Source organism: Mesoplodon bidens, assembly GCF_964165515.1.
Source record: "Mesoplodon bidens genome assembly, chromosome: 11".
NCBI lineage: Eukaryota > Metazoa > Chordata > Mammalia > Artiodactyla > Ziphiidae > Mesoplodon > Mesoplodon bidens.
The window spans coordinates 45,933,120-46,221,477 of NC_138167.1; the positions used below are offsets into that span (position 1 = coordinate 45,933,120).

General features: G+C 39.7%; 4 protein-coding genes across 15 annotated transcripts in view; all 4 read right to left on the reverse strand.

Annotated features, from left to right (window-relative positions):
• Nucleotides 1–2,199: 2,199 nt before the first annotated feature.
• HIGD1C (HIG1 hypoxia inducible domain family member 1C) lies at nt 2,200–18,175 on the reverse strand. Its single transcript, XM_081249853.1, is given in 6 exon segments — nt 2,200–2,297; nt 12,690–12,705; nt 12,707–12,760; nt 12,764–12,825; nt 17,976–18,051; nt 18,055–18,175. Coding segments are annotated over 6 exon segments (288 nt in total). The 5' UTR covers nt 18,070–18,175; the 3' UTR covers nt 2,200–2,232.
• Nucleotides 18,176–26,679: 8,504 nt separating this feature from the next.
• On the reverse strand, nt 26,680–46,003 carry TMT1A (thiol methyltransferase 1A). 3 transcript variants are annotated; one of them, XM_081249851.1, is made up of 3 exons: nt 45,132–45,631; nt 32,125–32,394; nt 26,680–26,861 (listed from the first exon to the last, which is right to left on the reverse strand). In XM_081249851.1, the coding sequence occupies exons 1-2, from the start codon at nt 45,627–45,629 to the stop codon at nt 32,158–32,160; spliced, it is 735 nt and encodes a 244-aa protein (XP_081105977.1). In that variant the 5' UTR covers nt 45,630–45,631; the 3' UTR covers nt 26,680–26,861; nt 32,125–32,157. The 3 variants fall into 3 exon arrangements, with proteins under 3 accessions (XP_081105977.1, XP_081105976.1, XP_081105978.1); XM_081249850.1 differs by lacking the exon at nt 26,680–26,861 and adding an exon at nt 28,289–28,841; XM_081249852.1 differs by lacking the exon at nt 26,680–26,861 and adding an exon at nt 45,976–46,003 and having other exon boundaries at nt 30,400–32,394.
• Nucleotides 46,004–55,531: 9,528 nt separating this feature from the next.
• Nucleotides 55,532–164,426, reverse strand: LOC308624702 (cyclic AMP-dependent transcription factor ATF-1). 6 transcript variants are annotated; one of them, XM_081248249.1, is made up of 11 exons: nt 164,213–164,426; nt 156,639–156,737; nt 131,205–131,324; nt 128,830–128,930; nt 118,701–118,831; nt 115,457–115,639; nt 115,212–115,371; nt 76,601–76,869; nt 64,844–64,986; nt 60,859–61,020; nt 55,532–56,017 (listed from the first exon to the last, which is right to left on the reverse strand). In XM_081248249.1, exons 2-11 carry the CDS (start codon nt 156,729–156,731, stop codon nt 55,952–55,954), a joined length of 1,428 nt encoding a protein of 475 aa, XP_081104375.1. In that variant the 5' UTR covers nt 156,732–156,737; nt 164,213–164,426; the 3' UTR covers nt 55,532–55,951. The 6 variants fall into 6 exon arrangements, with proteins under 6 accessions (XP_081104375.1, XP_081104374.1, XP_081104377.1 ...); XM_081248248.1 differs by lacking the exon at nt 164,213–164,426 and adding an exon at nt 163,784–164,039; XM_081248251.1 differs by lacking the exons at nt 131,205–131,324; nt 164,213–164,426 and adding an exon at nt 163,784–164,039.
• Nucleotides 164,427–179,014: 14,588 nt separating this feature from the next.
• The window catches only part of DIP2B (disco interacting protein 2 homolog B), a 239,528-nt gene continuing 130,184 nt past the window's right edge, over nt 179,015–288,358 (reverse strand). For 2 of the 5 annotated variants that reach the window (XM_081249860.1, XM_081249858.1), the window contains 36 exons: nt 272,841–272,966; nt 256,188–256,313; nt 245,623–245,835; nt 242,714–242,869; nt 242,109–242,231; nt 238,063–238,260; nt 236,524–236,615; nt 234,717–234,827; nt 232,926–233,049; nt 232,204–232,313; nt 230,636–230,738; nt 229,128–229,192; nt 226,972–227,065; nt 226,381–226,500; nt 224,806–224,920; nt 223,863–224,002; nt 223,076–223,212; nt 219,776–219,856; nt 217,094–217,221; nt 215,256–215,370; nt 210,977–211,178; nt 204,800–204,909; nt 204,582–204,662; nt 200,827–200,950; nt 199,138–199,259; nt 197,797–197,908; nt 194,866–194,975; nt 194,253–194,383; nt 192,465–192,633; nt 191,483–191,653; nt 190,392–190,453; nt 189,450–189,507; nt 188,837–188,911; nt 186,891–187,068; nt 184,886–185,009; nt 179,015–182,789 (listed from right to left, as the gene is read on the reverse strand). In XM_081249860.1, the coding sequence (XP_081105986.1) occupies nt 182,537–182,789; nt 184,886–185,009; nt 186,891–187,068; nt 188,837–188,911; nt 189,450–189,507; nt 190,392–190,453; nt 191,483–191,653; nt 192,465–192,633; nt 194,253–194,383; nt 194,866–194,975; nt 197,797–197,908; nt 199,138–199,259; nt 200,827–200,950; nt 204,582–204,662; nt 204,800–204,909; nt 210,977–211,178; nt 215,256–215,370; nt 217,094–217,221; nt 219,776–219,856; nt 223,076–223,212; nt 223,863–224,002; nt 224,806–224,920; nt 226,381–226,500; nt 226,972–227,065; nt 229,128–229,192; nt 230,636–230,738; nt 232,204–232,313; nt 232,926–233,049; nt 234,717–234,827; nt 236,524–236,615; nt 238,063–238,260; nt 242,109–242,231; nt 242,714–242,869; nt 245,623–245,835; nt 256,188–256,313; nt 272,841–272,966 (4,559 nt within the window). In that variant the 3' untranslated portion in view covers nt 179,015–182,536. The remainder of the gene's footprint in view (nt 182,790–184,885; nt 185,010–186,890; nt 187,069–188,836; nt 188,912–189,449; nt 189,508–190,391; nt 190,454–191,482; nt 191,654–192,464; nt 192,634–194,252; nt 194,384–194,865; nt 194,976–197,796; nt 197,909–199,137; nt 199,260–200,826; nt 200,951–204,581; nt 204,663–204,799; nt 204,910–210,976; nt 211,179–215,255; nt 215,371–217,093; nt 217,222–219,775; nt 219,857–223,075; nt 223,213–223,862; nt 224,003–224,805; nt 224,921–226,380; nt 226,501–226,971; nt 227,066–229,127; nt 229,193–230,635; nt 230,739–232,203; nt 232,314–232,925; nt 233,050–234,716; nt 234,828–236,523; nt 236,616–238,062; nt 238,261–242,108; nt 242,232–242,713; nt 242,870–245,622; nt 245,836–256,187; nt 256,314–272,840; nt 272,967–288,358) is intronic. The other 3 variants (XM_081249856.1, XM_081249857.1, XM_081249859.1) reach the window with 3 other exon arrangements.

Sequence of the window (288,358 nt, forward strand, 5' to 3'; positions counted from 1 at the left end):
ATAATTGTTACTGAGCAGCTGCTGCTACCTACCTGTGTGTTGGCTTAATATAAAAGGCAGTCAGAGCATATCCAGGCACATGAAATAGTTTAATTAATCAGTGAGGCAGAGGTTACAGCAGACGATGAAAATAGCCTTCTCAGTTTTAAACATTATGATATTAAGCCGCCAAATCTTTGCCCCAGAAGTATTGTGCAAATTCAGGTACTGTATTTTATCTATTTATAAGGTCCTCCTGCAACGGCCTCCCATCTTTACCCAGGCTAATGTGGGTAAATGGGCATCTTGCATACTTAACTTTTCTCCATACAAGATTTTACATTTTAATTTAAACATAATTTGTGAGCTCTCATGCATAATACTCTTAATAAATATTTTTCATTGCTTTTTTCAAGCAATAAATATATTACTTTAGTACTTTCAGAGTAAGATTATGACAAAATTCTGGAATCTCTTGGGTTTTGTGAGAAAAGCCCATTTCTGATTAAACACTTCAGTTAATCTATTTTTACTGCTGAGCATATATTGAGAGAGTGGGATCTTTCTGGTAGCCTGATTAGAAGTATCTTTTCATTGTGTAATCAACATGAAGGTTGACATTTCTATTCCAGCCATCTTAAATTTTTCTGACTTTCATGGAACATATTAGAGCCAACTGCTGGAATATTTACTCTAGTAGAATAAAGTAGTTGGATTCTTTCCTTGCCTTTTTAAAAATTAATTTATTTATTTTTGGCTGCACTGGGTCTTTGTTGCTGCACGTGGACTTTCTCTGGCTGCGAGTGGGGGCTACTCTTCATCGCAGTGCGCGGGCTTCACATTGCGGTGTTTTCTCTTGTTGCGGAGCACAGGCTCTAGGCGTGTGGGCTTCAGTAGTTGTGGCTCACAGGCTCAGTAGTTGTGGCTTGCAGGCTCTAGAGCAGAGGTTCAGTAGTTGTGGCACACGGGCTTAGTTGCTCCGCAGCATGTGGGATCTTCCCGGACCAGGGCTCGAACCCGTGTTCCCTGCAATGGCAGGCGGATTCTTAACCACTGCGCCACCAGGGAAGTCCCTCCTTGCCTATTTTCTAAGGAGGACAGTGTTGACTGAAACGTGTACTTGTTGCTGGCACTAGAAGAGCCTCATGATAGGTACAGATGGCAACTTTTAAAATAATTACCCTGTGCCAGTAGAGAAAAGTGTATATAATACACAGAACAGTGGGTAATGTCTAGAATGCGGATATGTTTTCAGATCTTCCTGTGTCTTTCCCTTCCCAAACACTAGACTTCACCTTCCTGTCAGAGTATTCCTCCACTACAGGCAACATCAAGGAAGGGGAAATCAGCACCACAGATCATATTACAGTGTATTCTTGATTTTATCTCAGTGGGTATTTTTTTGTTTTGTTTTGTTTTCTTTCCCAGGCCTAGAATCAGGGAATAAATCTGAGCCATGGCAGTTATGACTTCAACAAGGTCCAGCTTAGTATTTAGAACCCTAGGGCAATTTAGAGGAGTTTGATGCCACAGGTATACTTCACATTTAATATCTTCTTTGTTTCTTGTGTTTTCTACAGTGTCATACCAGATTAGCAGTAGCACTTCTGGATTAAATCCTTTTTTCCCTCAATACTGCCATCTGAGGGAAAAGGGATTTTTTTAAGCAATTTACCTTTGTACTCCTAGAAATACTTTCAAGAAGTATAAAAATGAATACACAAATATTTAAATGTTAAGACCTTTACGTTTGTGGTAAAATCGTCAAGTTTTTGTATAAGAGTGAGGTGCACAGTGGTGAACCAGATTTAAATAACAACATGGCCATTCTCCTCTGATGTAATTTTTGCCCATTCTAAAAAGGAGTTTATGAAAGCCTTAATTACCTTGCCCTGTTTGTGGAGAATTAAGCTATGAATAGAGCATCACATTTAATATGGATAGAGAAAATTTTTCTGTAGCCACTATATAACTCCTAATTTTCAGATTGATTTGGCGTAATATAGATTATTTTCTGCCACTAACTAGAAAATAAAAATTTTAAAAGTCAGAAAATCATGGCCTAGTCTTTGAAAGACATCAAGAAAGATATTTTTGAGCTGACTATGATTGTTGATTTGGAAATCAACTTCTTAAACAGCTGAAGTCTATGAGAATTCCGGCTGAAACTTCTGCAGTATAATTTGCTACATATTAAAACTTCTTCATAATAAATAGTTTTCAGAAGGCTTCTTGTTTTTCTTATCTGAAGCTTCATTTTTTGGACACATTGAAGGATCGAGGTCTAATATAATCCTTATACATAGAATAGAGAACACCTAGAAACAAAAAGATGTGTATCAGTAGAGTATCCATGGGAAACAAACACTGAATTTCTTCACTTGTATTTTTTTCTAAAACCAACCTACAATTAAAAAACAAACAAACGCCCTCTATCTTATTAATTTTTGGCTTGGATCATATGAGTGACTCCAGGAAAAAAATACAAAAAACAAAAAACAAATCTAAGAGCCCTTTAGGATCAGTATAAATCTGAATTTATGACATTACAATGCCACCCTAAAGTTTGAATTTTAAAATATTGGTGAGAAAGGAAAGTGGGAAGATTTGGCTAGATCTTGAGATAAAAACAATAGGCACTTCAACTTAGAAAACATCTATTCAGTGTCTACCAGTACTCAGTATTCTGAAGAAAAGCAAAGTGAATGGATCTAATCCCTGCTTGTAGGGATTTACAGTCCAGTGGATGAATTAGCTATGTTTAGGCAGATGAGATAAATGTACATCTTCCCCAAGGATGAGGTCCTAGGGCCATGCAGAAAGGGGGGAGTGGCCAGGGAAAATATCCTGAGGAAGAGAGGAGCTGCTTCAGTGAATTCAAGGGATGTCAGCAAATGTTCACATCCAAAGCAAGTTAGAGGGCTTCCCTGGTGGCACAGTGGTCAAGAATCCGCCTGCCAATGCAGGGGACACGGGTTCGAGCCCTGGTCTGGGGAGATCCCACATCGCGGAGCAACTAAGCCCATGTGCCACAACTATTGAGCCTGCGCTCTAGAGCCCACGAGCCGCAACTACTGAGCCCGTTCACCTAGAGCCAGTGCTCTGCAACAAGAGAAGCCACCACAATGAGAAGCCCGCGCTCCACAACGAAGAGTAGCCCCCACTCGCCGCAACTAGAGAAAGCCTGCGCACAGCGACAAAGACCCAATGTAGCCAAATAAATAAATAAATAAATAATAAAGAAAAGAATCTGCCTGCCAATGCAGGGGACACAGGTTCGAGCCCTGCTCCAGGAAGATCCCACGTGCCATGGAGCAACTAAACCCATACGCCACAACTACTGAGCCTGCGCTCTAGAGCCTGCGCGACACAACTACTGAAGCCCTCGTGCCACAACTACTGAAACCCGCGCACCTAGAGCCCGTGCTTCACAATGAGAAGCCACTGCAATGAGAAGCCCACGCGCCACAACAAAGAGCAGCCCCCGCTTGCAGCAACTAGAGAAAGCCCGCACGCAGCAACGAAGACCCACGGCAGCCAAAAATAAATATATAAAAACCAAACAAATAAAGCAAGTTAGGGAGTCACAGATTTAAACTACAAGTCACCACTCTCACCATCCATATCAATTGTCAAGGCATCAGCTATCTAGTAGATTGTCTGAACTAAACCTTTACTTCATTTTCCTTCAGCTTTATTTCTGATACCTCCTGTTAATACCTACAAAAAGTGCACAGAGCCTAAAGGGTAAGTTAGTTCTCACCTCAGTTAGATAGCAAATTAGATATCTGCAGAAATAACTATTAACCTCTTGCCTACCTCTTAAATGTTGGTGTTCCCTGGAGTTCTGATCCCAACCCTTTTCTCACCTCATTCACACCTGTTGCTTCACTGGTAAGCAAGTTAGATCTCTCTTCTGAATGTGAGACCCATGTATAGATTATATAATATGTGACATTTCCATATCCCATAGTTAGGTGGCCTCCAAAACTTTAAAATTGTATATAAGTAAATATGTTGAGCATGCCCCTCAAAATGCACATTTATTTATAAACCGTATAAATGTACTACGATCAGTCTGTATACTGGTAAAGCTTTTTTGTTTTTGTTTTTTATTGGCTACACAGTGTGGCATGCATGCGGGATCTTAGTTCCTTGACCAGGGATCGAACCCATGCCCCCTGCATTGGGAGTATGGAGTCTTAACCACTGGACTGCCAGGGAAGTCCCGCTTTTTTGTTTTTAAGGTAAAAATATTTTCTTCCCACGTCCCCATGGACCTCCTTATACATCAACTAGGGTATGAGTACTGTAATTTAGAGACATCTTCCATAGGCATCTTAGTCAGTATAATATAAAATTAAGAGTTCAGGCTCTGGAATAGATTGCCCATGTTACTGTGAACAGGAAACCTTTCCTCTCTAAGCCTCAGTTTCCTTACCTGTAAAACAGGATAATAACAGTACCTACCTCATTGAGTATTGTTGTTTAATAAAGACTGGTCATGAGCCCCTTGCATCATACCTGAATTTATGCTAATTAGGTGACTCATGGTGGGCTCCTAGGTAGCTTCAGGATGTGGCTAGTCATGCCAGAAGACCAGCCATGTGATTAGACTTGCAGGGAGGGGAGTAGGACTGGAGATTGAGTTCAGTCATGTGGCCAATGATTCAGTCAATCATGCCTACATAATGAAGCCCCAGTAAAAACTCTGGACACTGAAGCTCAGTGGAGTTTCTTGGTTGGTAAACACACAGGGAGGGTGACATGCACCAATTCCACAGGGCGAAATTTTGAGTTTGGGACCCTCCCAGACCTTACCCTATGTGTCTATTTGGTCCTGATTTGTATACTTTATAAAGAAATTGTAATTGTGAGTATGGTGCTTCCCTAAGTACTATAAGTTCTTCTAGTGAACTATCAAACCTGAGGGAGTCTTGGGAAACCCTGAATTTGTAGCCAGTTGGTCAGAAGTGCAGGTGCTCTGGGAAACCTCAGTGGCAGTGTCTGAAAGAAGGGTGGTGTTTTGGGGAACCATGTCCTTAAACCTGGGGCATCTGATGTGAGCTCCACGTGGTTGACATCAGTATTGAGTTGTCCTGCAATACACCAGGTGGTGTCCCAGTAGGTATTAAGATTAAATGAGATAATGATATATAAAGCAGAGTGACATACATCATAAGCACTCATTATATGTTATTATTGTTTTTTCCAATATGTACTCATCCTCTCACCAAACCTGTGCTTTCTTCTTCATTCTTTTTTTTTTTTTCTTTGCGGTACACGGGCCTCTCACTGTTGTGGCCTCTCCTGTTGCAGAGCACAGGCTCCGGACGTGCAGGCTCAGCAGCCATGGCTCACAGGCCCAGCCGCTCAGCAGCATGTGGGATCTTCCCGGACCGGGGCACGAACCCGTGTCCCCTGCATCGGCAGGCGGACTCTCAACCACTGCGCCACCAGGGAAGCCCCTTCTTCATTCTTTTTATGTGTGAAAGGCACACCTTTCATCTCGTTGCCCAGACCATAAACCTAGGAGTTATCCTTGATTCTTCCTTCCTTCCTTTTCCCAATCACTTAGTTGCTGAGTCCTCAGTATTTCTAGAATCCATCTCCTCTCTGTTGCCATTGCCACTGCCTTAATTCATATCCAATTCATCATCCAATTGGCTTCTGCCTTTTTTCTCCCCTCCTTTGCAAATCATCTCTAATCATTTTCTTTTTCCTCTTAACACTTTCTTCATGGTGATATAAATATGCATGGAAAATAGTTCATAAAACTTAAATGACCAGATTAACAGATATTTGTAGAATGAACACCTGTAATTATGGGTCAAGAAGTAGAATATTACAGGCATCCTGGAAGCCTCCAGGTTTCCCTTTCTGATCATATTCCCCTCCCTTTTTCATAGGTAACCACTGTTCTGAATTTTATGATAATAGTTTTCCTTGCCTTTATAGTGTGACAGTCTGTTTAGTATCCCTAAACAAACAGTTTCATATTGCCTGTTTCTGATCTTTCTGTACAGCAGGCATCTTTCTTTTGTTTTTTGGCCGAGTGGCATGTGGGACCTTAGTTCCCCAACCAGGGATCGAACCCACACCCCCTGGATTGGAGGTGCGGAGTCTTAACCACTGGACCACGGAGTCTTAACCACTGGACCGCCAGGGAAGTCTCCTAGCAGGCCTCTTTTAGATGCTGTTCTGACTGTTACTCCCCTATTTAAACCCTTCACTGGCTCACTTCACCTTTTTACTCCTCAACTAGCAACCATATAAATCTATTGGGGGATTTGTTTTATATCAATTTAACTAAGCTGTTACTATGTTTTCCAGAATTCCCTTGCCTGCATCGTTCCAGGTTAGCTTGGCCATAGAGACATTTTACTTGAGATTTGAAGGTGAAAGTTGAAGCAGGAGCTGCCAAATTCTTTTTGCACTTGGAAGGCTTGGTGCAGAACACCAGGTGCTATTACAGCTTGTGTATGTTGTTGTTTATCTGCTGGCTCACCTCGCCGTTGATGGGCAGCATTCAGGCCCACAAATCCTTCAGCTCCTTCTGGATCTCCTCCATTAGCTTTTCTGGCTCCTGGGCCAGGTGTGGATTAGCTCCATGATAGAGGGTGTCAGCTTTTCCTGAAGGTCATGCCATGATCAAGGTTGGAGTCAGCAAGACTCTGACTCAAGTTTCCATTTGTCTTTGTGGGTTCCAGCTCACCCTTGCAGATTCTAGTTTATTTTTCTTTCCCAATCGCTGCCTTGTTAACTTCAGGTGCCAGCATTAGAAATATAACCAGCAACCTAACATGGACTGTTCAGCCAGTTCCCAAAATTGCTTGAGGTCATATCTCTATAATAAATCCCTTTTTATATATTACTACTAGTAGTTTTCCTTCTCTGATTGAACCTGACGGATCCAGAATTTGGTATTGGAAGCTTCCAGAGGAACATAACTCTGAACATTGGTTCTCTGAATTGGTTCTGGGTTATCGGGAGTTGGTTCTCTGATCTGATTAGATTTAAAGGTATTAATGGGCTTTTTTTTTTTTTTTTTCCCTCCAGTGGCAAAGAGTATGCTAGCCGTCCATGGCATGTGGTAGCAAAACATTAAAAAAATGATCACCTTGCAGACACCCTTATTCAGGTGCCTATAGAAAGCAAGGCTTTGGGTGATCAAGTATTTATTGTCATAGAACATTTAGTGGAAATAAGGAGTATAATAAGGTTAGTAACTTTTAAGTGTGCTGGAGAACTTGGGAAAACTATATGATGGGCTCATGGCTTTAAATTCCTAGCTCAAGGTCTTGTGAGGGACCTGAAAGCTTTATGACTTTCTAAAAAGAAACTCTTAACTCCTGTAGCCTTGAGACTGGTATTTTTGAAAAATGTACACAGGGGCTAATCCTGTGAGTGACTAATCACAACACAAATTAAATTCCCAAACTCATAACACCTCTTATGTTAAAGTTTAGGGCATTGGGGACTTCCCTGGTGGTCCAGTGGTTAAGACTCCACACTCCTAAAGCAAGGGGCAGGGGTTCGATCCCTTGTCAGGGAACTAGAGCCTGCATGCTGCAACTAAAAAACACCCTGCATGCTGCAACTAAAAAAGACCCTGTATGTCGCAACGAAGATCCCTTGTGCTACAACTAAGACCTGGTACAACCAAATAAATAAATAAATAAATACTAAAAAAGAAAAAAAGTTTAGAGCACTGCTTTGGAAGGCATGGGACTCTGAAAATTGGGATGGGGACATATAAGCAGATTCCAGTGAAACTGGGTCCTTGAGCCCCTATATCTTACTGAGACTCCTTTGCCAGTAGAAACAGTCCTTCTCTCTGTCTGAGAATGACTGAAACTTGGACCAAAAAGTAGTCTCCACTAAATGAAGTTGAAATACCAGAACTTCCTTAGTATACTTCCACGGTACAGCAGTGATTCTTCTTTACTGGGGCAATTTTGTTCCCCAGGGAAGTCTGGCAATGTCTGGAGACGTGTTTGGCTGTCACAGCACAGGTGGGTACCATTGGCATCTAGTGGGTAGAAGCCAGGGGTGCTGCTGAACATTCTGTAATGCACAGGACAGTCCTCCGCAACAAAGAATAGTCCAGTCCAAAATGTCAATAGTGCTGAGATTGAGAAACTTTGCCATAAAGGAAGGTATCCAAAGGCTTAGGGAGATTGGAATGTTAGACTGGATTTATCCTGCTCACTCACCCCCTAAATAGATCTCCTTCCTTCTGCAGAGCTGTGAGAAGTACATTTGTTAAGGCAGCCCTGGCCACCTTGAAGAGGTCTATGGTAGTGATTTCCTATAAGCCAAAAATGACAGTAGGAATTTCTGGGCTCCCTGAATTCAGTAGGGATGATGGGATTGTGGGGTGGCAGGGGTCAAGTGGCAGCTTTTAATTGACAAAGACAAGGAAAGCATGATTACCATAATGGGCAGCAAAGCCTAAGCAGTAATCAAAATAGTCTAAGCCACAAAGATCTTTGGCATTGGCTAATTGATTATGTTGTACCTAGAGTTGAAAGTGGTGAGCAGCATGTAAGCAGAAAAGCTCTAGGTCTGGCGAACAAAAGTTTGACTTGAATCATCACAATAGAGAGCCATGGCCCCTCAACCAATTCCCAAATTTGAGTCAATTCATAGACCCAAAGTCCCTGGAATAAACGAGAGGTCAGATCTCCTTAAGGAAAGACCCTGTTTCACAGCCAAAAATGCAAATACTATAAATCCTCCTTCTAGTCTTCCCCAAAGGCACCTATGACTATTCAGCAGGGTGCCTGTGCAAGAGGAAGGGGAAATAATCACATGTGTGGGACATTGTTAAATATTGATTTTGAATTGATACTAATGCCTGGAGAATTAGTGTGTTCTACCAGTCGAACTAGGAGTTTATGGTCAGGTCAGTGGAGTTTTGCTGTGGGTCTATTTTACAGTTGGTCTGGTGGGTCCCTGAACCTACCTTATGTTATTTCCCCAGTTATGGAATGTGTAATTGGAATAGACATACTCAGCAACTATCAGAATCCTCACATTGGTTCCCTGACCTGTGGAGTAAGGGCTATCTATTATGGTAGGGAAAGCCAAGTGTAAGCCACTGTTGGTTTTTTAAAAAATTAATTAATTAACTTATTTTTGGCTGCGTTGGGTTTTCATTGCTGTGTGCGGGCTTTTCTCTAGTTGCAGCGAGTGGGCTTCTCAGTGCGGTGGCTTCTCTTGTTGCTGAACCCAGGCTCTAGGCGTGTGGGCTTCAGTAGTTGTGGCACGTGGGCTCAGTAGTTGTGGGACATGGGCTCAGTTGCTCTGCAGCATGTGAGATCTTCCCGGACCAGGGCTCAAACCCGTGTCCCCTGCATTGGCAGGCGATTCTTAACACTGTGCCATCAGGGAAGTGCAGTGTAAGCCATTCTAAATGCTTCTATTACCAAAGCAATACTGCATTCCCAGAGGGATTGTAGAGACTAGTGTCATCATCAAGGACGTTAAAGATGCCAGGGTGGTGATTCCTACCATATCTCCATTCATTTTGCCTCTTTGGCCAGAAGACAGATGGATCTTGGAGAATGATAATGGATTTCTATAAACTTAATCAGGTGATCAGTCTAATTGAAGCTTCTGTACAGGTGTGGTTTCATTGCTATAGCAATCAACACCATTTTTGCTATTTGTTTTGCAGCTATTAATCTGATTGATTGCTTTTTTCTGTATACCTTTTAGTAAAGATCATCAGAAGCAGTTTGCTTTCATCTGGCAGGGCCAGCAGTATATGTTCATTGTTCAGTCTCACGGCTGTGTGAACTCTCCAGCCCTATGCCACAATCTAGTCTACAGGACCTTGATCATCTCTCTATTCCACAGGACATCACATTAATCCATTACATTGATCTGATCTATCAAGGGTAAACTGCTACTATATTGGTAGGGTAAGGAGGAGTGTGTCTGGAATGTATACCTTCTGGGGCCTTTCTTAGTAGTCCCATGTCATGTGATTAAAGAAGGTGGAAAATTATACCCAGTACAGGAAGGATCATTAATGACCCAGATCATTTAAGAATGTTTGGGTCTGGGGAGGGTGGGAGGGAGGGAGACACAGGAGGGAAGGGATGTGGGAACAGATGTATATGTATGACTGATTCACTTTGTTATAAAGCAGAAACTAACAAAAAATAAATAAATAAAAAATAAAAAATAATAGGTGTTGGAAAAAAAAAATGTTTGGGTCAACACCCCAGTCAAATAACCATGAATAGCCAAGGTGCTTTCGGAAGGCAAAGGGTGGATGAAATGGCCAGTGGAAAAACATAGTTATAATATGAGCCATGATCATCCGACCAGTTGCAGAAACAAAGACTGTGATAGTTATGAATATTTCTTCCTTATTTTGATATGAATACACTTGTGTATACAGTCACCAATTTTTTTTCTATTTGCCATTTCCATTTACCTACCATCTAATATACGAAGTATTAATAGTAGTTAACTTTATATCTCAGGATTTAAGTCATAGGATATCAAAAGGGAATATGACTCAGCTCAAAGATGAATCAACATCACCCAAAGATGGACAAAGGGATTTTGTATCCTCTTTTGGGAGAGAGTTAGCATGTTTTTGGTTATACAAGGGATGGTTGATTCTGCCATTGTCTTTATTTGAAGGTAAGTGTATTAAAAGAGCTGTATATGGATGACAGGTTGACAAGGGATAGACAGTGACGGATTTGTAATGTATCAATTTAGCTAAACTATAACTAGATTTTCCAGAATTCCTTTCCTTTCATTCCCTGAAAAATTGCACAGGAGACATTTTGCATGAGATTTAGAAGGTAGAAGTAAAGCAGCAGCCAAGTTCTTTTTACCTGGGAAGGCACTGTTGCAGCATATTTTTGCTTATCTGCGGGCCCACCTGGTTGGCATGGGGCAGCAGTCAGGAGTGCAGCTACCATGGCTCCTGCTGAATTTCCTCTTTCACCTTCTCTGACTCCTTGGCCAGGTCCATGTTTAGCTCCAGGATGAGGGGCATCAGCTTTTTCTATGTCACTCCATCATCAAATTTGGAGGTTTAGAGATGGTGAGAAATCCATAAGGATTCCAGACCATCCTGTGTGTTTCAGCTCATCCTAGCAGGTTTCAGATTTTTCTTGCTTCTCTCACTTTTCATCTACCTTTTCTAACTGCTTGTGCTGCCCACTTCAGGGCCCAGATCCTGATACATAAGCAAGAGCCTCACAATTACATAAGTCCAAATACCTAAAATAAATCTCTTACTATATGTTACTACTCCTAGTTCTGCAGTCTCATCAAACACTGATTGATTCACCTACCATACCAAACTGTGTCGAGTTCCACTAACATGCCATGCTTCTGTGCCTTTGTTTTTTTCCTCTGCCTAGAATCCTGACCTCCTTCTCTGCTTAGTTAATTCCTCTACATTCTTGGCTCATCACATGGTTTGCGTCCTTAGAGAAGCCTCCCTGGACTCTCAGCCCTAGTTAAATGCCTCTCCTTTGTGCTTGTGCTTCCATAGCAACCTGTGTTAATCTTACTGTAGTACCTCTGACTTTATATTGTCTTCTCCTGCTCTTGATCTCTCTCCCTAAGGAGATTAAACTAGTTGAGGGTAGAGAGTTAGTCTCACTGCTGTATCTCTAGACCAGCACAGTGCCTTGCACATAGCTCATGCTCATAAGTGTTTTCTGAATGATGAAAATGAGGCCTGTTACTTTGTAGTAAAGTTTCTTGTTGTATTTTGTTCAAGACTCACATATCACAGCTCATAGTAAAAAGATAATTACCATATAACTCCCTATAGGCAAGCCCCACACCCATCATCCCATAATCCTAGACCTACTCAGGCTGATTCTACTTTGCACAGCATGAAGGGGAGCTAAGAACATTGTGACTTGTTCTCATTAATGTAGACAAAAATTTTAGGTAATTTAGGTCCCAAAGTAGACTCCTTGTTAGAACTAAATGATTTAGCTGTTGATATAACCTGAATCAACCAGATAATTTTACACCCATTCTTTGGATTTGACTGTGTAAATATTGCTTAATTTATAGACTAATAAAAAATTACCTATTGCTCAAGCTTGGAATAGCTGAGTTATACAGGGTATAAACTATTCACTGCTCCTTTCACTATAAAGGATAACAGAAACTATAACCTAGTTCTCCACTGGGTTTTTCTTCTTTTAGATTGAAGTATAATTCACATACAATTTGAATTTATGTTGTACAACATAATGATTTTATATATGTATGTATTGTGAAATGATCACGATAAGCCTAGTTAACATCTATTACCATATATAGTTACAGAATTTTTTTCTTGTGATGAGAACTTTTAAGACCTACCCTCGTAGCAACTTTCAAATATGCAATACAGTATTATCGACTATAGTCACCATGCTGTACATTACATCCCCATGACTCGTTTCTTTTATAACTAGAAGTCTGTACCTTTTGCTTACTGAGTTTTTTTTTTCAGTGCTTAAAATACCAAGAGATTAAGCCTATAACTGGGCAGCAACCTCAACCAAGTGAAGATCACCGTCTTTCTTACCCTTCCTCCTCCATTACATCATCTTGACCCAATATTCATGAATGAATATGAATGAATAAATAAAAATACTAATATGAATGGATGAATAAATCAAAATACTCTCAAAGACAGCTGAACACAAGATACAAATTAAGCAGGTTACCTAGAGTCACAGCTCTTAACAACAAATCCTTGGCCAGCAACTCTTATGTGAATAAGATGAATGGACATTTTCTAATCTCTTCTGTATTTTAACTTGTAAAGACCATAGGACCCCACAGTTGTAAAGCCTGCTATCCCTGTAAATTTAAAAAGTAGGGATTATATAAATAGCTGGCTAAAATTCCCAAGAGCTTAGAGAATTGAATAAAAGACTGTGCAAGGGATCAGTACCTGGAAGATAAGCCGGCAAGATACCAAAGGATACTTCACTCATGGATTCAATATTTGCAGTTTTGACTCTTCCCAGAAAAACCTGAATTGTATACTATAGTAACTTGTCTAGTAATTTCTAATTTTCCTGAGGCATGGCTTCAAATTTATAGGCTGCAAGCCTTTTATTTGGGGCAAGTCACTTAACCAACCAAAATCTCAGCATTCATAGCTTTTGGGTGTTTGGCTTTATTCCGCTCTACTTGTTATTAAATAAGAAGTAAATCTAGTAAAGGGAAAGAAACTTTACTCTTCTGTGAAAATGAGATATTAAATTTTAATGAGAGGTAAAAAGGTCTGAATATTTGCATGAGAAGTATGTGACTCTGGGAAGAACTGTGATTCTAGAAAATTCCAAAAGCCCATACAAATATTTCTGTATTCACTACATATGTCAAGGGGTGAATATACTGCTGGGACAACCCAGATTCTGTGTAATTCACTCTAAAACAGAAAACTGAATAGGAATCAACTGAATAGGAAAAATTCTAGAAAGCGATTTGAAACACTGTGAGAACTTAACCCATGACAAATCAAGATAACCAAATAACAGATAAGGGAAAAACTATTTGAACTAACTTGGATTTGTATCTCACACCAGACCCTACAAAAAAAAGTCTGGATGGGTTAGAATTAAATATGAAAATAAAAATATCAACAAAATCTAGAAGAAAATAGAACAGCATATTTATAACATCTAAAAGGGGGTAAAGTAGACTTAAAAAAAGTGACAAGGACAAAAATGCTATATTTTGACATAAGAGTAAAGGAAACTTTTGCATAATAAAAGTGTGGCTCTATTTTGGGGGATCTCTCTTCTATTCTATTGATTTATGCATCTATCCCTTCATCAATACCACACTGTCTTGATTACTCTATCTATATATTAAGCCTTAGTATCTCGTAGGAGTGATTCCTTCCACTTAATACTTTTTTTTTGTTAAAGGTATCCATCCTTGAGATCAACTGCCTCCTTTTTTTAAAAAAAATTATTAAATATATTTATTTTTGGCTGCGTTGGGTCTTCGTTGCTGTGTGCGGACTTTCTCTAGTTGTGGCGAGTGGGGGCTACTCTTTGTTGTGGTGTGTAGGCTTCTCATTGCGGTGGCTTCTCTTGTTGTGGAGCATGGGCTCTAGGCGCCTGGGCTTCAGTAGTCGTGGCACGCCATCTCAGTAGTTGTGGCTCGCGGGCTCCAGAGCGCAGGCTCAGTAGTTGTGGCGCACGGACTTAGTTGCTCCACGGCATGTGGGATCTTCCCGGACCAGACTAGGGCTCGAACCTGTGTCCCCTGCATTGGCAGGTGGATTCTTAACCACTGCACTACCAGGGAAGCCCTACTTAGTACTTTTTCTTAAAAGAGGTAGTTTTAGCCATTCTAGAACTTTTGCCTTTATATAAATTTTAGAATAAGCTTGTTTCTGTCTACAAAAAAAAAATTGCTGGGATTTTGATAGGAATTACAGTAAACCCGTAGATGAGTTTGGGGAGAATTGACATCTTTATTGAGTCTTACAATCCACGAACACAATAGTCTCTACATTTATTTAGGTCTTCTTTGATTTCTTTCATTAGCATTTTGTATTTTTTCAGCATACAGATTCTGTACATGTTTTGTTAAGCTTATACCTAATCATTTCATTTCTTCAGAGTGATTGTAAATGGTCTTATGTCTTTAATTTCAGTTTCCATATGTTTGTTGTTAGTATATAGAAATGCAATTGATGTTTATGGACGATAGCAAGTTTTGATTAACTACTGGCACATGTTTGTCTCTGTGGGTGGGTGAGGATATATTTATTCTCTCAGAGTATATTTAATAAGTGGAAATAAGAATCAGAGTAAATAATCACATTTATATGTATATTTTGTAGGCTGATTAGTAATAAGTGAAATTGAAATAAAAATGACAAACATAAAAACAGCAAAAAACAAATAACAGTTAAAAGGACAATGGCAGGTACATTGAGAAACAGGTACAATGCTGAAAGCTCTGTAAGTTTAGCCAAATCTTTCTGGAAAGAACTCTAGAAACATATAATAAGTGACATTAAACTGAACATGCTTCCCGCCCTGGAAATTCTACTTTGGGGACATACTCCAAGGAAGTAAGCAAAAGAAAAGTCAAGAAGTTGACACAAAGATGTTTATGGCTACACTGTGTATGAGGAAAAACTAAACCCAAATGGCCCAAACAGAGGAAAAACTACCATAGCTATAAAAAAATTACAAGTATAGGAAGTACTAATATACAGAAATGTACTATGAAATGTTATGTGAAAGAAGCAAAAACAAATAATCTATCAACACAGAGTGTAAATACATATAATGTACACACAGACCTTAGCAGTATTCATAAGATTTTAAACAATATGAATAAATTATAATGACAGAAGTTAAGACAACAAATTAAAATGTTCTGTAAATTATTGACAGGATACTCTGTCCTGCAGCAGAAAATACTTAGTAGATATTCTTAATAAAACAATAGCTAATAGGGCTTCCCTGGTGGCACAGTGGTTGAGAGTCCGCCTGCCGATGCATACCGCAAAAAAAAAAAAAAAAAAAATTTGTATATATATTATTGAATAGTTTGTTAGCTATTGTTTTGTTTTTTTTTTTTTTGCGGTACGCGGGCCTCTCACTGTTGTGGCCTCTCCCGTTGTGGAGCACAGGCTCCGGACGCGCAGGCCCAGCGGCCATGGCTCACGGGCCCAGCCGCTCCGCGGCATGTGGGATCCTCCCGGACCGGGGCACGAACCCGTGTCCCCTGCATCGGCAGGCGGACTCTCAACCACTGTGCCACCAGGGAAGCCCTATACAAATGTTATCAGATATTTTTCTAGCAAAAACTTGGCTCTCTTCCCTTATCAAATCAATACTCTGTTCTTACCGAAATTTGTTTTGCTTCTTTTAGAGATTAAAGTCAGCACCTCTACTGTTTTCTATACGCTGTCTCTGTAGTTTGAATATAACTGAATTTAGTTGGAAACACTTTTATCTTTCTACTTTAATCATGCTAAATGTCTCTGGAAAAACAATTTAATTTACAACAGGCACAGTGATTAATCTCTGTTCATTACAGTGATCTGTTCAAGTGGCACTGAGTTCTTGAATTATTTTGTTAGTTAAAAATGCTAAAGAAGAGGAATAAATCACTACAAAATTATTTGCCTCCATTTCTTGTGCTACTACAAGCCTTAATCAAATTAAGTGGAACTTTCAAACACAGGATATTACTATAAAGTAAAATTTTGATTCTTTCTGATATGTGAATAATGACACTTATAAAGTTGCTAGATTTGTAGTGGCATTTAATGGAAACATATGACTTATACCTATTTAGAGGCTTTTGTGGAATTAATCACAAAGTTATGTACATCTGATTTATATATATATATTTAAAAAAATTTTATTGAAGTATATTTGTTTTACAATGTTGTGTTAATTTCTGCTGTACAGCGAAGTGATTCAGTTATAATATATATATATTCTTTTTCATACTCTTTTCCATTATGGTTTACAACAGGATATTGAGTATAGTTCCCTGTATGTACATCTGATTCAAATAAGTTATTTTAATAGTTTCCAGACAAAGAAAGCACAAGGAAAGAGGCATGGCTGAAGTATTAAATAATAATGCCTAGGGCAGCTAAAGCATCCAAAAGAGAAAGAAGAGAAAGCTTAGATTTTAAAACATAATATTGGTGCTTAGATTTTGTGGGGTTTTTTTTAAAGTCCACATACATATAGTATTTGTTTAAAATGTAAACATATCAAATATGTGCTGGGGAAGGATAAAGAGGCTAAGACTCCAGGTATAATTAGAATAATACTTCTTTAACCTGGAGTTTACTTAACCATCAACCTCAGCATCTGGAACACATCAGGAAGCCAGCAACAAGCCACAGAGCATGAACACCACAAAGTTCATGCTCTCAAGTGTACAGGTAGACCCAGGCTTTCATTCAGAGCTTCTTTACTCTGAATTGACTCATGGTTCTTTTAAGCGTGGGTATCTAGCTTCTGACACCACAGAACATTATTAGAAGCAGAAGTTTCTGATGGTACTCAACAGTAATGGAAGAAACAGAAAAGTCTATAAACATCGACACAAGAACTTAAAGTTTGGAGTTGACTAGAGAACAAAGAGACATGTAAATCTTCCTCAACTCATGACAGGGTTACACCTTGAAAAACCCATCGTAAGTTGAAAATACTGTAAGTCAAAAATTCATTTAATACACCTCACCTGTTGAACATCATATCTTAGCCTAGCCTACTTTAAACATGCTTGGAATACTTACATTAGTCTGTAGTTAGGCAAAATCATCTAACACAAAGCCTATTTTATAATACAGTGTTGAATATCTCATGTAATTTATTGAATATTGTACTGAAAGTGAAAAACAGGATGGTTGGGTACACAGTGGTTGTAAGTGTATTGGTTGTTTACCTTCATGGTGGCGAGGCTGACTGGGAGCTGCCACTGCCCAGCATCATAGAGAGTATCATACTACATATTGCTAGGCCAGGAAAAGATCAAAATTCAAAGTATGGTTTCTATTGAATGCGAATTGCTTTCTCATCATCTTAAAGTCAAAAAGTCATAAGTTGAGGACTGTCTATATACATCTCAAGAGTCTCTAATAGGCTCTGTATAATAATAAACTGATGCTGCTGCTGCTGATTGAGTCATTACAGAAAAGTTACAGTCCATTCAATCAATCCTATTTAGATTGTCTGGGAACTACTAATTTTCAATAGACTGCTAATGAAAATGGATTAAACAGAATAAAAAATTGATGCTTCATAATAATGAGTTAATATTTACTGAGGATTTGCCATACACTAGAAACTGTGTTGAAAGTGTAACTCATTCATGCATAGAAGGGGTTAGCTCCAATTATCTGAAAACATTCAATTATATAAACTATTTCAATACTCAAGGATACTGGGTAAGTCATTATTGTTTTATTAGAAACAGCTTTACAGTATCCAGTCAAGGCTTGTACTTACCTACAGGGACAAAGGGGGAATTTCTAGATTTCCTGATCAGTTGGGATAACTGGCCTTCGTCCTCATCTGCTGACCACTAGTTATCTGAAGACATTTTTCTCTCTAGTAACAGTAGGGGATAATCAAAAAGAATCTGTTTCTGTCTCCCAATATACTCTTGATTATGTGTTCTTCTGTCTTCATTTGCTTGACATGCTTGTCTGCTCAACTGAAATAAACAGTTATCTTTCCTTCACCCTTTGCATTGTGGAGTCCTTTCATTTTGTTTAGGGGTGGAGGAAAGAAAAATATACAAAGAGAGATAAATGATAATCAGATTCCATGAATACAGAGTAAAAACACAGATCATAAGTGTGTTATTTAGTCCCCTTTCACTGCTTGGCATTTGAAATCATTGGGAACCTCGGAACTTCTGCAAACAGTAAGAACACAGAGTTTCTTTCACAAAATATAGTTTTAAAGAATGATGGCAGTGCCAACATAGGCAAAACTACCTCCAGATTTACAGGTGATGGGAGAACGATCACTCCAGTTCTGCAGAATGTGTAAGGCATTATAAAGCACCTACCATGTACCAGATGCCATGCTAGACAATGGAAATAATCTTCCTTGTCTGCACAGGATGAATGAGGAAACCAGCAAGAGCAACTATAATCACAATCAACATGGTCTGGCAGTACCTCAGTTTGTTATCCGTGCAACCCTCTATTTCCAACCCTCAAAATTCAAATATGGAGGCTTCATTCTACCAATCAGCTTTCATCAGAAAATGTAACCCGGTAAGTGGAAGAAGCACAATACCTTTGGCGTACTCCACCACCTGCAGCCTGTCTCCTGGTGCTCGTTGAGTTGGAAGCCGTAGATCAGAACAGGCTTTATTAGGCCAGGACACGTTTACGTGCAATTTCCAGCTAATTGATAATGGGAAAGCCCAGAACCCTCCCCTCACCAAGGGGGAGTGGCCGGCTGGTATTGGCCATAGCTCCAGCTGGAAACTCACTGGTAGCAACACCTGGACCACAAACATGAGGCTTTCCAAGATAACATTCAAGGAAACATTAGGCTTTTGAAGAAGATGCCTTTCCTTCTGCCTTCACAAGGACGCTCCCAACTTCCCTCTGTGGCTTTGAATCCCGCTACCCAACTCCTGGGCCCGAAATTGAAGGGAAAGTTGGTGCAGGGTTACAACACTGGGTTTGTAGGTGGGAGTGGGGGTTAGCCTTATGAGGCCAAGATTGTTGTGGTTTTTTAGTGCGCTTGCCAGAGGGGCGCCCACTGTGGCCGGGATCCGGGACTGAGACGCCGTGAGCCTGCGCCAGCTCACCTGACCGCCAAACCCTCGCACCTGGCGGCTCCAGTGGAGCCTAGAGCTGCACGAGCGCCCTGCCGGGAAGGACGTGATGTCACTGCGTCCCCGGCCAATCCGAGGGCAGGGCGGGCCGGCACGGGAAGAAGCCGAGTGAGCTGCTGCCCTGCGCCTGCGCGCGAAGGTTGAGGCTAATCTGGCTTTCCGGGCGGGTGGTGGTGGGTGACCCCTTCGCTGCTGTTGTGAGGGTGCGGCCTTGGGCCCCTTGAGGCCTCAGAGAAGTTCTGACTCACCGCCTCCGTCCGACTGCAGCTACAGAGACCTCAGGATGAGGGCAGAGGACCAGGTAGCGTTCGTGCTTTTTCCTTGTAACTTTTAATTTTTAAATAATTTTAGATTTACAGAAAAGTTCCCAGAATAGTACCCCAAAAATGTGTATCTGACACTTAGATACCCCTTTGTTAACATTGCGCCACATTTGCTTTATCATTTCTCTCTAGATGTGATTTTTTCCTTCCTTCCTTCATATGAACCACCTGAGAGAAAGCTGCACCCTGATAGGCCTATACTCCTATATACGTTGTATGCATTTGGGGAATTCTCTTACATAACCATAGTACAATGAGCAAAATCAGGAAATTAACATTGGTATAATACTATAATCTAAAGATTTTATTCATAGTTCACCAGTGGTCCCAATAATCCTTAATAGCAAAAACAATTTTTTTTTTCTGGCCTAGGATCCAATCAAAATTACATATTGCATTTGGTTGTCAAGTCTCTTTAGTGTCCTTTAATCTGGAACATTTCCTTAGTCGGTGTATTACTCAAGGTTCTCCAGAGAAACAGAACTGATAGGATATATATATATATATATATATATATATACCTACATACATATATGTATATATGTATACCTGATCGAAGATATGCATATATACATATATATGAGGAGATTTATTGCAGGAGTTGGTTCACGTGGTAGTGGGGACAGAGAAGTCCCAGGATCTGCCACCTGCAAGCTGGCAGTGGTCTAAGTCCCTGTCCAAGTCCAAAGGCACGAGAGCTAGGAGCACTGATGTCTGAGGGATGGAGAAGGTAAATGTACCGGCAGCTCAGGCAGAGAGCAAATTCACCCTTACTCTGCCTTTTTGTTTTACTCAGGCCCTCCATGGGTTGGATGGTGCCAACCCGCGTCAGTGAGGGTGATCTTTATTCAGCCTATCAATTCAAATGCTGATCTTCTGAAAATACCCTCACAAACCCAAACAGAAAAAATGTTTTACCAGCTTTTTCGGCATCCCTTAGCCCAGCTAAGTTGACGCATAAAATTAACCCTTACAGTTGTCTTTTGTCTTTCATGATCTGATATTTTGCCAATGCAGGCCAGTTATTTTGTAGGATGTCTCTAAATTTAAGTTTTTTCTGATGCTTTCTCATCATTAGATTGAGGCTACGCAATTTTGGCAGAATATCACAGAAGTGATGTTGTGTCTTCTTGGCTTGTAATATCAGGAGGCACATAAAGTCAGCTTGTGTGGTGGTAGTAACTTTTATTCGATATTCTGCTGATATTCTATGTCTAACAACTGGATCTCCAGGGAAGAAAACCCCTTGTTTGTAATATTTGCCGATTTCCATGGTATAAATACTCCCAGCATGGTCTATTTCAAGCTATTGTCGTATAGTCACTGCACACAAAATTGGGAAGAGATGTGACTCTTCTGAGTTGGTGTGAAGTTGGCTCTAGCACACCACTGCTTTGATCACTTGGTTTAAGGTGGTGTCTGCCTGTTTCCCCACTGTAAAGTTACTATGTTTTCCCTTTATAATTAATAAGTATTTTGTGAGGAGATACTGGTTTTTTTTTTTTTTTTTTTTTTTTTTTTTTTGCCGTACGCGGGCCTCTCACTGCTGTGGCCTCTCCCGCCGTGGAGCACAGGCTCCGGACGCGCAGGCTCAGCGGCCATGGCTCACGGGCCCAGCCGCTCCGCAGCATGTGGGATCTTCCCGGACCGGAGCACGAACCTGCATCCCCTGCATCGGCAGGCGGACTCCCAACCACTGCGCCACCAGGGAAGCCCGAGATACTGTAATATTATATAAATATGCTGTTATTTATCAGATTTTTACCCATTAATTTCAGCACACAGTGATGATCCTTGCCTGGATCAAATAATATTATGTTTGCCAAATGGTAATTTCCGAAATCCATCATTCCTTTTATATTTTTCAGTTGGTATTCTACTATAAGAAATCGCTTTCCCTCCTTCCCTGTTTAATCATTTATTTATATCAGTTTGGACTCATGAATTTCCATTTTATTCAGTAGCTTATAATTCACACCATAATTAATTTATTTTGATGGCCAAATTGTCCTAGATTTGGCTAGTGGGAGCCCCTTCAAGCTGGCTCTCCTATGTCCTATTGACATGACACTCTTATTCTTCAAACACTTCTTTAAATCCTGGTGTAGCAAGTTGTTCCAGGCTGAATGTGTAATTTTTCTCCCCTAGCCCTGAAATCAGCCATTTCTTCAAGGAGTCCTGATTCATTTTAGTGGAGAATGATACTTAGAAACCAAGTTTTGGGAACTAGAGGTTCTCTTTGTTACTGGAGTGTCATTACTTCTAGGTCCTCTTAGCAGAGTTAGGATTTATATCTCTCTATGTTTTTATTCCTATAAAGCTTTATCAAAACCATGAATTCGTAGTAATATCTTCAGTTTCAGTCCAATTCCACAGTGTTCATTCCAGTCTTCCCCTTTTCATATTTGTGATTTCTTTTTCTGACTGTGAGAGACCTGACTCCCACTATCCTCAGTATATTCATCTGCTGTATTCTAGACAAAAAAAGTAGTTTCAGAATTTCTAACCCATACCTCTGTGAAAAACAACCCTATGAAATATTTTTTATAGTTCTTTTTGTCAAAGGAATACAGTCAAAATACTGTCTTCAAAAATCACTTGGATTGAAAATATATGTCTACACAAAAACTTGTTCACAAATGTTCATAGCATCTTTATTCACAATAGCCAACAAGTGGAAACAACCCAAACATCCATCATTTGATGAATGGAGAAATAAAATGTGATATATGTATCAATGGAATATTATTTGACTATAAAAAGAAATGAAGTACTGATACATGCTACATCATAGATAAACCTCAAAAATATGCTAAATGAAATAAGCCTGTCACAAAAGACCACATATTGTGTGATTCCATTTATGTGAAATGTCCACAATAGGCAAATCCTTCGCGACAGAAGGTGGTTGCCTAGGGCTGTGAGACAGTGGGGGTGGGGAAATAGGGAGTGACTATTAATGGGTACAAAGTCTTTTTAGGGGGTGATGAAAAGTGCTTTAAAAATAGATTGTGATGGTGGTCACACAACTCCGAATATACTGAAAACCACTGAATTGTATACTGTAGGTAATTGTTGTATACTGTAGGTATTGTGGAATTTGGCAATATCTAACAAAACTATACCTGCATTTACCATTTGACAGAGCTGGGGGAATCAGACTCCCTGACTTCAGACTACACTACAGAGTCTTGCATTTTAAGCTAAGGATTTTGAACTTTAATCTGAAAGCCATGAGAAGCCATCAAAGGATTTCAGGCAGGAAGTGATTTTTTTATTTAGCTTCTAGAGGCATCATGGAGGACAGATTGAAGGGGGTAGGGCTGAGGTCACTTCACTGAAGTAAGGAGTGATGTGTACAGAAGCAATGGAGGGAGAAAGGAAGGGTTGGTGTCTACTGGTTGTGAGAGGTAAGAGAGAGAGAGAGCTAGGATGATGTCTTGGTTCCCAGCTTGAGTGATAGTTACAAAAAGTGATTTTGCTATTCACTGAGATAAAAAAAAAATACAGAATAAGGAGCAGATTAGCGTAAAGGAGAGCCATGGTCAGATATTGGCAGATTTTTATGGCAATAGGACCTGGAGGCATGAATGGAGAGTGGTGATGAATTGGTTTACAATGCAGTCCAGCCTGGTTAGAGAAGGAACTCAATGTTGGTTGGTAGCCCAAGATAGATGAGACTCATTTGAGGTCTCCAAGTTGAAGAACAGGTGTAGTGGGAGAGGTGAAGGGCTGGAATGCTGCGTTTCAAGAAAGAGACTTAAGAGCTTAAAATTTTCTATGTGGTGCTTTGGAGGTGATGACAGTATGTTTAGACAGCTGTTTGGCATGTATGTTTCCCTCTAGAAATGGTGTGTTTATTTGTAAGAGCATTTTTTCCCAGGAGTGGATCTGTATCTTTCATCAGCCTCTCAAGGAATCTCTTAGGACCCCATAAAAATTAAGAATTGGGGGCTTCCCTGGTGGCGCAGTGGTTGAGAGTCCACCTGCCGATGCAGGGGACACGGGTTCGTGCCCCGGTCTGGGAGGATCCCACATGCCGCGCAGTGGCTGGGCCCGTGAGCCATGGCCGCTGGGCCTGCGCGTCTGGAGCCTGTGTTCCGCAATGGGAGAGGCCACAACAGTGAGAGGCCCGCGTACCACACACACAAAAAAAAATTAAGAATTGGGATTAGTTAGCACCATCTTAACCTAATTGTCACATTTCAGACATACCTGTCATGCAGGTGCTGTGTTAGCAGGAGACAAATATTTCTTTATAAAATTTTACTCAGAAGGGCCCTACAGAACATGAAGGGAAGAAAATAAAAGCACAATGGCAAAAATGTAGGCTGACAGGTTAACAATGTATTAATATTGTCCATTTTCTCCAGTGTTTCCTCCCACTTTTATTAATAATATTTGGGCAGGGCTTCCCTGGTGGCGCAGTGGTTGAGAGTCCGCCTGCCGATGCAGGGGAAATGGGTTCGTGCCCCGGTCTGGGAAGATCCCACATGCCGCGGAGCGGCTGGGCCCGTGAGCCATGGCCGCTGGGCCTGTGCGTCCGGAGCCTGTGCTCCTCAATGGGAGAGGCCACAACAGTGAGAGGCCCACATACCGCAAAAAAAAAAAAAAAATAATAATAATAATAATAATATTTGGGCAGATGAGGTTGTATGCATTGGCAAGCAGTTTGGTATATGGCATCATTTATATTTATAAATAAATGTGTATTTATCTTACTGTTTCAGCCTTTGCTTTTTTTTTTTTTTTTTTTTGGCCTTGCTGCATGGCCTGTGCGTGGAATCTTAGTTCCCCGACCAGGGATCAAACCCATGCCCCCTGTAGTGGAAGCGTGCAGTCTTAACTACTGGACTGCCAGGGAAGTCCAGCCTTTGATTTTTTAAAAAAAAAAAGTTTTTAGATTTCTTTTTTCCTAAGCTTTGGTGGACAATAAAATGGAAAAAAAACTCTTTCTCTGGGATCAGAGTTAATAATCTGTTCCTATAACCTAAGAGGTGACATAGAATTTGAACGGAGTGCTACTTCTTTTATAGTCTTAATACTACCTGCTTAGCTTGACAGGTAAAATGGGAGCCAAGATTAGAGGCACTTAGAAAATCACGTCTGTATCCATAACATTCCCTGTAGAAGTTATTTGCAGTAGCTAAAGCAAGTGCATCTCATCTCATTGCAGGTGCCAATTTTTTATTGTCAGGTACAAAAATGAGAGCTTTGCCGAGTTATTTTTTTATGGAAGGTTTCTTTTTAAAAACGCTGAATCTTCAGAAAACATTATAATGTATAATAATCCGGTCGATTGGAATTCCAGGATGACATTTATAGAAGTAAAATATCTTTTCTGATAGGAAAATATACTTTATTCCTCTTGCAAATGCTTAAGGAGGCAGGGCCTTGGCCAGAGTGAGGGGCCTTGTGGAGCAGTTTCAGTGCTTTTTACTAACCATGTTACATCTCATTTCATCCTCACAAAAATCCTAGGAGATGTGGGTACTGTTGTCCTCTTATATTAGGTGAATAAAATATTAGTAAGATGCAATGATGAGGTTTGGATTCACATATTCTGACTTGAAGCCCCATGCTTTTTCCACTGGACCACAAAGCTGGGAAAAGCGTTGAGGTGCCAGTTGACAGATGGCCCTAAATGCAAAGTTGAGCAGCTTGAATTCGGTCTTATGCTGAGTGGGAATGGTCAAATTAAACTATTCTGGAAATTATGAGCTCATGCTCAGGAAGGGGTGATGAAGGCGTGGAGGCATGGAGACCAGTTTGAAGCACTTTCTGGTATGAGAGATTATGACTTGGGTGAGATATTGGTGCATGCCTAGGAAGCCACTTCTTTGTACCCCAGGAAAGTTGTTTGCTGAGCTTCTATTTATCCATGGGGTGTATCAGGTGGAGGGCAAAGAAGGTTAAGATGGTTATAAAAGGAGTGTTTTTCTACTACTGTATCCAGATGTAGTATCTCCTCCTCACCTTAGAGCTACTTCCCTGTCATACCCTTGAATCAGGTGGCACCTGGCAAGTTCCGACATAAATGGTTTATCACTTCAGCCATCCCCACTCAATTTATACATATGGTCATTCAGGCATTAGTTCTCATGCTAAGATGGTGGCTGTGGAAATGCAGTAGAAGGGACCAGTTGAGAGGTAGGTAGAAGAGGCAGGACCTGACAGTGAATCCATTGGCAAACACTTTCTGAGCACCTGCTGTGTAGTACACACTCTATTTGGCACGTAGAAGAAAGGAAGAAGAGATTGGTGGATATTAGTGAGTGCTAACTGATTTCTCAAAGAAGAAGCTTCTTGAAACAGCCAGAGAATGCTTTCTAGAAGCATCACTTCACCTGGTCCTTGGGAAATAATCATAGATATTGAGGAAGTTGGAAAGTGTTGCTTACTTAGGGAAGCAGAGGGTGAATTCTTTTTTGATGTGTTAAATCCGAAGTATCAAAGGCATGGAAAGTGTGAGGTTTAGAAATCTTCTTTACGTAGGTGGTGGTTCACAGCCTAAGAGTATAAGAAACTCTTAAGGGACTGTACACAGACTGAATGAGTCTTAGGGGATCATTCAAGAGAAATGGTGGAGGAAGAAGGAAACAGTTACAGAGAGAAGGATTCAGAAGACCTTGAGAAGCAGGGCAGCGCTGTGAGGAGCTCCGGGCTTTGGAGTCAGGTGAGCTACGTGGGGAAACCAGGGTGGCCGCTCACTATGTGGCCTTGGGCAAGTGACGGAACATCCACTGGTCTGGTCTGCTTTCTCCTTTGTCAGGTGCAGATAATTATACCTGCCTGGTAAAGTTATGAGTACTATGTAAAATAATTGTGTAAACTTCCTAGTATAAAGATGGCATGTAATAAATGGAAATTTTTATTATTAGCTGTTAGACTCATGGAAAGAAAGGATCATTCCAAGGAGAAAGTTGACATCAGGGTCAGATACATTTTAAAGATTGAGAAGGATGCAGCCTGGGTTGCACTATTGGATGTGAGAGATTTTTACCTTTAAGAATGGTGAATTCTGGGTCTTCCCTGGTGGCGCAGTGGTTGAGAGTCCGCCTGCCGATGCAGGGGACACGGGTTCGTGCCCCGGTCCGGGAGGATCCCACATGCCGCAGAGCGACTGGGCCCATGAGCCATGGCCACTGAGCCTGCGTGTACAGAGCCTGTGCTCTGCAACGGGAGAGGCCACAACAGTGAGAGGCCCGCGTACTGCAAAAAAAAAAAAAAAAAAAAAAAAAAAAAAAAAGAATGGTGAATTCTGAATGGTGATTTTCCTTGTTCCCACGTAATTCTCTGCAGGTTTCCAAATAGTTTCCATTAGAAACAAATAATGCCTTACTTGATCTGCGTATTACTATTTTTTCTTAACTGAACTAGAAATTGGGAACATCGGCCACTCTATGTTCATTTCCTGTGTCCTTAGTTAACATAATTTCTGCCCCCAATTCTCTGGTGATTCCATGGTTCAGGGAATTCTGATTATTCTTTAATATAACCTGAATGCTTTTGGTTTTAAATTTTGAGGTATTTAAAGTGAAGCTTATTGAATTGTTTTATTTTTTGCTTTTGTTGACATTAGTCTGCTATGATTCATTACACCCTCAGTTGCCTCAACAGATAAATAAGAGTTGAATTTCAGTTATGTTAAGCTCTGTGTTTTCTAAAGCAATACCAAAGAGAAAGGCTTATGTTAGGGTCAAGAGTACAAAAGGAACTATTATGTAATCTTTGCCTCACTTTCTATTCAAGTGTGAAATAGGTAGGAATTCAGGAGAAGCAATTGGAACATCAGAACAGTTAGGAACAGAATATAATAAATATATATTATATAAATATAATAAATTTTAACTTTTTCTTGTTGTTGTCATTGTTAGCCATTAAAATAAGTGTTGAGCTCATGGACCCAGGGCCTTAACAAAATTAGGAACAAGCTGATGGAATAGTAGCCATCCCAAAATCTGCCCTTCAGGCTCTGGTGCCCAGCCCTGCCTACTTCCTTTCAGTTCCTTGAACATACTGTGTTTTTTCTTTTTATTTGTCTGTGGCACAAGCTGTTCCATTAGGCTGAAATACTCCTTATTCATCCTCTGGAATTCAGTTTACACGTCACTTCCTCAAGGAAGCCTCTGATCCTCCCCCCAGGAGGGTCAGATTCCATTCTCCTGTACCCTGCACTTCTCCCTCTTAGAGAGCACTGATCACAACTGTATGCTCCACCAGGGCAGGGAACAAGTCTAGCTTATTCAGGGCTCTAAACCAATCACTAAGAGCAGAGTACACAATAGGCACTCAGTAAATATTTGTCAAATGAAGTTCAGCATTTATTAAGCACCAAGTACCTCACTTCGTTAACTCATCACAGTAACCCTTTTAGGTATTCTTATCCCCATTAACAGATGAGGAAAGTGACACTAGAAAAGTAACATGCCCCAGGTCACATAGTCAACGAATGGTACAGCCAGAACTTGACCCACATCACTTTGATGCCAAAGCCAGTGTCCTTTTTTCTTTTATTTCTCTCATTGCATGCTATTATCCCACCGAAAAGCCAGTGTTCTAAGCATGGCACTACGTGATGTACCACAGAAAAGCCGGCAGAGGGTCTGATCAGAATGTAGCTTTGTACTTGTAATGCACATTCGTAGTGTGCCTTCGTACTTCCCCCGGTCACAGGCTCTCCTTTCATTTGGAGGATACACAACTCTCCTTGTCTCGGTCCACATGGTCTGGGTGAGCTCAGCCCTAGGGATGAAGCACTGTGCCAATCAGCATGACCCATCCCATTGAAATATGATGATTGATTCAGGGGTGGGCTTGTGACCTAATACTGTCAATAAGAGCCAATTGAGGGGGCTTCCCTGGTGGTGCAGTGGTTGAGAGTCCGCCTGCCAATGCAGGGGACACGGGTTCGTGCCCCGGTCTGGGAAGATCCCACATGCCACGTCGCGGCTGGGCCTGTGAGCCATGGCCGCTGAGCTTGTGTGTCCGGAGCCTGTGCCCTGCAACGGGAGAGGCCACAACAGTGAGAGGCCCGCGTACCGCAAAAAAAAAAAAGAAAAAAAAAAAGAGAGCCAATTGACACTCAATCTAGAACTTTGGTTGGAGTCTTTGCAAAAGTGGACTTGATCTTTCCAACTGGCCATGGGCCCTGGAAGCATGAAGATCGGCATTACTTCAGAGACTCACCACCTGAAACAGAGAGGAGGGCAGATGTGACCCTAGACACTGCCTGGCTCCTGATAACATTATCTGAGCCTTGCTCAAGCTGTGCCTGAGGTTTTCTGCCCATATACTTTTCACTAATTTGAGTCAGTGGAGTCCTTTTTCTGCATAAGCCTGTTTGGATTAGGAGTTCTGTCACCTGCAATAAAGGGAATCTAACCAACACAGGACCTAAAAGACACTGGACATGTTTTGACTCTTTTCTGTTTCCATTTTGCACAGGCTTAGGTCACTTCCTTAAGCTCTTTTTTTTTTTTTTTTTTTTTTGCGTTACACGGGCCTCTCACTGTTGTAGCCTCTCCCGTTGCAGAGCACAGGCTCCGGACGCACAGCCTCAGCGGCCATGGCTCACGGGCCCAGCCCCTCTGCGGCATGTGGGATCCTCCCGGACCGGGGCATGAACCCGTATCCCCTGCATCGGCAGGCGGACTCTCAACCACTGCGCCATCAGGGAAGCCCCCTTAGGCTCTTTGAATGATCATAAATGTGTGTTTTCTGGACCTGGGGAAGAAAGCAGTGAGAAGGTAGTACGGCAGCGATGCTTGTCCAAACAGGTGTTGTGGTTTTAGGAATCGTGGCTCTAGGACTTGCTCAGTAACTTGCGGAATGTAAGAAATTTCACTTACTTAATTTTCTGCACCTATAAAGAGTGAGGATAATATTTGCTACACTGGGGCTTCCCTGGTGGTCCAGTGGCTAAGACTCCACGCTCCCAATGCGGGGGGCCCAGCCTCGATCCCTGGTCAGGGAACTAGATCCTGCATGCCGCAACTAAGATCCCACGTGCCGAAACTAAGACCCGGGGCAGCCAAATAAATAAATATTAAAAAGATTTTTTTGCTACCCTATTTAAACAAAAGGGAGTTGATAAGAATGTGCCTAGTACTTTGTACTTTGGTATGACTCATCTTCCAATGTGGCAGTAACACTTCATCATGTCAACCTGTGGCTTTTCATATTTCTCAATCCCTAGACTGACCTACCCAGTAGTGAGGTGGGTAAATAAGGAGGCTCCTACTTTTGGGAGACCATAGAGGGAGGATATTCATGTTCCATAGCTCAGGAGGCCATAGCTGCATGTCCTAACCTCACTGTAGCATTAACTGTTTTCATGCTCAAGAGAGAATAGTAAGCTTTCTTTCTGCTCTATGGATTTCACAAATGCTGCGGAGCAACTAAGCCCATGCGCCACAACTACTGAGCCCTCGTGCTGCAACTACTGACGTCCACGCACCTAGAGCCTATGCTCTGCAACAAGAGAAGCCACCACAGTGAGAAGCCTGCACACTACAATGAAGAGTAGCCCCTGCTCACTGCAACTAGAGAAAGCCCACGCACAGCAACGAAGACCCAACGCAGCCAAATAAATAAATAAATAAATAAATAAATAAATAAATAAAATCTGCTAGCTGTGTTTAGAGTTACCTGGCTGTAGAAGGAAAAATCTGTATGTTCAAATAGCTTAATTTTCCACAGTGAAGGAAAGCCCTCCCAGAGACACTAAGAAAAATGAAACCAAGCCAGCAAAGATATAAACCATTACTTTTATTTCCATTCCTAAAATGTATGTGAATTTATTTATTGATTTGATGTTTAGTCTCTTTGCAAAATCATCTCAGAAAATATTCTAAATTTATTAAAATGCATACAAACTATTGCTGAAAATTCTAAGTCCTCTTATTGACCAACTTGTTTTCAAAGCACTTGTGATGATTTTCCAAGGTTTCCATGGTTACAGGGAACAAAGAAATCATCTTGAGACCAGAGTGGAAATTTGATCAGAATAATCCAAACAGTATTTATCTACCTCTTTACAGACTCACAGCTTGCCTATTTTGAGGCAGCTCTTACAAAGCGTATCTAATTATTGAAGGTTTCTCTAATTACAGTGGACCTTTTCTTTGCCTGCAATTTACTACATTCAGCAAAGTATACGTTAGATAATAAGGAAAATGAACCCAAGAACTCTAACTGCTTCATATAGTTTTATGGATATACTGAAGTGTCAAGTACAATCTTCATCTTAAGAATTGAAGACTGGAATGCAGGGAAACAAACTCTGGTGGAATACCAGAATAAAAAACATAACAAAGCTGGGCAGAACTAGGTGTGGCATCCTGGTACATTAATTTTGAAAGCCAGCCCAATGATACTAAGGACAACAAATAGATTCAGATTTCTTTAAAAAAAAAATCTGTGCTGTTTAGGTTTGGAGTTTTCAACTAGTTAGTATTTCTTTATTTAGTTTGTGAATTATTAAGATTTTTTTGGGACTTCCCCCGTGGCGCAGTGGTTAAGAATCCGCCTGACAATGCAGGGGACACCAGTTCGAGCCCTGGTCTGGGAAGATCCCACATGCCATGGAGCAACTAAGCCCGTGCACCACAACTACTGAGCCTGTGCTCTAGAGCCTGTGAGCCACAACTGCTGAAGCCCGTGCACCTAGAGCTTGTGCTCCGCAACAAGAGAAGCCATCACAATGAGAAGCCCGCATGCCGCAACTAGAGAAAACCCACGCACAACAACGAAGACCCAACACAGCCAAATATAAATAAATAAATGAATTAATTAATTTAAAAAAAGATCTTTTCACATCTCCCTCTTCAAAGTCTTCTTTTGAGTGATTTAACTGCTAATTAGCATCAACCTCTCAAAGAGAGGGTAAAATTAAAATCTGTTGGGTAATAATTTAAATAAGACAAAAAATTTGAAGTTACTGAATAAAGTAAGGTTTGAGGATAATGGTGGACTTCAAGTATGAAAGCCCATTGTTTCCTTTAAGGGAGAGTTCAAAGCTGTTTTGTTTTGTTTTTGATTCTTTGTGAGACAATAGAAAATAGCTAAATAGGTTACAACATAAACTTTTAGTGATGAAATTCAAATTTACCTAAAAAAGGGGGTTCCTTTCTCCCAATTAGTTTTGTGTGTGTGTGTGTGTGGCTGTGTTGCGTCTTCATTGCTGTGTGCGGGCCCTCTCTAGCTGTGGCGAGCAGGGGCTACTCTTTGCTGTGGAGCATGGGCTCTAGGTATGTGGGCCTCAGCAGTTGTATCACGTGGCCTCAGTAGTTGTGGCTCATGGGCTCCAGAGCACAGGCTCAACAGCCGTGGCACACGGGCTTAGTTGCCCCACGGCATGCGGGATCCTCCGGACCAGCGATCGAACCTGTGTTCCCCACATTGGCAGGCAGACTCTCAACCACTGCACCACGAGGAAGCCCCCCAATTAGTATTTTAAGTGTAAAACCAAAACCTTAAATTATTCGAGCTCTTCAGGTCTCAACTCCTATTTCACAGCATATCCGTAGATGTGAGGGCGCAGGAGCTCCCAGGACAGGGGGGCCTGTAAGTGCTGCAGCTTCAGCTTGGAGAATCGGGCCCGCTCCAGGGCCTTCCAGCTCTCTCTGGTCAGGTTGCACCCATCAAACAGAAGGTACCAGACAGGATTCAGGACCTGTTGCCAGAAGTAATTCCAGGTTGAAGGCTTAGCTGCTACATGCTCCATGAAATAAAAAGCTCCTCCCTGAGAAAGAAAAGAAAAAAAAAACACATCAAGGATTTTAGTTTTGGAGAAAAAATTTATAAGATGATTTTTTAAAATTAATTAATTTATTTATTTTTGGCTGCACTGGGTCTTCATTGCTGTGCACGGGCTTCCTCTAGTAGCGGCGAGCGGGGGCTACTCTTCGTTGCGGTGCACGGGCTTCTCATTGCGGTGGCTTCCCTTGTTGTGGAGCATGGGCTCTAGGCGCGTGGTCTTCAATAGTTGTGGCTCGCGGGCTTTAGAGCGCAGGCTCAGTAGTGGTGGCACATGGGCTTACTTGCTCCGAGGCATGTGGGATCTTCCCGGACCAGGGCTCAAACCCGTGTCCCCTGCATTGGCAGGCGGATTCTTAACCACTGGACCACCAGGGAAGTCCTATAAGATGATTAAATGTCAGATTTCAGTGGCCCCAAAGGCCAACTTCGTGAGAAGACAGGGAGAAATTCAAACTTACTACGATACTATTCTGGTTAATAGTATCATCTTCTGTCAGATTTTATACAGAGTTGCCAATCTATATTTTCTGTTCATAAAGGTAATACATAATAATAGTTAGAATTTAAAGCAGTTACTGCGTGCAAGATCCTGTCTATAAGGCCTATCACATGTTAACTCAATCCTCACAATACACTTATTTGGTAAGTATTATTATTATTATCATTCCTGTGTTCTACAGATGAGGAAACAGAGTCACATAGAAAATAAACAACTTGCCCAAGGTCATACAGCTTACAAATGTCAGAATCAGGTTTTTACCTTGGGTGGTCTGGCTCCAGAGGCTGGCAATACTGTCTCACCAATATTATTTTAGAAAATACAGAAAAGTTTAAAAAGAAAAATAGTCAACCATCTTTCATCACCTCAAGACAACTACTGTTAAGATTTCGTGGAAGATGGTGGAGTAGAAGGACATGCACTCATTCCTTCTCGTGAGAGCACTGGAATCACAACTAACTGCTGAACAATCATCGACAGGAAGACACTGGAATGCACCAAAAAAGATACCCCACATCCAAAGACAAAGGAGAAGCTGCAGTGAGATGGTAGGAGGGGTGCAATCAGAATAAAATCAAATCCCGTAACCACTGGGTGGGTGACTCACAAACTGGAGAACAGTTATACCACGGAAGTCCACCCACTGGAGTGAAGGTTCTGAGCCCCACGTCAGGCTTCCCAGCCTGGGGTATCCGGCAACGGGAGGAGGAATTTCCAGAGAATCAGACTTTGAAGGCTAGTGGGATTTGATTGCAGAACTTCGACAGGACTGGGGGAAACAGACTCCACTCTTAGAGGGCACACACAAAGTAGTGTGCACATCAGGACCCAGGGGGAAGGAGCAGTGACCCCATAGGAGACTGAACCAGACCTACCTGCTAGTGTTGGAGGGTCTCCTGCAGAGGCGGGGGGTGGCTGTGGCTCACCACGGGAACAAGGACACTGGCAGCAGAAGTTCTGGGAAGTACTACTTGGCATGAGCCCCCCCTCTTCCCCCCCCCCCACGCCCCAGTCTGCCATTAGCCCCACCAAAGAGCCTGTAGCCTCCAGTGCTGGGTTGCCTCCGGCCAAACAACCAACAGGGAGGGAACTCAGCCCCACCCATTAGCAGACAAGCGGATTAAAGTTTTACTGAGCTCTGCCAACCAGAGCAACACCCAGCTCTACCCACCACCAGTCCCTCCCATCGGGAAGCTTGCACAAGCCTCTGAGATAGCTTTATCCACCAGAGGGCAGACAGCAGAAGCAAGAAGAACTACAGTCCTGCAGCCTGTGGAACAAAAACCACATTCAAAGAAAGATAGACAAGATGAAAAGGCAGAGGGCTATGTCCCAGATGAAGGAACAAGACAAAACCCCAGAAAAACAACTAAGTGAAGTGGAGATAGGTGACCTTCCAGAAAAAGAATTCAGAATAATGATAGTGAAGATGATCCAGGACCTTGGAAAAAGAATGGAGGCAAAGGTCGAGAAGATGCAAGAAATGTTTAACAAAGACCTAGAAGAATTAAAGAACAAACACCTAGAAGAATTAAAGAACAAACAGACATGAACAATACAATAACTGAAATGAAAAATACACTAGAGGAATCAATAGCAGAATAACTGAGGGAGAAGAACGGATAAGTGATATGGAAGACAGAATGGTGGAATTCACTGCCACAGAACAGATTAAAGAAAAAAGAAAGAAAAGAAATGAAGACAGCCTAAGAGACCTCTGGGACAGTATTAAATGCACCAACATTCGCATTACAGGGGTCCCAGAAGGAGAAGAGAGAGAGAAAGGACCTGAGAAAATATTTGAAGAGATTATAGTCGAAAACCTCCCTAACATGGGAAAAGAAATAGCAACCCAAGTCCAGGAAGTGCGGAGAGTCCCAGGCAGGATAAACCCAAGGAGAAACACGCCAAGACACATAGTAATCAAATTGACAAGAATTAAAGACAAAGAAAAATTATTAAAAGCAACAAGGGAAAAACAACAAATAACATACAAGGGAACTCCCATAAGGTTAACCGCTGATTTCTTAAAAACTCTGCAAGCCTGAAGGGAGTGGCATGATATACTTAAAGTGATGAAAGGGAAGAACCTACAACCAAGATTACTCTACCCAGCAAGGATCTCATTTGGATTCGACGGAGAAATCAAAAGCTTTACAGACAAGCAAAAGCTAAGAGAATTCAGCACCACCAAACCAGCTCTACAACAAATGCTAGAGGAACTTTTCTACATGGGAAACACAAGAGAAGAAAAGGACCTACAAAAACAAACCCAAAACAATTAAGAAAATGGTAATAGGAACATACATATTGATAATTACCTTAAATGTGAAGGATTAAATGCTCCAACCAAAAGACACAGGCTTGCTGAATGGATACAAAAACAAGACCCATATATACGCTGTCTACAAGAGACCCACTTCAGGACACATACAGACTGAAAGTGAGGGGTTGGAAAAATATATTCCATGTAAAAGGAAATCAAAAGAAAGCTGGAGTAACAATACTCATATCAGATAACATAGACTTTAAGATAAAGACTGTTACAAGAGACAAGGAAGGACACTACATAATGATCAAGGGATCAATCCAAGAAGAAGATATAACAATTATAAATATATATGCACCCAACATAGGAGCACCTCAATACATAAGGCAAATGCTCACAGCTATAAAAGAGGAAATTGACAGGAAAACACAATAATAGTGGGGGCCTTTAACACCTCACTTACACCAATGGGTCATCCAGACAGAAAATTAGCAAGGAAGCACAAACTTTAATTGACAATAGACCAGATAGATTTAATTGATATTTATAGGACATTCCATCCAAAAACAGCAGATTACACTTTCTTCTCAAGTGCACGTGGAACATTCTCCAGGATAAATCACATCTTGGGGCACAAATCAAGCCTTGGTAAATTTAAGAAAACTGAAATCATATCAAGCATCTTTTCCAACCACAACACTATGAGATTAGAAATAAATTACAGGGAAAAGAACGTAAAAAACACAAACACATGGAGACTAAACAGTACATTACTAAATAACCAAGAGATCACTGAAGAAATCAAAGAGGAAACCAAAAAATACCTAGAGAAAAATGACAACAAAAACACGATGATCCCAAACCTGTGGGATGCAGCAAAAGCAGTTTCAAGAGGGAAGTTTATAGCAATACAATCCTACCTCAAGAAACAAGAAAAATCTCAAATAAACAGTCTAACTTTACACCTAAAGGAAGTAGAGAAAGAAGAACAAACAAAACCCAAAGTTAGTAGAAGGAAACAAATCATAAAGATGAGAGCAGAAATAAATGAAATAGAAACAAAACAATAGCAAAGATCAATACAACTAAAAGCTTGTTCTTTGAGAAGTTAAGCAAAATTGATAAACCTTTAGCCAGACTCATCAAGAAAAAGAGGGAGAGGACTCAAATCAATAAAATTAGAAATGAAAAAGGAGAATTTACAATGGACACTGCAGAAATACAGAGCATCCTAAGAGACTACTACAAGCAACTCTATGCCAATAAAATGGACACCCTGGAAAAAATGGACAAATTCTTACAAAGGTATAACCCTCCAGCTGAACCAGGAAGAAATAGAAAGTATGAACAGACCAATCACAAGTAATGAAATTGAAACTGTGATTAAAAATCTTCCAACAAACAAAAGTCCAGGACTAGATGGCTTCACAGGTGAATTCTATCAAATATTTAGAGAAGAGCTAACACCCATCCTTCTCAAACTCTTCCAAAAAATTGTAGAGGAACACTCCCAGACTCATTCTAGGAGGCCACCATCACCCTGATACCAAAACCAGACAAAGATACTACAAAAAGAGAAAATTACAGACCAATATCACTGATGAATATAGATGCAAAAGTCCTGAACAAAATACTGGCAAACAGAATCCAACAACACATTAAAAGGATCATACACCATGATCAAGTGGGATTTATCCCAGGGATGCAAGGATTCTTCAATATATGCAAATCAATAAATGTGACACACCATATTAACAAATTGAAGAATAAAAACCATATGATCATGTAAATAGATGCAGAAAAAGCTTTTGACAAAATTCAACACCCATTTGTGATAGAAACTCTCCAGAAAGTGGGCATAGAGGGAACTCACCTCAACATAATAGAGGCCATATACAACAAACCCACAGGAAACATCATTCTCAGTGGTGAAAAACTGAAAGCATTTCCTCTGAGATCAGGAACAAGACAAGGATGTCCACTCTTGCCACTATTATTCAACATAGTTTTGGAACTCCTAGCCATGGCAATCAGAGAATAAGAAGAAATAAAAGGAATACAAATTTGAAAAGAAGTAAAACTGTCACTATTTGCAGATGACATGATGCTATACATAGAGAATCCTAAAGATGCCACCAGAAAACTACTAAAGGTAATCAATGCATTTGGAAAAGTTGCAGGATACAAAATTAATGCACAGAAATCTCTTGAATTCCTATACACTAACAACAAAAAAATCAGAAAGACAAATTAAGGAAGCAATCCCATTTACCATTGCAACAAAAAGAATAAAACACATAGGAATAAACCTGCCTAAGGAGGTAAAAGACCTGCATGCTGAAGACTATAAGACACTGATGAAAGAAATGAAAGATGACACAAACAGATGGAGAGATATACCATGTTCTTGGATTGGAAGAATCAATATTTTGAAAATGACTGTACTACCCAAAGCAATCTACAGATTCAATGCAATGCCTATCAAATTACCAATGGCATTTTTTACAGAACTAGAACAAAAAATCTTAAAATTTGTATGGAGACACAAAAGACCCTGAATAGCCAAAGCAATCTTGAGGGAAAAAAACGGAGCTGGAGGAATCAGACTCCTTGACTTCAGACTATACTACAAAGCCGCAGTAATCAAGACAATATGGTACTGGCACAAAAACAGAAATATAGATCAATGGACAGAATAGAAAGCTCAGAGAGAAACCCATGCACCTATGGTCAACTGATCTATGACAAAGGAGCCAAGAATATACAATGGAGAAAGGAAAGTCTCTTCAGTAAGTGGTGCTGGGAAGACTGGGCAGCCACATGTAAAAGAATTAAATTAGAACACTCCCTAACACCATACACAAAAATAAACTCAAAATGGATTAAAACCCTAAATGGAAGACCGGACACTATAAAACTCTTAGAGGAAAACATAGGAAGAACACACTTTGACATAAATCACAGCAAGATCCTTTTTGACCCACATCCTAGAGTAATGGAAATAAAAACAAAAATAAACAAATGGGACCTAATGAAACTTAAAAGCTTTTGCATAGCAAAGGAAACTATAGACAAGACGAAAAGACAACCCTCAGAATGGGAGAAAATATTTGCAAATGAATCAACAGACAAAGGATTAATCTCCAAAATATATTAATAGCACATGCAGCTCAATATTAAAAACACAAACAACCCAATCAAAAAATGGGCAGAAGACCTAAATAGACATTTCTCCAAAGAAGACATACAGATGGGCAAGAGACACATGAAAAGCTGCTCAACATCACTAATCATTTGAGAAATGCAAATCAAAACTACAATGAGGTATCATCTCACACTGGTTAGAATGGGCATCAAAAGAAAATCTACAAACAAAAAATGCTGGAGAGGGTATGGAGAAAAGGGAACCCTTTTGCACTGTTGGTGGGAATGTAAATTTACACAGCCACTATGGAGAACAGTATGGAGGTTCCTTAAAAAGCTAAAAATAGAATTACCATATGACCCAGCAGTTCCACTACTGGGCATATACCCAGAGAAAACCATAATTCAAAAAGACACATGCACCCCAATGTTCGTTGCAGTACTGTTTACAATAGCCAGGTCATGGAAGCAACCTAAATGCCCATCAACAGACGAATGGATAAAGAAGATGTGGTTCATATATACAATGGAATGTTACCCAGCCATAGAAAGGAATGAAATTGGATCATTTGTGGAGACATGGATGGAGCTAGAGACTGTCATACAGAGTGAAGTAAGTCTGAAAGAGAAAAACAAATATTGTATATTAACGCATGTATGTGGAATCTAGAAAAGTGATACAGATGAACCAGTTTGCAAGGCAGAAATAGAGACACAGATGTAGAGAACAAACGTATGGACACCAAGGGGGGAAAGCGGGGGTGGGGGTGGTAGGATGAACTGGGAGATTGGGATTGACATATATATACTAGTATGTATAAAATAGATAACTAATAAGAACCTGCTGTATAAAAAAATAAAAATAAAAAAAACAAAAAAAAACCAAAAAGATTTTGTGTATACTTTTATATGAATATGTATTTTTTTCTAAAACTAGGATTGGAATATACATTCTGTTTTATAATCTGTTTTATTTTATTATTTATGTATTTGAATATTATTCTAAAAGATGGTTTAAAAAAACTTTTATGCAATATTTCACACCACTGAAGTTACCATCTCTTATTTAACCATTCTCATTTAGGCTATTTCCAATTTTACATTGTTATAAATACTGTTACAGTGAACATCCTTATCCATAAATCTTTGTGACCATCTAAAATTATTTCCAAATAAATAACTTGCTAAAAAGTGGAATTGCTGAATCAAAAGTCTGTGCCTTTTTAAAGCTTTTGGTACAGGTTGTCAGATTGCCCTTTGGAAAAGTTGTAGCAGTTTGCTTTCATACTAGCAATAGATGTGAACGCCCATTTCCAATAAACTCTCATCAGTACTTTTTTCTCCTATATCTTTGTCAATTTGATGTGTAATATGGTATTTTTGATAACCTGCATAGCTTTAATATTCGTACTCGTAACATCTTTTACTAAACCTTATTATTTGGATTTCTTGTTTTCTGATTTGTCTGTTAATGTCCATTATCAGTTTTTTTCTTTTTTTCTTTTTTCTTTTATTTATTTATTTGGTTGTGCTGGGTCTTAGTTGTGGTAGGTGAGCTCCTTAGTTGTGGCTCACCGGCTCCTTAACTGTGGCATGCTCACTCTTAGTTGTGGCATGCATGTGGGATCTAGTTCCCTGACCAGGGATCGAACCTGTGCCCCCTGTGTTGCGAGTCTTAACCACTGTGCCACAGGGCAAGTCCCCACTATTGGTTTTCTAATAGGCTGTTGTTTTTTTTCTTACTGATTAGTAAGGGCTTTTAGTGTAATTAGACTACATATACTACAGATGTTTTCCCTTGTTTGTTGTTTGCCTTTTAATTACAATTTTTTAAACTTCCCCTTCTTTTATTTAAAAAAATATTTAAATTCATCTGAGTATTGTTCTTAGGCTCTTCTTTGCAAACCTGTGGCCGTCTGAATCCATACCTAGTACTGCCTGGGACTAAATAACCATGTCTTATACTTTTTTTTTTTTTTTTAGTTTATTAGTTCATGTCTTTTATTAACCAATATACAATAACCTGTCTTCTGGTTTGTTGAAACAATAGGTCAGACAACATTTGCCACAGTAGTGTTTGTCAAAGTGGCTGGCCATAGAAACTCCACACCACATTTATCTGAAGGGCACTCCCAATGAAGGTGACTGCTTTTGCCATTCTGATCCACCTTACAGTATTTCAGGACAGCCAGCTTAACCTTCTTTCTCTCTCTTTTTTTTCTTTTGGCCGTGTGGCTTGTGGGGTCTTCGTTTCCCAACCAGGGATCAAACCTGGGCCCTCCGCAGTGAGAGTGCAGAGTCCTAACCCCTGGACCGCCAGGGAATTCCCAACCCTCTTTCTCTTATGCTTTTTCTTCTTGGGAGTGGTGTAAGACTTCTTCCTTTTCTTAGTACCAGCACGAAGTCTCAACAGAAGATGAAGAGTGGACTCCTTTTGAATGTTGTAGTCAGACAAAGTACGTCCATCTTCCAGTTGCTTGCCAGCAAAGGTCAGTCTTTGCTGGTCAGAAGGAATTACTTCCTTATCTTGGATCTTGGCCTTTACATTTTCTATTGTATCCGAGGGTTCGACCTCGAGAGTGGTGGTCTTCCATGTCCGAATCTTCACAAAACTCTGCATCCTGGTGGCGGCACCACCACAGATGGTGGATCCAAAAAGCCTATGTCTTATACTTTTGTACCATTGTCACAGGATGTAAACGATAGGATTTATTTTATTAAAATACTGAATCATCTAAAAGTGTTACTAAATTCTTGGTTATATATATATTTCATTTATTTATTTATTTTTTTTTGCGGTACGTGGGCCTCTCACTGTTGTGGCCTCTCCCGTTCAGAGCACAGGCTCTGGACGCGCAGGCTCAGCGGCCATGGCTCACGGGCCCAGCCACTCCGCGGCATGTGGGATCTTCCCGGACCGGGGCACAAACCCGTGTCCCCTGCATCGGCAGGCGGACTCTCAACCACTGCGCCACCAGGGGAGCCCATGATTATATTTTGTCATTAGGTATTTTATTTGGTCAGTGGTTGCTGTGTGTAAATTACTGTCATATAGGAGTTAGTAACTGCTGTTTTCATCTAGGACGGTCCTATACATATAGGTCAAGTCTGGACACAGTAGAGGCTACATATTATTAAGGAGTCTTCAGAAGTTTTCTACTTATCTACCTCTGGGGTGAAGGGTGAAAGGCACCAATGATTACCTCCCAAACCCAGGGTGACTGTCCCACTCTCCTTAGCCTCCCTAGTGTTGGCTATCCCAGGCAGAGTTTAGAGATGGAGTTCCTCCAGATCTATGGGTAAGTGTAAGTCCTGTGTTCAGGAATGGAAAACTTGAAATTTCCTGATTGAAATATTTTTTTCCATAGAAGAGGACAGGAGAGAAGAGGTGATCCAGGCCTGGGGAGGTTGCTGATGCCCTCTGGCTTACACAGGTTAAGCTAGAGATGGTTGTTACCCATTCAGGGGACTGTCGAGTAGACAGCTGGATATGAAGATCTGGAGTTAGAAGAGAGATCTGAGCTTGATACTTAGATTTGGAAGCCATTTGTGTATGCATGGTAATTGAAAACATTGGGGGTACATGAGATTGCACAGGGGGTGTATATAAGTGAAATGAGAGCTAAAAAAGAAACTCCAGTGTTTAGGGGATGGGCAGAGGAAGAAAAGCCAGCAAAAGTGGTAGAAATGTTGAAGTCAGATAAAAAGCCCCAGTGACAAGCACTGTGGTACAGTGATAAGAATATTTGCATTAAAGTCAGACATAGTGGCTGTGTAACTTGAGGCAAGTTTCTTAACTCCTCTGGGTCTGTTTCCCCAATCCAACATTAAGGCAATACCTGCTTTAAAGGACTGTTTCCTACATGAGAATGTAGGAAAGCTCCTGGTTCTGTTCAGCAGAGAATGGGTGCTTCGGAGGAGCTAAGGAAGACCACCAAGAATATGATCCCCTAAGGGCACTCTCAGTGCTTAAACCAGAGATGACCATTATTTGCTTTGCAGAGGTGTTGTGAGATTAGTAACACTGTAAGCAAAACATCTAACTGTGCCCAGTCTTAGGACACAAGAACCCAGGATTTGAGTATCAGAATCAGACTTTTTTCAGTTACTACTTTGACGTTGGCCTATCCTTGAGCCAAAGACAGAATTACAGTTGGCCCTCAGTATCCACAAGTTCTGCATCCTTGGATTCAACCAAATGCAGATCAAAAATGTTTGGAAAAAATCCAGAAAGTTCCAAAAAAGCAAAACTTGAATTTGCCACATGCTGGCACCTGTTTACGTAGCATTTACACTGTATTAGGTATTATAAGTAATCTAGAGATGATTTAAGGTATATGGGAGGATGTACATAAGTTATATGCAGATGCTGCACCATTTTATATAAGGGACTTAAGCTTCTGTAGATTTTGGTATCTGTGGAGGGGACAGGGAGGGACCCCGAGGAAATTGAGGGACGACTGTATGTTATTGCCTCGAAATACTATTTTCAAGTCCTTTTCTTCCTGAGGAACTTCCTCTGTTAGAAAATAAAACTGGGGATTACAGAACATCCATTTCCTCTAGTATAGTAAATTCAAATGTTAAGATATCCATACTTGAGACTTCCCTGGTGGCACAGAGGTTAAGAATCCGCTTGACAATGCAGGGGACATGGGTTCGAGTTCTGGTCTGGGAAGATCCCACATGCCGTGGAGCAACTAAGCCTGTGTGCCACAACTACTGAGCCTGTGCTCTAGAGCCTGTGAGCCACAACTACTGAGCCTGCATGCCACAACTACCAAAGCCCATGCGCCTAGAGTCTGTGCTCCGCAACAAGAGAAGCCACCGCAATGAGAAGCCTTCACGCCGCAACTAGAGAAAGCCCGCACACAGCAACAAAGACCCAACGCAGCTAAAAATAAACAATTAATTAATTAATTATTTTTTAAAAAGATATCCATACTTTATATTCACCTATGTTTAGAATAAAACTATTTTAAACTAGTTTTTAAACAAACAATAAAGGTAATATGTGAAAACTACATATAGGTATAAAGAATTTCAAACTATACAGAGAGGTATAATATGAAAAGTAATTCCTTCCCCTCATCCAATTCCCTTCCCAAGAGGTAACCACTGTTAATAGTTTCTTGTGTATCATTCCCATTAACATAAGTACTTATATAGGTCTATTCTCCCCCCACACACAAATGGACTTATACTGTATATAATATTCTATGCTTTCATTGCTTTTTAAATCAACACTGTCTCTTGAGGAGATAGTTTTTTCATATCAACATAGGTAACTCTTCCTTGTTCTTTTAACAGCTGCACAGAAATCCTTTATAGGATGGGACAATTTACTTAACAGCCTCCTACCTCCTATTGCTGGATGTTTAGGTTATTTCCAATTTGTGGTATTACAAATACTGTAATGAATATTTTCGCATATGAATGAGTTTTTGCACATTTGTGCAGTATAGCTATAGGATAAATTCCTATTGGATGAAGGAGGACGTGTCCTTGAAAATTTGATATTATGAAATTGCCCTCCAAAGAGGGCACTTCCTCCAGTTGGGGTAATCCAGTCCCCCAAACTCACCCCAACACCATATTGAACTTAAAAGTCTCTGACAGTGTAGTAGGTAAAAATAGTATCTTGCTTTAATTTCTTCTTAATTGAAGTATAGTTGATTTATAATATTATATTAGTTTCAGGTATATAACATTGTGATTCAGAATTTTTATAGATTATACTTCATTTAAAGTTATTACAAAATAATGGCTATATTTCCCTGTGCTGTAGAATATATCCTTGTTGCTTATTTATTTTATACATCGTAGTTTATATCTCTTAATCCCACACCACTATCTTGCCCCTCCCCCCTTCCCTCTCCCCTCTGGTAACCACTAGTTTGTTCTCTATATCTGTGAGTCTATTTCTGTTTGTTATATACATTCGTTTGTTATATTTTTAAGATTCCATGTATAAGTGATATCTTGCTTTAATTTGTTTTTTTATTGCAAGACAACATTTATATCATATATTGGCTATTTTTATTTATATTTCTGTTCCTGTGCTTTGCTTTTCTCTTTTTTAAAAAACTGATTTAAGAATTCTATTGATCTTGATTTGTAATGTCTTTTTATTAAAACATTTTTTAAAATTAATTAATTAATTAATTAAGTTTTGGCTGCCCTGGGTCTTTGTAGCTGCACGCAGGCTTTCTCTAGTTGCTGCGAACAGGGGCTACTCTTCGTTGCAGTGCAAGGGCTTCTCATTGCAGTGGCTTTTCTTGTTGCAGAGCATGGGCTCTAGGCGCACGGGCTTCCGTAGTTGTGGCATGCGGGCTCAGTAGTTGCAGCTTGCGGGCTCTAGAGCACAGGCTCAGTAGTTGTGGCACACGGGCTTAGTTGCTCCGTGGCATGTGGGATCTTCCCGGACCAGGGATCGAACCCGTGTCCTGCTTTGGCAGGCAGATTCTTAACCACTGGACCACCAGGGAAGTTCTGTAATGTCTTTTAATATGAAGTTAACGCATTGTCTATCATCCTTGGCAAATATTTTTTACAAACTTTTTTGTACTTTAAGTTTTTTTATACTCCTTTTTTTTCTCTGCAGGAGTTCTAAAATTTTACATATTCATATATTATCAATCTTTTCCTATATAGCTTATTTTCCACTCTAAGATTTTTTTAAAAATTCAGCAGTGTCTTCTCTAGTAGTTCTACTTTTTATGTTAGGGTGTTTGATCTACCTGAAATTGATAGGGCTGCCCTTGTTGATAGTGGTTACTACTAACCAGCCCTCACACCCTGTACTCACCGGCCTCAGCACTCTGCGCACTTCCTGGAGGATCGGCTCCTGGTTCATCACGGAGCACAGCACCAGTGTGCAGACCACCACATCCATGGAGTCGTCGGCCACCTGGTGCAGGTCCTCCCCGGCAGCCACCAGGAAGTGCTCAAACTGCAGGTGTCGGTTCTCAGCAATGCTCTTGATCAAGAACTTCTCAAAGTTGGGGTTCGGATCAGTACAGGTCACCCGGCATCCAGGCGGGTAGAACTTGAAGTTGGACCCTGTGCCGCAGCCCAGCTCCAGCAGGGAGAGCTTCCCAGAGGGGCCCGCAAACTCCTGTAGATTGCTGAAGAGCTCCCGCTTCTTGCTCGCCATCTGTTCGTTGTACATCACAGTGAACCTTGCCAAGAAGTAGGGGAATGATTTTTTGCATATCCGGTTCCACAAGCCCAGGAAGTCCAGCAGGTACATGGGAAATGCCAGGATGCAGACGGCCAGCCGGAGGATAAAAATGGTAAGCGCCATCACTCAGAAGAGAAGAAAACAGATCAAGAGTTAGAGGCCTGACTCCTTTAATTTCAGGAAGTAGGTTTCTGGCCACATTCCAGAGCCAATCAGCTGCAGAGGAAAGAACTGGTTGTGCTGGAATGACGCAGCTGAAGTAAAATCTCGGGCAAGAGGCCCATTTCACCCAGTTAATAGATGTTTGCCAAAAGTTGCCTCATAGCTTACTTTTCATGAAGTAAAATGAGAAGGTTCTCAGCTTTTCCTTAGAAGTAAGGCTGATTACAACCCATTATTACAAATCTGTTCGTGCTTGGAGACTACTGCAAGTTTCCTGCTGAAGTTTTAAATGCACAACATACTTAACAGCCTGTCTGGTTCTCCAGTGACCTCTGCTAAGAAAACAGAATCCGTGGGTGGAGCCTGGTTAAACCACACCAGAAAGCCACTGCCAAAGCGACCCCTCCTACTTCCCTTCCATCCCACCCTCATTTTTTTTTTCACAATTTTTTTTTTCTGCTGATTTTATTTCTTTATTTTTTGTCTCTTGTGGATGCCTTTTTTTTTTTTTTTTTTTTTTTTTGGCTGCATTGGGTCTTCATTGCTGCATGTGGGTTTCTCATTCCAGTGGCTTCTCTTGTTGCAGAGCATGGGCTCTAGGCGCGTGGGCTTCAGTAGTTGCGGCACACAGGCTCAGTAGTTGTTATAGCAGCCTATATTTTAAAAAGCATTTCCCTCACCCCCTTTTTTTCTTCAGTCTCTGTAGGCAGTATTTTAGTTTTCTCTTGGGGTGTTTACATTTCAAAGACATTCATAACTTCAGGGACAGAGAAAGAATGAAGTTTTTCTCCTAGGAGTTTTGGGGTGTATTTCTGTATTATCAGAAGTCTAGGGTGACTACTATTTAAATTTTTTCTTTGTATTAGGGGTTGGGCAACATGAGGCACTCTGTTTCAATCACCACAACATCCTCCCCTTTGCTCTTCTCACTTTCCCAGGGATTCTACCTCTTAGCATCCTAATCAGGCTTTCTCACATGTACTTGGACCTTAATCTGCAGTAGCTTGTGCCCTCCTAGCTTTGCAAAATGGCACATGAAGGTCTCCAACTTATTATTCTGCTCTTCTACCTTGTCTGCCAGCCCCGAAGCTAGCAGAGTAGTGGACAACTGCATGTTCTTCTCTAACTTCAGCTCTTCTTCCAACTGTCTAACTCAAGCTTCAGCCTCTATTTGGGCATCAGTGGCCACAGAACTGCCCACAGTAGAGGACAGCCCACTGCAGCAGCCATTTGTTTCCCTTCTTTGCCACAGTGTGCTCTGCTCAGTTCCTCAAACAAATGCATCAACACACCCGGCTTTTTCAGGGTGCCCCTGTACTCACACATTGGTCCACAAGCGTCTAACACACAGGCCACCCCTCCTGACATAGAGGTTGATGTCTAACTCAGGATATTATCCTCAAATGCTTCTTTCCCAGGGCTTGTTTCTTCAGTCTCCTGGCTGCCTTATCAGTTGTTAGTTCACAACCTGGCTGCTGTACACACTGAGCAAGGAGAGACTGAAGAAAGAAGCGGACCACTCCAGATTGGTAGCTGGCAGGTTTAATAAGAAGGGAGCTTACTTATGAGGCTTGTCTTAGATGGCCACGAGATGAGTAGATCTCCACACCCACCACCAGAATCATAAAAGTTTAGATAGAGGCCTTAACTGGGATCTGTCACCTCCACAGTCCAGATGGTCTCAACACCTTACTCTCTCAAAGCTGTATCCTTGGAACAGCTCCCACTGTGGGAACAGTGGTAAGAATGGACATTTCAAGGACAGTTGAGGGAATGAGGAACCTCTGATTGCCTGAGTCCAGCCCATCAGTCACTGATCACGTCCTCTTGATGACCTCCTCCAATATACTTTGTGTCCTTTTTTTTTTGACCACACCCCGGGGCATGCAGGATAATAGTTCCCCCACCAGGGATCGAACTTGGCCACCCCCCCCACCCCCCCACCCCCCCCTGCAGTGGAAGCACAGAGTCTTAACCACTGGACAGCCAGGGAAGTCCAGTTTGTGTCCTTTTTTTAGTCAGTTTATCTAGAGGTTTTTCACGTGTATTGATCTTTTCATAAAACTAGCTTTTAAGTTTTGTTAATTTTTCTCTAGTGTTTGTTTTCTATTTCATTATTTCTGGACTTTATTATGTTTTTTCTATTTACATTGAATTTAATTTGATCATCTTTCACTTCTGAAGTTGAAAGCCTTAATAATTGATATAAGCCCCCTTGCCTCTTCTAATGTAAGTATTTGAAGCTATAAATTTTTCTTATAGCACTGCTTTAGGTGGATACACAAAGTCTGATGTACTGTGTTTTCATTTTCATTCAATTTAAAATATTTTCTAATTTTCTTTGTGATTTTTTTCTTTGACCCCATGGATTATTTAGAAGTTGTTTAAATATTTGGGGCTTTCATAGGTATTTACGTATATTGATTTCTAATTTAATTTTATTGTCACAGAACATACTGTGTGGGCTTCAATCTTTTGAAGTCTATTTAAATTTGCTTTATGGCCCAGAATATATTTTTTCTCAGAAAATGGTCCCTGTTCATTGAAAAGAATGTGTATTCTGAAGTTGTCAGGTGTAATGTTCTATAAATGTCAATTAAGTTAAGGTAGTTGAAAGTGTCATTCAGACCTTCTGTACTCTTATTATTTAGTTGCTCTGTCAATTATAGTGGAGGATGTCTTACATCTACAATTATGATTGTGAATTTGTTTTTCCCTTTAGTTATTTCAGTTTTTGCTTCATGTATTTTGAGACTCCATTATTAGGCACAAATATATCTATAATAGTTGTAGCTGCCTGATATATTTCCCTTTCAACATTATGAAGTGTCCTTCTTTGTTTTTAGTGTTTATTTTTGTCCTGAAGTCTATTTTGTCTGGTATGTATTTAGCCACTCCTTATGCTTTCTAATGTTTCCTCTTTCCAACTTTATTGATTTTTTGTTGGAGTATAATTGCTTTAAAATGTTGTGGTGGTTTCTGCTGTACAATGAAGTGAATCAGTTATATGTATACCTATGTCCCCTCCCTCTTGGACCTCCCTCCCATCCCACCCATCTAGGTCATCACAGAGCACCAAGCTGAGCTTCCTGTGCTCTATAGCAGGTTCCCACTAGCTATCTATCTTACACATGGTAGTGTATATGTGTCAATCCTAATCTCCGAATTCGTCCCACCCTCCCCTTCCCCCACTGTATCCACATGTCTGTTCTCTACATCTGTGTCTCTATTCCTGCCCTGGAAATAGGTTCATCTGTACCATTTTTCTAGATTCCACATATATGCGTTAGTATATGATATTTGTTTTTCTCTTTCTGACTTACTTCACTCTGTATGAGAGTCTCTGGGTCCATCCACACCTCTACAAATGACCCAATTTCGTTCCTTTTTATGGCTGAGTAATATTCCATTGTATATATGTACCACATCTTCTTTATCCATTCATCTGTTGATGGACACTTAGGTTGTTTCCATGTGCTGGCTATTGTAAATAGAGCTGCAATGAACATTGGGGTACATGTGTCCTTTTGAATTATGGTTTTCCCAGGGTATATGCCCAGTAGTGGATTGCTGGGTCATATGGTAGTTCTATTTTAGTTTCTTGGGGAGCCTCCATACTGTTCTCCATAGTGGCTTTATCAATTTACATTCCCACCAACAGTGCAAGAGGGTTCCCTTTTTTCCACGCCCTCTCCAGCATTTATTGTTTGTAGATTGTTTGATGACGGCCATTCTGACTGGTGTGAGGTATTACCTCACTGTAGTTTTGTTTTACATCCCTCTAATAATTAGTGGCGTTGAGCATCTTTACATGTGCCTCTTGACCACCTGTATGTTTTCTTTGGAGAGATGTCTCTTTAGGTCTTCCATCCATTTTTTGATTGGGTTTTTTGTTTTTTTGATACTGAGATGCTTGTATATTTTGGAGATTAATCCTTTGTCCATTGATTTGTTTGCAAATATTTTCTCCCATTCTGAGAGCTGTCTTTTTGTCTTGTTTATGGTTTCCTTTGCTGTGCAAAAGCTTAAGTTTAATTAGGTCCCATTTGTTTATTTTTGTTTTTATTTTCATTACTCTAGGAGATGGGTCAAAAAAGATCTTGCTGTGATTTATGTCACAGAGTGTTTTTCCTATGTTTTCATCTAAGAGTTTTATAGTGTCTGGTCTTACATTTAGGTCTTTAATATATTTTGAGTTTATTTTTGTGTATGGTGTTAGGGAGTGTTCTAATTTAATTCTTTTACATGTAGCCGTCCAGTTTTCCCAGCACCATATATTGAAGAGGCTGTCCTTTCTCCATTGTATATTCTTGCCTCCTTTGTCATAGATTAGGTGACCATAGGTGTGTGGGTTTATCTCAGGGCTTTCTATCCTGTACCATTGATCTATATTTCTGTTTTTGTGCCAGTACCATATTGTCTTGATTACTGTAGCTTTGTAGTATAGTTTGAAATTGGGGAGCCTCATTCCTCCAGCTCCATTTTTCTTTCTCAGGATTGCTTTGGCTATTCAGGGTCTTTTGTGTTTCCATACAAATTGTAAAATTTTTTCTTCTGATTCTGTGAAGAATGTCAGTGGTAATTTGATAGGGATTGCATTGAATCTGTAGATTGCTTTGGGTAGTTTAGTCATTTTCACAATGTCAATTCTTCTAATCCAAGAACATGGTATATTTCTCCTTCTGTTTGCGTCATCTTTGATTTCTTCCATCAGTGTTTTATAGTTTTCTGAGTACAGGTCCTTTGCCTCCTTAGGTAGGTTTATTCCTATGTATTTTATTCTTTTTGTTGCAATAGTAAATGAGATTTTTTCCTTAATTTCCCTTTCTGATCTTTCATTGTTATAGGAATGCAAGAGATTTCTGTTCATTAATTTTGTATCCTGCAACTTTACCAAATTCATTGATTAGATCTAGTAGTTTTCTGGTGGCATTTTTAGGATTTTCTGTGTATAGCATCATGTCGTCTGCAAACAGTGACAGTTTTACTTCTTCTTTTCCAATTTGGATTGCTTTTATTTCTTTTTCTTCTCTGACTGCTGTGGCTAGGACTTCCAAAACTGTGTTGAATAATAGAGGGGAGAGTCGACATCCTTGTCTTGTTCCTGGTCTTTGTGGAAATGCTTTTAGTTTTTTGCCATTGAGAATGATTTTTGCTGTAGGCTTGTCATCTATGGCCTCTATTATGTTGAGGTAGGTTCCCTCTATGCCCATTTTCTGGAGAGTTTTTATCATAAATGGGTGTTGAATTTTGTCAGAAGCTTTTTCTGCACCTATTGAGATGAACATATGGTTTTTATTCTTTAATTTGGTAAAATCGTGTATCACATTGATTTGCATATATTGAAGAATCCTTGCATTCCTGGGATAAATCCCACTTGATCAGGGCGTGTGATCCTTTTAGTGTGTTGTTGATTCTGTTTGCTAGTATTTTGTTGAGGATTTTTGCATCTATGTTCATCAGTGATATTGGTCTGTAATTTTCTTTTTTTGTAGTATCTTTGTCTGGTTTTTGGTATCAGGGTGACGGTGGCCTTGTAGAATGAATTTGGGAGGGTTCCTCCCTCTGCAATTTTTTGGAAGAGTTTGGGAAGGATAGGTGTTAGCTCTTCTCTAAATGTTTGATAGAATTTGCCTGTGAAGCCATCTGGTCCTGGACTTTTGTTTGTTGGAAGATTTTACATTACAGTTTCAATTTCATTACTTGTGATTGGTCTGTTTATATTTTCTAATTCTTCCTGGTTCAGTCTTGGAAGATTGTACCTTTCCAAGAATTTGTCCACTTCTTCCAGCTTGTCCATTTTATTGGCATATAGTTGCTTGTAGTATTCTCCTGCGTTCCTTTGTATTTCTGTGGTGTCAGTGGTAATTTTCCTGTTTCATTTCTAATTTTGTTGATTTGCGTCCTCTCCCTTTTTTTTTCTTGATGAGTCCAGCTAAAGGTTTATCAATTTTGTTCATCTTCTCAAAGAACCAACTTTTAGTTTTACTGATCTTTGCTATTGTTTTCTTTGTTTCTGTTCCATTTATTTCTGCTCGGATCTTTATGGTTTCTTTCCTTCTGCTAACTATGGGTTTTGTTTGTTCTTCTTCTCTGGTTCCTTTAGGTGTAAGGTTAGATTGTTTATTTGAGATTTTTCTTGTTTCTTGAGGTAGGATTGAATTGCTATAAACTTCCCTCTTAGAATTGCTTTTGCTGCATCCCGTAGGTTTTGGGTCATCATGTTTTCATTGTCATTTCTTTCTTTGTATTTTTTGGTTTCCTCTTTGATTTCTTCAGTGATCTCTTGGTTATTTAGCAGCACACTATTTAGCCTCCATGTGTTTGTGTTTTTTACAGTTCTTTTCCTGTAATTGATTTCCAGTCTCATAGTGTTGTGGTCACAAAAGATGCTTGATATGATCAATTTTCTTAAATTTTCTGAGGCTTGATTTGTGACCCAAGATATGATCTTTCCTGGAAAATGTTCCATGTGCACTTGAGACGAAAGTGTATTCTGCCGCTTTCGGGTGGAATGTCCTGTAAATATCAATTAAATCTATCTGGTCTATTGTATCATTTAAAGCTGTGTTTCCTTATTCTGTCTGGATGATCTGTCCATTGGTGTAAGTGGGGCGTTAAAGTCCCTCACTATAATTGTTACCGTTGATTTCCCTTATGTATTGAGATGCTCCTATGTTGGGTGCGTAACTGTTTACAATTGTTATATCTTCTTCTTGGATTGATCCCTTGATCATTATGTAGTGTCCTTCCTTATCTCTTGTAACAGTCTTAAAGTCTATTTTATCTGATATGAGCATTGCTACTCCAGCTTTCTTTTGATTTCCATTTGCATGGGATATCTTTTTCCATCCTCTCACTTTCAGTCTGTTTGTGTCCCTAGGTCTGAAGTGGGTCTCTTGTAGACAGCATATATATGGGTCTTGTTTTTGTATCTATTCAGCCAGTCTGTGTCTTTTGGTTGGAGCATTTTATCCATTTACATTTAAGGTAATTTTCAATATGTATGTTCCTATTACCATTTTCTTAATGGTTTAGGGTTTGTTTTTGCGGGTCTTTTTCTTCTCTTGTGTTTCCCACCTAGAGATGTTCCTTTAGCATTTGTTGTAAAGCTGATTTCGTGGTGCTGAATTCTCTTAGCTTTTGCTTGTCTGTAAAGCTTTTGATTTCTCTGTCAAATCTGAATGAGATCCCTGCTGGGTAGAGTAATCTTGGTTGTAGGTTTTCCCTTTCATCACTTTAAATATATCCTGCCACTCCCTTTTGGCCGGCAGAGTTTCTGCTGAAAAATCAGCTTATAACCTTATGGGGATACCCTTGTATATTATTATTTTGCTTTTTCCTTGCTGCTTTTAATATTTTTTCTTTGAATTTAATTTTTGTTAGTTTGATTAATATGTGTCTTGGTGTGTTTCTCCTAGGGTTTATCCTCTTTAGGACTCTGCACTTCCTGGACTTGAGTGGCTATTTCCTTTCCTATGGCAGGGAATTTTTTGACTATAATCTCTTTGAATATTTTCTCAGACCCTTTCTTTTTCTCTTCTTGCTCTTGGACCCCTATAACTTGAATGTTGGTGTGTTTAGTGTTGTCCCAGAGGTCTCTGAGACTGTCCTCAATTGTTTTCATTCTTTTTTCTTTATTCTGCTTCTCAGCAGTTTTTTCCACCATTCTATCTTCCAGCTCACTTATTCGTTCTTCTGTCTCAATTATTCTGCTATTGCTTCCTTCTAGTGTATTTTTCATTTCAGTTATTATGTCGTTCATCTCTGTTTGTTTGTTCTTTAGTTCTTCTAGGTCTTTGTTAAACATTTCACGTATTTTCTCGATCCATGCCTCCATTCTGTTTCTAGAAATTTTAGATCATCTTTACTCTCATTACTCTGAATTCTTTTTCACGTAGGTTGCCTATTTCCTCTTCATTTATTTGGTCTTGTAGGTTTTTACCTTGCTTCTTCGTCTGTAACATACTTTTTTGTCATCTCATTTTTTTTGATGGGTGGGACTGCGTTCCTATAATACTGGTTGTTTGGCCTGAGGCTTCCAGCACTGGAGTTGCAGGCAGTTGGGTAGAGCCAGGTCTTGGTGCCGAGATGAGGACATCTGGGATACCTCACTCTGATTAATATTCCCTGGGGTCTGAGGTTCTCTGTTAGTCCAGTGGTTCAGACTTGGTGCTCCCACCACAGGAGCTCAGGCCCAACCCCTGGCCCGTGAACCAAGATCCTGCAAGCTGCACACATGGCAAAAAAAAAAAAAAAAAAGAGAGAAAAAGGAGCAGAAGAGTAACAAAGAATAAAAAATAAAATAGGGACTTCCCTGGTGGTCCAGTGGTTAGGAATCTGCCTTCCAATGCAGGGGACGCAGGTTCAATCCCTGGTCTGGGAACTAAGGTCCTACATGCCTTGGGGCAACTAAGCCCGCGTGATGTAAAGCCCGTGTACCACAACAAGAGAGCCTGCATGCTGCAACTACTGAACCCATGCGGTCCGGAGCCCTCGCACCAAAACTACTAAGCCCGGGCTTCCCTGGTGGCGCAGTGGTTGGGAGTCCGCCTGCCGATGCGGGGGACACGGGTTCGTGCCCCGGTCCAGGGAGATCCCACATGCCATGGAGCAGCTGGGCCCGTGAGCCATGGCTGCTGAGCCTGCGTGTCCGGAGCCTATGCTCCGCAATGGGAGAGGCCACAACAGTGAGAGGCCCGCGTACCACAAAAAACAAAAACAAAACAAAAAAAAAACTACTAAGCCCACACACTCTGGAGCCCATGCTCCACAACTAGAGAGAATCCTGTGCACCACAGTGAAGATCCCACATGTTGCAACTAAGACCTGGCACAGCCAAATAAATAAATAAATAATTTAGAAAAAATTAGAAAACTAACAGATACATTAGAAAAAATAAAAATATAAATGAAACAACAACTGGAGGGTAAAACAGGACCACAATAACAAAAATAAAAGGCCAGAAAAGGCCTTGGCTCTGGGGGGTAGGGCTTAGGCGGGGGACGGGGCCTATGTTCAGGACCCATGCAGCCGGAAAAGGCCCTGGGTGGTGGGGGCAGGGCTTAGGCTTAGCATGGCCAAATGGGGCCCCAGAGTGCCTCCAGCCTCAGAGTGTGAAGGATCAGGCCCGGGACCTCAGCAGGCTCCCAGGCATCCAAGTGGGCGGTGAAAACGCTAGCCATGTTCCCCTCCAATCCTCAGAACTCCCGAGGGTCTCTCCCTGTTGATCCCCTCATGGTGAATGGGCCTCTCCAGGCATGGGAATCCCTCCCCTTCCCCAGCTTCCCCTCAGGGGCATGGGTCCTGTCCCGCCTCCATTTCTCCTCCCCCCTTGCTCCCCCGCCATGTCCTACCCGGTCTCTCGGGGGTTCCTTCTGTCCCCCTGGGGGTCGAGGTTACCCACCATCGTCTGGTAGTTGCCCTAGTTGTGAGGAGATGTGAACTCCATGTCTTCCTACTCCGCCATCTTGACTCTGCCCCCGCTTCAATCTTTCCTCTTTCCAACTTTAAATTTTAACCTATTTGTATCTTTATATTTTAAATGCATCTTGTAGACAACTTCAGTTGGTTCTTGCTTTTTACCTAGTCTGATAATCACGGCCCCCCAATTTTTTTAATATATTAAATTGTGGTAAAATATACAAAAAATGAAATTTACGGGCTTCCCTGGTGGCGCAGTGGTTGAGAGTCCACCTGCCGGTGCAGGGGACACGGGTTCGTGCCCCGGTCTGGGAGGATCCCACGTGCCGCGGAGCGGCTGGGCCCGTGGGCCATGGCCGCTGAGCCTGCGCGTCCGGAGCCTGTGCTCCGCAGCAGGAGAGGCCACAACAGTGAGAGGCCCGCGTAACGCAAAAAAAAAATGAAATTTACAATCAACCATTTTTAAGTATGCAGTTCAGTGACGTTAAGTACATGCATATTGTTGTGCTACCATCACCACCATCCATCCACAGACTCTTTTAATCATGCAAAACTCTGTACCAATTAAACAGTAATTCTCCATTTCTCCCCCTTTCCCAGCACCTGACAACTACCATTCTTTTTGTCTCTATGAATTTAACTACTCTAGATACCTCATATAATTGGAATCATACAATATTTGTTCTTTTGTGACTGGCTTATTTCTCTTTACATAATGTCCTCAAGGTTCATCCATGTTGTATCATGTGACACAATATCTTTACTTTTTAAGGCTGAATAATGTTCCATTGTATGTGTATACCACATTTTGTTTACCCATTCATCTGTTGATGGACACTTGGGTTGCTTTTGCATTTTGGCTATTGTGAATAATGCTGCCATGAGCATGACTGTGCAAATATCTCTTCGAGAGCCTGCTTCCAGTTCTTTCAGTTGTATACCTGGAATTAGAATTGCTGAATCATATGGTAATTCATTTTTAATTTTTCACCCTATGGTTTTCCATAGCAGTTGCACCATTTTATATTTTTACTAAAAGTACACAATGGTTCTCCACATCCTAATAAACACCTGCTCTTTCTTTTAAAATAGTTGTATTTGCTACTAAGATTGGGATAAGGCAAAGCTCTCCACTCTCACAACTTCTAGTCAACATTGTACTGGAAGCCCTAGACAGTACAAAAAGCAAGAAAAAGAAATAAAAGTCATGTAGAAAGAAAAAATAAGGCAACTCTTATTCACAGACATGATTATATATGTGGAAAATCCTAAGGAATTTACAGAAAATCTACTAAAATTATTTAGTGAGTTTATTAGCAAGGTCATGGGATACAAGGTAAACAGATATGACTAATCGTGTTGATTAGAACAATTGGAAATTGAAATTTAAATAAACGTCATTTAAATGGCATCAAAACCATTAAATATTTGGAGATAAATTTAATAAAAATGTGTATACAATAAAAACTACAAAAGATTGCTGAGGGAAATTAAAGACTTTATAAATGTATTGATACACCATGTTCATGAATCAGAAGATTCAATATGATTAAGATGCCAGTTCTTCCCAAATCAATCTCTAAATTTAATTCAATCCTAATAAAAATCCCAGTAGGCTTTATGTAAAAATTAAAAGCTGTTTCTAAAATTTCTATTAAAATACGAAGGATCTAGAGTAGCCAAAAACAATTTTGAAAAAGAAAAACAAAGCCAGAGGACTTAAACTATGTTATTAAAATGTTACAGTTATGAAGACAGTGTGTTTTTTGCGTAAAGATAAATATATCAATCAATGGAGTAGAATAGAGTCCAGAAATACACCCACCATATTTGGTCAATTGATTTTTGACAAAACTGCCAAGGTGATTTGATGAAGAAAATGGTGGACTTTTAAACAATGACGGGAACACCTGAATATCCTTATATAGAAAAATAAACTGCAAACTTTACCTCGTTTATACAAAAATTAACTCAGAATTGATCACAGACCTAAAAGTAAAAGCAAAAACTGAAAACTTCTAAAAAAAATAGAAAATCCATATGACCTTCTTTTAGGCAAAAATTTTTAGGACATAAAAAAGCACAAGTCATACATATAAGCTATATATTGTATCCATTGTGATGTTGAAAAAAGGAGAAGAGAGAGGAAGAAAGCTCTTTTTTGCAGAAAAATGCTAGGTAATAAATGTAAAAAGAATGAAAAATCAGGAAATCAGCATTTTGAAACCCTCAGTGAAATAGTTGACTTGAGCAAGGATCATCAATGGATTTTTAAAACCACTGGGTATAAATTTGTTGAGGAACAGGATATTTGTATGGGCTCCAAGTATCCTCTCAAAGGTTACTTATTATGAAGGGGAAAGAGTATCTTTACAATAGAAAAATATGGTGAATACCACTTTGTTCAAGATAAAAGTGACAGATGATCAAACAGAGTATCACCTATAATGCGACAAACTGACATTGTGCGTTTTGATGGAATACAGTAGGAAATATATTACCTATGTAGTATCCTTGTGAAAAACCTCTAATCTGACTCTTATCATGAGAAATTCTGATAAATTCAGAATGCAGCAGATTCTATAAGACGGTTGACTTGGACTCTCTATCACTGTTTTGAAAGACAAAAAAGAAAAAAAATAAGGACAGAGGAGACTATTTTAGATTAAAGGACATTGTAGAGACATGAAAAACAATGCAAGGCGTGGAATTTGGATTATATCCTGGAGTAGGGCAGGGACTATAAAAACATTTTTGAGACAGGAAAATTGGAATATAGACCCTATATTAGATGGTATTATTAAATCATTGTTAAAATTCACTGGTGTGATAATGGTATTGTGATTCTTGTTCTTAGGAGATACATGTTGCAGTATTAGGGATAAAGTAACATGATGTTAGCAATTTACTTTCAAATTGTTAAACCAAAAAAAAAAATGTATGTGTGGAGAGAAAGAGAAAGTGTGCAAACAGGGCAAGATGTTAATATTTGGGGAATAAAAGTGGGCAATCATAGTACTCATCTTTCACCTTTTCTGTAGGATTGAAAAATTTCAAAATAGCTGGGATAAAAGAATGCTAAGAAGAGTTTGTAAAAATCCTCATTATAATAAGTGAAATAGGCAGGACTTGTGGTAGCTGTGGTAGCTATAATAGGGCTGTGGATGATTTTCTTTCTACTTATTTTCTGTACTTCAAAAGTTTAATATGAGGATGTACTATTTGGAGAATTAGAAAAATAAAATAAATTAACATTTAAAATAATACACTTAAATTTAAAAAATTAAAAAAATTTTTAGACATTTCATTTCATTTCATTTCATTTCATTTCATTTCATTTCATCCACTCTGCATGGCTTGTGGGATCTTAGTTCCTCCACCAGGGATTGAACCCAAGCTATGGCAGTGACAGCACCAAGTCCTAACCACTGGATCACCAGGGAATTCCCCTATTTTTATACAATTTTTAAAGGTAACTTTCCATTTACAGTTATTATGAAATATTGGCTATATCCTCTGTGTTGTACAATATATCCTTGAACCTATCTTACACCCAGTAGTTTGTATCTCCCACTCCCCACCTCTATATTCCACCCCCTGCCCCCGCCAACTGGTAACCAGTAGTTCTCTCTGTGAGTCTGCTTCTTTTTTTTTTTTTTTTTTTTTTTTCGGTACGTGGGCCTCTCACCGCTGTGACCTCTCCCATTGCGGAGCACAGGCTCTGGACGCACAGGCTCAGCGGCCATGGCTCATGGGCCCAGCTGCTCCGCAGCATGTGGGATCTTCCCAGACCGGGGCACGAACCCATGTCCCCTGCATCGGCAGGCGGACTCTCAACCACTGCGCCACCAGGGAAGCCCTGCTTCTTTTATGTTAAAAAATAATATAATTTAAAATTTGAGTTTATAAGTAGAATGAGTCGTTTGTTCTAGTAAGTTTTTCAGATGAAAGAAATAGGGTATTTATCTAATACATAGTGATCTATATAATGAAAAGGGTCATATGAATCATGGATGGGATAATAATAACAGTAACAGTAAAAACAGTAACCAGTTATTGAACACCTTCAATATATCAAGAATTTCATATAATCAACTTATTTAATCATCACATCAGTGGTGCAAAGGAGGTATTAATAATTGTCCAAACTCTTACAGTGACCAAGTTAACAGAAAGAAATTTGAAACAAAGTCTACCTTAGATTCCAAAGTCTTATCTCTTGTGGTGGAGAGAAATGTTACATAACTGAATTCTGGTTGGCTGAAATAAGTGAACTAAGCTGAGGGAAAAGGTAAAAGGTTGCAGACAGTAGCTCCTGCCTGATTAGAAAAGCAGACCTAAGCAGTAAGTAGGACGGACATACCTTTGAAGTGAAAAGCAAGGGTTTTTCCTCCAGTGCTGTCAATACATTTTAGAAGAGTTTCCTAATATCAACTAATATCCAGGGCTTATCAAGTGAATCTGAATGATAGTCAGGTAGAATAAACAGGAAATGACTAATGTATTATACTGATTGCTATGAAAGCATCACCAACTAATTCTTTGTAAGACCTTGTTGATGGATAAACTAGGGTCTCCTTCAAGAAAGAACAGTCAGTATCCCCTCAGTGTTGCTCATAAGTCTATAAAAATCAGTTTTGTACCCCTTGAACGTTAAACCAGTAATGATCCCCAAGGGAATTAATTGATGGAAAACTCATGCTTTCAGTTAAATCCTGAAATTAGGTTAAAGCCAAGCAAAACAAAACAAAACAACAACAAAAATACATGATTTTAGCTGGTTGAATGTAAAAAAGAAGGATGAGAAAATAATTACTTCTCCCTTACTACATGGGTTCTCCAAAGTTTAAGGGAGGTATGAATTGATTAATAGTAGATACTAAGCCAGTCAATTTTTTCTTTTGTTTTATATAATCCATATTAAAGATTAGTCATCGTAAAGTTAATCCCAGGTTGGCATCCCTCCTTTCCCAGCATGCTCTTCTGCCACCTCTCCTCACAGTTAATTCCAGGGCCCAAGGAATACAGACCTTTAGCATGGGCTTCAAGAAAATAATGTTCAGAAAATAGGTTATAACGTTGCAAAAAAAAGTCACAGTAGACATTTCTAAATAAAAAGTAAATTATTTGGGGGTGTTTGCACCACAGTTCTCTCTTGGCACAGGAAAGGAAGTGTTAATATTAAATAGTTTTAATTAGAATTTGAAAAATAGGCGAATACTTACTTCTTCAAATATCCTTTGAGAACCAGAAAGAAGATGATGATTCAAAAAAATATATATCATACAAACAAATGTTTTTGAATAAAATAAAATCTAGCTTAATAAGGTTTGATTAATTTAACAAAAGAACAACTTTTTAAAAATTATTAACTCTTTATTATTTGACATTTATATACATAAAGTATGTATTTAACTGAATATTTTATACAAACTCTAGGAAGGTATTCCACATGAAAAAGTATGATTATAAAGTACAACAAGATACATCAAGGAAGCATGTGATTCAGAGCCAAATTTATAATCACTTATCTAATATGTCACAATCCTTTTATTCCAGAAAATACCCACATGAGGACTCTAAAATGGGCAATTACTTGTCAAGAGAATAAATGATTTTTTATTATGTAGAACATGGAAAGGGACACGAGGCAAAATACAGATTCTTCAGAATTTCTTTATGGAGCTGCTAGTAGGAGAGCAGAACCTAAGGCTACAAGGACCTGTCCAAGTCTAATATTTATATTAAATATGCCTTTATTGCTTGCCTGGTAGAAGTGATCTGTCAGCCACTTTTGGTAGAAGGATGGCCCACTGTAGACACCAGGAAAATTTTTTCGACCACAGCCATATCCGTAACTGGTAATTCCCATTACAAAATATCGTTTACGTTCTGGTAAGTAGCACATTAATGGTCCACCACTATCACCCTATTAAAAAAGTCCCAAAGTAGTATTAGTTACTTCCAGTAGTCCTTAAACAACAGTAAAGCTGAAATAAATGAATCACATTAATCATACATATATATATATTTTTTCAAAGTACCTCCAACTTATAAAGAGCCATAGATTCTCAGTCTTATATTCTGACTAAAACAGGAGGTATTCAGTCTGGCCTGGTGTTTAGAGGTACCGTATAGCTGGTGGTTAAACTTCCCACCTGCATGGTTTTGAACCAGAATACTATAAATCAAATTGTTTGAATTTTTTAGTGCAGTTACTCAGGAGAAATATAATTTAGGAAATGTGCAAAATACTGCAAATATTGTCTATTAGAATACTTCTGTTAATGCTGTGTGGGAAAGGTAGAACTAAGATATATAAGGGATTCATTTAGGGGTGTGTGTGTGTGTGTGTGTGTGTGGTTTGCTAACTAGAGGACAGGAGTAAATTGGCATCTTGCAAGAGATGGCATCTTTCTAAGTGTTGACATTGGCTGGTGCAGGATAACAGGAATAAATGGCTAGTCCTCTTAATAGTATTACAAATAACAAATCTCTGTCATGGTTTATACAAGACTGTTAATGCACCGAAACACCTTTACTGAGGACTGTTAATCATTCAAAACAGTAAGGACACTGAGATAACTGTTTCAGTGCCTAAAGTATAAGGACTGTGTTTCTAAGGTATTTTCAAATTCTCTATATAAGGTAAGCACTGAATAATTATTTTTTGATGGTAAGAATATTTCACTTATGAATACAATTCATAAGTGAAAGTATGTAGATTGGATTCTTTTACTCAGCACGATTTTTAAGGAAAAGGACACAGGAAAGATAGACCCTGGATTGCAGAAATCAGAATGAGTAGGAAAAGATCAGCATGGGACACTGTTTGGGAGTGATGTGCTGGTAGATTTAGAAGCAGTGAAGAAAAGAGGAATAAAGAAAGATTCGGGGCTTCCCTGGTGGCGCAGTGGTTGAGAGTCCGCCTGCCAATGCAGGGGACACGGGTTCGTGCCCCGGTCCGGGAGGATCCCACATGCCGCGGAGCGGCTTGGCCCGTAAGCCATGGCCGCTGAGCCATGGCCGCTGAGCCCGCGCGTCCGGAGCCTGTGCTCCGCAACGGGAGAGGCCACAGCAGTGAGAGGCCCGCCTACCGCAAAAAAAAAAAAAAAAAAAAAAAAGAAAGATTCGAAAAGCACAAGGGACAAAACAAAAAATAGATAAATTGGACTTCATAAAAAACCAAAGACTTTTGTGCTACAAATGATAACATCAGGAAAGTGAAAAGACAGTCCACAGAATGGGAGAAAATATTTGCTAACCATACATGTGGTAAAGGACTTGTATCCGGAATATGCAAAGAATGTTTGTGACTCCATAATAAAAAGATAAATAACAATATAAAAATGGGCAAAGGATCCGAATAGACATTTCTCCAAAGAAGATACACAAAAGACTAATAAGCACATGCAGAGATGCTCAACATCATTAGTCATTAAGTAAATACAAATTAAAAGCACAGTGAGATACCTTGAGAGACCCACAAGGATGGCTATAATCGAAACTCTAATTCAAAAAGATATATGCACCCCAATGTTCATAGCAGTACTATTTACAATAGATAAGACATGGAAACAACCCAAGTGTCCCTCAAGAGATGGTTGGTTTAAGAAGATGTGGTATATATATGTACTATGGAATATTACTCAGCCATAAAAAAGAATGAAATATTGCCATTTGCAGCAACATGGATGGACCTAGAGAATATCATACTAAGTGAAGTAACTCAGACAGAGAAAGACAAATATACATGTTATCACTTATATGTGGAATCTAAAAAAATAATACAAATAAATCTATATACAAAACAGAAACATGATTCACAGACATAGAAAATATATATAACTGAAAAAATATATGTATAACTGAATCAATTTACTCTACACCTGAAACTAATACAATATTGTAAATCAACTATATTTCAATTAAAAAAAGATAGATTGTAAGAAATGCTGAAAAGGATGTGGAGAAATTAGAACTCTCATACATTGTTGAGATGGCCAAAAAGCACATGAAAAGATGCTCAACATCACTAATTACTAGAGAAATGCAAATCAGAACTACAATGAGGTATCACCTCACACTGGCCAGAATGGCCATCGTCAAAAAAATCTACAAACAATAAATTCTGGAGAGGGTGTGGAGAAAAGGGAACCCTCCTACACTGTTGGTGGGAATGTAAATTGGTACAGCTACTATGCAGAACAGTATGGAGGTTCCTTAAAAAACTAAAACTAGAACTACCATATGACCCATCAATCCCACTCCTGGGCATATATCCAGAGAAAACCATAATTCGAAAAGATACATGCACCCCAATGTTCATTGATGCACTATTTACAATAGCCAGGACATGGAAGCAACCTAAGTGTCCACTGACAGATGAATGGATAAAGAAGATGTGGCACATACATACAATGGAATATTACTCAGCCATAAAAAAGAACAAAATAATGCCATTTGCAACGACATGGATGGACCTAGAGATTGTCATGCTGAGTGAAGTAAGTCAGACACAGAAAGACAAATATCATAGGATATCGTTTATATGTGGAATCTAAAAAAAAAGGGCACAGATGAACTTATTTACAAAACAGAAGTAGAGTCACAGATGTAGAAAACAAACTTATGGTTACCAGGGGATAAGGTGGGAAGAGATAAATTGGGGGACTGGGATTGACATATACACACTAGTATATATAAAATAGATAACTGATAAGAACCTGCTGTATAGCACTGGGAACTCAATACTCTGTAATGGCCTATATGGGAAAAGAACCTAAAAAAAAAGAGTGGATATATGTATATGTATACTGATTCACTTTGCTGTACACCTGAAACTAACACAGCATTGGGAATCAACTGTACTCCAAAAAAAAAAAAAAAAAAAAGAACTCTCATACATTGCTGGGTAAGAATGTAAAATGGTGCAGCCGCTTGGGAATACAGTTTGGCAGTTCTTCAAAATGTTAAACATTGACTCAGCAATTCTACCCCTAGGTGAAATTTCCAAGAGAAATAAAAACATACCTACACATAAAAACATGTACACAAATGTTTATAGCCATGTTATTCATAAAAGCCAAAAAGTAGAAATAGCTCAAATGTCCATCAACGAATGAATGGATGAATAAAATGTGGTATATCCACACCATGGTATATCATTTGGCAATAAAATGAATAAAGTATTAATGCATGCTATAATAGAGACGAACTTTGAAAACATGCTAAGTAAAAGAAGCCAGTCACAAAAGACCACACATTGAATGATTCCATTCATGCGAGATTTCCAGAATAGGCAAATCTCTAGATATTAGTGGTTGCCTAGGGCTAGGGGTGGGTGAGAGGAGAATGGGGAGTGACTCCTAATGAGTAGAGTTTTTAGGGGCGGGGGTGACAAAAGTGATCTAAAAATTAGATTATGGTGATGGTTGCACTATTCTGTAAATATACTAAAACCCCACTGCGTTGTACACTTTAAATGGGTGAATTGTATATATGTAAATTGTATCTCAATAAAAGTGGTAATGGAAAAAAGAATTCAAGGCAAATTTTGATGAAGGTTGACCATGATTGTAGAAACCAAGGAATCAGGCAAGCAAGACAATTTGGATTGTTGGAATAGTTAAAAAAGGAGAAAAACAATTTAGACTTGAGAATTAAGACTTCACCAGAAAGTGATCAAAGGACTTGTTCAAGTTCCCTTCTGTCTTTAGAAAGTATTGCTAAGGAAAATTATTTGGTCTTACCCTGCAAGTATCAAAAACTCCATCTTCATCACCTGCACAAAATGAAGTGTAAGGAATTATATCCCCATAGCTCTTGTCAGAATTACAAAAACTTCGAGAAATATAATGCACTTCTGCTTCGTGTAATTTTTTTGTAATATTACCTATTAACAAAAAATACCAATAAGTTATTTTGGAGAGCAGACATTTTGACAGCAATATAAAGTGTTCCTGATGAACAAGTTTTCTTTCCATAGTGCCTGACTGAACAATTATGTAAAATTGTATCCATGTATGTATGTATGTATGTATGTATGCCTAGAAAGACTGTGAAAGAAAGTTTACCAAATCTTAATGACAGTTATCTCTAGATAGTAGGAATTTCAGGTTACTTTTGTTATCTTTGCTGTCTTGTATTTCTTGGAGGTCTCACGGCAGGATCTATAGCTTTTTTTTTTTTTAAAAAAAAAAAGGGTATTTATTTATATTTTTTGGCTGCATTGGGTCTTTGTTCCTGCACACGGGCTTTCTCTAGTTGCAGCGAGTGGAGCTGCTGTTCATTGTGGTGTGCAGGCTTCTCATTGTGGTGGCTTCTCTTGTTGCAGAGCACGGTCCTAGGTGCGTGGGCTTCAGTAGTTGTGGCATGCGGGCTCAGTAGTTGTGGCATGCGGGCTCAGTAGTTGTGGTTCGCATACTCTATAGAGTGCAGGCTCAGTAGTTGTGGCGAACAGGCTTAGTTGCTCTGCAGCATGTGGGATCTTCCCGGACCAGGGCTCGAACCCATGTCCCCTGCATTGGCAGGTGGATTCTTAACCACTGCGCCACCAGGATTTATAGCTTTTACAAAGTAAAACTATATAAAAATTGTCAAGGGCGAAAGAGGTAAATGCTGAGGTCTATCTTTCTTATGCTGTAAGCTGTGAATAATGTTAATTAAATTTTTAATGATGCTAAAGTCTTGAAGGATGTTGAATATGAAAATAAAACAGATTTTTAATTCATGCACTCCCCTAAATTCCCTGCTAATTCCTGAACATAAAGTGGTTCTTTGCTACAGAAAAGATAGGAAAATATAAGATAACACTTCAGGTACTATTAAAGGACAGATCATTTTAAGGTTTATCCATAGAAAAGCTACTGTAACAGCAGCATCTTTTCTCATCAGCCTGTCTCAGAGCTGCAGTTGTCACATGTGGTAGCTGAATATTTTGTGTGCCCCACATTCTTCCCTAGCTTTTCAAGTAATAGATGTTTTGCCCTTAGCTGCAAGTGGGTAAATGACCCAACTGCTCCATTCACAGAATTCCATTCTTCTGGTTGCGCTGATTGGTCTAGAGGTGACCATATTTGGTATAAGCCTAGCCAATTGGAATACTTATCCAGCATTTTAATTTAATTTTATTTTATTTTAGCAATGTAGAAATACCTTTAATATCTTAAGTGAAAAATAAGTACATGAAATAGAATGCAGGCTATTATGACAGCTATATACAATTATGTAGAGAAGACTGAAAGGAAACATATAAGATCGTTTGTAACTTATTTAATGATAGTGGGATTATATATTTCCCCATCTATTTTTCAAATATTCTGCACTATTGTTATAATGTTTTAATAATAAAAATGTTAAATCAAAGATTATCAATAATATTCTTCACTTATTTCCAGTATGGCTGTAATGTTGGCTGTAAATATGAAACTTTCTTCCACACACCAGTATTTTCAAGAATGGCATATTCTCATGCAGTATGTTTATCCAGCATTTTTAAACTGGAGCTTCCAGAGAAGAATCTGTTTCACCCTAGTCACATGACTGTTTAGCTATAAATTCAAATCAGTCTACAGCCATAGTTCCAGACTTATGAGGACAGGCAGCCTGAGAAAGTAAAGTCAACATACAGAGAGAATAGGAATAGGAAATAGAAATTAAATATGTCTAATGGCACCCAGATTCCTGGATCGAGGCTCCTAGAGGCCAGCCACATTTCTGCACTTTATTTTAAAATAATTGAAGTAGTACTAGCTGTATATAAAAATATATATGTAACATATAAGTTATAGGATATAATAATGAAATGAACACCTGTAAATCTACCACCCAATTTATGAACAATACTAATCCAGTGTGGTATTGGTGTAGGGCTATTCAAAATAACCAGAGATTTTCAAAGTGAATAGGAGAGAGCCCAGAAGTAGATGTCTGGGTTTTCTGTTTTGTTCCACTGGTCGCTTAGAATATTCTTGCACAAATACAACACTGATCAATTACCATAGCTTTAGAATAAACCTTGATTTCTGGATGGCAACTTCTCCAACATTTTTTTCTTCCATAGGAGTGTCTTGGCTATTCTTAGGTCTTTTAGAATGAGCTTTTTCATTGTCTTAAAACTCATGTTAGGGTTTATCGTTACCTGGTGCTTTTCAGTTTTTCAGATAGAATTGACATCTTTCTTTCTTTTTTTTTTTTAAATAAATAAATAAATTTATTAAAAAAAAACGAACAAAGTAGAAACGCAGACCTGCATGGAAGGAAGTCCCTGATATCACATGAAATAGTAAGTTTCAGAACAGTCTGTGTGATTCTGTTTTTGGAAATGATGATAATATATGATCATTTTTATAGAGGAAAAATCTGGAAGACACATCCAACTTGATAGTTTTATCTGTGGAGGAACTTTTTTTGTTTTAGTATTAGTTGTTTTGTTTGTTTGTTTGTTTGTACTGCAGGTTCTTATCAGTCACCAGTTTTATACACATCAGTGTATACATGTCAATCCCAGTCGCCCAATTCAGCACACCACCATCCCCACCCCACCACGGTTTTCCCCCCTTGGTGTCCATACGTTTGTTCTCTACATCTGTGTCTCAACTTCTGCCCTGCAGACCAGTTCATCTGTACCATTTTTCTAGGTTCCACATACATGTGTTAACATACGATATTTGTTTTTCTCTTTCTGACTTACTTCACTCTGTATGACAGTCTCTAAATCCATCCACGACTCAACAAATGACTCAATTTCGTTCCTTTTTATGGCTGAGTAATATTTCATTGTATATGTGTTCCACAACTTCTTTATCCATTCGTCTGTTGATGGTCATTTAGGTTGCTTCCATGACCTGGCTATTGTAAACAGTGCTGCAATGAACATCGGGGTGCATGTGTCTTTTTGAATTATGGTTTTCTCTGGGTATATGCCCAGTAGTGGGATTGTTGGGTCATATGGTGATTCTATTTTTAATTTTTTAAGGAACCTCCATACTGTCCTCCATAGTGGCTGTATCAATTTACATTCCCACCAACAGTGCAAGAGGGTTCCCTTTTCTCCACACCCTCTCCAGCATTTGTTGTTTGTAGATTTTCTGATGATGCTCATTCTAACTGGTGTGAGGTGATACCTAATTGTAGTTTTGATTTGCATTTCTCTAATAATTAGTGATGTTGAGCATCTTTTCATGTGCTTCTTGGCCATCTGTATGTCTTCTTTGGAGAAATGTCTATTTAGGTCTTCTGCCCATTTTTGGATTGGGTTGTTTGTTCCTTTAATATTGAGCTGCAGGAGCTGTTTATATATTTTGGAGATTAATCCTTTGTCCGTTGATTCACTTGCAAATATTTTCTCCTATTCTGAGGGTTGTCTTTTCATCTTGTTTATGGTTTCCTTTGCTGTGCAAAAGCTTTGAAGTTTCATTAGGTCCCATTTGTTTATTTTTGTTTTTATTTCCATTACTCTAGGAGGTGGATCAAAAAAGATCTTGCTGTGATTTATGTCAAAGAGTGTTCTTCCCATGTTTTCCTCTAAGAGTTTTATAGTGTCCAGTCTTACATTTAGGTCTTGAATCCACTTTGAGTTTATTTTGTGTATGGTGTTAGGGAGTATAGATTGACATCTTCCTGATAACTGAGTCCTCCTATTGAGGCATAAACTATACCATTTTGTTTACTTAGATATTCTTTAATGTCTTTTTTAAATGTTTTAGGATTTTTTTCTATAAAAGGCCTGCAATCTTTTGTTAGATTTGTTTTTAGCTACCTAATCATTTTGGTATTATTGTATATGTTGACTTCCATTAACTTTTGTTACCAAGAATTGTCAAATACCCTTTGTTCAGATTCACCAGTTGTTTACTTTTTGTCACACTGCACAATCATTTGTATGTGTATGTGTATAAATTTTTCTGAATCATTTAAGAGTGAATGGCTGACATTGTGCCCCTATACCCTTAAATACTTCAGTGTGTACTGCTTAAGAACAAGGACATTCTTTTATATAGCAAAAGTACATTTATCAAGATCAGGAAATTTAACACTGGTCCAATACTATTATCCAATTTAATCTCCATGTATTTTTAAATTTTCCAGCTATCTTTCTGTTATTGATTTATAGTTTAATTTCATTGTTTATAGTTTATTTCTAACCATTGCTTTACTTTCTGTCTCTATGATTTGCCTATTCTGGACATGGCATCATATAAATGGAATTACACAATATGTGGGCTTTTGTGTCTGGCTTATTTCACTTAGCATAAGATTGTAGCAGGTTTCAGTACTTCATTCCTTTTTATGGCTGGATGATATTTCATTGTATGAATATATCACATTTTGTTTACCCATTCATCAGTTGATGGACATTTAGGTAGTATTCTTTTTTTTGCTATTATGAATAATGCTACTGTGAACATTCAAATACAGGTTTTTGTGTGGACATATGTTTTCATTTCTCTTGGGTATCTACCTAGGAGTGGAATTGCTGAGTCATAAGGTAATTTATATGTTTAAATTTTTGAAAAACTGCCAAAATGTATTCCAAAGCAGCCGCACCATTTTATATTCCTACCAGCAATGTATGAGAGTTCTAATTTCTTCACATCCTCATCAATACTTGTCTAACTTTTTGATAAGTCATCCTTGTGGGTGTGACATCTGTTACTTTTAAAATTACATTTTCTAACTACTGATCGTGTATAGAAATGAAATAGATTTTGGTATATTGCTTTTATATCTGGCCACTTTACTAAACTCTCTTAATTCCAGTGGATTATAAATTCTTTTTTAATATAATGACATCATCTGTGAATAATGAATGTTTTGTTATTACCTTTCTAAGTCCTATGTCTTCTGCATCTTTTTCTTGTGTTACTGTACTTGGTAGAAGCTCTACTAAATATGGAATAAAAGTGGTAATAGTGGGGGAAATCACTGCTGATTTTAAAGGAAATGTTTTTCTGTGGTAATGATGTTTGGTGTAGAGGTAGATAACCTTTATCAGGTTAAGGAAGTTTCCTTCTATGTCTAGACTTATGAGTTGTTAACAGTGTTTCTTCAGCACCTATTGAGATAATCATGGGGTATTTTAAAATCCTTTAATCAGTTAATATGGTGAATTACATTAAGAAACTTCTAATATTAAACCACCCTGAATTCCTTAGCTCAGTGGTCCCCAACCTGTTTGGCACCAGGGACCACCGGTTTCACGGAAGACAGTTTTTCCATGGACCAGAAGCAGTGGGGGGAGTGGTTTCAGGATGATTCAAGTGCATTACATTTATTGTGCACTTTATTTCTATTATCATTACATTGTAATATATAATGAAATAATTACACAACTGACAATAATGCAGAATCAGTGGGAGCCCTGAGCTTGTTCTCACTTGCCACTCACTGAATAGGGTTTTGTGAGTCTGCAAGCAATTGATTTATTATGGTCTCTGTGCAGTCAAACCTCTCTGCTAATGATCATCTGTATTAGCAGCCGCTCCCCAGCGCTAGCATCACCCCTCAGCTCCACCTCAGATCATCAAACATTAGATTCTCATAAGGAGCAACAACCTAGATCCCTCACATGCGCGGTTCACAGCAGGGTTCAAGCTCCTATGAGAATCTAATGCCACCGCTGATCTGACAGGAGGCAGAGCTCAGGTAGTAATGTGAGTGATGCGGAGCAGCTGTAAATACAGATGAAGCTTTGCTCGCTTACCTGCTGCTCACCTGCTGCTGTGCAGCCCGGTTCCTAACAGGCCACGGACCGGTACCAGCCTGTGGCCCAGGGGTAGGGGACCCCTGCCTTAGTTAAACTCACCTTGGTTATGTGGAATTCTGTTTATACTATTCTTTTTTAAAATTAATTAATTAATTAAATTTTTTGTTTATACTATTCTTGATAGATTTGGTGTGCTGATAATTTGGAATATCCGCATTTATGATACTGGCATTTCTTGTACTATACGTACTTAATTTGGGCATCAAGATGATTATTATCCTCATACACTGAGTCAGGGTGTGTTCTCTCTTTCTGAATTCTTTATAAAGATATTTATATAATACTTAAATAATTGCTGGTAATTATGGTTGACTCACTTGTTCTGAGTTCTGGTGTTTTATTTTTGAAAAAAATTTAATTACTGATTAAGTTCTTTTACTCTTTAAAGGACTATTCTTATTTAGTTAGTCAGTTTGGGTTAGAATTTTCTAGGAATTTATCCATTTTGTTTAAGTATTAAAATTGAGAGCATAACATTGTTTAAAGTATTATTTTTAAAAAATATTTATTTAGGCTGTGCTGGGTCTTAGTTGTGCCATGTGGGATTTTCCTTGCGGCATGTGGAATCTTTTAGTTGCAGCATGCGGACTTCTTAGTTGTGGCATGTGGACTCTTGGTTGTGGCATGCGGGATCTAGTTCTCTGACCAGGGATCAAACCCAGGCCCCCTGCATTGGGAGTGTGGATTCTTACCCACTGGACCACCAGGGAAGTCCCTAAAGTATTATTATTATTATTATTATTATTTTTGTTTGTTTGTTTGTTTGTTTTTTTTGCGGTATGCGGGCCTCTCACTGTTGTGGCCTCTCCCGTTGCGGAGCACAGGCTCTGGACGCGCAGGCTCAGCGGCCATGGCTCACGGGCCCAGCCGCTCCGCAGCATGTGGGATCTTCCCGGACCGGGGCACGAATCCGTGTCCCCTGCATCGGCAGGCGGACTCTCAACCACTGCGCCACCAGGGAAGCCCACATTTTTCATTTTTAAAGATTCTGTTTGGTTCTCTTTTACTTTTTTGTTTTTTGTTTTTTGCAGTACGCGGGCCTCTCACCGTTGTGGCCTCTCCCGTTGCGGAGCACAGGCTCTGGACGCGCAGGCTCAGCGGTCATGGCTCATGGGCCCAGCCGCTCCGCAGCATGTGGGATCTTCCTGGGCCAGGGCACGAACCCGTGTCCCCTGCATCGGCAGGTGGACTCTCAACCACTGCGCCACCAGGGAAGCCCTGGTTCTCTTTTAAATCTGCCTGATCACTCTAGATCATCTGTCACTCATTTTTAATTCTACTCTTTTATTTCTTTGAACAATTCACATATACTAATTTTATATTCTATACCTAAAATATTACTATCTGAGATCTTTGGGGGGGCTTTATCAGTTGTTTTATTTCTATTGACTTTCATAATTATGGTTTGTTTCCTTATGTGTTTAGTGATCTTTGATTGTGAACTGACATTTAGTTGATTTTAATCTGGGAATCCTAAGTTCCTTCTGACTTGGTACTACTTTAGCCATTGAATTTATTTCAATTATTGTATTTTTTAATTGTCACAGTTATTTGGTTCTTTTTCACATCTCCTTTTCATTTTTTTAAGCACATCTTTTATTCTTGTAATATCAATATATTAAACATTTAAAAAATATTTATTTATGTATTTATTTGGCTGCACCGGGTCTTAGTTGCAGCATGTGGGATCTTTGTTGCTGCATGCAGGATCTTTAGTTGTGGCATTCTGGAACTTTAGTTGCAGCATGAGAACTCTTAGTTGTGGCATGTGGGATCTAGTTCCCTGGCCAGGGATCAAACCTTGGCCCCCTGTATTGGGAACACAGAGCCTTAGCCACTGGGCCACGAGGGAAGTCCCATTAAACATTAAAATATATTATCTGATGATTCTGGTATCTGAAATCTTTGTAGGTCTTATTCTGATGTCTGTTGTGCCTTGTTTCCTTTGGTGTTTAGCAATTTAAAAAATTATAATCCATTTTCTTTGAAACTTTGGTGAAATTCTTTGAGGTTTTAGATGACATTGGGTTTCTACACAAATTATTGGCATTTGATTCTCTCAGGCACCTAGAGAACATTAACAGTCCAGGAACTACTTAAACTAAATTCTAACCTTGAGGCTTTCTAGTCTACTTAGAGTGATTTGGGGCATATGAGTGGTATTTGTAGTTACATATTTTCTGGGAAAATTTCTTCATTTTTTGTCTTCCATTAAGCAGTTTTCCTAGCAATCCTGGGGGTGGGGTGGGGGTTGAGGATGCTTTTGTTATATATGATTCATTTTTTAGAAAAACTTTATTTACTAATAATTATAGTTAACAGGAAGTTGCAAAGCAAGTACAGTGAGGGTCAGTGTAATCTTTACCCAGTTTCCTATAACGGTTCTATCTGTATTATTGAAGTACAATATCAAAACCAAGAAATTGACATTGGAACAATGTGTGTGTGTGTGTATGTGTGTGTGTGTGTGTCTCATTCTACACCATTTTATGGCGTATGTAGATTCATGTAATCACCACCACAATCAAGATCCAGAACTATTCAATCATCACAAAGATCTCCATGCTATCTAACCTTCTTACCCCACAGTGATCAGTAATCTCTTCTCCATCTTTATAATTTTGTCCTTTTGTGAATGTTATATAAATGGAATCACACAGTATGTGACCTTTTGAAAATTGCTTCTTTTCACTAAGCATAATGCACTTGTGACCCATCTAAATTGTTGTGTATATCAATAGTGAATTCCTATTAACTGCTTAGTAATGTTTCATATTAAGGATATACTACAGTGTATTTAATCATTCACTTATTGAAGGACGTTTAGGTTTTTCTAGTTTGGGGATATTACAAATAAAGCTTTTATTAACATTTGTGAACAGGTTTTTGTGCGGACTTATGTTTTCATTTCTCTGGGATAAATGCCTAGGAGTGTGATTGCTGGGTTATATCGTAAGTGTATGTATGTTCACATATGTTTTTAAGAAACTGTATCTCTGCTGTTCCGTGGTTACACACTTAGGATTGCTGTGTCTCCTTGGTGGATTTACCCTTATCATTATGTTATGTTCTTCACTGTCCCTGGTAATTTTCTTTGCTCTTAAGTCTACTTTATCTGATATTAATGTAGCCAGTTCTGCTTTATTTTCCTTTTTTTCCCCTATTCCAGCTTTTCTTTTCTTTCTTTTTTTTTTTTTTTTTTTAAATTTATTTAATTAATTTATTTATGGCTGTGTTGGGTCTTTGTTTCTGTGCGAGGGCTTTCTCTAGTTGTGGCAAGCGGGGGCCACTCTTCATTGCGGTGCGCGGGCCTCTCACTATTTTGGCTCCTCTTGTTGCGGAGCACAGGCTCCAGACGCGCAGGCTCAGTAATTGTGGCTCACGGGCCCAGTTGCTCCGCGGCATGTGGGATCTTCCCAGACCAGGGCTCGAACCCATGTCCCCTGCATTGGCAGGCAGATTCTCAACCACTGTGCCACCAGGGAAGCCCCTCTTTCTTTTTTTTTTTTTTTTTTTTTGCGGTATGTGGGCCTCTCACTGTTGGGGCCCCTCCCGTTGTGGAGCATAGGCTCCAGACGCGCAGGCTCAGCGGCCACGGCTTACGGGCCCAGCTGCTCCGCGGCCTGTGGGATCTTCCGGACCGGGGCACGAACCCGTGTCCCCTGCATCGGCAGGCGGACTCTCAACCACTGCGCCACCAGAGAAGCCCTCCAGCTTTTCTTTTGATTAATGTTACCATGGTATGTCTTTTGCCATCCTTTTACTTACTTTCTTTTTTTTTTTAAATGTTTATTTATTTATTTGGTTGTGCCAGGTCTTAGTTGCAGCAGGTGTGCTCCTTAGTTGCGGCTCGCCGGCTCCTTAGTTCTGGCATGCGAACTCTTAGTTGTGGCATGCATGTGGGGTCAGTTCCCAGGCCCCCTGCATTGGGAGCACAGAGTCTTAACCACTGTGCCACCAGGGAAGTCCCCTTCCTTTTACTTTCAATCTACCTATATCATATTTGAAATGAACTATGTATATATGAACTATGCAGCTGGGTCTTGAGTCTGACTCAGTTTTAGAGTACAGCCCTGAAGCTCCAGCTTTATGAGTGTTTCCCCACGCACACTCAAGCAGGCTTTGTTCTTCAAGCCTCTGAAGGCCTATGAAACCATAGAAATCAATATTCAGTGTTACCAATTTGACAAATACCCTCAAGATGAAAGGCAGCTTTTGTGCTCCAGTTATCTAAGTTCCTGTCTTCACACTCAGTCCCTGACCTATGCATTTTCTCTCTTTAATAGTTTTCTGTGGGAAGGTTGGTGTGTGCATGTAATCTGCCATGTTGCTGGAGAGCTAATATAATCCTCAAAACAACTCTCTGATAGGTATTGTTGCTCTCATCTTACAGATCATGAAAATGTATGACATTGTGAGAGATGATATAATATAGTGGAAACACGTGAGTTTTGAGGCAGGCCGACCTAGGCTTGAATTTTTGACTCCTCACTTAGTTAGCTGTGTAACTTTGGGCAATTTATTTAATCTCTTTAAAACTCGGTTTATTCACCCATATTATAATATTTCTTATAGGGTTGTTGGGGGCGTTAAATGAGAAATACATTAAAATGCTTAGTATTTCATTTAGTACCTAGCCCTGAATAAATAGTAGTTGCTCCTATCATCATTGTTCTAACTGTTGTAAAAGATTCAATAACCTGCCCGTGGTAATTCAGCTAGTACATGGCCAGGCTGAGATTCAGACTTAGGTCTGTGATTCTAAAGCCCATGCTCTTTTTCCTGCACCATGGCACTTTCCTTATCTTCCTTAGAAAATATTCACAGAGAAAAAAAGAAAAATAATAATTCACAGACTTTTCATACATTTATTTCTAGCCTATCTAAATAATCCACAAATATTTAAATGGCTAGGTTTGGTGGAGAATAGAAAAAAAAGAGTCTCAGCACTTGATCTCATATATTGCTAAACAGACTTCAATTCCCTCAGGAGCAGATTGTATTTAATGTAGTACTTAAATATTCAGGCTTTAGAATAAAGAAAAAACTTATATTTGAGTCCCAGCTTCTCAACCTCTAAGATTCACAATTCCTGGTCTGTTAAATGGGAATAATAACATTAACTCCCTAATAGGAATATTGGGAGGATAAGATAAAATAAAGTAATATATTTAGAACGGGGCCTAAAACATGGTAAATGCTCCCAAATGGTAGCTGTTGTTATTACCAAAGGCAGAGACTGTTTTCTACATTTTTCATTCCTCCCATTAGTTCAGTCAGTCAACGGTTTGTGCCTCTTTGTGCACTAAAGAAAATACATGGCAATCAACCTGTTTGATACTAAACAGTGCACTAAATAAAAAGGATACTAAATTTGATTCCTTATAGCCAGAAGCTTATTATTTAAGATAAGCAAATCTGCTACAGAGCTTGCTTCATCACCTAAGAGTCTCAGAAACTACAGAAATACTTGGAAGCCATCATTCTCTCTGAGAATGTCTAAAGGTTTAAGTATCTTGGCATGTATAACAAAAGAAGTCTCTATTTCTGCTTTGGAAGATAATTTTCTCTCTCCCACAAGCAAGGAAAAAACACAGAGAATTAAAAAAGACATTTCCTTTTCACTGGTTTATAAAGACCTCTTGTTCAAACTGATGATATAAAGAGATAAAGACATACATATTCACCCTCTACGAATAATCAGGAAAATCTGTATCAACAAAATTCAGATCATAATTACCTTCTTCTTTTGTTCTTCCCCATCCACTTATAAAACACTTCGTGTTTCGGTTCAGTCTTTGGAAAACACCAAAAGGTAGACAGATAGGCTGAATATAATCATTATATCTCACTGCTTTTTTTAAATGAAAAAGCGCAATATCATTTTCATAAGATTCCACATCGAAGTCTGGATGGATAATGATCGCTTTAACTCTCATCATCTTGGAGTGTGGCTGACGCCCATCTATGTTATTAGTTCCAATCACAGCTCTCCACATTACAGGATCTCTGAAAGAAAGTAAATGTTCTTATCTTAAACAGGTATTTAACTAAGTAAATATTCTTAATCTCCCACTAGTTTTTGTTTTTCTCATGTTAGATTAATAACAAAAAAATTAATCCTACTTTCATGTGACAAAGTCATAGCAAGTAAAAACCTAAATATTGTGATGTAGGAAAAGAGAAAAAGATCAATGGGACAGAAAGTCCCAAACAGATTCAAGTACATGAGAATTTAATATATGGTAGCAATTCTTACCAATGGACAAATGGATGAATTATTCAATAAATGGTATTGGGACAACTAGCTAACTAACAAACTAGTTTGAAAAGTGAAATAGACTTAAATCCCTGAAAATTATTAAACACTAAAATAAACTCCAAATGGATTAAATATTTAAACGCACAAACCTTTTAGATAAAGACTTCCTATCTTTTAGAGATACATAAAGTGGTATGTCTGAGATTTCTTTCAAAATAATTGGAGGGGGAGTTGGCAAGAATAAAGATGAAACAAGATCAGCCATGAGTTGATAAACTGAAGCTGCATATTATGCATATGGGAGTTCATTAAACTATTTACTTTTACAAGTTTTTGAAATTTTAGAATGAAACATTTGGATATTAAATTAGGATGAGAAGTTTAAAAATTAAACCAGAAAGAAAATAGAGATGAATACATAACATTGTTATGAGAAAGGACTTTATGCATTCCAGTGGACTGTATCTCTGTGAAAACACAATTTTGCCTTTTTGTAATTCTATTTGAGCAAGTTGGAACATTCCACTGGACTATATCTCTGTGAGAAAGGACTTTATAAAGCATGACACTAAATATAAAAGAAGCAGCTAATGGATCTTGACGTCTTTAAAAGCAAAAAGCAAGCAGAAATCAAACCAAACCAAAAAATCTTCTGTAGGTCAAAAATCAACAATTAAAACCCCAAGTGGTTAATACTTACTGCATGTGAAATTTACAAATGCCAAAATTCCTTTCACCCTTCAAATTGGCAGAGTGTGTGTGTGTGTGTTTAATGATTATGCTCAGTGCAGACAAGAGTCAGAGGAACAAAGTTACTCTTATTCACTGAGGAAAATGTAAATAGATAGGCACTCTGGCAGCATGTACCAATAGCCTATAAAAGCTGCATTGATTTTGACACTGCAATTCTACTTCCTAGAATTTATTCCAAGGAAATAGAAGATAATTAGCTATCTTAAAATTGGACTAGGTAACCTCTACAAAGTTTGTAAAAATGTTTATACAGTCCTAGTTCTATTGTGTTTAAAAAGAAATTGTAGCTTAAATGCTTTAAGCTACTTTAAAATAACGATGTTTGGGCTTCCCTGGTGGCGCAGTGGTTGGGAGTTCACCTGCCGATGCAGGGGACAGGGGTTTGTGCCCCGGTCCGGGAGGATCCCACATGCCGCAGAGTGGCTGGGCCCGTGAGCCATGGCCGCTGGGCCTGCGTGTCCGGAGCCTGTGCTCCACAGTGGGAGAGGCCACAACAGTGAGAGGCCCAACTACCACAAAAAAAAAAAAAAAAAATTAGATAATGATGTTTCTTTTACAAATGTATACAATTTATCTTGAATTAAAATTTTTTCCCGTTTTATTGAGAAATAATTGACATACATCACTGTATAAGTTTAACGTGTACTGCATGTTGGTTTGATTTACATATATTGTAAAGCGATTACCACAATAGGTTTAGTTAACATCCATTATCTCATATAGATACAATAAAAAGGAAAGAAAAAATTTCTGCTGGTGATGAGAACTCTTAGGATCTACTCTCAACAATTTTCCTATATCATACAGCAGTGTTAACTATAGTCATCATGTTGTACATTACATTCCTAGTCCTTACTTATAAGAGAAGTTTGTACCATTTGACCACCTTCCTCCAATATCCCCTCCCCCAACATCCTGCCTCTGGTAACCAACCACAAATCTCATCTCCTTCTCTGAATTTGGTGGGGAATTTTTGTTTGTTTATTTTTATTTGATTCTACTTATAACTGGGATCCTGCAGTATTTATTTGTCTTTTTTTGTCTGACTTATTTCACTTAGCATGATGCCTTCACAGTCCATCCTCAATGTCACAAATGGTAGGATTTCCTCATTATTTATGGCTGAATTACACACACACACACACACACACACACACACCACGTCTTCTTTATCCATTCGTCTATCAGTGGACACTTAGATTATTTCCATGTCTTAGCTGTTGTAAATAATGCTGCTATGAAATGGGGTGCAGGTATCTTTTCAAGTTAGTGTTTTCATTTCTTTTGGATATATTCCCAGAAGTAGAATTGCTGGATCATGTGATAGTACTATTTTTAAGTTTTTGAGGAACCTCCATACTGTTTTCCATAGTGGATATACCAATTTACACACTCCCATCAGCGGTGCACAAGTGTTCCCTTTCCTCCACATCCTTCCCTTGATGGTGGCCATTGTGAGGTGATATTTCATTGCAGTTTTAATTTGCATTTCCCTAATGACTAGTGAGTTGAGCATCTTTTCACGTACCTGTTGGCCATTCATATATCTTCTTTGGAAAAATGTCGATTCAGATCCTTTACCCATTTTTAAAATTGGATTATTTATTTTTTTGCTATTGAGTTGTATGAGTTCTTTATATATTTTGGATATTAATGCCTTATCAAATAGATGATGTGCAAATATTTTTCCCATAGGTTATCTTTTCACTTTGTTCATGTTTTCTTTTTCTGTGTGTTTTTTTTTAGTTTGATGTAGTCCCACTTGTTTTTTTATTTTGTTGCTTGTGCTTTAGGTATGATTTCCAAAAAATCATTACCAAGACCTATGTCAAGGAGGTTTTTTCCCTGTGTTTTCTTCTAGGAGTTTCACGGTTTCAGGTCCTACATTTAAGTCATTACTCCATTTTGAGTTAATTTTTGTTAATGGTGCAAGATAGGGGTCAAGTTTCATTCTTTTGCATGTGAATATCCAATTTTCCCAGCACCATTTATTGAAGAGACTTTCTTTTCTCCACTGAGTATGCTTGGCTGTCTTGTCAATTATTAGTTGACTGTATGTGCTTGGGGTTTTTTTGTGGGCTCTCAATTCTGTTCCAAGGTCTATTTGTTTTTATGCCAGTACCATACTGTTCTAATTACTATAGCTTTATAGTATATTTTGAAATCAGGAAGTGTGATGCCTCTGGTTTTTTTGTTCTTTGGATTCAGGATTTCTTTGGATATTCAGGGTCTTTTTTGATTTCACATAATTTTTAGGGGTGTTTTGTCTATTTCTGCAAAAAGTGCCATTGGAATCTTGATAGGGCTTGCAATTGAACCTAGAGATGGCTTTTGGTAGTATTGACAGTTGAACAATATTAATTCTTCCAATCCATGAACATACCTTTCCATTTGCTAGTGTCTTCTTTATTCCTAAGTATTTTATTGTTTTTGATGCTGTTCTAAATGTAATCAATTCTTTTATTTCTTTTTCAGAGAATTCATTGTTAGTGTATAGAAATGCTATTGATTTTTGTGTGCTAATTTTGTACCCTGCAACTGAATTCTTTGATTAGTTCTAATGGTTTTTTGGTTGTGTCTTGGGATTTTCTATATATAAAATCATGTCACTTGCAAACAGAAACAATTTTACTTCTTTTCCAGTTCTCATACCTTTTATTTCTTTTACTTGCCTTATTTATTTATTTATTTATTTATTTTTGCGGTACGCGGGCCTCTCACTGTTGTGACCTCTCCCGTTGTAGAGCACAGGCTCCGGACATGCAGGCTCAGCGGCCATGGCTCATGCGCCCAGCCGCTCCGCGGCATGTGGGATCTTCCCAGACTGGGGCACAAACCCGTGTCCCCTGCATCGGCAGGCAGACTCCCAACCACTGCGCCACCAGGGAAGCCCTACTTGCCTTATTTTTTTAAAAATATTTATTTATTTATTTATTTTGGCTGTGCCAGGTCTTAGTTGTGGCATGTGGGATCTTTAGTTGTGACATGTGGGCTCTTAGTTGCAGCATGCCTGTGGGATCTAGTCCCCTGAACAGGGATCGAACCCAGGCCCCCTGCATTGGGAGTGTGGAGTCTTACCCACTGGACCACCAGAGAAGTCCCTCTTTTACTTACCTTATTGCTCTAGCTAGGACTTCCAGTACTATGTTGAATGGGAGTGTGAGAGTGGGCAGCCTAGTCTTGTTCCTGATCTTAGAGGAAAAGCTTGCAACCTTTCAGCATTGAGTATGATGTTAGCTGTGGGCCTGTCATGTATGGTCTTTCTTATGTTGAGATATGTTCCTTCTATGCCTAATTTCCTAAGTATTTTATCATGAATGGATGTTGAATTTTGTCAAATGCTTTTTCTGTGGCTATTGAGATGATCATATGATTCTTTTCTTTCATTCTATTAATGTAATGTATTGATTGATTTGCACATGTTGAACTATCCTTGCATCCCAGGGATAAATCCCACTTGATCATGGTGAACAATGCATCCTTTTAATGTGCTGCTGAGTTTGGTTTGCTAGTGTTTTGTTGATAATGCTGCATATATATTCATCAAGGATATTGTTCTGTAGTTTTCTTTTCTAGTAGTGTCCTTATCTGTCTTTGGTATTGGTAATGCTGGACCTCGTAAAATGAGTTTTGGGAGGTTCCTTCCTCTTCAATTTTTTGGAAGACTTTGAGAAGGATTGGTGTTAATTCTTCTTTAAACATTTGATAAAATTCACCAATGAAGCCATCTGGTCCTGGGGTTTTCTTCTATGGGAAATTTTTGATTACTGACTCAATCTCCTTACTATAATTGATCTATTCAGATTTTTTGTTTCTTTCTGATTCAGTCTTGGTAGGTTGTATGTTTCTAAGATTTTTTTCATTACTTCTAGGTTATCCAGTTTGTTGGCATCTAGTTGTTTATAGTAGCCTCTTATGACCCTTTGTATCTCTGTGGTATAAGTTGTAATGTCTCCTTTTTCATTTATAAGTTTGTTGATTTGGGTCCTCCCTCTTTTTTTCATTGGTAAAGCTAGCTAAGGGTTTCTCAGTTTTGTCTATCTTTTCAAAGAACCAACTGTTATTTCGGTTAATCTTTTATTTTTAATTATTATTTTATTTATTTTTGGCTGCATTGGGTCTTCGTTGCTGCATGCGGGCTTTCTCTAGTTGTGGCGAGCGGGGGCTACTCTTCATTGCAGTGCACAGGCTTCTCATTGCAGTGGCTTCTCTTGTTGTGGAGCACGGGTTGTAGGCACACAGACTTCAGTAGTTGCAGCACGCGGGCTCAGTAGTTGTGGCACGCAGGCCCTAGAGCATGCAAGCTTCAGTAGTTGTGGCGTATGGGCTCAGTAGTTGCAGTGCACAGGCTCTAGGTGTGTGTGGGCTCAGTAGTTGTGGCGCACAGGCTTAGTTGCTCCGTGGCATGTGGAATTTTCCCAGACCAGGGATCAAGCCCATGTCCCCTGCATTCGCAGGTGGATTCTCAACGACTGCGCCACCAGGGAAGTCCCTGGTTAATCTTTTATATTGTTTTTTGTTATCTATTTAATTTATTATTGCTCTAATCTTTATTATTTCCTTCCTTCTAATTTTAGGGTCATCTTTTTCTAGTTCTTTAAGGTGTAGAGGTAGGTTGTTTATTTGGGATCGTCTTGCTTCTTTTTTTCTTTTTTTTTTTTGTGGTACGTGGGCCTCTCACTGTTGTGGCCTCTCCCATTGCGGAGCACAGGCTCCAGACGTGCAGGCTCAGCAGCCATGGCTCACAGGCCCAGCCGCTCCGCAGCATGTGGGATCTTCCCGGACCGGGGCATGAACCCGTGTCCCCTGCACCAGCAGGCGGACTCTCAACCACTGCGCCACTAGGGAAGCCCTGTCTTGCTTCTTAATGTATGCATTTATTGCTCTGAACTTCCCTCTTAAAACTGCTTTTGCTGCATAAGTTGTGTTTCCATTTTTGTCTCAAGATACTTTTTAATTTCTTCTTTGATCCACTGGTATTTTTTTTTTTTAGGAGAGAGTGTTGTTTAATTTCCATGTAGTCATGAATTTTCCAGTTTTCCTCTTTTATTGATTTCCACTTTCATGCCATTGTGGTCAGAGAAGATCCTTGGTATGGTTTCAATCTTCTTGAAGTTGCTAAGACTTGTTTTGTGGCCTAACATATGGTCTGTCCTCGAAAATGTTCTGTGTGCACTTGAGAAATAATCTGCTGCTGTTGGTTGGAATGTTCTGCCTATGTCTGTTAAGTCCATCTTGGTCTATAGTGTTATTTAAATCTGCTATTTCCTTATTGATTCTCTATCTGGAAGATGTGTCCATTGTTGACAGTTGGATATTAAAGTCCCCAACTATTATCGAATTGCTGTTTATTTCTCCCTTTAACTCTGTTAGTTTTTGCTTTATATATCTAGGTGCTCCAATGTTGGATGCATAAATATTTACAATTGTTATATCTTCTTGATGGATTGACCCCTTTATCATTGTGTGGTGACCTTTTTTTGTTTCTTTTTACCATTTACATTCAAAGTCTGTTTTGTCTAATATAAGTACAACTACCCTTGATTTTTTGGGGTAACCATTTGCTTGAATGTCTTTTTCCATCCCTTCACTCTCAGTCTATGTGTGCCTTTAAAGCTAAAATGAGTCCCTCGTAGGCAGCATATTGTTGGACAAAGACTTTCCTGAACAAACAAAAGCTGAGAGAGTTCATTACCACAAGACTAGCCTTACAAGAAATGCTAAAGGAAGTTTTTTGACTGAAAGTAAAAGGACACTAATTAACATCATAAAGACATTAAAAGGTAGTGCAAAACTCACCGGTAATGGTAAATATATAGCCAAACTTAGATTCTGTAATTTGGTAATAGTGGTGCATAATTTACTTACAACTTTAAAAGTTAAAGGAATTAAAATAGTAAAAATAACTATAACAACACTAATCTATTAGTTACATAATATAAAAAATATGTAAATCATAACAGCAATAACCTAAAATGTGAGGTGGAGGAGAAGCAAAAGTGTAAAGTTTAGGAATTCTATTGAAGTTAAGTTGCTAACAGCTTAAAATAGCATGTTATAGGGGCTTCCCTGGTGGCACAGTGGTTGAGAGTCTGCCTGCCGATGCAGGGAACACGGGTTCATGCCCCGGTCCGGGAAGATCCCACGTGCCGCGGAGTGGCTGGGCCCGTGAGACATGGCTGCTGAGCCTGCGCGTCCGGAGCCTGTGCTCCGCAACAGGAGAGGCCACAACAGTGAGAGGCCCGCGTACCGCAAAAAAAAAAAAAAAAATTAGTGTGTTATAATTTTAAGATAGTTTATGTAAGCTTCTTGATAACCTCAAGGTAAAAACCTGTAGCAATTACACAAAAGGACTTGATAAAGAAGTCAAAGCATACTGATACCAAAAGACATCAAAACAAAAAAGACAGCAGGCTAAGAAACAGGGAACGGTGGATCTACAAAACAACCAGAAAACAATTAATAAATGGTGATAGTAAGTCCTTACCTAGCAATAATTACTTTAAATGTAAACAGATTAAATTCTCCAATCAAAAGACATAGAATGGCTAAATCAACTTATTTTACTTACCTATTTCAATTTATATTCAGACTGTAAGATTAAAAAACAGGTTATATGCACTGAAAAGTACAAAACATTGCTGAAAGAAATTAAAGAAGACAAATAAATGGAAAGACATCGCTTGTTCATGTATTGGAAGACTTAATATTGTTAAAATGACAGTACTACCCAGAATGATCTATAGATTCAATGAAATACCTATAAACATCCCAGTGATGCTTTTGCAGAAATAAAAAACCCATCCTAAGATTCATATGGAATATCAGAAGACCCCAAATAGCCAAAATAATCTTGAAAAAGAAGAATAAAGTTGGAGGACCATACTTCCTGATTTCAAAACTTACTGAAAAGCTACAATAACTTAAACAGTGTGGTACTAGCATAAGGGCAGATATATATACCAATGGAAAAGAATAGAAAGCCCAGAAATACACCCTTGCATATGTGGCCAATTGATTTTCAACAAGAGTGCCAAGATAATTCAGTGGAGAAAGGAAAGGCTTTTCAACAAATGGTGCTGGGAAAATTAGATATCTACATACAAAAGAATGAAATTGGACCCTTACACCATATGCAAAAGTTAACTCAAAATAGAACAAAGACCAAAATATAAGAATAAAGCTATAAAACCCTTAGAGGAAAACACAGAAGAAAAGCTTCATGATATTGGATTTGGCAGTGATTCTTGGATATGACACCAAAAGCACAGGCAACAAAAGAAAAAAATAGATAAATTGGACTTGATCCAAATTAAAAACTTGTGCATCAAAGGACACTTTCAAGAGAGTGAAAAGACAACCCGCAGAATTGAAGAAAATATTTGTATATCGTATATTTGACAAGGGATTAATATCTAGGATATATAAAGCACTCCTACAGCTCAACATCCACAAAAAACCCAGACAGCCGAGTTCAAAAATGGGCATAGGACTTGAATAGACGTTTCTCCATAGAAGAAATACAGGACTGCCCCGTTGGTCCAGTGGTTAAGAATCCATGCTTCCACTGCATGGGGCATGGGTTCAATCCCTTGCCCAGGAGCTAAGATCCTGCATGCCACATGGTGTGGCCAAAAATAAAATAAACTTAAAAAAAAAGAAGAAGAAATACAAATGGCCAGAAATCACATGGAAAGATGCTCAACATCACTAATCATTAGGGAAATGTGACTCAAAACCACAATGAGGGACTTCCCTGGTGGCCCAGTGGTTAAGAATCCACCTGCCAGTGCAGGGGACGTGGGTCTGAGCCCTGGTCCGGGAAGATCCCACATGCCGTGGAGCACCTAAGACCATGCGCCACAACTACTGAGCCTGTGCTGTAGAGCCTGTGAGCCACAACTACTGATCCTGTGCTCTAGAGCCTGCGAGCCACAACTACTGAGCCCGCTTACCTAGAGCCCATGCTCTACAACAAGAGAAGCCATCGCAATGAGAAGCCCACGCATCGCAACGAAGAGTAGCCCCTGCTCACTGCAGCTAGAGAAAGCCTGCGTGCAGCAACGAAGACCCAGCACGGGCAAAAATAATTAATTAATTAATTTAAAAAAATGACTATCAACTGTTCTAAGTGTTATTATGGCATGCTAAATCTGGAAGTGGTCAAAATCAGGTATAAAGTTTAGATTAAATTCCCATCTTATTAAAAAAAAATCTTCCCTTAATTCTATCCCTTCTCTGTTTTCTCAGATAACAGCCTCACCAACAGTTCCATTACCTTGACAGCTGACTCTCTCTGTGCAGTATCTCTTAAATTTGCTTCTTTTTGTCCCCCAATACTCCCCACTGATGAGAAGTAGATTCAGAATATCAGTCTCCATATCCCTAGTTCACTACTTACACTATTACTATAGTAACTATCTGAATGAGTGTGAAGTGGTATCTCATTGTGGTTTTATCAAAGTTTATCTTCATTACTTTTGTTCCTTAATTGCTGACAGGTCCATGAAGCTCCCTGTGCTAGCAGGGGCCTGAGGACTTATTAACCACCTGAAAGCCTTCAGGGCTGCCGAGACTCTTCTCTAGAGGAAAGAGTTTAAAAGTTCATGTTTGGACTTGTTGGGAATGTGACTCCAATATATACGTATAGTAGGGAGCTGGAAATACGACTCAGCTGGAGAGACTTGGGAGTTGCCAGGACATGATGACTCCTAAAACAGAAGTAGATGAGACATCTCTAGGGAAGAGTACAGACGATAAGGCAAGGGGATAGAAGGTGGAACTCTTGAAAATACTGCCATTTAAAAGAAGACAAAGACGCAAGGAATAAGGAAAAAAAATTTTTAAGGTAGAGAATAGTGGTGTCTTAAAAATCAAGAAAAGAGATAGGAGGGAATTCCCTGGCAGTCCAGTGGCTAGGAATCCGAGCTTTCACTGCTGAGGGCCCGGGTTCAATGCCTGGTTGGCGAACTAAGATCCCACAAGCCATGTGGCATGGCCAAAAAAAAGAGGTAGAACAGCAGTCAACTTTGCCAAATGTTATACAGATGAAATAGGATGGGGATTGAGTAGAGGTCACTGGATTTGGCATAGAGGTGGGTCTTTAATAGTGTGTTCTAGCTACAAAAATCAGACTGCAATTGGGATTTTATGAGTCAATGCAGGTGAAGCAAAAGGGAGTCTTTCTTCCAAGGAGTCTAGTAGTGAAAGGAAGAACAGAAACAGGTAGGGTTTGTTTGTTTGCTAAATAACGATGAGGTGACCTAAACATGTTTGAAGGCTGTAGGGAAGAAGCAAGAGGAAAATATTGAAAAATACTAAAGAGACAATGAGGTGTAGTGAAACAGCTATAGATTTGAGACTAGGTTTAAATCAATAGGTTGCCACTTTACAGCAATGTGATCTTGGGAAAATTACCAAATAGCTCTGATCTCTGACTCCTCAGGTGTGAAGTGGAGATAACAGCTATCTCAGAGGGCTTTTTTAAAATAAAGAGTTATATGTAACATTCTTAAACAGTACCTAATCTCAGAGCGGGTCCTTCATGTTATAAGAAGGAATAAGGGATAACTGATGGTGCAAGGTTTAGGAAATGAGGGGGAACAGGAATAGAAGTAGCAGAGTCTTCTGAAACAGGAGGTACTCCTGAAAAATACAGACTATGCCTCAGTAATGTCGACTTCCTCAGCACCTAGCCCAGTCCCTAGTATATAATATACATTTAGTAAATGTTTGTTGAGTAAAGGGGTAAAAATATCAATAAGATTTAGCCTTGAGAACTGTTAAGTGGAATATTAGTATTATCTTCATATGCTTGGAAGAGTAATGAGGTTTAATATATATGGCTTCAGAAGGCAGAATGAAAATCAAGACACTTAGTTCAACATAAGGAAAGGCTTTCTAAGAAATAAAGCACAAAATTTAAATGAAATTCTTTCCGAGGTGGCAGTTCATCATCACAAGAGGTGTTTCAAGTAGAGAGCCAAATGATATAGTTATGGTTATGTGTGTGAATTTTCATTATGACACACCTGGATTTGATCCCTGATTTCACTGCTTTCTACTCAGGGTCTCCCTACAGCAAAGAGTGGTTGTGAAGAGTAGTGGAAATTGTGTCTGAAAAAATGCCTGACTCAATGCATTAAAGCAATAATTATTTCAGACTAGAGAACCCTTTACTTCAATATTTTAAGAAGGATTCATATACAGGACAGAGAATTGAACCACACCTTTAAAATACCTCTTTGAACTCTAAGATTTTATGACAATATAACAAAGCTATATTATTTGACCAAGGTGGTATATCTAGTAGGTTCTGGAATCTTACTTAAAGCCACTGCACCACAAAGTGTCAGAGGAGGACTAGGATACAGGTCGCCCCTCTCCAAATGCATTGTTCTCCCCACCGTGTCAAAGGAACAGACTAGTAAAGGCACAATATCAGGACTTAATAGGTGAGAAGAGCTTTTCCAAGAATCTTCAAACCATACCAAGCAGGCTTTTCCTTCCTTGGTTTAAGGTTTGAAAGCTGTTGAAAATCAGCAGTTTTTATTTAAAGACAGCATTTTAGAAAAGAGTTGTAAAACACCCACACCTGAAAGACCAGAATTGATTTCTAACTCTGAAGCTTTTTTCTACATCTTTTTCTATAACCTTGGGTTTACCTTAATAGCTTCCCATTTTTCTGATCTCTGTTCTTCAAGAGGCCAATTTATGGAACTGAAATGCATGTTTTAAAAATGTGGTAAACAGATTAAAAGATTAAAACCTTAAGAACCCCATCAGGCCAGTTACCCTCAGTTGAATTTTGAAGTTGTTGTTAGTTTTTCTTAGAGACTTCTCATTCTTCTCCGAGATAGCTCATAAAAATTAGAGACTAAAGAGAGACTGTATGACAGGTACCACGGTTTTCCACAGTATTTATCTTAGAGCTTCATTTTAAATGTTAGGAGGGTCATAAAGTTCTATTACAACTGTAGTAAATCTATTTCTCTAAGACTGACATCATCCATAGACTCAATAAATATTTATTATGTCTCCTATAAAGTAGGCCAACTCCTGTATTAGTACCAGAAATACAAAATAAAACATGTAGTCCTTGTCTTCATGGACTTGTCTCACCATGATCTAATGGTGAGAAAGACAAATACATGATTACAATACAATAATTTTTAAAGCTAAAAGAAAAGCTATTTATTATTTAAAGCAAGGTCCAACAAACTACAACCCACAGGGCAAATCTGGCCTGTCTCCTATTTTTATATAGCCCATAAACAAAGAATGTTTTTTACACTTTTAAATGGTTGGGGAAAACCCAAAATGACAAAATAGGATTTTGTTCAAATTTCAGTGTTCATAAATAGTTTGATTGGATCACAGCACACTCATTCAATGATGTATCATCTATGACCACTTTGGTTCTACTGTGACAGAGTTGAGTATGGCCTGCAAAGCCTAAAATATTTACTGTCTTTACAGAAAATGTTTGTTGACCTCTGACTTAAAGGACTTATTTCAACAAATATTCAGTGTACTATTCAGTATAAGGCATTATGGCTACTTGGAAACATATCACTTAACTGAACATGGCTGAAGTCAAATGGTCCTCTGCCACTTCAAAATATCCCCCAAGAGAATAAAATAAGAGTTCTGTTCTGAATACATACCTAGTGTCCTTAGTGCAGTGGGCAGCCGTGAGGACCCATCTATTTTTCACTAAGCTTCCCGCACATACGTGAGCAAGATATCTGCCAGATTGAATCTGTAGGCTAACTAGCCATGGCCATGCACCAATTTGAGCTTCTGTGCCCCCTACAATGCGAGACCCCTTGAACGTATTTGCAAGTGGTGCTGTTCCACAATCTAAAAATAAAAATGATATATTATTTGGACTGAATATATTATTATATGTATTACTGTATAATCTTAACACGTTAATATAATATTTGAAATTCCTATTTAAAAAACTCATAAAGCAAGCTGGATACCTAAGCCATGCCCATATTTTGAAAAAAAATCTTAGAGAGTTAAGACAAACATGGCTTAATTGCTTACTTACAAATAGAAAGACATTAAATCAGCACAATTCATCGATTTTAAAACTCTTCTACGCCTGGGACTGGTCAACCAAGAACTACAAGTTCTAATACTTGCCATTTAACCTGTTGGGTTAATTCTTCTTAACTGTAGTATGAAAAAGTCACCTAACAGCCCTTTCATCTTTGAATTCCAATGAATTATTAGTCAGTAAAATGGGAATGACAAACCCCAGAATGTGTTGAGGCGCATATACAGACTCAGCAGTGTCTGGCACTTTTACTATTAGTACTACTACTACTACAGTCATTAAAATTGGACTGCTTGGATCCGTAAATTTTTAGTTAAAGGCAGTTGGAAAAACAGAAAAGGAGGGCCCCAAATTCAAATACTACTTAAGTGGGAAAAAGGCAAGGACGACTGTCCAAAGAGAAGAACGAACAGATACTGCCCTTTGCGTTCAACCCTTCCTCTTCTGGGGCCTGGTGCTCTTTCTGCGCCCTGGGCCTCCCACTCATGGCCTCAGGCCACCTCCGACCTCCGGCCTGTTCCCGCGAGGAGCCGCGCCCACTCCTTTCGGAGAGTGGGTAGTGTTCTGAGCATATGAGAGCGCCCCCCAGAAACAACAGAGCAGCGCTCAGGAGCCGCAGCCCCATGTCGGAACTCCTGGTGGGCAAGATAGCGGCAGGCATTTCCTGCCCGCTCCCCCCGCCCCCGCCCCCTACCCCCACCCCGCGAGCCTGTGGGCCCTCGGCCTGAGCAGCCTGGCAGAGGAGGTGGGCGAAGTGGGAGATGCGGGAGCTGTCCGGCTAGCTAGGTGCGGGGGGCGGGGTGGGGGGCGACGCCACGCAAGCGAAGTAGGCGAGGGGTTTTGATGGGGGCTGAGGGCTGTGAGGCTGCGGAAATGCCCGGATGAGTCAAGGCCTCAGCCGGTATTCTAGTTACGCGACCAATGAAATGTCTCGCCCTCAGCCAGGATCTGGCGAGACCTTCCTGAGCCAGATATACATGCTTAGATGGTACAGTAGGACTGCTGTGGTGAGAGGTGAGCTGTTGGAACCTCTGGAACGGCTCAGACTTCAAGGCCAGGAAGGCTTCCCGAAGTAAGAGCACCTAAACTGAAGTGGGAAAGCTGGGGAAGGGAGACGTAAAGCAGAAGGCAAAGCAAGTGTAGAGGTTGGGATTTGAGACAATGTGGGCATTGGGGGAGCCCAATTTCTGTAATGCACATTGATCTTATCATTAATTGTTTTGTAGTAGTTTACCTTCGACTGGTCACCTCAGGGTGAGCTGATTAAGTCAAATGTAAGGACCTGCAGGGACTTCCCTGGTGGTCCAGTGGTTAAGACTCTGTGCTTCCACTACAGGGGACACGGGTTCATGCCTCCAAGCGCACCCCCTCCCCCCCAGAACTTAAGAACCTGCCTGGAAGTTGGGGACAAAGCCTGACTAAAGGTCACTGCACCCCCCCCACACACACACCAGTCCCCAGCCTGAGAGGTACATTATTCCTTGCCCCATCAGAACCCCCAAGATGCCCCTTGACATTACAAACACTGTGGGAAAAGAGTGCAGATAAGTGGCACATAAAATTAACCACCATAGTAATAATAATACAATGTGTGTGTATAATTTTAGTTTTTTTTTTTTTTTTTTTTACTGTTTTCTGTTATCTTTCAGAGACTGAAGAGAGAAACCATGCCTTAAAATTTTTGATCAGGATATATAAGAGAAAAAACTAAGTTAAAGGCTTCTTCCTGGTTTTGTATTTGATTTGATTCTTTTTGGAGTCCAGGATTGTGTATGACCCTTCTTCCCTTTAGCAGATCCATTTACTATGGTTTTGGATATGCAGTAGTAGGCTTGGACCCTGCTTTGTACTTAGGGGTATAAGTATGCTCAGCATAATGAAAAGAAATTTTTCAGTGTGCAAAGGAGGAGAGAGAGGAAAGAAGCAGGCAGCCCCACAACATGGCAGAAGGCCAGGCCCGAGCCAAAAAGATACCTGTGAGAGTTTCACTGTGGTGGGTTGACCCATGGTTTTTAAGAACAATGATGTGTAATGTTTGGTTTTCAATTGTTTTATCATTGCTATCTTGAGCTGTGCTAAAGGTTTCCTCAGTTAACCCGACTCCTTCAGTAACAAGGGCACAGTGTGGGCTTGTGGTAGTCTGGGACGCTGGTCACATGGTGGGGAATGAAAGTAGGGGTCAGCAAAAGGACAGCGCTGTTCTCATATCATCCTCCTAGTTTGTCATGGTTGGCTGCATTAAATCAAAGGAGCCTATTAGTTGAGCGTTACAGGTGGTAACAAGTGGAAAGAGAACAGAAGCTCCTGGGCTGAGCTAAAATCAGTGGGAGGGAAGCAGGTGGTATTGGATAAACAAGTTGCAGCATGAACTGATCTAACCCAGGAGCAGAATAGGAAATAAATTGACTGTTCCCCAAATAGTTTAGTGAAAGATGATACTTGAAAGGAGGGAAACTCAGTTGGGGTGTGTTTCTGTGGGGGAGGGTTGTGATCAGATTGGGTATGGCATTGTAAGCTGGGCAAGATGACTGGTCTTGCTGTGGCAGATAACAGACATTCAACAGATTTCTTTTCCATATCCTGATCAAAAACAGGTGCATGCAGCCAAGTCATGAAAGAGCAATGAAAAATGCAGTGGCCCAGTACATGCAAAGGTCCTAGGCCTGGAATTCCTCTGTCTTCTCCAGGTCTTCACTCTTCTCTCCTGCACTGCTACTTCCTTTCTTTGTGGGATCACTCCAGTCAGCAGACAGATATTCTCTGGTGTGGTAGGCAGCCTCCAAGATGGCCTTTAATTAGCCTTGTCTCCTGGTATTCATACCCTTTGTTAGCCCCCTCCCCTAAGTTGGCAACTCTAAGTTGGCTAGATTTAGTGACATGCTTGTAGCAAACAGATGGTGGCAGAGGGGATGGGCTGTCCCTTCCAAGACTAGATGATAAAAAGATTGTGACTTGTCTTGAACGTTTTCTCTAGCTCTCTTGCTCTGAGGGAAGTTGGCTGCCATATCATGAGCTGCCCTGTGGAGTAGCCTACAGTCATAGTCGGTCTAACAGCCTACGAAGAAGCAAACCACACCACATGAGTGAGCTAGGAAGCAGATCTTTCCCAGGTCACACCTTCAGATGAGACCACAGTTCTGGCTAAGATCCTAACTGCAACCTCTTGAGAGGCCTGAAGCCAGAGACATCCCCCAAGCCACACTCAAAATTCTTGACCCACAGAAGTTGTGAGATAACAAAATTTTGTTGTTTTAAGCTGCTAAGTTTTGGAATAATTTGTTACATAGCAGTAGATAATGCATCTTGTTTCTCCTATCTCTGAAGGAGGATGAGGGCATTAGTGCTGAGCCTGGGGCCTGGGGTAGGGTGGTGGGGTGATGTAGGGATGGTAGGGTTGATTGGGTCTGGAGTTAGGGGAGATTTTATTCTTCTTGGTTGTCTCTTGCTCCACTTGAGTTAGTGCTCGAAATCTTTTTTTTTTTTTGCGGTATGCAGGCCTCTCACTGTTGTGGCCTCTCCCGTTGCGGAGCACAGGCTCCGGATGCGCAGGCTCAGCGGCCATGGCTCACGGGCCCAGCCATTCCGCGGCATGTGGGATCTTCCCGGACCAGGGCACGAACCTGTGTCCCCTGCATCGGCAGGCGGATTCTCAACCACTGCGCCACCAGGGAAGCCCAGCATGTGGGATCTTAGTTCCCCGACCAGGGATCGAACCCCTCATTGGAAAGAGGATTCTTTACCACCGGACCACCAGGGAAGTCCCCCTTCTTGGAGGGGGAAGAAGCCATGTCTTTTCATGGCTTAAGAGCTCATTTCTTTTTTGTGATCAATAATATTCCATTTTCTGGATATACCACAGTTCATCCATTCACCTATTGAAGGACATCTTGGTTGCTTCCAAGTTTTGGCAGTTATGAATAAATTTGCTGTAAACATCTGTGTGCAGGTTTTTGGGTAAACATAAGTTTTCAGCTCCTTTGGCAAATACCAAACAGTGCAATTGCTGGATCATATGATAAGAGTATGTTTAGTTTTGTAAGAAATTGCCAAACTGTCTTCCAGAGTGTCTGCACCATTTTTGCATTCCCATTAGCAATGACTGAGAGTTCATGTTGTTTGTGAGCATTTGGTGTTACAAATGTTTTGGATTTTGGCTATTCTAATGGGTGTATTAGTGGTATCTCATTGTTTTAATTCGCATCTTCCTGATGACACGATGTAGATCATCTTTTCACATGTTTATTTGCCATCTATATATCTTATTGATGAGATGTCCGTTAAGGTCTTTGGCCCATGTTTTAATCAGGTTCTTATTGTTGAGTTTTAAGAGCTCTTTGTATTTTTTGGATAACAGTCCTCTGTTAGATATGTCTTTTGCAAATATTTTCTCCCAGTCTGTGGCTTGTCTTTTTCTTTGTCTTTCACAGAGCAGAAACTTTTAGTTTTAATGAAGTCCAAGTTATCAATTCTTTCTTTTATGGATCATACTTTTGGAGTCATTGACAAACCCAAGGTCATTTAGATTTTCTCCTATGTTATCTTCTAAGAGTTTTATACTTTTGTGTTTTACATTTAGGTCTGTGGTCCATTTTGAGTTAATTTTTGTGGAGGATATAAAGTCTGTGTCTAGATTCTTTTTTTTTTTTTTAATGTGGATGTCCAGTTGTTCCAGCACCACTTATTTAAAATACTGTCTTTGCTCCATTGTTGAAGATCAGTTGACTATATCTATGTGGGTCTATTTCTGGTCTGTCTGTACTGTTCCATTGATCTATTTGTCTGTTCTTTTGTGAATATCACCCTGTCTTGATTACTGTAGCTCTGTGTTATGTCTTTTTTCTTAACTTTTTTTTTTTTTTTTTTTGGCCACTTGGCATGTGGGATCATAATTCCCTGACCAGGGGTCGAACCTGTGGCCCCTGCAGTGGAAGTGTGGTGTCTGAACCACTGGACCACCAGGAAAGTCCCACTATGGTATGTCTTGAAGTCAGGTACTGTCAGCTCTCCAGCCTTGTTCTTCTCCTTCAATATTGTGTTGTCTATTCTGAGTCTTTTTTCACTGTGTATAACCTTTAGAAGCAGTTTGTTGATATCCACAAAATAACTTGCTGGGATTTTGATTGGGCTTGTATTGAATCTGTAGAACAAGTTGGGAAGAACTGCCATCCTGACAATGTTGTCTTTCTATCCATTAACATGGTGGACAGGTGTCCATTTATTTAGTTCTTGTTTGATTTATCAGTTTTATAATTTTCCTCATATAGATCTTGTACATATTTTGTTAGATTTATACCTAAGTATTTGATTTTGGGGGGGGTGCTAATGTAAATAGTATTGTATTTTTAATTTCAAATTCCAGTTGTTCATTGCTGGTATATTCAAAAGAAATTGACTTTTGTATATTAGCCTTGTATCCTGAAACCCTGCTGTAATCACTTATTAGTTCCAGGAGTTTCTTTGTCAAATCTTTTGGGATTTTCTAATAGATTAACATATCATCTGTGAACAAAGACGATTTTATTTCTTCCTTCCCAATCTGTATACCTTTAATTTCCTTTTCTTATCTTATTGCATTAGGACTTAACAGTATGATGTTGAAAAGCAGTGGTGGGAATCCCCTGGCAGTCCATGGTTAGGACTTGGCGCTTTCACTGCCAGGGCCTGGGATCAATCCCTGGTCAGGGAACTAAGATCCCACAAGCTGCACAGCGCAGCAAAGAAAAAAAAAAGTCCAGTCTTACCAATTCTATTTAACATTATACTAGAAATCCTAAGCAGTACAACAAAGCAAGATAAAGGCATACAGGGCTTCCCTGGTGGCACAGTGGTTAAGAATCCGCCTGCCGATGCAGGGGACACAGGTTCGATCCCTGGTCCAGGAAGATCCCACATGCCATGGAGCAACTAAGCCTGTGCGCCACAGCTACTGAGTCTGTGCTCTAGAGCCTGCAAGCCACAACTACTGAGCCCACGCGCCACAACTACTGAAGCCCATGCTCCTATAGCCCATGCTCCGCAACAAGAGAAGACAATGAGACGCCTGTGCACCACAATGAAGAGTAGCCCCTGCTTGCTGCAACTAGAGAAAGCCACGTGCAGCAATGAAGACCCAACGCAGCCAAAAATAAATAAATAAAATAAATAAATTTATTAAAAAAATAAAGGCATACAGACTTTAAAGAAGGATATAAAACTGTCTCTATTCACAAATGCCACTATCTCAGTAGAACCCCTCCCCCCCAAGAAAATCTATTTTAAAAGCTCCTCGAACAAATAAGTGAATTTATAATAAGGTTACAGGACAAAATTCCTCTTTTTATATATTAGCCAGCAGTTGGAAACTGAAATTTAAACATTTAAAATACCTACAAGAAAAAAGAAAAGTAGTAATTAGGTATAAATCTAACAAAATATGTGCATGGTCTCTGCCAAAAACTACAAAACACTGAAGAAAAAAAATCAAACACTAAATAATTGGAAATATATTGTGTTTATGAATTGGATGAATATTGTTAAATGTCAGTTCTTCCCCAGTTGATCTGTGTATAGTTTTAACACAATCCCAGTCAAAATCCCAGCAGGATCTTCTTTTATAGATACAGACCAGCTGATTCTAAAATTCATATAGAAAGGCAAAGAAACTGGAATGGCCAAAACAATTTTAGGGGAAAAATAAAAAATAAAACTTGAAGAATTCATACCACCTGATTTCAAGACTTACTATGAAGCTACAGTAATCAAGACAGTGTGGTTTTGGTGGAAGGATAGACACACATAGATCAATGGAACATAGTCTGTATGAAACCAGTCCTTTGGAAATCTGTTGAAACTTAACTTTACTGCCCAAATTATATGGTTCTGTTTTCATAAATACTCTTATGTGTTATTTACAGTTGTACTTTCTACATCAAATTTCACTGATTAAAAGATGTATGTTTTTCACATTTAAACATCTCTGAAATCAGCATGCATCTGGCCATCAATGGCATGGCGTAGTTTAACTGGCAGTGGCTTTTCTTTCTTAGTGGTACTTAAGATATAGCTTGCTTTACAATCAACGGTGGCTTACAGTTTATGAAATTTAGTATGTTAGGTCAAGTTTTTTTTATTGTTCAGGTCTTTGTACTGATGATTTTCCTGCTTTTTGTATCAATTATGAGAGAGGTATGTTAAATTCTACTAAGATTGTGAATTTTTCTTTCTCATTATATTTCTGCATTTTGCTTAACATCTTGACCCTGTATTATTGGGTGTATCCAAGTTTAGATGTGTTTTATCTTCCAAGTGAGTTAAATCTTTTTTCATTTTATAGTGACCATCTTTGTCCCAAGTAATAATTTTTTCCTTTAAAGGCTATTTTGTTCAATATAAATATAGTTATACTAATGCTTTCTTTTGGCTAATATTTGGCTGGTATAACTTTTTCCATGCCTTTACTTTCAACCTTGCTGTATCCTTATATTTTAGATTTATCCCTTATATAAACAACATATAGCTGGATTTTGTTTTCTAATTCCATGTGACAATTTTTAATATTTAACTAATGCGCAGTGCATTTTTATTTATTATCATTACTAATACACATAGATTTCTATAATTTTATTTTGGGCAATTTGTCCTGCCTGTTTCTTTTCTCTCCTTTCTTATCTTTTGGATTGATGAGTGTTTATGAATTAAAAAAATTTTTTTTGGCAAGCATTTTTTCCAGATGTGATATTAAATTCTAAGAGTAGTCAGTTGGAAAAAATAATGCTCTGATGCTCAGGTTTTTTCCAAAACAAAGTATTAAGTTACCATAGCTAGAATCCTAAATTTTCTTTGGTCTGAATTAAGGTACCATTTATAAACTTGTAAAAAAGGTACTACAATCTGACATGTGTTATTTATGTATGCATACAATAAATATAAAAACATGGACTGGTTCCATACTAAATTCATGATAGTGGTTTCCTTCAGGGAGGGAATTGGACCAGGGAAAGAAAGGTGAGGAATTTATCTGTACATCCTTCCTCTTCAGAAAATGATCTGAAGTAAAGGCAACAAAATGTTAACAGTTATTAGTTATGGATGGTGCATGTACAGGATTTGATATGTTAACTTCTGTAGTTTTCTATATATTTATTTTTAAAAGTTTGTAAAACTTCCGTGATTTTGAAATGGAGGTTGCCATCTAGTGGACACATTTAAATAGAACTTTTTAAATCTTTGATGTTGAGTGCAGAAAGATTCAATGAAAAAAGCTTTTCAGACTTTCTAACACATGCAAGACAGAAGGTACACTCTGGTGGCTAAGACCACAAACTTTGGAGTTGATCAGACCTAGGTCTGAACCCTAGTTTTGTTATTTACCATTTAACCTTGGGCAAAGTATCAAACCTCTCTGTGCCTTAGTGAGTTTGAACCCCAGACCCTCATTCATTTTAACAAACATTATAGAGCACTCCTTTAAACCAGGTGAGCCCTGCCCGAGACTGTGGGGATACAGAAAAGCACAAAAGAGACAGTCTCCTCCTCACGTTTGATAAAGGAGTGTGTTGGGCGGGGATGTGCTACTATTTCATATTGAATGGTTAGAGGTTAGGTTTATATCTGAGATCCCTAGTTATTAATACTCATATAACTTTGTAAGTACCAATCTCACAGGATGACATTAATATTGAAGTTCCACAAGAGATAGAACTCTGCCTTGTTTGTCACTCCTCCTAGTAATGCTTGGCATATAAAAGGCCTTCAATAAATATTTGCTGAATGAATGAATGTCATTACTTTTACAGTTTCTTATGCACAGTAGATACTCAATAAATAGTAGATATTAAGGAAACAGTAAGACTGTGTATGTTATGTACATAGGTAACCCTAGATTTTTCTTTTTTTTTTTTTGGCTGCATTGGGTCTTCATTGCTGCGTGCGGGCTTTCTCTAGTTGGTGGTGAACAGGGGCTACTCTTCATTGCGGTGCATGGGCTTCTAATTGCAGTGGCTTCTCTTGTTGCGGAGCACAGGCTCTAAGCTTGGGGGCTTCAGTAGTTGCAGCACGCGGGCTCAGTAGTTGCGGCACGTGAGCCCTAGAGCGCACAGGCTTCAGTAGTTGCAGAACGTGGGCTAAGTAGTTGTGGCTCGCAGGCTCTAGAGCGCAGGCTCAGTAGCTGTGGCACACAGGCTTAGTTGCTCCGCGGCATGTGGGATGTTCCCGGAACAGGGCTCGAACCTGTGTCCCCTGTATTGGCAGGTGGATTCTTTTTTTTTTTTTTTTTTTTGCGGTACGCGGGCCTCTCACTGTTGTGGCCTCTCCCGTTGCGGAGCACAGGCTCTGGACTCGCAGGCCCAGCGGCCATGGCTCATGGGTCCAGCCGCTCCGCGGCATGTGGGATCTTCCCGGACCAGGGCACGAACCCGTGTCCCCTGCATCGGCAGGCGGACTCTCAACCACTGCGCCACCAGGGAAGCCCGGCAGGTGGATTCTTAAACACTGTGCCACAAGGGAAGTCCAAGCCTAGATTTTATAATAAATTAAACTGACAAATATTTACCTAAGTTAAAAACATATATACTTATTGAAGGAAGCAAACTATTAAATATATCCAGTCAATTTTGAGGAAAAGGATTTCAACCATGAAAGGGCAAAGACTTGGCTTCTAATGCCTATCTATGTTTGCTACAAAGAAATTTACACTGATAGGGCTTCCCTGCTGGCGCAGTGGTTGAGTCCGCCTGCCGATGCAGGGGACACGGGTTCATGCCCCGGTCTGGGAAGATCCCACATGCCTCAGAGCGGCTGGGTCCGTGAGCCATGGCTGCTGAGCCTGCGCGTCCGGAGCCTGTGCTCCGCAACGGGAGAGGCCACAGCAGTAAGAGGTCCGCGTACCGCACAAAAAAAAAAAAAAAAAAAAAAAAAAAGAAATTTACACTGATAAAAGGGGATTGAGTTATCAGAATCTCTCTTAAAAAAAAAGTTAAATGGCCTAAACCTCCTCCAACTGACTCCCTCAAAGACTTCCGCCAGGGACTTCCCTGGCGGTCCAATGGTTAAGACTCCACCCTTCCACTGCAGGGGGCGAAGGTTTGATAAAAAAAAAAAAAAAAAAAAAAAGACTTCGCCAAACACTCCCTAGAGTGGCCTTCTGAATTCTACAACCTTGATATAAGTGTTCCTTTACTTTGTTTTATAGCAAAAAAAGCAGTATTTATTAAAAATAAAAACCTACTTTGTATAACAGAGTAAATAATATTATATGATTACTGCAATTAGATTGTGACATACTTTGACATTATTTCATTTCACTATAACCTGTGACTTTTCCTTTAACTTAGATATCAAGTCCCGGGTCAAATTTACTCACTTTATATCATTTCAGCATCTTTTCTGGGAATTTGAACTGCAGTTACGACAACTTTATATTCCAAAACATAATACATATTTTTTATTAGAGTATAATTGCTTTACAATGTTGTGTTAGTTTCTGCTGTACAATAAAGTGAATCAGCTATATGTATACAATATCCCCTCCCTCTTGAGCCTCCCTCTCACCCCCTGCATCCCACAGCTCTAGGTCATCACAGAGCACCAAGCTGAGCTCCCTGTGCTATGCAGCAGCTTCCCACTAACTATTTTACACACAGTAGTGTATATATGTCACTGCTGCTCTCTCAGTTTGTCCCACCCTCCCCTTCCCCACACTCCCATGTCTGCAAGTCCATTCTCTACATCTGTGTCTCTTTTCCTGCCCTGCAAATAGGTTCATCAGTACCATTTTTCTAGATTCCATATATATGCGTTAATATACGATATTTGTTTTTCTCTTTCTGACTTACTTCACTCTGTATGACTGATTCTAGGTTCACCCACATCACTACAGATGACCCAATTTTGTTCCTTTTTATGGCCTAGTAATATTCCATTGTATATATGTACCACATCTTCTTTATCCATTCATCTGTTGATGGACATTTAGGTTGTTTCCATGTCCTGACTACTGTAAATAGAGCTGCAATGAACATTGGGGTACCTGTATCTTTTTGAATAATGGTTTTCTCAGGGTATATGCCCAGTAGTGGGATTGCTGGGTCATATGGTAGTTCTGTTTTTAGTTTTTTAAGGAAGGAACCTCCATACTGTTCTCCATATGGCTGTATCAATTTACATTCCCACAAACGGTGCCAGAGGGTTCCCTTTTCTCCACACCCTCTCCAGCATTTATTGTTTTCCTTTTAAGTTTTTATTTATTTATTTATGGCTGCATTGGGTCTTTGTTGCTGCCTACAGGCTTTCTCTAGTTGGGTTGAGCGGGGGCTACTCTTGGTTGTGGTGCGTGGGCTTCTCGTTGAGGTGGCTTCTCTTGTTGCAGAGCATGGGCTCTAGGCACACAGGCTTCAGTAGTTGTGGCACATGGGCTCAGTAGTGTGGCTCGTGGGCTCTAGAGTTCAGGCTCAGTAGTTGTGGCACACGGGCTTAGTTGCTCCGTGGCATGTGGGATTTTCCTGGACCAGGGGTCGAACCCATGTCCCCTGCATTGGCAGGTGGATTCTTAACTACTGTGCCACCAGGGAAGTGCCCTCTCCAGCATTTATTGTTTGTAGATTTTTTGATGATGGCCATTCTGACCAGTGTGAGGTGATACCTCATTGTGGTTCTGTTTTTTTTTTTAATTGGGGTACAGTTGTTTTACAATGTTGTGTTAGTTTTTATTGTACAGCGAAGTGGAGTTCCTTATGCTATACAGCAGGTTCTCATTAGTTATCTATTTTATACATATCAGTGCAGCAGTCCCCAACCTTTCTGGCACCAGGGACCGATTTCGTGGAAGACAGTTTTTCCACAGGGCAGGGGAGATAGTTCAGGTGGTAATGTGTGCAATGGGGAGCGGCAGATAAAAGTTCACTCGCTCACTGACTGCTCACCTCCTGCTGTGTGGCCCAGTTCCTAACAGGCTGCAGATCAGTACTGGTCCATGGCCCAGGGGTTGGGGACCCCTGTATAAATGTCAATCCCAGTCAATCCCAGTCTCCCAATTCACTACCCCCTCCCCGCCTTGGTGTCCATACATTTGTTCTCTACATCTGTGTCTCTTTCTGCCTTGCAAACTGGTTCATCTGTACCATTTTTCTACATTCCACGTATATGCATTAATATACGATATTTGTTTTTCTCTCTCTGACTTACTTCACTCTGTATGACAGTCTCTAGGTCTGTCTATGTCTCTACAAATGACCCAATTTCATTCCTTCTTATGGCTGAGTAATATTCCATCATATGTATGTACCACATCTTTTTTATCCATTCATCTTTCGATGGACATTTAGGTTACTTCCATGTCCGGGCTATTGTAAATAGTGCTGCAGTGAACATTGGGGTGCATGTGTCTTTTTGAATTATGGTTTTCTCAGGGTATATGCCCTGAGGGATTGCTGGGTCATATGGTAATTCTGATTTTAGTTTTTTAAGCAACCTCTATACTGTTCTACATAGTGGCTGTATCAATTTACATTCCCACCTACAGTGCCAGAGGATTCCCTTTTCTCCACACCCACTCCAGCATTTACTGTTTGTAGACTTACTGATGATGTGAGGTGATACCTAATTGTAGTTTTGTTTTGCATTTCTCTAATAATTAGTGATGTTGAGCATCTTTTCATGTGCCTCTTGGCCATCTGTGTGTCTCCTTTGGAGAAATGTCTATTTATGTCTTCTGCCCATCTTTCGATTGGGTTGTTTGATTTTTTGGTATTGAACTGCATGAGCTGCTTGTATATTTTGGAGATTAATCCTTTGTCGTTTGATTCATTTGCAAATATTTTCTCCCATTCTGAGAGTTGTCTTTTCATCTTGTTTATGGTTTCCTTTGCTGTGCAAAAGCTTTGAAGTTTCATTAGGTCCCATTTATTTATTTTTGTTTTTATTTTCATTACTCTAGGTGGTGGGTCAAAAAGGATCTTGCTGTGATTTATGTCAAATAGTGTTCTATGTTTTCTTATTTTTTTGTTTTTGTTTTTTTTTTGGGGGGGGGTTTTTTTTTTTTGCGGTATGCGGGCCTCTCACTGCCGCGGCCTCTCCCGTCGCGGAGCACAGGCTCCGCGGCCATGGCTCTCGGGCCCAGCCGCTCCGCGGCACGTGGGATCCTCCCGGACCGGGGCACAAACCCGTGTCCCCTGCATCGGCAGGCAGACTCCCAACCACTGCGCCACCAGGGAAGCCCGTTTTCTTATTTTTTTAAAAAAAATTATTTATTTATTTTTGGCTGTGTTGGATCTTCACTGCTGCGCGCAGGCTTTCTCTAGTTGTGGTGAGCAGGGGCTACTCTTCTTTGAGGTGCTCGGGCTTCTCATTGCAGTGTCTTCTCTTGTTGTGGAGCACGGGCTTTAGGTGTGTGGGCTTCAGTAGTTGTGGCTTGTGGGCTCTAGAGCAGAGGCTCTGTAGTTGTGGCACATGGGCTTAGTTGCTCCGCAGCACGTGGGATCTTCCCGGACCAGGGCTCAAACCGTGTCCCCTGCATTGGCAGGCAGATTCTTAACCACTGTGCCACCAAGGGAGTCCCCATGTTTTCTTCTAAGAATTTTATAGTGTCTGGCCTTACATTTAGGTGTTTTAATCCATTTTGAGTTTATTTTGTGTATGGTGTTAGGGAGCGTTCTAATTTCATTCTTTTACATGTAGCTGTCCAGTTTTCCCAGCACCACTTATTGAAGAGATTGTCTTTTCTCCATTGTATATTCTTGCCTCCTTTTTCATATATTAGGTCACCGTAGATGCTTGGGTTTATCTCTCGGCTTTTCTGTCCCGTTCCATTGATGTATATTTCTGGTTTTGTGCCAGTACCATACTGTCTTGATTACTGTAGCTTTGCAGTATAGTCTGAAGCCAGAGAGCCTGATTCCTTCAGCTGTTTTTCTTTCTCAAGATTGCTTTGGCTATTCAGGGTCTTCTGTGTTTCCATACAAATTGTAAAAATTTTTGTTCTAGTTCTGTGAAAAATGCCATTGGTCATTCAATAAGGATTGCATTGAATCTGTAGATTGCCTTGGGTAGTATAGTCATTTTCACAATGTTGATTCTTCCACTCCAAGAACATGATATATCTCTCCATCTGTTGTGTCATCTTTGATTTTTTTCATCAGTGTCTTACAGTTTTCTGCATACAGGTCCTTTGCCTCATTAGGTAGGTTTATTCCTATGTATTTTATTCTTTTTGTTGCAATGGTAAATGGGATTGTTTCCTTAATTTCTCTTTCTGATTTTTTTGTTGTTAGTGTATAGGAATCCAAGAGATTTCTGTGTATTAATTTTGTATCCTGTGACTTTACTAAATTCATTGATTGGCTATAGTAGTTTTCTGGTGGCATCTTTAGGATTTTCTGTGTATAGTATCATGTCATCTGCAAACAGTGACAGTTTTGCTTCTTATTTTCCAATCTGGATTCCTTTTATTTCTTTTTCTTCTCTGATTGCTGTGGCTAGGAGTTCCAAAACTATGTTGAATTATAGCGGTGAGGGTGGACATCCTTGTCCTCTTCCTGATCTTAGAGGACTTGCTTTCAGTTTTTTTACCATTGAGAATAATGTTTGCTGTCGGTTTGTCATATATGGCCTTTATTATGTTGAGGTAGGTTCCCTCTATGCCCACTTTCTGGAGAGTTTTTATCATAAATGCGTGTTGAATTTTGTTGAAAGCTTTTTCTGCATCTGTTGAGATTATCATATGGTTTTTCTCCTTCAATTTGTTAATATGGTGTATTACATTAATTGATTTGCATATATTAAAGAATCCTTACATCCCTGGGATAAATCCCACTTGATCATGGTGTATGATCCTTTTACTGTGCTGTTGGATTCTGTTTCCTAGTATTTTGCTGAGGATTTTTGCATCTGTGTTCATCAGTGATATTGGTCTGTAATTTCCTTTTTTTGTAGTATCTTTGTCTGGTTTTGGTATCAAGGTGATGGTGACCTCGTAGAATGAGTTTGGGAGTTTTCCTGTCTGCAGTTTTTTGGAAGAGTTTGAGAAGGATAGGTGTTAGCTCTTCTCTAAATGTTTAATAGACTTTTGTGAAGCCACCTGGCCCTGGGCTTTTGTTTGTTGGAAGATTTTTTTTTTTTTGCGGTATGCAGGCCTCTCACTGTTGCGGCCTCTCCTGTTTCAGAGCACAGGCTCCGGACGCGCAGGCTCAGCGGCTGTGGCTCACGGGCCTAGCTGCTCTGCGGCATGTGGGATCTTCCCAGACCTCAACCACTGCGCCACCAGGGAAGCCCCCTGTTGGAAGATTTTTAATCACAGTTTCAATTTCAGTGCTTGCAGTTGGTCTGTTCATATTTTTTATTTCTTCCTGGTTCAGTCTTGGAAGGTTGTACTTTTCTAAGGATTTGTCCATTTCTTCCAGGTTGTCCATTTTATTGGCATATAGTTGCTTCTAGCAGTCTCTTATGATCCTTTGTATTTCTGTGGTGTCCATTGTAACTTCTCCTGTTTTTTTTTTTTTTTGCGGTACTCGGGCCTCTCACTGCTGTGGCCTCTGCCATTGTGGAGCACAGGCTCCAGACATGCAGGCTCAGCGGCCATGGCTCATGGGCCCAGCCGCTCTGCAGCATGTGGGATGTTCCCAGACCGGGGCACGAACCCATGTCCCCTGCATCGGCAGGCGGACTCTCAACCACTGCGCCACCAGGGAAGCCCTGTAACTTCTCCTTTTTCATTTCTAATTTTATTGATTAGCGTCTTCTCCCTTTTTTCCTTGATGATTCTGGCTAACGGTTTATCAACTTAGTTTATCTTCTCAAAGAACGAGCTTTTAGTTTTACTGATCTTTGCTGTTGTTTTCTACATTTCTCTTTCATTTATTTCTGCTCTGATCTTTATGATTCCTTTCCTACTACTAACTGTGTGGGTGTTTTTTGTTTGTTTTGGGGTTTTTTTTTTTGTTTGTTTTTTGTTTTTCTGGTCATTCTCTCCCATACCGTCCAGCCACAAGGCTCCCTTCCCCCCTCCCCAGACCAAATAGGGCAGCTATTTCCAACCTCCCACACTGGGTTAATTGCTCTTTCTTGGCTTTGCCAAAGCACCCTCCACGGCCCCCAGCCAGTCAGCTTCGTCTATTGTAGTGATCTTATTGTCTCTTTTGATTCCCCTGCCCTGTCCAACCCAGATGACAAGCTCTCTGAGGGAAGAGTCTGTGCCTGTCTTCTCTGCTGTATCCTCATGCCCAAGCACATCACCCGGCACCTAGTAGTCACTTGATAAATATTTGTTGATTAGTGACTGCAGGAACAGAAATCACATGAAAGGAGGTCTCAGCTCAGAGAGGAAGGGCTGTGACCCTCTAACCATGAAGTGACTTGGCCAAGGCCACTCAGCCAACAAGTGTTCCCATAGCCTGGCCTGTCTAGACTGGGCCCTCTCTGGAGCCCTATTCCTCCTCTGCCCAGAATCGTACAAACAGAATGGGGCAGACAAGAAAGGTAATTGTCGGAGCAGAAGCCAGGAAGACAGAGAGGAGAGGGGATTGGCAAAACAGTACTGGACAGCGTCCCAAAGCTCTTTTCTTGCTGCCTGGTGCTGAGGTCTCCGTCTTCCCAGGGTGTTTCGGGGTTTTTTTTGTTTGTTTTGGTTTGTTTTTTGTTCTTTCTCTAATTGCTTTAGGTGTCAGGTTAGGTTGAGATTTTTCTTGTTTCTTGAGGTAGGATTGAATTGCTATAAACTTCCCTCTTAGAACTGCTTTTGCTGCATCCCATAGGTTTTGGGTCGTGTGTTTTTGTTGTCATTTGTTTCTAGGTATTTTTCAATTTCCTCTTTGATTTCTTCAGTGATCTCTTGGTTACTTAAATTTATTTATTTATTTATTTTTGGCTGTGTTGGGTCTTCGTTTCTGTGCGAGGGCTTTCTCTAGTTGTGGCAAGCGGGGGCCACTCTTCATCGCGGTGCGTGGGCCTCTCACTGTTGCGACCTCTCTTGTTGTGGAGCACAGGCTCCAGACGCACAGGCTCAGTAGTTGTGGCTCGCGGGCTTAGTTGCTCCGCGGCATGTGGGATCTTCCCAGACCAGGGCTCGAACCCGTGTCCCCTGAATTGGCAGGCAGATTCTCAACCACTGCGCCACCAGGGAAGCCCCTCTTGGTTACTTAGTAGTGTATTGTTTAGCCTCTGTGTGTTTGTGTTTTTTCACTTTATTTTCCTGTAGTTGATATCTAATCTCATAGTGTTGTGGTCGGAAACCATGCTTGATATGATTTCAATTTTCTTAAATTTACCGAGGCTTGATTTGTGACCCAAGATGTGATCTATCCTAGAGAATGTTCTGTGTGCACTTGAGAAGAAAATGTATTCTTCTGCTTTTGGATGGAATGTCCTGAAGATATCAATTAAGTCCATCTGGTCTAGTGTGTCATTTAAGGCTTGTTTCCTTATTAATTTTCTGTCTGGATGATCTGCCCATTGGTGTAAGTGGGGTGTTAAAGTCCCCCACTATTACTGTGTTACTGTTGATTTCCCCTTTTGTGGCTGTTAGCATTTGCCTTATGTATTGATGTGCTCCTATGCTGGGTGCATAAATATCTACAATTGTTATGTCTTTTTCTTAACCGTTATGTAGTGTCCAGGGCATAATACATTTTAACTGGAGAAAAACACAGGTTTAACTAGTAACTTCAATATAATAACTGCTGAATGACTAAATGTATATGGTAAGATTTCCAAAGCTCTAAAACATGCCCATTCTTTATGCTGTATTCCAGCGGTCCCCAACCTTTCTGGCCTAAGGGACCGGTTTCGTGGAAGGCAGTTTTTCCACAGACCCCGGGGGGGATGGTTTTGGGATGATTCAAGCACATTACATTTATTGTGCACTGTATTTCTATTATTAATACATTGTAATACATGAAATAATTATACAGCTCACCATAATGCAGAATCAGTGGGAGCCCTGAGCTTGTTTTCATTTGCCACTCACTGATAGGGTTTTGATATGAGTCTGCAGGCAATTGATTTATTATGGTCTCTGTGCAGTCACACCTCTCTGCTAAGGATAATCTGTATTTGCAGCCACTCCCCAGCACTAGTATCTCCGCCTCAGCTCCACCTCAGATCATCAGGCATTAGATTCTCATAAGGAGCGCGCAACCTAGATCCCTGGCATGCGCAGTTCACATTAGGGTCTGTGCTCCTGTGAGAATCTAATGCTGCCGCATTAGATTCTGACAGGAGGTGGAGCTCAGGAGGTAATGTGAGCGATGGGGACTGGCTGGAAATACAGATGAAGCTTTGCTCGCTTGCCCGCTCCTCACCTCCTGCTGTGTGGCCTGGTTCCCAACAGGCCGTGGACCCGTACTGGTCCATGGCCTGGGGGTTGGGGACCCCTGCTCTGTTCAGTACAATTAAAGGGTTATCATATTTTATATGCTCAAGATGTGTTCGTGGGCAATAATGTATTTCCATCATATAACAAATTAGTAAATTGATTATTTAAAATAGTAAATTGAACTAAGGAAGTAATTTCTTTGGTCTGATGAATTTCTGAAGTCTAATAATTTCAGGTTTGTATTACAATCACCTTTAAAGTGTCATAAGCCCCACACTGAATTCAAATTAGAAAAACATCTAGAAAGATAATTTGGTATGCATTTATGGAATCCTCAGTGGCTTGCCCATGCCTGTTACATATAGCTAAACTAGGTAACATGATCTAGTGAGCAACAGGCTGTGGAGAATTTACAAATATGTGTGGATGTCCAGTTGTTAAGGTACTAAGAACCAGGCTACTGGAGCTAAACACACCACCTACCCAATATATTATCTTTTAAAACACTCTGGATATAACCCACTGACCCCATACCTCCTAATATTCTTTAGCCTAATGGGTGACTATTTTGAGACTCAGGCTTTACACAGGACAGGGATATAAGTAATCCCACTGGTGATCAAACTTTATCTTTCTTTACATAAACTGCTGCCAGGTCAACAAAATCCCATTTTAAAAGATGCCGTTAATGAAAATTTTTACTAGGATTAATCACAAATTTATCTGTTAGGTTACGATTTCTACATGACAGGCTCCTTAACCATGTCCTAAACACGTGTAGAACAAAATATTTAGCTATCTTCATTTTGTTATAATTGGTTCTGACTGAATCAAAACATATAAACATATCCCCTTAAATAAAATACGTGGTGTAGCCCAGATTTGTAAATTTATCCTCATTTTAAAACTAGAAATGCATTATAGTTAGTATAATTAACACAGTGGCTATCAGGAAGCTTGTCATTCATATATCAAGCAATATATTTTACATTCAGCAAACTTAATTTTATCAAATGTCCTTTAATTTCATAGACAACAATATGATACATATTGTATAAGAAGCACACAATAGTTTTGCAGTACAATTTCAAAGTGTATACAAATTGGAATACAGAGGTTAAACACTGGTGTGCTGACAGCATTTTTGAACTCTGGATAAACTGCATACAAAACTTACAATTCAAATATTAGCCAATCTGGAAACTTTACTTCCTATAATATAAAAATGATACTTTGAGATGCAAAATATTTTTTACTAACAAACTATATAAACATTTAAAATAATCATTAAAAACTCAACTTTAGAATTTATAAAGATTAGCTATAAAAATATATTGGCAGTCACATTTCTTATAAATGTACCATCCACTACGTTACAAAATAGTCTCTCACATAAAATTGCCCTAGTAACTGTACTATTTTAGAATCTGATAAACCTTACATTAAACCAATTATAAAATCCTTTTGGAAAACTTTGGTATGCATCTTCAGAAGGTTTTTAAAATACTCTAACATCTCAAGGGCCTGTAAACATTCCATTCTATTAAAGCACAACAGAATAAGTAATGTATATTTAACTGCATACAGAATACAGAATCAAAAAACAATTTATTAAATATTTGTAGAAAATCACCATTCCCAGAGTAACCAAAAAACAAACCATTTAAAAGTATCAAACTCTTAAACAATTCTCTTTCCATTCTGATAAAAAAATTTTACAAAATCACCACACTCCATTCAGGTACCTTAGACGCCTTTTAGGACAAGGCCTCAAAAATAGTTAACCCAGTCTCAAAAATCCTCTCAAGTCCAATAAACAAACTTTTAAAAACCCATTTAAGACCTGATGATAGAGCAAGTATACATAATCAGAACACATAATTTATATATTTAGTTGTATATTAGATTTTTTCTATTTGTAATTTAGAATTTATTGGCAGAAATTGCACACACACACAATTGAAAAGGTAAATTTTAGGAAACAGTAAAAAATGCAAACCTATAGGGTAAACTGATTTATTTTTAAAAATCTATTTATCAAATTTCATCTTATCTGCCATTTTTGGAATATGACAACTATTGTTATTTAGAAAATATGAATTTGTGAAAATTCATTTCTTGTTTCTTGAGTATGTTTAATTTTTACAGAGCTTCCAGTTGTGCCAGTAACCTCCTTGAGGTCTTTTTCCACTTTATCCTCTGTCACCAGATCTCCTGCGTAAGATATTTATCTTTGAGTTGCAAAAGCCTAAATAAAAAGCTTCATTTTTGACCTTTTAATTCATAAAACTTCACTAAAAAAGAAAAGAAATTCCGTCTAATCTTTAGGCAAGTCCACAAAAATATTTTCTTTCTTAAGTAAGAATCAAACACTTTTATTAGAATAAAGATCCTTCAAAGTTTTCAACTCTTCTATTAGAGTTTTATTTTGATTTTCCAGGACTGCAACTCGATTTTCCAGACATTTCACATATTCTTTCTTCTTTCTGCGACATTCTCGAGCAGCTTCTCTAAATGTAAGCATTAAAAAAACCAATGTTAGGAAAAAGTTCACATTCCTTAAATGGTAAATGCACTTCAGTAATCTTCCCTGGTCATCATTTTTTCCTCGTTAAAAAAAATTAAGGTATGATCTCTATACAGTGAAACACAATGATCTTCAGTGCAGAATTCAGTCAGTTTTGGCAAATGCATATACCTGTATAACCCACCCACCCATCAAGACATACATTTTTATTGCCCCAGAAAGTTCCCTCATGCCCGTTCATCTCCCCAAGCAACTACTGTTTTGATTTTTATCACCATAGATGAAATTTTTCCTATTCTAGAACTTGAGATACCAGAGTCATACAGAAATGTACTCTTGTGTCTGATCTCCTTTCACTCAGTATATTTTTGAGGTTTATCTGTGTTACTGTGCAGTGGTTTGTTCCTTTATATTGTTGGGCATATTCCACTGTATGAATATCATTACAATTTGTTGATCCATTCTCTTGGGCTGTTTTCTAGTTTTAGCTGCTATGCATGTTCTTGTGCCAGTCTCTTTGTGAACATATGTCCCATTTCTCTTGGATAAATACCAATAAATGAAATTTATGGGTCCTCTTATTGACTTTTGGCACATAGATTCTCTAATTTTTATTTATTGAGTTTTAATTACAAACAGTGCTTTCATTCTCAGTTTTGTACATGTCCTGTTAGAATATTTCTATGGATTTACATTCAAGTTTTACATACATATAGAAGTAAAAAGTATTATTTTGAGTATTTTTTATACTATGGACTGTAGATATTATCTGCAACTTGCTTTTTTTACACATACTACTTTAATGATGTTTCTATTGATATACTGGTACACAGTTCTTTGCCACGTGGACATTTCATTGTTAATTAATTTTCACTTCCCTAACTACTAGTGTGATTGAGCATATTCTCAAAAATTTAACGGTCTTTCGGATCTGCTGTTACATAATTTGCCTATTCATACCCTTTTCCATTCATACATTTTGCCCATTTTACAATTAGAAATTATTTGAAAGATGAACAACCTAAGAACTCCCAGTGCATTATACATAGTAACCCTTTATCTGTTTCTACATTATTTTCTAATCTACCACTTGATTTCTGATATTTTTATAGTAACCCTTTATCTGTTTCTACATTATTTTCTAATCTACCACTTGATTTCTGATATTTTTATTTCTTAATGCAATAAATGCTCTTTTTTAAAGTCTTTTTCTTGGCTTAGATTAAAATGTGATACACTATGTATTTCTCTCTAAATTTTATCTTAAAGATTTTATTGCTTAATTTTCACAGTTAAGTCTTTAATCCATCTGCAATTACTTCTGTATATGGTATAAAATAGGAGTCCAATTTAATTTTCTTCCAGATGTGGAGTTGTGTCAGTATCATTTCAAAAATATATTCAACATTTTTTCGGTTGGGTTATACTTCTCATTAATTCAGAAGATCTTTATATTTTTTCAAACAAATCTGTTTGTTTTTGGTTAGATATATTGCAAACATCTTCTATAGGTTTGAAGCTTATATTTTCACTCACTTTATCTTTTGATGAAAAGAAGTTACTCGTTTTAATGAGGATTCATCAATTTTTCATGTTAATTTTTTTGTGTTTATGTGTTTTGTTTTAAGGAATCTTCCTTATACTTGAAACCATGAGATTATACATTTTCACCTAAAAGTTTTTAAAATTTCACCTTTCACATATATGTTTTTAATCCATTTAGCATGATTTTTGTGTATGGTGTGAGGAAGAAATCCAGTATTTTTTTTCACATATAAATAACTATCTTAGCACCATTTATTGGAGTCCCTCCTTCCCCCAATAATCTGCCCTACCAGGGTTTCATGTATTCACAGATCTGTTTCTGAGCTCCCTACTCTATTTCACTGGTGATTTTGTTTATCTCAATGCCAATATCACATGATTTGAATTACCACAGCTTTAAACAAAACTTGATATCTCCTCACCTTATTCTTGTCTGGAATATTTTGGCTGCTCTTGGCCCTTTACTCTTCTACAAATTTTAGTATCAACTTGTCAAGTTCTTCAAACAACCTGTTTGGGTTTTGATTGGAACTGCATTGAATCTATGGATCAATCGGGGGGAAAAATAGTCATCTTTATAATAGTGAGTTTCCATATCTATGGACATAGTATATTTCTCCATTTATTTAGATCTTCCTTAATGTCTTTCAGAAACATTTTACAATGTTTTCCGTAAATGTCCTGGACAGCTTTTGTTAGATTTATTCTCACATATTTTATTTATTGATAATATAAATGATATCTTTTTAATAATTATTTACCAAACTCTTTATTGATGGTGTGAAGAAATAGTTGATTTTTGAAAACTGATTTTATATCTAGTAAACTCATTACTTACAATAATTTTTCTCTAAGTAAGTCCATTTGGTTTGTTTTTTTTAAATCAAGCAATCATATAAAAGATAGTAATAGTTTCTATTTTTTTCATTTAAATCCTTGTAATTTCCCCTCCCTTTTCCTGTTTTACTAAACTGACAAGGGCTTCTGGTACAAATGTTGAAAAGAACTGGTTCTTTTTCAATTTCAAATAGTTTGCAGATGATCTTCCTGGATATTCTAAGCAGATGAATATATCTTTGCTAATAATAATAGTTTTATTTTTCCTCTCCAATTTTTATCATTTTTATAGTCTCTTGAGCTTTGATGATTTACAATGACATCCTTCTTTTAAATACAAAAGACACACTTCTTTCCCTCTCTCCATTAGATTACTGAAGACTTCACAAAACTCATTCTGTCGTCTGCTCTTTCTGCTGACTCTTGCTCCTGAAAGGCAGTGTGGGATTCCCTAAGACTTTGGACTCTAAAACTTGGACCCATGAATTTAAACCCTACCTCTATCAGTTACTGAGCAGTGTAACCTTGGTCAAGTAACTTAACTTCTCTAGGCCTCAGTTTCCTCATCTCAAAAAAATGGAAATAATTTTTTGTGACAGTTGCCTAAGGAGTTGGCACATATAATGGAGGCCTAATTCCTTGGGTAGTCTGATTTTTCAACTTACATTTGTTAGAACTCAATGTATGGGAATTCATTAGAGCCTGTGTTGAAGTTGCTTTCTCCAATTGGGGGCACTAATTTTTTAAATTACAATTCTCAGCTTATGGATGTAGTACTTCTTGGGTCTTGACCTCATGAAAAATAATGTGATCCAGTTCTCCAGCCTGCAGAGGCCCCAGGCTCTGTCCCGAGTCCCCTCTGCATACCAAAGCTATACCAATTACAAAGATCTGAATTTATCCCTAGGATATACAGGGGCTGCTTCAGTGCTTATTTAATAACATCATGGTCCTGGGCTTCTGGTTCGCGCGTCTAACCTCAATAGATTTCTCTTACTTTCTGCATGCTCATCCAGTCATTTAAAAGGATGGTTTTTATATTTCATCAAGCTTTTATTATGTAGCTGAGGTTACACTGTCAGAAAGAGAAGTCACACTCTAGTAATTTTTAACAAGTCTTTTGGGTTTCCTAGGTACACAATCATATCATCAGCAACGAGATACAATTCTTTTCTAATAATTTACATAACTTACTTCATTTACTTGTATTTGTTGGAACCTCCAAAACAACAGATGGTCCCTGCCTTGTTACCAAGTCATTTACAGTGATGCTTCCTCTTGTTTTTAGTAAAGAAACATTTTATCTTGAAGTAGTTAAATGTATCCATCTGGTCCTTTTATGGTAATTTTTATTGCTCTAGAAAATTATCCTTTATTCTAATTTTCTAACTTACTGGAGAGGACCTGAAAATAGAACCTTATTATAATTTTAAAAATTTGTTGTATCTGTGGCTATTTACCCTTTTTTGTTTCTAATATAGTTTACTGGTGTCTTTTTTTTTCCCTTGAACACACTGCAGAAGGCTACCCATCATATTCTTTTTCTCAAAGAACTAGTGATTTTTAATGCCTGATGTATATGTAGTGCATATAGCAATGTTTAAAATACATTTAAAACAAACAAATGTTTCTGGGGATTAAATGACTACTATATTTCATGATCAAAATTCATTTTTAAGAGGAATTCTGTATCCAGAAGTATATTAGGTATTATGCAGAATCCTACTAATTCTTGCCTATTCTCACTCTGGTCAACAGCAAGCAGCAAATTATTATTTTCACTTAACTTTGTCATCTGAATTAAAACAAAATATATTGTTTGAAAAGTTTTGCTTAACAGTGCTATTCAAAGGACACAATAAAAATGGAAGAACTCTAGGTCATATATTAAATAAAGAAACTATGCAAAGGGACTCACTGATGCACTGGAATGTACTAGACATAATCTAACACTCAGTTAAAATAATGTTGATATAATCCCTTCTCCTTGTTTCTAATACACAATCTCAGTTAATATCTGGTTATATTTTGAGATTTATAGAAACATTACCCATTCTGATAGTATAATTTTACTACCTACCTATTTTTCATCAACCTTATTTCTCTTTTCAGTTGGGGGTCATCTGTCTTAGTTGTCTGAGATGTAAGGGTTACGGGAGATGTCATCACCACGGTTTGTGGTAGCGAAGTAGCTGAAGGTGTGGTACGGATCTGATATGTCTGCATATCTCCTGATGCAGCTGTGCGGTCAAAAGAATGAGTTAACTTATAAGTGTCTTTGAAAGTACTTTGCTATGCTTTCCATAGATACTTAAGCAAACTTACTTTGTACAACCACCTGGTTGCTGGGCACAAGTATTTGCTGTCCATCAGAGGTCTGTGCATACTGGAGAATTGTTGTACCTTGTTGAGTACTGCCTGAATTTGTCATGGTTAATGTCTGAAGCCCCTGTACTCCATCTGTGCCTGGACTGGCCAGCTGTAAGGCTCCATTTGGGGCAATGGCAACTTTAACCAAAGAGAGAACATAGCTAATATAAGGCTGTACAACACACTAATGACAAAGGATTGGCAAAAAAAAATTTGCTATTTATTAAAACAGGTGTAAAATGCAATTCCACTTGATAACTGTTGACTACTTTGGGTGACCTATATGTAAAACAAGTAAAATGGCATTTCTTCAGAAAATTTTGTATTTCAGATGCACTAATCTTAAATTTAGTCTCAAACTGTATAATACCTGATTGGTCAAAACCCATTTGGGGCTCTATAAAGCGTTCCATGATAACTGTTAATGTTGTCACAGCAGTTTTGGCCATTAGAAAAGAGTACCACCGATGACTAACTTTTAAAGGAAAAATAAGTAGTAGGAAACATTAACATAGTTTGTAATTTTTATTTAAAAGCATTAAAAAGATTGTATTTTAAAATATTTTTGAATAGATAAGTGTGCCTATGGAAGAAAATTCAAAAAGGATAGAAGGTTACATAATGAAAAAGTAAATCTTCATACTCTTTCTTAGCTCCACTCTCTAGTGGTGACCACTGTTTCTGATTATCCTTATCCTTTCCCTACTACCACACAACACGTATTCCCATATACTTTAATTTATAAAATGACTTTATAAGTACAGACATTAAAATTTTTTAGGGGCTCCCCTGGTGGCACAGTGGTTGAGAGTCCGCTTGCCGATGCAGGGGACACGGGCTCGTGCCCCGGTCCGGGAAGATCCCACATGCCGCGGAGCGGCTGGGCCCGTGAGCCATGGCCGCTGAGCCTGTGCGTCTGGAGCCTGTGCTCCGCAACGGGAGAGGCCACAGCAGTGAGAGGCCCGCGTACCGAAAAAGAAAAAAAAAAAAATTTTTTTTTTAGATTCAGAGGTTTGTTTTAAACTTATACTAGGAATTACTTTCAATCTCCTTCCCTGCAACACACATTACATACATATATAAATATATAAAAATAAATATATAAATAAAAAGTCCCATTATCCCTATTTATTCCACTGTCCACTCCCCACACCCCTCCTGAGGTAAACATCATTTTGGTGCACAGCCTTCCTAATCTTTTCCTATGCTCACACAGATTGATCTATAAATATCAAAATAGGTTTATTTACACACATTATAGATACACATCTTTTGATGTTAAATATATATGTTAATACAGAATGTTTTCGTTTTTGCAACATATCTTCTTGTACTTGCTTAACGTGTATTTACCTGGTTGCATTTACTTCTTTGAAGAACTCAACTGTACTGTTCAATACAGTAGCCATGAGCCACGCGTGGCTATTTAAATTAATTAAAATTAAAATAAAAACTTCAGGGCTTCCCTGGTGGCGCAGTGGTTGAGAGTCCGCCTGCCGATGCAGGGGACACAGGTTCGTGCCCTGGTCCGGGAAGATCCCACATGCTGTGGAGCGGCTAGGCCCGTGAGCCATGGCCGCTGAGCCTGCGCATCCGGAGCCTGTGCTCCGCAACGGGAGAGGCCACAACTGTGAGAGGCCCGGGTACCGCAAAAAACAAAAAAAAAAACCAAAAAAATAAAAATAAAAAATAAAAACTTCAGTTCCTCAGTCTCACCAGCCACATGTCACGTGCTCAGTATTCACACATAGTTTAGCAGCTACTGTACTAGACAATGCAAATACAGAACATGTGCATCATCAAGTTCTACTGGATCATGCTGCCCTAAATATGACTTGTACTATACTTGCTTCAGTTGTAACATATGAAATATTAGCCCAAGTTTCTATGTAGTTTTCATAATTCTAATTTTTAATGGGTTTAGAATAATAAACCATTTACTATATCATAACTTTTAACTTGCTAATATGCTGCCTTAAAAAAATTTTTTTGGAAACAGCAATACATGTGATTAAAAAAAAAAATTCAGTTTTGTTTAAAATGAAAAGTGAACCTCCCAATTGCCTCTGATCTCTGCTCCTAAGTTTCCTTCCTTGCAACCGCTATTCCCAGTTTCTTACGTGTCCTCACAGAAATATTCTACATATATTCTTAAAATCATATATTCATAACACATTTTAATGAAAGCCTACATGCGCCAGGCCCTGTATGCTAATAAGGTTATAGTTGTGAACTTACATTCCTTGAGAACAGATCATAAATAAGCTAATCTATAATTATATATATTCTATAATTAAGCTACTATATTTTATAGCATTTATATGTAATTATAAAAAGTGAGGACGTAAGGCACGTGAGGATGTGGGTGAAGAACGCGCAGGTAGTAGGGATGACACCTCCAAAGACCCTGAGGCAGAAACAAGCTTCGTGTGTTAAGGAACAAGAAGAAAGTCTGTGTGGCCAGAATGGCGTCAAGTGGTAGGAGATGAGATCAGAGTGGCAGGCAAAGCCAGATCCTGAATGTCATGCTTGTAGGACCTATTCTAAAGTCACTGGAAGATTCTGAGCAAGAACGGTGTGATCTAATTGACATTTTAAATAAATTGCTTTGGCTGAGATATGGAAAAGTATTAGAGCAAGAATGGAAGCAAGATGACCAATCGGATAGTGCAGTAATTCAGATGAGAGTGTAGACTGAGGTGGTGGAGAGGAGGACTGGAGATGGTAACAGGTGGTCAGATGGGACACCAATAAAACTTGAAGAACAGGGGTTAGGAGAGGAGGGAGAGATTATTTACAAACGGACACAGCACAAGTGAATTTCCTGGGGTGATGGAGTGTCTTGATTGTGGTGGTGCTTAGACAGCTCCATGCATTTGTCAAAACTCACAGACTTACACCCTAAAGTAAGTATATCATTTACAAGCCGTGTATCACGTACAAGCTTTATGACTTCAGGGATATTATCTGACTCTCTAAGCCTCGGTTCCCTCATAAATTGATAACTGCCCACCTCACAAAGTTGTTGTAAGGAATAAATGAGATAATACTGAAAAGGAACTTTGCATTATTTCTGGCTCAAAATGTTATCCTTTAATAATCGTCCCTATTAAAGTGTGACAGTTTACACATCACTTCTTCAAACAGAAAGGTTAGTTTTTGTGTGTCTATCGGGTGGGAAATTTATTCCTATACGTACTGTACTGTCCGGTGCTAGTCTGATAGATGGGAGTTGGAACAGACATAGACGTGACAGCAGGAACTCCAGGACTTTCTCCGTCTCCTTTTCTGCCCCGTGTGTCTTCAGAAGAGAGGTCTTTCAAAATTTTTCTGTGAAAAATAGAACTCTGTTATTACTGTTGGTGATGAGGACAGCTTTACAAAGAAATTACTAAACCTTTTTAATCTCAGGTTAACAATACAGTAATCTGGTAGACACCTAAACTCTTGTGTCAAGGAATCCTTTGTTTAGCACATACTGTGTTTTAGCACAAACTAGACTTTACTAGCAGGCTGGTTATATTTTAGTTTATGACGACCTGAAAAGAGACACTGAGCAAAGACCCATACAGAGCGCCTTTCAATATACAAGGCCCTTGTAAAGGTATAAAATGTCTCCTTCCCCTACAGGAGAGATGGCTCCATTGTGAGGTATTTCACTAATTAACAAAGTACTATTCATTTTCTAAATAGTGTCAGTGACCTTTATTAAAAAGATTAAATTTTGGACTTCCCTGGCAGTCCAGTGGTTCCACTGGAAGAATCCGCACTTCCACTACAGAGGGCACAGTTTGATCCTTGGTTGGGGAACTAAGATCCCGCATGCCACGTGGCGTGGCCAAAACATTAAAAATAAAATAAAATAAATACTACTATAAAGACTGGTGGTTGTCAAGGGGGAGTGAGGTGGGAGAGGGATGGCTTGGGAGTTTGGGGTTAGCACATGCAAACTGGTATATATGGAATGGATAAACAACAAGGTCCTTACTGTATAGCACAGGGAACTATATTCAATATCCTGTGATAGACCATAATGGAAAAGAATATGAAAAAGAAGGTATACATGTATGTATAACTGGGGGGGGAGGAAAGCCCATTTTCCTAACTTTGATGGAAAGTACAAAAAAAATTCTACTATAAAAATGCAGACTTATCAGTGATAAATAAAATTGCTTATTTTAACAAGAAGTACATTTGATTCCACAGGCATCCCTCAGACTTGGTTAAAAAAAAAAAAAAGGGGGACTCATGGCAAGAATAAGGGGATGGAAAAAGGGGGATGGAAAAAGATGCCTTGCTGAAAAGAAAGGTCTTCCAAAACACAGCTGGGGATGGAGGGAGCATTATTTGTTTCTTGGGAAAAAAAGAAAAGGAAAAAGAAATGTTTACTCAAGAATTCTGTGTTTATTGTAGAAAAATCAGAAAACCTGAACTACTTGTGTGGAAACAATAATAAAAAAGAATCACAAAGGAAAAAAAAACCCCTCAGCATTAAAACGGATCTTTCATGTTATCTGTGCTAACCCTCCAGCCCGTGGAGGAATTCTCTAACATTGCTAACAGCCTCTACTTCCAGGAATAATTCATCTACAACTTCCAAAAAGCAAACTGTTCAATTTTTGGATGGTTAGAGCTCATCCTTATTTAGACTCAAAGCTAATTCCACCCAATGAAGCTAGAGAAAGTTAAGCTTTACCCTAATTGGGTTGGCCAAAAAGTTCATTCGGGTTTTTCCAGACCATCTCACAGGAAAACTGGAATGAACTTTTTGGCCAACCCAATATATCCATGCCCTACTTTGCAATATTTGACAACTGCTACAGGCCTTCTTTATTGGAGGCCAAATAATTTTAGATCCTTCAGCTGTTCTCTTACCACACACTGAAGATCCTCCTCCAGCTTGGTCTCTTTACTCTGGACAGTCTTCCCACCAGGAGCTGCAAGTGTAGACTGTACTAACAGAAGTCCCACACAGAGAGCAAGAGAGGTGGCAGTCCTATAGGACTCTGTGTTAGCCATCTGTAGAATTGTCACAGTGGTTCCTAAACCTGCTTATGTACCAGAATCAGCTGGAGAGGTTTACTGAATTCACATTCCCAACTGGTACCCCTAATGATTGAGTGGACAGAGCTCCAGAATCCATTTAACAAGCTGCCTGCATGGTCTTAAGCAGCCAGCCTCGCATGAGACTGTGGAATGCTGTGGCCATTTCTTTTTCAATTTTAAGTTATGAAACATTTTGAGCATAAAGAGAAGTACAGAAAACAAAACACCTATGTACCATGTACCAAGAATCATTAGATGCTATTTTGCCATGTTTGCTGTAGATATCTCATTTTTAATAGGAATTAACTTACAGATACACCAAAATGTCACAACCAATTCCTTTCCCTGCTCTTCTCCCCCCTCAAAGAGTACCATTATCTAAATTGTTGTTTACCAGTCCCATCTATATTACTTTATTTTTACTATATTTTGAGATATTATTTACCACTGTTTTGCGTTCTTCCTCATCCTCCTGCCTCATTCGTGGAGAACCTTAGTCTTTTGGACTTCTCTTTATCTATATTCCTTCTAATGAGCTCATCTGTCCCATAGGCTTGAATACCTTGTGTATACTGATGACCCCTCAAATGATATTTCCTCAACTTCTCTCCTTAACTCGAAGTATTGAATACTTCCACTCAATAGGCACCTCAAACTTAATACATCCAAATCTAATGTCAGATATCCTTCCACCACTTGCAGTCTTACCCACGTCAGTAAATATCGACTCTGTTTTTCAAAAATTTTGGAGTCATGCTCTCTTTCTCACAACCTTTTATCCAATTCATAAACAAATCCCATTGTCTCTATCTTGAAGATATATCCAGAATCTTACCCACCCTCATCACCTCCACTGCTGCACCCCAGTCCATGCCACCGCCCTCTTGACTGAACAGTAGTAGCCTCTAACAGGTCCTCCTTTAGTCTACCCTTCCCTTACTACAGTCCATTCTCCACGCCAATCATCAACCAGTCATCTTTTTAAAATGTCAGTCAGATCAAGTCACTCATCTGCAGTGGCTCCCTATCAGAATAAATGACACAGTCTACAAGGCCATAACTTGTCCCCGTGACCTCTCCAACCTCATCTCTGACCACTCTCCCCTTTATATTCACCATTCCCCCCATCTTGCTACTGGATTATCAATTTTACTAATTCTTTTCCCCCAAAGAACCACCTTTCAGTTATATTATCTCTATTAGTTTTCTCTTTTCAAGTTCATTGACTTCTGCTCTATTTTTCCCCCCTGGCTGTGCCATGCATCTTGCAGGATCTTAGTTCCCCGACCAGGGATCAAACCCGGGCCCCTGGCAATGGAAGTGCGGAGTCCTAACCACTGGACCACCAGGGAATTCCCTGATTTCTGCGCTTAATCTCTATTATTTCATTTCTCCTGCTTGCTTTGACCTTATTTTGTTTTTCCCCTAGTTTCTTAAAGTGGAAACTTGATTTGAGACTTTCCTTCTTTTATAAGTTTTTATTTAATAAGGTAAATTTTCCTCTAATTATTTCCCACTGGTTACAGCTCCAGATTTTGATATTTTCATTTTTCATTAAGTTCACAGTGCTTTCTAATTTACCTTAAGATTTTCTGTTTGGTCCATGGATTATTTCTAAGTGTGTTAATTTCTGTATGTTTGGAGATTTTCCTGTTATCTTCCTTTTACTGGCTTCTAGTCTAATTCAAAAATAAGAGAACTTTGCATAATTTCAATTCTTCTAAATTTGTTAAGGTTTGTTATGATCCAGGATGTGGTGTTTCTTGGTGAATGTTCTTTGTGCACGTGGGTAAAGTGTTCTAAAAATGTCAATTAGATCCGACTGGTTGATTATATTGTTCAGTTGTTCTATAATCTTGCTGAATTTCTGGCTACAAGTTCTGTCGGATACTGAGGTAGGTGTACTCAAATTTTCAGCTGTAACTGTGGATTTTGCTTTTCAGTTCTGTAAGTTTTTGATACATGTATTATGAAGCTCTGTTGTTAGATGTGTACATATTTAGGATTGTTATGTCTTCTTGGTGAACTGACTCCCTCTTTATCTCTGACAATTTTCTTTGCTCTGAAGTCTTACTTTGTTTTGTTTTGTTTTGTTTTTCTTTTTTTTTTTTTTTTGCGGTACGCGGGCCTCTCACTGTTGTGGCCTCTCCCATTGCGGAGCACAGGCTCCGGATGTGCAGGCCCAGCGGCCATGGCTCACAGGCCTAGCTGCTCCACGGCACGTGGGATCTTCCCGGACTGGGGCACGAAACCGTGTCCCCTGCATCGGCAGGCGGACTCTCAACCACTGCGCCACCAGGGAAGCCCTTAAGTCTTATTTTGTATGATATTAATATAGCCAATTTTCTTTTGATTATGTTTTTATTTCTCTTGCTTATATATATAGCAATAGTAGTAATGGCTTATAAGGTATGTGTGTTCAGTATTTTGAAGAACTGCCAGATTGTTTCCACAGCCACTGCCCCCCTTATCAACATATGTTATGGGTTTTTTGTTTGTTTTTGTTTTTTAGGCATCCTACTAGGTTTGAAGTCATATCTCATTATTTTGATTTGCATTTACCTAATGACAAATGATGTTGATCAGTTTTTCACATACTTATTGACCATTTGTATAGCTTCTTTGTAGAAATGTTTATTCAAATCTTTTCTTCATTGTTTAACTGGGTTATTTGTCTTAACAATATTTAGTCTTCCAACTGATGAACATGTGATGTCTTTTTGTTTAGATTTTTAAAAAATGTCTCTCAACAGGTTTTGTAGTTTTCAATACACAAGTATTATACTTCTGTTTTATATAATTTGAATTTATAAACTTAATTTCAAGTATTAAAGTATTTTATACATTTTATGTTATTTTAAGTAGAGCTGTTTTCTTAATTTCATTTTTGGATTTTTTATTGCTAGTGTTTAGAAAACCAATTGATTTTGTATCCCACAACCCTGCTGAACTTATTTATTAGTTCTATTTTAGTGGATCCTTTGTGATTTTCTATATATGAGATTATTGTCATCTGCAAACTTTTATTTCTTCCTTTCCAATATGCCTTTCATTTCATTTTCTTGCCTGATTTCCTGAGTAAAATGTTAAGTAGAAATAGTGAGAGCAGACATCCACAGCCTTGTCTTGTGCCTGATGTTAGGGGGAAAACATTCAGTCTTCCACCATTAAATATGATGTTAGCTCTGGGCTCTTGTAGATGTACTTTATCAGGTTGAGGAAACTCCCATCTATCTGTTTGATGAGAATTTTTATCATTAAAGGGTACTGGATTTCATCAAATGCTTTTTTGTGTGTCTGTTCAGATGACTATAAGTTTTTTGTTTTTATTCTATAAATACGATGTATTACATTAATTGATTTTCAGATGTTAAACCAATTTTGCACTCTGGGATAAATCTTACTCAAGTATGGTGTATAATACCATCTATATGTTGCTGTACTTGGTTTACTAATATTTTCTTGAGGAGTTTTGTGTCTTTATAATCTCTGTCTTTTAGTGAGTTTAAGTCATGCCGTCTTAATATAACTACTGATATTGGTTGATCTACCATTGTATTATTTGCTATCTTTTAAAAAAATTCTGCATTCTTTTGGGTTAAGATTTTTCAGAACTCTATCTATTGTGTATTTCACTAAATCTCTTTGTACAGTTTCTTTAGTAGTTGTTCTAGGTGTTACAGTATAGATGCCTAGTCTACTTGTAGTCACTATTTTATCCCTTCAAGTGAACCTTAGAAACTTTACCACCATATTAAATCTCTTTATCCTCCCCCATTTATGTTGTAGTTGTCTTAGATATTAAAACTGCCTACACTGAAAACCCCATCAGACAGTGTCATTTTTTTCAACCATCAAACATATTTTAAAGAATTTAATAGGAGAGTAGTCCATTATATTTGCCCAGATCTTGCCGTTGCCTTTATTCATTCCTAACCTTCCAAGTTTCTTTTGGTCTTAAGAACTTTCTTAGCAGTTATTTTAGAGCAAGTCTGCTGTCAATGATTTCTCTTAGTTTTCCTTTATCTGAGAATACTTAGTTCACCTCCATTTCTGAGGGTTATTTTCACTAGATAGAGAATTCTGGATTAACAGTTTTCTTTAGCACTTTAAAAATGCTATTTCATTTCTTCTAGCTTGCACAGTTTTTGATGAGAAACCTATAATCATTCACATCATGCCCTTGTAAGTAGTGTCATTTTTCTCTGGCTGCTCACAATATTTATGTCTTTATTTTTCAGCAGTTTGATTATGATATATGTCTGGGCAGGGATTTCTTTGCGTTTTATCTTGTTTAAGATTTGCTAAGGGCTTCCCTGGTGGCGCAGTGGTTGAGAGTCCGCCTGCCGATGCAGGGGACATGGGTTCGTGCCCCGGTCTGGGAAGATCCCACATGCCGCGGAGTGGTTGGGCCCGTGAGCCATGGCCGTTGAGCCTGCACGTCCGGAGCCTGTGCTCCGCAACGGGAGAGGCCACAACAGTGAGAGGCCTGCGTACGGCAAAAAAAAAAAAAAAAAAAGATTTGCTAAGCTTTTTCAATTTGTAGGTTTCACCGAATTTGGGAACATTTCAGCTATTATTTCTACAAGTATTTTTTCTGCAACATTTTTCTGTTCTGTAACTCAAATGACACAGTTTTAGATCTTTGGGTATTGTCTCACAAGTCCCTGAGAGCTAGTTAATTTTTCCAATCTCTATTCTTCAGATTGGATAATCTCCATTGAACTATCTTTGAAGTTGACTAACTCTTTATCTTTGTCCTATTAAATCTGTCTAGTGAGGTTTTATTTCTGTTAGTGTATTCAGCTCTTAAATTTCTATTTTGTTCTCTTTATATCTTCTGTATTTTGCTAAGAGTTCCTATCTTTCCATTCATTTCAAGAGAATTCACCCTTACTTGTTAGTTAGAACATTTCAGTAATAGCTCCTTTAAAGTTTTTGTCATATAATTCCAACATCTGGGTCATCTAGGGGATGGCATTTGCTTATAGTCTTTTCCCTTACAAGTTAAGATTCTTCCAGGTTCTTTGTATGCCATGTAATGTTGGATATTTTCAATATTATATTAGACTCCTGTTTAAATCCTATGGAGGATTCTTGATATTCTTGTTTTCGCAGGCTATCACCCTGGTTGTGTCCAAGCTGCAAGTTCTGACCAGCCTTCTGTGGGTCGTGGTTCCAACATCAGTTTAGTTTTCAAAGACTATGCAGTGCTATTCAGATTTGGTCCACGTGTGTACCATGTTTGGAACTTGAGCTATGATCTGTCCTATGTATAGTTCAGTTCTCAAAGTCTGTATATGCTAGGAAAGTCCTTTTTTTTTTTTTTTTTTTTTTTTTTTTTTTGTGGTACGCAGGCCTCTCACTGTTGTGGCCTCTCCCGTTGTGGAGCACAGGCTCCGGACGCGCAGGCTCAGCGGCCATGGCTCACGGGGCCAGCCGCTCCGCGGCATGTGGGATCTTCCCAGACCGGGGCACGAACCCGTGTCCCCTGCATCGGCAGGCGGACTCTCAACCACTGCGCCACCAGGGAAGCCCGGAAAGTCCATTTTTATTCCTTATTTGCTAAAAATTTGAGTGGGTGCTGAATTTTATCAAATACTTTTTCTGCATTTATTGAGTTCATTATATATTGTTTCTGCTGATTCTCACTTATAATGGTTTATTTCTTTGTATGTTTGATGATTTCTGACTGTAAATTCATATTTGGTTGATCTTATCTTTGGTAATTTGGAAAGCTTAACTTGGGGAAACTTTGTTTCAGGTGCTCTAGCCTGCTGTAGGGATCTCAGCTTAATACAAAAATCTCAGGTTCATAGTCCCTTCCTGCAGTAGACCTAAAGTAATGGGTGTACCTTGGTCTTCATGCTTGCTTCTGCTTCCCATTCTAGTTTCAGCTCATGTATTTGTATGTATACGGTTTTATGTTTATTAGGGTAGGCTGATAAGGCATTTCTGTTATTTCCTATAAATGCACAATTCATTAACAAGTATTTTATCTAGGAGCTAAATAACTGTTTTTTGCCAAAAGAGCCCCACTATTTGGAAATTAAACTTATCTGTATTCTTTTGCCAGTTACCTCTAACAGTCTAAGGTAAGTCTAAAGGTAATCGATGTAAGACTCCAGTAGACCATTCCTGTCTTATATATTTCTGCCTGATATATTTCTTTCCATTTGTTTTTAAACTACCCAAATTAATCATCATTAGTATTATTCTAAAAAGTCAATGGTAACTTAAATGAATGTCTTGGTTCACCATTCTTTCTTATATTCACGTTCCTTTTGTTTGGTTTCATTTTCTTCTTCCTGACATGTACCCTTTAGTAATTTCTTAAATCAGTTTGAAATGATTTTAACTTCACCATTATTTATGAGTGATCGTTCAGGTGGGTATATAATTCCAGGACAACTGTTACTTTCTCTTGGCGTTTAAAGATTTTAGTCCATTGTCTTCTAATATTACCATTCAAAAATCTGTTGTCGGCCTAATGGTCACTCCTTTCTAGGTAATTTGTCTTTTCTCTGTGGAAGCTTTTAAGATCTTATTTTTATCTTTGGTGTCCTCCAATTTTGCTTCATAAGATATATCTAGATGTAGATTTAGATTAACTTACGTGGTTGGAACCTTGCTTTCTAAGGCTGAGAAATTCCTTTCATAATGGATTACTTTTTTTTTTGGCCACACTGCGTGGTATGTGGGATCTTAGTTCCCTGACCAGGGATGGAACCCACGCTCCCTGCAGTGGAAGCACAGAGTTTTAACCACTGGACAGCCAGGTAAGTCCCTGGATTATTTTTTTATAGTTTCAAATTGAACTCATTTTAGTAGGCTTATTTTTCACCCCCCAAAAATTCACAGACAAAATTTTTTGTGTTCATTAACTGTTCATTCAGTAGAGTCCCAATTCCTTAACATGGTAATGAGGTTCTAAGTAATGTGGCTCCTGTTTACCTTTCCTTGCTAAACCACCCCTTCCTCCTTGTACCTTTAAAGTGCCAATTCCCAGAACAGGCCAACCTCTTTCATATCATACAATCTACCTTTCATTACACTGTTCCCTCAGCCTAAGAAGCTCTCTTCCTGCCTTACAAAACCCCTCCCTGCTCCTAGGTCTCAGAATTTATCAGGTTGATGATGAACTAAAGTTCATCTTTTATGAAGTCTTTCTTACTTCTTCCGTCAGGCAGGAATGAATACACCCTATAAAAAGTTCTCTCATAACATCAAAAACCTTAACTGCATTTGTCTATGTGTTTCAAAAGAGCATTTCATCCTTTTCTGTCTCCCTTTCCTCCTACCATCTAGTCATCAGGTTTGGTCAGTTCTACCACAGAAGTGTCTCAGATCCAGCCATGCCAAAGATACCACACTACCTATATGAAATCACCCAGATTATTTCAAAAGCTTTCTGTCAGTTAGTTGTACTACTTCAGCTTTCTGTTCATTCAACAAGTAATTATTAAGCATCTACTCTCATCTGGTCATTCTGCTAGGCCCTGAGATGACAAAAAATAATAATGCTCCCTGGTGGCGCAGTGGTTGAGAGTCCGCCTGCCGATGCAGGGGATACGGGTTCGTGCCCCGGTCTGGGAGGATCCCATATGCCGCGGAGCGGCTGGGCCCGTGAGCCATGGCCGCTGGGCCTGCGCATCCGGAGCCTGTGCTCCGCAACGGGAGAGGCCACAACAGTGAGAGGCCCGCATACCGCAAAAAGAAAAAAAAAAAAAAAAAAAATAATGCACTGGCCATGCCCGTAAATAAACTGGAATTCCAGTAGCATGAGATAAGTACTATAATAGGGGTTAGTAAAAGGATGCCACAGAATAAAGACCTAACCTGGTCTTGGGAGGCTGAGGAAAAAGTAAACAGAGAAGGTTTCCAGGAGGAAATGAGGCCTAAAGTATGTGCAGAATGTAGAAGAATGTGTTTCAGCAAAGGGACACACACACAAGGGAAAGACAAAGGCTCAGAGCTAGGAAGCTAAGAAAGGAAACACAAAGTAGTTTAATTCTTAAAATCTACAGTCCTTCATATTACTATTAAAGTTAGATATGGATAGTTAGACAGATATAGATATGGATATCTAATACTTTGCCAGAATATGAGTCTAAATTCCTCTTCAGCACAGCAACTTGGGCCCTTCAAAATCTTGCCCTGTCTCTCTTAACACTTCCCTTCCTATACAAACACATGCTCCTTCTTGATATAATTTGCTTTGCCAGCACCATTCCAACTCATATGGTAATATAACACATGCAGGGTTTGACACGAGTACTCACCTGTAAGATGGGCGCCGTGCTAGGATCCCGTGGGTTTTCTGTGAGGAGCCTATGCTGTCAGATGAGTCCTGAGACTCTTCACTTTCTGATAAAGATGATACCTGAAAAACAGAACTGGTTTTACTATGATGAACAAAGCAGGTAGAAAAAGAATTAAATTTAATTTTTACTTTCAGAAAAAAATGATCTGTCTTCTGCCACCCAAATTCCTTTGTCATTAAATCTAAGTTCTAAAAGAAAGAAATAAAAGGAAAAGAGAAAGTTTATTTCAGGAGCCCAAACTAAAGGAACATACAACACAGCAGGCTCAGAACTAAGAAGAAAATCTATCCCCCAAATAAAGCAATACTACTTCACTAGAGTTGTAAAGATCAGTCTCTATACCGATGCACATTATTCAGAGTTTTTTTTTTATAATTAATGCTATCTGATTTGGATTTCGGGCATGCTAACTTTGAAATGTTATCAGATATCCAACCAATATCTAATTATTAGATAATGAAACTGAGACGACTGCTGAATAGCCTGTGAGCCAGGGAAGGGGGTCTGGGCGAGACATATATTGGAAGTCACAGCTCTTTAGATAGTCCTTAAAGCCACAAGACTCAGTGAGCTCAATAAGGGGATAAATATAGGACAAAACCCAGGGACACTCTAGCAGTAAGAGGTTGGAAAGAACGGGAGGAACCAGCAAATGAGACCAAGAACAAGCCACCATGAGGAATAACTAAATGAGCAAGGTGTCCTTGGAAAACTAGCAAAGACAGCGTATTGAGGAGAAAAGAATAATCAACCATGTCAAATTCTGCTAGCAGGTGAAGTAAAACAAGGACTGAGAACAAGAATTAAATTTGGCAAAGTGGAGGTCACTGTCAGGGGCAGGTACAAACACATGCAACTTCTATATCTGTAATAATTAGCTGTATCTCACTTCACAGTTGAATGAGTTAATACATGTAAAGCACTTAGTGCACGGCACAGTGCAAGCACACAGTAAATGTTAGCTCTTATTAATAATAAACCTATTAAAACTAGTTAATACAATACCCATATGCAAGTTTTAAGTTATAATATCTTACAATTGAGGAAACAAGTTATTTTCAATTTTTAAAATGTATTAAATTTCTCAGCATTTTTCTGAAGTTGCATTGTGACACCTGACTTCATCTTCATTAAAAAAAATAAACAAAACAGGCTTCTAGAACGGACATAAATTCTCTACATTACTTACTCTCTACAGAAGGCCTTCCCCTAAACTATTTAGACTTAGATCTTAAATTTCCAGAGAAGCTTGTTTTACATTCTGTAGTCTCCTTCAAAAACAAGTTCTAGTGTACTTCTACTTCTTTGTATCTTAAATCTTTGTCTTTAGATAGGAAAGAAAGAACGGATCACAATCTGTAATAATTAAGAAATAATCACAGTAACAAATAATAAAGTAATAATTAAGGAAGATCTGTCACTTCTATATTTCCTCATGCACCACAGATATGCCATTTCTAATCTAAATATTAGCTGCTTTCCCTGTCTGTCCCTAAATTTACTCCAAAGCCTCCCACTGAACTCAAGTAAGAAAATAATTTCTAAAACTAAGAGATTCCTTATAACTGAGATCAAGTATTTCTCTTTAATGACAGCACTATTAAGAGTAAAATCTTCACATAAAAACTCAAAAATCCATGTAGCAGTCACCTTTCATACAGGAAACAAAACCAAAAACAAAGACAGAAACAACAGAGCTGACACTGCCAGACACTGTACACATTCGAGAAGAGACAATGAGTTATCCAGCTTGTCTTCCAGAAGAGCTGCGTCTAAAAAGGAGAGACGACCAAAGGCATTCTGAGACTCACAGGAGCCAGAAGATGAAATGGGGAGAAAGAGAAAAAAGAAAAGGAACCCAAGATGGCCTTTTCCTTCCTACTGTTGGCAGGTGTAAATATGAAGGTAGATAGATGTAAATAAGAACTTTACTATGAGAGAACTTCTTTTATTTGATGACCATAAAGCATAAGGTAGGTACTTTCTTAGTTTGCTAAAACGCTCACATCATCACTCTCTCTTCAGAATTCTCCTTTTCATGAAGGACACCACTAGGATAAAAAGGTGCTTTCCCTTCAGAAAATCTTTCATTTCCTTAAATTCTAAGCAATAACTTCTTCCCAAAATTGCCTTACATTTTTACCGGGTAGTATATACATGAAACTAGAAGTTCTAAAACTTTTCTATTTGCCTCGTTTGTTCTAAAATCTAATTTCTAAGACAACTTTATTATCTTGTTTTACAGTATTATAACTATAGCAACTTCAGTGTGTCCAGAGACTCAGGGTTCAAAAGTCCCCTCTCTCAACCACTAAGTCTTTGAATTTCTGTACCGTTTGCACGTGTGGTGGGTGAATTACAGAAGACTGAGCTGTCTGGATGACCCCCTGAACCTGTACTTGCTCTCCAGGAAGAGGTACAATTGTCACTGGCGCAGATCCTCTTAATGACATCTAAGAACAAATAAAAATTCAATTAACATAATATAATTATACCTGTGCACGTAAGAAAGCTGAGTTCTTAATACTGGAAAATACATTTCAGAGCTTATTATATTTAACCACATCTATTAATCACATATTAGGTATCTCCTGTGGGCAGGAGACTGCATTAGGGGGTTGAGAGTACCAACTAAACAAACAGTAAGAGCTATAATATAAGCAGAAAAGTAGACAGCACTGTACTGTGGGAGTAAAGAAAGGGTGCTACTTCAGCTAGGTCTTGAAAGATATACCATTCCCTGAAGGTGTGCTTGGGGGATAGGGTTGGAAGGTATTTGGGGCAGAGGAACTGACTGTGTAAAAACATGGTGGCTCTTCAGAACATGTCATTCTGAAGCTATTTGGTTAAAAACCAGTTAAGAAATCAAGAATCAAAAAGTGAGAGAAATACCAACTTTGGGCAGTATCTTCAAAGAAAAATAAATTATAATTTCATGATTCAATTATTTACTTGAAATATTTTGTTTCTGTGAAAGTAGGTGGGGTTTCATGGAAGAAATACCACAATAAAATGCTAAACCAAGAAAAGCCCGCCTGTCATCCTTCAAGACTCAGCCCAGGTTCTACCTATTCCAAGAAGCTTTCCCAGATATTTTCCGATCTCTCACCTTCCTCTAGACTATCCTGGTTCATATCATCCATCTTGGGCTTAAATCACAAAATAAAATCCAAGGCTGCTTCTCAAGTCCTGAAAATCACCTTTTTGACTCTTATGTGTTTGCATCAGGCCCCCCAAACAATGCCTTATTCCGTTTCACTGAAGATTCTTTACCCTTTCCCAAGACTGGATTAAATTCCAGTCTCATTATCTCCCAAATGCCCAGGTCAGGAAATATGTATATAAAACTTTATCCAAATATCGGAAAGGAAATGTAAAAACCAGTACCTTTTAAAATCACATCATCTCCCCAAAATAAAATACTTAGGAATAAACCTGACCAAGGAGGTGAAAGACTGATACTCTGAGAACTATAAAACATTAATAAAGGAAACTGAAGATGATTCAAAGAAATGGAAAGATATCCCATGCTCTTGGATTGGAAGAATTAATTTGTTAAAATGGCCATACGACCGAAAGCAATCTAATTTAATGCGACCCCTAACAAATCACCCGTGACATTTTTCACAGAACTAGAACAAATAATCCTAAATTCATATGGAACCATAAAAGACCCAGAATTGCCAAAGCAATCCTGAAGAAAAAGAACAAAGAAGGAGGCATAACCCTCCCAGGCTTCAGACAATACTACAAAGCTACAGTAATCAGGAGTGTGGTATTGGCACAAAGTCAGCCATATGGATCAATGGAACAGAATAGAGAGCCCGGAAATAAACCCACACACCCTATGGTCAATTAATCTTTGACAAAAGGGACTTCCCTGGTGGTCCAGTGGTTAAGACTCCAGGCTCCCAATGCAGGAGGCCCGGGTTCGATCCCTGGTCAGGGAACTAGATACCACATACGGCAAGTAAAGATCCTGCATGTGGCAACAAAGATCCCCTGCAACTAAGACCTGGTGCAGGACTTCCCTGGTGGTGCAGTGGTTAAGAATCGTTCTGCCAATGCAGGGGACATGGGTTTGAGCCCTGGTCCGGGAAGATCCCACATGCCGTGGAGCAACTAAGCCCATGCGCCTACAGCCTGTGCTCTGCAACAAGAGAAGCCACCACAATGAGAAGCCCATGCACCTCAACAAAGAGTAGCCCCTGCTCGCTGCAACTAGAGGAAGCCTGCACGCAGCAACGAAGACCCAACGCAGCCATAAATAAATAAATTAATTTATTAAAAAAAAAAAAAGACCTGGCACAGCCAAATAAATAAGTATTAAAAAGAAAAATCTTTGACAAAGGAGGCAAGAATATACAATGGGAAAGACAGTCTCTTCAGCAAGTAGTGCTAGGAAGGCTGGACAGCCACATATAAATCAATGAAGTTAGAACACACCCTCTCACCATACACAAAAATAAACTCAAAATGGCTTAAAGACTTAAACATAACACATGACACGGTAAAACTCCATGAGAACATAGGCAAAACATTCTCTGATATAAACTGTACTAATGTTTTCTTAGGTCAGTCTCCCAAGGCAATAAAAATAAAAACAAAAATAAACAAATGGGACCTAATCAAACTTACAAGCTTTTGCACAACAAAGGAAACCATAAACAAAACGAAAAGACAACCTACGGAATGGGAGAAAATATTTGCAAATGATGTGACTGACAAAGGTTTACTTTCCAAAATATACAAACAGCTCATACAACTGAACAACAAAAAAACAAACAACCTAATCGAAAATGGGCAGAAGACCTAAATACACATTTCTCCAAAGAAGAAACACAGATGGCCAATAGGCACATGAAAAGATGCTCAACATCAGTAAGTATTAGAGACATGCAAATCAAAATTACAATGAAGGGGAATTCCCTGGCTGCCCAGTGGTTAGGACTCTGTGCTTCCACTGCAGGGGACATGCGTTTGATCCCTGGTTGGGGAACTAAGATCCCACATGCCACATGGTGAGGCCAAAGAAAACCTACAATGAGGTAGCAGCTCACAGTAGTCAGAATGGCCAGCATTTAAAAGTCTACAAATAACAAATGCTGGAGAGGGTGTGGAGCAAAGGGAACCCTCCTGCACTGTTGATGGGAATGTAAGTTGGTGCAGCCACTGTGGAAAACATGGAGGGTCCTCAAAACTAAAAAATAGAATTAGCATATGGTTCTGCAATCCCACTCCTGGGCATATATCCAGACAAAACTTTAATTTAAGAAGATACATGCACCCCTATGTTCATAGCAGCACTATTCACAATAGCCAAGACATGGAAAGAACCTAAATGTCCATTGACAGATGAATGGGTAAAGAGATGTGGTACATATAGACAATGGAATACTACTCAGCCATAAAAAAGAACAAAATAATGCCATTTGCAGCAACATGGATGCAAATGGATTATCATACTGAGTGAAGTAAATCAGAAAGAGAAAGACAAATACCATATGATGTCGCTTATATGTGGAAATATGACACAAATGAATCTATGAAACAAAAACAGAATCGCAAACAGAACAGACTGGTGGCTGCCAAGGGGAGGGGTTGGGGGAGGGATGGAATGGGAGGTTGTGGTTAGCAGATATAAGCTTTTCTATATAGAATGGATAAACAACAAGGTATACAGTACAGCACAGAGAGCTATATTCAATATCCTATGCCAAACCATAATGGAAAAGAATATATAAAAAAAAGAATGTATATATATGTATAACTGAATCACTTGGCTGTACAGCAGTAATTAACACAACACTGTAAATCAACTATACTTCAATTTAAAAAAACAAAACAAAACAAATAACAAACCGACCTTTATCCAGGTACTGAAAACTGCAGACTTTCAGCACAAACAACTCCATTCAACCTCCCTCACACACACTAAGAGACACGACCAAACTCTACCACAGCTTCTGTCAGTTCAAGGCTGAGTCCCTAGGATGACCCAGCCTCCTTAAAATGCCTCCTAGAGAAAGCTCAATGCTGCCAAAACAATTAACTGTTTGTTCTAGCCAAAACCTGACTATAGGCCTTTGACCTCACTTTTCTTAGAGCACTTACTTTAGAAAACTTGCAGTTGTCAATCTCTGACCCTTGAGATAAACAAATCTTGTACAACCCAGAAATGTCTTTCTCAAGGACCTGGGAGTCATCCCTTTGCAATGTAATCATCAAGAAGGATAGGGCCTTTGTCTACCAGTCTCTGTTGGAGGATGCAAGCCTAAATTTGATAAGCACCAATTAGCAAGTGGACACAAATGGCTGAATCACAGTGACCAACCTCTCCACCTAACATCTTCAGTACTTTTCCTTTAGCACACTCCAGCATTTTAAAAGGGACCCACCTTTTGTTTCAGCAGAGTTGAGCTCAATTTATGCTGGAGTCTCTCTTCCCTACTGCACTAGTCTGAATGAAATCTATCTTGCTGCCTTTAACAGGTGTCTGGCTCTGTTCCTCACTGACAGTCTCCCAATATGGGGATACAGAAATTAATGAGTAAAAATAAACAGAATTCATGAATCTGAAGAGTCCAGCTCTAGAGTCATCATTACACTCAGAGGTCCCCTTACTTTTCAGACCCTAACTAAAGCCAGTCATTCAAATAATGAGGAGAACTTGTGAGGGGGTTAATTTACATTTCTAAAAGGATAAAAGCAATCATTCCTCCAGAGTGTCTGGCAATCCTTGTGATTTTGTGCAGACTGAGGATCTGGCAGGCAGAAAAGGAAAAACAGCACCAGATTTTGTTTTAGCTAGTAGTCATCACTTCCCCTTATTATCACTGTTCTAACCTCACAAAATGCTCATCACTCAGGGTCCCAAAGCCTGGTGTCTTCCCACCACTGCCACTCTCAAATGTGATCATCTAAATCCTGAGATCTTTCTCAAAGAAGGAAAAGAGGGACCTGCTGTTCCCCACCCCCCAATTTTAATCTGTAGTTGAAACACAGATGATTGCCTCCACCTGTTACTTTTCAGTGCTGTCTGAGCCTTCTGCAATGATAGAAATGTTCTAAATATGCACTATCCAATATAGTAGTCAGTATCAAGCATTTGAAATGTGGCTAGTATGACTGAAAGACTGATTTTTAATTTTGTTTAAGTAATTCAAATTAAAATTGAAATATCCACTTGTGGCTGCCATACTGAACAGTGCAGTTCGAGATCTTAGAGCTATAGAACATGCTAGTACACTATGGCACCAACCTCAGAACCCCTCCTAGGAGATGTTAGAAGAAGTAGAAAAGGATTTTTTTTGGAGCTGCTCTGATTAAATTGGGAGCTGTAGGACTAAGGCCCCCTGATTGCCTCTCACTCCACAGGGTAGCTGAGCTCACTCTTATTCAAGTGACTGGGCAAAAATTATCATTCTCCTTAGCTCCCTAATTAGGGGATCCCTGGACCATAAACACTTGGGTGAGGGAGGGTGGGGAGTTAGTAGAGTGGCATGTTAAACTGTTAAACTCTATTTAACAGAGTTTGAATCCAAAGTCTTCTAACTCCAGAAAGGCATACAGATTTTGGAGTCAGACAGGCTTGGGCTGATTTTTAGCTTAAGGCAATCATTTGCTGCTCTGTGACGCTAAACAAATTACTTAACTTCCCAGGACCTCAGTTTCCTCCTTTGTAAATAGAACTAATAATATCTTTTTCAGAGTTACAGCGAAGATTAAATAATAAGTTAAAAACAAAAGGGGTGTTAAAAAAATTGTGTACACACCCACAATAAATAACAATTTAGAAAATTTAAACACTGAATGGTCATTTGATAATATTAAAGAATAATTTTTTTAGGTGTGATAATAGTATTGTAGTTATGTTCTTTAAAGGAGTTCTTATATTTTAGAGATACATACTGAAATATTGAAGGCTGAAATGATATCTAGAATTTGCTTCAATATAGTCCAGTTAGTGGTGGGTTAGGGGGGACAAGGAGCCGTGCTGAAACAGGGTGATGGGAACCATGATGGCTTAACCTAATAATCTCTTCTTCTGAATATGTTTGAAATTTTCTGTATTAAGTATTTTGAAAAGTACAATACTGAACACAGTAATGGCTGGTCCTGTGTCGCTCCAGAGCCCAGTGCTCTTTCCAAGACATCTTATCCCTCCTGGTACCACTGACTTTTAAAACCTCTCACACTCTGTATGTTCTCAATTTGCTTCCCACACAACAAGTTTATTTGTTTTGCCTTTTCATTTCAAGGAAAAAGGGAGAACAGACTGTTCTGACATTTGGAATAATGATTTTTTACTTACTTCAGTATCAACTATGGCAAACCCTTAAGCCCAGGGTATCCTGCACAGTTATTAATGGACTGGAGCTGTTATTTCAAAATACAAATGAAAAATAAAATGAACCAGAGCTGTACATCTTTTAGTTTATTATTTAATGTAAAGATAATTTAACTGTAATTTTGTGGTTTTAATTTTTTTGCCCCATAGTTAAGCCTATGCTGTACTTGCCCCAAAATGTCACTACTTCCTAGGTCTCAAAAGATTCAAATGATCCTTGGACAGAGAGGATTTATACATGGTAAACTGACCAAAGTAAAGAATTCATACTCAACAGCATGCTTTCAGGAAAATGTATCTCCTATACTATTATTTACTTCTTATTTTCCTTTAAAGTATATATCTGCTTTTATAAACTCAAATGTACTTAAAAAGAAAACCTTATTTCACTATGATAAATAGAAACTAGTATCACTTGCTGTAAGTATATGGTAACTATAAAAATAAATATAACGAAAACAATGTTGTTACTAAATATCATATTTTAAACTTAAAAACAGGGTAAAATTTTAGATGCTTCATATTTCTTGACACTTCTCTGTCCTCTGCTTCTTATATTCTAAAGACTCTATAGATTCTAAATCACCAAGCCAAAATCTGAAGTACAGTGAGAACAAATAAAAGAGTAAACAAAATCACCTATCAAGGTAGATTTGAACTGCTCTCAAAGGAGAGGGGGGAATAAGAGGCCAGGTTTTTCTCTAGGTAAGATAGGGGACCTCCTATTAAGCTGGGACTTTCAAAGGGCCACATCATTAGGGTAAGGTAACAGACGGAAAGTTGCCTAGGTATGGAGGAGGGAAGGGCTGAAGAAGATGTTAACTACTAGCTCTTCAGCAGACTCAGAGCCCAATTAACACCACCTAGGTGGTACAAAAAGACAAAAAGAGCCTCAAACCCTGAAGGTGGTTCCCCAGGCACCTGGCAATAGTAAATTCTTTCTGGAGAAAGGCACACTCATCCTTGGCCACAAAAAATTCCCACAGTTTGTCAAGATTAATGGACAGTAAAGAATAAAAAATAACCACAAGGCACCAGGAGCAAGATGCAAAAACAGTAGACAGCACAATCAGACCCAAGTGATTTTTAGATATTGACATTACCAGACATTATAAAGCAAATATGCTTACTATGTTTAAAGAAATGGTAGATTGTTTCAAGACAAGCTTGAAAATGTCTTCAGTAAATAGAAAACTACAGTCGATTTGAAAAAGTACCAGATTTTCTAAAAATAAAGATATAATACTTGAAATTATAAAAATCATTTTTCAGGGCTTCCCTGGTGGCACAGTGGTTAAGAATCCGCCTGCCAATGCAGGGGACACGGGTTCGAGCCCTGGTCCGGGAAGATCCCACATGCTGCGGAGCAACTAAGACCGTGCACCCCAACTACTGAGCCTGTACTCTAGAGCCCGTGAGCCACAACTACCAAAGCCCATGTGCCTAGAGCCCATGCTCCGCAACAAGAGAAGCCACTGCAATGAGAAGCCCGTGCACCACAACAAAGAGCAGCCCCCGCTCGCCACGACTAGAGAAAGCCCATGTGCAGCAACGAAGACCCAACACAGCCCCCCCGCCAAAAAGTCATTGTTCAGATATACCAAACAAAGCCAAAGGGAAACTTAGTGAGCTGGATGACAGGTAAGAAGAAATTATCTGAACTGCAATACAGAGAGACAAACAGATGGAAAATATATGAGAGGTTAAGAGATACAGAGAATAGAGTGAGAAGAATAAAGAGTAGGATAGAGGCAAAATGTGAAGACATAATGCCTGAAAGTGTTATAAAACTCATGACAGACACCAATCCATACATTCAAGAATCCTAGTAACTCCCATGTGGAATAAATAAAAAGAATTCTACACCTTGGGACTTCCCTGGTGGCGCAGTGGTTGAGAGTCCACCTGCCGATGCAGGGGACACGGGTTCGTGCCCCAGTCCGGGAAGATTCCACATGCCGCGGAGTGGCTGGGCCCGTGCGCCATGGCCGCTGAGCCTGCGCATCCAGAGCCTGTGCTCCGCAACGGGAGAGGCCACAACAGTGAGAGGCCCGCGTACCGCAAAAAAAAAAAAAAAAAAAAAAAAGCAACAGTCCTGTTTTAAGCTTACTTCTCAAAAGCAACGATGGAAGACAGAAGCCAGCAGAATATTTTGAACATGCTAAAAAATAACTTAGCATTCTATGCCCAGTGAAAATACCTATTAAAAATGAAAATGAAAAAAAAAAAAAAAAAAAAAAAAAGAAAATGAAATAGGTATTTTCAATAAATAAAAATAGAGCAGCAGATCTACATCAAAGTAAATTCCAAAGTAGTGGTTCTCAACCAGGAATGATTTTTGCCCCCCAGGGACATCTGGCAACACCTGGGGGCATTTTGGGTTGTCACAATGGGGTGGGGTGGTTGGTACTGACATCTAGTGGGCAGAGGCCAGGGGTGCTGCTAAATATCCAACAATGCACACAGTCCACCACAACAAAGAATTATCCAGCCCAAAATGCCTGTAGTGCTGAGGTTTTTCTAAAGCAAGTACTTAAAAGTAAAAGAAAAGTAATCTCAAATGGAAGCTGAGACATGTAAGAAGGAGTGGGGAGCAAAGAAATGATAAGTATGTGGGAAAAAAACAAATAATGATGAATACATAAAAGAATTATGATGTTTTATGGGATTAAAAGAGAAAAAGATAAAATTAAATCCTAACAACAGTGACAAGTTAGAGGATAAATGGAAAATAAATGTTTTAAAGTTACTGGAATGTCTGAGAGGAAAAGTATTGATTAACTTTGGAGTTTACTAAGTAGGCATGCTATAATTAGAATAATCACTAAAAGTAGTAGCTGAGTTTATGTACAGTCCAAATTGATACAAGTGATGGCAGGATGGAATGAGAAGAAATAACTCAAAAGAAGACAAGAAAGGAGAGAAAAAGAAACATGGAACATGTGGATCAAAAAGTAAAAAATAAGATGGTAGGTCTAAATTTATATGTATGAGTAATTATGTCAACTGTACATGGATCAAAGAGCTCTGTTAAAAGTCTAGACGACTACAATGGAATACTATTCAGCCATAAAAAAGAATAAAATCTTGCCATCTGTGACAACATGGATGATCTTGAGGGCATTATGCTAAGTGAAATAAGTCAGACACAGAAAGACAAACACCACATGATCTCATTTATATGTGGTATAAACAACAACAACCTCACAGAGAGACTGGTGTCTGCCAAAGGCAGGGGGTGAGCAAAAAGCACAAACTTCCACTTATAAAAACAATGACTGTACTGCCTATTTGAAACTTGCTCAGAGTACCTTTTAAAAGACCTCATCAGAAGGAGAAAAGTTTTTCTAACTATGTATGGTGAGGAATGTTAACTGGACTTACTGTGGTGATCATTTCCCAATGTACACAAATATTAAATCATTATATTGTACACCTGAAATTAATACAATGTTATATGTTAATTATACCTGAAACAAACACAACAAAACAAAAACCACAATGAGATACTGCAACACATTCATCAGAATGGTTACAACTTAAAGAAACTCACAATACCAATTTTGGGTACTTAAATGTATCAACAGTGCTCTCATATACTTCTGGTGGTGTTGTAAATTGGTGTAAGTTTATAAAATTGTTGGCAGTATCTATTATAACTGAACATTTGCATATCCTATGACCAATTCATGGGCAGCACAGACATGTACAAGTGTGTGCACTAAGCACAATTCACAATATCTAAAAACTGAGGGGAAAAAAGTCTAGGAAACTAGATCTTTTTTCTTTTTTTAAAAAAATCTAGTTATATACTGTTAACAAGAGATACACCTAAAACATAACCTAAGGACACAGAAAGTTTGAAAGTAAAAGCACAGGAAAAAAAGATGGCATTAAGATACTAAGTTAAAGCCAAATTAGTATCAAATTAGACTCTAAAGTAAAAAGCATTTCTAGAAATAAAGACACAAAAGGGACAATTCTCCAGGAATATACAATTTTAAAATCTAGGGACTTCCCTGGTGGTGCAGTGGTTAAGAATCCTCCTGCCAATGCAGGGGACACGGGTTCGAGCCCTGGTCCAGGAGGATCCCACATGCTGTGGAGCAACTAAGCCCGTGCGCTGCAACTACTGAAGCCCATGAGCCTCGAGCCTGTGCTCCACAACAAGAAAAGGCACCGTAATGAGAAGCCCACGCACCACAACGAAGAGTAGCCCCTGCTCGCCACAACTAGAGAAAGCCCGTACGCAGCAACAAAGACCCAACACAGCCAAAAAACAAACAAACCCAAACCCAGTAGAACTCTTTAAAAATAAATACATAAAATAAAATCTGCATTTGTTTAATAATATAGCCTCATAGCACACTTTCAATCACACAGCATAAACTGAAGGACCACTAGGTGAAATCAGTCCACAATTATAATGGAAGATTAATGCAATGCTCTCAAATTAGTCATAGAACAAACAGACAAAAAGTGATAAAGATGCAGAAGATTTAACAACATGACCAACAAAGCTGAACTAATAAATACACAGAACTCTGCATCTAAATGCAGAATATACCTTCTTTTCAAGAGCACACTAAACATTTTTAAAAATTTATCATAGATTCTATGATAGCAAAGTTATATTGCAAATTAGTTTCTAATTTATTAATTTTGTGACCAAAACCACACACATTCTATTATTTCATGGGAAGAGATATCAAGAAACCACAAAATTGCTTCTCAAGAAAAAAACAGGGAATTCCCTGGCAGTCCAGTGATTAGGACTCGGTGTTTTCACTGCTGGGGCCTGGGTTCAATCCCCGGTGGGGGAACTAAGATCCTTCAAGCTGTATGGCGCAGCCAAAAAGAAAAAAAGTACTCAAAATTATATCATTACTTAGAAAAATGCACTTAGTATGAAAATTCTGAGATACAAACTCAGTTTTTTTTTTTTTTGGCTGCACTGCATGGCATGTGGGATCTTAGTTCCCCGACCAGGGATTGAACCTATGCCCCCTGCAGTGGAAGCGCAGAGTCCTAACCACTGGACTGCCAGGGAATTCCCTGAAACTCAGTATTTTTTTTTTAACGAATTCACCAAAGTTGGAGTCTTATTACCCTTAATGATAGAAACTTGCTGGTCATGTTTCCTCCAAATAGTTGTATGTGATATAATGTACCAAAGTTTCTTCTAAGGTTGAATTGTTCTTCTTAGTCCTTTTACCACAAAAACCTCCTTCATCAACAGAGAATGCTACTGTGTGTACTCATATTTGCTTTGAAAAAGCTCATGTATACTCAAGACCTCTTGGGTTTCCAACATTCAGACATTTTCAGTGACCTCACTAAGTCTATCAACACATTACAATACTATTTTGCCACGACGTACTATACTTCAGTTGTAGATGAGAACATTCACTCTATTCTGCGGAACATTCATCTCTTACCACAGACTGTTAAATGAGACCTCTCATGTTAAATCCCTCCATATACACTGATTAAAATTATGAACCTTTTGGTCTATTAGTTCAGTCATTACTTTCCGTAATTTGGGGCTCTAATCTAATAGTTCCATAGGCCAAGTCCAGAGTATTATTGACAATACAGACACAGTTACTATAATAACCGTGATGTATCTACTGTCTACTGTAGGTAAAATTTTATTATAGCATGGTATTTGTAAAGTATATCTACTCTCACATCCCACTGAAGAAATCAGCTATTCCTTATAAATACATTTTCTCATACTTTCTCAAGCTAAGAGTCATTCCATTAAAACAAAATATCTCATTTCACACTGCAAAATAAATGGATAGATGAAGAGAAAATCTAAGCTGTTCATAACTCTTAATCTGCTTTCAAAATGAAAGAATGCAAGTGAACCACTTTCTTACACCATATACAAAACTAAAAAAACAGATGAGACCTAAGTGCAAGATCTGAAACCGTAAAACTCCTAGAGGAAAAGAGACAGTAAACTCCGACATTGGTCTTAGTAATATTTTTTTGGATCTGTCTCCTCAGGCACGGGCAACAAAAGCAAAAATAAATAAATGGTACTTCATCAAACTTAAATACTTTTGCACAGCGAAAGACAATATCATCAAAACAAAAAGGCCGGACTTCCCTGGTGCACAGTGGTTAAGAATCCACCTGCCAACACGGGTTCAAGCCCTGGTCTGGGAAGATCCCACATGCCGTGGAGCAACTAAGCCCATGCGCCACAACTACTGAACCTGAGCTCTAAAGCCTGTGAGCCACAACTACTGAGCCTGTGTGCCACAACTACTGAAGCCCATGTGCCTAGAGCCTGTGCTCCACAACAAGAGAAGCCACTGCAATGAGAAGCCCACACACCACAATGAAGAGTAGTCCCCCACTATCCACAACTAGAGAAATCCTGCGTGCAGCAATGAAGACCCAGTGCAGCCAAAAATAAATAAACTAAAAAAAAAAGGCAACCTACTAAATGGGAGAAGATATTTGCAAATGATATATCCAATAAGGAGTTAATATCCAAAATATAGTAAGAACTCATACAACTCAATACCAAAAAACCCCCAAACAATCCAAATTTTAAAATAGGCAGAAGACCAGAATAGACATTTTCCCCAAAAAGACATACAGGATTGCCAACAGACACATGCAAAGATGCTCAATATCACTAATCATTAGGGAAATGCAAACCAAAACCACAATGAGATATCACCTCACATCTATCAGAATGGCTATCATCAAAAAGACAACAAATAACAAGTGTTGGCAAGGATGTAAGGAAAGGGGGAACCCTCATGCACTGTTGTTGAGAATGTAAATTGGTACAAACAATGGAAAGCAGTATGGAGGTTCCTCAAAAAATTAAAAATAGGACTACCATACGGCCCAGCAATTCCACTTCTGGGTATTTACCCAAAGAGAACAAAAACACTAGTTCAAAAAGAAATATGCACCCCTATGTTGATGGCAGCATTATTTACAACAGCCAAGATATGGAAGCAACCTAAGTGTCCTTTGATAGATGAATGGATAAAGAAGATGAGGTACGTACGTGTACACACACACCACACACGCACGCACGCACTGGAATATTAGCCATAAAAAAAAGAATGAAATCTTGCCATTTGCAACAACATGGATGGATCTAGAGGGTATTATGCTAAGTGAAGTGAGACAGAGAAAAACAAATACTATATGATTTTACTTACATGTGGAATCTATAAAAACAAATAAAATGAACAAACAAAAGATACAGACTCATAGATAGAGGAGAACAAACAGGTTTGCCACAGGGTGGGGAATGAAAGGTTGGGCAAAATAGATGAAGGGGATCAAGACGTACAAACTTCCAGTTATAAAATCACATGATCACACCAATTGATACAGAAAAAGCCATCTGATAATCTAACATAATTTCATGGGAAAAATAAAAAAAAAAAAAACCTCTCAGAAAACTAGGAATAGAAGGGAACTTCCTCAAACTCACAAAGAGCATCTATAAAAGACTTACAGCTAATGTCAGGTTTAATGATGAAAGAATGAATGCTTTCCCTTTGAAACTGGGAACAATGAAAGGATGTCCATTTTCACCACTCTATTCAAGATAATTCTGGAAGTTCTAGCTAGTGCAATAAGGCAAGAAAAAGAAAGCGCATACAGATTGGAAAAGAAATAAAACCAACTCTATTTGCAGATGACATGACTATACATTAAAAATCCTAAGGAATATTAAAAACAAACAAAAAGCCCCAAATCATCCCTCCTAGAACTAATAAGTGAGTTCAGCAATGTTGCAAGGTACAAGATCAATAAACAAAAATCAACTGCATTTCTATGTCCTTACAACAAACAAGTGAAATCAAAATTAACACAGGGCTTCCCTGGTGGCGCAGTGGTTGAGAGTCCACCTGCCGATGCAGGGGACACGGGTTTGTGCCCCGGTCCGGGAAGATCCCGCATGCCGCGGAGCGGCTGGGCCCGTGAGCCATGGCCGCTGAGCCTGCACGTCTGGAGCCTGTGCTCCGCAAGGGGAGGGGCCACAACAGTGAGAAGCCCACATACCGCAAAAAAAAAAAAAAAAAAAAAAAAATTAACACAATATCATCTACAATAGCTCCAAAGAAAATATGCAATATTATTTACAACTGCTCCAAAGAAAATGAAATACTTAGGTGTAAGTCTAACGAAACACGTATGGGATCTGTATGTTGAAAATGACAATATGCTACGGAAAGAAATCAAAGGAGATTGAGCAACTGGAGAGATTTACTATATTCGAGGACTGGAAGAGTCAACAAGATGTCATTTCTCCCCAAAGTGATCTACAGGTTTGCAGACATAGATAAGCTTATTCCAAAATTTATATGAAAGGAAAAAGACCTAAAATAGCCAAAACAATTTTGAAAAAGAAGAATAAAATGTGAGGAATCATCTTCCTGATGTTAGGGCTTACTATTACATGGTAAGACAGTGTGGCACTGACAGAGGGACAGACATATAGATCAGTGGAACATAACAGAGAACTCAGAAATAGACAAATATGCCCAAATGATTCCGACAAAGGTGCAAAAGCAATTCCGTGGAGGAGAGATACTCTTTTCAACAAATGGTGCTGTAGCAATTGTACATACATAACAAAACCCCTCAAATCTATACAAAAATTACCTTAAAATGAATTGTGGACTTAAATGTAAAACATAAAACTTTAAAACTTTTAGGAAGAAACAGGGAAAAAAAATCTTTGAGATTTAGTTCTAGGCAAAGAGCTCTTAGATAACATCAGCACAATCCATAAAAGGAAAAATTTATAAATTGGACCTAATCAAAATTTAAAACCTTTAGCTCTGTGAAAGACCCTATTAAGCAAATGAAAAAGAAAAATTATTCTTCTATTCCCCATACGATTCATACTGGAAACATCGAAATAAATTCACCTAGATTTCTAACTCTCTATAGAAGAATCTTTCTTTTCTAAAAAGTAAAATCAATATGACCAAGCACATCCAAAACATCAGACAGATAATCACCAGGTAAGAAAGGATTACCAAAAACACTGGCTCACACACATTCTTAGCTTATCCCTGGATGAACCCTTGGGCTAAATTCTCATGTCAAAAATATGAATGGAATGAAAATCAATCTGTTTTAAAAGTGTTCTGGAGCCAAGCCTATTTGTTAATTTCTTAAATTATCCTCATTTATCATCATCTACTGCCTGGAGGCAACAAAGGACTGTGGTGATTATAAAGTCTGCAGTTGTAGTGGACACCATGATGCAACAGCCAGATCCCCTTTTCTCTGATAAAAGACTTATTCCCCAGCTGCTGGAAGACAGCTGCTGACAGTGCTCAGTTGTCAGCCCTCTTTGGAATTGCCCTGGCTGATGAGAGTTACTCTGCCTGAGGTCACACGTACCCCTTCCCAGGTAAGTCAAGATCCAGTGCCTGGTGCATGCAGGAATATAAAGCCCTGGCTGGTCCCTTACCCCAATTCTGAAGAGCTATCTCAGCTTCAAATCTCCCTATAGGGTCAGTTGAGGTCTTCATGGAGACTGAATCAAAGTCCAGCTTTTCCCTCTGTTCAATCCTGTGTCCTCTATTCCTCTCTTTCCCTTCCACAGGTGGCAATCCCAAGAGGACCTCCTAATAAACCTCCTGCATGCTAATGTCCATCGCACTGTCTGCTTCTCAGGAAACCCAAGCTGTGAGAGAGTCAAACTGCTGGAATTCAAATCATGTCTCTAGCCTTCCAAGTTGTGTGACCTCTAAAATGGGTATTAGAAAAGCACAGTAGGTTGGTAAGAGGTTTGAAGGCATTAAAACATGTAAAATGCTTACAATACACTTGGCACACAGTGGATACTCAAAAAATGTTACCTATTACTATCAACATTGTTTTCCCCATTCACACACAGTTAAAGTACACAAATTTCTCTACGGTATGAGAATTACTGAAAGTTAGGAGCTGGAAAAGACTTTACAGATCAACAAGTCCGATACCTTTATTTCCAGATGCTGAACATCAAGTCTAAATAAGTTAAGTGGGGACTTCCCTGGTGGCGAAGTGGTTAAGAATCTGCCTGCCAATGTAGGGGACACGGGTTCGATCCCTGGTCTGGGAAGATCCCACATGCCTCGGAGCAACTAAGCCCACGTGCCACAACTACTGAGCCTGTGTTCTAAAGCCTACGAGCTGCAACTACAGAGCCCACGTGCCACAACTACTGAAGCCCACACACCTAGAGCCCATGTTCTGCAACAAGAGAAGCCACTGTAATAAGAAGCCTGTGCACCACAAGGAAGAGTAGCCCCCACTCGCCGCAACTAGAGAAAAGCCTGTGTACAGCAACGAAGACTCAACGCAGCCAAAAATAAATAAATAAAACGATTTTTTTAAAAAAAGTGATTTAATAAATAAGTTAAGTGACTTAGTCAATGTTCCAGAGTCACTAAATGACAAAACCAGGATTCAGACCAGGTCTTAAGCAAGGCTGCCTCTCAATCTATATATACTTTGTAATTAAATGAAATTCATCAAGTACTGAGTCCCTCCCCTTCACCTTCTTGCCATAATTGAACCTCTGCTCTCCTCTGGAGAACACTGCCTCTCTCCTGCACTCACAACATGAGCCTACAGACAGAGTGAGTATTTCCTTTGCTCTTCATTGCTACTTCCAAGCCACTGTCCCAAGTTCTACCTGAAAACTCCCAACTTTGAGGCTCAGATCAGTAGACTGTCCTTGTGGCAGTCATGTCCCCTCATTTCTTTAAGACTTTAGCCCCAGGATCACTCTTTTCTCTCCAATACTATTCCTGATATAATTTGTGGTGATCTCAGTGTGCAACATCCAGTATCCTTCCATGCCTGGGCCAGTTTTTGATTCCTCTCCTCCAAAGCCCTGTCTTCTACCCTGCTCGGCCACCCACTCCCATTGTCATACCCTACAGGGTTTCTAAACAGGCATTTGGGGCAGGACAATTCTTCCACGTGCAGGAATATCCTGCTCAATGAAAAACATTTAGCATCTCTAAATTGCCCATTAAATGCCAGTGGCAACCCCCATCCCTACCCCCCTACATATTTCTAGACATCTCAGTGGGGAAGCAGTACCACTCCAGTTGAGAACTACTTACCTAAATTTTATCATTACCAATAACCCCCCCCCCCAATAATCTCAAATTCAAGTATCCCTCTCTCTGAGTACCACCTACTTCCAACTCACTACCTCTACTACCTCTTGGACTCCATAGGAACTTATAATCCATCGAGTCTACTATCTTTTCCCTGCTCTTGACCCCACCAAGTCCCCACTTCTTCCTTATACAGCTTAAATTCCATGGTCCAGCATTATAATCACTGTATCACATAACCTTCAATGTCCTTGTCTTTTTTTGCTTCACTGTAGTCTCTGGACTAAACAGCAACCTGTTAACTCACATACTCTATGCCTGTAACGTGTATGCAAGTACCTGAATCTGACTGGAGAAAGACACAAAACTGAACTTAATGGTCACACTTTAAGTTCATGATCAGTAACCTCAAGTGGACTGTTAATGCTCTCCAACAATCCTACTATATATCCCTAGTCCACTTACGTTCTCAAAGCATTTTATCTGACTGAAAAAGAAGTTATCAAAAGAAAACTTTCAGAGTACCTCATCCCCAATCTACCTACCTAACCTGTATTTGCTTGCTTTCTTATTATGAATGAGGTACCTATGCTCATGTAAAATAAATTTTTCCACTTGCAGACTAATGCTCATCCCCGCCCCTCCTGAAGGACATCATCCCAGATTGTCCCTTCTATATGTCCTGTGTCATCAAATATTATTGCATCACTCCCACTGGTACACAGACAGGCTGTTAATTCCTCCCATCATAAAAAGTAATAAAAATAAAACTTCCATGACTTATAAAACCCCCTCCAGCAACTTCATTTTATAGATCCCTTTGCAGCAAAACTCCTCTCCTTATTTTCTCCCCCCTTTTCTTTTTCCCATGTTCTTTTAGATCTAATTAGATTTCTATCCCCACTTCGACTGAAAACAGTTCTTGTCAAGGTTGTCAATGAACTAACTCCATGTTGCCAAATACAGTCAACTCTTGTTATTTGTGGTTATGTTCTATAAAGCTGCCATGTACACTGAATTAGCAAATGCTGAACCATTGTTCCTGGGGAAATACAGGGTTAGGTTGCTGCAAGCCTCTGGGCACAATATTTTCATCAACTGGTCAACATATAACCTTGTTTTAAGTGTGTTTCTGTTTAAAGACACCTTATTTAATACAGGCATACCTTGTTTTATTGCACTTCACTTTATTGTGCTTTGCAGATACTGCATTTTTTACAAATTGAAGGTCTGTGGCAACCTTGCATAGAGCAAGTCTCACTGAAGGCACAAAAATTAGCACTTTTTAGGAATAAAGGTTTTTTTTTTCCCTTGGCCTCATGGCTTGTGGGATCTTAGTTCCCTGACCAGGTATTGAACCCAGGCCCGCCCTCAGCAGTGAAAGCTGGACCAGCAGGGAATTCCAGCAATAAAGTATTTTCTAATTAAAAGTATGTACATTGTTTAGACAGAATGCTATGGCTTGCTATCTATCTATTTATCTATTTATCTATCTATCTATCTATTTATTTATGGCTATGTTGGGTCTTCGTTTCCGTGCAAGGGCTTTCTCTAGTTGCGGTGAGCGGGGGGGCCACTCTTCATCGCGGTGCGCGGGCCTCTCACTGTCGTGGCCTCTCTTGTTGAGGAGCACAAGCTTCAGACGCGCAGGCTCAGTAGTTGTGGCTCACGGGCCTAGTTGCTCTGCGGCATGTGGGATCTTCCCAGACAAGGGCTCGAACCCGTGTCCCCTGCACTGGCAGGCAGATTCTCAACCACTACGCCACCAGGGGAGCCCTATGGCACATTTTAATAGACTACAATATAGTGTAAACATAACTTTTATATGTAGTGGAAAACGAAAAATTTGTGTGACTTGTTTTATTGCAACATTAGCTTTATTTTGGTAGTCTGGAATATAGTACTGTTAATTCATTAACATTGAACTGATGGTCAACAGCACTACAAGTCACACCTGAATGAAACTTATCACACACACGTATTTTCTACATACGGTACATCACAGCCTTCTTGCACTTAACACTTAAGCACTATGCTTAGAGGCCATTTTAAACAGCAACATCACCAACAAAAAGCACAGTAATGTGAAAAACACGGCACTAACTAGACCACAAAAAGGAGAATTGTTTATAGTATGAGACCTAAAATTGTAAGACAGAGTATTGCACTGTTCGACCTCAACTGATAAAGTGACTCAAATTTTTCACTACTCCACACATGTTCACTAATGACCACAAGAGTGCGTACTGATTTGGGGGTTACAAATGAATTTTGTCAAGTAGGTGAATTTGCAAATACAGAATCCTTGAGGGACTTCCCTGGCAGTCCAGTGGTTAAGACTGCACATTTCCACTGCAGGGGGTGCAGGTTTGATCCCTGGTCGGGGAAATAGGATCCTGCATGCCATAAGGTGCGGCCAAAAAAAAAAAAAAAATCCTTGAATAATGAAGATCGACTATATAATAGTTACTGTTACTCCTCATTTGACCTACCAGCAGCATTTTACATAGTTGATCATCACTTCGTTCCTAATTTCCATGATCCCGATTTCTCTTGATTTTTTTTACTGCTTTGGCCATCCCTCTTCAATCTCCCCAAACCCCAAATGTTGGAAAGTCCCAGAGTCAAATCCATTGATCTCATCTCTGACTACACTCACCCCCAGTAATGTCATGTAGTCCCATGACTTTAATTACACTTATGTTAAATATTTAGATATTGTGCCACAGCTCTCAGATGCTCTGTTCTGTTTTTCTCCCCACTTTTTTTTCTTTTTTCAGTTTGGATAATTTTTCTTGGCCTATCCTCAAGTTCACTGATTCTTTCCTCAGCTGTGTCAAGGCTACTAATAAGCCCCAAAACATAATTCATCTATGTCACAATTTTTATTTCTAGCATTTCCATTTGACTCTTTCATACAGTTTCTATTCCTCTGCTGAAATTTACCTCCCGTTCATACATGTTGTCCACTTTTTCCACTATAGCCTTTAATATATTATTATTATTTTAAATTCACTATTTGATACTTCTAACAACTGAGTCATCCTGAGTCTATTGATCATTTTTGCTTTTGACAGTGGGTGATTATTTCCTTGCTTTTTTGTATGTGCTTCATAATTTTTGCCTGAATGATGGACATCATGTGTAAGATAGTAGAGACTGAGGAAACAGTATTCATGCCTAAAAATGGCGTGGTAGTTCTTCACTACTTCTACTAGGCTTTTAGTGCAGGTGGTGGCTGGGGGAGGGATGAATCAATCTATTCAGGAATTGAGCAGGGTTTGGGTTTTGTTATGATTACCTTAAGTACACTACCGGCTCTAAATTCCTCTAGTGTGACCTTCTGCTTAGGGTGGGGCCTGGTTTGCTAGAGGGTTTTTCTCAGTGATCTTGCTCCACCCTCAGCTTTAGGCTTTCTCTGTGCACCTGACCCAGAGTATCTCTCCATACTCTTAGCCCTCCCCAGGGATAAACTGCTATTGCTTTACTTGCTGGAGGAGCTGAGGGGAGACAGAGAAGTTGCTCTGTTATCCTGGCCTAGTCTCAGTCTCAGGGGATAGGGCTTTCTCCAAGTAGTAGGAAAACTAATGGTCTGAACCCAGGAAAGTTTTCTGCCCTTCCCTCAGGGTTTATGGATTTTCTTTTTCTTTTCACTTCTCCCACCCACACTGGAAAATGGGGTTTATTCCCTTCCCCCAGTGGATTAAAGCTCTTTTCCACAGGGGAGAAGGGTCCAGGCAGGCCTGTACCACCTAGAGAGGCTTTCTCTTGTCTCCCTTGCTTCCCCTAATCTTTCTCATGAGCAGCTCTTGGAGATCCCTGGAGTGGGTGTTACCTACCCTGTGTCTGCAGCTCCCAAGGGTTCTATATTCTCATACTAGCCTACACTTAGACTTTAGCAATTCAATAAAAATTTAGCTAAGTTCTTCTCTTTTTTTGACCATTTTTAGTTTCTTTAATGTTGTATCTATTTTATTTATTTTTATTTTTGGCTGCATTGGGTCTTCGTTGCTGCCCATGGACTTTCTCTAGCTGTGGTGAGCGGGGGCTACTCTTCGTGGCGGTGCACAGGCTTCTCATTGCGGTGGCTTCTCTTGTTGTGGAATATGGGCTCTAGGCGCGTGGGCTTCAGTAGTTGTGGCTCTCGGGCTTAGTTGCTCCGCGGCATGTGGGATCTTCCTGGACCAGGGCTCGAACCCGTGTCCCCTGCATTGGCAGGGGGATTCTTAACCACTGTGCCACCAGTGAAGCCTCAATTTAGCTAAATTCTTATTTCCCCCTGTATGACAGCCCTGCCTTCTTCCTGTGCTCTGCTACTGCTATGGTGAGCCATGCCCACATGCCACTACTAATGTGTCGAAAGAAATTATGATTTTTGTATATTATAGCTTACTCTTGTTTTACAGTGGGAGCAATATGCTTTCCAGCTTTCTACATCCTAAATGGAAGCCAGAAATCACCCAGTGAGTTTAAATACCACCTATATATCTAGAATGCCTAAATTTATATTTCCAGTCTGGACCTCTCCCCTGGACTCCAGACCATATATATCCAACTACCTATTGGACAAATCTACTTGTATGATTTGGCAGACAAATTCTAAGGTGGCCCCTATGGTCCCCACCTTCTGGTGTTCATGCCTTTGTGTAATCCTCTCCCCTTGAGTGCGGGAGGGATCTGTGGCTTGCTTCTAACCAACAGAATAAGGCAAAGATGATCGGACGTCATCGCTGTGATTATGTCACATTTCATGGCTAAGGAATGGGATATCATTCCCTTGATTATGTTATATTATATAAGACTCTGTCTTGTCAGCAGACTCACTCTCACTCTCCTGCTGAACTTAAAGTAGCAGGCTGCCATGTTGTGAACTACTTATTGGAGAGGGCCAGGTGGCAGTGAATTGCAGGAGACCTCTAAGAGCTGAGGGTGGCCTCCAGCTAAAAAAATTAAAGTTCTCAGTCCTACAGCTGCAATAAAATGAATTCTGCCAACAACCTGAGTGAGCTTAGAAGTGAATTCTTCTCCATTCTAGTCTCCAGATAAGAAGCCAGCCCTAGCCAACATCTTGATTGCAGCTTGTGAAACTCTGAAGCACAGAACCCAACTAAGACAGAAATTTTAGGATAATAAATGTGTGTTGTATTGTTTTAAGCCACTAAATTTGTGGTAATTTGTTTTGCAGCAAAGAAAACTAACAAATATAGTATCATAAATTTAACATGCCCAAAAGCTAAATTCCTGATTGCCAACATCTCCCCAAAAAGAAAAAAAAAATGCACCAATGTTGTCCATCTCAGTAAATAGCAACTCTATTCTTACTGTTATTCAAGTCAAAAACTGTAGAGTCAATCTTGACTCCTTTTTCCCTCTAAACCCATATCCAATCCAAAAGCAAACACTGGGGGACTTCCTTGGTGGTAAAGTGGATAAGACTCTGTGCTCCCAATGCAGGGGACACAGGTTCGATCCCTGGTCAGGGAACTAGATCATCCCACATGCATGCTGCAACTAAGAGTTCGCATGCCACAACTAAGGAACCCGCCTGCCGCAAATAAGACCTGGTGAAACCAAATAAATAAATTTAAAAAAATTTTTTTTTAAAAAGCAAACACTGTTGCATTCACAACCAAATTATATCCAGAATCTAACTTTATCTCACCACCACCACTAGTACCACCTTGGTCCAAGCCACTATTGTCTCGTGCACAATCAATGTAACAGCCTCCTAACTGGTTTTCCTACTTCCACTCCACAAAGCAGCCAGAGTAATCCTATTAAAATATCAAAGTGCTTTCTCTGTAAAATATCAGTCAAATCACGTTTTTACTCAAAAACCACTCCCAAGGTTCCTTATCTCACCCAGATTAAAAGCCAGAAATCTTGCAGTGGCATACAAGGCCTACATTATCTGGCACTCTCCCCTGCCATCCCAAACCTCTCTGCCTCATCTTGTATCCCTCTCCCCTCATTCATCCCTCTCCTACCACACTGGCTGCCCTGCTGTTCCTTAACCATGCCAAGCACATATCAGTCTCAGAGTTTACAGCTGTTGGTCCATAGAATTGAAGAGGTATTTCCACAGATATGACTTCTCAGACCACCTTACATAAAAAGGCAAGTCCCCATCCCCATCAACAACCCCCTATTCCTCCTACCCTGCTTTATCAGCCTCCACAGCACATATTACGAACTGATATATTTTATTCTCCCCAACACTAGAATGTATGTTCCATGAGAGCTGAAACTTCTGTTCACTGTTATATCCCCACCTTATACTGAATGACTAAATAAATATTACTGTTATTAGATACTTTTCCCTTATAGAAGTTAGAGTCTAATAAAGCAGTCAAGCCACAAGAATTTGGATAGCAAGTCAGTGACATTATTTTTAAAAATCACTATAAAATTATTTACCACCTAGAGATGTACTTATTCTATCTCTATAAATATGCTTCTGAGGAAACCTGGAAAACATTCACATCTAACCAAAACAACTGAAATGTGTAAGTAAGCCAACTGAATTAAAACATTTCTGTGAAGGGCCCTATTAACAGAAGGTAAATGAAAGACTCTATCATTGTTTTTCCAGTACCATCTAGGGAAGATATCATTATTCTTCACAGATGTAGCCAAATAACAGAGAAGGATGCATCAAGCTTGAAGGATTAATCCTTTAGTTGCTTGGTTCTCAAACTTTTTCATCTCAAGACCCTTTTATACTCTTAAAAATTACTAAGGACCCCAAAGAAATTTCATTTATGTCAGTTTCTAATCTAATACTTACATTTAAAATTTAAACAGAAATTTAAAAACTATTTAACAGTTCATTTAAAAACAGCAAATAGAGAAAGCCCGCGTGCAGCAAGGAAGACCCCACACAGCCAAAAATAAAATAAATAAAATAAATTTATAAAAAATAAAAACAGGGCTTCCCTGGTGGCGCAGTGGTTGAGAGTCCGCCTGCCGATGCAGGGGACACGGGTTCGTGCCCCGGTCTGGGAGGATCCCACGTGCCGCGGAGCGGTTGGGCCCGTGAGCCATGGCCTTTGGGCCTGCGCGTCCGGAGCCTGTGCTCCGCAACGGGAGAGGCCACAACAGTGAGAGGCCCGCATACAGCAAAAAAAAAAAAAAAAAATAAAAAAAAAAAAAATAAAAACAATCATAAATCCATTACATGTTAACATAAATGATATATTTTCACTAATATGACTAAATATCCCCCCCAAATTCATGAGAGACATGACACTGTTTTACATTTCTGCAAATCTCCTTAATGTTTGAGTTAATAGAAAACAGTTGAATTCTCTTATCTGCTTCTACATTAAATATTTGCCATATGTTGTTTTGCTGAGGTATATGAAGAAAGTCTGGCCTCACTCAGGTATGTAGTCAGAAAAGGGAGGGGTGTTTTAATTGTTTTTTCAGATAACTATGGATATTCTCCTTTGAAACCACATTAAAACTTGACAGGTTGTAGTTTCTTAAAGGTTGTCTGCAATGTACAATTTGAACTCTGTGTATTCTGTTAACATTAAAATCCATTGGTGTATCTTGCATTCTGAATGGATCTTATACCATGCATGATTTTGTAACACAATTTTGAAACGAAAAAGTTGGTAGCTACTGGGAAGCTGTCAAGTTCACAATGGTGAATACAAGTTATCCAAAATTCTAATTTTTACTTGAAAGTTCAAATCCTGTCACTGGCAATACATAGTTTCAGTTGTTTTCCCTGAAGTGGGTCAGGTGCATGGATCAGACTATTTGAAATTTTAAAAATATCATCAGTTCTGCACTATGCATGTCTGTCAACTTAAATTCTCTAATGAATATGCCTATTTTCCAGTTCAGCAAAAATATTTCCTTTATATCCACAATACATCTGTTGAATTGAAGATGGTTTGCCTCCTGAAACTGTTAGTCTCTATTTCAAGTCAGCCCAAAGGGCCAAATAATTTTTCATTTTTCTTATGCAGCAACAAAATTAGTCTGAAAAAAAATCTAAAATAATCATGTACCGCATAAAATGAACTCTACCTCCCCAAGTTTTGAGAAGTATATACATGTTAAAACACTAAATATGCTTTGTATAACAGAAAACAAAACTGAATGATCTTGACAAGATATTTAAATCAGATATTCCTTCCTTCCATACATTTCAACATTTTACAGGTTTTTTTTTCTCTTTTGCTTGGTTCTTTTTTTGAACGTTAGTAATTGGTGATCTGAAACAACAGATTAATCTGCATAACAAATATTCCTAACTGGCTCAATGTTTTGGCTGGTTCCTGCCTTACCTGTTGAGGAATATGAGAAATATGAGCTCCCTGAGCTGTTGAACCAGACTGAGGTGCTGTCTCTGAAGCGTTATTCTTGTGAGAATCTTCCATAATCAACTGTAAGGGGAGAAAAAAAAGTTAAAAGATGCTTTCTAACTTCATTTTCAAAAAATCTTAAGACATTTCTTTTCTTAACATGCATACTTTTTAAGAGGGACAAGACAGGGCTTTTCTATACTAAGGGCTGAGCTCAATTTATCCAGATTCATGTTTTCACACCTTCGCTCTGCATGTGTAGTGACCTATGATAAGACCTTTTAAAATGGCAAATAAAAAGTGCTACAGGGCTTCCCTGGTGGTGCAGTGGTTGCAAGTCCGCCTGCCGATGTGGGGGACCCGGGTTCATGCCCCAGTCCGGGAAGATACCATATGCCGCGGAGCGGCTAGGCCCGTGAGCCATGGCCGCTGAGCCTGCGCTCCGCAACGGGAGAGGCCACAACAGTGAGAGGCCCACGTACCGCAAAAAAAAAAAAAAGCTTCAGAAGATGGATAGTATACTCTATAGTTGCTTAAAAATTGGTAACTGGGTTACCTCCATGGAAGAGAACTGGTAGCTATGGTACAGAGAGGGAAAAGAGATTTTCCTTCCATATTCCTTTAAATTTTTTGAATTTTGATCCATATGAACATGTTTAAATTTAATAAATGGTATACATAAGATAGTCCTCTGTGCAGGAACACACGCATTCTTTTCTTTTTCTTTTTTTTTCTTTAAATAAAAAAATTTTTTTCTTTTTTTAAATTTAATTTTTGCTTCCTTGGGTCTTCATTCCTGCATGGGGGCTTTCTCTAGTTGCAGCAAGCGGGTGCTACTCTTCGTTGTGGTGCGCGGGCTTCTCATTGTGGTGGCTTCTCTTATTGCGGAGCACAGGCTTTAGAGCGCAGGCTCAGTAGTTGTGGCATATGGGCTCAGCAGTTGTGGCTCACGGGCTCTAGAGCACAGGCTCAGTAGTTGTGGCACATGGGCTTAGTTGCTCCACGGCATGTGGGATCTTCCCGGACCAGGGCTCGAACCTGTGTCCCCTGCATTGGCAGGTGGATTCTTAACCACCAGGGAAGCCCAAGCATTCTTTTCTAAAGTCTAGGGAACAGTTTCTTTTCTTTTCTTTTTTTGGCCGTGCAACATGTGGGATCTTAGTTCCCGACCAGGGATTGAACCTGTGCCCCCTGCAGTGGAAGTGCAGAGTCTTAACCACTGGACTGCCAGGGAAGTCCCCTAGGGAACAGTTTCTAATTGCATACATAGTTTAATATAGAGAACTTATTAAGCAAAGGTTGAACAGAATAAATAAATGAAACCATAACTAAGGAGTTTCTAAAGATCTAGATGATTCTAGATAATCAATTGCAGGACATGTAGGCTGGGTAAGAATGAGAATAAATGGGTTATGAGAGATGGAATATGTCAAATAGGAGAACCACTTAGAAAGAGGCTGGTAAAAGATTTGGGTAGAATTTAAGGTTTTTCTAATTATGTGAAAAGACATAAAAAGAGAGAGGGCCAGCCAGCAAACAAATGAAAAGATGCTCAATTTCACTAATTATTAGGGAAATGCAAATCAAAACTACATTAAGATGTCACCTCACACCCATTAGGTTGGTTAATATATATTTTTAAAAAAACAGAAAATAAGTGTTAGCAATGATGTGGAGAAACTGGAACATTTGTGCACTGTGGTTGGGAGTGTAGAATGGTGCGGTCGCTATGGAGAACAATATGGTGGTAACCCAAAAAATTAAAGATAGAATTACTATATGATCCAGCAATCCCATTTTTTGGTGTATATCCAAAAGAATTGAAAGCAGGGTCTTACAGAGACATTCGTACACCTATGTGCATAGGAGAATTATTAACAATAGCTAAAAGGTGGAAGCAACTCAAATATTCATCAGTGGATGAACAAATAAACAAAATGTGATATACATATACAATGGTATATTATTCAGCTTTAAAAAGAAAGGAAATCGTGGGCTTCCCTGGTGGTGCAGTGGTTGAGAGTCCGCCTGCCGATGCAGGGGACGTGGGTTCGTGGCCCGGTCCGGGAGGATCCCACATGCCGTGGAGCGGCTGGGCCCGTGAGCCATGGCCGCTGAGCCTGCGCGTCCGGAGCCTGTGCTCCGCAACGGGAGAGGCCACAACAGCGAGAGGCCCGCGTACAGCAAAAAAAAAAAAAAAAAAGAAAGGAAATCACGACACATGCTACAACATGAATGAACTTTGTGGACATATGTTAAGTAAAATAAACCAGTCACAAAAAGACAAATTCTGAATGCTTTCACTTATTTAAGGTACTTAGTAGTCAAACCAATAGAAACAAAGTAGAATGGTGGTTAATAGGGACTGGAGGGAGGGGAGATGGGTAGTTGTTGTTTAATGGGTATGAAAAAGTTCTGTATATTGGTGGTACAATAATGTAATGTACTTAACACTACTGAATTGTATACTTCAAAATGGTTATGACAGTAAATTTTATGTGTATTTTACCACAATTCAAAGAATTTTTTGGGGGGGGCGGGCAACTAGGTACTTGGCCCTTAGCATCATTAATATAATAATTGTGAAGTTTAAGCCTGCATATTCTTCTCTTTTTTTCCCCCTTTTGGACAGCAGAAAGTAAATTCATTCTTAACTCTGGATTGATGCTACTGTTTTTAGCCATTGAGAAAAGGTATAAAATCACCTCAAACATAAAGTGTTTCTAATGCTTTTCCCTCTAAATATGTCATTAGCCTTTTTTTCTAACATGGAAAATATATAACAGAAAGAAAAAGGATGATAAAAACTTAATTATAATATTGTCTAATTTCTTTTCAGTCTTCTCTTTCCACAACTTTTAAAAAATCATAAACATACTGTACGTACAATTTTGTATCCTGTTTTCATTTATCACAAATATTTTCTAGGTTTCAAATAGAAACATATTTAAATGTTACATAATATTCCATCCAGTGAATGTACATAATTCACATTTTTTTACCAAACAAAACAATACTGAGATTAATATGTTTAGTATATAAAGCTTTTTCTGTAATTAAAATTATTTCCATAGGATATATTCTAAAAATGAGAATTACCTGGTTAAGGAGTATAAATATTTAAGGTTTTCTGAAAGAATTATAGTCCACCAGAAGCACATGAGAAAGCAATGGGAATTTTTTTTTTTTAAGAATTCAGGGTTTTTTTTTTAAGTCTTTCTTGAATTTGTTACAGTATTGCTTCTGTTTTATGTTTTGGGTTTTTGGCCCCGAGGCATGTGGAATCTTAGGTCCCTGACCAGGGATCGAACCTGCACCCCTTGCACTGGAAGGTGAAGTCTTAACCGCTGGACCGCCAGGGACCGCCAGGGAAGTCCCGTGAATTTTTTAGTCATGACTAACCTGATAGATGGAAAATGGTACATTGTTTTACATTTCTTTAATTCTCTATTAGTTATGTGAGCTCTCTGTTCATATTATTTGTCCATCCATCTATCAGATCTTGTGTTTTCCTTATTACCCTATATTATTTCTTCATATAAATTTTATTTCTTTCATTTTGATACAAATGTTTTCAGTATGATGTAACTATGATTATTTTAAAACTTTAAATTTTGACAAGTTCATCTAGTGTTTCCCTTGTTGTTTCTTGAACTGCTTTTAAGCTATATATAGTCCCTTCTTTAGGAAGAGTGCAGTGATTTTTAATCTACACTAAGAGAAGTGTAATCCCAAAGACTAAACATACAGACAGCATCAAAGATGGAATTTTATACTTTCTACATACTGTCGCTACTGAAAATGCCTTTTTAAACACTCCATTTCAGAAGACATAAGAATATAGAGCAGAGAGGAAAAAAAAAGATGTAATGCTAAAGCACTGAAAGAAACTATAAAAGATTTTATAATACCTTGTTAAATTACTGAAAATGATACTTTTGTTTCACTGTGACTCACTGATTTTCCCCCATAAGAAAATTATTAAGAAATCTTATATCTAATGGAAACTAACATCATCAACAAAACATCAGACATTTCATAGTAAAAGCCACTACAGTCAGCAAATAACACTTTGGACAATTACTACAACTATATTTCCTACAGAAAAGAAGACAGCCTATTTTCTATGATTTTTTTAAAGAGGAATTAACCAATCAGTTATTTTTCCAAAATGAAAGCAGCCTTTATACCTTCGGCTCATTATTAACAATACATACATATTTTTTTAGTGATGTTATCAGAATGTAACCTTTATTTGCTTACTTTTTTAAGCTATTATTCCTAAACTTAAGGTTAAGATTAACAATCTGTTAAAAACTTGCTCAACACAGAATTTTATGCATACATTTTCTGTAAAAATAAAGTAAGCCCCAGGCAGCAGATGGAAGCTTAACATGAAACAATCCCAAGTTGGGCAGAATCACAAGTGGGCAGTGAAACACAGCTTCAAAAGTACCATCAATGGGGGAGTTCCCTGGCAGTCCAGTGGTTAGGACTCGATGCTTTCACCGCCGTGGCCCCAGGGTTCAATCCCTGTTCGGGGAACTAACATCCTGCAAGCCATGCAGTGTGGCAAAAAAAAAAAAAAAAAAAAAAAAGAAAAAAGAATCGAACTGGATTTCAAATGAATAAAATAAACACTGAAAGAAGAAAAAAAAAAAGTACCATCAATGGGAATGAATTTGGGGAGCTAAATCACAGCAGGCTGCGATCCTGCTGACATATGAAGAATGTTAAAGTAAAGGCATGGCACTTTTAAGAAAGCTTGTTAAGAAGGGAATATATGCTAGGCACTAAACTAAGAGCTCTTTATATATCATCACCTGGATTCCTTATTATTATGCTTTTGGATTCCCTATTTTAGAGATGTGTAAATTGAGACTCAAAGAAATTGCCATTTCTGTGGATCTCACAGTAAGATGTGAATGCAAGATCTGAGGCCAGAAGTGTTTTAAGCCAAAATCCATGTTCTTTCATTCCACACTGCCCCTCTTCCAAGAATACCTTCACACCCCCAACTTGTCCACCTGACAAACTCCTCGTTTTCAAAGTTTCATCCCAAACATTATGTTCCCAACTGCTCTAGGTCCTTCCTTCCTTAATGCTTGTTCCACTGTGCCTTGCAGATTATTTCTAATGAGGTTACTTAACATACTGAACTGCGTTCACAGGCATGTCTGTTTTCCCCAGTCTTAAGGTGCCTAAGAACAGGGCCTCTATCTTGTGAATGTATGCTCTGTGCCCAGCAGACTGTCACGTATGCAGTAAAATAGTAAACATCAACAAATATAGTTTTCTCATCTGATGAATGAAGAGGGTCTTAAGTTTCTCCACCTATAGATGATGTAGAAGCCTGCGGGCAAGAAGTCTCTTGCTCAACATTTCCACAACTCAACTCACAATCTCCCCTCAAAATTGCTATTAGTCATACTGAATTTGTTTCAGATCTTCAAATGTGCCTGCACCGCTTTCTCTCACCTTCAGGCTTTCATGTACGCTATTCCGTCTGCCAGAAACACTATTCCTCTTCAAGCGGCCTATTCCTATGACTTATACTTCCAGGCAAACTTTCATGACTCCTTTAAACTGGTCTAGAAGCTTTGGCTGTATCCCCAGAGCACATGCTTCCCCCACCTTTCATGGCACTTATTATCACAGTATAGTAATGGCCTGTTTTCTGTGTCCCTACCAAAACGCAAGCTCTAGGGAGTCAAAGACCACATCCTGTTCCCAATATAATACCTTGCACTTACTACTGCTGAATAAATCAATGTGTTTAGTTGGGTTTACCTACTTAAAACTGATAGAAATAATGGTTAACAAAATATCTTTAGACAATTACTCCAACCTAGCTTTAGAAACAGGAAAATTCAGGCACAAGACAACACCCTACTTTAGAGCTGAAAATTCATTAGTATAAATGGGATGACATGTGAAAAAAAAAAAAAAGCATTTTTGAAGGTACTACCACCTACTGGTGATACAGTAGTACTGCAAGATGTAGCACAGACGAAGCCGAACCTTAAAGGACAACTGCAAATAATAGACTTAACATACTCGTCTTTAGCGACACAGTAGTGATTCTAATTGAGACACCGAGTAAACTGCATATTATAAAGTCTATAGGAAAAACAGCATTTAAAAAACTGCATATTTCTGTTGGTAATGAAATTTTCAGGATAAAACGAATTTTGCAAACATAGTGTACAAACGAGGCCAGTTTGACAGATGCTTGCCAAATCTATGCTGAATAAGCCTCAGAAACGTAAAGGCTCCCAATGACTATTTTAGCCCATTACGCCTCAAAAGCTGACAAAACAACTAGTGATTAACATCTACAATAACTGTAAAGAGATCAAGGGGGACGCTCCACGGCGTAGCTGACGCTAAGAAATACCATGCTTAGTTTTGTGATACAGGAGAAAATCAAAGAGAACGTTTGCTCAGTTTGATCGTCTGTCCGGATGTAAACAGACGAGCTCTGTCACTCCACACTCCCCTTCCTCGCCTGCTGGCTGCACCTTTCCGTGATTGTTTAGGGTGTGTGTGATTATTCTACCGTCTGTCTCCCCACTCGACTAGAAGCTCCCAGAGGATAAGGGCTGGCTCTGCCCACACAGCAAGCGTCCTGGGCCCCGCACCCCGAGGGCGCCCGGCGTGCTCTGCGGGGTCCCGGGCGGAGATAACCGGTCTCGGGCCGCGCTCGGCGGAAGACGCGCGGAGGCCAAGGCCACGCCGCCCTCCCCGCGGCTCCCGCCCCAAGCCCGAGACCTTCGACGGAGGGCGCTCGCCTTGGGCCACAGAGGGGCGGCTTCAGAGGCGAAAGCCACCCTGCGGCAGGAGGTCTTCGGTTTAATTTTCATTGGGGGGGGGCAGCAGGCGAGAGGGAGGAAGGAGTAGACCGTCGACTGAAGGGGCGCCGGGGACCAAGTTAGGAGAACCGGAACCGCGGGCAGCCCCTCCCCCTTCCGCCGCGCGCCCTCCGCACCCCTCCCCCACCTTGGCCGCCCCGCGCGACCCCCACCAGGCACGCAACCCGGCTTGGTGTCCCCGCCGGCGCCGCGCCCCCGCGCCCTCCCCTTGCCCGGGGACAGGGGAGCCCGTCCCACCCCCGCCCCCCCGCTTACCTGTGGCTGCCGCCTCGCTGCTGTCCGGGGCGGGAACTTCCACTCCCCCCTCCCAGGTGGATCCGAATTCACTACCCACTTCCCCACCCCCTCACTTGGCGGGGACGTGCCTCTTTCTCAGGGGTCAGGCGGGGCGGGGAGAATCAGTGTCACGTAACAGCAAACTGTCCTAAACTACCGTTTCCTCGGCAGTCAGGGCCGCCACTGGCGGCATGATCTACACCAGGCCGGGGGCGGGGGAGAGAAGGGGGGCAAAACTGAGTAACTAAGCGTGGGGGGTGAGGTTAGGGCCGTCCCTCCTTGCGGGCCGCCGTCCTACGTCACCGCGTTGCGCACGTGACGCGACGCCATCTTGTGCCGGGGCACTCCGGGGTGGGGAGTTAGTATCGGGGAGGTGTTATTCTGGCGAGAGTGGGGTGTGACAGTTACCTGCGGTTCCTTTTTGCTTCAGGAGCTCTGTCCCCACTGCTCCCACACGTGTTTTCGGAGGCCAGCACCTGCTCGGGGTGTCAGGAGACCGCTCGGTGTGGGGCAGTTTTCTTCGGTTGGGGCGTCGCGCTCAGCCCTTACTTGCTGTGGCCTAGAGGTGTCGTCCTCTCCGGCCTTGATCCACGCCTGACCTGCCCGCCTCTTGTAGACAGAGTGAATTGAAGCTTGAAGGCTTGTCCTCAGCTTTTGTTACCACCCAGACTAATGTTAATCCCGGAAAACTGCGTTAAGAGTTGTATCTTTCATCACACATGAAAGGATTAAAAAGCCACACCCACAAGGTACTCGTAGGGTTAGTGTGTTAGTGGGACTTAAGTGTGTCACGCTGAAGCACAGATTTACCCCAGCTTTTAAATTAGAAAAAAGTTACGTACGATCGAGTGTCGTAAAATAAAATCACACCGTCATTTTATTACAGAAACTTTAAAAAATATTTTTTTAATGTGTGTCTACCTTTATGGAGAAGGGATTATGCATTATTCTGAATTTTTAAAATTCATTTCCTTGCAAAATCTTCTTTGATGGCTTTCTAGTGATAATAAACAACAAATGATAAACCTTTCAGTTTGCTCTTGATAGAAAGTTCCAGAATTTTTCTGAAATTTTACTAGTTTGAGATCTGCAAGTAAGAAACTGATTGAGTGGATAGAGCCCTTCCTGGTTTGACCCTTAGGGCCAGATAATGTGATTTAAAGCTCAAGAGTTACTCTGTGCCCGACTGTCCTAAGAACTCACTAATGTTTATCCATTGTCATTCATTGACTACCTATTAAAACCTACAATAGGCAACTGCCCTTACTTTACATTTTTGATTAGGCAAATCACCCAGCCTCTCTAAGTGTCTCTTCTTATCAAAGTTGGGAAAACTGTAATACTCATCCCATGTCCCAACATTATTTAAAGAATCAAAATGTTATATATAGGAAAGCAAAGTGCTCTATAAAGGTAAGGAGTGGAGAAGAGATAGATTCTCAGACATCGGCCTTTCATGATTAACAAAGTCCAGCGACAGTCATTCTAGAATCCAGAATATTAATGGCTGGGAGGCTGGTTCTAAGTTTATTGTTCTTTTCTTGTTCGGTTGTTTCTTCCTTAGAAGACAGAATGCTTAACAAACGTTGATCAGGACAAGAGGGATGGGGAGACTGAAAAACGTCAACCATCAAAAGAAACTAAATAACTGAAAACTTCAAAATGTGCATGGACTGCTCCTTCTTTAGTTCCTCTTCCACCCATAAAGTATCTTAAGTCTAAATCAAGTATTATTATGCTGTGCAACACTGCCACTCACAAGTATTTCCACTGGCCTTGTTTCTTTTTTTTTTTTGCAGTACGTGGGCCTCTCACTGTTATGGCCTCTCCCGTTGCAGGGCACAGGCTCCAGACGCGCAGGCCCAGCGGCCATGGCTAACAGGCCCAGCCGCTCCGGGCCATGTGGGATCCTCCCGGACCGGGGCACGAACCCGTGTCCCCTGCATCAGCAGGAGGACTCTCAACCACTGCGCCACTAGGGAAGCCTTGTTTTCTCACAGAAGTGTCACAAGCTGTACCTACTACTCTTCTGCAACTTGAGGAATAACTGAAGATGAAGAAAAAAAAAAAAGTCTTGGTTATGATGCACATAGTTCTATCCAAATAGTAAGAGTTTTATAAACCAGATGGACAGGTCTTTGACTTCAGAAGGGAGGAAGTAGAGTGAAACAAAGAAATTTAACTTTCAATTACCTTTCAAAGGTAACTGTTTTAAAATAAACTGGTCAAGCCAGTGGTGACACCTCATGGGCTCTCCTGGAGTACTGTTTTCTAGTTAGGAGAGAGGGACATTATAATGAAATGGGTTTAACAATACTACCTATCCCATGGAGTTTTGTAGATTAAATGAGTTTAACACCTGTAAAGTTAGAGCCAGTGCCTGACACAGAGTAAGCACTAAATAAATGTTGGATATTAGTATGGAAGATACTGCAATATAACTGCTGGAAACTTAGCTAAAAACATTAATTGGCTGCACACCCTGAGAAGCCTCATGGGTTAACAAAAGGACTGAGCTGGAGTGGAGGACTTGAGAGCTGTGAAACAGTATCTGGAACAGGGTAGCTCTCAAAAGGCAGAAATTATTTAAAGCTAGTAAATGTAGGCTTTGTGGTCTAAAAATAGGCTTTTTTTGTTGTTGTTTTGTCCTTTTTCAATACTCAAGTCTAAACTCACAGGAAAACCTAACTAAGGGGACTTCCCTGGTGGCACAGTGGTTAAGAATCTGCCTGCCAATGCAGGGGACATGGGTTCAGTCCCTGGTCCGGGAAGTTCCCATGTGCCGTGGAGCAACTAAGCCTGTGTGCCACAACTACTGAGCCTGTGCTCTACAGCCCGCGAGCCCCAGCTACTGTAGCCCGTGCGCTCCAGGGCCTGCATGCCACAACTACTGAAGCCCCTGCCACCTAGAGCCTATGCTCAGCAACAAGAGAAACCACCGCAGTGAGAAGCCCGTGCACTGCAATGAAGAGTGGCCCCCGCTTACAGCAACTAGAGAAAGCCCACGTGCAGCAACAAAGACCCAATGCAGCCAAAAATTAAAAAATAAATACAAAAATTAAAAACCTAACTAAGGATAGGTCCTAAATGCCTGCAGGAGTTGTATGAACTACAATCGTACTGTTTCAGCTAACACTCCTAAAACAGGGTTGCCCCAGATAACTTAGCTCTGAAACTTTGCTGCTTCATCTTAACTATGCTTGAACTCCTAGAACTAGTCTGTGAGGCCCTTGGAGTAGTGGACAACTACAGGGCTGTCCATCTATCCCTCCTCCTTTTTATGGAAACTTCTCGCAGTCATCCATATCTCACCAACAGTGGGCACCTGACCCAAGCTGGGCCATCAGAGTCTCCCCTATGGAAATTTGTCTTTGGACAAAAATTAGTCTTTCTCTAGTTAAATGATCCTAAAGCTTAGGAGCTTTGTAATGAGCCTCTTCCATCTGTGAACGATGCAGATGAGCTGAGAGCTACCCAGTGGCTTTGTAGGCCCCAGTTCTAGAACCTGCTGCCTGCCTCAGCCCTTAGGTTCCATGAGCCACCCTTTGTCCTTCTAATGAATAGCACTTTTCTATTTAAACTGGCTTACTTTGATTGCTATTATTTCTAGAATCCTAACTAATACACCTGGATACAGGAGAAATTATTTCCATGTGACCTCCTGCCTTTCTGTGTACCTCACCACTACCCCCTAAGTCCAACCTATCATTATTTCTTGCATTGTGAATTGCAGTAGACTCCTAGCTGGTTCCACTAGAAAAATCCTCCAATGGACAAGTACTAGTTATTGTGCTAGTTGGAGTGTATAAGCAATCAAATTATTTACCTTCAAGATTATGATTACAGAGTTGTAGCAAGACAGCTTGGAAATGAAATTCAGCTTACTGGAGGAAACTTCTCTATGTTGGTCAGAGCAGCCTGCAAGCATCATGCCCCTTTGTAAGCCCCCAGGTAGTGATGCTGAGTGAGGCTCAGAGGGCAGGACGGTCAAATTCTTATCCAGAAAAGGTAAGTCTATTCACATGAGAACAAATCACTAGCCCTTCTAGGATGGAGAAAGCCTAGTGTTGTCAACTTACTATCAAGTGGCCAATTAGTCTCCTAAATAAATAGTGCCACCTTGGGAGCTCAGTGTTGGTCTCTCTCAATATTTACGTGAAGATTCAGAGACAGCAGTAGCTAAGTCAGCCTTGGTAAGTGGGAGTCCGTGCCATTGGGCCTCTGCATAGCCTCTATCTCTACCACTGTATCTATTCCATTCATGTGCTTATTGTGCCAATACTGAGATGGCCCGTATGTGGCTGACATCAACCAGCCACGTCATTCTGTCTATTAGGATGTTCAGTGTCTCTTCCATGGTGAATTCTTTTTCATGGGCGTTGATATATAAAGCAAAGATCTTCATAATCTGTCTTCCCTCCCCTATATCCATCCACATACCTCTACTCCAGAACTTGTTGCAGCCAATCTTCCAGTCTTTTTCCTTTTAAGACACTGACCAACTGGCCAGGCCATTTGCCACTGCCCATGAGTTCAAATATATTCTCAGTTTGAGCCACTTCTCCTTCCACACAAAATGGGTGATCACATTAATATCTGCCATTTGGAAAGATTTCCACTGCAACTGCCTTTCAAAGTTACCCCTGAAAATGGTCATAAACCACCCATAGCCAAACGGGCTTTTTACACCTGCTTCAGCTGGAGCCACCCCCATGCACCACTATGGCCATAGGTATGAGCTGAGTGAAGAACACTTAGGTGCAACTGCAGTGGGTAACAGCGGGTTCTGGGTTGTCTCTGCACACATATTGCTCGTGTCCTCTGATTCTGCTTAGGCTTGGTTCTAGGTGTAATGTTCCTGTCTTATGATGTCTTGGTGTTGGGCCCATCTGACTTTACAACTTGGTGCGTTTGACAGAATCCAGCCAGTGATGGCCAGTTCCCGATGCATAGTCACTTGGGGTCCCCTGGTCAAGTTTTCCATCTCTGTCATGGCCCAGTAGCACACCAGTCGCTATTTTCAAAAGGCTTACAATTCTCTGCTACAACTGGCATATTCTTGCTCCTGGATTTCAATAGCTTGCACTGTGATTCTCCCACTGGGTCTTGCCGTAAACTTCCCGCTGCTGCTTTTCCCACGACTGTCGCCTCCATGGAATCTGCAACATCATATGACTCCAAACCTTCCTTAAAGCTGTCACCTGGTATACTGTCCAGAGCAGTATTACTAGGCATAGAATGTATTATCCCCAGAACCTGAAGAGGCCTGTTTACCAAAGAGTGTGCTTCCTTCTTTGAGAAAGGGGATGCAAGATTCAGTAATTTGTTTTTTTCTGTCTTTGGGGATATGTCAGCATGCCCCTGAGCACTAGACCTCTGAATCTTTCATAGAGTTTATTTCCCATCCTCTGGATTGCATGCAACTTACCAAGACCTTCAGTGTACTAACCACTTCTTGTTCTGTCTGTCTGATCAGAGTGATGTCAGGTAATGTAATTCTGGGGCAAAACTATAAATGTATGTTCCTGTCCCTTCTATGTGAATGTGAACCACTTCTGATTCTTTAAAAAATTAAAAAGAAAATTTAGATATAACTGACATATAGCATTGTTAGTTTTCAGATTCAATATATGTATATATTATAAAATGATCACCACAATAAGTCTAGTTAACATCCATCACCACACATAGTTGCAAATTATTTTCCTTGTTATGAGAACTGATTCTCTTTCTTGATTGGAATACAAAAAGACATATTGGTCAAATCAATGGCTACATACCATGTACCTGAGACCTTATTAATCTGATCTAGCAAAGATACAAGTACAACAGGTATAATTGGGTCTACTATCTGGGTGAATTTGCAGTAGTGCACTGCCATCCCCCAGGATCCAAGAATTTCTGCAGGGACCAGACTGGTGAATTTAAAAAGAGCTTAAACAAGGATCAACACCTCTGAATCTGACATTCTTATGAATGGTACTAATCTCCACCATTCCCCCCTGAGATGCAATCTTAATATTGTTATTGTTTTATTAACTTGGCTGGGTTGGGGACAGTTTCAGAGGTTTTCCCATTTCTGGACTTTCAATTCTATTCCACTGATTGATAGGTCTATCCTTATGCCAGTATCACACTCTCCTTATTATAGCTTTGTAGTAGGTTTTGAACTATGGACGTGTAAGTACTCCAGCTTAATAGTCAGCTGGGATTTTGATAGAAATTGCATTGAATCTGTAGATCAATTTGGAGAATATTGCCATCCTAACAATATTAAATCTTCCAATCCATGAACATGGGGATGACCTTCCATTTGTTTAGGTCTTCTTTAGTTTCTATCAATGATTTCATAGATTTTAGTATACAAGTTTGCACTTTGGTTATAATAAATAATATTTTATTCCTTTTGATGCTATTTTAAATAGAATTTTTAAAAATTTTTATTTATTTATTTTTGGCTGCGTTGGGTCTTCATTGCTGCACGCGGGCTCTCTCTAGTTGCAACGAGCAGGGGCCACTCTTTGTTGCAGTGTGCAGGCTTCTCATCTTGCCGTCTTCTCTTGTTGCGGAGCATGGGCTCTAGGCATGTGGGCTCCGGTAGTTGTGGCTCACGGGCTCTAGAGTGCAGGCTCAGTAGTCATGGTGCATGGGCTTCGTTCCTCCACGGCATGTGGGATCTTCCCAGACCAGGGCTCGAACCCGTGTCCCCTGCGTTGGCAGGCAGATTCTTAACCACTGTGCCATCAGGGAAGTGCTAGAACTGGTTTTCAAATTTCATTTTTGGAATGTTCGTGGCTAGTAAATAGAAATAATATATTTTTTATTGATCTTGTATTCTGCAACCTTGATGAACTTGTTTAATAGTTTGGGTGTGTGTATTCCTTAGTATTTCATATATACAAGTCATTTCATCTGGGACTAGAGATAGCCTTAATTTTTCTTGTTCAATCTGGATGCCTTTTGTTTCTTTTCCTTGCCTAACTGCCTTTTACTCAATGTTGAATAAAAGTAGTGAGAACAGACTTTCTTGCCTTGTTCCCAACCATAGGGAGAAATCATCCAGTTTTTCACTATTAAGTGTGGTGTAAGCAGTGAATTTTTTCATAGATGGTCTTTATCAGATTGAGGTTTCACCTTTATGTTTGAAGGATAGTCTGATGAGGTATAGAACTGGATAGCTTTTCTTTTTCCTTCCAGCACTCTAAATATATCATTCTGTATTCTTCTGGCTTCTGTTATTACTAATGAGAAGTTGGCTATTAACTGTATCATTGTTCTCCTGTATATAATGTGTCACTTCCCCTTAGTTACTTTTTTTTTTTTCGGTACGCGGGCCTCTCATTGTTGTGGCCTCTCTCGTTGCAGAGCACAGGCTCTGGACACGCAGGCTCAGCAGCCATGGCTCATGGACCTAGCCTCTCTGCGGCATGTGGGATCTTCCCAGACCGGGGCACGAACCAGTGTCCCCTGCACTGGCAGGTGGACTCTCAACCACTGCGCCACCAGGGAAGCCCCATTTATTCTTTATTATACCATCTTCAATCTGTTGTTAAGCTCATTAAGTTCCTCAATTTTTCATTTCAATATTGTACTTTTCAGTCCTGGAATTTCCATTTGATTCTTTTTTATAGTTTCTATTTCTCTGCTAGATTCCCTATCTGTTTATCCATTGTGTGTATATTTCCCTTTAAGTCCCAGTATATATATATATATATATATATATATATATATATATATATATATAATGGCTGATTTAAAGCTCTTGACTATTAATTGCAACATCTGAGTGATCTTGCAGTTGGTATCTATCGACTGATTTTCTTTTTCCTTAAGTATGAGTCATATTTTTCCTGTTTCTTCAGATTTCTAGTAGTTTTATCATTGGGATGGATTATACTCTTTTACAGAGTGATTTTTATTCCAGAAGGAAGTTAATTTGAGAGGGCTTAACTTCCCATCTCATTTTCCTCTGTCATGGACAATGGCTGAAATCTCTGCTTAACTCTTTCAGCTTCTAGCTGATGCTCTGTTTCACCAGGAACTCTGAGTTTTTCTCCACATAATTTAGTTTAGCTATTAGTCAAAGATTTTGACAGATTCTATATGCAGATTTGGGGACTTACATCTTCTGGAGCTTTCTCCCTGCATAGATTTCTCACCTAACTACTCTATGGCTGCTCTGCCAACCTGAAACTCTGTCCTTTTACACCTTAAGCCAATAGGGTGTGGCTCTCTACCACTTAAGCTATTTGGAGTTATGGGGATGTACTCAGACACAAAGTCACAAACACACAAATGTCACCTATTGCATTTCATTTTTCAAATGTAGTTATTTCTATCTTTGGGAGGGTTAATCTGACCAAGTTAACTCCACCATTATCATAAACTAGAGACATATGCTACTGATATTTATATGTTTATCTTATATTCAGCAATCTTGCTAAATTCCTATTTGTTTAAATTTGTAGGTTCTCTTGTATTTTCAACACAGACTATCATACTGTCTACAAATATTAATGTTTTTCTTCCTTTGTATCCAATTCATATAGCTCATTCTCTTTCCCCTAATTATGCTAGCTATAATATTAAGTACAATGCTGAATAGAAACAGTGACAGACAATAAGCATACTCATCATTATCTTGACTTTCATGGTAGTGCTTCTAAAGTATCGCCGTTAACTATTTTTTACTGTAGTTTTGTAATAGATGATCTTTCTATCAAAGAAGTTTTAATTTCTCTTTCTGCTATTCCATTGTTAGTTTATAGAAATGCAACGGATTTCTGTATATTAATTTTGTATCCTGAAACTTTACCAAATTCATTGATGAGGTCTAGTAGTTTTCTGGTAGAGTCTTTAGGATTTTCTATGTATAGTATCATGTCATCTGCGAACAGGAAACAATCCTATTTACCATCACATCAGAAAGAATAAAACACCGAAGAATAAACCTACCTAAGGAGGCAAAAGTCCTGTACTCTGAAAACTAGAAGACGCTGCTTAAAGAAATTGAAGACAACACAAACAGACAGAAATATATACCATGTTCTTGGATTGGAAGAATCAATACTATTAAAATGACCATACTACCAAGGCAATCTATAGATTCAGTGCAATCCCTATCAAATTCCAAAGGCATTTTCCACAGAACTAAAACAAAAAAATTATTATTTTTTTTTTAATTAAAAAAAAATTTTTTTTGGCCACGCCACGCAGCTTGCTGGATCTTAGTTCCCTGACTAGGGATTGAACCCAGGCCCACTTCAGTGAAAGCGCTGGGTCCTAACAAGTAGACTGCCAGGGAATTCCCCCAAATTAAAAAAATTTGTATGGAAACACAAAAGACCCCAAATAGCCAAAGCAATCTTGAGAAAGAAAAATGATGCTAGAGGAATCAGGCTCCCTGACTTCAGACTATACTACAAAGCTACAGTAATCAAACCAGTATGGTACTGGCACAAAAGAAGACATATAGATCAATGGAACAGGACAGAAAGCCCAGAAAATAGACCCAAGCACCTATGGTCAATTAATCTACAACAAAGGAGGCAAGAATATACAATGGAGAAAATACAGTCTCTTCAATAAGTGATGCTGGGAAAACTGGACAGCTACATGTAAAAGAATGAAATTAGAACGTTTTCTAACACCATATACAAAAATAAACTCAAAATGGATTAAAGACCTAAATGTAAGAATGGATACTATAGAACTCTTAGAGGAAAATGTAGGCACAACACTCTTTGATATAAATCACAGAAATATTTTTTTGGATCCGTCTCCTAGAGTAATGGATATAAAAACAAAAATAAACAAATGGGACCTAATTAAACTTAAAAGCTTTTGTACAGCAAAGGAAACCATAAACAAGATGAAAAGACAACCCTCAGAATGGGAGAAAGTATTTGCAAACGATGTGACCCACAAGGGATTAATTTCCAAAATACACAAACAGCTCACACAGCTCAATTAAAAAAAAAAAAAACCCAACCCATTTAAAAATTGGGCAGAATATCTAAATAGACATTTCTCCAAAGACATACAGATGGTCAACAGGCAAATAAGAAGATGTTCAACATTTCTAATTATTAGAGAAATGCAAATCAAAACTCCAAAAAGGTACCACCTCACACCAGCCATAATGGCCATTATCAAGAAGTCTACAAATAATAACTGCTGGAGAGGGTATGGAACCTTCCTATATGGTTGGTGGGAATGTAAATTGGTACAACCACTATGGAAGTTCCTTAAAAAACTAAAAATAGAGTTACCACATGATCCAGTGATCCCACTCCTGGGCATATATATCCAGAGAAAACTATAATTTGAAAAGATACATGCGCCATAGCAGCACTATTTACAATAGCCAAGACATGGAAGCAACCTAAATCTCCATCGACAGATGAATGGATAAAGAAGATATGGCATATATATACATATGTATAATGGAATATTACTCAGCCATAAAAAAATGAAAAAATTCCATTTGCAGCAACATGAATGGGCCTAGAGATTATCATACTGAGTGAAGTAAGTCAGAGAGAGAAAGAAAAATATCATATAATATTGCGTGTATGTGGAATCTAAAAATATAATACAAATGAACTTATTTACAAAACAAAAACAGACTCACAGACATAGATAACAAACTTATGGTTACCAAAGGTGAAGGGGCAGGTAGGGATAAATTAGGAGTTTAGGATTAAAATATACACACTACTATATATAAAAAATTGATAACCAACAATGACCTACTGTATAGCTGTATAGCACAGGGAACTATACTCAATATCTTATAATAACCTATAATGGAAAAGAATATATACATATATATGTAACTTAATCACTTTGCTGTACACCTGAAACTAACATTGTAAATCCACTATATTTCAATAAAAAATTTTTAGAAAGTCTTCTTCTATTTCATGCTGTTTGAATTTTTTCCATTAGTCAATGTTGAAGTTTACCTTTTTTTCCCCCTGAATCTATTGAGATGAGATAATCATATGGCTTTCTCTTTTAAGCTGTTGATAAGAGGTATTATATAAACAGATTTCTCTAATAATGAACCATCCTTGATTTGACCCTCTTTGATTTTCATGTATTATTTCTTATACACTACTGGGTTTGGTTTGCTAGTGTGAAAGATTGAATTTTCCAATATACTATCTCCAGACATATACACAGAGGTATCTGCCAAACCACATGCTCCTTTGCAATGTGACTCTGCTTCTCTCTCATCAAGATGTAGAGCCATCTCTCTTGAATCTGGGCTGAGCAGTAGAATGCAACAGAAGGAACATGCATGCCTTCCAAGAGTGGATGAGACGTGTACAGCTTAACATGATCCTCTTGTGATGCTCCTTTTCAGAACCCAGTTGCCATGCTGTAAGAAGTCCAAGCTATGAGGAAAGGCTACATTAAAGTGCTTTGGTCAACAGTCCCAGTTGAGTTCAGTCTTCCAGTTATCCCAGCCTGGGCTTCAGATATGTGAGCAAAGAAGTCTAGATGATTCTGGCCCCAAGCTTTTCAAATCATCCCCCCCAGACATAAGAGTTCTCATAGCTGAGGCCAGACATTTGGGGACAGATATAAGACATTCCCACCGTGCCCTAATTCATGATGCACAGAATGTATATATGCATGACTTTGTTTTATGCCACCAAGTTGGGGCAGTGTACTACGTAGCAGATAACCAAACAGCTAGATTTTATAATTTTGCATCTTTTCACAAGTGAGATTATTTAGAATTTTAAAACACTGCCTTAGTCTGATTTTGGCATCAAGGTTATACTAACTTTGTACGATGAATTGGGTGGCTTTTTATTTTATATATGAAAAAAGGATTACCTGTTCCTTGTGGGTTTGGTAAAAATAAGATTTTTCTACTTCTTGAGTGAAATTTTCAAATCGCATAGTTTCTAGAAAATTATGTTTCATTTAAAATTCAAATTTACTGCAATATTATAATAATCCCTCAAGATTAAAAAAATACTGTAGCTGTAGTTATATTCTCCTTTGTGTTTCCTACTAGTTTTTTTTTGTGTGTGTGTGTGCATGTGCATACACAAGTTTTACTAGAGATTAGGTTATTTTTAAGAAATCAGCTTCTGGTTTTGTTGAAGCTTTTACATTTCCTTTATTTTGTATTTATTAATTTCTGCCTTTCTTTTCATTATTTCCTTCCTTCTACTTTTGTAGAGGGCCCTTTTTTTCTTTTTTTAAGTTGAATACAACTATTTTTAGTCTTTGTTTCTATGAGTTTCATGTAAATTTCCCTCTTACATCTGCTTCTTAGGAATTCCTATTATTTGCTGATTCCATGTTATTTTTTGTCAGTTCTATCATATTTATTTTAGAGATTATCTCAGAAATGAATATTCATCTCTGTAGACTGAGAATGGAGGTTCAGAGAAGTTAAGGAGGTCATCAGTAGGCCTCTACTAACTTCCTACTATCAGGATCTTGCCTCTTCCCAGTTTTATTTGAAAAAATGTGCTTCCTCCCCTCAAAGGCTAATCGTTCCACCTGTTCTCTGGATCCCCACCCCTCCTGCTTTCTCAGTGAACTTGTTTTGTCCATTATCCCTCATTGCTTTATTTGGAAACTTTCCCTCTACTCAAGAATATTTTATTTCTTCCGTCTTAAAAAAAGTCTCCCTCAATTCTACATCCCTTGTTTAACTACTATCCCATCTCTTTCCTTTCTATGTGTAGATACAGCTTCTAAAAAGAGTAGCCTCTGTTCGGTCACACTTCCCATCACACCTCTCCGGAACCAGTCTTCTGCCTCCTGCCCCCATAACTGCCACTGCTTCTGCTCTGACCAAGGTTACCAGTGACTCCCTGGTTGCCAGATACCACACAGGGACACGCTAGCCAGTCCCTGTTTTCTCAGCTTCATTGTAGCCTCCGGCACTGCTGGGCACTCCCTCCTCTTTAAAACTAGTCCTTCGATTTCTATGCCCAAGCTATCTATCCAGTCATTCCTTCTCCCTTTTGTGGATTCTTCTTCCTCCCTCAGGCTTTGAATGCTCGTGTTCCCTACGGCTCCGTCATTGGGACTTTTCTCACTCTACATGATCTTTCTTGGCACTATCATCCATTCCATGGCTTCAACTACCGCTTTTAAAAGAATGTCTCCCAAATGTGTATTTCTGGGCCAGAGCTCTCCTGAGGCAGAGACCTAAATATTTAGCAGCCTGTTGGACCTCCACGGCACCTCAAATGAACGTGACCAAAATGGAACACAGCATCTTCTTTCCCAAATCTATTCCTCCTCTTTTTTCCCTATCTTGGTAAATGACTCCACATCTACCTAACTCCTGAAGTCAGAAATCTACAAGTTATTTTGGATTCCTCCTTCCTTATCCTGAATGTTCAGCAATTGAGATCTTACTCTCTCCCAAGTTTACATGCATTGTCTCTGGTCTCCATACTGTCACTGTGTTGGTTAAAGTGCTTTGCTTTATCACTGCAGTTTCTGCAAAGGCCTCTCAACTGATCTCCCTGTCCCAGGTTTTACCTTTCTTTCCCTACCTGCACCAATCCATTTTCTACATGACTACCAGAATAATCTTCTATGTTGCAAATGTGAGCATGTTATTTCCTTGCTATAAACACCTCACTGGCTCTCTTTGGCCTTCTGGATAAAAGTCCAAAATTCTTACCTTGACACATTAAAGCCCTTAGTGATCTGTCCTTGGCTCAGACCTCCACAGATAGTTATCTTTTACTTTTCTCCCTTTAAACCCTATATCCTAATAATAAATTGCAGTTTCCAGAATATGCAACTCTGCCTCCCCACTTGCTGCCTTTATTTGGCTAGCTCATCCTTCAAAACTCAGTTCAGATGTTACCTCCTCCAGCCCGAATTCCTCATTATCCTCCCTCATCATTGGATTGGGTGCCTATCCTACCTGCTCCCACAGTCCACCTCTACTCGTAACCCTTAATATAGTGTATTGTTTTCCTGTATCTTCTTGAGGGCAGTGACTTGAGTTTCTCTCTCTCTAGCTTCAGTTGTCATCACAGTGACTTGTGCCTAGTGGGTAGGCACTCAATAAATATGTATTGGGGCTTCCCTGGTGGCGCAGTGGTTGAGAATCTGCCTGCTAATGCAGGGGACACAGGTTCGAGCCCTGGTCTGGGAGGATCCCACATGCCACGGAGCAACTAGGCCCGTGAGCCACAACTACTGAGCCTGCGCGTCTGGAGCCTGTGCTCCGCAACAAGAGAGGCCGCGACAGTGAGAGGCCTGTGCACCGCAATGAAGAGTGGCCCCCGCTTGCCACAACTAGAGAAAGCCCTCGCACAGAAACGAAGACCCAACACAGCAAAAATAAATAAATAAATAAATAAATAAAAAGAAGATGCCCCTGTGGCCTCATGGGTGAAGGCCTCAGAGAGACCCCTTAAAAAAAAAAATATGTATTAAGTTAAAAAAAAGTTCTCAGCTGCCTGAATAGCTTGGACTGTAATTCAAGGACCAGTTTCAGTGTCTGAGAATATGCTCAATTTGATAAAAACTCCCATCAAGTTTCTTGAAACCAGGAAATGGGAGAGCAAATGAGGTATTACCTTAGAAAAGCTGAAACCCAGGCCAATTACAGATTAAAAAAAAATAATAACATGTATGATCAATAGTTTAAAACTACCAAATGCTACAGGGGTAGGAGGAAAACTAAGTTATAATTGGTCTGGACAAAAGGCTTATTAGTTTTCAAAATGACTCTCTACTGTTCCTCAATCTGGCCTCCTTTTATAGAACTGATTTGCTATTACTTCGGATCTCCGTGTTCATTTTCCTTAGACCTCTCCAGGTATCTTTGGGTCTTACCAACTGAAGTTAAATTTAAAATTTATTAATTCCAATTTATGAATTCTCCCAATGTGTGAAGCATTAAACATAATCAGGCATCAATATTTATTAACACAAGACAAAGGAAACACATTCAATGAGTTAATAGAACACTGTCCAGCCAGATGTTAAATTTAAAAATGTATATCTAGTCTAATTTCAAATAAATAAAAAAAAACTTTATACATAATTACACAGTACTATAGTTTGAATCTGACACTGGTAAATATCTTGACAAAAAATAAACAAAACAGCATTTAGGACTAAAAAATTATATCTTTACACTCTCTTCCTCTGGACAAATAACATGGCCCATCTACATATACCTAAACCAGAAATGTTGAATGAATGATAAAGAAAAGGCCTATTGTGTATTTGGAGGACTGCAGCTTGCTCCAAATACTCATTTTTACACGAAAGCAGACAACAAAAACAACTCTAAGGCATAGATCATGTTGGAGTTTGAGGGTGAGGTGATAACTCCTCATTGCTTCAGTCTAAAGATTCCTGGATATTCAAGGAAAGTAATTTATTTGGCCAAGATATTGAGCACCATGCCTGGGGCACAGACCTTAACACAAAAGCCTAAGGCCTCGGGCCCTTTGTTGATTCAACAAAAGCATTAAGCAAGCATTGCCCAGGGACTAAAGTTAAGGAGACACTCCTATGACCAATAGACAGGCAATGGTCCCTAAACAGCCTGAGGCAGCACAACTTCAGGAGGACCTGGTACTGGGGAAGCAGGGGCCCTTTATGAGGCAGAAAGGAAATAAAGAGTGTGGATTCACTGATGCCCATTAGCATGCTGGTCATTCCCAAGGTCTCACTGATGCAGGAGATGGCATTTGTTCTGAGGCAGCCCCTTCCTGATCTACCTCGTTACTTCTGCTGAGAGGCAGAAAGAGATTCAAAAACTTTCAGATGAATAGGTTTCTCTTATCTGAAATGAGGGCTTGCTATTCTTTAGTCCCCCGCCCCCACCCCACACACTCCCCACAGGCATAAAAACCCAGACACAATGTGTTCCCAAGTTTTGGCAAGGCTGTTTCTATTAATAATAGCCTTTGGGGCCTCTCTTAAGAGTCAGTTCTACCACAAAGGTTCTACTTAATGTGAAAAGACTAAGAGCGTTGTGTCACCAAGAGAAAGTTTTCTTACCAAGTCTGCAACAGACTAGGCATTAGATCTGTAGATGATCCCACAAACACCTCTAAACTAATGACTGACTCTCTTCCCCTTCCAGAGGATACTTTACCAGAGTTACTGGTGAAGTTCCCCAAAGACACATCTTAGCATCTTAGTTTTCTTTCCTCCACCAGCTTATTCTGGCTTTGGGGGATAGGGAAAAGATAAATGAAGCAGCCACAAGGCAGAAACCAAAAAAAATAACAATAAATCAGAGGCCTGAGGAACTACAAAACTAGATAATCAGCCCCTAAATAACTGGGAGTTGGCCATACCATGAGATTAATGGAATATTTTATTTGAAGGAATGAGTATAATCTGCACTGTCCAGTATGGTAGCCAACAGCCATGTGTGGCTACTGAAAACTTGAAATATGGCTAGTCCGAATTGAGATGTGCTTAATACACACTGGATTTCAAAGATATAATATGAAAAAAAGAAAGTAAAATATCTCATTAATAATTTTTTATATTGATCCCATGTTGAAATGATAGTATTTTTGATATATTGTGCTAAATAATATATTAAAATCAATTTTACCTGTTTCTTTTTACTTTTTAAAATGTGGTTACTAGAAATTTTAAAATGACAGATGTGGCTCACAGTATATTTCTAGCAGACACCCTAACTTGTGTAATAAGAATTATGAAAGCAACCCATAGGATAGACTCTGCCTTATATCTTTTTCTTAGAACTTGTGCATTACGGAGGTAGAAGATCCTCAGGGTCCTTTGCTTTGATTAGTGAATCATTAAAAACTGTCTTAAGAAAATTATTTTCCAAATAAGCAGGCTGTTTTCTCTGCTAGTCACTGGATTTCTTACCCCAATGCAAGTGCTTTTTTCCTGTACATCCTAGAACCTCTCCCATCACGTGTAAGTTAACGTCATCCAAAATGTTGAAAAAGAGATCTGGAACTGGAAAATGTCTTGAGGTCTTCCCTCTGTGGAGAACGAGTTGGGAGGAAAAGAGGATTATGTAAAAGGGAGTCAATAAAGTGGCTTTGAGTCAAGAGACTTTGTAAGGGCAGCCCCCCAGGAGTGCTGCTGTGGCGAAGGGTCTGGTCTTTGCATTATAAACCTTATTTTCAGGGTAATTACAAGTCTAAAAAATTGTTAAAAACATATTTAGTTTACATGATGTTACAGTGGGGTAAATAATATGTATTATTAAAATAGTCTAAATAAATATTTACACAATAGACCAGAGTGGGTCAAAGAGAACCATTCTGATTTAACAAGTTAACTCTGTTCACTTTGAGTTTTTTTTTTAATTTTAAAAAATATTTCTGTAAGAAAAAAATAATAAAATTCAACTATATTCAAATACGTGAAGTATCAGACCAAAGAAAGGAAACCGAGCCAGAGGCCAAACTCAGTCCCAGGCTCTGTCCGCTTGGCCTGGGCACCACAGTTATTTCAAAAGAGTTTCTTGCATACATCAGACTTCCCCTATTTCAGCATAAGCCTGGCTATTTTCCAACCCAAATCGGTCAGTTCTGAGACATGCAGTTACGAGGCCTTATGCCTTCGCGTGACTATTGATCCCACTGCCTTCCCAGCCTATTGCTCTTGTTCTTAAAATCCCCGCCCTCGTGAACTGAAGAACAGAGGATGCTCTTCAGTTCTCAGAAAAGAAAAGCTAGATGTATAACTGCTGACACAGTATACAATGGGCCTGGAAAAGAGGAAATTCTAAATTCTTATGCAGTCATTCTAAACGTGAAAGACGGTTTCAACACTGGGGGCCAGAGTGAGTTATTCTGGTTCCTTAGAGTTGGGTGGGATCTAATGAATCTTAGCTTTTCCAACATTTTGATTTTTCAACTGAGATTATTCAGTTTGTAGAAACAGGCTGAGTTCTTAAAAGCTTAAGCTGATTCTGGGAATGCAAGCTTAAAAAACAAACATAGGCAGCTTCAGTTTATAAAATACACCAGCCAACAGAGACACAGTACAATGTGCAGCAAAACCTGCAAACAATTTGCACTTTTTAGTCACCTATTCAATTACACTGCATCCAGAGAATACTGAGATTCTCTCAAAGTAGAAATGTTTCTACTTTAGTTGTTACAACTATACAAGCCAATTCTTCAATTTTTAGCTGAATTATGTGTATTCTTATTTACATGTTTAAAACACTGGTCAAAATGTTTTACCATCAAGAATTTTATATATATAAAGTAATTCTCATATTCAGTGGGTTATCTGATTTGCTTATGGGTCAACTGAAAGTAAGCCAAGTAGTTCCGTGTTAACAAAACCCGCAGAATGTCTAACTATGGTAAAATGGCAAAATACAGTACAGAGCGGGGAACTGTGTAACTCAGACTACCCCCTTCATGTGAATTCATTAAACTCCCTTACAAAATTCTAAAACAGCATTAGATAAAAATACAACTATATACAACAGATGAAAAATTGCAACATGGATGTAATTGCTTTAGTAACGTGCTGCTCACACTACGTCAAAGCTCATGACTAATAGACTGTTAATATTTTTTTCATTTGCTACCACAGAATTCCCCTTTCCTGTATGTCACGTGATTGTAGAATCCCACAGGATGAGATGAAGGATATGATGTAGCCATCTCAGCTTATTTCACACCAGATGAAAGCTTCCTCCTAGTCACGGGTCTTTGGTCCTGTGGTTTTGCAGGATGGCTCCTGCAATCCCCACAAGGCTGGTTACATGTTATATGCCACATAGATGGGGTCCAGCTGGTCAGCGAGGAAGCTGTCACGGAGGTGCATCCTCTGCTTCTCTCCTCTGGAGTTGATGGGGATAACGCCTGGGTCCACCACAACTACGACGCCCACGATGAGGTAATGCTCCTCCAGGACCACATTTGTCACTAAAGGAACCAGATCTAGGGCCTCCTGTTCAGAGCCACACAGTTCCACAACCACCACGAGCAAGTTGGTCCACGTGAACACGGCACTGAAATTTCAACGACATTCAGTTAACATGTCATCTTTTACAGCGTCTGCCCAAGACTTATCCCCATTTTCCCTGAGAACTGCCTTTTCGCTTGTATCCAATCAGAAGGCTCTCAGCCACGTCTTTAATACATGACCTTGCCCCTATGATCACAGCTGATTAGCTGAGCCATTTAAAATCTCTTGGGAGTTCGGAAGTGGGAATGAAAGTTGTTAGCTGGTCACCTGAACTGAGGACACATGGACTGGAACGTTCTGGGGTAGCAGGTGTGCAGAGAAGTACAGAGAATGGCTCTTCAGGGAGGAGAGAAAGAATGAAGTGGATGCCCACATGGCTCTAGAAAGTGAGAAGACAGACGGTGGTTCCTGATGGCCTTCCCGTTCCTTGTTTCTACCTTTCTTGAGGTCCAGAGCTGGTCAGAGATTTCTAGGAACCTCTGATATAACCAGGTATTCTGTCCATGAACTCTCTTTTGCTTAAGTTGTTTTGAAGAGAATTCTTGATATTTGCAACATAAGAGCTTTGACTAAGATTATTATCTATATTATAACACCAAACAGGAAGTGAGTTGGCCTGGCCTCATCTGAACTCAGTGCCCCATACACGCTCTCTCCTATTGTGCTATAAGGTAGAAAGTTGCCTTACATTCAGTGGGGTTGCTGGGTTAGAAGGTATGTCCTGACTTGTGCTGTGCAGTGTTGAACTGCTTTAAAAAACAGATTCAGTCCTTAAGAAAAGTGTACACAATATCTGGTAGCATCAAAAGTCAAATGGTTGGGCTTCCCTGGTGGCGCAGTGGTTGAGAGTCCGCCTGCCGATGCAAGGGACACGGGTTCGTGCCCCGGTCCGGGAAGATCCCACATGCTGCGGAGCGGCTGGGCGTGTGAGCCATGGCCGCTGAGCCTGCGCGTCCGGAGCCTGTGCTCCGCAACGGGAGAGGCCACAACAGTGAGAGGCCCGCGTACCGCAAAAAAAAAAAAAAAAAAAAAAAAAAGTCAAATGGTTAAAATTAGGGGGTAACCATGGAGCCCAACTTCTCTGTGTTGTTCTTACACCTCATGGGCATTGTTCAGGTCTGTTCAGAGGCGAGACTCTGACAAAAGCAAGACAAAGAAGCATCTGGAAAGCATGAACAAACCATTAAAAGAACTGTGGCTACTTTGCATGAAAAAAAAAAAAAACCTGAGAAGGACACACTGACTTAAAACATGTATAAAAAGAAACTGGATGGATTCTGTACTGTTAAGAATCCACGATGAAAGCAAATAGGTAAAAACTACAGAGTTTTAATTTTTTTTTTTTTTTTTTTTTTTTTTTTTTTTTCTTTTTGCGGTATGCGGGCCTCTCACTGTTGTGGCCTCTCCCGTTGCGGAGCACAGGCTCCGGATGCGCAGGCCCAGCGGCCATGGCTCACGGGCCCAGCCGCTCCGCGGCATATGGGATCCTCCCAGACCGGGGCACGAACCCGTATCCCCTGCATCGGCAGGCGGACTCTCAACCACTGCGCCACCAGGGAGGCCCAGAGTTTTAATTTTAAGAAATTTTTAGTCAACGTGAGGTCGGATGATCCTTTGTCAGGGATAACGTAGGGGGAATTCCCGCATTAAGAGGGAAACTGGACCAGATAATAATAACAATCCTTCTCATCTGCTTACCATTTGATGGTTTACAAAGTACATGCTCACTTGATCCTCCTGATAGTCAGGAAGGAGCAGAGGAGGCATTTTCAGATGAGGAAAGCAGCCTTTTTCCTTGGGAGCGCCGGGAGCGCCGGGAGCGCTGGGCCTTCCAGCTGGGTCTTTTGACCTGAAAGCCATGGTTCTTCCCACCACCCTCTACCGACTTTCTAGAGGCGGATGATCAGTTAGGTCCCTTCCAACGGTAAGCGCCTACCATTAAAAAGGACCCAGCCCCACCGCGAGTCCACGGAGCCTGTCTAAGCAGATGGCACACTGCCAGACAAGGATCAGTCCGTGTATTTTCTGGCTCCCCTGGAGTTCCACAGCCGTAGGTGGTCTGCTACAGACGGCTGACTACAGAGAAACTTTAACTGGTACCGCAGCTGACGGGGAACCTATGCTGTGCAGGGGATTTACCATTCGGCCATGCTCCTGTGGATCCGAGACACCGAGGTCTCGATGTCGATGGGGTGGTACCGCAGGCCTCGCAGCTCCAGTGTCTCGTCCAGAGCTCCCACCACGTACAAGGCATCGTGACGCTCTGACGGGGAGAGAAAGGAACCTGGTTCATCAGACGCACCGAGTGTACTACACCGTTGGAGTTAAGAGCACAGGGTCCAGACTACCTGCCACGTCACCTCGCGCCACCACTCACCAGCTCTGTAACGTGGAGCAGTTAACTTAAATCTCTGAGTCCTGCTTCCCCTCTGTGAGGCAGGGGTAATAATAAATGGCTGCTGTGAGGACTAAATTCATATAAGGGAGTTAATATGATGCCTGGTACACTGTAAGTGCTGAGAACATTAGCTATTGTCATTATTATTTTTACCACGTGCCAGGAATTGTGCCTAGCGCTGGGGAGACAAAGATGATATAACACGATTCCTGCTCTGAAGATACTTACTGTCTAGTGGGGGAAACACACACACAACAGATGTCCTGTGGATGGACATCAGGTGGGATGAGGTCAGCCCAGCGACCCGAGTGTGCACTAGGGGCCCCCTCCCCGAGCTCAGCTCAAGGGTTCAGAAAGGGAAAAGCTGAAGCCATGCTGAGCTTTTAAGGATAAATAGGAATTAGCCAGATGATGGCTGGGGAGGGGAGGAGGGGAGAGGATTTGAGATGGAAAAGAAGTGAACATATGTCATTGTTTCTAGACATCTTCAAGGACTCCACAGAGACACTAGTCCTGGTTATTAATAGGCTTGTAATCCAGCAGGACATTGCAGAAATCTTTTTTTAAAGATTTTATGCACACACTGCATACACAAGGCTACATGGTTTATGTCTATACAGATACTGAAAAGAAGAAGAGAGATGATTTAGCTAGGTCTACAGAATGTTGTATTTTCAGGAAAAGGAAGATTTCTGAAAAATTTAGCAAAACAAACTGCTAGGAGCTGTTGGAGAGAGAAGGATGAGGAAGGCCAGCAGAGTCCCATCACACAAGAGCTGAAGACCGTAGTAACAAAAACAACAGAAAGAGTAGCTAATGACTATCGAGTGTTTTCTGTGTGCCAGTCACTGTCCCAGGCACCTGAAGGCATTATGTCATTTAATCTCACATCATTTCTACAAGGCAGGAAACATTATCACTCCCATTTTCCAGGTAGGAAACTGAGAGGTTGAGTGAGTGCTCAAGGTCATACAGCAAATGACAGAGGTAGGCTTCAAAACCAAGGCACCTGGCTAGGGATGCTTCCCTCACCACCAGCATGTTATTCTACTTCCCCATGAAATATGGAGACACTCTGGAGCTGGTCAGTGGGGAACAGATGCAAGGGGCAAAGGAGAAATGACTTGACTCGGTTCCAGCTGTTCAAGTCCAGTGAGTGATCTGTGTCAGCTCTGGGTGTGTATGATGCAATCAGTGCTGGGTAACTTAAAATGGCCATTCATGCCGTCAGGAAGGTTGAAGTCACGGCTTCACTGTGACTGCCCAGTGGACAGAGGATGACTGGGGGCTGCTTACACGAGAGCCCTGCCAAGCAGGCTCCTGTCCAACGTGAGCCGCCGAAGGGACAGAGAACTTCGGCAGGCTGGCTCCTCTGCACTGCATCCCGCTCTCAAGGCTTGCTTAGGAGCAAGGGGCTAAAGATGGGATACCTGTCCCAGGAGCTTGCTGAGGGCCGAGTCCTGCCAGAGGCATCTACCCATCACCAGGAACATCTCTATGACTGCCTGGCCGAGCCAACCCACAGTGCAGGGATGCTGACACGGGGCCCCAGTGCTTACTTCCTGGGTCCTCTGTGAGGGCAAAGTCTTACTTCAAATGAATACAAATTCATGTATGGGTTCAAGATTCGGAGAAGGGAATAATTCAATACACACACTCCACATCCAAAGGCAGGCTGCAGAAGGCCAGCCCATGCTAGGGGCTGCAAAGTGCAGCAGGACGGGGGTGAGGAGCTGGTGAAGATACCTCCGGTGGCTGCTGTGAGCTCGGTCCGGCGGACAAAACCCAGGTATCCTGTTCGAGCCCAGAGGGTCTGAGCAGGATCCCCAAAGCTGAGGCGGGTGTTGAAATGGTCAGCTTGAAGAGTCTCACTGTCATAGATGGTGTAATAGCCACTGGCTGTATGGGGACTGTTCACCCAAATCTACAACAAGAAAAAGCACTGGTCACATTTCGCCAGAATCAGTTCAGTTCTCTGAGACAAATGATTTTGGCTTAATTAATTAATTACTTAATTAATTAATTTTGGCTGCACCGGGTCTTAGCTGTGGGATGTTTTAGTTGCGGCATGCGGACTCTTAGTTGGGATGGGATCTTAGTTACAGCATGTGGGATCCCTGACCAGGAATCGAACCCGGGCCCCCTGCATAGGGAGCACGGAGTCTTACCCACTGGACCACCAGGGAAGTCCCTATTTTGGTTTTTTAACCTCATTTTTATAGTAACAACACAGCTGCAACAATAAAGGCAGCTATCAGTTATCAAGTGTTTACCATGTGCTGAACAGTATTATATGCCTTACCTCCATCAATCCTGACATATATGACATGACAATACAGTTTGTACTACTGTTATTCCCATTTTACAGATGAAAAAAAAAAGCAGTTAAGTAACTTGCCTAAGATGCAGAAACTAGGAAACCCAGACCCAAGCCTGGGTGGCCACAGAGGCCGTGCTCTTAACCTTGAGGCTACATTGCCTCCCTGGCTCATTTCTTTCTTTCTTTCTTTTTTAAAAAAATAAATAAATTTATTTATTTATCTTTGGCTGCGTTGGGTCTTCGTTGCCGTGCACGGGCTTTCTCTAGTTGCAGCGAGCAGGGGCTACTCTTTGTTGCGGTGCACGGGCTTCTCATTGCTGTGGCTTTTCTTGTTGAGGAGCATGGGCTCTAGGTGCACGTGCTTCAGTAGCTGTGGCACGTGGGCTCAGCAGTTGTGGCTCACGGGCTCTAGAGCGCAGGCTCAGTAGTTGTGGCGTACGGGCGTAGTTGCTCCACGGCATGTGGGATCTTCCCGGACCAGGGCTCGAACCCATGTCCCCTACATTGGCAGGTGAATTCTTAACCACTAAGCCACCAGGGAAGCCCTCCCTGGCTCATTTCTCAGCCTCTTTCAGAGTCTCACAAATGCATCAAAGGATCATTTGTGTGCTCTGAAACTAAGTTACAAAGACCGTAGGAAAATACTACAGGCTATTTGAATTTACAATGTAAACACAGCAATAGCCGACAATGGTAACAAAACTAGTATTCACTGTGTGACAGGCACTGTTCCAGATATATGACAGATACAGGTATTAATGCATTTAACTGTCACACAGTTCTACTAGGTGGCTGCCATTATTACTTATGGTTGAGGAAACTGAGGACCAGAGAGGTTAAGTAACTTGCCCAATCACAAGAAGCTGGTAACTGGCAGAGCCCGGGTCATCTGCCTCGTGCACCCACAACATTGCTCCCAGTGAGCTATGAAATGAGATATCAGTGTCTCTCAGAGATTTGGGGGAAGAAAAATTTAGTCTTAAATATTTTTATACTAATACAAAATGGATACATTTTGGAATAAAATATAAAATTTGTATAAATTTAAAAAATTTAAAATTTGTGGCTCCTTTTAGTTCCACTCCTTAATAGGTGGGAACAGGTGGGATTTGCCCATTTTCCTTTTCAGCTAAGGGTATGTCAGTGGACCAACCTGGGACTAGTTCTAGTTTGGGTGCCTAAATCTTCACTCCATCCTGGCCTCAATTTCCCCTCTGTTCATTTCAGTTTTGAGCCTTACAGAGAAAGATGAAAACTCTCGAAAATTCACCATGAGGGAAAAGCTATATCCACAGTTTCCTGACTTCTAAAATATGAACCCTAAAGTCTTTCACTGCTGACTTTTCAGAGTAAAGGGGAAAATTATACATACCTCTCCCAGGTGAGAGTCTCCAACAGGCCCTTTGGTCTCTGGATTAACAATAACTACTTTCACTCCAGGTAAAATCTAAGAATCAAAGAGAAAACACAAAGACGGGGTTCAATTAAATCTAATGACCTCTAGGAAATGCAGTTCCCCGCCCCCATCTCCAGTGAGGTGAGGGAGTGTACAAAGGCAGGAGCTGAGACGGCGCTCATGGGATCGTGCTCAGTGGAGACAGAGGTATAACAAGATTCAACCTCAAAAATAAACCGGGGGGACTTCCCTGGTGACGCAGTGGTTAAGAATCCGCCTGCCGATGCAGGGGACATGGGTTTGAGCCCTGGTCCAGGAAGATCCCATATGCCATGCCTCAGGGCAACTAAGCCCGTGTGCCACAACTACTGAGCCTGCACTCTAGAGCCCATGCCACAACTACTGAAGCCCACACAATGGAATGAAGAGTAGCCCCCCGCTCACCACAACTAGAGAAAGCCCGCGTGTAGCAACGAAAACCCAACACAGCCAAAAACAAAAAAAAACACAAAAAAACACCCCACAAAAAACAAAAACTAACTACTTCTATACACAGACCACCTTCCCAATGGTTAACAGAACAAATTACCTTTCCAGACTCTGAGAGGAGCAAACTCTGCGGGGCACCCCGTTCCACAAGACGAACCCTGCAGAAAAACAGTATTTTCAACATAAGAGCCTTAAAAAAAAAAAAAATGACTGCACCGCATCTACCACAGCTATATACACTGCCTCCCCAAACCTCTAATCTGTCTCTCCTCACATCAGAGCAGAGTTTCTCAAACTCAGCATTACTGACGTTTTGAGTCAGATATTTTGTTATAATTCTTTGTGAGGCACTATATCCTGTGCACTGTAGGATGTTTAGCAACATCCCAGGCCTCTACCCACTAGGTGTCAGTAGCATCCCCTTGTTGTGACAATACATATGTCTCCAGACACCGTCAAATGTCCTTTGGAGGACAAACTCACCCCAGGCTGAAAATCACAGCACTAGAAACCCTCTACCTGTGCAGCCTGGGTCACTGCCACGGGCCACACCGTGAACACAGCCCAAGTCAGTGGGACTCAGGAAAAGGTCCCAGAGCCCTCTGCCAGGAACTCCCCTTGGGGCATAGCTACAATCCACCTGTGAGCTGATGAGGAGGAAGGCTTTTACTCCTGGGGCTCAGATAAAGTGTTGCTTCAAAAACCCTCCTCTGCCTCATTTATTCTCTCTGTCTCAGTTATTTTTAAACTTCCAGAGCAAAGAGTCTATCCATTTTAGTGTAATTTATGTCAAATGTTACAAAATACCAGTGTTACATTTTAATATTAAAGAACAGTGCAGCAACTGTGAGAATTAAAGCTTTCTTCTTATAAATGTAAACCTTATTAGGTATTAATAATGAAAATGAATTTCTTCCCTTCTCCCATCCCCCCGGCACACACCAACAAAAGGAAGGAGTGGGGAGAGCTGACTTTCTCGAGGCTCAGAACTTTTCACGCTTAGGAACGCTAACAGAAAGTAAGCATAACCAATCTACTGTACCTGTCATGTCTTAATGATTTCAGATCTACATACACAGTAGTGGGATCAGGCCCTGAGGTTCCCTAAAGAAAAATAAATGTATTGTTTATTTAAAATTAACTGAATGGTATTTCCATATTTTACATGTTCAAATCAAGAAATAGATAATTTAGTCACATACATGAAAAATCCAAACTCTATTTTGAACGCTCACCCTGTCTTCAACCAGATGAGGCAGGGCGACAACGAAAGAGACTCCTGGCCCAGCTTTCTTCTCACCTTTCTTTCCTTTCCTCCCCACCTTTCTTTCCTTTCCTCCCCCAGGAAAGTAGAGTAGGCTGGGGGCCGAAGCAGCACTGAAAGGTTACCAGGCTGAGGAGGGTCCTCACCCCTGGACTCAAGGCAGGGATGAGACAGACCAGCATCCATGGGACTCTCAAAACCAGCACTGGCCCAAGCTGGCAGCAAGGGGCCCACAACGGGCTCCAAAGTTAAAGCGTCATGATGCTGCTCCAAAGTCATCCGACACAGAGGACCTGAAAGTATCCACCCATTTACGCCACCTTCTTTGACTCTCACTCTTGTCCATGTCTGTATTTGCCTTACGAGTTTCCAAGCTACATAAAATCAGACTCAGTTTTTTTCTGTTATTTCAGCCTCTTTTCTGTTATTTACCCACCAAGATAACATGGCAAAATTGCCATCTGGCTGGAGAAAAGAATGCAGGCTTATTTGTACTTCTTTTGCAAAAAAAAAAAAAAAAAAAAAGGCGTAAAAGATGGAGGAGACAGAAAACAAAGGGTAACATATAAATAAAATTCAAATAGGACTCAGAAATCTTCTTGACTCATCGTCTTGGACCATAAAACCACTACTTAGAGTAAACATTTACATTAGAGCTCAATTGCCCGGCACGGCTCCAAGTGCTTGGCACCTAGAAACTCAGTGGTTCTACAGAACGACCCTGTGAAGGACGATGCTACCATGTTCATTCTACAGATGGGCAAAATAAGGTACAGTGAAGTCCAAATAAAAAGCCCAGAGGCCTACAGCAACTAAGTGGTAGCCTGTGCTCTGAGCCCCCCACACAAGCAAGATTTCATGATAGTCACCTGCAAACATATCGCTACATTGACTCTTGATCCAAAAGTGGTGCTGACAGCCCGAGGGGACAGACCGATGTCCTTGAAGAGCTTGGAGAAGGACTGCTGGAGAGCAATGCGAGGCCGCTCCTCAGCCACCACCACACACGTCCGGATGCAGGAGAGGTTGATTCCCCTGGTCTGTAAGACACCACACACGGGAGCTGAGGTCAGCAGGATCACAGAAGTGCTGAATAAGCAGGGCCACTGCTCTATCTCTTTGGTCAGGAAAAGCCAAGGAACTATGTGTTCTCACCTCAGACACCCAGAGAAAAGATATGCCTTTTCAGAAAATGCCAAGGAATTCCACTAAAGTCATTACCCACTGGTCAATCTGCTCATTCTCTATTTCTTTCCTCTTTCACCTAAAAATCTTAGGTTTTCAGCAATATAGTTTTAATCCCTCTTCATTTCTGTACCTTAGATTTCTCTCTATTTCAAATGCAGAGATGGGACTGAGAGAAAAACAAATCTAGCAACATAGATATCTAACCTCTTATCTCTTTTTTTCATTCTTAAGGTCACATTTCTCTACTAAAGAAAATTCAGTTTTTTGACTCTCATATGCCAGTTAGACATATGATCTTTGGATACACTCATGAATGAGCGACCTTATCTCTGGGGCAGTCGCCAATCTCTGAGATTCTCAGGCTGCAAATTCTATTGGGAAAAATCCTCTTGGAGGTCACAGTTTCGGTTCATCTTCACATAAAGTCATTTCTATTCAGCCTCCTAACCAGTTTTACCTTCTTCTCCACAATGTAAGAATCAGATTAAACTCTGAAAGACTGCATTAAATTAGAAAGTGAAAGAGATAAACTTCCTGAGGTTTACAAACACCTGTTTGCCTAGAAAAAAAGCAGGCAGATATGCCTGGCCAGCCCAAGGTGGGGTATCATCACGCCTGGCCCATTTCTCTCAGGACTGTCTCCTGGTTACAGCTGCTTCTTACCTTCAGCACCTCCACTTGGTTTCCAAGCCCCTTGGTGCAGAGCTCCATTACTGAATAGGAGCAGAAAGTGTCTCTTATTTTGTACTGGTTGACTGTGGAGAGCCAGAGGAAAAGGTTGTTTTCCAACTCCATAGGAGGAATTAAGATGGACTGGTGACCTGAATAGACACTGCAATGATAAAAAGCAAGAGCTGACATTATCAATTCATCTTAGAACACCATCAATTCAGCAAATATTTACTGAGCATGAAGGACAGGGTTGGGTCATATTAGATATAAAGGTCTAAGAATCAGCCTTGTTCCTATGCAACTCACAAGATACAATAACTACAGCATAAAGCAGACTGTGGAAGGTGGTAACTGAGATGTGAATAAAGGCCATCAAGATCACAGAATGACGAGCAAGTCATTCAAACTGGGAACGCAAGGGGCGGCAGGTGTTTCACTGAGTCGGCGACAGTTGAGCTCGGGCTTGAAGAATGAGTAGGAATTTGACAGTGGCTGGAAAAATGGGGAAGCTGGTGAGGGCATTCCAGGCAGAGGAAGAGCATATGCAAAGGCACGGCGATATAAAATTACATGGTGTGTGTAAGGTTGTCAGAAAGAGGATTCCAGAGTGAAATACTAAAGCATAGAATGCCTGGGGAGTGGGGAGAAGTGAAGCCAGAAGGGTCAGGGCCAAACTGTGAAATCATTGATCTGTTATTATATGAAGGAGTTTAGAATTTACCCAGCAGGCTGTCACTATAGCTTGAAGTTGGGGTAAAGCTAGTTACACGGAGCGGGTATTGGAGACACGAGTCACTGAAGGCTGAGAGACAGGAGAGGCTGCAATAATCCAGGTGAGAGAGGATGAGGGCTTGAACCCTGACAGTGCACCCAGGATAAAAAGGAAAGGAATGTCAGAGTCCTATATCATATGTACAATCTCCAGCCATGAATCCTCAACTTCCTAAACCTTGAATATAGACCAGAATAACTAGAAGCCCAGGAATCCTGTATTAAAAAAAAAATACTGGAATTGTGGTCTCCACCTCTGGAGATCTAGGTTAGTATGTCTAGGGAAGCCCCATTAATTTTGTTTTTTCATAGACCCCTAGGTGATTCTTATGTAGAGATAGGTTTAAGAATAATGGAGCCAAAGTATCTGACATTTAATTGGAAGTGTGACATAAAGATACAGAGTCGAAGATAAAGCCCAAGTTCCTAGCATGGGCCCCTGGGTGGACGACCCCATCCTAAGAATGGGGACACAGAAGGAAGATGTTGAGTTGAGGCCATCTGTGAAGCATTCATGAAGATGCCTATCAAGGAGGCAACAATGCAGGCTGAGATGAGGTCCTCTGGGAGGAGAGTAGAAGGAGTTGGGATCTGCTATCCCACAAGGAACAATGTGGCCAATGTGCTACTTTCCAGCCATATGCTGTCACCCATCTCATTACATTCCTTCCTGCCAAGCCTAGGGGGTGCATTCTGGCTGACACAGTACGACATTTCACCCAAGTGTCATCCTTCTACTTGGCTCTGCTTCTAAAATGAGGATGACAGGATGGAGCACAGAAGAGGTAGTAAGATCACTGCCCTTTTGTCTGAGGCATAAAACTAATAGGAAGAGGGAATACAAACAAAACCAGACAAACATCGAAGATACGTTAGATGCACAAATTCTGGAAAACATCAGCATTTTATGGAAACTTTACCAAATTAAGGAAGCAAATGGAAGGATGAGATGGTCACAGACCCAAAGATATTCCCATGCATTCTGTTTCTTTGCTTTTCCATGCCTACCTGCAGAGACACCAGAGTGCAAAGCCAAGTCCACAGTAAGGGTCAAGGCAGATGGCGATCTGCCGAGAGGAATACAACTCACACTGGAGCTTGATGGCTCTACAGAGAGCATTGACCGCAGAGTGGGACATCTGGAAGGTAAGGAACATGGAACAGGATGGAACTGGCATCCCACAGGCAGAAAAGCAGCTCTAATGAGAGTTTTGAGAAGCTTCCATTCCCTCCAACTCCTCAAAATGATGGATATTTTTCATTCTTCAAAAAGCCTAATCTAAGTCTAACTGAAGGGTAAGTCTATCTGTTAATTTCTCAATATTGAGTTTTATGAAATACGAATCTATGACTTCATACTGGCTTGAACTAACTCGTGTTATGTTAGCTTCTATGCTAGGTTCAGAACACTTCATAACACAAATTCCTTGGGATAACTTATTCCGGAAGAGCCAATGCTTTTATTTAAATATAGCAGTGGCCCTTGATCCTCTGCCTACTGGTCTCTGATACAACCAGCTGGCCTCTCCATCTGAAGGCCCTGGGGCAGTGGTCATCTCTATTTTTTGCAGACCTGGCACTTTACCAGCATTCAGTGAGAGAGTAAATATATCCCAACTACCTTCACTCCCGTAAGCATGCCAGTTGTGGAGACACTAAAATCAAGGTACGCCAGCATCTCAGGAGTGGGTGGTTTGTACAGCTGAGGTAACCTTTTCCTGGGTAAATCATCTGCAAGGAAAAGAAAAAACCCGAGGTCAATCAGACACGTCGACAACAAGATCCTACTGTATAGCACAGGGAACTATATTCAATATCCTCTGATAAACCATAATGGAAAAGAATGTGAAAAAGAATATATATATATATGTATAACTGAGTCACTGTGCTGTACAGCAGAGATTAAACACAACACTGTAAATCAACTACACTTCAATAACATTAAAAAAAAATCAGACACGTTGGAACTCGAAAATCATTGCTCTTCAACTGGTCTTCTGTGGCTTTGCTATGGCCACACTTAGCTTCTGGGATTTGCTAAAGCTGAGGCTTCTCGTATTTAACCAACCGGCTCACATATGTCACTCCTGGAGGAGGGCTCGGGTTGAGGGCACCAATAGACAATATAAACAAGGAAACTACATCAGGCAGATGTATTTCCTAGACGATTAGTGAGGGGTAATATAACATACTAGCTGAAAACACAGGCTAAAGAAGCAGACTGCCCATGTTCAAATCCCAGCTCTGCCATTTCTCAGTGATGTCATCTTGATGTTATTTAACCTCTTTGTGTCTGTTTCCTTATCTCTAAAGTGGTAATAATACCTGCCCTCCCAGAACTGTTAGGAAGTTAATTTATATAAAGCACTTTAAGAGAACTCAAGAAGCTTTACTTGTTGTTATGCTGGTTTCAAGTTAAAGTTCTTTTTTTTTTTTTTTTTTTTTTTTTTTTTTTTTGCGGTAGGCGGGCCTCTCACTGTTGTGGCCTCTCCCCTTGCAGAGCACAGGCTCCGGATGCGCAGGCTCAGCAGCCATGGCTCACGGGCCTAGCCGCTCTGCGGCATGTGGGATCTTCCCAGACCGGGGCACGAACCCGTGTCCCCTGCATCGGCAGGCGGACTCTCAACCACTGCGCCACCAGGGAAGCCCAAAAGTTCATTATTTACAGTTTAGTACATGTCACAGTAATCATGGACTGCTTTAAAAGTCGGACAGTTTCTCTCCAAGGTAACATGACTGATTTTAAGAATGATAATCTAGAATTGGGAATTATTTTCCTTTGCTCTTTTATGATAACCTCTCCCTTCCCTTCAAATTTGCTTTATAAGTATGTCATATCCAAAGATATCAAGGATGTCTCTGGCCCCAGCCATGCCTCCTCAGTGGCTCCTTTGGCTTTCCAGATCAAGAAACGATTCTGACTCTTGACTTTTCAATCTCTGTATCATTGGGCACTCATCTCTGGTCAAACCAAAGACTTTCTCTATCACCTTCAACCCACCTCTGTGTAGGGAAGGGCCACTCAAGTACCTAAAGAAACCTTTCTGTTGTCTGTATCACAGACCACATTCCAGGTCTTCCTGAAACGTGACTGAGTCCAGTAACCACAGTAGATCGATCTATCTACATCATTAACAGCAACACAATCCACTTGTGTTACATATTATAAATGACTTGGTCTATATCCTTAAGTAACAAATGTAAAAAAATATAGCTCAGCATCGGGACACAATAACCATAAATAGATGTCATTCCTGCATGCATGCATGCATGCATGCATGCATTCATTCATTCATTTATTTATTTATTTATATTTATATTTTTGCGGTACGTGGGCCTCTCACTGTTGTGGCCTCTCCCGTTGCGGAGCCCAGGCTCCAGACGCGCAGGCTCAGCAGTCATGGCTCACGGGCCTAGCCGCTCGGCGGCATGCGGGATCTTCCCGGACCGGGGCACGAACCTGTGTCCCCTGCATCGGCAGGTGGACTCTCAACCACTGCGCCACCAGGGATGCCCCATCCCTGCATTTAAATCCACATAAATGTCCCTGAAGTGGACACTACGTGATACTTACTGAAAACTGGCAGGGAGGAAATTAATGGTTAAGGGGCTGGGAGGGGAGCCAAACTAACTGGGTTTGAATTTCAGTTCTGCTACTTACTTAACCTCCCTGTGCCTCAGTCTTCTTATCTGTAAAATGAGGCTAAAACTGGCACCTATCTAATAGGGTTGGTAGAAGGAGGAAATTAGGTAATACGTGTTAGATGACTGCCACACGGTAAGGGCTCAATGAAAAGTTAGATGTTGTTATTACTATGATTGTATGCTGGTGCTTTACATGATGTCATTTAATCTTTATGACCCCATGAAGTAGTTACGAGTAGCAGAGGATGAGGATTTACACCTGTCTGCCCAGCTCCAAAACCCACACTCTCCCCTCCACCACCATCTCCAGCTATCCCAATGTCTTACCCCCTTCTTTAGTATGAACACTATCTAAAATTCATACACTTTATGGTTTTCAAAGTATTTTCATATTATGTTGCATTTGATATTCTCAATAAATATGTGAGTCAGGCCAGGGTAGGTAGTATTTTAGGAAAGGGTAATCTCAGACAAGGTTATACAGAAAATCAGGACTGAAGCTTGAACCAGAACCAGGTCTTCTGACTCCTAGTGCAATGCTGTTCCAACTCTATCACACCTGGAAGTCGAGGGTCAGATCTTCCCCATACTTTTAGCCCTACATGTCTATGGTCACATCTGGCATAAACACCTAACCACTGTTTGACGATGCCAAGAGTAACAGCAAGCCACGTTTTGTTTCCAGAGCTGTGGCACACTGTGATCTGCTTCTTTGGATCTGGACGTTGCAGTATCCAGTCCTTTGGTAACTCAAGCTGAATGGATATTAAGTTTTGCCTCTGTCTTAGCAGGTGGAACGGGCTGCAACAGAAGAGCTGTGTAAACACCTTTGGCATGAGAATCTAGGAAATCTCGGGGAGTGAATGTTCTTGCCCCCTCAGTGCCTCTGGAGAAATCTCCCTTTCACCTGTGTCAATGATAGTTGGCCAGGTTTTCACATCCACAGCTGCTGCTGCCTCTCGGGACCTCAGTAACCTCATTAGGGTCTGTGTGGTGAGGATGCAGGCTGCTTTGCTGACCTAGAAACAAATGGACAAAAATAAGCACCACAAGGCTTAGCCCCGTGTAGCACCATAGGCTCTGGCTGCTGCTAAAAGCAACTCGCACATCCTACTGGGACAGGGCAGTACCAGCTTTTCAAAGAATACACACAGGACAGTGGAGGTCAGTGTTCCCCTTACGTTTGTCCTGAAAAATGCGTAACACTGAATTAGAATGATGGACTTGTTCATAACACAAGTTACTGTTTACAGCAGTGATTCTTAGATATTCCATGGTTATAACCTCAGTATGGATCCCCAGATCTCTTGATTTCATGAAGACCATAATAAAATAAAAACATGGACTTCGTAGTACTCAGGGAATGAGAGGTGTTGGAGGATCATCTCTGAAGGAGGTAGTGTTTGCAACAGTCCAGGGAATATGGTGAAACACACCGGACCTAGAACATACCCTGAACTTGAGGGACTCTGCACTCAGAGGAACAAGCTCTCCCACACACCCGCATGTGGAAACGCATGGGGACCCACTTTCCTCACCCCACTCCCCTCACCCTGCAAACTGCATCAGTGGAAGGAAACTCCCCTCCCTGCTGCTCCGGCCTACTTTGCAGAATATAACCAGGGCATTTTGCCAAACTGAACTTTGTAGTAAAATCATCTGTGGTGAATGCGGCTTTATACTGCAGGCTCCAGTTGGGGATGGAGCAGCAGTTCTTAGAGAAACAAATGTTACATAAATTGGAACTCTGTAACTCTTTGCTTTAAAGTGCATTAGGATATGATTAGAATAAGATTTATCTTACTTTCCTACTACAGTATACTTTAATACTATACCAAGCGAATTTATAAGAACAACCCCCCAAAAAGTGACCTGACATGGGGAGAATTCAGTTTGGCATTTAAAATTACCTTGGTTACTGTGCAGAAAAAATATTAGGACTTTTTTAAGAAGAAGGAAAAAAATAAGTTTCATGGAGAAATACTAATGACAGCTTCACTTCCTTAATGTTCATGATAAAAACACAATCCTGAGATACCTCCTTGGGTATCTCACCAAAAACTGCTTTCCCACATTCCTTCACTGGAAAATGATGGTCACTTTGATCAGATCAAGGAAAAGGAGGTAGTTTGCAGGAGACAGATTTGACTTCCTGACTCAATTAGACTGGAAAATGAGTAAGGACCCTTAGTCGTCTGACTCTGCGTTTTATGAGATGAGGATGAGGCAAGCTATACCCGGTACTTACATCAACAATCATGCGGACGGTGGGCAATGTGGCTGTGAGGTTCTGAGCATGAGGAGGTCGGACGGTCACAGGTATGCACCCGGCATACAGGCAGCCATAGAACGCAGCGATTAACTCGATGCCTGCAAGACATAGCCACTTAGCTGCCTGGTTTGTCACCGAGAAAGCAAAAGCCAGAGCTTCCAAAACCAATTTATTTATTCCCAAACCAGTTTATTAAATCATGTGCCAGATGGGTTCATTAGATTGTAATTTAACAGAGACATTATCAGAAGAAATTTTTTAAATTTAGAAGAAACTGAAGGTAAAGAAAGACGCATATAAAACAACTTACAAAATATAGAGAGAGAATAAATAATGAGAAAGGAGGTCAGAAGCAAACTCCTGAAAGATACCTGACGAAGGTATTTTGACATCATTACTTGATATTACTTACGAGAAATAACTGCAAAAATTAGGGCTGCTCCACTTGGAAAATAAAAGAATGGGAAAAGGAGAGATGAGGAACACCTGAGCTTTCTTTTACTCTTTAGAAGGCCGCTATGTGAACAGCAATTGGACCCCTGAGATGTCACTCCCCCAGTGGGTGCAGGTTTTAGGGAGGCAAGCATCACTTGATACGAAGCCTCTGCAATATCAGGACTCGAATGGTGGCCTCCTTGGGAAATGCTGTGGTCCATCACCATGATTAATTGGTAGATGGAAGACAATCTCCCAGGAACAAGGCTGGAGGAATTCCTTTACCAGATGACCTTCTAAGAAATCTTACTATCAATGTAAATAAAAGAGCAAAGTGAGAATCACAGTAAAATGAGGTAAAAGGGATAAAAGACCACAGAAGGCTGGATGTATGAGTTAGGTGGCAGAAGACTAAAGAAAGGGACAACTGAAATATTTCACCTGAAGTTTTGAATATTTACACCAAACTCATCAAGTAATTCTGAGTCCCTCTTTTCTTTTTCTTTAATTTTATTTTTGGCTGCACTGGGTCTTCGTTGCTGCACGTGGGCTTTCTCTAGTTGTGGCAAGCAGGGGCTACTCTTTGTAGTGGTGCACAGGTTCTAGGCATGTGGGCTTCAGTAGTTGTGGCACTCGGGCTCAGTAGTTGTGGTGCACGGGCTTAGTTGCTCCATGGCATGTGGGATCTTCCCGGACCAGGGATTGAACCCGTGTCCCCTGCACTGGCAGGCGGATTCCCATCCACTGCACCACCAGAGAAGTCCCTGAGTCCCTCTTGATGTAAAAAGGTTGCTGAATTACAGCGTGGAAGATGAACGCAGTAGTAATTGAGGGACAGTAAGCACCAATTACGATGTGGAGAATGTGAAGTCAGAGTTCACACACAACATGCTTTTGAAAACTGGGTGAAACAGTCCCGTTCCTGAGCACTCCTAGAAATAAGTGTCTCTTTTGAGTGTTTCCAAAAGTCAAGAAGTTGTCATTCACTCATTCAATATTTACCGTAGTGCCAGGCACTGAGCTAGACAGTGGAAATACAAGAGTAAATACAACAGACTCGGTTCTGGCAGAGCCCTCACACTGCACAACTCTGAGAGGAGAGGCCTGTTCCCATGGCATGAGCCTGTGCCCACAGCCCACGTGGTCATGTACAACAGTGCTGAGCTCCTGTCCTCTTAGAGTCTATAGTCTAGCAATGGAGCTTGTTTAGTCTACCAATCCAGCACTTACCAGGTGGATAGAGTAACACAACGTTGTCTCCTGCATTTAGATGTCCCTTGTCACCAAGAACTGCTGCAATCCTCTCTGCTCGCTTATGAAGCTGAAGGCAGCTGGCCGTGCACACAGTAGTTCCCTGTTAATAGAAGAAAGTATAAGCAGGTTGACGCTCAGTAAGGAAAACAGTAACAAACATAGCCAATTTGACATTATATGGAAGGCTGTGCCTTGCTAGATTATCTGTAGCAAGTTATCAAGTTCAGTGAAAATTCCCCAAGCACCAAAAGACATGTGTGGTATTCCTTTTCTTTCTCAATGTTTGAAGGTACTTAGGGACTAACAACATTAACTTAAATCAAACGTATGTATTTACAGTCTCTCTTATTTAAGGTAGCTTTAAAAATACATAGCAATTCTGTATTTAAATGAAGAAATAAAAGAATAGGGGAAAATAAAAGAAATGAAAGCGGGACGAGGGTATGAGTGAGGTCAGGACGCTGGCTATGTGGTCAAGTACACTTGCGTAAAACACAAGTTTGGCTCTGAGTATTCTAACAGCAGAGATGTAAACAAAAACACTAACAGTGAATTAACAAAGGTTAGCAGATTAGAAGATGGCCAATTATTCCAGGTCCTGAGAATAATTTCTCCTGCGGGTCTTCATAAGTATCCTTATTGTCCAATTCAAGTTTCACCGAGCTGGGTTTTTTGAACCCCTGTGCCTTTGTAAAATATAACACACGAGTGTGAAAGTGCATAAGATATGAATGTGTAGCTTAATAAAAAATTATAAAACAAGCATCTGTGTAAGAACCAGCCTGATGTGAAAAAGACCACTGCCAGCAGCTTAAAAGCACCCCCATGGGTGCCTTCTCCTTCCCTCCATAGGGGACCACTATCGTGACTTTTTAATGTTAGTGGCTAATTTCTTTTTCTTTATATTTTTACCACCTATGAAATATTTGATTTTCATAGAGTTGTGCTGTACATATATATTTTTGTGATTTGCTTCTTTCTCTCAACATTCTATTAAGCATCATCTAGCCTCTCGTGCTTAGGTGTATAGTTCATTTGTTTTTGTTGCTGCACAGTATTTAACTGCATGAACATACCACAATTTATTCATCCATTCGACTGCTGATGGACAATTCATTCTAATACATATATCCTGGTGCATAAATATATGAGTTTTGGCCAGGTATAGCCCTAGAAATGGAATTGCTGGGTCATTGGGTATGCCTACCTTCAACTTTACCAGATAAAACCAAACTGTTATTTGTCTATATAGTGCCAATACCACACTGTTTTAATTATTGTAACTTAACTTTTAAAAACTCATGATAAAAACAAGTCTACTGAGCTGTTTCTTTTAAAAATAACTTTTAAATTTCATTAATATAAAGTAGTACAAGTTCAATATAGAAAATTTGGAAAATATAGATTAGTAAATATGAGATGTAACCACTATTAACTTTTGCTGTATATTTTCCTGGTTTTTAACAAATGAGTATGTATTATATATAAATTCACATGCAACATTAAAAAAAAAAGGTATCATACTATATTATGCCAGAGGCTGTATAGCATTGGCTAAGAATGTGGGCTCTGAAGCTAGTTTGGGTTCAAATGAAGGAGCTCATTTCCTAGTCCTACCACTTAGGGCCCTGTGACCTCGGGCAAATGATTTTATGTCTCTATGCCTCCGTTCCCCTAACCTTAAAATGAACTATGAAATGGAAAGCACCCAGGACAGGGTCTTCAGTAAGTACTCAGTTATTATTAAAATTTTATATCCTACTTTTCCTACTTCCACATTATGACTATTTTCTGGGTCATCAACTATTCTATAACATTATTTTCAATGACTGCATAGTATTTCATGTTTATATGCCATAATTTATTTAGTCAATTGTCTATTGTTGGACATTAAGGTTATAACACTAAAAGGAATATTCCTTTGGCTAAAATCAGGGTTAAATTCATAAGGCCATTTCTTACAATAGCTCTCTTTTTGGTCCTTGGTACGGCAGTAAACTAAACTTCAGTAAGAAGCATTTTCTGGGCATAAGGGAACAATGTTGTATGGTTCCTAAGCTTTCTGGTGGCCTAGGCTAATCCAAGGTAAAATGTTAGAATATGCAGAACAACAGATGGACTACATGTCCTTTAGTCATCCATATATATTATTTCTCTACGCAAGAAGCAAATTTCAACTTACGTTCACTAACAAATAGATCTGAAGTATGATTTGACAAGGCCATAAGTTTAACTGTAGCCAAGCTTGGGAGTGGAGTGGGGAACAAGCTGGATTGACATCTTCTTACTGAAATGGAAGGACCCTAATCAATCCATGGGCTTGAAGAGAAGCCCACTTCACGCAGAGGTGGAGCAAGGAAGTCCCAAAGTTTTCTACCATAGAGGAATGGTTCTTGAGATTTTTAACTGACTTTTCACTAGGATGCACAGCATATTCCTCTCAGGTTCTATCACTGCATAAATTCTCAAAGCTGTGTATGTGTGTGGTGTGTGTGTGTGTGTGTGTGTGTGAGAGAGAGAGAGAGAGAGAGAGAGAGAGAGAGAAAGACTATCAGAATCCAGGACCTGGGGCAGAAGGGGGCCATCTGGGTAAGTCCCCTAAGGGGACTCCAGGCCCTCCAGTCTTCCCCCTGCTGGTGACAAATATTATTCTATGCTGTGATCACAGTACTTTCAGCTTTGGACTCAGCCATTAAAACAAACAAATCTCGGGCTTCCCTGGTGGCGCAGTGGTTGAGAGTCCGCCTGCCAATGCAGGGGACATGGGTTCATGCCCCGGTGCGGGAAGATCCCACATGCTGTGGAGCAGCTGGGCCCGTGAGCCATGGCCGCTGAGCCTGTGCGTCTGGAGCCTGTGCTCCGCAACGGGAGAGGCCACAACAGTGAGAGGCCCGCGTACCGCAAAACAAAAAAAAACAAAAAAAACAAAAAAAACACAAAAAAAACAAATCTCAACAGACTCCCATGGAATGCATAACTTAAAAAATACAATATTCTGGCGAACCATCCATTAGAAAGCAATAGTTAAACATACTCTTGAATAATTTTCAATTTGCTTTTTATGTTAGCAATAAATAATTTCAGTATGTACTAGAAACAACTTGTTTTTAAAATGCTGATCTAAAGTCATTTTATTTCTGGTGGAAATCAAAGAATTAAAAGTCAAACTGGGGGCCTCCCTGGTGGCGCAGTGGTTGAGAGTCCGCCTGCCGATGCAGGGGATACGGGTTCGTGCCCCGGTCCGGGAGGATCCCATATGCCGCGGAGCAGCTGGGCCCGTGAGCCATGGCCGCTGAGCCTGCGCATCCGGAGCCTGTGCTCCGCAACGGGAGAGGCCACAACAGTGAGAGGCCCACGTACCGCAAAAAAAAAAAAAAAAAAAAAAAAAAAAAAAAAAAGTCAAACTGGGTTAAAAATTACATTGACACAATGCAGTCTGTCTATCTGTAGATTATGTAATTACATGGTTGTCCTACGGTTCCTATCAGAACTGAATAAAGACAAGTTGATTGTGACAAAAAAGAGACAGTATTGAATAACACTCCAGGAGGTCTCACTTCAACCTTGAAATAGCTGTACAATTTATCCTCATATATCAAAACAAGGAGAAAGCAACAACTCCTTCCTCTGAGTTGGCAATAGAACTTTTCCGATGAAAGAAAGAGATCAAGAGTGCCTAAGATACTCTCACAATAGCCAGCTGATTAGACATACAATTGCATTTTTAATACCTTGGCATTTAACAGCATGAAGAGTACGTGGTCAGGAGTTGCCTGGGCTCGCCACTGTAAAATCTCCGCCAGAAATTGGTGCTGAAGTCATAAAGCAGAAAGAAGAATCATGGTCAGCAACTTTGAAAAAGCTGGACAATGCATCTGCCATCTGTTACCTGAAGCGTAGGTTCTGTCCTTGACTTGTTTGTAAATATCAACACTTCTGGAACACTTACCTTCTTCACTAAATCATTCTCTTCAATTTGCCCAAGATCCCTTCCTGCAGCTTGTGCTATGCGTTTTCCTGCAACCAGATTCCCAACCATCACAGAAGCAGGGCCTACGCCTGTAAGTAAAAGCAAAAATCAGCTCTCTGGAGATGGCGATTCAAGCTACGTACCACCCTCACGCCAGCCCCAAGCATTTCCAGACTGACCAAAGCTGGTTCAGACGTTCATTTAACCAATACTGACTGAGCACCCTCCTAGGCACTGGGACAAAGTAGCAAACAAGACATACAGCTTGTATTCTAGTGGGGAAAGGCAACCAATAAACACACACACAAATAATGTCAGGTAGCAGGAAGTGCTGGAAAGAAGAAAATAGGACCACAGGAGAGACACGGATCGGGGGGTGGAGGGAAGTTTTCACTCCGAGGAGGTGACAGTTGGCTGCATTGGTTCCTACTGACACATTTCATCTGTTCCAGTCACGGATAAAACCCTAACAGGGGGCTTAACAGTAACAGATATCTGGTCTGAAAAGAAATCTGCCATCTATGAGGACTGAGAGGGAGTTCATCAGGAAAATCAGAAGGGCTTTATTTTAAGTGAGCAATGAAATCCAGATTGTAGGACATTCTACTAGACAACTGGCCTGGATTCTTCAAAAAGGTCCGTGTCTTGAAGACACAACAGATTTGGGAGCTTTCAAGTTAAAGGACATGACAGCCAAAAGCAATGTGTGACTTTAGATACTGGATTAAAAAAAAAATCAGCTACTATAATAAACAGGTGGAGAAATATGAACATAGATTGTGTATTATTAAATGATAGCATTATATTAACGCTAACTTTCTTTTTTTTTTTTTTTTTTTTTTTCTTTTTTTTTTGCGGTACGCGGGCCTCTCACTGTTGTGGCCTCTCCCGTTGCGGAGCACAGGCTCCGGATGCGCAGGCTCAGCGGCCATGGCTCACGGGCCCAGCCGCTCCGCGGCATATGGGATCCTCCCAGACCGGGGCACGAACCTGTGTCCCCTGCATCGGCAGGCGGACTCTCAACCACTGCGCCACCAGGGAGGCCCAACGCTAACTTTCTTAATAGGATAATGGCATTGTGGCTGATGAGGAAACTTTTAGGAGAATGTTATTGTTCTCTAGAGATACACTGCTGAAATATTTGGAGGTGAAGTGTCATGATGTCTGCAATTTCCTTTCAAAGAATTCAGTTAAAAAAAAAGTTAACAGTTGATGAATCTAGGGGAAGGTATATGGGTGTTCATTACAGTTTTCTTTCAACTTTTCCAGAGGCCTGCCACTTGGGGAAAAAAAAGTGAAAACTCTCCCTTTCTCAAGATAAAAAAGGAAAACTCTCCCTTTCTCAATAATGCTAGGGCTTTGTATGCCTTTCCTGATGGTCACTTAAAGATTAGATTCCAACGTATGAAACTAAGAAGACGGCTAAAACATAACAAAATTTATTGCCAGCTGAGTTTTGAATAATGCTGATGCTATGCTTTGATTAATATTAAATAACGTTTATTGCCAAAATCTGTTGATTATGAATGTACTGAAATAGCTGGAACAAAATCACTTAAATCATGGAATCACTTTTAAATATGTGGGGAAGTTGGGTAAAGAGTATAAGGCAATTCTTTTACTATTTGGCAACTTTTTTGTAAGTGAAATTACTTCAAAATGAAAAGTTAAAGAAAAATTTTAAACTAAAAAAAACCCCACACCCTAAGGGTAAAGAACTCCAATACGCTGCTAAACAGTTTTCATCTACAAAGTGTATGTCCACTGAAATTTTAAGTATTGGGTGGCCAAAAGGTTCGTTTGGTTTTTTCCGTAAGATGGCTCTAGTAGTGCTTAGCTGTCTTTAACTTCATTCGAAACAATTTTGTTACTGTATTATGGCAGCTGTCATATCAGTGTGCATTTTAAAAAAACTTATCAAAATTGGTGAATTTTTGTGTAGCCATTTTAATATTGAAGATAGAAGGAAAAAAAGCAACATTTTCGGCATATAATGCTTTATTATTTCAAAAAAGGTAAAAACGCAACTGAAACGCATAGAAAGATTTGTGCAGTGTATGAAGAAGGTGCTGTGACTGATCGAACATGTCAAAAGTGGTTTGCAAAGTTTAGTGCTGGAGATTTCTCGCTGGACGATGCTCCACGGTTGAGTAAACCAGTTGAAGTTGATAGCGATCAAATCGAATCATTAATTGAGAACAATCCATATTATACCACGCGGGAGATAGCTAACATACTCAAAATATCCAAATCAATTGCTGAAAATCATTTGCACCAGCTTGGTTACGTTAATTGCTTTGATGTTTGTGTTCCACATAAGTTAAGCAAAAAAAACCCTTCTTGACCGTATTTCTGCTCACGATTCTCTACTGAAATGTCATGAAAACGTTCCGTTTTTAAAACAAATCGTGACAGGAGATGAAAAGTGGATACTGTACAATAATGTGGAACAGAAGAGATTGTGGGGCAAGCGAAATGAACCAACACCAACCACACTACAGGCTAGTCTTCATCCAAAGGTGTATATAGTGGGATTGGAAGGGAGTCCTCTATTATGAGCTCCTTCTGGAAAATCAAATGACTAATTCCACCAAGTACTGCTTCCAATTTGACCAGCTGAAAGCAGCACTTGACGAAAAGTGGAATTAGTCAGAAAACGCATCATCTTCCATCAGGATAACGCAAGAATACATGTTTCTTTGATGACCAGGCAAAAACTGTTACAGCTTGGCTGGGAAGTTCTGATTCACCCGCTGTATTCACCAGACATTGCACCTTCAGATTTCCATTTATTTCGGTCTTAACAAAATTCTCTCAATGGAAAAAGATTCAATTCCCTGGAAGACTGTAAAAGGCACCTGGAACCATTCTTTGCTCAAAAAGAAAAAGGTTTGGGAAGATAGAATTATGAAGTTGCCTGGAAAATGGCAGAAGGTACTGGAACAAAATGGTGAATATGCTGTTCAATAAAGTTCTTGGTGAAAATGAAAAATGTCTTTTATTTTTACTTAAAAACTGAAGGAACATTTTGGCCAATCCAATACAATATGCAAAATTCTTTCCCAAGAGACTGCATAATACGTTAACAGATATATTATGTTGGAGACAGCCTTTTTTATACAGACAGGACTCAGACTATATATGACTGTGTAAGTTGCCCATTCCTGGACTCACACTGTAAAGTTAATAAAGGTGTGACATTTTAAAAAGTGAATTTTTCAGAGTAATTTAAAATGACAAAAATAATTCAGCAGTAATTTCTTGAGGTCCTTCTGTGTGCATTTCTTGAAACTATGAGTCAAAGAGTGAAAAACTACTGAAAGCAATAACATCTAGGAGGCTAATGGCTGATACTGTGCTGTACCTGTAATATGTCTTCTTATTTCCTCCACAAAATTCTGTAAATTTCCAGTGGCAAAGACTGCTAGTCATTAAGCCCTATTCTCCTCTTTTTCCTTAAAAAACGCAACCCCCAGTTTTTAGCTGGGCAAATGCCTGGAATAAAGACTATATTCTTTAGTGTGGGAGAAAAATAGGTAAGAGTAAGTAATATGTGCGATTTCTAGAAAATATGTTTAAAGGGGAAGGGTATTCCCTTCTTTGTCTTTTTCTCCCACCTGCTAGCTGGAATGTAGAACTGATGGCTGGAGGTCAGGAGCTTAAATGAACCCTGAGGCAGTATGCTAAGGCTGGCTGTGGCAGATTGTTTTATTTTCTTACTAGTCTTCCTTGCTGTGATTACATGAGAGGAGTATATATCTCTCTGCTCCATTGACTTTGGGCATGGTCCGACTTGTTTTGGACAATAAAATGTTAGGAAACATGAAGCAAACAGAAGCTTTAAGTATGCTTGTATGGTTTGGCTTGCTTCTTGCTTTTGCCATCTGCCTTGAGGAAAATATGGCACAGGTAGCTGCTGGTCCCATGATGAGGAGACACATGGAACAGGCCTGAACCCAACCTACAGCCTGGAGCCAAGCCAAGGCCAGCTGATCCCAGCCAGGTTCAGCAGATCCACATTCCATGAGTGAAAAATAAATGCTTCTTACTTTAAACCACTGAGTTTTAGGATTATTTGTTATGCAGCACATCTATAACAATAGTTAACTGATAACAATGCCAGCGCAGTAAGATGGGAAGCTGGACCAACAGTGACTGAGGGTTCCTAGCCAGTTCCATGCTAGCCTTGGACTGCCTAGCTCTGGATTTCTTTCACCTGAGAAAGAAAAAACGTGTCTCTTGTTTAAGCAGCCGTTATGTTCTTCTGAAACGTGCAGCCAAAACCAGTCCTAACACATTCCCATTCTTTACATGATAGCTTAACAGACATCTCAATGAGATTTTTGTCACTGGGCTATCTTAACACCGTTTCTATCTTCCTTTTCCTCTCCTTTCCTTTTTTACTTCATTCCCAACCATCTCCATGCTCCTGTATTCTTCTTAAACCCCATCCTCTCATGCTATCCCCACATCATGTCTGCTCCACCTATGCCACAATTTTCAAGTTGCTTTGGTCTGACCCATACGCATTCCACTAAGATTTTAGCAGACCATCACAACAGACAGCAAAAACACAGAATCCAAACCTAATGCTTTCATCAGAGGGCTAATGCCTATGAGGGCTTAGGAATAAACCTTTTATACAAGTTTCATCATTTAGTAGAACTGGGTGAAATCTGGCTAGCAAAGGCAATGTTTTAAGCAACTACTATGTCTCTGAGTTGCATCCTTTAAGCATCTACTGAAATGAAAGCTTTCTTAAAGGAATTCTAGATTAAATGCTATTTAAAATAGGATTTTACTCATATGACGAATGTAGGACTTCAGTATAACAGAATACGAGATGGAGAAGGATTTGTATGTTTTACATATCCATCAGACACTTAGGCAGGAAATATGAAGATACTTATTTCTTGATTAGTACAGACTTGATTCTAACTGCCCCTTTAGAATATCAGCCTCCATAAACTCTCATTTCCACTAGCAGAAACTGATAAATATCATATATACTTTAGCTCTATACACACTGATACTAAGATAAGGTTACTTGGCGAGTTGACAATAACATCTATATAACCAAATGTGACAAGATCTTCAGCCACCAGACCACTGAAGTAATAACTACTGCAAAGCAGAGATTAACACTGTAATATCCTAATAAAAATATCCTAGAGAGTCAGAGGCTTACCTTTTATTTTATTATTGTATATCATATTTATCTTTCAGCAAAAGCGGTCTTAATGGAAATATAATTAAATGCCATACTTCCCTTTGACTTCCTAATCTTCCCACTGTGTGTATGTGTGTGTGAGTGTATGTGGTAGCAGTGGGAACTGTAAAGGCCAGATTTTGGCTCTCATGTGTTTCCAGGCATACAAGAAACTGGGAGGCTCTCATTAACTTCTCAATTAAAATGAAAAAGCATCAATAAAACTTAACGACTTCATGTTGGATTGAACAGATATTTTAACATGACTGACCATCAATCACTTACTCCTGCCTTTAGTCTCCTACTCATTAGCCCTACAACCTAGGTTTGTTCAGAAATTAGGCAAAATGGTAAAATTGACTATTTGGTTTTTCCCTTGTTTCATATGGCAATTCACATACTTCTATTTGCATCTTGAATTCATAGGAATATGGCAAATGCAAAACATGCTATTTATCTCACCTCTGTCACTAACCAGCTATATGACTTTGGGCACAATTCTTAACTTTTCTGAACTCTACTTTCCACAGCTGAGGGCAAAGCTCTAGGATCATATTTGTAAAATGTATAGCTAATATTTGGCTTTTAGTAAGCCTCAATAAATACCAGCTGTTCTTATTATCAGAACCTTCCCTTACAGGACTTGCTTTATTCTCCCTCCACCAGTGGGATTCTGATCACCTTGACCCCATACCTTACACGCAGGGAAAATGGAGGCACTCTACTGAGAAGTACTCAGAAGACTGAGCCAACAGCAAACCTGGAAAAGCGATCTTACAAAATCTCACTCCTTCCTGTTTTTGGTCAGCTGATCCTATTCTCATGTTACTTACTAATCTTTGTAACTTTGTAATCTTTCCAACTCCAGAGAAAAAAATCATGCAGAGAGAATTCAGCTTCTTCAAGTTACAGTTTTAATGTCATGCCTTCAAAGCCAGCATTCTTACCTGGTTGCTTTTGCCGGGGTTTTGGCAAATTGGTCACGCATGTATGTGGGCACATGAGGATATTACAAGGATGTAGCGACCCCTCCAGAAAGAGCTGTTTCGTCTGAGATATGTGGATCCCTCCCAGTGGAGTTTTGGGCAGAGTATTGGCAGGCACCAGAGCAAGACAATAAACTCCCACTTGATGAATGCTATCGATTGCCTAGAAAAATACAAACAAAAAAAACACTCAGAGATTAATTTTACAACATTTGACATCCTCCTAACACAATGCATTATTCTACTCTAAAGTTTTTCGTGTTTTATTTTATTTTTGGCTGCTTGGGTCTTCGTTGCTGTGCGCGGGCTTGCTCTAGTTTTGGCGAGCGGGGGCTACTCTTTGTTGCGGTGCGCGGGCTTCTCACTGCGGTGGCTTCTCCTGTTGCAGAGCACGGGCTCTAGGCGCGAGGGCTTCAGTAGTTGTGGCTCGCGGGCTCTAGAGCACAGGCTCAGTTGCTCCGCGGCATGTGGGATCTTCCTGGACTAGGGCTCGAACCCGTGTCCCCTGCTTTAGCAGGCGGATTCTTAACCACCGTGCCACCAGGGAAGCCCTAGAGTTTTTCTTTCTCTCTCCATTCTAGGTCTAGAATGTGGTAGATTATTAGGATCCCATACATCTAAAGGTACCTAATCCTTCCAGTGATGGCAGAGTGGTGAGGTATTGGCCAACCCAGTACAATCTAAATGGACAGAGGTGGATACTGATTTGCAAGCCTCAGTATGTTCTTTTTTTTTTAATTAATTAATTTATTTTTGGCTGTGTTGGGTCTTCGTTTCTGTGCGAGGGCTTTCTCCAGTTGCGGCGAGCGGGGGCCACTCTTCATCGCGGTGCACGGGCCTCTCACTGTCGCAGCCTCTCCCGTTGCGGAGCACAAGCTCCAGATGAGCAGGCTCAGTAGTTGTGGCTCACGGGCCTAGCTGCTCCGTGGCATGTGGGATCTTCCTGGACTGGGGCATGAACCTGTGTCCCCTGCACTGGCAGGCAGATTCCTAACCACTGCGCCACCAGGGAAGCCCAGTATGTTCTCTCTTGGTTGATAATGTCCAAAACCTAGAAATTTGTTTCGGTTCTTTTAATATTTTAGCTGTCCAACATAGCTCAATTAAACAGAGGCAAAGTATTTTTATTTTTATTTTTTTTTTAATTTTTAAATTTTATTTATTTATTTTTAAATAAATTTATTTATTTCATTTATTTAATTTTGGCTGCACTGGGTCTTCGTTGCTGCGTGCGGGCTTTCTCTAGTTGCAGCGAGCGGGGGCTACTCTTCGTTGCGGTGCACGGGCTCCTCATTGCAGTGGCTTGTCGCGGAGCATGGGCTCTAGGCGCACAGGCTTCAGTAATTGTGGCACGCAGGCTCAGTAGTTGTGGCACACGGGCTTAGCTGCTCCGTGGCATGTGGGATCTTCCCGGACCAGGGCTTGAACCCATGTCCCCCGCATTGGCAGGTGGATTCTTAACCACTGTGCCACCAGGGAAGTCCCAGTATTTTTATTATGAACAAAACAGAAGCTCTGTAAGTAAGCCCTTGCTTAAGTGGTTCACCAGGTTACTAGGCATCCCCTTTGCAAAACATCCAGGTGAGGCCCACCACACACCGAGTCCTGGAGGCCAACAGCTCCCTCGGCGCACCCGTTCCAAGCCACGCACCTGTGCGCTCACTGAGTGTGAGCTGTGCCTGCTTCTATACCTTTTACAGCTGCTGTTCTTATTACTGTGCTCATATAGTTAACTATTATATCCACTGATAAAATATGAATGCAAAATAGGGAGAGATATGCTTTTGAAAGACTCATTAGAGGTGAACTCCTACTGTTGATAGGAATGGGCAAGTTAACTCTAAAAGGTAAGTTTCTTTTCAAATACTCACGTTCTAGTCTAACTTAAAGGAAATGAAACCAGAAACCAAAGACAATGCTTTTGGATGTAGTTTATGGAAGTAAGCTGACCTGGAACTCAAACTGGTGTAACTCACACTCACACACCTCTGCATCAAATAAAGGCATGCTTGTTATGTTTTGTGTTAAAATTTAATACTTGAAGAATTTCTCATTGTTATGGTTTCTGCTTCAATCACCTTTGAAAACTAACTGACCAACTATCAATACCATTTCTAAACATGCCAGTTGAGAGGGTTCTTTTGTACTACCCACAAATCTTACTGAAAAGGAGATCCAGCCTGAGAAGACGAATGGACCAAGAGTCATAAAAGACAGACAGGCCTTTTATTAAAATGACTTAAAAGGGCAGAGGAATAAACTTGAAAAGCATATTCTTCAGACTAATCCACTAACCAACAGAGATAACTAGGAAATGGGAAGGCTGTAAGAGTTTCTAAGTCTTGGGTATCTTAGAATATACAGGAAGTTAGCAAATGTATCATGTGTAGCCTGGATTCCTCACTGAAAATACGCCACCTGGTAAGTCATCCACTGATAATGTTCCTTAGAAGGTGTTGAGTTAGGTGTCTAGTTTATATCATACACAGGCCTGGAATTAAACAACCTCTGGGCTCTAACCTACCAGAACATATGGAGTTCTTAATTTTCTACTATGAATCCAAGTACCCCCAGCAGAGAAGCTACATATAAGATAATGCCTTCTTATTTCACACCCAAATCAGACCCCAAATGACTTTAACACAAATTTGGATTAGTAAATTAGCACTGAATTTAATTCCTATAGTTGCTTTCCAGGGAAAAATAACAACCTGGGAAATTTGCTTCCTGTAACTGGAAAAAATACATAATTCACCACAGGATTCTCCCACTATCCCCCAAAGTTCTTTCTGAATGAAATAAGCAGTGTGTTTGAAAATATGAACAGTAGGAACAAATTCCCTTTGCAGGTCTGATTATTAACCGTCTTTCAGAGATCACCCAGTCCCACTTTCTTCACAGTTTTTTCTATCTAGTCCATCTTCAGTATTCTCTTTCCTTTCTCTGATTTTGCACTATCAACAGCCTATGCTATACCAACTGATAATTCGGAATCACAGACCCTGCAGACAGGAAGGATCTTAAAAGCCATCTAGTGCTATCACACATCTCATGCTTACAACAGTTCTACAACATTACTACCAACTGGCAGTAAATAAATCCAGATGCCCCAAGCAGACAAGTTATAGACATTGGGAACAATCCCAATACATGTAAGTTGAATGGTAAGGACAGTCCATGCTTTCTCTGGACCATCCGTTTATCCAACAAATATTTGCTGAGCCTGCTCTGACGATGTGCTGAGCTATCTGGCTCTGGACTGACAGGAACAAGAGAGAGTAACTCTTGACTTTCACGGGTCTTCTGTTATAGTGGATATAGAAAACAAGAAATACAAAGACACTTATATGCTGATAAATACTAAGCAGAAAATAGAAAAGGGTGAGGGGACAGAGTGAAAGGGAATGTTATTTAAGATAGAGCGGGCCTCCCTAAACTCCTTATTGGAGATATGCTTATGATTATTCTTTTTTATATTGATAATAATCACCATCATCTTTTACTGAAGGCAGGCACTAAATATTTCAATTCATTATCTAATTACCATCAATTAACCTTCCAATAGCTCTGTAACATAGATAATTTTATCCCCACTTTACAGATAAGAAAATAAACTCAGTGAGGTTAAGTAAGCTGCCTAAAGGCACTTATGTGGTAGGGAGTGGAGCTGGGATTCAAAGTATGATTCTAAATGAATACTAGGCTCTCTTCACCATTCTAGCCTGCTCCCCTAGAAACATTTCCCTTATACTGAGCCCATATCTTTCTCCTTCCCTAGTGGTTTACTTCACCTAGATCTCTAACTCCACAGTAAAGCTCCTTCAAAGTAAGAACAGCAGTTCATATTGGATTCCTCACACTCTAGGCACCACTTGTAGCATGCAGTAAGACCACAGCTGTTGACATGGAGACTGATTAGGTCAAAGATGTGTTCCACATTTGGACAGTTAAAATGTTCATGGGTAGTTAACACTCAGGCACAAAAGAGTGAAAGAACTTGCTGAGGCAAGTCAAATTCAATTGTTTTTGGCAACCTGAGCAGAAAAATACTTTGTGGTACACAAGGAGGTGTGGTATTATCTGCTTTTGCTAACAGTAGCTAGAATATTTGAGTAGCTACTGGCAGGGAAAAAAAACAAGGAAACATAACGGGTCCACTGAAGAAAATGCTTCAGCCGTGGCTTCTGCTGCCTTTGACAGCAAAGTCAACCTCCCCGACAGACACCCCAGGTGCACTCACCTGTAGCACACGGCTCATCCACTGGAAACTATCTTCCTCGGAAGCGTCAGGTCTTTGTTCCGCAACCACCACGATGCGCTCATCATAAAATACAGACACAGAAAACACAGCAATTCTAAGAGAGACAGATCAAACACATCAGAACTCCCTTCACAACCAGTCCTATTTGCTTTGCTCAGTTGGAATTACAGAGAGGAGACATCCCCACCGCACTGCCCAGGAAGTAGTTTAGAGAAGAAAACGTCACAATAATTACCATCAAAACGAGGACTCAAAAAACGTGTACTAAGCGCCACTGTCGTGAATATTGGGACGTAGCGATAAATAAGCTGAAGTCCCTGTCTTTGTGGAGCTTGCGTGTCAGAGACAGAACAATCACGTCGCGCTATACACCGGGGGACCGAGGCAGGGCGGGGGCGGAGCAGTGTGTGGGTCGGGGGGTGGGGGGTGGGGGGCGGGCAGCGCCTCCCTGAGGAGCGGACATTGGAGCAGAGACCTGAATGAGGTGAGGACGCGAGCCGCGCGGAGATCTGGAGGAAGAGGTTTCCGGGCAGAAGGAACGGAAAGCGAAAAGGTTCTGAGGTAGGAACGAGCTTGGCAGGTTTGAGGAACAGCAAGAAGGCCAGTGTGCCTGGAGCAGGGTGGTGAAGCAGAGAGTGGTGGGGAGAGGTCAGACCCGCCCAGGTGGTCACCGAGGACCTGGAGGCGGGGGGAGGGGGATGCTCTGAGTGAGGTCTCGGCTCAAACGTCCCCCTGCTAGTGAGGCATTCCCAGACTCCCCGTATAACCCGCAGGCACCACCACCCCGTGTGTCCTTCCTGCACAGCACTCATCACCAGCTCACGTAGTATCTGTTTCCCTATGTGGTTACCTGCTCTTCCCCCAATGAGAATGTGAGTTCCCACGGGCAGAGACATGGCCTGTGTTGTTCACTGCCACACCCTGAGCATCCAGCACAGTGGCACACGGTTGGCACCCAATAAACGCTTGCTGAATGAATGTATGAAATAATGGGAAGGCACTGGAGGGCTGAGAATGCCAGCAAGCCTGACCACCTCCTTTCCTTCTTTCCTTTCATCCACACGTATTTAATGAACACCTACTGCATGCCAGGGGCTGTGCTGAGTGCCGGGGATGTGACCGTGTCCAAAGACAGAAGGTCCAGTACCCCATGGAGTTTACATCTGACAGGAAGCCACACCATTACAAAAAACTATACATTTCAGGAACTGGTTCTCTAGTGGTTTAATTTTTCTACTGCTTCAAAAACTAAGGGACACCAGGATTGCTTTAAAGACATATAACCATGACTGAAAACTACTAAACAGGACATCAATTACTCAAATATATGCCAAATATCCTTTCTTGAGTTAATAAGCAAAGAAAAGAGGATATCTAATTGACTTCATCCATGGAATTTGAAATTAGCACTTATGTACTATGTCAATCTCTACATTAAAATGGTAATAATTTAGAGTCAAGTAAGAGAACAATTCTCAGATGTAAACTCCTACAGAGTAGCATCTATCTCAATTAGACTGAATGGGGCAACTTCTGTATTGAAGGCATGTAGGAAGTTCAGTGTTTCAGAAATCTCCTCAGTCTTCAGGATACAACAAACAGTAGTAATTAAAAACTGAAATACAGGATATGGTTACAGCCCCTCAATTACAGCCAAAGAACCAGACATTTTAAGATAAATATTCAGCCTGGTTTCTGCTACACTTAATCAAAAACAACCTAATCTAGAGCATCTACAGAATACAACTCAAATCACCCTACAGAGGTATCTTTAGATTCCACCGGAAGTGCTAACCTTTGAACTCTGTACTACTCACCTTCCTCTATAAACAGTCTTTATTGATTCGACAGCCAATCCAGTAGCAACAATGTCATCAGCATTATGTCTTCGACCACTAACCATCAGTAACCCATCCATTTTTCCAACCACGAAAACCAAGCTGCCCTGAAAGGTAACAATGATTTACATAATTTAAATAGCAAAACAGACATTTCACTTCCTGCCTTGAAATAAATCTCATAAAAACTGTAGGAAAGAAAATATCATATTTTATGGATTCTAAAAAAGTGTTTCACATCTCGACATCTCAGAATCAGTGGCATCTTACAATTAATGCGGTCTTAATAGTATATAAGAAGGGAATCCATTCATATTCATTCTTTTAACAATAATTTATTTATTTATTTATTAATTTTTGACTGCACTGGGTCTTTGTTGCTGTTCGCGGGCTTTTCTGTAGTTGCGCGAGCGGGGGCTACTCTTCGTTGCAGTGTGCAGGCTTCTCACTGGGGTGGCTTCTCTTGTTGCGGAGCATGGGCTCTAGGCGTACAGGCTTCAGTAGTTGAGGCACGCAGGCTCAGTAGTTGTGGCTCGTGGGCCCCAGAGCGCAGGCTCAGTAATTGTGGTTCATGGGCTTAGTTGCTCCGCGGCATGTGGGATGTTCCCGGACCAGGGCTCAAACCCGTGTCTCCTGCATTGGCAGGCAGATTCTTAACCACTGCGCCACCAGGGAAGCCCCACATTCATTCTTAGGGAGGAATTTTATTTTATTTTTTTTGCCGCACTGCAAGGCATGTTGGGATCCTAGTTCCCTGACCAGGGATCAAACCTGTGCCCCTTGCAGTGGAAGTGTGGAGTCTTAACCACTGCACCACCAGGGAAGTCCCAGGGAGGAATTTTATAAGAAAGCAACTAGGATGCCAAATGAGCACAGTTCATTTTCCCAGCCATGATTATGTATTAGTTCATTTTCTGTACTTATTCATGGGATGGATGCAGAGGAGAAAATTGTTAGACCATTTAACACTGGAATTAGGAAGAGAGTAAAACAGTTTTAATGTGAGAAGGAATGTCTCAGACTTATAAGGGTAACGTTTCCATCCGGTAATATTATAAATAAGTTAATAAAGAAAGGTCTAAGGAATTGTAGGAGCCTCTCCTTTCCAAAAAAATAACAGAGATGCAGGAAAGTCTGCTGTCAATGTCCTCAAAGCATCACTGTATAAATAATTCTATTATTTATTATTTCATATAATTTTTGTCAATAATTTTCCCAGACCCATTTGCAATAAATTAACTTTTCCCATTCATCATAGAATTCCTAAATTTTTGGACCATTTACATATATTGAATTACCTAGTAGTCATCTCCATTTGAATGTCACTAATTGATTTACTAAGCACAATGTAGTGCCATACACTGACTAGGCCATACACTGAGTAGGCTTTGTAAGTAAGACATAATCTCTAGTCTCAAGAAGCTACTACTGGCCCATCCTTCTGTCATCCCGGAAGACAGAAGAAAATCAGCCATTTTCAACACAGTCTGAAAAGTCCTACGGTGGAAGTGAATAAAGAGAACAAGACAGTCACTGCTAGTCCTCCAACATCTATTTTTCCATTTCTTTCACAGTAGTAGAATTTCTAGCTGGGCATGGCTGACCAAAATAAAGCCTGCATTTCAGCCTCCCTTGCAGCTATGTGTGGCCAGGTGACTAGTTCAGAACAACGAGATATAAGTAGAAGTGTTGCTCAGCAGCTTCAGGGAATTTCTCTTAAGAGACAGTAGGGCTACACCCTTTCTTCCGTCTTGTTTCCTGGAATGCAGATGTGATGGCTGGAGGGCCATCTTGGACCTCAATAGTGGAGTGGAAGCTAAAAGGAGCAGGGTCTCTGAGAATTTCTTGGTGCTGAGTGAAGAAGTCAAGACAGTAGGTGTAGATGTCTCTTTCTAGGAGAGTGATTCTCTTAGAGGTATGTCCTCAGCCCCACCGTCACCCATAAATGGTGGGGAAGAAATAAAATAAAATTAGATCTTTTCTTATAGAACTTGAACTGTTATGAGGAGAAAAAAGAGAGGGTAAGGAGGTAATCAAGAGATGGAGGGAGGTATGTGGGCTCAACTATGATAATGAAGGTCTATTACTTACAAAATAAAATCCTAACTTCCCATTATGTCATGCAAAGCCCTTCATGCTCTGCCTCTCTGCCTTCCTCACCGGCTCATGAAACTAACTGTGAGCCCTTTGAGAACAGGTTTTGTATCCTAATTGTCTCTGTAAACCCAATGCCTGTAAATACCACCTGCTGAAAAACAAATTGTTTTCATTCAGAGAATTTACTGTTACACCTGGTGTAGTACTGATAATCTGTATGAAAATGATTTGTACACTATTATGGTTTCCCTTTGCTATTGAAGGTAACTTTTTCAGCACTCTTCTAACTTACTGAAATATATTAATCAAATCAATGCAACACAGGAAGAATAAGTGAAAAGAGTTTCGAAAATAAAAGATAATGTCTTAGTTTGAAGCAATAAAATGAATTTGGGTAACTGGAGCAATAAACATTACTCATTTTATGACATTTTTACAGGAACTGCTCTAAATATAAGTTAAGAGGCCCTGTAATACTCTTGGACTAATAAGAATTTGTTCTGTGAACTAAAGTACAAATATTTGGATCAGATGCACCAAAACAAATATGAAAGTGTCACTTACTGGCCCTACAAACCCCAGTAATCCTGACCGGATGAATGGTACATCCCCAACAGGAGAGCCTGCGGAATTCACTGGAATCACCTAAAAGACGGAAGAAAGTGAAAATGTTAGCTTAAAAAAAAAAGTACTTGATTTTTAAAAAGTCTTAAAAAAAAAAAGAATTTAAAACAGTAATACATGCTTGTTGAAAACTAAAATTATAAAAAATAGTGAATCCAGTAATCCCACCTGCTTAAGACATACAAATATTTATAATTTGTTGTTTACCTCTCCGGACTTTTTTAGATTCACATATTAACATATTAAGAATTTTTTTAAGGGATCATATTATATATACTATTTTGTAACTTGCCTTTTCATATATTATATGTGTTTCGTATAGTATATGTATTTTGGATACCTTTACAAGTTGGTAAGAGTCAATCTAGCTCTCTTTGTACAAGAGTTCTATAATATACCATCACATGGGGGAATGAGATAACATAGCCCTTGGAGTCAGATGTAAGTTCAATGTCTGTCTTTGCCACTTACTAGTAATGTGGGCCTTGGGAAGGTTCCTGCATTTCTCTATACCTTGGTTTCTTTAGCCATAAAATGGAACTCTCAATGCCTATCACAGGCTTAGGGTAAAGATCAAGGGAATATAAACAGATTTGTAGATGCAAGCACAGTGCCTGGCCTAGAGTCGGTACTCAGGAAACCATCAGAATCAGCACTATTAGAATGTAACCAGTCCTTCTGGCTAGGTAGGTCATTCTAATTTTTCACTATTACGAACAGTGCTTTACTGAATACTGCTGTACATATTTCTGTGCATTTGTACAAAAGGCATGAGTCTTTTCAATTTTAACAGGCTGTCCTACAAAATTATTATAGCAATTTACACTCCACCAATACCGTATTAGAATGTTTTTCCCATACTCTGGCTAATATTACATGTTATCAATTTTTCTAAACTTTGCCAATCTGGTAGGCAAAAAAAGAAATCCCACTGTTATTTTAGTTGAATTTATTTATTACTAACATGGATGAATTTCTTTTCCCTTGTTTACCGGCCATTTGTATTTCTTTTGTGAATAGCCTAGTCATGTCTCCTGTCTATTATTTCTATCTGATTGGATTTTTCCCTTTAATTTTTAAGATTTCTTTTTTTACACAGGGAACAACTATAACAAGAGCTAACATTTATAAAATGGTTATCATGTGCCAGGCATGGGTGTAAATACAGTTAATTCTCAAGAAAACCCTATGAAACAGAATTAATATTTTCATTTTACAGATGAGAAAGGCACAGAGAGTTTCATTCGCCTCATATCAAATAGCTAGTAAGAGATGACAATGGAAAATTAGCTCTTTGCATTCGTATGTGTTGCAAAGTTTTTCTTACCAGAAGCTTTTTTTTTTTTTTTTTTCTGGCTGCACCACACGGCTTCTGAGATCTTAGTTCCCCAACCAGGGAATGAACCTGGGCCCTCAGCAGTGAAAGCAAGGAGTCCTAACCACTGGACCGCCAGGGAATTCCCTACCAGTAGCTTATTTTTTAAATACACTTTTATTTTCTAAGCAGCCATTTTTAGATCTTTTGTTCTAGTGAAGTGTTAACCACATTGAAAAATTCTCTCAGGGTTTAAATATAACAATCCAGTAAGAAAAATATTAGAAACTTTAATTTGCAAAACCAGTGCAAGAGTTTTCTTCTCCTTTTTTGGTTAGTATTATTACTGTACTTCACTGTCATTAAATTTATCCTGCAGATTTCAAAATTTCTTCATCACTATGGACCTAGCAGCTTAGTAACAAATCTGAGAATTTTAGCTAGGCACTTGCCCTCCCAGGGGAGGCAACGTAATAAAATATTATTAGTATCTTCAAACACTGCTTGAAGATCTTATTTATATAAGGAAAATGCAATGAAGAAAAACTCAGATATTGGAAACATACGTAGTCCAAGCACTTAAAAGAGAAATAAGGTGAGATTTAAATTAGTAAAATGTATAAAAACTCAGCAGAGATAATTAGTCACCTGTGAAAGTAAACCAAGAGAATGGCAGTAAACATGTGCTTTAAGAGTTTATGAATTGGTCACAACTTTTGAAGGTAGGCCAAGAATGTAGTAGGGATAGTGACAGTGATGGTGGTGGTGGTGGTGATGATGATGATGATGATGGTGGTGGTAATAATAGACATTTAATAATATATATTATGCCATTTTAGGCTGTATAAACATAGATGATGGAGCCTTTTTCAGCCACCACATCACACCACACATATAGATAACACTCTCCTGCCATTTACATCTATTATTACATAATTACATGCACTGATTTTCAAATGGGATGGTAGACAGATGTGCCCTGCCATACTGAGACTGAGAACCACTAGTCTAGGTTATAGAAAAGGGAAGCACAAAGACTGAAAATTGGCAGTGGTCATATAAGCCCTGTCTAGTGTGAAGGGGACGTGGCCCATAAACTGCAGTTCTCTTTTCCCTGAAAGGTACCCTGAGGCAGGTTAATCCCAATTAGGAAATACCGACAATTAATTATGCCTGTTCTGAGTTCCAGGCTCACCAGGCAAACCTTTCATTACAATTTGGCTTCACATGCAGAACTGCCTGCAGAAAAACGACGTGCTACTTCCACTGAAGTATGAGCTGTTTGAGTTTTATGTATTTTCCTGATGTACCACAAGCATGGGGAATAGTGCCAGACATGCAGAAGGTGCTCAATAAATATTTCTCTCACTGAAAGACTGAATAACGGCAACAATCTGCCCCTGTGACAAGCCAGGTTTTCGTTTTTCATTAGGAAGCTGGCATTCTGGTTTACATTAGTCTTTACAAGTGTGGCTAACTTGAGTCTACTCTTCAGAGATGGATCCATTCTCACTGCACTCTCAGAATTAAATTTTGGGTCTTACAATGCTCAAACCATGGCACATTCACCAGGGTGAATTTCTGTGAGGCCTCTTGCTCTTTATATATGTAAGAGATAAACAAGGGCACTTCCTGTGTGCCAGGTACTGGTCTAAGTGCTCCATAAACATTAACTCATTTAGTTCTCACAACATTCCTATGGTAGATACTATCATTACTCACATATAAAAAGAAGGAAATTGGGGCACAGAGAGGTTAAGCAGCTCAACTAGTGCATGGCAGTCAGGGCTGGACCTCAGGCAGTCTACCTCTGGAGCACACACTCCCAACAGCTACACTGTGCTATTTCCCATCAGCCAGCTCAGCTGCCCTAGTGACACTGACCTCATGCAACACATTCCCCATGAAACTTCAACGTCATGTACCTCAAATGTATTTTTTGTCACACCAGCAAGCCCAAAGTACATCATGCCTCCTGTTCTGGAGCTGACACAGATTTCTCCAATTTCATCTGTTTTGCAGAGCTGGGGAGGTCCATCGGGTCTCACAATACACATCATCCCTAGGGTACAGAAAGTATAGTCAAGGGACAGTCTGGAAAACCTTCGAAAAAACAGTCTCATCCTTATGAACCCACGAAAGTTTTGCATTCACTGAGTGGCATTAAGTAAGAATACCAAACAGGAATGTTAAAAACAGACCTGATGCTACATAGGTATATCTAAAATTTCCACCTTTCACCCCTGATAATAAAGAATTTTTTAAATTCAGCAAATAAAACATACAATAGATGCAGACCGAAGCTTTTAAAGACAGTGACTTATTAAAAATGACTGCAAAGTCCAAAGAAACAGGTTAAATTAATTTACCCTTACACAGATCAAATTCAAACACACGGGAAGCAATGTACTCTTAACTTTCTGCCAGCCTATCGTCTTGGCAATTACAGTGAAAACCAGACAACTTTAGTATCACTCAGTACTTAGCTTTCCATGTGAACAACTGTAACTGAAACATTCACAATGAAAGCATCCAATTTCTGCCAGAAATAAGTATGATTAGAATCACCTAACTCTTAGAGAGGCTTTGAGAAATTAAGTGACTTAGTACTAAAGTTTGGATTCCTGGTTTTGGATCTCATATTTTATTAGGCTCCACTATCTCTAAAGACGAATCTTCATGAAACACCAAATGGTGCTCCTGAGAACTCACCCCCGGGCATTACATGTCCCACATCCTGAACCGTCAGTGCTGAGTTTTTATCTTCAGTATTGACCCGTATTACCCCATAGCTCAATCCATTCATGGAGAGAATGGCTCTTCCCGGCAAAGGGGCCCCTGGGACTCCAGGCCTGAAAACAAAATAAACTCATGAAATTTGGCAAATGAAATGACACTAAGAGAAAAGTATGAACATGTAGGAAAGGAAATTTCCTCTGGCTACCACACACACAAAAATCCACATTTTTCTCTACCCAAAACATGCCAAATTAATCTAATTTACATGTGCAAAGCATGGTGAACTTTCATTCAGATGGAAAAAGTAAATTTTCATCAGTTGTTAAGAATATACTGGCTTGCAAGGGGGAGGGGGAGGGAGCAGGATGGACTGGGAGTTTGGGGTTGGTAGATGCAAACTATTACATTTCGAATGGATAAACAACAAGGTCCTACTGTATAAAATAAAAAAGAAGGTATATATGTGTATAACCAAGTCACTTTGCTGTACAGCACAGACTGGCAGAACACTAAATCAACTCTACTTCAATTAAAAAATAAATACATAAAAGGAATATACTGGCTTGGGTGTACTCTCTATATAGGTACTTTGCATATATAAGCTACAATCAAGAACAGTCTATTTGTAGTCTAAGATGCTAACTAAGGATTCCGAAGGGCAAAACAAGACAGAAAAAGAACTAATTCACAAATACGAGATGATAATAACTAAAGTAAAATTTCAGTTTACCAGTTACACTTAGGGCAAGAGTGGGAAAAATAAATGAGATGCTTCAAACTGCTTTACAAAGTCATTTTCACTTTCAGGATTATGAAGCAGAAAATTAGATCACACCCTTTGTCATCACCTGGTCAATTCCGCACATTTGATCAAAGTTGTAACATACATCAAGAGCACCAACACTGTGAATGATACCTGCGGATTGCGACAGTCATGGCTTCGGCAGAAGTAGCACATGGACAGATGGCCTCAGGTTTCAGACCATGGCTTTGGAACAGACTCAGGAAGGCATCACAGGATGACACAGACCCTGAGAAGTTGAAACAGATCAACTTGAAAGCTGAACATACGATTTTCATTATTGCAGGAAACTGGTAAAGAATAGAAAGCTGACACATCTGTACACCATCAATTCCATGCAAATATTTTACTGTGCCTGTGAAATGGTTGATAGGTTTCAAGGACAAACAAATGCTCATCTAGCCCATGAAAGGTCAGTGACACTATTGAAAGTTACAACTTAAAATAAGGCTGCTCCTACCAAACTGCCCAATCAATAGCAGAGATGCACTGCAGGCAACAGGTAGCCAGTTTGGAAGCAAGCAACTCTTCCTGAAGTAACTACTGCAGTTTAGCCAGTGCATTACTAATACTCTGGCTTAGTTCCATCCTGTTCATGTATTCTCTGACTTGTTTCTTACTAAGGTCAGTCCCAGGTCTGTGTTTTATACCAAGATGATCATTGTGACTACTGACAAAAATCCACTGATGACAAAGAACATAGTAGTATCTAATGCTTTACTTGATTCTACCATGTGGAGGCTCAAGATGTTTATGCTTGTCAGGAAAAGCAGGCAACACAGTAAGATCTCTAAAAGCTTTTGCAAACTCCTTAGATTTGGTGACAGGCAATTTACATAAAGTCCAGACACTTGGCTATATCAAGTTACCTTCTCATAGCTCTTTTTAGTTACATGATAGAGAAAGGACCTAAATGAGTGAGCATGGAGTGGTTTTAAAAGCTTACAGATCCATCAAATGATGAATGACTATATAAAATGTAGTATATCTATACAATAGAATATTATATGGCAATATAAAGAAATAAAGTACAGACACAGGCTACAACATGGAGGGACCTTGAAAACATGCTAAGTGAAAGGAGCCAGTCACAAAGGACCACATATAGCATGACTACATTTATGTGAAATTTCCAGAATAGATAAACATATAGAGACAGGGAGTAGATTAGCAGTTGCCTAGGGCTAGGGGACAGAGGATGGGAAATGGGGAGTGACTACTAATGGGTATGGGGTTTCTTTTGGGGATGATGATGTTCCAAATTCAGGTCAATGGTGATAGTTGTATAACTCTGTGAATATACTGAAACCATTGAACTGTACTTTATTTTTAAAAAATTTTTAAAAGATTTTTTCTGATGTGGACCATTTTTAAAGTCTTTATTGAATTTGCTACAATATTGCTTCTGTTGTTTTATGTTTTAGTTTTTTGGCCAGGAGGCATGTGGGATCTTAGCTCCCCGACCAGGGATTGAACCCACACCCCTGCATTGGAAGGCAAAGTCTTAACCACTGGACCACCAGGGAAGTCCCCCATTGAAGGGTACTTTAAATGGGCAAGTTTTATGGTATGTGAATTATCTCTCAATACAGATATTAAAAAAAAAAAAAAAGCTTACAGAAAGGGGATGAAAACCTCAGACTACCAAAGGAAAGGATATTCCCAGATTGACACTCTAGAAATACTCACAGGGGTTAGCCCCGTCAGTGACAATCAACATGCGGAGGGAGCTCAAGCTCACGTCTCTCTGGTCCCGATGCGCCATCATAGCCCAGTGCAAGTCTCGGCACTTTACTAAAGCAACCTTGGCTATAAATGCAAAAGAGATAAAGTCAATACACACATGTTAAATTTGGTAGATATTAGTATATTATAATAAAAACATTTTTACTTATTTTAGGAATCACGATTTTCACTTAGACAAAAATAAAAAAGGTTTCAAAGAAATTGTTCCAGGTGCTCTGAGGCAGCAGCGACTGACTGGACGCACGACTGCCTTTTGCTCACTGTGACCTGCAGGCAGGCCTTGTATCCTAGCCAAGGAAGCTTCGAACACCAAAGCACCCAATAAATCTAATTCAGGGCCCAGATTCAGGCACAATTCTTAAGAATGGACATCAACTGAGATGAACTAGACAACATATCTAATTGTTTAATAACCAAACTCTAAAATCTGTCAAGGCACCAAGGCATAGAATTATGTCTCTAGAAGAGCAACTTGAAAATCCCTGAAATTGCAAACAGTCACATAATCAAAGCTTAGATGCTGTGTGTAAGTACCTTTGTGGGCATGTACTCTCTGGACCCAAGAGAGAGGGCAAGTCTTCATAACAGAGTAGGGTACACTAATTGTATGCATCTTATTCATTACATTCTGAAAAGCAAAGAAAGATAAAAAGTAATCAATACCTAATACATACTTAGCATTTTAAAACTGAACTGATATTTTGTTAACAATTTTAACCATACAATACTCAAACACATGCTCTTTGAAAAAAATTGAAAATATTAACTATAAGGTTGAAGCCTCTTTTGCTACCTATTCTCAAACCTGGTTCCCTTCTTTCCTCCTCAGAAATCATCATTGTTATGAATCTGCCATGGATCCTTCCAGTCTTTTCCCCATGTATTTACATATATATTCATCCCCAGAGAAACATAAACATAGTTTTAACATAAAAGGCATCATACTATACATATATCTACAACTTGCTTTTTTTTCACTTAAATTGTTCTAGAACTAAATCTATGTACATCAGTATAAGAGATCTATACAATTTTTTTTTGACCTGCTGCATAGTATTCTATAGTATGACTGTACCACAATTTATTTGGGCATTTCCCTATTATTGACAATTTTTTTTTGCAATTACAAACAATGTTTCAAGGAACATATTTATACTAATTTACCTGGCACATGTGTAAGCATTTCTCTAGGGTAGGTACAGAAAACTTGTACTGCTGAGTCATAGGATGTGTGCTTTTACCGCTGAACAGATAACTGCCAAACTGCTCTCCAACCCTCTAAGTGCTTTCATCATGTTTATGCTTGCCACATGCCACAAAGGGCTGGGTCTTAAAACGCAAGAAATCAACGTTTCACTGTCGCTTACCGGAGGTCCTGCCCAGACCTGTTAGGTGTTTGAGTAGATAAAGCTGAGTAACCTGAGGGGGTCATGCAATTTGGTGTCTCTCCTGCCACCCAAACCGAACATACCCAGGAGCCCCTGTCCCCAAAGAGACCCAGCCTGAGAGTAGTTAAGTCTTGGTACTTAGACTAGCCATTTTGTTCACCACCCAAGTGGCCCAAAGATACCAAAGCACCACTGTAAACCTCTTTTTCCTCCCTCCCCCAAGTTTCTAGCTATGGATTTCAGGGAAAGAATGGTGTGTGTAACTAATTCTTCACACATGTCCCTATCTTGCTCTGTGTATCAGAGAGAGAAGATTCCCTCTAACTCCTCACAAGGGTTTCTTAACCGCGGATTAAAAAAACAAAATGGGAAGGACTTTAGAAAAGAGCTAGAAAGCATGTATGCTCAAGGAATAAGGGTTTTGTGGGGTTTTTTTTTTTTACTAGTTTGAGGGGTCCTGGGAGAAAAGGGAAACCGCTCCTCTTCCCCATGCTTCATTTCCTACTCTTTCTCTGACTCCTGCAATGTGTGACGAGATACTCTCAAAGGTTCTTTCAACTGTAGGATACTGTACCTCTTCTCTCTCCCCTCCTAACCAGCATGCTCCATATGTAGCTTTTCCCACTTGAAATGTCCCCCCCTTCTACTTCCACCCCCCAAGTATCTCTGTATGGCTACATCTTACCCATTTTTTCGTCCAATTCAACTGTCACCTCTTCCATAAAAATTGAGGCCACAGCTGGGAGGAAGTCGCCTTTTTCTAACTCCCTTAGGATGGTACCTGTTCGTCTATTATGGAAAGCAGTCTCATCTACCTTGTTATTCTATTCTTTCATTGCAGCATGAACTCATTCAAGACATTTTGTTCAATGGAAAGGTTAGATATTATTAAACACAGTTGCAAAGTTCCAGATATATTTAAGTAATCTTTTCTTTAGAAAAGAGAAGAGGTGACTCACAGTTTTTTGAAAATTATAAACAAACATATAGCCATTTGTACAAATTTTTAAGCTTCGAGTCATCATAGCAGATATTTAAAAGATTTTTGATCCTAAGTTCTCCTACATACTATTATGTGAAAGGTATGCCCAACCACACAATGAAGAAAAAACAGAATTACATTCTCCTTTAAAAAAATTACCATTCGTATTGCAAAATCAAATTCCCCTGGAAAATACCACTGATCTTTTAGGGGCTTAAATTTCAAACAAGCACTGAGTGATGCTGTGGTTACATAGCACACACAGTGACCTGAATCATAAGCACAATTTACACTAAAGGCCTTGATTCTGTGTAGCTTACCGCAAACATGCCATGCCACAGCCCAGCATCCTTCTTAAAGTCTAAAACATTTACTACTGTTTCCCCTAAAATAGAAAAAAATAGGAAAAAACACAAGGAAATCATCTTTAGTGTTAAGTTGCAAAATTATGTCACTTGCCTCTATTAAACAACTGATTTGGTACTTTTAAAGAAACCACTAAAAGTTCTCAGGGTCTTCTAATTACTTGAGGGTCCCCTCAAATTGGCTGGGGGACTGATCACAGGGTGACGTGGTCACAGAAGAAACAATGAGTTTGGAATTCCTTGACTTTGGCACTGTCTTCGAGATAATTTTTTCCTAATTATATAAGGAACACATGTTTGTTTTAGAAACTTTGGAAGTTTCACAAGCATATGTAAAAAATTACACTTCCTAGAGAAAACGAAAAATGTTGGTGTATGTATATATCTATATATTATATCTACATACATGCACATATAATTCTAAGCTTATATACTTATAATGCTTATATAGAGATAGATACTTGACTAACAAAATTGGCACTGTATCTAATTTGTTTCCACTTAATGATATACTGAAACAATCTTTAATATTCAAGAACATGAGTTTTAATACCTCAGCGTATAACCCATTGTATGAATGTATTATATAATAATCAACTGCATTTGTTAGCATTTTGATTGATTTCATTACACACACAAACATACATACATATATATATATATATATATATATATATATATATATTTTTTTTTTTTTTTTTTTTTTTTTTTTCGGTATGCAGGCCTCTCACTGCTGTGGCCTCTCCCGTTACAGAGCACAGGCTCCGGATGTGCAGGCTCAGTGGCCATGGCTCATGGGCCTAGCTGTTCCGCGGCATGTGGGATCTTCCCGGACCGGGGCACGAACCCGTGTCCCCTGCATCAGCAGGCGGACTCTCAACCACTGCGCCACCAGGGAAGCCCAAACATATATATTTTTAACCAAACAAGAATGCAGCTCTATAATGCTGCTATAATGAGCATGTATTAACTTGTTTCATTCTATGAAAGGAAAATAAAACACTAAAAAAATTAATGTTGTGAAGAACATTCTAAGGGACATAGTCATTCCAGAATATATATCAACACATCTAAAGTCCAACAACCCAGAATACATTTTTGTGTTTTAATTTGTGTTTTTTGGTAGCAGAATTTCTTTGACTCTAACTCCATACAGCTGGTGGCAGCTCTAACGCATGGGGAGATGGAGGTACCTGACATTCCGCAGCTAATAAGCACATGGTTTTAATTAGTTTTCTATTTCTGCACTCAAGAAATCATGCTTTACATATTTGGTTTGCCCAGAATTTTAGTTTCTTTAAATCACAGCATATTTGTGAAAAAGAAGAAAGCAAGCCAAGAATGTGTCTTAGCACATTTCCCTCTGAATGTGGTCATTAACTGGAGTCCAGTCGCCGAGCACTCTGCTCGAAGTCACACAGATCTGAGCTCACAGTGCAGGCAGTCACGGGGTGAAGTCTGACCTTCAGAATAATTGCAGGCCTGGGACAGAGCTTGGCAGTGAGACAGCATTGCAAGGCGGGACACTGTAACTCCCATTACACTCCCTTCTTTGCTTGTTTTATACTAGGAAAAAAACACAAAAACAAAAACACAAGAAACAACAAAATGGGTTATTTCAAATGACAAAACTAGAATCCAAAAACGAAACCCTGAAAAGCCATGACGATGGGCTGAATTTAACGTTTCATATAAATATCTGAGGCTACACACTTGGGCCCCAAACTCTAATCACACAAAGATAGGACTGGGTAATGTCAAAGCTCAACAAAAGTATGTGTGAAAAATTCTTAAAAGTTTAATTAGTTGTCAGTGTGAAGTGGCTGCTAAAGAAGCTAAAACAAACATGTGACTTCAGCTGGGTTAACAGAAGCACAGTAGCAAATACAGGGCAAGAGCAAGAGCTAAAGGTGTGGAAGTGTGGTCCCTGTCTATCAGCAGCTCCCGGCTGGGAGGGGAGACTGGGAAATGGCCTATTCACTCCTCCAAATCAATCAACTATAATTTCGCTTTTACCTCGATGCTCCATTCAAGTTGCTTTTTACCAAGATCAGTCACATTTTTATTGTTAAGTCAAAAGCACATATTGCATACGTTACTTTATCAGACCTTTCTGTAATATCTGACACCTCCCTTCTTGACACTTTCTCCTTCCTTGGCTTTTGTGATACTCCTCTTCCTATTCAATATTCTCTCTCTCTCCTTTCCCTCCACTTTCTCTGCCCATCCCTTGGATGTTGGCATTCTCTGAACGTTCTGTTCTTCCTCTTCTCTTTTCACTTTAATTCATCAGGGTACCACATTCCTGATGACTCCCAATTCTCTACTTCCAGCCCAGACCTCTCTCCAGAGATCCAGACTCAGAGGATCAACCCTTCCCCTCGAATGACCTGTACTCCTGTGAAACGCAGCCAACACCACCCCTGTACCTTTCATCCATGAAAACTTTTCTTGCTGTACTTTCTATCTTAGCGAAGGATGCCATCCATCATCTATCCAGTTGCCCAAGTCAGAAACCCAAGTGTCTTTCTTGCCTCCGCCCTCTTCAGTTAGTCACTAAGTCCTGTCTCTTCCCTACACTAACCTTCAATACCAAACCCTCTAGCCATCTGTTTCTTCTTGCTCTTTATCTGTTAAATTTATTCTTTTCAAGCACAGCTATTTGTCCTCCTCATTTCTCTAGTCTCTTGCTTCCCATTACCCCCCACCACTCCCATCCCCAAAGCAGCAGAAAAATATCTCTTCCAGTAAAGCATTTCTTAAACCTCTGAACTTCTCTAAGTCTTTTGTAACTTTCTTATATGACAAGGATCAATTTCTTTGTTGTCTTTCTCTTGAATATGTATTTATGTTCAAAATAATTAGAATAGAAGGGCCACTATAAGGCATTTTACAAGCCAAAAGATGGAAATCTAACAAACCAGGAGGATCTACTAACATTAAAACTACAAAGAGTTAGTTTTAAATTCTGTGGGACAGCAATTGAAGCCAAAGGAAAAGCCAGAATGTACATCCTAGTCTCAGGACTTACCTCAATGTATGCTGGTTCTGTACCAGCAGGTGAGATGTGGGGTTGCCAGTCTTTAGGTGGCTTTGAAAGGTACTTGGAATCTGTTACAACCCATTTGAGCCGGGGCCAACCTAAATCAAACCCAAAATAAAAACTGAATTGCCTAAGCCATCAGGAAAGGAGTTCACCATGAATTGGTCATTTTAAATATCAAGAGACCAAATCAAGGTCATTTTATAATCAGTAAAATATCTTTATTAGTGTTTAGTGATAAATCACCAGACAATTATACCTTCTTTCAAAAGTACAATCGTTCCACATGCTAATTCCAGGCCTTGACATTACCTCAACAACTGGGAGGTCCATTTGGCAGTGGAAGTCCACTGAGGTTAGTGGTCTATCCTCTGTCTCTACATGTAGCATTTAGCTTTAGTGAACAGAGTGGTAGCTTTTCCAACCATCAGCATAAAGGTTAAGGGTGTGGGCTGTGGAATCAGACAGATTTGGGTTCAAATCACTGCTCTGCCATATATTAACTGTGACTTTGGGCAACTTACTTAACCTCTTTGTGTCTCAGTTTCCTCACCTGTAAAATGGGGATAATAATGGTACCTACTTCATAAGATTGTGAGGATTAAATACGAAAATATATGTTAAGTACTTAGCTATTATTAAAGTAAAACACTAATTAAAGCACTCAGCTTTAATTTTTAACTGATAATTCAGGTACAAATATTACTAACCTTTAAACTGTACAATTTCTCCATTCTGGGTTTTTGGCAATCCCTTTAGACAAACTTCACTGGTAAGAGCTAAGGCAATACCACAGCTTCCCAGCAAGAAGCCAATCTGCTGCCCTCCAGCATCCTGTGGAGAAAAGATAATGAGCAAGGTAGGGGAGTGAACGTGAGCATGCTGAAGCCCAAAACCTGACACTTAGTAACACTCTTGGCACTTGTGTGACACATTCATGGAACCCCCTGATATCTGGCAATTGTCAAAAGCCAGTGACAATATGTTCTTCCAAATAATTTCTACAACACAATGATTTCCTGAGTGCAAATCACATTTTATTAATCTGACACTGCTAACGATGAATTCCACCAGCCAAATGTGACCATTTTAGTTAATGGTCAGCAACACTCCTCTTTCAGATTAATCTCAGGAAATGAAATAAAAGTGAACATGGTTAAGTTGTCTTGACCTAGCCATACCTCCAAATCCAAAAGCAAAGCAATTCAGGTCAGAACAAAATAAATAATGTAAATGGACACCAAATGTACAAATTTACAATGAAAGTGAATGGACGGTTATACCCAAGTCCATATACTCCTTATTATTCTATTTTAAAGGAGGTAGATTTAAGCCTTACAGCAATAGCTGAGGAAGAAACCAAAAGAGATAGCCTAAAGCATTTCCATTAAAATTTCATCTTTAAAGTATCATTATGAAACCACATAAACATTGCCAACTTAATAATTTAAGAACAACCCTATGATTTCCTGACCAATCTAAAGATACTATACCAATCAACCAGAGTCTCAGGGATGCTACCAATTTTTTTATTCCTTTCAGAAAATAATTTTTTTCTTATAAATCCATAGTCTCCACCATATTTGTCTTCACCATCAACTCCCAATAATAAACTGCACGAGAAAATTAGGGTCAAACAGCTCATGGAGAAATCATTCAGTTAAACTTTGACATCTGCCACATATGCTTATTTTAGTAGGACGGATGTGTGGTCAAAGTAAATTCTGTACCCCAGAGTAGTAACACAACATCACTGCATCGCCGTTCGACTTAATGGAGGCCCTAGATGTTATGATACAGTTAAGGGAAATACCTTCACAGAAAGGTTTCACCTATTGTAAATGTGGATTATCTATAGTCTCTGAAGCAAGAGTGGTACTTTTTTTTTTAGGATTTTTTTTTGATGTGGACCATTTTTAAAGTCTTTATTGAATCTGTTACAATATTGCTTCTGTTTTATGTTTTGTTTTTTTGGCCCTGAGGCATGTGGGATCTTAGCTCCCCGACCAGGGATCAAACCCACACCCCCTACACTGGAAGGCGAAATCTTAACCAGTGCACCACCAGGGAAGTCCCGAGAGTGGTACTTTTTTTGTTGTTGTTGGCTGTACCAAGTGGCTTATGGGTTCCTCGACCAGGGATTGAACCCGGGTCCACGGCACTGAAAGCCCGAGTCTTAACCACTGGACCGCCAGGGAATTCCCAAGTGTACTCTTTATAAAATGTAATCATTGAAAAGTCAAGTATGTCCCCATAACTTTTAAGTGATATATAATACTAGAAAAATTCTATCTTGGTTGAAAACAGGTTATTTTCATGAAACTTATAAATATTCATAAATAAATTTTCTACAACTTTCATGTTTTTAGAAAGTGAAGCTAAGTGTACTTAAGAAAATGGTCAGACTATTTTTTAATGTTGTAACTGAGTCAACTGATCCAAGAACCCAATGCCTGCCATGTCGCATCAGGCTACACTTCTCTTAAATTTAGCAATGTTACCTTTCTGGTAAGAGGTACCTCTATAGGCACTGGAATCACTTCGGCCAGGAGACATCCATAAAAAGCCACCATAAACATGACTGGATCATTGTTGGGGTAAACCAGGGCTACCTATAATACATAATGACATTCAATACAGAGGAATAAGAGGAGACTAACACTTTCACTGCCACTAAGTGATAGATTTATATATGACATTTAGCATGAACACAATACATCAAACTATTTAATGGCCTAAAGAAAATTAAGTTATTCAGAAGGATGCACAAATCTAAAAAGATCTCTGTCATTCCCATGATTATACTAGGCACAATTCGGGGACTATAATGCAATTCATCATCATCACCATAAGAATTTTTCATTTAATTCTATTGGTGATTTAGCAGTAAACAACTCACCTTCAGTAGTAAGTTAATTACTTAGAAAACCTAAGGCAATTTACTTTAGTGCAGGGCTAAAGCAATAAAATTAATGTGATGGATCTCTCTAGATAAACTAACATATTAAAGAATAAGCCTTATATCTCTCAGAGAGAACCTACAAGAATTGATGGACTCCATTACCACCTTAGGGCAAACCTAAGGTTTCTTACTTTTTAACAAATTCATTGCATTAATCCTTACTCACTTAACCAACAATGCAAGTATACTAGCAAGAAGGCATTTGGTAATAGGTATAAGCAATACTGGCAGAAACCATTATGAATATAAAGTTAATTCATTTACAAAAGATAAACAGTGAAACCTCCATAATATGTTCAAACCTGTGATCTCACCTGTAATGCATCAGAGATAACTGAACCTTCCTAATTTCCTCAAGGAATGCAAAAACACAGAAGTCACGATTGTTGTGGAGTTTGCTCCTTGGCTTGGATATTCACAGATTAACATTTGAAACTTAATTATGTCATTGGACTTTTGTTTTTCCCTTTCCTTCTCTCACTTACAAATTCTCTTAACTCACTCCCAAGATAAGTTCAGTTCTGAACCTTCTAGAGTTCTAAAAAAAATACTAAATCCACAAGACATTTAAACAACCCATTTCCTTTCTGCACACAAGTGTCCATGTTGTTAGGAAGACACGAAATTACCTTCTTTGGGTGAAGATTATGATACACTCACAAGTCATACTTAAAAGTAAAAGCCATACTTTAGATGTCCTTTGCCAAAATGCAGAAGTATTAATATCTTTAAAAGGCTAGTTTAGGAAATTTTGTAATCATGAGCCTACTAAAATGAATTCCGTTGTGTATGTAGCTGGTGTTTCATTCTACAAGTCCAAATGAAAAGTAATGTTTGATGATTAGAAGTAATTTTATTTAGAAAGTGAATAAAACCTTTAAATATTGAAAAAAATTTTAATGTCACTTCTAATTTAAAAAGAAATTAATGATGTCAATTTGTTTCTTCTTAGAAGTAACATAAGTCTCCTTCCCTGTCCACACAAAACCCCAGAATATTGTTTTGAAAGTTTTGTGGGGCATTTTTCAAAGAAAAAATCAAAGAGTAAATTTGATTGCTATTTTTGTTGTCTAAATATTGAAATATTTATTTACAGAAAGACTTAGGTTTCTTTTTATTTTCATTAGTAAAGAGACATGTGAATATCCTTCAAACTATAAATGCAAGAATTATAACCTGGGTTGGAACCAAACCATTTTCATTTTCTAAGAGTAAGAGTTATATAAATTGTGCTGTTGTACATTAAAAATCCAGAATGTGCATGCTAGAAAACAATAAACATCAACTCCCTAAAACAAACAAACAAAAAACCCCCAAAAAACCAACCAAACAAAAAAACCAATTACCCTGTCTCCAGGTTTTAATACAGGTTCATTTTTGGTCCCCAGCTTATTAAGCAGTGTGAAGGCCAACTTTAAACTTCTGCTCCACAACTTTCCTGGAAAAAGAAAACAGTCATATAGAAAAACACAGGCCTACTTCAGCAAGAGGGCATTCAGTTCATCAGCACACCAAATGAGATAACGGCCACTAGCAAATGATACATTAGACAAGCATCACCCTCAACGCACAGAGAGGTCCTCTGCCGCAAAAACTGCTTTACAGTCACTCTAGTTTACGAAAGCCAGTGCTGCCTTCAAGCAAAAATGAAACATCACCGAAAGCTCACTGTGATTTAGATAATATTTCAAATTCTTCTCTGAAGTAATCTGAATATCTTTAGAAATAATTTGATGTGAGGTGATCAGATTTAAAGGGAAGGAAACAAGTTTTTATCACAGGACTGAAAATCAGAAGACAGCTTCTTTCTAAGCTTTTTCTGAAGAAACACTTACACATATGATACTGGATACCTGAAGTAAGTGCAAAGCAAAAGTAGGCCTCAAATGACTGAGCATTCCATACCACTGTATTTCAGTGAAAACAGACAATAAAATGGAAATTAACTATGTGAAACATGTGGATATAGTCAAAGATGTTAAATAAACATGTAAAGATTTGGCTAAATAACTGCTTTCTTAAAGGGTACATGGATGAGATTAATGTACAGCTTCTGAAATGAATGCTAAAAACAATTTTAGGGGGAAAAGCCTACTGTTCCCCTCTTCCTGCTCCTTTCCCCGGCCACCCTTAGAAATTCTTATTTTAGATTATGAAGAAAGTGAAATCATTTTATTTTGCAAAGATATGTTAGTTTTACACACAACTCATTCAGAGGGGTATTGAAGATGGAAACTCATGTCAATCTGTACAATTCTTTAAATAAAAACTATTTCTCTAAAATATTCTATATGGAGATCTATGGACAATGTATACCACTTGTGAAGGGAAAAAGGAATCTGTCTGAATAAACTAGTACAAAATCTCACAGCCCAAGCTGAATCCATTCTTCTTGTTATTTAAAAAAAGAAATAATAAAAATAGTTATTTTAAAAATTTATAAAACAAAACTAAATGGAAAAGTACTGATTCTTTGTTCGTTATAGAATTTTGTGCCTATTACATGCAAGAGGCAGGATGAAGTAAATGACAAAGATCTAAAAAGTAACCAATTTCAATTTTTAGATAAAACCACCTGATTTTTACCATACGCCATTAATCCTGCCCAAATGTCTTCCTAAAATCCTCTCCTAATGTTTAAACATCAATGGATCTAAAAAGTCTCTTTCTTCTTTTAAATATCAGCTGGCTTGCAACAGTCCCTTTAGCAAAAGAAAATATTTGGCAACAGCTGTACTTAGAACTTAGGATCCTATTAAAATAATTTAAAAGATCTATTGAAACACAATGACCAGTAACTGCTAAATAGCAAGATAAAAACATTACCCATGATAATCTGAAGAACTATTAGGAGAAAAGGAAGGAACTGGACTCCTGAAACTCACCATAAGTAAGAGTATAAATTGGTTTCCCTGTTACGTCCAGTGCAGTCAGACAGGGGCATTTTGCCTGAGTGGTGCCCCAGCGCTGCAGGGCAGACTCAAGAGCAGGAGGCCAGTTACAGATGACTCCTAATGGCTCTCCCTTCACAGGGGTCATCTGCCGTCCCTCAGGCTTGGGTTGGTTGGGGTCTGGCTGAGGTACTGTACCAAAACAACCCCAACAGGTTATGAAAATAAGATCTGAAGTAAGTACAAATACCAACTAATACAACTTAGGTCTCTTATCTCAAATATATTTCCCCTTTCCCTTTATCTTTATCTGGCTTAAACTCACTCTGAGAAAATATAAAGGACATCGTTAGAAATAGTAATCCACAAGCTGGGCCTTAATTCATTTCCCCACATAATCGTAAAATCATATTTAATATATTTTACCCAACAAATCCTGACCCTGACAAAGCAAATGCCTGAACGTTCAAAAAAACACAAAGCATACATTTCTGTTTAGCAATTTTACAATTTTTAGTAAGCTTGTTTTTAGACCTTTAGTTTGTGTCCAATGTTAGAAAGCCAGGTTCCACCTCACCAGGTTATGTTTAATGATAAAGCATTGAACTATGAATCAGAAAACCCAAGCCTACATTCACTCTTTTTTTTTTTTTTTTTTTTTTTTTGTGGTATGCGGGCCTCTCACTGTTGTGGCCTCTCCCGTTGTGGAGCACAGGCTCTGGATGCGCAGGCTCAGTGGCCACGGCTCACGGGCCCAGCCACACCGCGGCATGTGGGATCCTCCCGGACCGGGGCACGAACCCGTGTCCCCTGCATCGGCAGGTGGACTCTCAACCACTGCGCCACCAGGGAAGCCCCTACATTCACTTTTTACTAGTGTGACCTGAGGCAAAATGAGTTACCCCAGCCTCAATTTTCTTCATCTATAAAATGGGGATACAACAGGGTCATATCGGACTCAGGCAGACAATGGGCATGAATGACAATGTTCCTTCCATGTCTCTACACCTCTGTGCACATCTCATATGGCCAATCCCTTTGCCTCCTGGTGAACTTGCACTCATCCTTCTCAGGATGCAGCTCTAATGGTACCTTCCCTGGGAAGCCGTCCGGGGCCATTCCTTCCTTAGTGCTTCCACACTGTGTGCTAGTGCACCCTTATTAAAGCACTGAGGATGCTCAAGAGCTTCTACTACTCTATAATTTTTTCTCCCCCTTTGACTGAGAGCTCTTTTTTTTTTTAAATTTATTTATTTGGCTGCTCTGGGTCTTAGTTGCGGCACACAGGATCTTCGTTGCGGCACGCGGGATCTTTAGGTGTGGTGTGCGAACCCTTAGTTGCGACATGTGGGATCTAGTTCCTTAACCAAGGATCGAACCCAGGCCCCCTGCATTGGAAGCGTGGAGTCTTAACCACTGGACCACCAGGGAAGTCCCCTGACTGAGAGCTTTTTGAGAGAAGACATGGTTCATATTCCTCTTATTACCTATAGTGCCTAATACATAATGGTTGCTCAATCAATGTTCATTAAATTGAACTGAACTTGGGGGACAAAAAAGAAAAGCACTAGGATCATTAACATGGGCAATTCCAGAAACTGGAGGTGACTAATATTTCATATCCTTTCCTATAGACAAAACTTAAATCCTCTTAATTTTTCTACAATAAACAAGTATTATTCAAACATTAAAAAGCAAAAAAAAAATCCTGTATTTTCATAGCAGGAAAGATAATTTACATATGGAACAAAAGGCCAAGTATTCACTGAGTGCCAATTATGTGCACAAGATGTGATAAATATTGAGAAGATAAATGCTGCACATATCATTCTTTGAACAAACATTTATTGCTTCTCATAATGCCGGGTACAAGGAATACAGGGTCCATGCCCTCTGCATGTCTAGAAGTATCCAGACAGTGGGGACGCACTCATACACAGAGCTAAGTAAACATGACCAGTGCATGACAGAGACAGGTACAGAGAGGGCAGAAGAGGGCCATGCCACCACCCAGCTTAGAGGATGGGGTCTCCTACCCGGAGGAGGTAATGCCTGAGCTGAGTCTTAAAGGGAGGGGAAGGGTAGGGATTAGCCAGGTGAGTAGGAGACGAGAGAAGCATTATAGAAGAGAGAACAGATGGAACGAGCAACAAGTATTAGAAGGGCAAATGAAATATGAAATAAATTTTATTTTACAGCTCAATTTAATGACAGGTTGGGGAAACTTACTTAAAATGTCATTCATTTTTTTACTGATACACAACTAACAGTTTCACTTCCCAACTCACCGCCCTAGGTAAATAACATTTGCATATTCTCAGACCCTAAACCACCAGATTAAGTATAAAAATAAACATGGGTGATTCTAAATAAACAGTTTTCTTTTTATGGACAGATTGTATATATGGTAGGCGTAGTTCTGGTCATAAAAGTCTGTACATCATTGCCATCCATTAGGCCTCAATGCAGACCCTGGGGCACACTCTTCCAGACTTCCAAAGACATATAGGTATTTTTTTTTTCCAAAGGTAATTGTCATTCAAATGAAAGAATGCTGCCTATTTAAAATTAGTGGAAAGCTGCTAGCTCTATTCTAATTGAGCTCAAGTATGAATATTGCTCAAGTATAACTCTATTAAACCTTGACCTTCACTTGCTTAGGCAATACACAGTACTAAAAGGACTGAAGAGGGTATTACTGGCACAGACACCTTGAAAACATCAGTCCATCAAGAAAGATGACCATAGTTCAATGAGTTTAGTGACTCCTAAAGAAACAGAAATTCATCTTAACCTCATATGTCAGGTTGCTTGTTGCTTCCTGCTGTACAAAGTGGGCTAAGACTGGATCTGGTCTACCAACATGCCTAGTTCCATTAAGGTCTGATGTGATCAAAGCCTACTCTTAGCCTCAGGACGTAAAAATGGACTGCAAAACTACCAAGGCTTAGTTCTTTGGATGAAAGCTTTTGTTAGATAGAACTATTAAATGGCCACCCTCATTCCATCTGTGCCGCCATATAGTTCCCTCCCAATCCTTCTATTAAATTCTATACATCATATTATTTTATCCCTAAATATTTTTAAAATTATTGAATGAATAAATCATTCTTATCACTTCCTCTAGGGAGCCTTCCCTAACCACACAGATGAAATGGAATTCTTCCCTTCTCCAAACTGCCTGTACCAGTTGATACATACATATTGACTAAACCCAGCTTTCACCTACAGTATATGTTTTGTCTAAATTGTAAACAACAACATGAAGGAAGAAGGAAGTGACTGTATTTTCGTGAACCTATTTCACCATCTACCACATTAAAGCAGATACATATATGTGTTGACTGGCTGATTTAACAAAACGACTGGGTTATAGCAGAAAAGAACAGGCAGGACTTCCCTGGTGGTGCAGTAGTTAAGAATCTGCCTGCCAATGCAGGGGACACGGGTTCAATCCCTGGTCCGGGAAGATCCCACATGCCTTGGAGCAACTAAGTCCGTGCGCCACAACTACTGAGCCTGTGCTCTAGAGCCCGCGAGCCACAACTACTGAGCCCGCATGCTGCAACTGCTGAAGCCTGTGCGCTTAGAGCCCATACTCCACAACAAGAGATGCCACCACAATGAGAAGCCTGTGCACTGCAACGAAGAGTAGTCCCCGCTCGCCGCAGCTAGAGAAAGCCTGCGTGCAGCAACTAAGACCCAACACAGCCAAAAAAAAAAAAAAAAAGGAATGGGCAAACTTTTGAGATTGACTTTGACACTCCTGTTCTAGGATAATGCCAAATATAAACAATTTAAAAAATTAGGTGTTTGTTCCTAATTTCAAAGAGCATATTTCTGTGTTCCATAGTTATCTCTTTGTTTTTCTCTGCCCCTCTTTACTTTTCATCTGAGATTTAAAATATAAAGAGCAGAAAGCTATGAACTCTTTCAACCAAAAACTATGCCTTGTTCATCCTTAAATCCTATTAATACCTAACATGTAGTAACTGCTTACGAAATTTCTAAGGAATATATGTGTTTGTCAATATTACCACTACCTTCCACAATTTCTTCAGAGTCATCCACAAAAAATTCTTTTAAGGGAGGCCTTTTGGGTCGTTTCAGAGTGTTGAGAAGCTGCTGGATTTTTGTGGATACTCTGCTACTGACAGGAACACCTATAAGGGAAAAAATGGTGAGTTAAAATTAATTGATTTTAGGGATATTTCAGTTCCTCTATTCTCTTAGGAGCTTTTATTTCTAATGATGTTTGGCCTTTGTCCACAGTCTCATTCTATTTCAACTGGGCCAAAGAGGTACAAATACGTACATTATCATTTTTATGACAACAGAGAAAAAATATGCTATTATTAATACTGTTTAAATATTTCATCTAACATCCCTTTTCTCTCATAGCATTCTTTTCTTTTTCCATACTTTTTGTTCAGAGTATCTTTTTGAAAGTATAGACTAAGTGTGAACAAGTGTTAGTGCTGCTGCAGTGCAGACGTTGAAAAGAGGGAGCTCAAGATGATCTGTGTGAGTAGGTCAATCACAGTATAGTTCTGCCACTGCTGGACATCAGGCACTGCTGTTTATAATTTGAATTTTTTCTGTTTAACTAATATGCCCTATTTAGCTATCAAACAGAGATGCCTACCATCAGCTGTATCCATGAGGCTGGACCTGTTGGATCCTTTGTGCATGCCTTTAACTATCCCCGATGGGGGTAGATCAATATTTGCTGGGCGTATTGAGGAAGATGATGACAAAGAAGAGGTAGTTGTAGTGACATCAGGGGGAGCAGAGAAATTCTCTAAGAGGGAAGAAACCAAAATTTAGAATTATATTACATTAGCAGTAAAAATAAGAATCTTTAAATCCTTTTTTTTTGGTTTGTTTTTTAAGAAGAAAGAAAACTACATAAATGGGACACTAGCTCCAATAAAGCAACCCTTAAAATCACATTTTACTAGCAAGATATAATGAGAGAGGGAGAGGTTAAGCCAGGGCATATCAGTTTTCTAAAATTATTACTCTTGAGAACTTGAGCAGCCTTAGTAAGATCAAATCGCATATCAAATATTTCTCAAAAACGCTGTTTTCTACACAGAAAGTCTGGTAGAAATCCAATGTTATAAAAATAACCATAATAAAATAAAAATTGCAAGTGACTTCAAAATGAAATCAAAGTATGATCATTATGGCTACTAACAGTCTAGTCTTCTGAGCATTTCTTCATGTTTACGTTGGTTTATTTATGTTTCTTCTTTCACTGAAGACAGAAATTGTGCCTTGGGAGTCAGATCGTTCAAGTTCCCAAATGAAGAAAACCAGATAAAATCCACTTTTAATTTTTATAAAATAACCAATAGGTTACTTGGATCTACTTGACAGAAAAGGTTCTTCCCTTGCTCTAAGCGTGATTAAACAGTGTTATATTCTGCTTCATGTAGAGATTCTTACTATAAAGAAATAATGATATAGTTGGAAGAGAGCCATTCAACAGGGATGTGTTACAAAAAACTTAGAAGAAGAAAACGAAAATTAGAGGAAGCAAAATATACAATTTGCAAGAATAATGAAAGGCCACTCATAACTATGAAAAAGGGAAAAAGCATAATATAAAGAATTTCTAAAACCAATTTGGGAGTAAGCTTTCCATGCCCCAAAAGTCTATAATTACTAGTTTAATATTTTTTAAAGCTTTAAATACTTTGCACAAGTATATTGCAGTATATTCCTTCTGTAGGATAATGTGATAACAAAGCTTTAAAAATAGACATTTTAATTTGACCCAGCAATTCCACTTATAGGAATACATCCTAAGAGGAAATAATCAAACAAATGCACAAAGTTGTGTGTTCGAGGATGTTCATTCCAGTTTCATAATAGCAAAAAACTGGATACTACCTTAAATGTCCAAAATAGGGAAACGGCTAAAATAAGCTAGGGCATAGCCATACAGTTGCATATTTTGAAACCATAAAAAAAACAGTATAATTCTATATTAATGATATAAAAAAATGTCTGTGATACACTGCTAATAAAAGCAGGTTATGAACATTATATTTAGTACAATTTCACTTCTGTAAAAACAAAAACAAAACCTTACATATTTATATGCAAATAAGGTCTAGAAGGATATACATGAAAGTGATAACACTGAAGTGTTATCCATACGAAGTGGGTTTGTAGATTATTTTTCCTTATATCTGTACTTTCAAATTTTTCTTTTAGAAACATGAATTACTTCTGTTAGAGCAGACATCCAAAAGGCAATAATGTTGGATACAATGGTTCCTGTGAGTACCTAAACCGGTAACTCTTCACAGAGTGGAAGCAATATGAGATATGAAGTCAGATGAAATCATCTTGTTAACAAAAATTCAGGTAAAGTTAACTGGGTACCAGGAAAATATTTTTAACAAGTGAAACTGCTCTCTTTTAGACAATCTGGGAATGAAACCTGGCCCCACCATGGCTCTGCTGCTTACCCTCCCAATAGAAGAGGTGGTGAGCATGCTCACCCGTAGCTGCTTCGGGAGGTTCAGTTAATTGAGGGCACAGCTAAGAGTGCAGGACAAGCCATCAGTTACTGGCACTCAGCCTTTTAATGTAGGCAAGCATACCCTCAAGGTAGCTATTTTCTTTAAAAATTATAGGCTTAAATTGAAAGGTTTCCAAGTTCTTCTTTTCAGAAATCAATTAATAGAATAAAGATATATATAAGGTGAAACAGGAAGGTTACTGATATAAAAATTAAGACACCAAAATGCAAGTGGATTGTTAAAAAACAAGGAAAAGTATCACAGACACATGATGTTCATATACATCACTTACTGCCATGTGTACCAACTAATTAAGCAAAAGCAGAGATCTGAACTGTATCTTTATCTGCAGATGTCACAGACTCTTAGAACACACACACACACACACACACACACACACACACACACACACACACACACACACACACACACACAAAGCAGAGCCAAGCGAAAGCTATACTCCATAGAGGAGCACTGGCAGCAGGTAGCAGCTCACAGAGTACCAACATTCTCAGCCTGCACGCTCTGTTGCAGCAATAGCACAGCAGCAAGGACAATAAATCCAGTCTTTATGCTAAAGACAAAAGGGTCTTATTGATATTGCCTTAGTTCAGAATTTGCTCAGGTTTAATTTTTTTTTGTTTGAGAGAATGCAGACAACAATCCTGGGAAAGTCTAATACGTTACATCTTTTAACACCTTTTACTTGCTGGAATATTCTCCAATAGGGATAAACCACACTAAGACTGGTGTTTTATCTTGCAGCTTGAGTATTGCTTATAGAAATAGCTATGGCTTCAGGTGGGCAATACTATGTACCAATAATGCAGACGCTCTCTATCATTCCAAGTGTAATGCTCGTGTTTTCCTTTTTTGCCTCATCAACTGTCATGTTCTTTCTGATTCTATTTTTTTTTAGGCCACCCTGAAAAATCTAATACAAATCACAACCTATTTCCTGGATACTGGGAGCCAAATGGAACATAAGTTGGGCTTCTCGGGTAGATCCAGCTCCTACCTATTCGAGTATTGGCAAATACATCAGCTAGAGACCCACTGGTTCCTTTGACCTCTCCATGGGACAGCGTAGAAGATGCGGATGAAGAAGTGGACGATCCCTGAATTGAACGGTTGATCCAGGACTCAGCGTTCTGTAAGCTCTGTTGCAAGGCAGCAGAGAGCGCAGCTTGGCGTCTCAGAGAGCCCTCATCCTCAGAGGCCGAAGACGTGTCTGTGTGGAATTAGAAAAAAAGAAGTTCTCGATCCTGCCTAGAACAGAGGGCTTTCAGATCTTTCTCATCGATCACACATTCAATTTTGACAGCAGCAAAAAACATTCATATTCTTAAGGTAGATTAATATGTAAAGTTGCTTGAGAATCTCAAGGAAAGGTTTATGAACCAAAGTCTGCAAAAATAAAGCAGCCAAAATCTAGAGGTAATTTTAAGGTCTTTTAAAAAAACCCATTTTAGAACATTTAAACTTCATTGTTTTTCTGTTCCGAGCTTAATCAGTATCTGAATTCTTCGGGCTTATCTCCTTATGTTCAAATAATTCTGAAGTGCTTCTATATCTTCCTCAGTCTCTTTATTAGAGAACCTTGTGATAGGCTGCTATACTGATTTTTGTAAGTACTTACTAATTAGTGTCTACTTAAAAGAAAATGATCTTGATGGGAAATAGAAACACTTATTTTTGTAACAACAACTAAAGTGCCAAATAGTGAACTAGGTGTTGAGGAACTGACTTATTCTTACGTGGAATAAGAAACAGTGCTCAGCCTGGAGGCATTCATGGTTTTAGTGGAAAAGCTAGCTGGTCACAGGGCACAGGTGAGCTCTCCAAACGTGACTGGAGAGGTCACAGATCTGTATTTCTCTCCTTGATTCCCAGTCAGAGAACTGTGAGAAATTCACTGATGTCTGTATTTAGACTGGCTCTGACTTCAGGAAAATAAGGTCTAAATTAGAAAAGCATGTTGAAAAAAAGAAAAAAAAAAGAAAAATTCAACCAAATATAGGATAGCCAAGGGAAGCAAAAGTCAGGAATTTATTCCAGGGCTCTGAGTTTACGAGTCATACAAGTTAGAGTGGCATTTAGTCTGATGTCAGATAAACCCTTCTAAATGATTTTGAGGGTTATAATTTATGGCCTGTGGATTGAATTTCATTCAATTTTTTAAAAATTAAATATTCTGTGGTTAGTCCTGCTGAACTCTTTCCTCTAACTCAGGTGAAACTGTGGGTCCAGGTTCTATTACTTTGGTTCAGAGAGCCAAACAGATAACTAACAGGGCTAAAACACTGCTAAAACCTGACAATGGAAATTCGAACAACAAAAGACTAATTTAGTCTAGAAGTCAAACTGTGCAGATCCGCAGTAAGAAAGTTAGAACAATGACTACATCCTTGCTTCCTGCTCTGAACTACCTCTGACTCATTCTCTCATACTGAAGGAGATCTGAGGCCCAAGACTTATTTACTTACTTATTTATTTATTTATTACAATGTACTACTTAGCTACGTAATATGTGCTGGGAACTGTCAGGTTCTGGGGATTCTGAGATGTATGAATTCTTCTGAGACGGTAAATGCCCTAAGAAGGCTTACCATCTAATACAGGAGATACACAACCCCTCAAACTATTTCATACGAATATAACAGATGCTAGGAAATGGGGTGAGTGAAGGGTTTCACAGGAGGGGCACCAATCTCAGCCAGGGATCTGAAGTACTTCTATGTAAATGCAGCACACTTTGAGGAGGTAAGGAAGGGCAAAAGATGAGGCTCGGGAGGTAAACAGTGACCAGACTCCAAAGGGATAAAGCAATGAGGTTCTTTAAAAGGAAAAGGAAAAAAAAAAAAAAAAGGGCTTCCCTGGTGGCGCAGTGGTTGAGAGTCTGCCTGCCGATGCAGGGGACACGGGTTCGTGCCCCGGTCCGGGAAGATCCCACATGCCACGGAGCGACTGGGCCCACGAGCCATGGCCGCTGATCCTGCGCGTCCGGAGCCTGTGCTCCGCAATGGGAGAGGCCATAACAGTGAGAGGCCCGTGTACCGCAAAAAAAAAAAAAAAAAAAGGAAAGGAGATTTATAATTAAACAGAGGGCGGTTAAAGGAAAATACAGAGAAAGAAAAGTAACAGAATCTGTAACCTTTTACTTAAGGAAAACACTTTTGCATAATCTCCAAGAAAATATTCTAACATTTCATCTGTACCTTGGGAGGCAGAGATTTCAGTCTTTGCAAATATGCTTAAAAAAAAAAAAAAAAAGTACATGTGGGAGGAATGGGACAGGTGAATCTGACCCTAAGAATAAAGTATTTTGGGGGTGATACATCTCAGGATCCCACAGTCTCAACTGTATTTGCAGGCTGTCTTTACTGAATCAATTATTGTAATCTGTGTTAAGTCTAAAATCAGAATAACTCAATTTTAAAAAGATAGTAAAACCAGTATTTTCATGATTAGGTGTATGGAAAATTGGCTTCATTGTGTTCCTACATTGGATCAACATGTAATTAGGTATATTGTTTCAATTCAATTACCTCATTTGCCTGCCAGTCCTCCTCAGAGTGTTTAGTGACTACAACTGTGGAGAGGCTTAGTGTAGTGGAAAAAACATGGCTTTGGGTCCTCCTTCCATCCGAACTCTGGGGTCCACCACTTACTAGCTATGTGACTTGGGGACAAAATTACCCATCTGAGAAGGTTGTTCGCTTGTTCGTCCATTCAACAAATACTCTAAGTACTACACTAGTTGGTAGGAATAAAATGGTAAGCAAGAAGACACAGGCCCTACTCTAACAGGACTTAGAGTCTTAAAGGAGTTTGAGGCAGGCACCCAAGGAAGTGAGACCTCAACCAGGGTGGGAACGGTAAGCAGGAATTACTTATGAGAGAAGAGAGGAGAGTCAGGTAGAGGGAACAGCATGTGAGAAACCTGGGAGGGGACAGGAGACAAAGTCCATTTGTAGATCTGGAAGAAATGAGACCAGCTGAAGCACGGGATGCAAACCTGGTACCGACGAGAGATGAGGCTGGCTGCGTGGACAGCACTGTGTTGCTCAGGGCCACGTGAGTCGGCTGAGGGAGTCGCCTCTGCGCTAACTGCTGTGCAAGACCGCGCGACGAGACAAGCTACAGAAAGCACCAGCAGCGCCAGCATAGAGCAGGTGGCCCATAAACATCAAGTCCCCTTCGGCCCTGAAAAACCCACCCCATGTGACGTCACAGACACAAAACTGCGGCTGTGAAAAGCTTACAACTGATCACATGTTAAGGTCACACAAAATGTAAGCACTGCTCCAGGACTATGTCTTTTTAAAGATAAAAACAAGCTCCCTTAAATATTCATACATTTATTTGGTACCTTTTTTTTTTAAAGTAACTGTCACCCATGAAATTGTTATGGATTAGTAGAAAATTGGGCAAGATTAAATTAATATTAATAGAAATAAAGCTATCATTTTCCCACTGATTCTGCTCTGGTTGAACAGGAACTCACAACTCTTATCTATCATAACTAAAGTCCTTGCCTAACTTCTTGTATATTATGAATATAATAGGTCTACACAACAGAAAACTATTTCGGAAACACAGTTTGACCTTCAGATTATAACTGATGTGATTTTAACATAGTATCATGTAATACTGATCACCAGAAGCCTAAAATCCATTTATAACCAATTAGGAAACATATAAACCATTAGTTTGTGGACTTTAAAGGGAAGAAAAGTCCTGAATTTATTTACTAACTGTTCTTAACTGCTGTAGCACTCCTTAGCCATTTGTGGAAATGACTCCCTTATTCTTGGTAGAAAATATATCTATTATATCTAAAAATGTTTATCTTAAAATTTTAAATACCTATCATATTATCTTTCCATCCCACTCCTAGGTATCTACCCAAGAGAAATGAAAGCATATATCTATCTGTACAAGGACTTGTACATGACTGTTCATAGGTGCTTTATTTGTAATAGCTAAAAATGGGAAACAACTCAAATGTCCATCAACAACTGAAAGGATAAACAAATTGTGGCATATCTTTATGATGGAATACTACTCAGCAATAAAAAGGAACGAACTACTGATACACACAACATGGATGAATCTCAATATAATTATGCTGAGTTAAAGAAGTCAGACCTTCCACCCACCAAAAAGAAGAACTGTGTGATTCTATTTATACAAAAACATGAAATTCTAGAAAATGCAAACTAATGTATAGTGACAGAAAAAACAGATCAGTGGTTACCTCATGGGGATGGGGAGAGTTGAGATTACAAGGGAATTATGAAGAAACTTTTGGGGGGTGATAGATATGTTCATTATCTTAATTGTGGTGATGGTTTCACAGTTTTGCTATGTCAAACATAGCAAAGTATATGCTTTAAATATGTGCAACTTATTGTATGTCGATTATACTTCAACAAACCTGATTTTAAAAGGTTTGTAGGGGTGAAAAAGATGCCTTGGTGAGAGGATGGTAATATCTGAAGGTTAGTGTATATAACCTGAGGGTATGGTGCAAGCTGCAAAAGTTCCTGGAAAGACAGCGCTTGCCACTGGGTTCTGACAGCTGATACCCAAATTATTATTATGCCCAGATACCAGCTTAGAACAGCAGGTAAGTCAAGATTCACTGAAAGAAAGACCTCATTCTAACAACTATTCCAAAATATGCCACATAAACTGGGCCAGGAAATGGGAGCTTCAAAGAACAAATAAAGGAAACAACCATTAACCATTAACCATTGTACAGTTAGTGTACAATATTCTGGAGCCCATGAAAAGAAATTTTTGTGTGTGTTTGGGGCTGGCAGGTGGGAAGGGGTGGTATCAGGCAGGAAAGTGTCATGTTCTCTTGCATTGGTGGGTCAGGGGAATTACAGACTTCCAGAACCTTCAAGAGAGGCAAAGGAAGTTTCCATGTAGGCAAAGATAGAGTTTGAAGCTTAGGAGGGAAAAGCTTTAGAGACCCAAGAAGGGGCAGTCTGGGAGTAAAAGCATATATGGAAGAGAAGATTAAAAGGTTAGTTCGGGAAGCAGTCCATTCTTCTGAATTTACGTTGGGCTACAAATTCTGAACAGATTAATCTAGCACTAAACTCAACAAGGGTGAGTACTGATTCATCAGACAAGGCTTAGGGAGATGTTCAGAGCTACTCAAGAGATTTTCCAGCATCCCACAGTAACCTCTGTGGACAGAGAGCTGGCTGGGGCTGAAAATCACTATGCAGAGCCTAATCAGCAGAGGCCCATGCACTGCCCGACCATTAACATACTTACGAGGGAGGGGCACTCACTAGTAACAATTACTCTGGGGTCACTCGACCTATAAGAGATGTCCACTGTTTTTCTAGGTATTGTCCCAGGTCTATGAAAAAACATCTCACAAAATGAACTAATATTACAATTAATATTGGGGTGAGAAGAGAGTTTTTTTTTTTTTAACTTATTGCCTACTTGAAAAGTTAGACCAAACATGCAGCAATTGTTAGAGCTCCAAAATTACCAGGAAACATTTACTTGACAGTATGGCAGAATGCGAGGCAATATGCCAAGTGGGAGAACGGGCTTTTAAAATCAGACTGCTTTGAATCCCAGTCTTAGCTCTGCCCCATTGATAGCTGTTGGGCAAATCAGTTCTTACGGGTCTTAATTCTACTGTTTGCTGTTGTTGTTCTTTTTCTATTGATTCTCTTTCATGGTGGATCTTAAAGTAAGAAAAAAAAAAAGAAAAAGAAAAAGAAAAAAATATTCAGTGGATCTTCACCTGTGGGGACCGTAAGTCCCTGGATTGATGCTGTATCCTTCCAGAAACCATTTGTGCCCCAGGTTATCATCAGCCTAGGACCACTTTCTAACCAGTTCTTACCAGGCAGGACACTGAAATTCAATTCTTGTACCTACTGACCACTAATTGTTAGGGAAGGTCCCTGACCCCATCATTCTAAGGCCAGGCAACAGGCAAGCTTTCTCGACAAGGTCTTCTTTTGCTGGCAGGTTAATTTTTTCTAGTTCCCCCTTCTGCTAAAGATGTGAGTCCCTCTTGGGGTCTCAATTCCAGCTTCCAACCTTATACAGGTCCAAGGTTTTATATTTTCTACCCGTATAGTAATTAAAATTTAGGCCCCTTGTTTACTGTCTCCCCTCTCCCTGGGCAGCCAAAGTCAGCTCCATCTCATCACACTGATTTTCAGTGATCATTCTCTTCCTCTTGCTCCTGTGTATATTTTAAAGGAAGCTGGTTATATTCTATCTAGCATTTCGAAAGAGAAATTTTCTTTCCTCTCTTTCTAGGAGAGAACTTTCAGGTTATCTAACTGACTACATAGCTAGAAAGAGATGTCGGAGCAAGTTATTGAGTTTCTTTAAATGTTTTCTCATCCGTAAAATGGTACAGAGAGTTGTTGAGAGAACAAATGATAAAAATATATATGTTAAGCACTTAGCCCTTTGACCAGAGGTAGTCAAGAAATGGTAACTATGAAATTACTTTTATTGGAAAACCTTAAATTTTACAATAACCTATTGAAATAAACAAATTCAATCTGATAGAGTGGGTTTTTATTGTGCTTTGGCTTAAAGAATATTGAATACTAATCGTCCAAGTAATTATGGAGCTTTGCTCATAACCCATACCAATAATGAAAGTATGTTATTAAAAGATTCAAATATATTAATTAGACCACATTTATAGAGGTCTGATTTGCCATCTCTGTTTACTTTGTGGTTCTGAATAAAATTAGAATATTTCGGGGAAACTCTCCAAGTTGGTAACTATCTATTACGTGTTGTGGACTATAAGCTCTCAGAAGGCAATAGCTATTCAATTTGTTTGGAATAATACCCATTCCAGGACCACGCATACAGGAGTATCTATTAAGTAAAAAAGGACTTCCCAAAACTGACACTTTAGTAGAGAAAAAAGAAAATCAAGAAACGAGTCTGACACATAATTGCTGAATGACCTGGGGCAAATCACTTAGTGACTATAAGGTTGTTTGTTTCCTCATCTCTAAAGAAATCTGGACTTCACAATTCTCAGAGTAGTTGGTTATGAGGAACAAATGAGGCAGCCCAGCCACTGGTATATGAAAGTCCTTTACGTAGTATAATTCTATAAAGCATTATCAAAGTGTGTTAAAAGTATAACAATATCCCAGTCTGTTCATGGGCATCATTTTCATATACAGAAATGCAGAGAGGTAAATTTCTCTTTTGTCCGGCCCTATCAATTACTACTATAGACACTTTCAAGCAGAGACCTGTGGACACAGACCTCTAATTTTAAGCTTCATTCTATGCAAGTTGGTCAAAATACCTCACTGTGCTTTGGGGTCATTATGTGGTCTATTTGTTCATCTGTGTACCCTCAGAACGCAGTGTAGGGTAAGTCCACACGGGTGCAGAAAAAGCTTAGAGGAGAAAAAATGTATGCTGTAGTTTTTGCATTGTGTTTATCTGTACGAATGAGTAATAGTGTTACACAAAGAACCCCTACACAGAAAGAGCTGAGGTAATTGCCTCATGACATTAGTAAATGGTTTCAGCACATAAAGGGAACTGGATGGCAGTAATTCAAGCAGTCTAAAAGACTATGTAAAAGGCCACAGGCACGAAAAGAACCATAGATTGCTACCAACTTGGAGAATCTAAATTTTCCAATCCACAAAACAGAAAGCAGTGCACATATCAATAAGCAAATTTTAGGCTGACTGACATTTTATTATTTGAGAAGGATTTATGAACAAAAGACAAACGATTTCTCATGCTGTTTACCATATTTTCCAGACTCTATGATACTATGAATAAAGCCAAGACTTATGACATAGTTTACTCCTTAAATCCTCTTTGTTAAATCTCTCCAAAAACAGCTCTAAATTTTCAATTCAGTAATTCTGATAGTTATCTGCTGGGTGCCTCCCAAAGAAGCCAACTGGCCAGCGTGCTCTAGCAGGTATCCCAGAAACTAGGTTCACCTGGCACAGCACGTGCAGAGTAAGGGCTCTGACTGGAAACATGTTTTGTGATGTGTGTGGTGTGGCTTCTCAGTGTGCAAAGGACAACACAACTAAAATACTGTGAAATTTGAGGTCAATTTTGCTCTGCAAGACTGGCACAACTTTTCTAGAAAGAAAATCACAGCAAGGTCACTTTTATACCTGCCTAGAATCGGTTTTTTAAAAAATCAGTCTATAACCAGCAATAATTAACGTCAATTCTCCTCTTCCTCCCCACCCCTTGAGCGCAGCTTCAGCGTTTCCTCTAAACTTCAGGGTTTGGGGGGGGCTATCAGAGTAAATATGCAAGATGAAACCTACCTGCCATCCCTGGGTTAGGCTGTAACAGGTTCTGGGAGATAGCGATAAAGGGTTAAAGTGCAACAGCCAAGTCTCTAACTGGTGGTTCTCAGATGCTTGGAGAGAATGGAATCCAAATCCGAACCTAAGAGCAAATTCTATCCCCCCACACGAAAGGTGCTAACGGAAGCCTTATGATACAGTCCTTCCCACACATTCCCTCACACTGGAGCACAGGATTCGTCCCAGACACGTGCGTTACTGTTGAACAAGAGCATCAAGATCCAGCTCTATGTGGGGGCCATGCTAGAAACCGCTATGTGGGGTACTCTCAGTGCTCATGCTGGGAGAGAATTCCTCTTCTATTTGACAACACTGATGTCTCTAAGAGCGTATTAACATCTCTCATGTACTATTCAGAGCTCCCGGAAGAGGACATAAATGGATAGGAAACCTTTTTATTTCTCTGCTCTGCTGAATAAAGGTCTTAGGAGAGAGGACTGAATCTTTACAATCATGAAATTATTAAAACCACAAGGTGATCAAGAAAATGATGCCACATCTTTAAGGCTGCAGACAGAGGAGAACATTACTGTTTAGAAATACAGAGGCCTGTGGTGAATTCCAAAGGACTACAGTCTCATTCAGCAATGAATAGCCGTGATTTAGAGTTGGTAAATTCCCCTCAGGCTATGACTTTTGTAAGGGGATAGAAAAGGTTTCCATTCCTTCCGAGCATTCTTAAGATCCTTTGCGGCACTCTCACATTTCACCCGAGGCCATGGGAGCAGACTATTTACTGTGAAACTGCATTTCTTTAGTACAGTTCTGGAGAGGATTGTTTCTAAGAACTCCCAGTCACATTGCTCCTTACCCTTTGCCATTTACTATAACTGAACCCTCAGCCGCGCTGCGGCAGAATCTGCCAGGAAGGAATAGCTACGAAACTGAGAGCCCCCTTTGTCCACGAGGACCCAACTGGTGCTGTACTAATGCGGAAGGGAAGCCGTCCAAGATTCTGAATGAGTGGGCTGGAAGTATGCACCACTATAGACACAAAATGTCTCATTGTGATGGTCTGCAAGAGGTATCCTGTGTTACGTTCTGAGAAACACTTGAAGCCACAGAGCTATTTCTCTTTTGAACATATTGACACCACAGATGCAAAGAAAAAAAAGCACACACAGTTAATGAGCCCACAGCACACCCAAATGCTCTGAGAAGTTAGCCAAAACCTAGGAGAAGACTATTAATATAAACCCAGGCCAGGGAATAGGATCAGCGTGAACAGTTCAACTTGACAGCTGTGAATCAAAGTCAACCACAACAAATGTAACCTTCCTGGGAATCTCCCCCAAAAGACAGGGTAAGTCGCTGAGACCAAAACAGTATAGGAGACATTTTTCCCCAAAGATTTCATTACCAGTAACATGACGGTAGCAAGACAGACACTATACTGAGGCTGTGAAATAGATTTACTATGTTTAGTCTCAGAGGCCTACATCGAGATTCTGTCTGTGATTTCATCTAACAATTTTTTTAAAGCTTTGGGAAAGATACTGAATAGAAAAGACAACTTGAAGTTGTTCCAGTTGCTCCTCAAATACGAATTTATAGGCGTTGGGGGTAAGGCTTCCAAGCCTAGGGGATGGGGAGGGGTCTCTTAGTTCCCGCTGATCTCCTGATCCTATTATAGAAAGTGGATTCTTAAAAACATATAAACATATACAAAATATATTAACACATATAAACACACTTACATACGTCTTCCAGATATATTATAACTTTGCATGACTTCTCCCTCTCATGACACAAAAAAATTTTGCCCCAAGACCACATATTTCTGTGATTGTTGCAGAGAAAAAGCATCTGATTTAGGAGTATAAATTTGTTAAAGACATATATGACTCTGGGTCATATTTTGGATGTCAATGAGAATAACTATCATATTTAACCACAGAAGGATATTTTTTAGACCCTAAGCTTTGGCTTTATTTATTTATGACTACATGAGTTTGGAGATTACAGCAAGGAAATGCTGAAAACTCAGAAGGAAATTTTTTTAAAAAATAGCTTTACTCTTGAGGCCTCTCTCTCTTTGTGTGTGGTTTATGATGCAACAATCAAAACCTGTCACCTTCAGTGTGTACTCTCATACATCTCTGATGACAGGAGAGGAGTTCTGGGTCCTACCTCAGAAAAGAAAAAGCAGAAGTCATTTGAGAAACATCAAAGTAGTAACTGTCAGACAGAAAGCTTCTGATAAACCTACCGGGAGGTGTGCAGGCATCTGCAGGAGACTGGACAAATGTGGACCGCCTTTTGGTTGGCATGGGCAAAGCCATTTTCTGTTCTTTATGCTTTGCCAGTGCAGCTTGAACTGCTTCTGTGTGGATATCTGAAAGATTAAACATTTGCATTTATTAGGTACTGGTTCTCAAAGTGTTTACTTCTGTGAGCTGAACTATCACTGCCTCAATATTTAAAAAGGGATGTTTAGGTGACTTTTATTTATCATTTGCGTTATAACAAAAATGAATATGAAAAAGAGACAAAAGAAGTAGTCAAGGATAATTTACAGAGGAGGAAAATGAAGCCGAGAATGATAATGAGACTGCTTAACACAGCAGAGAAGGAGCTGATGGAGATGGGGGTGGGGGTGGAGAGAGAGGAAAAGTCTAACAGGGATCTGGGCCAGGTGGGGACCCAACCTCTGAACGGAATGTGTGCTGTGCAGGTGCCTACAGGACACTCTCTGTTCTTCAAGCTTAGGATTTGCTTAGCTGTCTAAAAGGGGTTGAGACTCCTCAGTTCTATACCACAGGAAGAGAAGGGCTGATTTTGATCTAGAAAATATAAGGGCTGATGGTACTTGTTTGCCACTCTGGCCACAAAAGAATTCAGCTCTCCACTTGAATGTCTAATAGGAATCTCAAAATAGCATATCCAGGCAGAACTCCTGATTCTCCACTCCCATCCCCAAACTCAATCTACACTTGTACAAAATAGGATCATACTACACACAGTATTTTGTACTGTGCTTTGATTTTTTAACTCTTATAAAATCCTACTGAGGTAGATAACATCTGAGGTGGCTTCCTGGATCACAATGATTTCCTATTCTCAAGGAATGGGCCCAATCTACATAAGCAAATGACCTTTTAAAGGCCTGTCCCTTGTAAGAGCTGGACCAATTGGATCGTTTGGGGGAGAGGGGGGAATTGAAACTCTGAATCAAGAAACCACAGCTCCTAGAGTGGAGTCACTTGAATGGCAATGCCCTAGAAAGAAGGAAAGTTCTTGAACTTCAAGGTTGAGATCCCCAGAGCTGTCTCTCCTTCCTAGGGATTTCTCAGCTGTTCCTTTGCTTCTATAAACTACCCCAGCCATTTAAGGTAGACTGAGTTATCCTATTTCATGCAACCCAAAAGCCTTCACTAATATAACTAGAAACATCTTTCTATGTAAATGCAGATCTACAATATAATTTTAAATTTTTAAATTTTTATTATTATTATTTTTTTGGTACGCAGGCCTCTCACTGTTGTGGCCTCTCCTGTTGCGGAGCACAGGCTCCGGACACGCAGGCTCAGCGGCCATGGCTCACGGGCCTAGCCGCTCCGCGGCATGTGGGATCCTCCCAGACCGGGGCACGAACCCGTGTCCCCTGCATCAGCAGGCGGACTCTCAACCACTGCGCCACCATGGAAGCCCGAGATCTACAATATAATTTTAAAGGGCTGTATAAATGTGCCACTGTATAAATGTGTCATGATTTATTTAAATAACTGTGTTTCCAAATTTTTGCTACTATTCATACAACTATCCACAAGAATAATTCAGTATTTTCATTTTAGCACATATGTCTAATCCTATTTCTTTAGGATTAATTCCAACAACTGCTGAGACGTATTTCTGAAGAAGGATTTTTTTCTTATATAGCCACAGTGCATTTTTCAAAATCCAGAAATTCAAAATTGATACAAACTATTATCTAACCCACAACCCATATTCCAACTTAGTCAACTGTCCCAATAATGTCATCTACAATTTTCCCCCTTTTTTCCTGATCCGGGACACTATACAGAATCACACATTACATTTAGTTGTCATGTCTCTTTATCATCCTATAATCTGTAACAGTTTCTCAACTTTTGTCTTGTATTACCTTGACATTTTTGTATAGACTAGTTACACTGTAGAATGTCCCTTAATTTTGGTTTGTTGATATTTCCTCAGAATTAGATTCAGGTTATGCATTTTGGCAGGAATACCACAGAAGTAATGTATCTTCCTGAAACAAGATATCAAGATGCATCTGCCCTGTTACTGGTAATAATGACTTTAGCTAAGATGGTGTCTGCTAAGTTAATCTACTGTAAATTACTATTCTTTCCTTTGTGTAATTAATAAATAATTCATGGATGAATACTTTTGAGACTATGTAAATGTTACATACTTCCTTAAACTTTCACCCACTAGTTTCAGCATCCATTGATAATTCTTGGCTGAATCAATTATTATAATGGTTACAAAATGGTGGTTTCATAACTCCATCATTCCTTCTGTATTTATAGTTGGTATTCTCTTCTAAGAAAAAGCTTTCCTTTCTCCACTTTTTATTTATTTATATCACCATTCATTTATTTATATTTGGACCTATCAATTCTCATTTTATTCCATGACTAGTCTGTTACTATGGTAACTTATTTTGATGCTCATATATCCCAGCTTTGGCCAACAGAAGCCCCTTCAAACCACTTCTTACGTCCTTTTGATGTATTCTGGTCACTTTGAATGCTCTTTGTTTCGTGGTACAAGATGATCCATGCTCATCTGGTACGTTCCCTGCTCCAGCACTGGAATTATACATTTCTCCAAGGAGCTCTGGCTCCTCTTAGTGAAGAATGGTATTTAGAAACCAAGATCCTAGAACTAGGAGTGCTCACTGCTATTGGGGTCTTTCTTCTAAGCCCTTTCAGTGGATAGAGGAATATAAACATAAACCAATATACACACATATGTATCTATATCTATTTTCATCTATATTAAAAACCATGAGTTCATATTAATACCTACAATTCCAATTCAACACCACAGAATTCATTCCAATCTTCCCCTTTCCATTTGTAAACTTCCTTCTCTAACAGTAAAACACCTGGTTCACAGTATAATCAACATATTTTACTCATTCATTCAATGCCACAATACACAGAAAGTAGTTTCAAAATTCCTATGAAAGATAAATCTAACTAGAGTTCAATATTTGAGTTCTTTTTGTCTTTAGACTAAATTAAAGTATTGTGTTCAAAAAGCTATTTGGGGGGCTTCCCTGGTGGTGCAGTAGTTAAGAATCCGCCTGCCAATGCAAGGAACACAGGTTCGAGCCCTGGTCTGGGAAGATCCCACATGCTGCAGAGCAACTAAGCCCATGCACCACAACTACTGAGCCTGCGCTCTAGAGCCCGCAAGCCACAACTTCTGAAGCCCGCGCGCCTAGAGCCCGTGCTCTGCAACAAGAGAAGCCACCGCAATGAGAAGCCCATGCACCACAACAAAGAGTAGCCCCCGCTCGCCGAAACTAGAGAAAGCCCACGCGCAGCAACGCAGACCCAATGCAGCCAAAGATAAATAAATATTAAAAAAAAAAAAAAAGCTATTTAGGTTAGTTCCCACCCCTCCCCCCTTTGGTGGTTATATTATTCTGTTGAGTAATACTGTTAGGTTCATTTGTTTTTCTTTGTATTCCAGAGGTCCTTTCCAAAGTGTGGATTAAACATTATGTGACACAATAAGAAATATACATTTGGTCTCTGCCTGGGTTCCTGACACTGAGCTCCTAAAACCCTGTAATTTTCTGAATGACAGGAATGTCTTTTGTTCTAATGAGGCAACTCCTGGTGGGCTCCTGGATCGCTTCTGGGTGGGGGCTGGTCACCAGACAGACTACGTCATGATTAGAAGCTTAGAACTTTCAGCCCCACGCTCCATCCTCTGGGGAGAGGAAAGGGACTTGGGATTGAGCTAATCACCAATGGCCAATTATTTAGTCAAGCATGCCTAGGTAATGGAGCCTTCATAAAAAACCCTGAAGTAAGCGGTTTAGAGAGCTTCTCGGTTGGTGAACACATCCTCGTGCCAGCAGGGTGGTGTACCCTGAACTCCACAGGGATGGAAGCTCTTGGGCTTGGGACCCTTCTGGACCTTGTCCTATGTACCTCTTTATCTGGCTGATCATTTGTATCCTTTATAATAAACTGGTAACATTAAGTAAAGTATTTCTCTGGGTTCGGTGAGCTGTTATAACAAATAATCAAACCTGAGGAGGGGGTTGTGGGAATCTTCACCTGTAGCCAAGATGGACAGAAGTATGGGTAATGTGGGCACCCACTACAAACAGTCCCCAACTTATGATAATTCAACTTATGATTTTTTGACTTTACAACGGTATAAAAGCAATATGCATTCAATAGAAACCATACTTCGAATTCTGAATTATCTTTTCCTGGGTATGATTCTCTCTCGTGATGCTAGGCAGTGGCAGCAAGCTACGAGATCACAAAGGTAAACAACTGATACACTTATAACGATTCTGTAACCATACAGCCATTCCATTTGCCCAACTGTAGGCTAACGTAAGTGCTCTGAGCACGTTTAAGGCAGATCAGGCTAAGCTATGACGTTCAGTAGGTTAGATGTATTAAATGCATTTCAACTTACAATATTTTCAACTTATGATAGGTTTATTGGGATGTAACCCCATTGTAAGTCGAGGAAAATCTGTACTTGTGATTGGTGTCTAAAGGTGGGGAGAGTCTTGTGGGAATGAGCCTGTGGGGTCTGCACTAACTCCAGGTAGCTAATGTCAAAATTGAATTAAATTGTAGGATACTTAGTTGGTGTCTGCAGAGCACTGGAGAATTGCTCAGGGTGGAAAACCCACACACTAGATGTCAGGAATAGTGTGAGTAAAGATACAGTTTTTCTTTATTTTTATTTTATTTTATTTTATTTTTTGGCGGTACGTGGGCCTCTCACTGTTGTGGCCTCTCCCGTTGCGGAGCACAGGCTCCGGACATGCAGGCCCAGTGGCCATGGCTCACGGGCCCAGCCGCTCCGCAGCATGTAGGATCCTCCCGGACCGGGGCACGAACCCGTGTCCCCCGCATCGGCAGGTGGACTCCCAACCACTGTGCCACCATGGAAGCCCCAGTTTTTCTTTAATTAACATGGTTCCAAAAGTCAAAACTATACCAAAAGGTAAACTTAAAGATGTGTCACTACCCTCAATAACCACTTCTACCCCAATTCCACCTTCTCTATAGGTAACCAATCTCCTTACTGACTTATCCTGCCTGTATTTCTTTTTGCAACAAATAATCATATTTTCTCATATCCCTGTCTTTCATACACAAAAAGTAGCATACAATATATACTTTTTGCACTATGCTTTTTCCACTTAACAATATATCCTGGAATTCATTCTGTATCGGCTACTAGAGATCTTTTTCATTCTTTAAAGCAGCATAGATAGCACTCCATTGTATACCACAGTTTATTCTACTAGTATCCTATGTGTGGGCATTAAGTGTTTCCAATATTTTACAATTACAAATAATGATACAACAAACAGCCTTGTGCAAATGTACTTTTATACTGATGACAATATATCTTCAGGATAAACTCTTACAAGTGAGACTCCTAAATCAAAAATTGAATACATTTTAAATTTTGTTACATCTTGCCAAATTCCCCTCTGAAAGAGCTTTGTCATATTGTAGTACTATCAGCAATGTATAGGTGTGCCTGTTTCCCCATAGCCTCACCTTCAGAGTGTGTTATCTATCTTTTCACTGTTGCCAGTTCAGTGGCTGAGAAATGGTACTATTTTATTTTTTGTTTTTTTGGCTGCGCTGTGTGGCATGCAAGACCTTAGTTCCCCAACCGGGGGTCGAACCCATGCCCCCTGCAGTGGAAGTGTGGAGTCCTAACCACTGGACTGCCAGGGAAATTTCCTCAGTGTACTTTAAATTTGCACCTCTTTTATCATTAGTGAGATTAAATATCTTTACAGAGGATTTTAGAGCCATTTAATATTTGTTTGTTTGAAAGTGAAGTGAATGTTCATGTCACTTTACCATTTTTTCCATTGGGGTTCTCACTTTATTTTCCCTTGATTTTTAAAAGTTTTTCATATATAAAGGATATTAGCCCTTTATCTCTGAGATATGTTAGAAATATTTTCTTTCAGTTTGTCATTTTTCTTTTGATATTGTTTGCAGTGGTTTATTGCCACGCAAACTTTTTTAATAAAAAATTTATGTAAGATTTCAAATTAGCAATCTAAATGCACAACTGCAGGAACTCAAAAAAGACCAAACTAAAACCAAAGTTAGCAAAAGGAGGAAATAACAAGGATTTGAGTAGAAATAAACAAAATAGAGAATAAAAAAAACAATTGAAAACAATCAACAAAAATAAGAGTTAATTTTTTGAAAAGATGAACAAAGTTGACACAATTTTAGCTAGATTAAGAAAAGACAAATAACTAAAATCAGAAATGAAAGAGGAAATATTTCACCTGATGCCATAGAAATAAAAAAGATTATAAGACACTGAATAATTATGCACCATAAATTGGATAACCTAAAAGAAATGGACAAGTCCCTAGAAAACATATAACCTACCAAGATTAAATCATGAAGATACAGAAGATCAGAACAGACCGATTACTAATAAAGACACTGACTCTGTAATAAAAAACCTTCCAAAAAAGAGAAGCCCAGATCTCACTGGAGAATTCTACAAAACACTTTAAGAAGAATTAACACCAATTCTTCTCAAACTCTTCCAAAAACCTGAAGAGGAGGGAACATTTCCAAATTCATTTTATAAGGCCAGCCTTATCCTGATACCAAAGCCAGGCAAAGACACTACAGGAAAAGAAAACTACACACCAATATCCCTGAATATTAATGCAAAAATCCTAAACAAAATACTAACAAACCAAATTCAACAGCACATTAAAAGGACCATACAGCATGACCATTAAAAAGACCATACATACCATACCTAAGCTGATTCAACAAATGTGAACAAATTCAACTCAATAACTGTAAAACTCTAATAGAACAAAGGACAAAACTCATATGATCATCTCAACAGATGCAGAAAAAGCATTTGACAAAATTAACATCTTTTCATGATAAAAACATGCTACAAACCAGGAACAGAAGGAAATTAGCTCAAGATAATAATGATCATACATGAAAAGCCCACAGTCAACATCATATTCAACAGTGAAAAGCTGAAAGCTTTTCCTCCTAAGATCAGGAATAAGGCAAGGATGCCCACTCTCACACTCTTTCAACACAGTACTGGACATCATAGCCAGAACAATTAGGCAAGAAAAAGAAATAAAATGCATCCAAATTGGAAAAGAAGAAGTTTGTGGAGGACATGATGTTATATGTGGGAAACCCTTGAGATCTCACATATAAAACTTTTAGAAAAAAAAAAAACTGTTAGAACTAATAAACAAATTCAGCAATTGCAGGATAGAAAATCAACATATAAGAATAAGTTGTATTTCTGAACACTAAAAACAAATCATCTGAAAAGTAAAAAAAAAATCTTATTTACAATAGCATCAAAAAGAATAAAACACTTAGGAATAAACATAACCAAGGAGGTGAAAGATGTGTACGCTATGAAACATTGATGAAAGAAATAAAAGGAGACAAAAATAAATGGAAAGACATCCATGTTCATGGGTTAGAAGACTTAATATTGTTAAAATGTCCATATTACCCAAAGCAATCTAGAGATTTAATGCAATTTCTATCAAAAATCCCAATGGCACTTTTTGAAGAAATAAAAAAACAAAATTCCCAAATGCATATGGAATCTCAAAAGACTCCAAATAGCCAAAACAATCTTGAGAAAGAAAAACAAAGCTAAAGGCTTCACCCTTCCTGATTTCAAAACATATCACAAAGTTACAGTAACCAAGACCATAATATTGGCATAAAAACAGACATGTAGAACAATGGAACAGAACGGAGAGCCCAGAAATTACCTTGGTGTATACAGTCAAACGGTCTTCAACAAGGGTGTCAAGACTATACAACAGGGAAACGATAGTCTTGATAGAAACAAATGGTGCTGGAGAAACTGGAATATCCATATGTAGAAGAATGAAGTTGGACCCTTATCTTTCACCATATACAAAAATTAATCAAAATGAATTAAAGACCTAAACATAAGACCTGAAACTATAAAACTCCTAGAAGAAAACACAGGGGAAAAAACTTCATGACCTTGGAATGGGTAATAATTTGCTTGGACATCCTAGCAAAAAATAGAAACAGGACTACACTAAACTTTAAAACTTCTGCACAACAAAAGAAACAACAGAGTGAAAAGGCAACCTATTGAATCAGAGAACATATTTGCAAACCATATACTCGATAAGGAGTTAATAAGTAGAATATATAAAGAACTCCTACAACTCAAAAACAACAACAAAATCTCAAATAACCCAATTTTAAATGGGCAAGGGACTTGAACAGATATTTCTCCAAAGAAGACAAAATGGCCACTTAAAAAAAAAAAAAGAAAATCACAAATGTTGGCAGGGAGGTGGAGAAATTGGAACCTTTGTGCACTCCTGGTGTGACTGTAATGTTACAGTTGCTATGGAAAACAGTATGGAGGTTCCACAAAAAAATTAAAAATAGAACTACCCAAAACAATCCTACTTTTGGGGTATATATCCAAAAGAACTGAAAGCAGGGTCTTGAAGAGATATTTGCACAACCATGTTCATTGCAGCATATTCACAACAGCCAAGATGTGGAAGCAACCTAAATGTTCATGAGCGGATGAATGAATAAAGAAAGTGTGGTATATACATACAATAGAATATTACTCAGCTTTAAAAAAGAAGAAAATCCTGTCATATGCTACAACATTGACATGGTAAGTGAAATCAGCCAGTCACACACACACAAAAAACAAATATATACCACTTCTAAGAAGTATCTAAAGTACTCAAATTCATAGGTGTTGGAAGTAGAATGGTGGTTGGCTGTGGGAGGGAGAAACAGAGTTGTTGATCAATGGGTATAAAGTTTCGGTCATGCAAGATGAAAAGGTTCTAAAGAGCTGTTGTACAACAATGTGCATATGGTTAACAATATAATGTACTCTTAAAAATTTTAAGAGGGTAAATTTATGTTATATGTTTTTACCCCAGTAAAAAAATTTTTGTGTCGTTGAATCACATCTCGATTTTGAGTCTCAGAAAGCCTTCCCACAGGCTTTCCATAAGCTTAGATTATTAAAAAATTGACTAATATTTTCTTTAGGTACTTATATGGTTTCTTTTTTACTTGTAGATCTCTGATCCATTTGAAGTTTTTGCTTGTATATGGTGTGAGGTATGGATTTACTTCATCTTTTTCCAGTTGTCCTAGCATCGTTTACTAAAAAGTACTTCTTCACCCAAGTGATTCACAATGCTATCTTTATCATATAATAAATCCCAGATGTACTTTGGTCTATTTCTGAACTTGTTATTCTATTCCAATGGTCTGCCAATTTGTATGCCACACCACACTGTTTTAATTATACAGTCTTTGGAGTATGTTTTAATATCTTGTAGGTTTTCTTAGTGTTTCCTAGCTATCCTTACGTGTTTATTGTTCCAAATGAACTTCAAAAATTTCTTTTCTAGCTCTATAAATAAATTTGATAGTGTTTTTATTGGAATTGGATTAAACGTATAAACTAATTTTTGGAGTCCTAACATCTTTGTGATGTTGAATCATCCTATCTAAGAACAAGGGATGCCTTTCCATTTATCATGTCTACTTTGTGTCATTCAGGGTGTTTTAAAGTTTCCTTTATAAAGATTTTACACAGTTCTGAAGTTTATTCCTAAATACGTTTTATCTTCTTTATTGCTTTTGTAAATGAGGTTTGCTCTACCATTATATCTTTTGACCAGTTATTGTTTGCATATATGAAGGCTACTGGTTTCTATACTAGTTTCAGATCTTGCTACTTGACTAAATTATTTCATTAAATTAATTCTGTCATCAATTCTCCTGGGTTTTTAAAATGAATTATCATACCAACTGCAAATACAGCTTCACTTCTTTTCTAATTCTTACACCTCTAATTGATTTCTCTTGTCTATTTGTGTTGGTTAACACCTCTAGTAAATTTAAATGTTAGCATCCCTAGGATTAGAAAAACTCTTACAAATAAATAAGAAAAAAAAAAGAACCCAACTTAGAAAAAAATAGGTGTAGGCAATGGACAGGTAGTTTACAGAGGCAGCACAAATGGAAAACAAACATATTCTAAAATGTCCAGCCTCATTAGTAATAAAAGAAATAACACTTCTACCAATGAGGTGAGAGAATGTTCATTTCCCCACATCTGTGGACAATACTGGGCCATGTTTTGTCATCTTTCCCAAAAAGTTAAGTGGAAAATGTTATTTTTACATTTTTTAAGTAGCTGCTCCTATCCTTGGCTTGTTGTTATGAAGTGGTTAAGACATGGTACGTAAGTGGCACAGCTGGGCGTTAAGGACCAGGGGCAGAACAGACACCAAGTGCCCTTACCTGCTAGGACACTACTATAGACAGACAGGCAGGCAGATAGATGAGGACAGATTGAAAGGCAGATGTGTGGGCAGGTTGAGTCATTTAAGTAGAGAAGTAGAGTTCAAGGAGTTACCTGTAAGCCAATTAGTACTCATGCAATTTTTACCAATTTCTAAGGTACTGATCACTTTCACATCTTTAATTATGGCAGAGGCAGCAACTATTAACTTCTGGAACATTAGGATATCACATTAATTCTGGCACTACTCTATCTGCTGGTGGGGAGGAGCAGTGAAATTTTAATTTTGCATTTCACATTGCCCTACCTTTACAAATTATGTCTCTTTAGCCTGGAATATCTATATAGCAAACAGTTATTCATTCTTCAAAATGGCTCAGACTTCACCACCTCCACGAAGCCTGCTGTTGACAGTGCCTGGTGCCCAGGGGCTCCTTCCCCTGTCACCCCCTCTTCTACGCTGGCTCTATCTTGCATAAAGGATTTCTGTGTTTAAGAAAGGAGTCCTGTGAGGGCTTCCCTGGTGGCACAGTGGTTGAGAGTCTGCCTGCCGATGCAGGGGACACGGGTTCGTGCCCCGGTCCGGGAAGATCCCACATGCCGCGGAGCGGCTGGGCCCGTGAGCCATGGCCACTGAGCCTGCGCGTTGGGAGCCTGTGCTCCACAACGGGAGAGGCCACAACAGTGAGAGGCCCGCGTACCGCAAAAACAAACAAACAAACAAACAAACAAAAAAGAAAGGAGTCCTGTGTTTCTCTAGCATCTAAACTGTGCTCAACTCATAGGAGGTCTATAATAAATGCTTGCTTAACTGAACTGAACTCAATTTATCTTCCTTGGTACGAGGAAGTGTATTGCTAAAGAAATAAAATGGTCCTGGTGTGCCAGTGGCAGCCACCTTGGCAAATGTCACCATATCAGAGATCATATTTGCACAGAGAAAGAAAGTTCTCCAGGTGACAGAGGTAGTTATTGTTGCATTTAGCTCTCAGAATTAAGTCAGAAGAATCCACACTTAGAGTAAAAATCACTAAGAACAACTGATGTAAGGCTTTAAATATTTTATCCAGGGATATCACCTTAAAAACTATCTTTTACAAACTTCCAGTTATAAAATAAATAAGTATTGCACATTTGAAAGTTGCTAAAAGAGAACGTCTTAAAAGTTGTCATCACAAGAAAAAGAAATTTTTGTAACTATGAAAGGCGACAGATGTTAATGAAACCTATTGTGGTGATCACTTCACAATACATACAAATATTAAGTCATTATGGTATATACCTGAAACTAATGGCTTGTTATATGTCAATTATACCTCGATTTAAAAAAAGAAAACAATCTAAATTTTGTTATATGCATTTTGTATTTTACTACCACTACAAAAATCCTGGAAAAAAATAATATACATATTGGGGAAGAACCTAAACACATATAATGTTGCAGTGAAAATTTTCCCTAGACCCATCACTTCCCAGAAATAATCCCACCTCAATAGTTTGGTATATATTTTTCCAGATTTCTGTATCTGCGTACATAATAATATATGTAATTCTTAGTACTAATATTCACAAAATTTAGATCATATGCTACATACTGTCTTGTATTTATTACTTAAAAATGTATTTTGTACATCTCTCCATATCTGCACAAATAAATCTAATAACCTCATTGTTTTTCCACGAGCCTTCACAGAAGTTTTAAACTAGCTTTCACAGAATTCCATTGTGTGGACCTACTACAACTTATTTAATCATTGTATTTATTATGAACAATACGATAACAAACATTTTCGTATATATATATTTTTGTGTACATACGTAGGTGCAAATTCCTAGAAGGAGAATTTCTGGGTCAAAGTGTATGAATACTTAAAGTTTAAAAGATAGTGCCAAACTGTTGTGCTGTTACTTTTAAGGCCACAGTACCAATGTACTTTTGCCTCTGAAATGAAATAATTTTATACTGCATTTATATTTATTATACTATTTTAGTGCCCCTGAGGTTTTCTTAGTTGAATCAAGATTGTCATTTTACTGAATCTATGATGCCACCTTATATAAAAGATATCTTCCAGGATTAAAAAAAAAGATATCCTGAGGGAATTCCCTGGTGGTCCAGTGGTTAGGACTCCGTGCTCTCACTGCTGAGGGCCCAGGTTCAATCCCTGTTCAGGGAACTAAGATCCCACAACACACATGGCACAGCCAAAAAAAAAAATGTTTAAAAGATATCCTGCTTTCAGGTATGCTAGAATGTGAAAAGTGTCCTTCTTACATTAGATGAAACTATGGTTCTTAGCTGTCTTGGAAAACCAATGAATAAACGCTTATACTGAGAAAAAGCACTTTCTCAACAGAAAGACGGCACATTAAATGCTCATACTTTTTAGTCAAAAGTACTGCTGCACGAGACATGAAACATGCGAGAGCAAACCTGCGAAAACTAGGGACTTGTTCACATTAGTCAAGCTTTAGAAGGCCCATGATATCTGGATAAGTAATAATTACAGAGCATGTCCTTCTCTGCCATAAGGATTCTTAGCATAGACCACAGAACAAATCAAACCACCCATTTATTTCCTAACATGAGAAGCCCTGGCCCATACACGTGTGTCAAAAGGAGATGTTCACAGTTCCTGTGTTAGCAAAGCCTCTTTATCGATAAGAACAGGCAGCTCTTGTAACTGGATTTGACTCATTCAGCAGTATACAATTCATCTTGATCTTTGATAGAGAAATCACTTCTGAAGTTCAGTCCCCAGACGCGGCTGACTTTGGACATCTCTGCCAGGAGCACCAGAAAGCGGGGTTTCATTTTCCAGCACTAACGTTTGAGCTGAATAAGGTGATACAACTGCTTCTTTAAAGTCCTTTTTTTGTTTTTGTTGTTTTGTTTGAGGTGGCTAATTGCTCAAAAGATTAACATTAAAGAAGTTGTCAGAGCGACTTTCCATCTCAGGCACTGACTGTGTTTTCTACACTTGTGACCATAACACATGTGTGTATCATGCTTTGATGGGCAGGTAAAGGAGGTACTAAATTAGTGTATTTGAAATGTCAGACCCTCTTGGCTAAGCACAAAGAACAGAATAAGGGCAGATAATCTAAACTCTGAATAAATAAAAGCTCTTTACACCATGTCTGAAACATGAAACACTAAGTCTATTTAGATTTGATTATGATTAGTTGAAATGTTGTAGGTATTAATAAGCCTCCACCAAATAAGAGAGGATTTTCAAGTTACACTCACTGAAATCAATATTAAATCCTTTCTGTGTGCCCATCACTTTAATCTGAATGCTTGTAATTTCTTCAAAACATACCCTCCATTCTTAAGCTATTTTTGCATGTGACATGTAAATGTAACCCTTCCTGTGAATGGAGTGGCAAAGAGGCGAAGTTCCAGTCCCATAGATTTCTACAACTTATTTGCTCTACTTCTGCGGCTACTGTTGGTTTCTTCTTACTCACCGAAGCCAGAATTCTCGGCGCGTGCTCAGCTTTGCTTTGTTATTTAGCTGGGCACATCCTAACATGGAAAAATGTGATTTTTAGCCAAAATTCATGCTTGCAGGCCTCCTCTTTCATGTTCCCCTCTCATGACAGTATTGCAGAACTCTCATAACTTTCAATATCTTCAGGGTTTTAAAATCACCTCTGTTCCCTACTTTACCTCCTCTCTGGCCTTCTTCTGGCTACTACCCTAAAAAAAAAAAAAAAAAAAAAAAGGTCCCGGGCTTCCCTGGTGGTGCAGTGGTTGAGAATCTGCCTGCTAATGCAGGGGACATGAGTTCGAGCCCTGGTCTGGGAAGATCCCACATGCCACGCAGCAACTAGGCCCGTGAGCCACAACTACTGAGCCTGAGCATCTGGAGCCTGTGCTCCGCATCAAGAGAGGCCACGATAGTGAGAGGCCGGCACACCGCGATGAAGAGTGGCCCTGCTTGCCACAACTAGAGAAAGCCCACGCATAGAAACGAAGACCCAACACAGCAAAAATAAATAAATAAAATTAATTAAAAAAAAAAAAAGTCCTAGTGAGACAAATATCCGAGACCCAACTATTAAACCCTCTTCAATACCCCTGCACCTAACCACAGTCTGCTAACCAGTGTTTGATTCACAGACTATACTTTCTAATATTGGGGGTAAATCTGAAAGAATTGGTATGGAAGATAGTTGGGGCTTCCCTGGTGGCACAGTGGTTAAGAATCCGCTAACCAGTGTTTGATTCACAGACTATACTTTCTAATATTGGGGGTAAATCTGAAAGAATTGGTATGGAAGATAGTTGGGGCTTCCCTGGTGGCACAGTGGTTAAGAATCCGCCTGCCAATGCAGGGAACACGGGTTCGATCCCTGGTCTGGGAAGATCCCACATGCCGTGGAGCAACTAAGCCTGTGCGTCACAACTACCGAGCCCGTGCTCTAGAGCCCGCGAGCCACAACTACTGAAGCCCGCATGCCTAGAGTCCGTGCTCCGCAAGAGAGAAGCCACCACAATGAGAAGCCCGCGCACTGCAACAAAGAGTAGCCCCCGCTCACCACAACTAGAGAAAGCCTGCACGCAGCAGCCATTAACAAACAAACAAACAAATAAATAAGGATATTAAAGAAAAAAGGATAGTTGGGTTTTGGTAGGTGTACATCAAAGTTTCACACTATTGAATCAGCTGGCTAAGGCCTTTTTTCTCTATGTGATCAGCTTGGACATAGAGTGTAGAGGATCCTTTTTGGGGTTCCTTACTAATCCTTTGGTTATCTGCTGTAAAATCAAAGAGAAAGTCAAAGTTAAAACAAAAAACAAAAATCTTCCCAGAAGGCCAGGGATGAGAGCTGTACAGGCCAGAGCCCTTCTGGACTGGTTAGAACCTGCTGCTGCTGCAGCACCTGAGCCCCAGCCTCTAAAAGCAACACCAGGTGCTGGGAAATCGGGCTGGGGTCTTGGTGACAAACAGGAGCTCCTGATATGTTTTCCCAAATCTAGCCTTACTTCCCTCTAATCCATTCCTTAACTAATACTACTTTTTTCCCTTCCTTTCTCCAAAATATTTATTTACCTCTTATGTGTATGTTAGGCCTTGTGCAGCTGGCGCAAGTTACTAGAACAGATTACAAATCTGTGTTAACTGCTCTGCTGAAAATCCTTCAACAGTATTCAAGATTCCTCAAGATTTGGTCTCTGATCATCTTTCTAGCCTCATCTCCCACCTCGTTCTGGGCCCTTGCTTTCTGAGTTTCAGTCATAATGAACTACTTTCAGGTTTACTATCTGATGCTATTTCCCTAACTCTGTCTGGCTGCCATGACATCGTTCAGATGTATTCTCTGAGAAAGCCTCCTCTGATCACTCAACACCAGGTTTGGTACAAGGGGAAATTCTGTTGTGGCATGCAACCTCTATCTTTCTGATTGAACACTTCTCATTCCTTCCTTCCTTCCAGTGTGTGAAAATATGTATCTAATAATATCAGCTCACAAAATAACCATGTCCTTTTCCTCATTTCCTCTAAAGCAGTTTCTGAGAGGGTTGATATACACCCTGTTTTTCAATGCAAGAAAAGGATAAGGTAACCTTGGCTGGTATAAGGGAGACAAAAATCTGGAGAAAGTAAAATAACATTCCAGTTAGTCTTCTGGCTTAATTCTGCTAGTTCTTAAAACAATAAACATGCTGCGGAGACTATCCTAGTGCAGGGGACAGTAGGTGGGCATGGGATGAGCTCACTATGCCACACGGCCCCCTGAGGGTCTATGATTCATTTTTGCTCCTCAGTGCTGGACATGGTGTGGCAGGAGCATGCCCCCACTGCCAGCCACAGCACATCACCTTTTCCTTTCCCATGGGTTTTTCCTGGGTGAGAAGAAATAAAGTTTAAGAATTTACCAATCTGAAATTTCACTGTTGAGTTTTTGGTCCAGCTCCCTCAGTCAAGAGACTAATCAACAGCTCTGGCAAACACAGAAGGACATGTCTCTTCAAACAGAGCCTACTGAGTTCTCCCAGTCCCATCCCATGAGACCCTAGCCCTCTGCCTTCTTATTTATTCACAGTGCCTTTGTACCTGCCTGGCTCCTCTTCTGCCCTTGGGCAGAAATGTCTTATTTGGGGCTGTATCCCCAGTAAATAAGAGTATCTACTACACCTGGCACGTAACAGATACTAGTTAATATACACCTGTTGGCACTTCAAGGGAAAAAAAATAAAACAAACATATATCTCAGGATATACAGTTCACACTACAGTTAGTAAAAACTGTTCCACTGGTAATTATCTGTTCCCTCTCACCCGATCGGTATCGTTCATCCCTGGCTCCCCCAGATCGACTTCGGTGGTACTTAGAAGGAGCAGAAGTTTGAGCTGCAGGAGCAGGTGTCTGGTTTCTATGTTCTTTCTGTACTGCTGAATCAGTTTCTGAAACAGGAAGTTTGGAAGATGGTTATCAGATGACAATAATAGCTGATGTTTTCTGAGCACTTTACAGCATTTCCTCAAACTTTGAGGTAGGTACTATTCCCCCATCTCCAGTAAAGGGTCAGAGAGCTTTATTTAGTATAAATGTTAAAAAGATACAAAGGCATCCAGGCTAAAAAAGTATCATCTTGGAGCTGTAACTGTCAACAGGCGATGGGAAATATAAGTAAATGAAAAGGCCATTCCAGAGACTCCAAGGACTGGTCAAGTGGGAGAATGGCAGGTGGGGTGGGGTGTACATGACCCCCTAATCCTGCATAGTTGTACAAAGCATAGCTTGGGGAGCTTTAGCCTCTCCCTCATAAGTTACTCCAAGTAAACATCATTAAAACAAAACTAGGGTGGTTATTGTGCAAACACACCTTCAAGTCAAGTCTTACTAGCCCCTCTTCCAACTGGAATCACCAATGAACTTATCCCTTTCTAGTCCCTGGCCTGTCCCCATATTCTGTCCTCCCAACATTTACTGTTTTATCAAGAATATGGGGAAGAGAAAATAAGCAGTAAAATAAGCAGAAGAAAAACACTTTAAGTTCTGATATTTTACTGTCTTTTTTTTCAAATGGTGTTAGCTCCTAAGTCATATTTTTTTTAATTGTGGTAAGAATATTTAACATGAGATATAATCTTTTAACAAACTGTTAAGTGTACAATACAGCATTGTAAACTATAGGCATGATGTTGTACAGCAGATCTCCAGAACTTATTCATCCTGCGTAACTAAAACTTTTTACCCACCGAGTAGCAACTCCCCATTTCCCCCACTCCCAAACCCCTGGCAACCACCATTCTACTCTCTGCTTCTATGAGTTTGACTATTTTAGATTCCTCATATAAGTGGAATCATACAGTATTTGTCCTTCTATGACTGGCTTAATTCACTCAGTATCATGTCCTCCAGGTTCATCCATGTTGTCGCATATTGCAGGAATTTGCTTCTTCTTTAAGGAGTATTTTAAGTTTCTTAAGTATCATTTAGCTGTGCCCAGGAGGGTACCTTCACACGGCAAATTAAGTGCCCACTATAGGAAGATTTCACCTACCCAGCAAATGCATTGCTCCAGACCACAGCTAAGAATCGGCTTATGAAACCCAAAAAGAAAAAAGCAGACTGAAAGACAGTGGTCTGGGGATTGCGAGCAACAGCCCCACAAACCTCAGCGAAGGCTGATGGAATCACAGTACTACAGGAACTGAGATATTTAACGACAAAGTCATACCAATTTTAAAAAATGGTTAGCATGCTAGAGAAGCCAGGTGTAGGAGCTCTAGTCCACAGTCCCAGCTGAGCCCAGCCTTCCATCTGCCTCTGCCAAAACACCAGACATGTTATTGAAGCGATCTTGGACCTTACAGACCAGGTGAAAAGTACTTAGTGACTGACCCCAGTTGACATCATGTGGAGCATAAGAATCACCCATCTGAGCCCTGCCCAAATTCCTGACCCACAAAGTCAGAAGATGTAATAAAAAAGGCTTCCTTGGGCTTCCCTGGTGGCGCAGTGGTTCAGAGTCCGCCTGCTGATGCAGGGGACACGGGTTCGTGCCCCGGCCCGGGAAGATCCCACATGCCGCGGAGCGGCTGGGCCTGTGAGCCATGGCCGCTGAGCCTGCGCGTCTGGAGCCTGTGCTCCGCAACGGGAGAGGCCACAACACTGAGAGGCCCGCGTATCGCAAAAAAAAAAAAAAAAAAAAGGCTTCCTTTTTTAAAAAAAGATTATTTTTTATATACTGTTTTTAAGAAGGCAGGGAATAGTATATTTTAGGGTGCTCTCTATTAAAGTGCTTTTATGGATCTAGAAATGTTTATTTTTGATGGTTCCTAGTAGCTGAGATTTTTATTATAAAATATCTGAGCAGAACAATTTCAACACTGAGACTTTTAAGTGTAATGTCTGGGGTTATAAATGGAAGTTTTTAACCAACCTAAATCCTATTGATAATCCATTTCCCAGAAGACCTGTACTGATTCTTGATATATTCATACCTTGTTTCATTTGTTAAGTCTTATTTCTCTAGAACACGGGTCAACAAACTATATAGCCCATGTCTCTTCTTATAAACAGTTTTATCAGAACACAGCCACATGCATCTGTTAGCCTATGGCTGCTTTCACTCTGTAAAGGCAGAGTTGAGTAGTTGTGACAGAGACTGTATGGTCCTCAAAGTCTAAAATATTTACTGTCTGGCCCTTTAAAGAAAAAGCTTTCCAGCCCCTGGTCTATAATAATAAAAGCTAGAGAGATAGCTTCAAGATTGGGGAGGAGTAACACGTGGAGATCACCTTCCTCCCCACAAATACATAAAAAATACATCTACATGAGGAACAGCTCCTACAGAACACCTACTGAACGCTGGCAGAAGACCTCAGACCTCCCAAAAGGCAAGAAACTCCCCACGTACCTGGGTAGGGCAAAAGAAAAAAGAGACAAAAGAATAGGGACAGGACCTGCACCTCTGGGAGGAAGCTGTGAAGGAGGAAAAGTTTCCACACACTAGGAAGCCCCTTCGCGGGTGGAGACTGCGGGTGGCGGAGGGGGCAAGCTTCGAAGCCGTGGAGGAGAGCGCAGCCACAGGGGTGCGGAGGGCAAAGCAGAGAGATTGCTGCACAGAAGATCGGTGCTGACCGGCACTCACCACCCGAGAGGTTTGTCTGCTCGCCCGCCGGGGCGGGCGGGGCTGGGAGCTGAGGCCCGGGCTTCGGTCGGATCGCAGGGAGAGGACTGGGGTTGGCTGTGCGAACACAGCCTGAGGGGCTAGAGTGCCACAGCTAGCTGGGAGGGAGTCCGAGAAAATGTCTGGACCTGCCTAAGAGGCAAGAGACCATGCTTTCGGGATGCGCGAGGAGAGGGGATTCAGAGCACCGCCTAAATGAGCTCCGGAGACGGGCATGAGCCGCGGCTACCAGTGCGGACACCAGAGACGGGCATGAAACGCTAAGACTGCTGCTGCCGCCACCAAGAAGCCTGTGTGTGAGCACAGGTCACTATCCACACCTCCCCTCCCGGAGCCTGTGCAGCTGCCACTGCCAGGGTCCCGTGATCCAGGGACAACTTCCCCAGGAGAACGCACAGCGTGCGTCAGGATGTTGCACAGTCACTCTGGCCTCTGCCGCCTCAGGCTCGCCCCACATTCTGTACCCCTCCCTCCCCCGGCCTGAGTGAGCCAGAGCCCCCTAATCAGCTGCTACTTTAACTCCATCCAGTCTGAGCAAAAAACAGACGCCCTCAGACAACCTACACGCAGAGGTGGGGCCAAATCCAAAGCTGAACCACAGGAGCTGTGCGAACAAAGAAGAGAAAGGGAAATCTCTCCCAGCAGCCTCAGGAGCAGTGGATTAAATCTCCACAGTCAACCTGATGTACTCTGCATCTGTGGAATACCTGAATAGACAACGAATCATCGCAAAATTGAGGGGGTGGACTTTGGGAACAACTGTAGACTTGGGGTTTGCTTTCTGCATCTGTTTCTGGTTTTATGTTTATCTTAATTTAGTATATAGAGCTTATTATCATTGGTAGATTTGTTTATTGATTTGGTTGCTCTCTTCCTTTTTTTAAAATATATATATTTTTCCTTTTTCTCCTTTTGTGAGTGTGTATGTGTATGCTTCTTTCTGTGATTTTGTCTGTATAGCTTTGCCTTTACCATTTGTCCTAGGGTTCTGTCTGTCCGTTTTTTTTTTGTTTGTTTTTTACTATAGTTTTTAGCACTTGTTATCACTGGTGGATTTGTTTTTTTCATTTGGTTGCTCTCTTCTTTATTTTTTTGAATTACTTTTTAATTTTATTTATTTATTTTTTTGCGGTATGCGGGCCCATCACTGCTGTGGCCTCTCCCGTTGCAGAGCACAGGCTCCGGACGCGTAGGCTTAGCGGCCATGGCTCACAGGCCCAGCCGCTCCGTGGCATGTAGGATCCTCTCAGACCGGGGCACGAACCCACGTCCACTGCATCGGCAGGCGGACGCTCAACCACTGCACCACCAGGGAAGCCCTACTTTTTTATTTTTCATAATATATTTTTTATTTTAATAACTTTATTTTATTCTTTCTTCCCTCCCTCCCTCCCTCCCCACCTTCCTTCCTTCCTCCTTCCCTTTTCTTCTGAGCCGTGTGGATGCCAGGCTCTTGGTGCTCCAGCCAGGTGTCAGGTCTGTGCCTCTGAGGTGGGAGAGGCGAGTTCAGGACATTGGTCCACCAGAGACCTCCCAGCCCCACACAGTATCAAATGGTGAAAGCTCTCCCAGAGATCTCAATCTCAACGCTAAGACCCAGCTCCACTAAACGACCAGCAAGCTACACTGCTGGATACCCTATGCCAAACAACTAGCAAGACAGGAACACAACCCCAACCATTTGCAGAGAGGTTGCCTAAAACCACAGTAAGTTCACAGACACCCCAAAACACATCACTGGACGTGGTCCTGCCTACCAGAAAGACAAGATCCAGCCTCATCCACCAGAACACAGGCACCAGTCCCCTCCACAAGGAAGCCTACACAACCCACTGAACCAACCTTACCCACTGGGGGCAGACACCAAAAACAAAGGGAACTATGAACCTGCAGCCTGCAAAAAGGAGACCCCAAACACAGTAAGTTAAGCAAAATGAGAAGACAGAGAAATACACAGCAGATGAAGGAGCAAAATAAACACCCACCAGACCAAACAAATGAAGAGGAAATAGGCAGTCTACCTGAAAAAGAATTTAGAGTAATGATAGTAAAGATGATTCAAAATCTTGGAAACAGAATGGAGAAAATACAAGCAATGTTTAACAATGACCGAGAAGAACTAAAGAGCAAACAAACAATGATGAACAACACAATAAATGGAATTAAAAATTCTCTAGAAGGATATCAATAGCAGAATAACTAAGGCAGAAGAACGGATAAGTGACCTGGAAGATAAAATAGTGGAAATAACTACCGCAGAGCAGAATAAAGAAAAAAGAATGAGAAGAATTGAGGACAGTCTCAGAGACCTCTGGGACAACATTAAATGCACCAACATTTGAATTATAGGTGTCCCAGAAAAAGAAGAGAAAAAAAAGGGACAGAGAAAATATTTGAAGAGATTATAGTTGAAAACATCCCTAATATGGGAAAGGAGAGAGTCAATCAAGTCCAGGACACACAGAGAGTCCCATACAGGATAAATCCAAGGAGAAACATGCCAAGACACATATTAATCAAACTATCAATAATTAAATACAAAGAAAAAATATAAAAAGCAGCAAGGGAAAAGCAACAAATAACATACAAGGGAATCCTCATAAGGTGAACAGCTGATCCTTCAGCAGAAACTGCAAGACAGAAGGGAGTAGCTGGACATATTGAGAGTGATGAAAGAGAAAAACCTACAACCAAGATTACTTTACCCAGCAAGGATCTCATTCAGATTTGATGGAGAAATTAAAACCTTTACAGACAAGCAAAAGCTGAGAGAGTTCAGCACCACCAAACCAGCTTTACAACAAATGCTAAAGGAACTTCTCTAGGCAGGAAACACAACAGAAGGAAAACACCTACAATAACAAAGCCAAAACAATTAAGAAAATGGTAATAGGAACATACATGTCGATAATTACCTTAAATGTAAATGGATTAAATGCTCCCACTAAAAGACGTACACTAGCTGAACAGGTACAAAAACAAGACCCGTATATATGCTGTCTACAAGAGACCCACTTCAGACCTAGGGACACATACAGACTGAAAGGGGATGGAAAAAGATATTCTGTGCAAATGGAGATCAAAAGAAAGCTGGAGTAGCAATTCTCATAACACACAAAAAAGACTTTAAAATAAAGACTATTATAAGAGACAAAGAAGGACACTACATAATGATCAAGGGATCAATCCAAGAAGAAGATATAACAACTCTAAATACTTATGCACCCAACATAGGAGCACCTCAGTACAAAAGGCAAATGCTAATAGCCATAAAAGGGGAAATCGACAGTAACACAATCATAGTAGGGGACTTTAACACCCCACTTTCACCAATGGACCGATCATCGAAAATGAAAATAAATAAGGAAACACAAGCTTTAAATGATACATTAAACAAGATGGACTTAATTAATATTTATAGGACATTCCATCCAAAAACAACAGAATACACTTTCTTCTCAAGTGCTCATGGAACATTCTCCAGGATAGATCATATCTTGGGTCACAAATCAAGCCTTGGTAAATTTAAGAAAATGGAAATCGTATAAAGTATCTTTTCCAACCACAATGCTATGAGACTAGATATCAATTACAGGAAAAAATCTGTGAAAAATACAAACACATGGAGGCTAAATAATACGCTACTACATAACCAAGAGATCACTGAAGAAATCAAAGAGGAAATAAAAAAATACCTAGAAACAAATGACAACGAAAACATAACGACCCATAACCTATGGGATGCAGCAAAAGCAGTTCTAAGAGGGACGTTTATAGCAATATAATACTACCTCAAGAAACAAGAAAAATCTCAAATAAACAACCTAAACTTACACCTGAAGCAATTAGAGAAAGAGGAACAAAAAAACCCCAAAGTTAGCAGAAGGAAGGAAATCATAAAGATCAGATCAGAAATAAATGAAAAAGAAGTGAAGGAAACAACAGCTAAGATCAATAAAACTAAAAGCTGATTCTTTGAGAAGATAAACAAAATTGATAAACCACTAGCCAGACCCATCAAGAAAAAAAGGGAGACAACTCAAGTCAATAGAATTAGAAATGAAAAAGGAGAAGTAACAACTGACACTGCATAAATACAAAGGATCCTGAGAGATTACTACAAACAATTACATGCCAATAAAATGGACAACCTGGAATAACTGGACAAATTCTTAGAAAAGCACAACCTCCTGAGACTGAACCAGGAAGAACCACTCCCACCACCATTATTCAACACAGTTTTGGAAGTTTTAGCAGCAGCAATCAGAGAAGAAAACAAAATAAAAGGAATCCAAATCGGAAAACAAGAAGTAAAACTGTCACTGTTTGCAGATGACATGATACTATACATACAGAATCCTAAAAATGCCACCAGAAAACTACTAGAGCTAATCAATGAATTTGGTAAAGTAGCAGGATACAAAATTAATGCACACAAATCTCTCACATTCCTATACACTAATGATGAAACATCTTAAAGAGAAATTAAGGGAACACTCCCATTTACCACTGCAACAAAAAGAATAAAATACCTAGGAATAAACCTACCTAAGGAGACAAAAGACCTGTATGCAGAAACCTATAAGACACTGATGAAAGAAATTAAAGATGATACAAACAGATGGAGAGATATATACCATGTTCTTGGATTGGAAGAATCAACATTTTGAAAATGACTATACTACCCAAAGCAATCTACAGATTCAATGCAATCCCTATCAAACTACCAATAGCATTTTCCACAGAACTAGAACAAAAAAATTCACAATTTGTATGGAAACACAAAAGACCCTGAATAGCCAAAACAATCTTGAGAAAGAAAAATGGAGCTGGAGGTATCAGGCTCCCGGACTTCAGACTATACTACAAAGCTACAGCAATCAAGACAGCATGGTACTGGCACAGAAACAGAAATATAGATCAGTGGAACAGGGTAGAAAGCCCAGAGATAAACCCATGCACATATGGTCACCTTATCTTTGACAAAGGAGGCAAGAATATACAATGGAGAAAAGACAGCCTCTTCAATAAGTGGTGCTGGGAAAACTGGACAGCTACATGTAAAACAATAAAATTAGAACACTCCCTAACACCATACACAAAGATAAACTCAAAATGGATTAAAGACCTAAATGTAAGGCCAGACACTATCAAACTCTTAGAGGAAAACATAGGCAGAACACTTTATGACATAAATCACAGCAAGATCCTTTTTGACCCACCTCCTAGAGTAATGGAAATAAAAACAAAAATAAACAAATGGGACCTAATGAAACTTAAAGGTTTTGCACAGCAAAGGAAAACATAAACAAGATGAATAGACAACCCCTGGAATGTGAGAAATATTTGCAAATGAAGCAACTGACAAAGGATTAATCTCCAAAATTTATAAGCAGTTCATGCAGCTCAATATCAAAAAAACAAACAACCCAATCCAAAAATGGGCAGAAGACCTAAATAGACATTTCTCCAAAGAAGACATACAGATGGCCAAGAAGCACATGAAAAGATGCTCAACATCACTAATTATTAGAGAAATGCAAATCAAAACTACAATTAGGTATCACCTCACACCAGTTAGAATGGGCATCATCAGAAAATCTACAAACAACAAATGCTAGAGAGGGTGTGGAGAAAAGGGAACCCTCTTGCACTGTTGGTGGGAATGTACATTGATACAGCTACTATGGAGAACAGTATGGAGGTTTCTTAAAAAACTAAAATCAGAACTACCATACGACCCAGCAGTCCCATTACTGGGTATATACCCTGAGAAAACCATAATTCAAAAAGAGTCATGTATCACAATGTTCAGCTCTATTTACAATAGCCAGGACATGGAAGCAACCTAAGTGTCCATTGACAGATGAATGGATAAAGAATATGTGGTACATATATACAATGCAATGTTACTCAGCTTCAAAAAGAAACGAAATTGAGTTATTTGTAGTGAGGTAGATGGACCTAGAGACTGTTATACTGAGTGAAGTAAGTCATAAAGAGAAAAATACCGTATGCTAACACATATATATGGAATCTAAAAAAAAAAGGTTCTGAAGAACCTAGGGGCAGGACAGGAATAAAGACGCAGACATAGAGAATGGAGTTGAGGACCCAGGGAAGGGGAAGCTGGGACAAAGTGAGAGAGTGGCATGGACATATATACACTACCAAATGTAAAATAGATAGCTAGTGGGAAGCAGCCACATAGCGCTGGGAGATCAGGTAGGTGCTTTGTGACCACCTAGAGGCGTGGGATAGGGAGGGTGGGAGGGAGACGCAAGAGAGAGGAGATATATGTTTTGTATAGCTGATTCACTTTGTTATATAGCAGAAACTAACACACAATTGTAAACCAATTATACTCCAATAAAGATGTTAAAAAATCATAATAATAAAAGCTAACAATTATGTGTTTGCTTTGTGCCAGGCACTGTGAATTTTTGTCTTATTTATTCCTCACAACAACCCTACAAAGCCAGAACTATCACTATCAACTTTTTACGGAAAAGAAAAGAGACATGGATTAGGGTTACAGAGCCAGGGGATGGCAGAGCCAGGATTCATACCAGGTCTAACTCCACAGGTTCTCAACCTGAAAAGGTTATGAAAATTCTCCCAAGGCTCTTAAGAGGAAAGCAATCAGAATTAATATAGTTTAGGAGCATCTAAATGCTTCAGGATTTACAGTCAGGAGCTAATTTTTTTTTTTAAATCATCTCCCTTCACGTGAAAGATACTGCAAAAAGCCCCTCCAAATAAAGTTTTCAGCCATTCACTAGAGAAATTATTTAAAACATATTTCAATTAACTTTAAATAGAGAACAAAAAATAGAAAGGGGCTATTTTTATTTGTATGGTCAGATGATACATACAGGAAGGAAATCAGATTAGCACACATGAACTACTTTGCCTGTAAACATGCACAGAGAAAATGGTTTGACTTAAACAGATAAAGCACCCATTTAAAAACACTAGCTTTGTATTCCTTTTTGGAGGGTTATAGTGAATATAAAACTGAATTACCTGTCACTAATTTCTTTTTTTTTTAAATTAAGTAAGCAGATTTGCTAGGATGAACCAAACTACCCTGCTAAGAAACATGGCGCTTTCAAATTAGACAGCTAATAATCCAAAGGATAAAAAGAAGGAATACGGATTCTCACTTCACGAAGGATGGAAACAAAAGGCTGATGTATTTTTTCTGATTCCTCCCTCACTATGCTTTTATTTTGTATTTTTCAATGTAATTAATTAGGAAAAGGAAGATAATGTGGACTAAATAAAAATTTTTACCAAAAAATGATCGGGAGGTGATAGGGGAACTGGGAGTTGATAAATCTGAGGAAGAATTAGAAAGAACGAACATTTCCACTCAGGATTATCTTGAGGTTATCAGAGAACAAACCACAAGGAAATGTAACATAAATACAGACATCTGATGAGAATTGAGAGTCAGATGACACTTAGGCAAGAGATCTACTGAACTGGTACTGAAAAAAAAAAAAAAAGCCTCACAACACACTATTCACCAAGCAACATTAGTATGATGCTCTGCAAAGTTTTTCTCAGTCCCCTCGGGTATTTAGTCATCCAAGCAGACCAGGTCTCTTTGGGTCTAAAATCATGACAGACATTTCAAGGTAGCTTGCCAGAAATGAAACCAAAAGGTCAACTTGCAGTTTCAGTAAGTGGCTGACAAGTTTGTTCAGTGAGCATTCCTCGGGTGCCCAAAACACAATGCCACAAAAACATGGATTTCTGACAGAACAAGCTTGGTTCAAATGTTTAATATACTTGTTCAGGTTTAAGAGAGGTGACATAAAAGAAACAAAAAAAGAATAAAATGAATTCCTAGGAACTGAATCCTAGGAATATACTTTAAGTATAATAGGGAAGACTTCCCTGGTGACATAGTGGCTAAGAATCCGCCTGCCAATGCAAGGGACATGGTTCGAGCCCTGGTCCGGGAAGATCCCACATGCCGCGGAGCAACTAAGCCCGTGCGCCACAACTACTGAGCCTGCGCTCTATAGCCCGCGAGCCACAACAACTGAGCCTGCGCGCCTCAACTACTGAAGCCCACGCACCCTGGAGCTCGTGCTCTGCAACAAGGGACGCCACCACAATGAGAAGCATGCACACAGCAACGAAGAGCAGTCCCTGCTCGCTGCAACTAGAGAAAGCCCACATGCAGCAACGAAGACCCAAAGCAGCCATAAATAAATAAATAAAGAGGGCACTTCCCTGGTGGCGCAGTGATTAAGAATCCACCTGCCAATGCAGGGGACACAGGTTCGAGCCGTGGTCCGGGAAGATCCCACATGCTGCGGAGCAACTAAGCCCATGTGCCACAACTACTGAGCCCGCGCACCTACAGCCCGTGCTCTGCAACAAGAGAAGCCACCTCAATGAGAATCTCACGCACCGCAACGAAGAGTAGCCCCCGCTCGTTGCAACTAGAGAAAGCCGCACACAGTAATGAAGAACCAAAGCAGCCAAAAATCAATCAATCAATATATAAATATTAGGAAGGAAGGAAGGGAGAAAGGAAGAAAGAAAGAATAACAGGGAAGCTTAATGATGAAACTCTGTAGCTAATCTGTTTGATTGTTACTAATCACTCTCCAATTTATTATGAATTTTATTTTATAAATTTTTATTTCCATGTATTGGAGTTTTATTTTTTAAAACATAAGACTTACAGATATATTTTATATGTGCGTTGAAAAAAATGGAAAGCAAATACAGTAAACTGTTAATAGCCATCATTTCTAGGTGATGAGATTAGATGTTTTGTATATTATTCCATAGCTTTACTGGGTTTCCATAATTTAGAGAAGTTCTCTTTTTCATGATATAAAAATAATATATGTTCATTATAGAACATCAAGGTAACAGTTAAGTATAAAGAAGAAAATAAAAATGATATTGGATTTTCTTAATTTGAAGGCCATACCACAGAGAGCAGATTCTTACCAAAATAGGTTAAAATAATGCTCAGTTTCCAGTTTCCTAGATAAATTATGACATTGTGAGCAGGATTTTCCAATCTTCTAAAATCAATTGCCTTCTTTTTCTTTCCCCCAAAGCAACTGGTAATTCAATGCATATCTGGAGGTGAGAAAGAGGAAACTACGTCCTGGTTGGATTAAAAAAATCTTGGAACGCTTACTTGCTTATTTAGCTTACTTGCCAGGGCACCAATTCATCACAGAAGGAAGCAGGAAACATGGACCTCAGGTCTCCTGAAAGAGGAGGAAGAGGTCTGAGGACATAGGGGCCCAGCAGGGCATTATTTAACAGCATGTCCAATGTCAGCTGGGCAGGCAAGGTGCTGCTTAAAGATGAATCGTTCCCTGGCCATGGTTTCACACTCCAACCAGATCTCAGGAACTACCTGGGGCCCAAAAGTAGAGATTTCTATATTTTGAATAAGATGTGCACAGTTTCATTACCACAGTAAGAAGCTAAAAGCAAAGACAGAATTAACTTATGTATCAACATGATGAGATACATATTATACGCCACGAAAAGTGAAAAACTGTTGACTATGCAGACACATGAAAAGGTCTCCAGTAATAAAAGAACACAAAATATTATGTCTATAATTACAATTGTGCACGTAAAAACTATTCACATACAATTATATGGATTGGAGGGGATATAAAATCCCCTAAGTAGTTGGGATGAGGTAGGGATGAGGTACTCTGGAGAACTTTACCATTTCTTTACCACTTTGTTTACTGAAAGAGCTCTGTATAAAATCAAAGTAATTTTAAAAGACCCTAAATATAGGTTAGGTAAGGAGACAGCTATAAGGAGAGCTGTGAACCTCATAAATCAAGCCTTCCTCCAAACTTCTAAATTCTATTGTGAAACATACTTGAGATTCAAAGAAAAAAATTATTCCCTGATCACTACACACAGTGACCACTTCAGTTTGGGAGTTCCTGCATCTTTCAGTCTGTTATACAGAATATCCACTAGGGGTCACCATTATGTTTAAATAGTGATGATGTTACAATGTTTATTAACAATAAGTTTAGACAAATTTTCATTTCTTCTACAACACAAAGCCTCCTTTCTCAATGGTCAGCATGTACACAATTTATGGTTCTCTGGCAGAAAGAGACTTTAGAGTCTTGCATGATTCTACTGTTTGAACATAATAACAACGATAACCTGGAAAAGAAGCTGATCTTTAGTATAAAACCATGCAAAATCTCCAAATCAGGAACATGGAGGAAAGCCAACCTTGGCTTCTTATCTTTCAACTCTGCCAATGATTAAACAGGAATTTTCACCTGTAAGAGTAACAGAGGGAAGGAGAATGTGCTCTGAGAACCAGCGAACATAATGCTTCAACTTTTTAAGCAGACATGGTCACTGGTCTCGGGGCTGGTGTCAGAGAAGAAATATATTAAATAAGTGATCATCCAGTCACGTGTATCTTTTACTACGTGATCAGTGCTGAGAAGGAAAAAGACAAGGATCTCCAAGCCCACGTAATGAGGAATTTAATTTGTACTAGAGTTTCAGGAAGAGCCTGTTAAAAGGAGAGGCTGATGCAGGCTTCAGCTTGGGGGTGGGGGGTGGTGGGGAGGGCTACTTTACACAGCAACGCGGTATTTGTATAAGTCCTGTGAGGGAGAAAAGCCTTGACAAGTCTAAGGACTGGTGGGGCTGAAGCACAGTGAAAGAGGTGGAGTGAGACAAAATGAGGCTGTAGAAGAAAAGCAGGGTCAGGTCACTTCTCCTAACCAAACAAGTGGCCTTTAAAGGGCTTTAGAAAGCGAATGACAGAATAACAATGATAATACAGTTCTGGCTCTTTAAACTCATAACACCATCTCATTTTACCTTCGCAATAACACCATCTGATAGATACCATTAAGGAGGCAGGACACCTACAGCAGATTAAATTTGTTTTTCTATTTAATTTAGTGAGAGTGTGTCCATAATCACCTTGAATCATTATAAACAGAGCTTCCACTCCCAACTCCACCCTCCACCCTGGGTGAAGGTACCTTGAATCACTCAGAGACTCTTCCCTGGGAGCTCACTGAGGAGAGCTTCCTCAGAAGGATGGGTGATTAACCTGCCTCGCTGCCTGGGGGAAGGGAGGAAAGAAAGAGTCCGCATTCACAGTCTGGAAAGGGGCCACCAGCCTAGGGTAAACCTGAAGCTTCCTGGGCCACTTGGCATCAGGAAAATGGCTGTGCGTGGACCAGAAGAACACAATACCAAGAGCTTTGCCCTGAGAATCCAAGTGGGGTGCCTTGGCTGAGCCGAGCAGAGTGGGCTCCTTCCTCAGAGTGACTGATGCGGGACCCAGGGTTAGCAGTGGGACAGCACTGCTGGTCACAAGGTAAGGATCGGTGTTCAGTAGCGCCCCATGAGGCACTGAGGAGCAGCAGCAGACAATGGGGTTCTTCCCATTTGGGTGTGGAAGCTACACTGACCACCTCTCCTCCTGCACTACCTATACCCCAGGGGGTTCTTGGACAATTCAGGAGGAAAGAGAAGCCCCAAAAGACAGCAGACTTCCTTCCAATGAGGCATGTGGGTACAGATAAGGTTGCAATGCGTGCTCCAGTGCATAGCAACTATATAAGTGTCCAAACCTAGCTAATGAAAGGGCAGAACTGGAACTGGAATAAAAAATTCCATGTTCTTTCCATTATTCTGTGATCCTCACTTGGGAAGGAACTTTTAAATCAAAACACGATAGAGAAAATACAATCAATCCCACCCCCAGCACACAAAGAGGCACTCTGTCTACTTAACATTTATATGGTTGGGAATGTTCTACAGCATTCCAAAATGCTGTTCGTGATTTCAGTAGCTAGCTTTAGGTTCACGTCCCTTTGAATTTCCATAATATTTTGTTTAGAACTTTCTTACAGTGCTTATTTCACTCTTTTTTTTTTTTTTTTTTTTTGGTACGCGGGCCTCTCACTGTTGTGGCCTCTACCATTGTGGAGCACAGGCTCCGGACGCGCAGGCTCAGTGGCCATGGCTCACGGGCCTAGCTGCTCTGCGGCATGTGGGATCTTCCCAGACCGGGGCACGAACCCGTGTCCCCTGCATCGGCAGGTGGACTCTCAACCACTGCGCCACCAGGGAAGTCCCTATTTCACTCTATCTTTTATGATTCTCATTTGTATACCTATCTTTCCTATTTATAGTATAAATAAACTTGAGGTCAGAGGCTGGTCTTAATTCATCTTTTATCTCCTGCAGTAATTAGCTCTGGGTATTACACTGCAGGCACCCAAAATTTTAGTTAAAATAAAGAAATTAAGATCTTTTCTGTCTCCTCACTTCCACCAATGGGAGTGGGTGGCTGGGAAAAACAAAGACAAAAATGAAGAGATACCAACTTAAAGGATATGGTTAACTGTTAATCTGAGAAGGCTGCTTATTTGTGTATCTCTAAGCCGCAAACATTTTATGCAAAAATCTGTGCCTCTCACAATTTTCATACAATTACATGAGGTCAATAAGAATAACAGGATCACAGACTATCCTTGAGAGGAGTTATCAGAGTCTTTAGAGAGAGAGAGGATAAAACGTACAAGGCTTTCTTTTGTTTCATTTTCACTCGGTTATATACACATTTGCACAATCTCAAAGGCAGGACTGAACTCAGAA

What these genes read in the sequence shown, in the direction of transcription:
- TMT1A (XM_081249851.1), bottom strand. Translation starts at nt 45,629, where the DNA reads ATGGCGCTTACCATTTTTATCCTCCGGCTGGCCGTCTGCATCCTGGCA. An exon ending in TGCGCAGAGTGCTGAGGCCG is followed by an intron (nt 32,395 to 45,131) that starts GTGAGTACAGGG and finishes TTTCTTTCTCAG; the next exon opens with GGAGGAGCTTTTTATTTCAT.
- LOC308624702 (XM_081248249.1), bottom strand. Translation starts at nt 156,731, where the DNA reads ATGGAAGATTCTCACAAGAATAACGCTTCAGAGACAGCACCTCAGTCT. An exon ending in TTTCTCATATTCCTCAACAG is followed by an intron (nt 131,325 to 156,638) that starts GTAAGGCAGGAA and finishes ATTTGTTCTTAG; the next exon opens with ATGTCATTAAGAGGATCTGC. An exon ending in ACCCACCACACGTGCAAACG is followed by an intron (nt 128,931 to 131,204) that starts GTACAGAAATTC and finishes TCTGTTTTTCAG; the next exon opens with GTATCATCTTTATCAGAAAG.